Genomic DNA, 288,358 nt, shown 5'->3' on the forward strand with positions numbered 1-288,358 from the left:
AATGAATCAGGCTAAAAAATCTGGAAATGCTAAGCTCCAACCACAAAACGGAGAATCAAAAAAAACAGGCAAGGACAAATAAAATAGACTTGAAGCAAAGGTTTAAACAGAAAATTGAATTGGGTGTAAACACAAAAAAGGTGCAAAACACACAAATCTTGACAAAAATAGGTGCAAAGGCAATGATGAATCGGGAACGGTATGCTATGTATAGTATATTTTTGTCATGGCACTGTTGCAGGATATCCCGGGGTGAGGGGCTCCTTCCCTATTCCAAAAGCTAATCTATCCCTGCTCCTCAGATTACTTCTGATGGTGAAGATGCCGGGGCACGTGCCTTGCTGAGCTCCTAAATAAGCCCTTATCTCTCCCCTTCCACACCCACGGAAGTGGGGAGTTGCAATGTATAAGAATACACAAACCAGACAAACAAGGGAAGACATACAAGGATAAATGAAAATACCAATTATACAAATATGCATTCATAAACAATAAAGTGCAACACCGGAAGTATAGTAAGGAAAAACCAAGTAGGAGAGGATGAGGATATGCACACAGACAAATCACCAAGCAACAGTCTTATGAACAACACTCCAAATGCCTAATCAAACAACCATCACTTCCAACTCCAGAACCAGGCAGTATGAAATTAACACTAGCAATCTCTAAGTGCCAGAGGCAAATATATATAGCAAATGGGAGTGGACAACACTGCCCAACAAAGCAGGAAACCTACACTGTTTAACCCTGCTGTTCTGATCGCATTTACTAAACACTTGTACTGTTTCAGGTCAATATAATCCGACCTATAAAAATGTTGATTTTAGCTACTGTAAGTGTTTTATTTGAATACCTATTTCATTATTAAACTGTATGTGAACATGGTTGATCATAAACAAATGAAAAATGAAATTAAAACTTAATTTTTATTTATTTTATTCAGAAAAAGTTTACACGGGCTGTTTGCAAATATGTTCGCTTTATAGCATTCTGCACACAAATAACAAACATGCTTTAGATTTCTAATACTATAACATGAAATCTAACTAAATATAACTTTGTGTTAACATATTTTATAAAACAACAAATGAAAAATAATGAAAACTTCAGTTTTTCTTTTTTATCTCTAAAAAAGGTTGAACAGGTTCATGCATTTTTACATTGAACACAATAATAAAACACATGCCCTTTACATAGATATTTTGCACACCCAGCACATGTTAGATCTGTTTTATTGTCACAAGAAGATGGACAGAAGCTACATCTCTTCCTTTTTTGGCTGGTAGCTGTGCTGGTGGAGGCTGTGGAGTCTCTTTCTTGAGCATGCTGCTGGACACTCTTCACAATGGCTGCTGCTCCTTCACATTTGGGGTTTACTTTTCTGGCTTCAACATACGGCCTAACTAGGGATTTTCCTAATTCTTCAATAAAAATTCTTCTTTTATGCAGCTTATTTCCGTTCCAATTGGGGTTGATTTCTCTCCATAAAACAAATGTGTTGTATGCCGAAACATCCAAAATGTTGTAAAATATTATCATTGGCCAACGATTAGTTTTGCATTTGCATGTGTATGTTGATATTGTTTGATCTAGTGTATCAACTGCCCCTTTTGTGGCATTATAATCTAATATCATGTCCGGCTTTCTGTCTTCTCGATTACTTATTGCATTGTCATGGTGCATTGTGCTCATTAGAATTACATGTTTATTTTATTGGGGAACGTAAGACACAACTGCTGTATCTCCAGTAAAGTAAAAAGTAGAACTATACACATCTCTTTTATTAAGGATACCTTGCGGCAGTTCTGGCTTGTTTTTCCTTATAGTACCCAGCATAGTAAGTTGTCTTTTTCGCAACATCTGGCCCAGTTGGTAGGATGTGAAAAAGTTGTCACATGTGACATTTTGTCCTTTTAGTCCATGAGTCAAATCGAGAACAACTCGCATACCCTGAATTTTTTCAGCTCTTTCTCCAGGTTTTTTTTCCTGTATACACTTGAGCATTTACAACGTGTGAACTTTTGCTGTCACAAAGTGTCCATATCTTGATGCCGTACTTTGCTGGCTTAATCGGTATGTATTGTCTGAATGGGCACCTACCTCGGAATGCCACCAGTTGTTCCTCGACAGTTACAGCTTCACCAATATTATATAATTTTGGTAGAATCTCTACCCATTTATTCCAAACATTTCTAATAGGAGCTAGTTTATCTTTAGCTCTTCTTTCATTTCAATCTGTTTTATTATCAAACCGCAGTACTCTAGAAATCGCATGAAACCTTTCAAGAGACATTGTAACTCTAAATATATGGCGACTGGTTTCGGAATTCCACAAACCTTTAGTTGATTCACCATAAGATTTGTATACTCCTGCTAAAAGAAGTAAACCAATATAAGCATTTAGAGTCGTCACATCTAATTTGTTCCATTTATCACCATAAACTTGTTGTCCCTCAATGTTTGTCATTTGTATTATAATATTTAGGATAGTCATATTTAGGAACAATGTGAATGCTGATCCTATTTCCGATATTCTTCATATAGCTTACCTAGTAGGACCAGGAGTAGCTTTTATGATATTTTCAGAGGACAATCTACCAGAATGACTAGGCTGCAAGTTCCAAATTACATCCTTGTTTTTAGAATGGATTTCTTGCATCCGACTAGTTGTCTGGGTATCATGTTCTTCTTCATGTTCCACTTCAGAATCAGAATTTTCAGCATTGCTTTCCCCATCACTCAAGTGGTCCTCCTCTTTGGACACATTTTCCTGTGGGATATCATTTTCTGAATCAGAGGCGTTGACAAGCTCTTCCAATTCAGCGTCAGTCAATAGACGTTTTCGAAACAAACGATATAAATAAATAACAATAAAAGAGAAAAAAATCTATAACCAGTTTCACAACAGAAAGAGCTTATATACTACAGTAAGGGCCCTATCGCTCTCCCAGCGATGAAGAAAGTGCAGTGTGACCGCTATGCTTGCGATGCTAGAGCCTCGCGTTTGAGACATTGCAGCATCGCAATCGCAGGGTGCATCTGTATGTGTGTAATGGGGTAATGGGGCCCTAAAACAGACACTGTTCAAATGTGTACTCAATGCTCATCCATGCAATCAATATATCACATTAGTGAGAATACACCCCCTCCTAGACAAACATTCAGTCTACACAAGTCTAAGGGTACCTTTAGACGGGCACACATTAGCTTACATCATGACACAGTAATGAAAAAATGGCTTTACAATATGAAATCTAAAGAACAGAATTGAATAATTTGAGAATAAAAGCACAGTTTATATGCTACATACCTGTAAATATGTGTATTCACAGCTCAGTGTCCTCTCTCACAGAATCCAGTGTCTTCTCTCTGGATTGAAAGTGAAACTACTTGTGTCCTCTCTCACAGAATTGAAAGAGAAATGATTGGATGAGTACTTGCTCACTGATAAGAACAGTGAAACCTCCACCCTTTTGAATAATGAGATGAAGTACACAGGAAAACAACTACATTTTGCAGGCAGAAATAATTAGTGACCTGTTGAACAGTTTAAAATGTTATCGGGTCATATTGACCCGAACAGTACAAGTGTAACAATCAGCGTGTAGCAAAAAGTAAACAAAAAAACAAAAAAAAAAACAACATAGTAAGAACCCCTCAAATGAGGAAAAGTCAATTAATCACAAGTTTCAGATCCGCATAATAAATAATCTGCAGGGTCTCAAATTTCATTTTGTGTCATATGGACCCGAACAGCAGGGTTAATATGATGGTGAAGTGCTTCTAATCAGTGCAGGAGTACGTGAAACCAGACACCGTGGTCTTCTGGCCCCTTTCTGTCGTGGTATACCTTTGACAATTATGAAATCTAATAAAATCTTCAGTGAGCATATACAGCTGATACTATTTGTCTAGTGAATATTGATAAGCAGCTGCTCCAACAACATAGATCAAACTTATGAACATCACAAGATTCTTTATATAAACAAACTCTGAAATACTAGTGATATTTCTTTGCTATTCCCACATTATCATTATATTGTCACAACCTTCTCCATTCTGGCTGCCTATATATAGTGTGAGCTGTATCTAATGTCACCATTTTGGGCTGATTGATCATCAATTGCATCTCACTTTTCAAGTTCAAGGTCTTCTGACACAGGTAATGCACGTATGATAAACCAAATGACGAATAAGACTTTTCTTTAGGCTTTTTTCTATTATCCGTTTTTTGCGTTAATGTGCCCTTTCTCTCATGTACCCTTTATTTCCCGTATCATGTTATCATGTTCCCTAAAGCTATTTCATTTTTTTTTATCTTACCGTAGTTTTGAACAAACCTGAGACTAAATTAATAAACAAGGTGAAATATGTGTGTGACTTTACACATAGGGGTAGATTCATTAAAAATGGCAGTGCGCAAGCCAGTCTTAAAAGGGTTGTCTGGGTGTGGCACGAAAGTATGTAGTCACTCTATGTGACTGAAGACTTGTGAATCCTCACACGGTGTACGCTGTCAGGCTTCTCCAATTCCAGGGCCGGAAGTGGTTAGTCATGGGAACACAAGTATGTGATATACATATGACTCGCCCCCTGGGCCGTGGGGCACCCGGAACCGGGCTTTTATGCGATGCTGGGGGTAGTAGTGGCAACCCGATTCCGTGGCTCAGGGTGGTCAGACCAAATGCTGTGGCAGTCTATTTGTAGAGTTATGAATGTCCGACTACGCCACCCGTGGATTGCGGTCAGGGATGACCGCCGCTGCAAGGCAGACCGCTGAGGCTGATGTTGGTGTGCAGCACAGGGGTCGGATAACTCCCCACGGGAAGAGTGTAGCCTCAGGGCAGCGTATGTGAATGCTGGGGGTGATAGTGCAGGCCGCAGTAATAAGAGTTCAGAGTCCGCTTCAAACAGTCCAGGGTCTTTATTGTAGGTATTACTACTGACTAGTGTTGAGCCACCCCCGTAGTGTTCGAGTTCGGTTCGGTTCGTCGAACACCCGTGTGTTCGCCGAACTGTTCGTCGAACTGTTCGTCGAACACCTTCGAACACCGTTAAAACCAATGGCAGGCAAACAAAAACACATAGAAACACATAGAAAACACCTTCAAAGGTGTCCAAAAGCTGACAAACTGCTCAGAAGACACAACTAACACATGGAAAAGTGACAAGTACATATAGTCATGCGAAAAGAAAAGAGGTGGAGGAGTAAAAGGAGGGGGAGACACAGATATAGGCATGTCATGCCCTTCTAAAATCCAAAAAGTGAGAAGCCGACACGTTCAGTCCGCTCCTGCCCGTGCCACCTCCGTGTCGCCGGGTTTGTGCCAGAGCCGCGGTGAACCCTGACGGCCAGCCCCCCTCTCCCAATACTGGTGCCTGTCCGCTGGTGGGTCGAGCGAGCCCCCCTGTGGTGGAGGCAGCTCTAAGCTTTTTAATTTAAATTGTCTCTCTAATTTGAATAAATACACTTTAAATCCATTTACAAGGATCTATTGGAGGGCAAGTCTCATGCCAGCAGCCGCGTAATTCCAGCTCCAGTAGCGTCCACTAAAGCTGCTGCAGTTAAAAAGCTTTTATAAGGATCGAGCTCGGCTGTCCACCGCAAGGCATCCTACTGCCAGTCCGAGCCCCTATGCCTTGGGGTGCCTCCTGATGCTCTTCACTGAGTATCCCGTGGTCCCGAAGCATTTCCTTTGAAAAAATGAAGTGTCCAAACTACAGGTGGTGTAGCTTGCTTAACAGCCGGGATAATCCGCTGACTAGCAGACACTGCTACTAGGCACAAAGTATTTCCTGGGCTAGATGCAGTTAAAAATTTGTAATTAGATACTCTCATTGGATGCTGAGAAAGCATTCCATAGAGTCTCCTGGCACGCCATATATGATTCTCTTAAAAAGCTTGGGGTAGGGGTCTAGGGGACCCTTTTATAGCCAAAATCACGGCCCTGTATCGCAATACGTCACCTAGGCTGAAGATAAATGGAACTGTAGCACCCTGAGGGCTCGGTTGCTACAGAGGTATTGCACCTCACCCAGCGGTGTGATATCTCACTCTCAGGTAAGGATGTAGTGTGGATCAGGACCCGACACCTGCATGCATTACACCACATTGCCGTGGGGCAGGGCGACCAATATGCCCCTGAGATGAGCACGACAGTCCCTGTCCCTGGCTGGAGTGGGGGGAGGGAACACTGAGGAAGGGGAACCCTGTAGTGCAGGAGCAGGGAGGAAGCAGTTCCTGGGTGCATTGAGAAGGGAGTATAAAAGGTGGGCACCATCTTAGTTCAGTGCAGAGAAGTCTGAGCAGAAGTGGCAGGGAGCAGGGGCTCTGCATGAGCTCTGCTCCGGAGGCGGGCCTAGTAACAGAGGCCCAGGCCTGGAAGAGGGAGAAGGAAGGAAGAGGAGCGGAGAAGGCTCCAGGAACGAGGAACGAAGGGATCTCAGGGGTGCGGACGGGCGAGTCGCCACCGCACGCCCGAATCCACCTGCGTGGAGGGGTCAGGCCAAAGGGGGAGACCGGTCCTCGAAACTAGTGGAGGCAGGAAACGACCCTCAGCTAGAAAAAGGAGGCTGTGACATTTTATGTGGCGCAGCCCCTCGCTACACCCGCTAGGAAGGCACCACATAGGGTCAGGGAAACTGGCGCCAAGTTTACCAAGAGGAGGCCCGAGGCAGCCGGACAGAAGGGTTGGTAAGAAAGGCCAGACAAAGGACACACAAAGGGGGTCCTGTGAAGCACTCCAAAGTTATCTGGGAGTTGTCTGAGCCCCTCACCTGGTGAGCACAGTACGACGTGGGCAGCCGTTACCTGCAGACGTGGTCTGGATAATAAGAACTGTGAGTAAATGCCCTGGACTGCATCACTGACTCCGTGTCATTACTGCTGCTGCCCTGCACCATCACCCCCATCCTCCGCATACACTGCCCTGAGGCTATACTCCTCCCGTGGGGAGTTATGCTACGCTCTGCTGCACCCACAACACCAGCCTCAGCGGTCTGCCCTGGAGCGGCGGTTCACTCTGACCGCAATCCACGGGTGGCGTAGTCGGACATTTAAACATCAAAACCACATAAATAGTTCCGCCACTGGTTTGACCGCCCTGAGCCACGGAACCGGGTTGCCGCCACGGAGACTACAACCACCAGCATCCACCAAAAAGGGTCCGGCTCCGGGTGTCCCAAGGCCCAGGGGGCGCGTCAGAACATTTTCATCACCTTTCACAATCACCAATGGGACAAGGCAGGGATGTTCTCTGTCCCCTCTCTTATATATCCTAGTGACGGAGCACCTGCTCTCATCAATTCGCCATAACCCCAATATTAGGTGGATTGAGGTGGGAGGCACCGAGTACAAGTGCTCTCTATTTGCTGATGATGTCCTAGTATATATCACTCAATCACATATATCCATCCATGCTGTTATGGCTGAAATAGATCACTTTGTTACATGGTCAAATTTTAAAATCAATGCAGCGAAGTCTGAGGCCCTCGATGTCTCCCTCCCCAAATCCATATAGGATTCCATCCAGTCCAACTTTCCCTTTGCCTGGCCCTCACAGGGTATCAAATACTTAGGAATTCCTATTCATAGAGACCTCTCCCATCTATGTTATCTTAATTTTGGGCCCTTTATTGAACAACTCCATACAGACCACGGTTGGCAAGTTAGAACTGTAAGATTCACTACGTGAACCACTGGTGTTTTGTGGAAAAGCACATGTACACTGTGTTCCAAATTATTATGCAAAAAGTGTTTAGGAGTGATAAGGGAAGAATTTGTTTGTTTGTCAGTTAAACTCATTGATGGTGATGTGTGTCAGGGCTCTTTATATCACTGTAAGCAATTGCAGACACCTGTGCTAATTAGTTTGGCAGGTGTGTCCAATGAAAGGCAAGACTACTTAAGAAGGCTGTCTCACATTATTAAGCAGCCTACATTTTCTGCCAAAATGGGAAAGAAAAAGGATGTGTCGGCTGCTGAGAAGCAACAAATTGTGGAGTGTTTAGGTCAAGGCATGACTAGAATCAACATTGTGCGATGATCAGGATGAAGTGTCTTGGCAATCAAGAAGTATGTAGCTGATTCACAGTACACACGTGTGCGTGCTGATAAGGGCAAATTGAGGACTCTTTCCTACAGGCAATTACGTCAGGTTGAAAGAGCAGCGGCAAAAAAGCCTTGTCATAGCAGCAGACAAGTTTTTGAAGCTGCTTGTGCCTCCAACGTCCCCCGAACAACAAGATGCAGGGTCCTTCAGAGGTTTGCAGCTGTGCATACGCCATCCTGTCGACCTCCTCTATCCACTTCACACAAGCAGAAACGGCTCCAGTGGGCCAAACATTACATGAAGACTGATTTCAAAACTGTTTTGTTCACGGATGAGTGCCGTGCAGCGCTCGATGGTCCAGATGGATGGAGTGGAGGATGGCTGGTTGATGGACACCCCACGCAAACACGGCTACAGCGCCAACAAGGAGAAGGTGGAGTAATGTTTTGGGCTGGAATCATGGGGAGAGAGATTGTCGGCCCCTTTAGGATCCCTGAAGGCGCTAAAGATGAACTCCATAATGTATGTGGATTTTCTCAAACAGCACTTCCTGCCATGGTTCAAGAAGAAGAACCGTGTATTTCACAGCAAGATCATTTTTCTGCATGATAATGCACCATCTCATGCTGCACATAAAACATCTGCATCTCTGGCTGATATGGGCATAAAAGGGGACAAACTTATGGTGTGACCCCCATGCTCCCCTGACCTCTACCCCATTCAGAACCTTTGGAGCATCATTAAAAGGAGTGTCTATGATGGCGGGAGGCAGTTCACATCTAAGCAACAGCTCTGGGAGGGTATTCTGTCCTCATGCAAAACAATTGAAGCAGAAACCATCCAAAACCTGACAAATTCAATGGACGAGAGAGTTCAGAAGCTCCTTTCGAGCAAGGGGTCCTATATGAAAATGTAACATCACCTAGAATAAAGTTTTGAGTTGAAAACTGTTTGATTTCAGTTTCTAACAACCTGCTAATGCTTATAATTTCAAAAATGACCATTTTTTTGGTCTTTATTAAAATAAAAAGGTTGATCGAAAAGTTTGGGGGATCTAAGAGTGTGGCAACCCAGTAGTCATGATTACTTCGAATTCTGACAATATGAGGGTCATGCTGAAGGTAGTGCAGCAAGAAGGCACTTATGTGTCTTGCGCATCTCGGAGCCCCAAAATTATTTTCCGGGCTAGATGCAGCTAAAAATTATTATTAATTTTAAATCTGGTGAAGCTTTAGTATAGATGGCCTAATAGGATCAGTGCTGCACACTGCTACAAAGCCCAAATTATTTTCCAGTCAAGATACAGATAAACATGATTAGTAATTTTAAATCTGGTGGAGCTTATTATAGATGGCCTAATAGAATCAGTGCTGCACACTGCTACAAAGCCCAAATTATTTTACAGCCAAGATACAGATAAACATGATTAGTAATTTGAAAGCTTAAAACGGTTGGTAGGGTGATTTTAACCAATCATCAAGCTTTTACTCTCCCCAGGATGACACAGGGGTAGAAAAGTCGTTTCGGATCCATGATTTGTTCATCTTTATGAACGTGAGTCTGTCTACATTATCAGTGGAGAGCCTCGTGCGCTTATCTGTCAGCAGACCACCAGCAGCGCTGAACACACGTTCAGACAGAACGCTGGCTGCGGGGCATGACAAGATCTCCAAGGCGTAAGTGGCTAGCTCCGGCCATTTATCCAGATTGGAAGCCCAAAAAGAGCAAGGGTCCAGTGACACAGTCGTGGCTTCAATGTTTACTTGGAGATACTCCTGTACCATCGTCTCTAGGCGTTGACTATGTGTCAGACTTCTTGTCTCCTGTGGCCTTGCAAAGGATGGGCTAAAAAAGTGGTGAAATGATTCCGCAAAATTGATGTTACCAGCAGATACTGTGGTTCTGTTACGGTTTGAGTGCTGAACACTTGACGGTCCCACGGTTGGCAAGTTGGAACTGTGAGATTCACTACGTGCACCACTGGTATTTTGTGGAAAAGCACATGTAAGATTCTGCAACAGTCTCTGCTGATACTCCTGCATGCGTGCATCCCTTTCTATGGCAGGAATAATTTCTGCAAATTTACTTTTGTACCGGGGATCTAACAGTGTGGCAACCCAGTAGTCAGGATTATTTCTAATTCTCACAATTCGAGGGTCATGTTGCAGGTAGTGCAGCAAGAAGGCACTCATGTGTGTTGCGCATCCAGGAGCACCAAGTCCCTGTTGTGTTGGTGGCGAGGTAACAATCATGCTTCCTTCCTCTGTCCTCTCCCCCCAACCTCGCACAACAGAAATGTGATCAAGGTCTCCCTCATCTGATGAGTCTTCCATCAGTTCGTCCTCCACTTCTTCCTGGGCTCCTGCACCTTCCTCACTAGTTTGGCTGCTACCATGCGCCCTGGTAAAACCATCTCCCCCACCCTCACATGCCTGCCGCCTTGGTGCTGCCGACCGTCTGGACCTTGCAGATGTTAGCCCTTCCGCATACAACTCCTCCTCCTCTACTTCCTCCACCTCCTCTTGTGCCACCACCTGACTCCGAATTCTGTTTAACATGTGCTCCACCATGTAAATCACCGGAATAATCATGCTGATAATGGCATCGTCAGCACTAAACATCTTCGTCGCCATTTCAAAACTGTGCAGAAGGGTGCATAGGTCCCTGATCTGAGACCACTCCTCCAGCGTGATTTGCCCCACCTCTGGATCTCGTTGGCCCAGGCTATATGTCAGAACGTATTGCACCAGGGCTTGTCGGTGCTGCCACAGTCGCTGCAACATGTGCAGAGTTGAATTCCACCGGGTAGGCACATCGCATTTTAGCCGGTGAAGTGGCAGGCCCAACGACTTCTGTAGAGATGTAAGTCGCTGAGCTGCGGGATGCGAACGGCGAAAGTGAGCACACAGCGACCGTGCCCTCTGCAGAAGGCCATCTAGTCTGGGATAGTGGGCTAAAAATTGCTGGACAACCAGGTTCAACACGTGAGCCATGCAAGGCACGTGTGTGACATTGCCCCGGCGAAGGGCCGCACCCAGGTTTGCAGCATTGTCGCACACGGCCTTCCCTGGTTTCAGGTCCAGTGGAGACAACCATTCATGAAATTGGTTCTCCAGAGCTGACCACAACTCCTCAGCTGTGTGACTCACATTTCCCAGACATTTCAATGTAAAAACCGCCTGATGACGTTGAGCCCTACTGCCAGCATAGTAAGGAGGTGTGCAGGATCCCTTCTGCGCAGTTAGAAAGCTTGTGGCATGACCAGACAGGCTTTGGGTGCAGGTGGAAGACCGAGTGGAGGTTGAGGAGGCAGAAGCAGTGGAGGAACTTTGACATAAAGAGGATTGACGCACAACTCGTGGGGACGGCAAGACTTGGACAGCAGCCCCTTGTCCTGCTGTCACCATAGTTACCCAGTGCCCAGTCAGCGACATGTAACGCCCCTGTCCATGCCTACTCGTCCAAGTGTCTGTGGTGAAATGCACCCTGTCACACACAGAGTTTCTCAAAGAAGCGGTGATGTTGTGTGCGACATGCTGGTGGAGCGCAGGCACACCTTTCTTTGAGAAGTAGTGCCGACTGGGCATCTGGTACTGGGGCACTGCGACGGACATAAGGTCTCGAAAATCCTCTGTGTCCACCAGGCGGAAAGGCAGCATTTCTGTAGCCAAGAACTTGCAGATGGTGAAATTCAACCTCTTAGCTTTCTCATGGCTAGGAGGAAATGGTCTTTTACTTGTCCACATCTGAGGGACCGAGGGCTGGCTATTGTGCTTAGACGGGGTTGATAAGGGTGTCCCCGGCAAACTGCCGGTCTGTGAGGAAGATGCAGGCGGACATGTTAGGTTGCCTTGATCCAAAGGTGGTGCTATCGATGTCGGACAGCGCTCAACACCAGCTGGTGTTACCACCTCCAAAGAAAATGATGACCTGCCAATCACGCTGGCTGTTGCGGGTAAAGAGGTGGCAGGTCTGCGCCCCAAAACAGGTGTGACTGCTGTCCCCCCAGTCACAGAGGATGAAGAGGCCGCGGATGCACAAGATATGGCAGACGGTGGTTGGCCCGGCCGGCTAGGCCGCATTGTAGCACACTGAGCTTCCCACTGCAACTTATGCTTCATGTCTGTAGCGTCGGCGTCCCTGCCCTCTGCTAGGCAGGGACGCTGTTCCCCTCACCTCTCTGCTCCGGGCCCGGCGTCCTCCTCCCGCTCTGCTGGCAGCGCGCGCTCCTTCCCGGCCACTGTGCTTAGGGCGCGCGCGCGCTTCCTCCCTCTTAAAGGGGCCGCGCGCGCCGTCCTAAGGAGTCCCCGGCCAATGGCCGGAGGACTTCACCATATATAAGGCACCTCCTCCAAAATGGAGGTGCCCGAGCAATGTTGTTGCACAGTTCACTACTCTGCTTCAGCCCTCAGGTCCCGTTGCCAGTTACCTGCCTGATTCCTGCTAGAGTCCTGCCAGTTTGCTGTCTGTTTCCTGCCTGATATTCCTGCTACCTGCCTGCTAGCCTGAGGTCCGACGGTCTGCCTTACTACTCCTGTCAGTCTGTCTAAGGACCAGCTTGCCCGCTCACCTGGGAGCGCACATCAACTACCTGCCTGCTTGCCTGAGGTCCGACGGTCTGCCTTCCAACTCTTGTCAGTCTGTCTATGGACCAGCTTGCCCGCTCACCTGGGAGCGCACATCTGCTACCTGCCTGCTAGCCTACCTGGAGGCTCTGCCGTCACGTGCTGTGACCACCTGCCTGTCCAGTGACTCCTGCCCGCTCACCTGGGAGCGCTCATCTGCTGCCTGTCTGCTAGCCTACCTGGAGGCTCTGCCGTCACGTGCTGTGACCACCTGCCTGTCCAGAGACTTCTGCCCGCTCACCTGGGAGCGCTCATCTGCCGCCTGTCTGTTGGTCTTCCTGGAGGCTCCGCCGTCACATGCTGTGACCACCCGTTTATCCAGAGACTCTCGCCTGCTCACCTGGGAGCTCACGTCTACCATCAGCCGCCACAGGTCGTACCAACCCTTTACCCAGAGACTGCCCCGGTCACTTGCCGTGACCTCCTGCCCGTTCATCCAGAGACTGCCCCGGTCACTTGCCGTGACCTCCTGCCCGTTCATCCAGAGACTGCCCCGGTCACTTGCCGTGACCTCCTGCCCGTTCATCCAGAGACTGCCCCGGTCACTTGCCGTGACCTCCTGCCCGTTCATCCAGAGACTGCCCCGGTCACTTGCCGTGACCTCCTGCCCGTTCATCCAGAGACTGCCCCGGTCACTTGCCGTGACCTCCTGCCCGTTCATCCAGAGACTGCCCCGGTCACTTGCCGTGACCTCCTGCCCGTTCATCCAGAGACTGCCCCGGTCACTTGCCGTGACCTCCTGTCCGTTCATTCAGAGACTGTCCCAGTCACCTGCTGTGACTGCCTGCCCGTCTACCCTGGTCGCCACCCGCTCCCTTACAAGGACCGCCCCCTTGTATAGTAGCTCAGAGGTTCCGCCTCCCAGACCCGTTACAATGTCCATGTGCCGGTTCATGCATGAAGTACTCAAACTATGTATTTTTTGGCCTCTACTTAGCTTTTGCTGACAAATGTTACAGATAACACGAGTTGGGTCATCTTTATCGATCTGAAAAAATGCCCAGGCTATGCAAGGCTTAGCACCCATGCGACCTGAAGAGCCACCACGACTTGTGGTGAGAGGCAGAGTTGTGTTTGAGGATGCAGTTGTTGACGTGCTTCCAGTACTACGTCTCTGTCCAGGAAGGCGCAACCTGACCTCGTCGTCACTAGCATCTTCCTCCACCTCCTCTGCTGACCTCATCTCTTGGCTGACTGTGGGTTGACAGTAAGTGGGATCTCCAACCTCATCATCATCACCCTGTGCGTTATCACACCCGTCGTCCTCAGAGCCAACCTGTTCCTGTCCTGACAAAAAACTAAAGTTGTCGCTCCAATCAGGTATTTGAGTCTTATCATCGTCTTCCTCATTGTCTCCACCAACAGGAGTTACAGTTTGGGAATGAGGGTCTACATTATGGTCAGAACCTTCTGCGTCTGGTCCTGGATCCGACTCATAAAGATTCTGGGCATCAGTGCAGATCATTTCCTCGTCTGGATTCACAGAAGCGCTGGAGTCGACCTCTGATTCCCAGGCTATAGTATGAGTAAACAGCTCTGCAGACTCAACCATCTGTTCTACCTCATACTCAGACGGGCAGCTGGAGATTTGGGAGCTGTGAGGAAGCAAGTGCGATTGGGGTGACACCTTTGAGGACTGGAGTATTTGTGATGTTGAAGTTGATGTGGAGGAGAGCCCACTTAAAGGAGCACTTGATATCCGTTGAAGCACCTGCTGTTTTTGTGCCTCATCTGGAATTTGTAGCGATTGGCGTGGCCGTAAGAAAGGGATCTTATCACATTGTCTGCTAAAAGAAGTAGACATTTTAGTTTGGCTGGAAGATGGTCTTTCTTCTGCAGATGTTACTGTTGCTTTAACACCTACCCCACGGACACAACCTTTTTTCCCCTTCCCAACACGCCTATTCCCCTTTCCACCAGCAGCAGGCCTTTTTCCACTCATTTTGGTGGTTAACTAATTAACAACTCTGGAGTTGTTTGCACAAAAAAACAATGGATGGGAACCGAGCAGAGCTGAGTGGCCAAACTGTGGTATTAGGCCAAAACTATTGGCTGGGTTAGATGCAGAAAAAAATTATATTCAATTTGCAACCTGATGGAGGTCAGTATAGATGGACTAATAGAGAAAGTCCCACACACTGCTAGAAGGCCAAATATTTTTTCAGAGGTAGATGCAGAAAAAAATATATTCAGTTTGCAACCTGATGGAGGTCTGTATAGATGGATTAATAGAACAAGTCCCACACACAGCTAGAAGCCCAATATTTTTTCAGAGCTAGATGCAGAAAAAAATTATATTCAATTTGCAACCTGATGGAGGTCAGTATAGATGGACTAATAGAATGATGCTATGCCCAAAAGATTTTACTTCACTAGGTGCAGTAAAAAAATTGGTATTCTATACACAGGTGGTATATCTTGCAACACAGATAGGCTACTCCACTGACTAACACACTCTGCAATAGGCCAAAAAGGATTAGCTTTGCTAGATTCAGCCAAATGCTGTGAAAAAAACTTGCACAGCACTGGCACAGACCTGCCTGGCAAAAACTGATAGGAACTGATGTAACCTAGTCCTGAAAAGGACTCCAATTACAATTAGTCTTTACTCCCACAATCTATCTATTTAAGAGCACAGACCTGCCTGATAAAAGTCGTAGGAAATGCTGTAACCTAGTCCTTAAAAGGACTGCAATCACAACTATTCCCTACTCCCAAGCTATCTGTAGATTTGTGCGAAAATTGGCTTGAAATTAACAAGGTATAGCGCACACAGCAACAGCGGTGCCGTCTAACACGCAGCTGCAGCAGTGAGAAAATGGTGGCGACGGGGAAAATGGCTTGGTCTTATAGGGCAAGGACATGTGACATACACTGCCAATGACACATGCCCTTGCTTGTGTGAAAAAAAGCACTTCGCTCCGTGTGTGCGCTGCTGATAGGCTGACAGATTGCACCTCCCCACTGTAAATGCGGGAAAGAGGAAAAAAATTGGAGATCTTCATTGTTCCTGCAGAGATCCATCCCCTGCCCCTCCCCCCAGCCCGCTGTACACTCAAACTGCGTATTAACATTAATTTTCATCATTACTGAGAAAAAATCCAGTTATGATTTTGGTACACGAACAGTTATCGAACATAACCTCGAACAGCCGAATTTTTCTCAAATTGTTCATGTTCGCCGAACGGCTCGAACACCGCCCAAAACAGCTCGAATTTGAGATTGGCGAACAGTTCGAGTAGAACAACGCTCATCTCTACTACTGACCCAACAGGAGTACCGGGTAGGAATGGGCCTGGGTGTCTGAGAGCATTCGGGCGAGCCCCACTGGTCAGGGTGAGTGTGAAGGCCTACCGTTCTCTCTCTGCCCTTTCTGACTATCCCCCTTTTCGTGGTGTAATAGCCCACGTCCCTGAGCTGGCCGTGTACTTCGCCTGTATGGCTTGCGGCTCGGGCCTTAGGTACCTTTTGCTTCTCCGTGCTGTACTGGTCCCTCTGTGTGGCGGAGCCTCCAGGCTTCTTAGGCCAAGGAACCTGAAATCCCTCGCGGGTTGGTTCTCTGCTGCTGGGCTTACAACCCTGACAGCCTCGGACCCCAATGTCCGGTAGTGTAGTTCTCTCAGCCAGGACCGGCTCTCGTCACCTCTGTCCCTGGCTCGCAGCTTCTCCTCTGCCTCACGAACTCCTTGGCTACAGCTGAACTGTCCCTCCTTCTCTGGGACTAGTCTCAGTCCTGAGCTAGGTCGTCCAGTTCTCTCTAACCCTGCCCTCAGTTCCAGCTTTTATAGGGGCAGCCAGCTCCCCCTACTGGCCTGGGACAGGAGGTGCTGTATGCTAATTGTCCCTGACCAGGGAACCTCCCTCCTGCTCTCAGACACAGCCTTTAATATTTGTGGCATCCAGGCCTGGAGTGACACACATACTCATGGCCACATTTTCCCTAGATGTGCGCGAGCTCGCTCGATACAAATGATTTGAGTGAGGCCTCACATGTTTAGTTGGAATGTATGCGGAAGTATGCATATTGTGATCAAAAGTATGCATAAAAAGTGATCAAAATGTCATGTAAAAAAATGGTATAAATGAAATGCTAAATCGTCCCACAAAAAACAAACCCTAATATGGCTCATTCGGCAAGAAAATAAAAAATGTTAAAGCTCTCAGAATATGGCAATGCAAAAACTAGTTAATTTTTCTAAAATATTGTTTTTAGTGTGTAAAAGTAGCAAAACATAAAAAAAACTACCGTACTTTTCGAGTTATAAGACGCACTTTTTTCCTCCAAAATTTTAGAGGAAAGTGGGGGGTGCGTCTTATAGTCTGGATAATACATAGTCCGGCTGTGGATGGTGGGGTGGGGAGCAGCGGCGAAGGAGAGGGTCACAGGCAGTAGCCGGCTCCTGCAGGAGCTCGGCTATCACGTCTGCCCGCTGTTAAAGAAAATTAATATTCACTCCTCTCCACTCCCATGGGCATGGAAAGGAGTGAATATTCATTTTATTTAACAGCGGGCATGAATGATTGCCAAGCCACTGCAGGAGCTTCAGCTACAGCTAACAGTGTGCCGGCTATTAAAGAAAATGAATATTCACTCCTCTCCACGCCCATAATCCCGGCGTGGAGAGGAGTGAATATTCCGGCAGCTGACCTCAGTGTTTGAGGGCGCATGGCAGTGACATCATGCGCTGCTTACAGGATGAGATCAGCAGCTGGCAGCAGAAGAGGACGTAGTGCTGGAGCAAAGGGTAGGTGAGTAGAATTGTTTATTTTTTTAGGTGTGCAGCTTGTTGGGGGCCATGCATACCAGGATGGGGATGAGGGGGCCATGCATACCAGGATGGGGATGAGGGGGTCCTGCATACGAGGATGGGCATGAGGGGGCTATATACACCAGGATGGGGATGAGTGGACCATGCATACCAGGATGAGGATGAGGGGGCCATATATAACAGGATGAGGATGAGAGGGCCATATATACCAGGATGGGGTTGAGGGGGCTATGTATACCAGGATGGGGATAAGGGGGCCATGCAGGGGTTGATTAAGAGTAGCAAGGGCCCCGAGCAGCTAGAAGGTGTGGCCCCCCCACACACACACCTGATGTATCATGTGACATGATCCCCTTTGATAGATCATGTGATAGTTCACGTGAAATTAATTTGGCACAATATTAATATATTATAATCATTTTTTTACATTAATTATATGACTTAATATTGAGCACAATTAAGTATGCTGACATCCCCTATATACAGTATGAGACCCTACACACAATATGAGCTGTCACATAATCCTCCTATACACAGCAGGAGGCCGCACATAGCCATCTATACACAGCGGGAGGCCACACGTTACCATCTATACACAGCAGGAGGCGCCGCGCAGCCATTTATACGCAGCAGGGGGCCGCACGTAGCCATCTATACACAGCAGGAGGCCACATGGCGCCATCTATATACAGTGGGGGGGCGCATGTAGCATCTATATACAGCAGGAGGCAGCACGGCGCCATCTATACACAGCAGGAGGCCACACATAGCAATCTATACACAGCAGGAGGCCGCACGTAGCCATCTATACACAGGAGGAGGCCGCACGTAACCATCTATACACAGCAGGAGGCCACACGTACCCATCTGAACACAGCAGGAGGCGGCACGTAGCCATCTATACGAAGCAGGGGGCCGCACGTAGCCATCTATACACAGCAGGAGGCCGCACGGCGCTATCTATACACAGCGGGGGGCGCAGGTAGAATCTATACACAGCAGGAAGCCGCACGGCGCCATCGATACACAGCAGGAGGCCACACGTAGCCATCTATACACAGCAGGAGGCTGCACGTAGCCATCTATACACAGCAGGAAGCTGCACGTAGCCATTTATACACAGCAGGAGGCCGCACATAGCCATCTATACACAGCAGGGGGCCGCACGTAGCCATCTATACACAGCAGGAGGCCGCACGTAGCCATCTATACACAGCAGGAGGCTGCACGTAGCCAGCTATACACAGCAGGAGGCCACACGTAGCCATCTATACACAGCGGGAGGCCGAACGTAGCCATTTATACACAGCAGAAGACCGCACATAGCCATCTATACACAGCAGGGGGCACACGTAGCCATCTATACACAGCAGGAGGCCGCATGTAGCCATCTATACACAGCAGGGGGCCGCACGTAGCCATCTATACACAGCAGGAGGCCACATGCAGCCATTTATACTCAGCAGGAGGCCGCATGTAGCCATCTATACACAGCAGGGAGCTGCACGTAGCCATCTATACACAGCGGGAGGCCGCATGGCGCCATCTATACACAGCAGGAGGCCGCACGTAGCCATCTATACATAGCAGGAGGCCGCACGCAGCCATCTATACACAGCAGGAGGCCGCACGTAGCCATCTAAACACAGCAGGGGGGCGCACGTAGCCATCTATACACAGCAGGGGGCCGCACGTAGCCATCTATACACAGCAGGGGGCCACACGTAGCAATCTATACACAGCAGGAGGCCGGTCATAGCCATCTATACACAGCAGGGGGCCACACGTAGCATCTATACACAGCAGGAGGCCGCACGTAGCCATCTATACACAGCGGGAGGCCACACGTAGCCATCTATACACAGCAGGAGGCCGCACATAGCATCTATACTCAGCAGGAGGCCACACATAGCCATCTATACACAGCAGGAGGCCGCACGTAGCCATCTATACGCAGCAGTCACGCACACACACACAAACATATACAGACATATACATACACACATAAACACATTTGAAACACAAAAATACATATAAACAGACATCACACAATGATATCTGCACACACAGACACACTAGCAGACATGGCCGCGCACAGGGCCATGTCTCTTAGCTGTGACACGGCCGGGCAGGCACAATCACACAGGGAAGTAAACAGGTGCAGTGCTGGCCCGGCCAAAGAAGAAGCAGGGGCACTGCGCAGCTGCTGGGGGAGTGGTCCGGGGGCCCGCCCTCCTCTGCCTGCTGGTGTGTGCCACATTGGCGCTGCACATATTATGATGAGGGCAATCTAGCCATGGGCCCCCCCGGAGCCCCAGGCCCGGGGCGGTAGCCCAGATTGCCCTCATTATAATCCACCTATGGGGCCATGCATACCAGGATGGAGATGAGGGGTTCATATATACCAGGATGGGGATAAGGGGACCATGTATACCAGTATGGAGATGAGGGGGCCATGTATACCAGGATGGGGATAAGGGGTTCATATATACCAGGATGGGGATGAGGGGGCTATATATAACAGGATGGGGATGAGGGGGCCATGCATACCAGGATGGGGATGAAGGAGCTATATTTACCAGGATGGGAATGGGGTGGCCATGCATACCAGGATTAGGATGAGGGCTATGTATACCAAGATGGGGATGAGGGGGTCATGTATACCAGGATGGGGATGAGGAGGCCATGCATACCAGGATTTGGAAGGGGGCCATGTATACCTGGATTGGGGGCCATATATACCAGGATTGTGGGGACATATTGTAGGGACATATATACCAGGATGGGGATCATATATACCTGGATGGGGATATATATATCAGGATGGGAGGGAATTTATACAAGGATGGGGACATATATATACCAGGATGGGGGATATTAGTATAGAATTGGGATACATTATCCTTATAACAGTGTCAGCAGCAGACCTCACCATAATAGTGCATCATGACCACATTTTTTACTTCATTTTTTTCCTCCTCTAAAACCTAGGTGTGTCTTATGGTCCGGTGTGTCTTCTAGTATATATATATATAGAAAACTACAGTATATAAATCTGGTATCGCTATAATTGTACTGACCCAAAGAATAAATTGGTCTTATCACTTTTACTGCACAATAGACCACGCTGGTTGCTGGTTTTTGTTCATTCTGAGTCTGAAAAATCTGAATGAAAAGCAATTAAAAAATGTCATGTACCCCAAAATGGTACAAAAAAAACTTCAACTCGTCGCACAAAAAATAATCCCTCATACAGCTCTGTTCGCCAAAAAATAAAAAAGTTACAGCTCTCATATTATGGCGATGAAAAAACTATTTTTTTTAAATAAAAAAGCATTTTAATTGTGTGATACTAGAAAAAGTATATAAATTTGGTATCGCAGTAATCACACATACCCAAAGAATAAAGCCATCTTATCACTTATATTCAATGAAGCACAGCATAAAAATAAAAATGATTCTTATACTGCTGTCTATTTGTCAATTCTACCTCGCAAAAAATCAGAAAAAGGCACAGTTCACATTTATCCTGTTCTCTCCGCTGAACGTTTACGTCGGAGTTTATGTGTAAATCCCAAAAACAGCCATTCAGACAAAAACCCCAGTGGAACCACTCACTATAATGAGGCAGATGGAATCACTTTGGACTATGTCTTGCCCCTGTTCCAGTGGTGTTCCATAATTTTAATCATCTTTTTAGCGCACAACTGTGGTTAACTACAGTTGTGTGCACGCTTAAAAAGATGGATCCCACCGGAACAGTCCAAAGTGCCTCATTATAAGCAGTAGTGAGTAGAGATGAGCAAACCTTTAAATGTTTGGTTTGTCCCGACTCGGAGAACTTCACAAAGTTCGCCGAATAATTAGCCGAATGGTTTGACGAACATACTGAACCCCATTGGATTCAATGGGAGGCAATACCAAAACGCATACACAACACCTTCAAAGGGGCCCAAAAGCTGCCAAAACAGCTTAAATTAGGGGCAGACACCAGGAAAGTGGCATCTATTGACCCAGAGTACTAGTAGTATAATTATTATTATTTATTTCATGGCGCTTTACATATGAAAAGGGGGCACCGACTGGTACAGGAGGAGAGAGGACCCTGCCCGCGAGGGCTCACAAACCATCTACAAGGGATGGGTGAGGATACAGTAGGTGAGGGTACAGCTGATCGTGCAGCGGTATGGTGGAGCGAGGGTTGCTGCAGGTTGTACGCTTGTCGGAAGAGGTGGGTCTTCAGGTTCCTTTTGAAGGTTTCCACAGATGGCGAGAATCTAATGAGTTGGGGTAGAGAGTTCCAGAGCAGGAGAGATGCATGGGACAAATCTTGTATGCCATTGTGGCAAGAAGAGATAAGAGGGAGGTAGAGAAGGAGATCTTGTGCAGAGTTTAGGATAGATTGGCAGGGTGCGAAAGTGGTAGAAGGGAGGCCACAGAGCAGGAGGTTGCTGTAGTCGAGGCGGGAGATGATGAGGTTGTGCACTAGTGTTTTTGTAGATTCATGGTTGAGGAATGTGCGGATCCCGGAGATATTTTGGAGTTGGAGACGGCAGGAAGTGGAAAGGGCTTGGATCTGATGTTTGAAGGAGAGATCAGAGTCAAGCTCGCGGGACTGGGGAGAGTGGGCAGCCATTGAATTGACGGATAGGTCATTTGGGGAGGATGAATGAGATGGTGGAAAGATGATGAATTCGGTTTTATCTATGTTAAGTTTTGGAAATCTAGCAGAGAAGAAAGATGAAATAGCGGACACACATTGTGGGATTCTGGTTAGTAAGGAGATGATATCAGGTCCAGAGAGGTAGATCTGTTGTGTCATCAGCATAGAGGTGATACTTAAAGCTGTGAGACTCTATGACCTATCCCAGGCCAAAGGTGTAGATGGAGAAGAGCAGGGGTCCTAGAACTGAATCTTGAGGGACACCGACACATAGGGAGCGAGATGAGGAGGTGGTGTGTGAGTGGGAGACACTTAATGTCCTGTCTTTTTGGTATGAGGAAATCCAAGAAAGGGCTAAGTCTGTAATGCCAAGAGATAAGAAAGTCTGTAGTAAGAGAGAATGGTCCACTGTGTCGAAGGCAGATGCCAGGTCCAGGAGGAGGAGGACAAACTAGTGTCGCTTGGATTTGGCGTTTAGTAGTTCGTTGGTGACTTTAGTCAGGGCAGTTTCAGTGGAATGATGCAGTCGGAAGCCAGATTGTAAGCGGTCAAAGAGGGAGCAGGAGGAGAGGTGGGAGGACAGTTCAAAATGGACGGGTTGTTCCAGCAGTTTTGAGGTATAAGGGAGAAGTGATATGGGGCAATAGCAAGACAGAGAGGATGGGTCAAGGAAGGGCTTTTTGAGGATGGGTGTGATCAAGGTATGTTTGAAGCATGAGGGGAAGACATCAGTTGTTAGTAGGAAAAAAGAAAAGTTACCAGCTCACCCTCCTGAGGCTTCAATCGGACCCAGGATCCGTGATCAGCACTACTGTAGGTGCTCAATTGAATGCTGGAGAGGAGGATTGATCCAGCTCCCAGGATGCCAAATAGTGAAAAAAAACAAGTGATTTCTTTATTTTAAATTTAAGTTAAAAGTCCACAGAAATCCTGGAACGTATAAATAGATGTATGGAACTATAGTCCAACCATAGGGGGAACAAGGAGAAAAAATAATAGTGGGTAACAGACACGTTTCGAACGTTAAACACCTTCTTAAAGTTGATATGAATATGTGTTCAGCAGTAGAGGGGGGAAGTGTCCTAAATGCTGACACTCATTAGTAACAAGTGCTGCAGGTGAAGGAAACATTTAAAAGGCAACGTTCAATAAGGTGAGGAGACAAGGGAAAATGAATAAAATCAATTACCGTAATCAACATTTAATAACATACAAAACACCAAGTTTACATAGTTTTACATAGTTTTTTAAGGTTGAAGGAAGACTAAGTCCATCTAGTTCAACCCATAGCCTAACATGTTGATCCAGAGGAAGGTAAAAAAAACCGTTAGTAATGTAGCATAAATTCTCTCCTGAAATTTAAACCTAATGGGACCCTGGTATCTAAAAAAAAGATCCAATAGGCTTCCCTATTATGGAGTGTTTTTTGTCTGTTACCATTGCGGATATGTCGCAGTATGTGTTCAATGGCATAAGTTGAGAAACCATCTGTTCGTCTATTATGACAGTTAATGAAATGTCTAGAGGCACTGGAAATATTACGATTTGATGAATGGGTTATGTCATATAACTGTTCCCTAAGTCTCACTTTGAATTTCCTGGTGGTAGAACCAACACATTTTAGATTGCAAATAGTGCACTCGATTATATAGACCACATGGTCTGAATTGCAATTCAAAAAACCTCTGATCGAATACACCTTGGAATTATTGTTATTAGAAAAAGTATTTTTTTAGAGGGAAACTAACACGTTTTGCACGTTTTGCAGGTGGAAGATCCACATTTATGAAACCCACTGATGGATAGCCAGGTGCCGGTGGTAGTGGTAGAAACTGGATTAAAAAGACTAGGTGACAGTTTATTACAAATCGTAGGGGCTCTACAAGGGACCACTCCAATTCCATGTTCTAATATCGAGTTGATTATACTATCTTCTCTCAGAATATTAATATTTTGTTTCACTATGTTTGAGATAGCTGAATAGGGGGAATTATAAGTTAGAACTAGCATAGGAGTTGTAGTATTCATTTTAAAAGTATTTTTGTTTTTGTTTTTAATGATCAAATAATTTCTGGACTTAGTGTCCACAATTCCTTTTCCACGATTGAGAGTCCAGATTGGATATTTCCTACCTATCAATCTAGAATCTATTATCTGGGATTCCTTTTGAAAGGAGACAGAATCACTGCAATTCCTTCTAGCCCTGGTTAGTTCTCCTACAGATATTGCTTTTAAAACCTGGGAAGGATGAAAGCTATGTATGTAAAATGGTATTTCCCGAGGTGGGTTTTCTAAATGTTTTAGTATGAATAGGCACGTTATGTTGTCCCATTAATTCCAGATCCAGAAACGTTACATTAGTTTTGTCAGTGAAGCAAGTAAACCGTAGCTTAAATTGATTACCATATGTTATCGTTCAAATAAGATAGAAAATTTGAAATGTCATAAGCTTCACCCCTCAAATGATTAGTATGTCATTAATAAATCTGGTATAAGTAATAATGTAAGAACAAAAAGGGTTGTGGACACTATATATGAAGCATTCCTCCCACCATGCCCTTACTAAGTTTGCAACTGAAGGGGAAAATTTGTCTCCCATAGAAACTCCACTGCTTTGAAGAACATTTTTTTATTAAACATTAAATAGTTATGGGTCAATAGAAAAAATAAAACCAACTTAATGATTGTAAATCATGGGAATATGGACTAAATTTTTATAAATGATGATCAATTGCAGAGATTGCTATATGGTGGTGGATGCTTGTATAAAGTGTCACTACATTAAAAGTGAGCCAGTACCATGTATGTGACCAATTGATGTCCTTAAGCAAATGCAGAACATCACCAGAATCCTGTAGGTGACCAGGAATATGCAGGAAAAGTGCTTGGAGAACAGAATCCAACCACTGTCAAAGTCGTTCGCTCAAAGATCCAATGCCTGAGATAATCGGGCGCATGGGTGGTGGTTTTATATTTTTGTGTGTTTTCGGTAAAGCGTGTATGATCGGTATTACTGGATAATCAACAATTACAAATTCTGACTCTCTTTTAGTGAAAATCCCTAAAGCTACTCCCTCTGGTACCAATATTTTGAGTTTTTCGTGAAAAAATGGAGTAGGATCATTTTATAATGGGGTATTAGTATAGGAATCTGATAACATATTATTAAAGGAAAGAAGGTAATCGTCACTATTTAAAACCACTGCCGGACTGCCTTTATCTGACATTTTGATAACTAATGTTATCAAATTAGTGCCAGCATTAAGGGCACTTCCCCTCTACGGCTGAACACGTATTCATACCAAGTTTAAGAACATGTTTAACATTCAAAACGCGTCTGGTAGCCACTATTGTTTTTTCCGCTTGTTCCCCCATGGTTGGACTATAGTTCCATACATCTATTTATACATTCCTGGATTTCTGTGGACTTTTAACTTAAATTTAAAATGAAGAAATCACTTGTTTTTATCACTATTTGGCATCCTGGGAGCTGGATCAATCCTCCTTTTCAGCACTAGTTGTTAGTGACAGGTTGAAGAGGTGGGTTGGAGTTGGGATGAAGACTGAGGTAAGGTTTGGAATGATGTGGGACGGGATTGGGTCAAGTTCACAGTTGGTGAGATGTGATTTGGAGAGTAAAGAGGAAAGTTGATCTTCCATGATGGCGGAGAAGCTGGTTTTGGAGGAAGAGAGTTGAGTAATTATGAGGTGGGGCTGTGGGGACTTTAACCAAAAGCTTTGCCTTACGTTGTCAATCATCTGCTTGAAGAATGAGGCAAAGTCTTCAGCTGAGATAAGAGGAGAGGGAGTGGAAGCTGGTGGACGGAGGAGAGAATTGAAAGTACTGAATAGCTGTTTAGGGTTGTGTGACAGGTATGATATGAGATATGAGAAGTAGGTTTGTTTTGCTGCAGTGAACAATTGTGCAGCATTTTGACAACTTCTGTTACTGGTGGGCTACTCCGCTCCCTTTCTTTGGCAATCGCACAGCGGTACACCTTGTAGATAAGGGCCAGAAAGAGCATGTGCTCCAGAAGATGGCAAGCACTGCATCAAGTGGCCTCTGCTCCTTTTCCTCCATCTTAACATCATACACAGTACAGTCCTCAGAGGTGGCATCCCAATTACCCTTGTTTCCCCCCGCGTCACAACTCTCCAACCGCCCAACTGACTGTGAGAAACCACAGATGGGCGAGTCTGCAGAGCTGTTCACACATTCTATTTAGGGGCATCAGAGGTCTGATACAAAGATTCACAGACTCAAAAGGAGGAAAGCATGTGCAGCGATGCCCAAAATTTTTGTTCAGCTTGATCCGGGGCCGGACGAAGTAGGGTCCGAGCAGAATCCATACCCTCGTCACCAGATATTAACCCCTGGGAGTGGAGGTGATCCTGATGAGACTCAGATATTTGAGGCGCAAGCGGACTGTACTGTGCTGTCAGGGCATGAAGAGGAGGAGGGTGACCCTCAGAGCGAGGAGTGGGAGAACAGAGAGGATGATGATGAGGTTGTAGATCCCACTTGGTGTGAACCAAGAGGAGGTGGATGAGGAGGAAGACGAAGAGGTTACATTGTGGCTTCCCGCACAGACACAGAGTTATGCAACCATGACAAGCACTGCATCCTCAGCCCCAACTCTGGCAGTGGCCAGCAGCATTCTTGGGTCTGCAGTTCTTTTTTGAGACCGTAAAAAATGACACAACTCACATTATCTGCGAACTTTGTTAAAAATGACAGAGTAGAATAAAAAAATGCAATAATTTGACTACTACTTGCATGAACTGGCACATCCGCGATCAACATGCATTAATTTGGGAATCTCACTGTGCTAAAATGCAGACTAGCGGACCTCGCTCACCACTGGCCACCCCATCAGCCGCATCTTCTGCTTCTACCTCCCCGGAATGCGTTCTGTTTTTGACTGATCTCAGACACTGTGCACACCCCATCTTTCTCAATCCACCGTAGCATCTTTGCCTACACCTCTCTCACAGTCCAGCAGCTTGTCGTGTTCCCCCTACTCCACCCTCTCTCAACACAGCAGCCAGCCTTCAATCCTACAGTTGTGGTCACGTAAAAGATTGTTTCCTCCTACACATGCCAAAGCAAAGAGCTTGAACTTCACCATCTACAATCTGTTGGCCACAGAAATGCTGCCTTTCCACCTGGTAGATACAGACGGTTTCCAAAAGCTGGAGGCTGTCGCAGTCCCCCAGTACCAGTTGCCCAGTTGCCATTACTTCTCTAAGAAAGATGTGCCTGTGCTACACCAGCATGTTGCAGACAGCAATACCCATTCCTTGAAAAAATCTATGACTGCCAGGGTGCATTTCACCACTGGCACCTGGACAAGCAAGGATGGCAAGGGGAATTACATCTCACTGACTGGGCACAGGGTGACTCTGGTGGCTGTGGGGGCAGGCTTGGAATCCCCAAGGCTTGCAGGGCACTTGGGGATGGAGAACTAAACCACTACCCACCAGAAGATGAAGAACTAAACTACTAGACAACAGGGGTAGTAGAACTAAACTACTAAACACCTAGGGTTGGAGAACGAAACAAATACACACCAGAACATGGAAATCTAAACTAATAGACAACAGGAGTTGGAGAACTAAACTACTAAACAGCTAGGGCTGGAGAACTAAACCACTATACATCAGGGGATGGAGAGCTAAGCCACTAAACACCAATGTGTCACTAGGCACCAAGTCTTGGAATCCCTAAGACTTGCGGGTCAAACCTCTGTATCTAGCACTTCCTCCAGTGCTTCTGCCTCCTCCACCTCCTCTAGGGCCTCCACCTGCGCTCTCAACCTCTGCCTTAATGAGACACACGTTCCAACAGTGCAGAGAGACTCCCTACCACCTCCTTACTGCACAACCAAGTCTCACCTCAATCAGGCAGTGTTTAAATTAATATGGCTTGGAGATCGCAGTCGTACAAATCAAGAGCTGTGGACAGCTATCCATGCCGAGTTTGAGCAATGCCTGTCTCCACTGAACCTGGCAAGGCTGCTTGCGATAACAGTGCAAGCCTGGAAGCAGCCCTACGCCAGGGCAACCTCACACACGTGCCTTGCATGGCTCACATCCTCAACGGTGGTACAGCAATTTCTCCGCCACTATCCCTGCCTGGATGCGCTGCTGCAGAAACCACCGTCGCTATGAGCTCACTTCCGCCATTCGCAACCTGCGGGTCATCAACTTGCATAGCTATAGAGATCTTTTGGCCTACCGGTTAACCGGTTGATATGTAATGTGCCAACGTGGTGTAATTAAACTCTGCACATGTGGCAGCGACTGTGGCAGCAGCGATGAGCCCTGGTGCAGTATGTCATTTTGCATAGCCTGGGCCAATGCAGTACAGACGTGGTGCAAATCACACTTGTGGAGTGGACACAAATGAAGGACCTCTGCACCCTTCTACAAATTTTTGAAATGACTACTAAGATGGTTAGCACTGACGATGCCATCATCAGCATCACTATTCCGGTCATCTATATGTTGGAGCACACTTTGAATAGTCTGCGGTAGGAGGTGTTGTTCTCAGGGGAAGAGGAGGAAGAAGAGGATGCAGAGGAGGATGAGGAAAGATAACAATATCTCTAAGTTCCGGACTGTTGTCGCACAGGCGGTTGCCATGAGAGGGTGGATTGCAGTGATCAAGGGTGGCTCATTGTACCAGACAAACTGTTAGTGAAGGTGCAGGAGCCAAGGAACAAATGGAGGAGGATGAGGAGGAAGAGGTGCTTGGGTCTCCACCCTGCATGTCTGGTGCCCCTTAGAGTGTGAATGAACATGCAGGGATTGCTTGCCACGCACTGTAATGCCGTAGCCATGTTGGTTGTGGGCAGGCCGCACAGCGTCATCAGGTCTATTTAAGACCCAGTGAAGCTAGGCTTGTCACAGTATACCCCGGAAACAGGCAGAGAAGGGAGAGCTGTTGCTGAGTGTTGGAGAGATTTGCTTGTTTATAGTTAGTAAAATTATTTCACAGCATATTTATATATCCATCTGAACTAACAGTCCTTCTGAGGACTAATCCTGCTGCATATATTCAGTGGTGATAACAGGAGATAGGCAGACAGGCAGGGTATGTGGCAGACTGCAGTGCATATAGCTCAAGAGGGTCCATAGCACGTTCTGTCTGCTGTTGCTGTTGTTACGGATATTTGTAGACATAGCCCCAGATATCAAGGGCCAGGGCTCATTTTTTTTTATCTTAATCCTGCTTATTTGCTTAAAAAGCAAGACAGGCAGGGTATGTGACAGACTGCAGTGCATACAGCACAAGAGAGTCCATTGCACGTTTTGACTGATCTAGTTATTACAGATATTTGTAGACATAGCCCCAGGTATCATGAGCCAGGGCTAATTTTTTTTATCTTAATCCTGATTATTTGTTTAAAAAGCAATCCAGAGTACACCATTTTTCTGCTCGATTTGCTTGTTAGCACTGCCGAAAAAAAATCCAGAAATCTGAACTGAACGTGAAAAATATTGGCTTCCATTTCTATTTTGTTGCAGTACGTCGGTGAAGCTATTCACACGCGGTCACTGTGAACAATAGTATTAGTAAACTTTAGGCCCGCTTTTTAAAACCGTGGTTCTCCGTCAGATGTATCACATATAACTGCATTCCAAATTCTGCCATTTCTGGCCTCCATTTACATTTTGTTGCAGTGTGTCAGCGAAACAATTCCCACAATGTCGCTGTGAAGAATAGTATTAGTAAACTACAGGCCCGCAATTTAAAACCGTGGTTCTCTGTTATACGTATCACATATAACTGCATTCCAAAATCAGCCATTTCTGGCTTACATTTCCATTTTGTTGCAGTGTCAGTGAAGCTATTCACACAAGATCGCTGTGAATAATAGTATTAGTAAACTACAGGCCCGCTTTTAAAAACCGTGGTTCTCTGTCAGACGTATCACATATAACTGCGTTCCAAATTCAGCCATTTCTGGCTTCCATTTACATTTTCTTTCAGTGTGTCAGCAAAGCTATTCACACGAGGTCGCTGTGAAGAATAGAATTAGAAAACTACAGGACTGCTATTTAAAACCCTGGTTCTCCGTCAGACGCATCACATATAACTGCATTACAAATTCAGCCATTTCTGGCCTCCATTTACATTTTGTTGCAGTGTGTCAGCGAACCTATTCATACAAGGTTGTTGTGAAGAATAGTATTAGTAAACTACTAATACTAAAACTGTTATTCACAACAAACTCGTATGAATAGCTTCACTGACACACTGCAACAAAATGTAAATGGAGGCCAGAAATGGCTGATTTTGTTTCAGCGAAGCTATTCACACGAGGTTGTTGGGAACAATAGTGTTAGTAAACTACAGGCTTGCAATTTAAAACCGTGGTTCTCCTTCAGACGTATCACATATAACTGCGGTTCAAATCCAGCCATTTGTAGTGAACATGGAAAATATTGTCCTCCATTTATAGATTGTAGCAGTATGTCACTGTACACCATTTTACAGCTCCATTTGCTTGTTCACAGAATACATTCAGATTTTTTTAGTTTTATTCACATTACTGTATCGTGGAAGCAGAGGAACTTTTTTCAATGATCAGACGCACATGATCCATATGACTGCCATAATAATACAGAAATTTTGTGGAGCATGCCAAATATTCCACTCCATTTAAAGTCAGCCAGCTGTGTTTTGTTGAACCAATTGACACTTGGTCGCTGACAAATACCATGCTATTAGGCGATTGCCTGAAAATGTGACCATCAGACGATATCCCGTATGACTTTCCTAATAATCCAGCAATTTTTGTGAGTTTGTCAAATATTACACTCCATTTAAAGTATTGCAGTTGTGGGTTCAAACCTATTCACAGTTGGCCGCTGACAAATAGAATATCTGTGAACAATGTTGTCAGAGTATTATACCACTTTTATGGACTGACAAAAAAAACAACATACAAAAAACAAGCTAAAATGGAAAAAATGTTAAGAAACATTCTTTCCAGGGTAATGACTTGTATATATGGCCAAAGAAATAAAAAAAATAAAGTTATGGACTGTGGAAGACATTTATGAACACTCATCTGTAGCTGGTGATGATACCACCTAGCAGCACCTGTCCCTATTGTAAATGTATCTAACAGTGTTATCGATAGGGAATAGAATAGATTAAAAAAAATTTGGGCAGTACTAGCAGTATGCAGTATAAGGCAATAATACCTGGCTGGATCGATGTAATACGGTATCCATATTGCGATACTTCACCCGTAAAAGAATAAGAATTTCAAATAATACAGTTAATATTCTAGAATATAGAATCTATTTGAATTGTCCTTATCATTATTAAGGAGTGTGTCTCCTATACTGTTATTGCATATGCAGTAATTTCAAGGGCTACCAAAAATTAGGACGAACTCCAATACACATTTGAAGAGACAAAAAAAAGAAAAATAAATAAATAAAAACACAGTAGAATCTTTATTTAGTATAAAAACAAGACTCGCCAATGTAACCTCAATGTAATCACATTGTTCAGCTCCTGGATCTCCTCCTCCTCCTCTTGTTCAGCCTCCATCTCCGAAATGACCACATCAGTCACAAGCTGGAAGCGCTGCAGCACTGCCTTGACCAAGCGGACACAGACTGTGGTGAAGATAATATGCTTAATGCTTAGGTGACAAACCGCCCACCGCTACAGAGTTGTTGACAGCTGTAACACAGCAGCCTGATCTGTGGCTCTCACCTCTGAACATACAGCCAGGCATGGTCGTGTGTGACAATGAACGGAACCTGGTGGGGGAGAAATGACAGCCAGAGTAGATACGGTTTCCCTCTATGCCAGTACTTTCACCGAGCTAAAGAATATGGCTGTGGTGAAATATAACTCTCACTGAGAAGCAGTGTCAGATTGAAAAAAATTGGGCCCACCAGAGGATTTGATTCTGAGGGCTCACCTTTCTCCCTCACTCAAGAGCCCCATAGCAGTTGCAAAGTTTGCGCTATCATGAACTCTCCTGATGGAGAAGCCAGGGCCCACCCGAGGATTGTCTGGTGGGCCTGTCCAACCCTGCCAAGAAGCAGCCCTGGCTAAGAAAAGTCTGTGGGAAGGTTCCCGGACACTCAATGGCTGCTTTTTTGCTGTGGAGTGGCTCCTGCAATCTATAAGATTGCAATCTATAAGATCCCTTCACTGGCTCCCCATTGGCCAGAGACCAGTTCAAAACTGTAACCATGACATGTAAAGCCATCCACAACCTGTCTCCTCCATATATCTGTGACCTAGTCTCCCAGTACATACCTGCAAACTCTGATCCTCACAAGATCCCCTTCTCTACTCCGTCTTATTGCCTCTTCCCACAATTGCATACAAGATTTTTCCCGTGCATCCCTTCTACTCTTGAACTCTGTACCCCAACATATTAGACTTTCGCCTACTGTTGAAACATCTAAAATGAAGCTGAAGACCCACCTCTTCCGACAAGCTTACAACCTACAGTAACCCTTGCTCCACCATATCGCTGCACGACCAGCTCTACCCTCACCTACTGTATCCTCACCCATCCCTTAAAGACTGTTTGTGCGCCATCACAGGCAGGGTTCTCTCTGCTCTTGTACCAGTCAGTGACCTCTTTCACGTGTAAAGCGCAATGGAATAAATGGCGCTATAATCTAATATATATAATCGTATTATCCAGTCTGTCTGTCTGTCCTTCTGTCCAGGAAATCCCGCGTCGCTGATTGGTCCGGCCACGGCCAATCAGCGACGCGGGATTTTCAGAAAAAGATGGCGGCCATTAGCGGCTCGTCTGCCGCACGGAGGTCAGCGGCGATGCAGCCAGGAGATGACTGGCACTAGCCGGTCATCTCCCGGCTGCTCGCAGCAGAACTACCCCAACCGGCGGCGCCGCTGACCTCCATGCGGCTACCGTCGGGAGATCAGCAGCTAGGGCCGCTGATCTCCCGACGGCAAGTATGAAGGGAGGACCGGGGAGCGGCGCCGCCGGTCGGGATACTTCTGCTGCGAGCAGCCGCTCATCTCCCGGCTGCTCGCAGTGGAAGTACCCGCAGCGCCGCTCCCCGGTCCTCACTAATACGATTCGCTGATTGGTCGTGGCCGCGACCAATCAGCGATATTGGCACCAAATTTAAACACCGCTTTGCTGATTGGTCGCGGTCGCCGGCCGCGACCAATCAGCGATTTTGGCGCCAAATTTAAAAAACGCTCTGCTAATTGCGCCCGGTCGGCCGCATACATATTCTAGAATACCCGATGCGTTAGAATCGGGCCACCATCTAGTAATAAATAATAATAATTATACTACTTGTACTCTGGGTCAATTGATGGCACTTTCCTCGTGACTGCCCCTAAATTGATGTGTTTTTTCAGCTTTTGGTCCTGTTTGAAGGTGTTGTGTATGCGTTTGGTTTTGGCACCGATTGAATCCAATGGCGTTCGGCAATGTTCGGCGAATATTTGACAATTACATTGGTGAATATTGCAAAAACGGCGATTGTAATCCAAAACGAATATTGAAATATTCGCTCGTCTCTAATAAGAAACACCCTTAAAAAAATTATGTGGGTGTTGCATCACGGTCACCCTAGTGATATGGTGGTGGAGGATGAGGAGAAGGAGGAGGGCGACATAAAATAGAACAATTACTGAAGGGTATACCCATGTCTGGGTGTGAAGGGGTGCATGGGAATAGACCCCCCAAAAAATAACCACTGGATTTGAGTTTATGTTTGATGCTATCATCTGGTGGTTTTGAGAAGTCTGGGCCAATCTAGCCCTTGTTCATTTTTATAAAAGTCAGCCTGTCAGCATTTTCAGTTGACAGGCTGATGCACCTACCAGTTTTATCAGTTATAATGCCCTCGGCAGCACTAAAAGCCATCTCTGACTAAACGCTATTGGCCAGGACCTCCAAGGCGTAGAGAGACAGTTCATGCCACGTGTCCAGCTTGGATACCCAACAGTTGTAAGGCACAGAGACAGAGAGGAATCATGGAGGACGCTGGTATGGTCGCCAAAGTAGCGCTTCAGCATCTTCCCAAACTTTTCCCTCCTTGTGAGAGTACCCTGGGTATCAGGGCCTGGGCGCTGGGAGGGTCTGAGAAGACTGTCCCAGACCTTTGACAGCATTCTCCGGCCTCTGCCACATCTGGTTTGTTTCTCCCTCACTTGTACTCTTTGGTTGTCCAATGAACTGTCTGACTGTGACCTCTGCTGCCAGCATTGTCAGATGTGAATTTTTTTGTTGTTATACTTCTTCAACAAGAGCCTGAACTTAATATCTCCAAAAATGAACTCCTTTGTTTTCCTCCCTCTACTAACCTACCTATACCTGACTTTGCAATTTTCGTTAGGAGGTGCCACCATAAGCCTATGTGCCCACGATGCAGAAATGCTCCGGATTTTTCCTGAGTGTTTCTGCATCTTCCTGGCAGAAAAAACGCATGCGGATTTTACATGCGTTTTTCCTGTCTGGGACAAGCGTAAGTGAAGCATTTTTCACATGCGATTTCGCATGTGGGTTGTCAAGAGCTTTCCAAGTGATTTTAGCATCACTTAGAAAGTGCTTGACTACTTGGTCACACTATATAAATCCATGCAACCGGCATGGATTTATATAGTGTGCCTAAGTTATAGTAAAAGAATGGTAAAAAAAAAAAAATAAACATTATACTCACCTTCCGATGGCCAGGTTCTCCTCCAGTGCGTCCAGTGTGCTGGGTGGCTCGCGGTGGTCTAAAAGGACCTTCCATGACGTCATTTAGTCATGTGACAGGTCACGCAACCGCCGACGTCAGCGGTCACGTGACCTGTCACATGACTAAATGACGCCATGGAAGGTCCTTTCAGACCATCGCGAGCTGCCGGCGAGCCAGGATGCATCTCTATGGAAGCCGCGGGCCATCAGAAGGTGAGTATAATGTATTTTTTTATTTTAAATTCTTTTTTTTTACAGGTACTATAGTACCCGGGTCTGGAGAAGAGTCTCTTCTTCTCCAGACCCGGGTACCATCCACACATTGAACCGCTTAATATCCGCATGTGCACATGTAGTCATGTGGATATTAAGCGATTCAATGCAAGTCAATGGCGGCGAAAACGCCGTGATTACACAAAATAATTGGTAGTGCTGCGGATTTTTCCGCAATGATAATCCGCAGCGGAAATTTCCGCAGCATGTGCACAGCACATGCGGATTATCATTGGGGAACATAGCAGACCTTCTACCAAGCGTTTTTTAAGCGTTTCTGCGGTGGAATTGCGGAAATGCTTAAAAAATGCATAGTGGGCACACTGCCTTACTCCCACTCAGCATGCCTGCTGTCTTGGAGCAATATTTGGCACACAACTTTCTTTTATTCAACCTGGAAAATCACCCATTCGCTCATGTCACCTGCACCTTAAAACATCTCCAGAATTTGAACTTTTCTCACCTTTGATACTGCAAAAAGTCTTACTATCGCTCTTATTCACTACTGCAGCTCTCTTCTAATCAGTCTCCCTCTAAACAAACTGTCTCCTCTCCAATCCCATCTGAATGCAGCAGCCAGGGTTGTATTTCTATCAAGCCGCTTCACCGACGCCTCTACCCTGTGCCAGTCATTGCACTTGTTAGGTTAAAGAATCACTGCAGAATACAATACAAACTCATCTCTCTCATCCACCAAGCTGTCCACAGTTCTGCACTGGCCTATATCTCATCCCTCCCGTGTCCTCTGTTCTGCAACTGATCTAAGACTGACATCCTCTTAATCAGAACCTCACACCTCAATCTCCAAGAATTGTCTCGTGCCGTGCCAGTTTTCTGTAATGCCCAAAATGCGTACAATGCAATGGTCATGGTAAAGGCAGCGGAACATAAAGTCAGCCTTGTGTGCCAGACTGCCAACAGCCAAGACTTTCCCTATTCTCACCAAGAGTACGACTGTCTATGTTCTCTTCCTCCTCTGCCTCTTTATTATAACCCAATCCGCGTTGAGATGAGACGAGGCTGGGCTGAGTAGCATCACCCTGTATAGTTCCTTGCTCTGCCTGCAATGCCTCCTCCTTAATTGTGAGCAGCGACCATTTTAGTAGACAGAGAAGCGGGATGGTGACGTTATCGCCGCTCACCATCTTGGTGGAGTCCTCAAAGTTTTGGAGGACGGCACAGATGTCAGACATCCATGCCCACTCATCAGCTCTTATGTGCGGAGGCTGACCTGAGTCCCGATGGATGTGTTGAAGCTGGTACTCAAAAACTGCACTCTGCTGTTCAAAATCATTCAAACATCTGCAACGTTGATTTCCAACGCGTAGTCACATCGAACACCAGTCGGTGATCTGGAAGCCCTGCCAGGGCAGAGGAAGCTATAGCTGACTTTCTGAAATGGGCACACACGTGGCGTACTTTCACAAGCCACTCTGGCAGATCCGGGTAGATTTTGAGAAACTGCAGAATCACTATGTTGAGCACATGGGCCAGGCATGGTATGTGTGCGAGTTTGCCTAGTTTCAGAGCCGCCACCAGGTTCTCTGATACAGCTTTCAACAACTCTGCAACGGTGTGCGGTTTGTCACCTAAGCATACAGTCCTGCTTATTGTTATTGGCACACACAAAGTTTAAGTAAATAATCTGGAATATGTCCTGAAAAAATGAATCTAGCGATGGAGATGGAGGCTGAAGAGGAGGAGGTGGTGCAGGAGCTGTAGAATGTAGGGGCAACCCTGATTGACCCATGGTCCGCAATCCTCTGCATCGGGAGGACGTGTTCCGTCCCAGGGTCCCACTGGGTCCTGGCTTCCACAATTTTAACCCAGTGGAATGCGTCAGTGAGATGACCCATCCCTGGCCACATTCACTTCATAGAATCATAGAATCATAGAATGGTAGAGTTGGAAGGGACCTCCTGGGTCATCTGGTCCAACCCCCTGCTCAAAGCAGGATTCACTAGATCATCTCAGACAGATGTCTGTCCAGCCTCTGTTTGAAGACGTCCATTGAAGGGGAACTCACCACCTCTCGTGGCAGCCTGTTCCACTCATTAATCACCCTAACTGTCAAAAAGTTTTTTCTAATATCTAATCTGTGTCTCCTCTCATTTAGTTTCATCCCATTGCTTCTAGTCTTTCCTTGTGCAAATGAGAATAAAGATGATCCTTCTACAATGTGACAGCCCTTGACATATTTGTAGACAGATATTAAGTCTCCTCTCAGTCTTCTTTTTTGCAAGCTAAACATTCCCAAATCCTGCAACCGTTCCTGATAGGACATGGTTTGCAGACCAGTCACCATTCTGGTCGCTCTTCTCTGAACTTGCTCCAGTTTGTCTATGTCTTTTTGTCCATGTGTTTGTGGTTAGACGGTCCTTCCAACTTAAGTACACTGGGGAGGGCATGGGTAATGTTCTGGGACCCGTGCTTGTGGAAGACGGAGATGATACCGGGAGAAATAGTGGCGGCTGGAGACCGATTATGGACACCCGACCGCTGCCACCATGAGGTTGTGGAAAGCTTCCACCTACACAAACCTAAAAGGCAACATTTCAAGTGTAAGCAGTCCAGAAATGTCACAGTTTAGTACTGTGGCCTGTAGGAGGATGGGTAACTGGCTGCATACTTGCGCTTGCATTCCAAGTAACACAAAGCTACGGAGATGGAAGATCCGACCATCATGATTAATTTGGTCATTGTCTAGGAGACAAAGCACAATATTAACTCAGTGATGCGTCAGTGAGATGTACTGCAAAAACGCTGCAGAAACGCATTAAAAATGCATCGTGTGCACACAGCCTAATGGTACAAGCTCCGCTCCTGCACAATTCCTCTACTTGTTATACATGTCATTTATTGCTCTGCTTCCCTGAAAGAACTTAATGGTACAAGTACCGCTCTTGCACAATTCCTCTACTTGCTGTATATGTCATTTATTGCTCTGCTTCCCTGAAACAGCTTAATGGTACAATTCTCTGCTTGATACTTCTGCTTTGTTATCTGTCACATTCCATTCAATACTCACATACACTACCGTTCAAAAGTTTGGGGTCACCCAGACAATTTTGTGTTTGCCATGAACACTCATGCTTTTATTTATCATATGAGTTGCAAAATGATTAGAAAATATAGTCCAGACTTTGACAAGGTTAGAAATAATGATTTTTATTAGAAAGAATCATTTTCTCCTTCAAACTTTGCTTTCGTCAAAGAATGCTCCCTTTGCAGCAATTACAGCATTGCAGACCTTTGGCATTCTAGCTGCCCATGCTTCCTGAACCCCTCCCACAAGTTGGATTGTCTTGATGGGCACTTTTTGCGTACCATATGGTCAAGCTGCTCTCACAACAGCTCAAAGGGGTTGAGATATGGTGACTGCGCTGGCTACTCCATTACAGATAGAATACCAGCTGCCTGCTTCTTCCCTAAATAGTTCATGCATAATTTGGAGGTGAGCTTTGGGTCATTGTCCTGTTGTAGGGTGAAATTGGCTCCAATCAAGCTCTGTCCACAGGGTATGGCATGGCGCTGCAAAATGGAGTGATAGCCTTCCTTATTCAAAATCCCATTTACATTGTACAAATCTCCCACTTTACCAGCACCAAAGCAACCCCAGACCATCACATTACCTCCACAATGCTTGACAGATGGCGTCAGGCACTCTTCCTGCATCTTTTCAGTTGTTCTGTGCTCACAAATGTTCTTCTGTGTGATCCAAACACCTCAAACTTTGATTCGTCTGTCCATAAAACTTTTTTCTAATCTTCCTTTGTCCAATGTCTGTGTTCTTTTGCCCATATTAATCTTTTCCTTTTATTAGCCAGTGTCAGATATGGCGTTTTATTTGCACTGAAGGCCAGCATCCCGGAGTCACCTCTTCACTGTAGACGTTGACACTGGCGTTTTGCGAGTACTATTTAATGAAGCTGCCAGTTGAGGAGCTGTGAGGCGTCGATTTCTCAAAATAGAGACTCTAATGTACTTGTCTTGTTGCTCAGTTGTACAGCGGGGCCTCCCACTTCTCTTTCTACTCTGGTTAGAGCCTGTTTGTGCTCTCCTCTGAAGGGAGTAGTACACACCGTTGTAGAAAATCTTCAGTTTCTTGGCAATTTCTCACATGGAATAGCCTTCATTTCTAAGAACAAGAATAGACTGTCGAGTTTCACATGAAAGTTCTCTTTTTCTGGCCATTTTGAGAGTTTCATAGAACAAACAAATGTAATGCTCCAGATTCTCAACTAGCTTAAGGGAAGGTCAATTTTATAGCTTCTCAAATCAGCCAAACCGTTTTCAGCTCGGCTAACATACTTGTGCAATGATTTTCTAGGTTTTTCTAAACATCCATTAGCCTTCTTACACAGATAGCAAACACAATGTACCATTAAAACACTGGAGTGGTGGTTATTGAAAATTGGCCTCTATACACCTATGTAGATATTGCAATAAAAACAAGACGATTGCAGCTAGAATAGTCATTTACCACATTAACAATGTATAGAGTGTATTTCTGATTCATTTAATGTTAGCTTCATTGAAAAAAAATGTGCTTTTCTTTCAAAAATAATGAAATTTCTAAATGACCCCAAACTTTTGAACGGTAGTGTATGTCTGTCCTTTCCCCACTGTAGACTTTATATGATGTTCAGAGGTGCTAAACTTCAGAGCCTACAGAGTGTTAGCTCTGTCTTTGATCACCCAGCCATCTCTTGGTGATCTGAGCAGCTGCTAATTTAGCCACAAGCAGCACCCACAATGCCCCTCACCTGATGGTTTAGCGTGATCTATATATTTAGAAACTCCTTAAGGGGTGCACGCATGCTGGGTTTTGCACTCGTCTTCTTGTGCAAAGTGGCTTTGGAGATAAGTGGCAGTTACTTCAGAGGCAGTTAGTCAGGACAGGAGTCAGGTAACCCACACTTTGACCGCTTACTCTCTTTTAACTATGTTTCTGTTAGCTTTCACTTTTTCCCTTTTGGTCCTCCACTTTCTACTAATACCTCTAATCACTACACCTAGTAAGGAACTCTTCATCTCACCGTCCATCCTCTCCATTCATCTCACCTCCTCCTCAGAACTATTCCTCAACATTCAATCCTGTATCTCCAAACACAGAGAGACACCCCTTGCTCTCTCCTACTCCCACCTACTAATACTTTCTCTGCTCCTCCTCACTGCTGGCGACATCTCTCCAAATTCTGATCCTCCTCGTCATATCCCCACAGTCACTTCTACCTCCTATCCACGACCTACCACAAACTCTCGCAACCTTTCTAACCTTATACCCATCCACCTAATCCCCGCTTTCCCAGTTGCACTAACAAGAGCTCTGTGGAACGCTCGCTCCATCTGCAACAAACTTTCCTACATCCACAAGCTTTTCATTTCTAACAAACTTTCCTTCCTTGCCATCACCGAAACCTGGCTCACCCCCTCTGACACCGCCTCCCCAGCCGCACTTTCGTATGGTGGATTCCACCTTTCCCACAACCCCCACCCCAACGGCAAACATGGTGGAGGTGCAGGTTTTTTCCTGTCAGATACCTGGCCTTAACCCAAATCGCACTGCTGCCCTCCGTTACACTCCCCTCTTTAGAGGGACAGTATGTGCGCATCTACTCCCCCTCCAACTTCCAACTAGCCATCATTTACCGACCCTCAGGGTCAGCCACCACTTTCTTAGACCACTTCACCACCTGGATGCTTCACTTCCTTTCTGCTAACATCCCCACTATCATAATAGGTGACTTCAACATCCCCACTGACACTTCCCACTCATCTTTCTCGAAGTTCCTATCACTCACTTCCTCCTTTGGCCCTTCTCAATGGTCTTCCACAGCCACTCATAAAGATGACCACACACTGGACCTCATCTTCACCCGCCTCTGTACCCTATCTAACCTCTGTAACTCTCCTCTCCCTCTCTCTGACCACAACCTACTTACTTTCTCTGCCCTCTCCTCTCCAGGTCCACAATCCCCACTCCACAAACTTGCACACGCTCACAGAAACCTCAAACACCTTTACCTACACTCACTCTCTGAATCCCTCCTCCCTCTTACAGACATAAATTCCCTACATGACACAGATGTTGCTGCTGCTTTATATAACACCACAACAGCTGCAACTCTCAATTTGTCGCCCCCCTCATGCATACCAAAGCTCACACAATCAACAGGCAACCCTGGCACACCAACCTTACTAAAGAACTGCGACGGGCCTCCAGGGTTGCTGAGCTGAGATGGAAAAGGTCCCACTCCATCAAGCACTTCATTGCATTCAAACAATCCCTCACTATTTTCAAGTCCACACTCACTGCAGCAAAACAAACACACGTCTCATCTCTCATATCCTCCCTGTCACACAACCCTAAACAGCTATTAAACACTTTCAATTCTATCCTCAATCAACGTCAATGGCTGTTCACTCTCCCCAGTCCCACAAGCTCGCTGCCTTGGGGTAACAATAAACTCTGATCTCTCCTTCAAACCACATATCCAAGCCCTTTCTACTTCCTGCCGACTCCAACTCAAAAATATCTCCCGCATCCGCGCATTCCTCAGCAAAGACTCTGCAAAAACACTAGTGCATGCCGCCCTCATCATCTCCCGCCTCGACTACTGCAACCTCCTGCTCTGTGGCCTCCCTTCCAACATGCTCGCGCCCCTCCAATCTATTCTAAACTCTGCTGCACGACTAATCCACCTGTCCCCCCGCTATTCTCTGGCCTCTCCCCTCTGTCAATCCCTTCACTGGCTCCCCATTGCCCAGAGACTCACGTTTAAAACCCTAACCTTGGCATACAAAGCCATCCACAACTTGTCTCCTCTATACATATGTGATCTAGTCTCCCGGTACCTACCTGCACGCAACCTCCGATCCTCACAAGATCTCCTTCTCTACTACCCTCTTATTTCTCCTTCCCACAATTGCATACAAGATTTCTCCCGTACATCCTCCCTACCCTGGAACTCTCTACCCCAACATATCAGACTCTCGCCTACCGTGGAAACATTCAAAAGAAACCTGAAGACTTACCTCTTCAGACAAGCCTATAACCTGCAGTAACCACCACTCCACCACATTGCTGCATGACCAGCTCTACCTCCATCTCCTGTATCCTCACCGATCCCTTGTAGATTGTGAGCCCTCGCGGGTAGGATCCTCTCTCCTCCTGTACCAGTCGCTGACTCGTTTTGTTAAGATTATTGTAAGTGTTTTTGCTATGTAAACCCCCTTTTTCACATGTAAAGTGCCATGGAATAAATGGTGCTATAATAATTATTAATAATAATAATAATAATCTACAAAAACACCAGTGCACGCCCTCATCTTCGCCCTTCTCGACGACTGCAACCTCCTGCTCTGTGGCCTCCCTCCTAACACTCTCGCATTCCTCCAATCTATCCTAAACTCTGTTGCCCGACTAATCCACCTCTCCCCTCGCTATTCCCTGGCCTTTCCTCTCTGTCAATCCCTTCACTGACTCCCCATTGCCCAGAGACTCCAGTTCAAAACCCTAACCTTGGCATGCAAAGCCATCCACAACCTGTCTCCTCCATAAATCTGTGACCTAGTCTACCGGTACTTACCTGCACGCAACCTCCGATCCTCACAAGATCTCCTTCTCTATTCCCTTCTTATCTCCTCTTCCCACAATCGCATACAAGATTTCTCCCGTGCATCCCCTTTTCTCTGGAACTCTCTACCACACCATTTCTGACTCTCCCCTTCAGTTGAAACCTTCAAAAAGCACCTGAAGACCCACCTCTTCTGACATGCGTACAACCTGCAGTAACCGTCGCTCCACCATACCGCTGCACGACTAGCTCTATCTTCACCTACTGTATCCTCACCCATCCCTTGTAGACTGTGAGCCCTCACGGGCAGGGTCCTCTCCTCTCCTGTACCAGTCACCATCACATTTTTGTTCAAGATTATTGTAATTGTTTTTGCAATGTATACCCCTTTTTCTCATGTAAAGCGCCATGGAATAAATTACACTAAAGTAATAATAATAATGTGGTCCAGACTCACGGCTACTGAGACTGGACCATGTTGAAGACAGGGTGGTGGTGGTGGCAGACTGACTGTAAGCATTATCTGCTATCCAACCAACAACCTTTTCACACTGCTCTGGCTTCACTAGTGGTGTTCCGTGGCCCCCTAGAAATTGGGGCAGGAAGGTAGTTTGACATGACGTGGGTGTTTGTTGTGCTCCCTCAGCAGGCACAATTTCATCTTGCCTACGGCCTCTGCATGCACTATCACCATCACCATAACATCCACTTCTCCGTCCCTTGACACACATCTTGCCCATTTTAAATGGAGTTTAATATTTGTCACGTTGCCAAAAATGTTTGTATTATTACTGCAGTAATATAGGATCACGTCTGATGGATGACCACAGTTTTAGGCAGTGACCTGGGAGTCAGAGATGCTTTACCCCACGGTATTCCCATGTCTTTTCAGCACTGTATGAATGTGTCTCATCATGTCTCACACACCACATGGCCAGATAAGGTAGTAAAATGTTAAAATTACATTTCCCGGTGAATGCAGTTTTCACGGTTGAAAGCAATGCAAAAGTGAAAAAACGCATCAAACACGCTACGTGTGAACATAGCCCAATGTGTGCCAGACATTTTTGTATATTTATGTTGCCTTATATACAAGTCATTACCCTGGAAAGGATGTTCCTTACTATTTTTCCCAGGAAAATCCATTTTGGTTTCGTTTTTGTATGTTTTATTGTGAGTCCGTAATACCTTTGACAACATTGTTGACAGCAGTGACCTGGAAGTCAAAAATGCTTGCAGGGGTCTTCCTCATGCTGTTCCCAAGTCATTTGAGCACTGTTCCCATCGATTTGGGCAATTTTTAGGTCCTCTGCAGACCGCCGGGGGTGCCGCCGGAAAAATGGTCAAGTTTCCCATAGACTTACATTGTGCTCGTTACTCGATCGAGCACTCAAGCATTCCAATTTGCTCGACTCGAGCAACGAGTACCCGAGCATTTTAGTGCTCGCTCATCACTAGTAACAACCCATCCAATCCACACAGACAAAAAATCAAACTTTGCATAAGTTAAGTTATGTGTAATAATGAGAAATGACACAGGGAAAAAGTATTGAACACGCTTACTGAAAATTATTTAATACTTAGAACAAAAGCCTTTGTTAGTGTATGGAGAAACCAGTCACATGCATTGCTCAGGAGTGATTTTGGCCCATTCTTCCACACAAACACACTTCAAGTCCTGAAGATTCTGTGGGCTCCTTCTATGAACTCTGAGCTTTAATTCCTTCTATAAATCTCTCTTGGATTCAGGTCAGGTGATTGGCTGGGCCATTCTAGTAGCTTTATTTTCTTTTTCTGAAACCAATTGAGAGTTTCCTTGGCTGTGTGTTTGGGATCATTTTCTTGCTGAAATGTCCACCCTCGTTTCAACTTCATCATTCTGGTAGATGGCAGCAGATTTTTTTCAAGAATATCTCGGTACATTTGTCCATCCAAACTTCGATCAATAACATGACGTTTGCAAGTGCCATATGCTAAAATCAACCCCACATCATGATGTTCCCACCTCCAAACTTCACTGCTGGTATGGTGTTTTTGGGGCGATATGCAGTGCCTTTTGGCCTCCAAACATGGAGTGTATTAAGGCCTCCAAAGAGTTACATTTTGGTCTCATCTGACCAGACTATATTCTCCCAGTATTTAACAGGCTTGTCTAAATGTCGTTGGGCAAACTTTATACGCACTTGAACATGGTTTTTGTTCTGCAATGGAGTCTTATGTGGTGAATGTGCATGCAGGTCATGGAGGGTGAGTGCATTACTGCATTATTGCAGCTGCTGATTCCAGGTCTTTCTATTGCTCTCCACAGGTGGTCCTTGGCTCTTGGACAACTCCTATGATAATTCTTTTTACTCCTCTGTCTGAAATCTTGCGGAGAGTATTTGGTGGTGACAAGTTTATGTTGAAATGATGTTCTTTCCACTCCCAGATTATGGCCTCAACAGTGCTCACTGGAATCTTCAGTAGTTTAGAAATTCTTCTGCAACCAATGCATCAGTATGTTTTGCAATAATAAGGTTGTGAAGGTCATGAGACAGCTCACTGGCTTTACCCATCATGAAATGTTTCTTGTGTGGCACCTTTGTAATGAGACACCTTTTTATAGGCCATCACTTGGACCAGCTGATATTACTTTTCATTAACTGGCAAGATTGCTTCTAATTACTCATAGATTTCAGCTGGTGTCATTACTTTCCACTTACCGACATCTGGCGAGACTTTAATGTCAATAGCACCTATAAGAATATATTTACTTGGAAAATTGGTGACGTGTTCAATACTTATTTCACCCCCTGTACATATACACTGTATCACAACACTTACACTTTACACACATACAGTAGAAAAAATGGATGATGGAAGCATCGTTCATAAGAAGGGCACCAGATATGTTAAATATGCATTTGACAAGGATAGTCAAATTTTTTATTAGACTGGAGCATTACTTTAATTTTTAATTAAATGAATTGCTAATTAAGGGAATTGAGATTTGTTTGTAGTTAATCTTTGTTTTTTTTGTTGATCTATAAATCTTTATGCTAACATGTCTACACTTCTTGGTTTTTTTATTTCAGTTAATAAGAAAAATGTCTTCTAGTAAAGATTACAAGTCCCTAGTCAAGGGCATCAAAAATCTAGATTTTTCAGGGGCCAGTGTGCCATGCAGTCTTCTACTGATTGGTGACAGTGCATTCCCAGTGGTGGTGAGTCCTGCAAAGCATGTCCTTATTGCTGCCTCTAAGTATGGAAAAGGACGACTTGTAGCCATGGCCCATGAAATATTTTTGGATCAACCTCAGTTCATGGATTTTCTGAAGAATGCAATATCCTGGTTGAAACCTTCCTCAGATGCAGTAATTGGAGTTGACACAAGCTTCAACAATTTGGAGGAGACACTCTCTGCCTCTGGACACGAGGTTGAGAAGATTTCTTGTCTGAAGGAAAATTTAGGAGTTCTTTGTACAACCGGTTATGAGGAGAGTCAGGCAGATGCGATTATTTCATTTGTAAAAGAAGGAGGAGGTCTTCTTATTGGAGCGCATCCCTCAGATTGGGCCTCCAAACACAAGTCAGATAATGTCCTGTTTAATTTTCCTGGAAATAAGATAATCTCTGTTTCTGGAATGTATTTTACAGAGACATCTGGAGAAAATGAAAATTTTAATATCAGTGATCAAATGCCATTAACACCATGGTGTAATGTGTGAGTATACATAGTTTAAGATGTTTCTAATAATTTACAAATGTAGTCTTATCAAATATGTAAATATAATGTAACATTTAAAATACCATTACTATACATAATGTTTAATTTAATCTGATGTTATGACTCAAATGTCAAGAAAATACACGGGTTTATGACACTTTGGACACTTTGAGGAGCCCATGGCCCTGTTTCTTGCATTTCAGAAAATGTATGAAGTTGAGTCTTCTAAAGAGCATTAAACATCTTACACTGAATGACTATTTTATTAGAGACATGCCCTTTCATGATTGGAGCTTCCCAATATGAATATTAAACAAGTAAGTGCAATGTGAAAAAATAAATGTGGATCAGTTTCAGTGAGAATGCCCATTAGAATCAAATAATTGAGCAATCTGAGTGACTTTCAATAAGACATCGTCATTGGTTACAAAATAGCAAAAGCCTATATATTAAAAGCTGCCAATCTTGTCTGGTTTTCTTATGCAATTGCATTTTAGAGTGGTGTAATCCAAGAAAATTCTCCAGTGAAAGGGGACCCTGTGGACATAAATGACCTGTCAAGATAAATATTCAAAGGAAGATGTAAAGATTTGTTTTCATGATCAAATTGTGCACTGCCATGGAACCGAATACAACGCTAGTGCTCCAACTAACATGTCTGAATGCACAACTCAGCACTCCTTATTAATTAATGTCTATAAGAACAGAAAACTGGTTTGAGTGACATTTTATGACTCTTGTGTGGAAAATGAGAGGAAAAACTTGATCAAATTGCCTGTTGAGATTAAATCAGATTTCTGTAGCACCATGCTGATGGGAAAGTCTGCGTCAATGAATGAGCTCTTCTTGTCAGGTGACAGTTATTCAGGCTTGTTGAGGGGGAGAAATGTTGTGAGAAATGTTTCCCTGGCATCCCTTGATTGACATTTGGATGGATATTTACTAAGACTTACCTAAGTATTGTGGTTGACCAAGTTCATCCCTTCATGGCAGGTGTTCACCAATGGCAGAAGATCACTTGCCGTAGGCAATGCACCATACAACAAGGCTCATACAGTCATAAACTTTTTCTAGAAAGATGACAGTGAGTTTTTCTTGTTCCCTTGGTTTCACAGACCCCCGTTCTTAATTCTACATAGTTTTGAACACCAAAGGAAGAACAATGTTCTAATAGATGGGTGTCTCCATAAAAGTGGCCATTCAGTGTATATTGTAGTAAAAAAAGAAATCTCTGCATTTTTCAGGAGCTCAGCCATATCCTTCTTCCTCTTTACACACCTGTATCTGGCTGTAAGAAACTGGCTACAGGAGAAACACCCCTCCATGTCTGCAGTACAACTCAAAGTAGCTAAACCGATACCCTTCTACCAAGTTCTACACCTCAGCCATTTACAAGCCAGAGCTGGAAGAGATGCATGTTCCTTAAAAAAAAGATAAAAAAAACCTGTGTACAAAAAGTTATCTATTTTATCTCCATGTTTTTATTCATTTCTATGTTTATTGATGCTTTAAATAATCATATATGTAATTCAAATTCTCACTTATAGATCCTGTGCCCCAAAGCAGAATATGCGGCTGATCTTCTCATATACCATGTTCCAATTATATTACTGGTATATTTGTATGTAGCAGAGGGGCCTTTAGACCTGGTTAGGTACCAGGATTTTGGTGGTATTGCTGCTTCTGCATCTCCCTATATCTATGTCCCTCCAAATATGTTGTATATCAATAAATTAAAAAAATAATTTAATTAAAAGGGACTGCTCAATCAAGATTGGAACATGTTTATATACTAAATACATTACCTTGGTTCAAATTTCTCAGATAAATGTTTTAAATGTGCTGTTCTTTGTGATGATTCTCTATTTACAGTGTGGACTTTTCAGCAGACCAAAAGATTTTTCTGCAAGATGTAACCAATTTGGACATCCATGGAGCATGTATTTCTTCAGAACTTTTACTTCATGGACCTCTGACATTTCCAGTTGGAATGACTGATAACTTTCAATGCTTTGCTGGTGCTGCCTTTTATGGCAGGGGACGTGTTGTTGTTGAGGGTCATGAATCATTCTTTGATAAACCTGAACTTAAGACTTTCACCATGAACGCATTATCTTGGTTAGGCATGGGTAGAAAGGGAAAGATCGGTGTTAATAAAGCTTTGAAAGTTCTTCCTGACTTCTTACAGAAAGAAGGCTTACCTTTTGTGGTATCTGATTTGGATCCAGAACTCAGTGTGTACTGCTGTGCAGCTTACAATGATCATGAGAGAGAAAAAATTCAGCAGTTTGTGGCAGAAGGAGGAAGTCTTCTTATCGGTGGTCAATCTTGGTACTGGTCCTACGCCAATCCAAATGTGGTTTCTCAATATCCTGGCAACAAGATCATTAACAAATTTGGAATCACCATTCTGTCAAGGACAATTCCGAAAAAAGTGTATCAACCATTGGATCCTGATGCAGCAGCTAATACATATCACTTTCTCAGAGCGTTGCATCAACTCTTAAGAGATGTTAAGAGTGAAGCTGAGCCAAAACCACCCCTGAGCTCTTGGCTAATCCAGTTCAGAAACGATGTGTCAAATTTTTTAAAGTTACCAGCAAGTCCTCTAATTTCATCAATAAAGCAAGAGCTTGCAGATCTGGTACATGGAAGTAATTTACCTAATGTTAGTATAACGAATCCAGTGAAAAACGCCTCCATAGATGCTTTTATCTTGAGCTTGGCCTTTGATATCAGCTGTATTGATGACCCAGCATTATGTGATTTCCAATGCGCAGATACAGATGTCGCAACAATACAGATTGATGCTACAAATGATGGTAATGTATCTTTTTACATCTAGCAGTAAAAACAAAAAAATATAGTTAACATTTTGCAGTCTAAGTAAGGCTTAAATGTGTTGTTCAGTATTATAAAAATAAGGTTGCTCTCTTTTATAAATATCGCTACACACTACCACTGACCATGAGTTGTTTGTGGCATTATAGCTCTGTCCTATTCACTTCAAGATGTTACATTCTACTTTGCTGTAAATTTATACCAACCATGAGGCAACATAAAGAAGAGAATTGTACCATGCCAAGTTGCACCAAACACAGTCCGCACCCACTATAGAGCAGGCTTAGGTCCTGAGTTCCGTAAGGTAGATGTGCACTTGACATTCCCCGAACATGTGCCTCCAATTTTACCCCCTTTCTGACATTTGCTGCACATGTATGTTGGAAAGTGGTTAAAAAGGATGTAATACTATGAACTTACATAAGAATGCAGGAATGGTTTATACACCGCTTTATTTATAGACTGTAACTTTGGATACACAGCTCTACTTAGGTGCTGTATGCACAAAGTGGTAGGATGTTTTTTTAATAAAGGTTATATAAAAAGTACTTATATTTTTATTTCAGGTGCATTGAAACAAATTAAATAAATTATTTTGAAGATGGGCACAATCTTTAATTCATTAAAATTAAAGTTTAAATGTTATATAATTCATGACTCATCCACGTTTGTTTCATGCATTGTTTGCCATGGGGGTAACTTTTCTACTTGCAGAGAGTGACATGTTAAGCCTGGCATGCCAAGTTGAGGAGACTTTTAAGCAGCAATGCTCCTCTTGGAAATATGCAAATTGTTTCTTCAGAGAGGAACAGAACTAGAACTCTAGTGTCACCTATAGGCAGTAGCAATCCTAAATGTCAATATTGACTCTCTAATGAGCCTTGTCACATGACTTAGGATAATAGCCAAAACCAAAATCTCAATTTTGTGTTTAGGATCCCGGTCATACGCCTTTCATCCAGCCAAACCAGATTTTGCACTGACCAGGGGCAGTACCACGAAACACAGTGTCTACAAACTGATATTTTGGTTTTCGCTATTATCATAAATCATGTGACAAGGCTCGTTAGAGAGTCGATATTGACTTTTAGGATGGCTACTTCCTATAGGTGGCACTAGAGTTCTAGTCCTCTTCCTCTCTGAAGAGACAATTTCCATGTATCAGAGGAAAGCTATAATATTTGTGTGCTTGTATACATTGTATTGCTGAGAGAAAAACGTTTTAATTGGATATATGCGGTAAAATATGTTACACTATTTGTCATCCAGGTAATGATGCATGGAGAAGTACTGGACTCTATCTGCCTTCCGAAAAATCAGCAACATTTATATTTCCAGCCTCAGCTGTGAAAAAAGGACTCCAGGTAACTGCCTGCATAACTTTGTGTGTTTCCCAACTTGAGAATAAGAATAAAAGGGTCAATACTTATAGGTAGAAAATGGTTCTACAAATGAAAGATAGATCTTTTCTGGAACTGGTCATTGCACTAGGAATTAGACCAAGACAGTTAACATTCCACTAGAGGGAATTTGTCAGCAGGATTTTACATCCCAAACTATTCAAATGTACATGTAACTCTTTCAAAGAAAAGTCCAGCAATACCTTTACATGGCCAGGCCATTTCTCCATTACTGATAAATTAGCGTTTGAATTTAAATTCAAATGAGGCTGTAGATCTGAAGCCTCTGTCACTCCAGCTCTATTCCCTGCCCAGCGCTGCCTAGTCCTGCTTGACTGACAGCTTCTGTACTATGAGAATTCAGGCAAAGGAGCTGTCAATCCAGTGGGAGGAGGAGGCACCGAGAGAGGAATAAAGCTGGAGTGACAGAGTCTAAAAGCTACAGACTCATTTGCATATAACTTCAAATGCTGATTTCTCAGTAATGGAGGAACAGACTGGCAATGTAAAGGTATTGCTGGACTTGTCTTTGAAAGATCTACATGCACATATAGTTTGGCTTGTGAAATCCTGCTGACAGGTTCCCTTTAAGGCTGCGTCCCTACTATGCGTTTTTCAAGTGTTTTTGCCGCAGAATTTCTACAGTGAAAATGCTTAAAAAACGCTTGGTAATACGTGCCCCATGGCCCTAATGATAATCCGCATGTGCTGTACACATGCTGCGGAAATTTCTACTGCGGATTATCATTGCGGAAAAATACGCAGCATGTGCATTAATTTTGTGGACATGCAGCGTAATTGCCCCCATTGACTTGCATTGAGTCGCTTAATATCCGCATGACTACATGTGCACATGTGGATATTAAGCGATTTAATGTGCGGATGAGGAGACTCTCATCCAGACCTGGATACCATAATACCTGTAAAAAAAAAGAATTTCAAATAAAAAATAAACATTATACTCACCTTCCAATGTCCCCCGGTCTCCTGTATCATGGGTCCTGTCACATGACTAAATGACGTCATGGAAGGTCCTTTTACACCACCGCGAGCCGTGCAAGAGACCGGACGCACTGGAGAAAAGACCGGGGGCCATCAGAACCTGAGTATAATGTTTTTTTTTTTTTATTTGTTACCATTCTTATTCTTTTTTTTAAATATTAACTTGGTCACACTATATAAATCCATGCCGGTTGCATGGATTTATATAGTGTGACCAAGTTGTCAAGCACTGTCCAAGTGATGCTAAAATCGCTTGGAAAAGCGCTTGATAACCCGCATGCAGAAATGCATGCAAAAACATTTGACAAACGCTTCTACCTGGCGGGAAAAACGCATGTAAAATCCGCATGCGTTTTTCCTGACAGGGAGAAGCGGAAAAAATATGCAGCATTTCTGCATCGTGGGCACATAGCCTTAAGAGTTGTTTTTATTGTGTCATCAGGTACGCAGGAACATTGCTTGTGTTGTACCTGAAGAAACTCATACAACATGAAAAAGCTTTGTTTTTACACAATAAAAGCCATTTTTAATGCTATATTACAGTTTAATAGAAAAAAATCTCCAAATAAGACAATACTAGAAAATATTAGTGTTTCAGTCATCTATTATTGTTTCATCAGTGTTCTGATCACACCTATCTTGATACACAGCTGCTGTTCTTTAGTTCATGGAGTTATCTGCATAGTTGTTGCACCGTTACTGCATAATATCAAAGGATGATAAAACTAATCTTATTACTACTTAAACATAGTGGTCTATGATACATTTGCATTTTCAGCACTGATCAAAACCTTTAGTAAACAAGGTAACATAAATGTATGCAACAGACTGTAAATCAGAGATAGATGCAGTACTTTTATTCACTTTTATTGTTTTGGAATTGATTGTAGGTGCAGGTTGGCTGCCAATCTGATAACCTGAGCAATGCAAAAATTTTGTTTCGTGCCCCAGTGGTTGTGAATAATAAGATTGTCGTGGATGAGAAGGTTGTAATATCCAGTGTCTGGGGAGGACTCCTGTATGTTATTGTCAAGGGAAAAAGTCAGCTAGGAATAGTTCCAGTAACAGTCTATGGAGCAGAACCAGCACCGACATTTATAAAAGGTAAGTAGAGTATAGTCTGCTTTACCTGTTAATTATGTTTCATGCAATTACTCATCTACTTTTTTGCCTATTTTTATCATACCACAGCTAGTGAGCTCATATTTTTCTCTATAAATTAAAACAGAGAATAAATGTTTAAATGTATATAGGCAAACACAGAATATTAAAAATCATAAAAACTAATAGTACAGTGGAGCAATGAGCCGAATATAAGTCAATTGGAAACGCAAGCATTTTTCCAGTGGTCCCCCATGAAGGTCTGGAGGGGGGGCTAAAAATTAGCAAAATGGATGGAAACTGTGCTTAAATTATATGGGAACAGCATGGGGAAGACTCCTGGAAGCATCTCTGACTCCCAGGTCACTGCTGGGAACAATGTTGTCAGAGTATTACGCCACTTTTACGGACTCACAATAAAACATACAAAAAAGAAGCCAAAATAGATTTTCCTGGAAAAAATGTTAAGGAACATTCTTTCCAGAGTAATGACTTGTATATAAGGTAAAATAAATAACCAAAAATAAAATTGCTTCTCCACACCTTGGGCTATGTTCACAAGTAGCGTTTTTGACGCGTTTTTGCACTTTTGCATTGCTTTCAACGGTGAAAAATACATTCACCAGGAAATGTAATTATAACATTTTACTACCTTATCTGGCCATGTGGTGGGAGAGACATGATCAGACACATCCTGTTTCATTTATGAAGGAGCTACTGTGAAAGTCACAAAGCCTATTTTTACAGGGCCAGCAGTTCTCCGTCACTATTGTTAGAGGGCTATCAGCTGGCTATGCTTTGTTGTTCCCAATATTAAGGAGCGGGTCTCTTAAACAGTTATTGTGTATGCAGTGACTGCAAGGGCTGCCAAAATTTGGAAGCACCCCAATACCCCTTTGAAGAGACATAGAGGAGGGCCTCAGTAAAAAAATTTTCCCATTATAAAGGAGTTGATCTCCTATACAGTTATTGCCTATGCAGAAAGTTCAAGGGCTGCCAAAAATTTGGATGCACTCCAATACCACTTTGAAGAGACGTAGAGGAGGGCCTCATTAAAAAATTGTTTCCATTATTAAGGATTGGGTCTCCTATAGTGCTAATACCGATGCAGTGGCTCCAAGGGCTGCCAAAAATTTGGATGCACTCCAATACCCGTTTGAAGAGACGTAGAGGAGGTCCTCATTAAAAATATTGGTCCTATTATTAAGGAGTTGGTATACTTAGGTGGAAATGCCCATGCATTGAGTGGGGGTTTACATGAACATACTGTATAACATACAGAATGTTAGAGGTAGGCCTCTAAAAAAATTTCCTACGGGCATCATAAACACCCTTAAAAAAATTATGTGGGTGTTGCATGATGGTCACCCTGTTGATATGGTGGTGGAGAATGAGTAGAAGGAGTGGGTCTCCTATGCTGTTATTGCGTATATGTTATAATATCCCCGGTGGCACTAAAAACCCGCTCTGACAAAACGCTAGCGGCAGGGCAGGCCAGGACCTCCAAGGTGTAGAGAACCAGTTCATGCCACGTGTCCAGCTTGGATACCCAACATTTTATTAGACCTCTCCGCCACAGGAAGGAGAGATAGAAAGTTCTCCTTGTAGCATGGGTCTAGAAGTGTGACCAACCAGGAATTACTGTCCCCCAAAATGTGTACAATGCGAGGGTCACGGGAAAAGCAATGGAACATAAAATCAGCCATGTGTGCCAGACTGCCAACAGCCAAGACTCCCCTGTCGTGACCAAGAGGACGACTATCCGTGCTCTCCTCCTCATCTTCCTCCTGGTCCTCCTCCTCATTCTCCCTCTCCTCAGGCCATCCACGCTGAACAGAGGGTATGACTGTTATATGGGTAGTACCATCTGTAGAGCAGGAAAACAGCTCCTGTTACTCCTCCTCCTCTTCCTCCTCATTATCATCCAATCCGCATTGAGATGAGGTGAGGCTGAGCTGTGTGGTATAACCCTGTATGGTTCCTTGTTCCATCTCATCGTGCTCCGCCTGCAATGCCTCCTCTTTAATTGTGAGCAGCTAGCATTTCAGTAGACAGAGAAGCGAGATGGTGTCCCTATTTATGGCGTCATCACCGCTTACCATCTTGGTGGAGTCCTGAAAGTTTTGGAGGACGGCACAGATGTCAGACATCCATGCCCACTCAACAGCTCTTATGTGCGGAGGCTGACCTGAATACCAACGGGTGTGTTGAAGTGGTACTCAACAACTGCCCTCTCTTGCTCTCAAATTGTTCCCAACATCTGCGACGTTGAATTCTAATGCGTGGTGACATCGCACACCAGTTGGTGATCTGGAATCTGCAAACGTTGCTGAATCATGGCGAGGGCGGCGGAAGCTGTAGGTGACTTTCTGAAATGGGCACACACGCGGCATACTTTCACAAGCAGTTCAGGCAGATCCAGATAGATTTTGAGAAACTGTTGAACCACTAGGTTGAGCACATGGGCAGGGCATGGTACGTGTGCCAGGTTGCCAAGCTTCAGAGCTGCCACTAGGTTCTGGCCATTGTCACACATGACCATGTCTGGCTGTACATTCAGAGGTGACAGCCACAGATCTGCCTGCTCTGTTACTGCTGTCAACAACTCTGCAGCGGTGTGGGGTTTGTCACCTAAGCATATTAGCATATTAGCTTCAGCACAGCATGTTGCAGCTTGGCCAAGGCAGTACTGCAATGCTTCCAGCTTCCGACTGATGTGGTCATTTCGGAGATGAAGGCTGAAGAGGAGGAGGAGGTGCCGGAGCTGTAGAATGTGGGAACAACCCTGATTGACCCAGGGTCCGCAATCCTTGTCATCTGGAGGACGTGTTCCATCCCAGGGTTTGACTGGGTCCCGGCTTCCACTATATTAACCCAGTGTGCCATCAGTGAGATGTACCGTCCCGGGCCACAAACACTTGTATATATGTCCGTGGTTAGGTGGACCTTCCCAGTAACTGAGTTGTTGAAGGCACGGGTAATGTTCTGGGACACGTGCTTGTGTAAGGCAGGGATGGCACACCGGGAGAAATAGTGGCAGATGGGGACCGAGTAACGAGGGACGGCCACCACCATGAGGTTGTGGAAAGATTCCGTCTCCATGAGCCTAAAAGGCAACATTTCAAGTGCAAGCATTTGAGAAATGTTGCAGTTTAGTGCTGTGGACTGTGGGTGGTTGGCTGTGTATTTGCGCTTGCGTTCAAAGGACTGGGGTAGGGACAACTGAATGCTACGCTGGGACAAGGACGTGGACGTGGTTGCTAATGGTGGTGGTTGCAAGTGTGCAACGACAGGTGCAGGGCGGGAGGTATCATCGCCTGCGCCATGGACAGCGGATTGGCATGCATGAACAACAGCGGAACAGGCAGTGGTGTCACCCGCAGACACTGTTTCTGGACCCTGGTGTTTGACCCAACTAGTTGGGTGCTTGGCTGTCATGTGCCAGTGTGGCGCCCAGCTGCACTTGGTACCACAGATCCTAGAGGGGTGTATTGCCGGATTTCTCCACAAGAGGCCCTCACAGCTTACACACACCTCCACCTTCCACCTCAGACCACCAGAGGGAGCCCGTTAGGGATATAAATAGGGAAGGTGGAGCTAGGCAGTTGAGTTCCTAGCCTGCTAGAGTACAGAGCAGCTAAGGAGTTCCTGCTCAGACACAGAAGGAGTCAGTGCAGTCGAGACAGAGCCTAGCAGTTCCTGCAGACAGAGTTCAGTATAGTCTGTAGAGTGAGTCCAGACTAGAGCTCACAGAGCTCAGGATAGAGAGCTAGGAGTGTGCCGACACTCTGAGAGCGGCGAAGAAGAGCAGCGTCCCGGCTGCAGTGTGTGTAGCCTAGTGAGGGCCTGAGCGGGGCCGAAGGCGAGTGGAAAGTGAGTAACATAGGGGGCAGAGGAGCTTAACCAGCTCACCCCAAAGCATATACTGGACACCGGGTCCGAGAGTCTACGTGGATCTTCATGACCAGTAGAAAACAACCGGAACCCCTGGCGAACTACATGTCCCAGGATCACCAAAAGCTGATACGTACCAGGGTCAGGAATCACGGAGACCCCAAAGAATAGGGAGAGTGATCTCCAACAGAAGCCCCTATCACCAGGTCAGCAGGTGCCGAACAGAAACCAAGTTAGGCCTAGCTCCAGGCAGGTCAGAAACTTACTACAGAGAGGCAAGAGACAGGAGGCCCTACACCCGCTCACTGGGGAGAATCCGGACGTGCACCCCTCACCCTACAGTGCTCTGGGACGTGCCTGAATTTCCATCAGTAAAAGGTATTGAAGTGACTTTCGTGTGTGCTCCTATTCTTGCTCTGACCCGGCTTGGTCCCCTCTGTCCTGCATCCCCCTCTCCGTATGTTGCCCTGAGGCCTAGCTCCACCTGTGGGGAGCTATACCATCGAGCTGCCTTATCACCGGCCTCAGTGGACTGCCGCAGCGCTGGTGATTCTCACCAGAAACCACAGGTGGCATCACGAACTTTCATAGAGTTAACCAATAATCCCCTTTTAAAAGCTGACCCCAGGGTACGGGCCCGGGAGCCGACCACCGCGACATCCCCAAAGGCCAGGCAAAGGCCCGGGTACCGAGTCGTCCCCATCCCCATGGGCGAGTCACCAGAGCATGTTGGTGGTGGTCAGGCTGGTAGTTTTGTTGCCCCTGCTGATGCTGGCCTTGAAGATGTTGCAAATGACCTTTTTGGGGACTGTCTTTAAAAAAAAAAGCCAGACTCGGGAAGACCTAACAGTTGGACTGGCAACTTGCCTCATGCTGGTGTCCTGGGGAACAGTTGCTCGCCTTCTGTCTGTGGCCCCCACAACGCTTGTTCCTGCCTGTTGTGGTGATATGCCTCCCTCCCCCTCTGTGCTGCTGTTCTCGCTATGCATGTCACCATGCCAGGTTGGGTCAGTGACTTCATCATCCACCACCTCGTCTTCCACAAACGCACCCTGGGCCTCCTTCTGACTTGCTGGCAATTGTGTCGCATCATTATCATTCACCTCTTGTGACAGTAATTGCTGTTTTTCATGGATTGGCCAGTTCATGCGTTAAGTACCTTCCTTTTTTTCTGTATTTTTTTTTGTAACAATATTGCATTAACATTTTTTCAATATTCCATATCTACATAATGTAGCATTCACCTATTTCCTATGGCTGTAATGCAGTTCCTATTTTCTAAATTTATTATTTTTAGCATTTCAGAGTGCAACTACTTTTTCTTAGATTTATTGTCTTAGCTTGCACCACCTGTACACACTAGTTTGGATGTGCAGGTCAGTTTTCTGTTCGTAGCAAACTCCTTATGACATGTGCATTCCTACTCCCATCAGCCTAAAGTGGTTTTAATTAGCTGAATCTTTCCTGCCCTATAAATTGTAGGCTTTTCAGCCCAGGAGAGGTGTCTTATCAGGTTAGGGTCTCAACAATAAGGTATGCCTTGTCGATGACTTTTGGACTCTCATGGACTGGCCAATTTATGCGCTAAGTATCTTCTTCTTTTTCTGTAATTTTTTTGTAACAATATTACAGTAACATTTTTTCAATTTTCCATATGTACATAATGTAGTATTCATCTATTTTCTATGGCAGTAATGCAGTTCCTATTTTCTAAATGTATTATTTTTAGCATTTCACAGTATAGCTATTTTTTCTTAGTTCTCTAGTTCTAATGATCTCCCAAGTCTGGCCATCCACATTCAGGCCTAAATAATATTGATTTACCTCTTAGTGTCAGTAGGAATGATTAAATTTATCATATTCTCAGTCTATGATGATCTACCTTAGTGCCACTGCAGTTGGGGCTGTGGACAATCCCCTAAGTCATGTAACTCCACTCTGAGTGCTCAGACACCAACACTTCCTCTAGCTCCTTCTCCACATGGTCTTTTTTAGATCTCACATCCCAACTTACCATGCCTGCAATAATGATTTCTCCTCAACAATCTACAATGACACTAATATCTTTTATCACCAGTCCAAACTGTCAGACAATAACTTGGTTCTTTCACTTACACAAGTTGTCATCAAACAGAAAAATAGTGCAAGGGCAAAATGGGAGGAGGATAGGAGGAAGAGGGGCAGAAATAGAGGGCCCAGAACTAAAACATACTCCAGCAAAAAAACCAAACCAAAAAGCACAATATTCAACCTAACAAATTACAGTATATATCGACTGAACATGAAATCTCTCTGTTTTCCAAAGGTTTTTCATACTTGCCCCACATCTCCACCTGATCCTTTTCAGCTTTACTTAGGTATAATCGCCTTCACACGGAAGCTTACCCTGACATTTTTTATCAAATGAACAGGCACTTTGAAGAACATCAACAATAAGGATCTTGTTATGTCCAATTTAAATCGATCTCCCATCACTGTGGATGTTTTCCCTAAGTCTCATTTTCTTCCCTCTCATCATGGGAGCCAATTATTGAAACCTTAATATTCTTTACGTTCTAATGACAAGCAATGCTTATCCAAACCTCATAAAGCATTAGATAATCAGTCCATAAATGAAAAGCAGGCACTAAGGAAATTGTCTAAGAATGCCAAAATAGTGGTTATGACGACAGATAAAGGGGAGGATTAATCAATTAGAATAGGAAGGACTGTGTGGCTGAGACCTATAGGATATTACCTGATACTGAGTTCTATGAGTTTCTTTCAAGCAATCCTCTAAGTGACTTCGTTAGACAATATAATATCATCAGCATATTAATTATACATTTAAACCACTATCTAAGAAAGAAAATACATTTCTCACAATAAGTGTCCCTTCCCTTCCTTTCTTTTACCATCTACCAAAGATCCAGGCAAGAGTGCATTAACCCCAGAGTAACCAATTATATCTGGCAGAGGGTCCCTTACTTTCAATTTATTACATTTCCTCGATCTAAACTTACAGAAATGGGTGACAAGTAGTGATGGGCGAGCACTAAAATGCTCGGGTGCTCGATGCTCGGGTTGAGCAAATTGGAATACTCGGGTGCTCGACCCGAGCAACGAGACCAATGTAAGTCTATGGGAAACTCGAGCATTTTTCAGGCGGCTCCCCTCGACGGTCTGCAGAGGCCTAAAAATTGCCCAAATCGATGGAAACAGTGCTGAAATGACATGGGCTGAAATGACATGGGAACAGCATTGAGAAGACCCCTGGATGCATTTCTGACTCTCAGGTCACTGCAGTCAACAACGTTGTCAGAGGTATTACGCCACTTTTACGGACTCACAATAAAACTTACAAAAACGAAACCAAAATGGATTTTCCTGGGAAATATGTTAAGGAACATCCTTTCCAGGTTAATGACTTGTATATAAGGCAAAATAAATAACCAAAACCAAAAATACTCCTCCACACCTTTGGCTATTTTCACACGTAGCGTTTTTGATGCATTTTTGCACTTTTGCATTGCTTTCAACCATGACAAATGCATTCACCGGGAGATGTCATTTTAACATTTTACAACCTTATCTGGTCATGTGATGTGTGACACATCATCAGACACATCCTGTTTCATTTATGAAGTAGGGACTCTGAAAGTGACAAAGCCTATTTTTATAGGGCCATCAGGCGGCCTTTACTATTCTTAAAGGGCCAGAAGTCAGCCCTCACTATTGTTAGAGAGCCATCAGCCAGCTATGCTTTGTTGTTCCCATGACTAAAGAGTGCGTCTCCTAAACTGTTATTGCCGTGGGTTGCAAGGGTTGCCAAAAACTTGGAGGCACTTCAATGCCCCTTGGAAGAGACGTGGAGGTCAGAGGGTATCCTGAAAACAAAGTTCCCATTATTAGGAAGTGGGTCTCCCATTGTGTTTGCCTCTGCAGTGAATGCAAGGGTTGCCAAAAAAATGGAGGCACTCCAATGCCCCTTGCAAGAGATGTGGAGGTCAGAAGGCCTCCTGAAAACAATGTTCCCATTATTAGTAAATGGGTCTCCCATAGCGTTGGCCTATGCAGTGAATGCAGGGCTGAAAAAAAAAATGGGAGGCACTCCAATGCCCCTTGGAAGAGATGTAGTGGGCCTCATGAAAAAATGTTCCCATTATTAGGAAGTGGGTCTTCCATAGTATTGGCCTATCCAGTGAATGCAAGGGATGCCAAAAATTGTGAGGCACTCCAATGCCCCTTGGAAGAGGCGTAGAGGGCCTCATGAAAAAATGTTCCCATTATTAGGAAGTGGGTCTCCCATTGTGTTTGCCTCTGCAGTGAATGCAAGGGTTGCCAAAAAATTGGAGGCACTCCAATGCCCCTTGCAAGAGACGTGGAGGTCAGAGGGCCTCCTGAAAACAATGTTCGCATTATTAGGAAGTGGGTCTCCCATAGTGTTGGCCTATGCAGTGAATGCAGGGCTGAAAAGAAAAATTGGGAGGCACTCCAATGCCCCTTGGAAGAGACGTAGAGGGCCTCATGAAAAAATGTTCCCATTATTAGGAAGTGGGTCTCCCATAGTGTTGGCCTATCCAGTGAATGCAAGGGATGCCAAAAATTGTGAGGCACTCCAATGCCCCTTGGAAGAGACATAGAGGAGGGCCTCCTGAAAAAAATGTTCCCATTATTAGGAAGTGGGTCTCCCATAGTGTTGGCCTATGCAGTGAATGCAAGGACTGCCAAAAATTTGGACCTACCCCAATGCCACTTGGAAGAGACGTAGAGGAGGGCCTCCTGAAAAAAAAGTTCCCATTATTAGAAAGTGGGTCTCCCATTGTATTTGCCTCTGCAGTGAATTCAAGGCTTGCCAAAAAATTGGAGGCACTCCAATGCCCCTTGCAAGAGACGTGGAGGTCAGAGGGCCTCCTGGAAACAATGTTCCCATTATTAGGAAGTGGGTCTCCCATAGTGTTGGCCTATGCAGTGAATGCAAGGCTGAAAAGAAAAATTTGGAGGCACTCCAATGTCCCTTGGAAGAGACGTAGAGGGCCTCATGAAAAAATGTTCCCATTATTAGGAAGTGGGTCTCCCATAGTGTTGGCCTATCCAGTGAATGCAAGGGCTGCCAAAAATTGGGAGGCACTCCAATGAACCTTGGAAAAGATGTGGAGGAGGGCCTCATAAAAAATTGTTCCCATTAGAAAGGAGCGGGTCTCCTATACTTGTAATGCTCATGCACTAAGCGTATGGGCTGACAAACATTTACCCCTGGGGGGTATACATGATCATACTGTATAAAAAAAATTTTTACGGGCATCATAAACACCCTTTAAAAAAAATGATGTGGGTGTTGCATCACAGACCACAGTCACCCTGGTGGTATAGTGGAGGAGGATGAGGATGAGGAGAAGGAGGAGGACAAGAGCAAATAGCCAAAATCAGGAAGCGTATACCCATGTGTGGGTATGAAAAGATGCATGGGAATACACCTCCCAAAAAAGACACTGGATTTGAGTTTATGTTATGATGTTATCATTCGGTGGTGTTTTGAAGTCTGGCCCAATCCAGCCCTTGTTCATTTTTATAAGAATAAGCCTGTCAGAATTTTCAGTTACAGGCTTATGCGCTTATCAGTTATAATCCCACCAGCGGCACCAGAAACCCGCTCTGATAAAATGCTAGCGGCAGGGCAGGCCAGGACCTCCAAGGTGTAGAGAGCCAGTTCATTCCACGTGTCTAGCTTGCATACCCAATAATTATAAGGCACAGAGAATCATGGAGGACGTTGGTACAGTCTGCAAGGTACTCCCTCAGCATCTTCCCAAACTTTGCACTCCTTGTGAGAGTACCCCGCGCCTCAGGGCTTGTGCGATGGGAGGGGCTGAGAAAATTCTCCCAGAACTTTGACAGTGTTCTCCTGCCTCTGCTGGATTGAAGTTGTGTCTCTCTCACCTGTACTCCTTGGTTGTCCAACGAACTAAGACCTCTAGCCAGCGTTTTCAGATGGGAATTTTTTTAATAGTTCCGCAACAAGGGCCTTCTGGTACTGCCCCATTTTTGTAGACCTATCCGCCTCAGGAATAAGAGATATAAAGTTCTCCTTGTAGCATAGGTCTAGAAGTGTCACCAACCAGTAATGACTGTCACCCAAATTTGGAGAACACGAAGGTCACGGGAAAGGCAGCGTAACATAAACTCAGCCATGCGTGCCAGACTGCTAACAGGCAAGACTTCCGTGTCCTCACCAAGAGGACAACTGACCATGCTATCCTCCTCCTCCTCCTCCTCTTCCCAGGTCATCCACGCTGAACATATGGTATGACAGTTGTGCAGGTAGTACCATCTATAGTGCATGAAACTAGCTCCTGTTTTTCCTCCTCATCTTCATCTTCCTCATTGTCACCCAATCCACGTTGGGATGAGACGAGGTTGGGCTGTGTGTAATCACCTTGTATGGTTCCTTGCTCCATATCATCGTGCTTCATCTGCAATTCATCCTCTTTGATTGTGAGCAGAGAGCATTTCAGAAGACAGAGAAGCAGGATGGTGATGCTAATTATGGCGTCATCGCCGCTCACCATCTTGGTGGAGTCCTCAAAGTTTTGGAGGATGGTACAGATGTCTGACATCTATGTCCACTCCAGAGGTCTTATGTGTGGAGTCTGAACTGAATAACGACAGCCTTGTTGATGCTGGTAGTCAACACCTGCCCTCTTCTGCTCACAAATCCTTCCCAACGTGCGGGGACATCACACACCAGTCGGTGAGCCGGAAGCTGCAAGCACTGCTGAAGCACTGCAAGGGCGGTGGAAGTTGTAGCTGACTTTCTAAAATGGGCACACAGGCGGCGTCCAGGTTGGACGGGCTGCCATTGCTTATGCAACAAGCTGCATTATAGGACTTCCTGAGAGAAATGACAGCCGGAGTAGATACGGTTTCCCTCTATGCCAGTCCTTTAACCGAGCTAAAGAATATGGCTGTGGTGAAATACAACTCTCACTGAGAAGCAGTGTCAGACTGAAGAACATTGGGCCCACCAGAGGATTTGATTCTGAGGGACTACCTTTTTCCCCCACTAAAGAGCCCCATAGCAACTGCAAGGTTTGCGCTATGAACTCTCCTAAATAGCACAAGACATGGAAGGATGGGGTGAAGAGTAAATTGAACCCAAATTGGCAACACCCCAAAATAGGACTTATAAATTCACATAATAGGGACTACCGAAGCAAGGTTGGAATGAAAACAAGAAAAGAAAAAAACTTCGAAAAAACGTCCCAACTCATGAAAATACAAAGTCTTTATTAGAAAAATTATATATGAACAATGAGGTTCACTCAGATGCACACAATATAAAAACAATAGAGGAGCACAACAACGAGGAGCAATATCCATTCATCACTTAGGGAAAATGTGCACTGCCAAATGTAAGTGAGTTACCTATAAGTACAATAAAGCACTACAATAGAGATCCTACAAGGTAACTCATGAGAAGGTTAATGGAGAAACTAATGTAGTTTGAAAACTCTGCCCAGTGTGGAATATAATCTAGAAGCATGTGCCCAGAGCAGCAAGTAAGTCTAAACATGACACGTCAACTATGAGCAAGGCGCTCATTATGAGAGGTGAAGTCTCCAAGTGGCAGCTCATACAATGTGTGGTTAATTCAAATCATGTACTTACACCCACAGTGGTTGGATATCAGCTCCTCGCTCGAGCTCAACCCGACGCGCGTTTCGGCACGGCTGCCTTCGTCCTGAAGGAGAAGCCAGGGCCCACTGGAGGATTCTCCGATTCTCTGGTGAGCCCGTCCAACCCTGCTGAGAAGCATCCCTTGCTAAGAAAAGTGTGTGGGTAGGTTCCCGGACACTCTATAGCTGTTTTTACTGTGGATTGGCTCCGTACCGTCCCTGGCCACATTCACTTGTCCACGTGTTTGTGGTTAGGCGGTCCTTCCCACTAAGTGCACTATAATATATATCTATTATCTATCTATCTATTTTCTATTATCTATCTATATAGCTATCCATATATCTATTTATCTATTAATAGCTATATATTCACATATCTATTATCTATCTATCTGTCCATATATCTATTAATCTATTTATCTATCTATCCATGTATCTATTATCAAATCAAATTAAATGGGCTTTATTGGCAGGATTAAGTAAATGTTAGCATTGTCAAAGCAAATGGTAAAATAATGGGGAGATGGGTATAGGGATAGGGACACATCCAGGGTGGGGTATCTGGGTCCATGACATATCTGGCTCCTTTTAGTCTGTGGCAGGCACTGACATATTGCGCTGCTATGGCCGCTGCACTTTCCTCTTCCCCCAGTAGTATAGGCAGTTTGACTTCCTCCTCCATGGAGGTGAAGTCTGGGAGGAGATCGGACAGTCTCATGAAATGAGTGGCCCTCACTGTGGAGTATTTGGGGCACCTCAGCAAGAAGTGGGCCTCATCCTCCATGGCCTCCTGGGGACACTGCTGGCAGAGTCTGCGCTCTCGGGGCATGTAGTTCTGTCGGTGCCATCCAGATTCGATGACTAGGCTTTGGGCGCTCAGTCTGTGCCGGCTCATGATCTGTCACTCTATGGGGTTTGCGAGTTTCTCTAGATATGGGGCCAGTTTGTGTTCCTTTTGTAGGTTCTGGTATATCATCAGTTTCTGTGATTTGTTAATTTCGTTCCTCCAGATGCTGAGAAATTCCTCTTTGCCTTTGTGTACCATCTTCCGGATTTCACCTTTTGTAAGACCATACAGGTTGGTGGCTTGGTCAGGCTAGTTTGGGGTGATTTGTGTTGGGTGGCTTCATTCTCCTAGGGCTTCCTGGTGTAGCAAAGCTTTGTGATGGTAGGAGTTGGGACTACTATTTTGCAGATGAGCCTTGAATGATAGTGCCTTCTTCTGGATCACAAGGTGTAGCAGGAATCTGCCCAGCTCTGCTCAGCAGGCGCTGTTTGATGTGCTCCAATGGACTTGGAGGTGTTTGCAGAACTCTAGGTGGAATATTTCTGTTGGTCCAGCGTCACACTTTGACCAGTTTGGGTATGAGACTGACCCCAGACTACACAAGGATTGAGGTAATGATGGTATCAAAGATTTTTAGTCAGACTGTTACAGGTGCCTTGAGATGGTACAGACGTCTTCTGATGGCATAGAATGCTTTGTATGCCTTGTCTTTCAGCAACTGTATGGCTTGCTTAATGCTCCCTGATTGGCTGAGTTCTAGGCCCAGGTAGGTGTACTTGTTGGTTTCCGTAAGTGGACAGCTGTCTATTATGAAGGGGGGATGGCCTGCTGGTTTCTGCTTTCTTTTCTGGAATACCATGATATTAGTTTTTCTTCCGGTTGATTGGCAGTGCCCATGTGGTGCTGAAGGTCTCAAGGATTTTCAGATTATCCTGGAGGCCTCAGTTGGTGATAACAACATGAGGTCATCGGCATACAGCAGAAATTTCACCTCTGTGTCATGGAGGGTGAGTCCTATCTATCAATATATCTATATATCCATCTATCTATTATCTATCTATAAATCTATTTATCTATCCATCTAGCTATCTATTGATCTATTATCTATTTATCTATCTATTATCTATCCATTTATCTATCTATCCATATATCTATTATCTATCTATCTATCTATCTATTTTTCTATCTATATATCTATCCATATATCTATTATCTATATATCTATCAATAAATGATCTATATATCTATTATGTATTGTAGGGATTGGTACTCACTGAGCCGCGTTGGAGGTAGGCACAGGTTCACACAGTGATGCTGTCCGTGGGTTCAAACAAACTGGTGGTTTATTTAGTGTCCATACACCAGTGAGGAAACAAAAGTAACAGTCTTTTCCTGGCACAAAAAGGAATAACAGAACAAAGCTCAAAATAACAAGTCCATGCAGCACGGCCTCAGTCGTTTCAACAAAGTGTCTTCCTCTGCCTCCTGCAGAGTCTAAGGAGCACATGCAAGGTCTGCTCACTAGTGTTGAGCCACCCCCGTAGTGTTCGAGTTCGGTTCGGTTCGTCGAACACCCGTGTGTTCGCCGAACTGTTGGTCGAACTGTTCGTCGAACACCTTCGAACACCATTAAAACCAATGGCAGGCAAACAAAAACACATAGAAACACATAGAAAACACCTTCAAAGGTGTCCAAAAGCTGACAAACTGCTCAGAAGACACAACTAACACATGGAAAAGTGACAAGTACATATAGTCATGCGAAAAGAAAAGAGGTGGAGGAGTAAAAGGAGGGGGAGACACAGATATAGGCATGTCATGCCCTTCTAAAATCCAAAAAGTGAGAAGCCGACACGTTCAGTCCGCTCCTGCCCGTGCCACCTCCGTGTCGCCGGGTTTGTGCCAGAGCCGCGGTGAACCCTGACGGCCAGCCCCCCTCTCCCAATACTGGTGCCTGTCCGCTGGTGGGTCGAGCGAGCCCCCCTGTGGTGGAGGCAGCTCTAAGCTTTTTAATTTAAATTGTCTCTCTAATTTGAATAAATACACTTTAAATCCATTTACAAGGATCTATTGGAGGGCAAGTCTCATGCCAGCAGCCGCGTAATTCCAGCTCCAGTAGCGTCCACTAAAGCTGCTGCAGTTAAAAAGCTTTTATAAGGATCGAGCTCGGCTGTCCACCGCAAGGCATCCTACTGCCAGTCCCAGCCCCTATGCCTTGGGGTGCCTCCTGATGCTCTTCACTGAGTATCCCGTGGTCCCGAAGCATTTCCTTTCCAAACTACAGGTGGTGTAGCTTGCTTAACAGCCGGGATAATCCGCTGACTAGCAGACACTGCTACTAGGCACAAAGTATTTCCTGGGCTAGATGCAGTTAAAAATTTGTAATTAGATACTCTCGTTGGATGCTGAGAAAGCATTCCATAGAGTCTCCTGGCACGCCATATATGATTCTCTTAAAAAGCTTGGGGTAGGGGTCTAGGGGACCCTTTTATAGCCAAAATCACGGCCCTGTATCGCAATACGTCACCTAGGCTGAAGATAAATGGAACTGTAGCACCCTGAGGGCTCGGTTGCTACAGAGGTATTGCACCTCACCTAGCGGTGTGATATCTCACTCTCAGGTAAGGATGTAGTGTGGATCAGGACCCGACACCTGCATGCATTACACCACATTGCCGTGGGGCAGGGCGACCAATATGCCCCTGAGATGGGCACGACAGTCCCTGTCCCTGGCTGGAGTGGGGGGAGGGAACACTGAGGAAGGGGAACCCTGTAGTGCAGGAGCAGGGAGGAAGCAGTTCCTGGGTGCATTGAGAAGGGAGTATAAAAGGTGGGCACCATCTTAGTTCAGTGCAGAGAAGTCTGAGCAGAAGTGGCAGGGAGCAGGGGCTCTGCATGAGCTCTGCTCCGGAGGCGGGCCTAGTAACAGAGGCCCAGGCCTGGAAGAGGGAGAAGGAAGGAAGAGGAGCGGAGAAGGCTCCAGGAACGAGGAACGAAGGGATCTCAGGGGTGCGGACGGGCGAGTCGTCACCGCACGCCCGAATCCACCTGCGTGGAGGGGTCAGGCCAAAGGGGGAGACCGGTCCCCGAAACTAGTGGAGGCAGGAAACGACCCTCAGCTAGAAACAGGAGGCTGTGACATTTTATGTGGCGCAGCCCCTCGCTACACCCGCTAGGAAGGCACCACATAGGGTCAGGGAAACTGGCGCCAAGTTTACCAAGAGGAGGCCCGAGGCAGCCGGACAGAAGGGTTGGTAAGAAAGGCCAGACAAAGGACACACAAAGGGGGTCCTGTGAAGCACTCCAAAGTTATCTGGGAGTTGTCTGAGCCCCTCACCTGGTGAGCACAGAACGACGTGGGCAGCCGTTACCTGCAGACGTGGATAATAAGAACTGTGAGTAAAGGCCCTGGACTGCATCACTGACTCCGTGTCATTACTGCTGCTGCCCTGCGCCATCACCCCCATCCTCCGCATACACTGCCCTGAGGCTATACTCCTCCCGTGGGGAGTTATGCTACGCTCTGCTGCACCCACAACACCAGCCTCAGCGGTCTGCCCTGGAGCGGCAGTTCACTCTGACCGCAATCCACGGGTGGCGTAGTCGGACATTTAAACATCAAAACCACATAAATAGTTCCGCCACTGGTTTGACCGCCCTGAGCCACGGAACCGGGTTGCCGCCACGGAGACTACAACCACCAGCATCCACCAAAAAGGGTCCGGCTCCGGGTGTCCCAAGGCCCAGGGGGCGCGTCAGAACATTTTCATCACCTTTCATCACCTTTCACAATCACCAATGGGACAAGGCAGGGATGTTCTCTGTCCCCTCTCTTATACATCCTAGTGACGGAGCACCTGCTCTCATCAATTCGCCATAACCCCAATATTAGGTGGATTGAGGTGGGAGGCACCGAGTACAAGTGCTCTCTATTTGCTGATGATGTCCTAGTATATATCACTCAATCACATATATCCATCCATGCTGTTATGGCTGAAATAGATCACTTTGTTACATGGTCAAATTTTAAAATCAATGCAGCGAAGTCTGAGGCCCTCGATGTCTCCCTCCCTAAATCCATATAGGATTCCATCCAGTCCAACTTTCCCTTTGCCTGGCCCTCACAGGGTATCAAATACTTAGGAATTCCTATTCATAGAGACCTCTCCCATCTATGTTATCTTAATTTTGGGCCCTTTATTGAACAACTCCATACAGACCACGGTTGGCAAGTTAGAACTGTAAGATTCACTACGTGAACCACTGGTGTTTTGTGGAAAAGCACATGTACACTGTGTTCCAAATTATTATGCAAAAAGTGTTTAGGAGTGATAAGGGAAGAATTTGTTTGTTTGTCAGTTAAACTCATTGATGGTGATGTGTGTCAGGGCTCTTTATATCACTGTAAGCAATTGCAGACACCTGTGCTAATTAGTTTGGCAGGTGTGTCCAATGAAAGGCAAGACTACTTAAGAAGGCTGTCTCACATTATTAAGCAGCCTACATTTTCTGCCAAAATGGGAAAGAAAAAGGATGTGTCGGCTGCTGAGAAGCAACAAATTGTGGAGTGTTTAGGTCAAGGCATGACTAGAATCAACATTGTGCGATGATCAGGATGAAGTGTCTTGGCAATCAAGAAGTATGTAGCTGATTCACAGTACACACGTGTGTGTGCTGATAAGGGCAAATTGAGGACTCTTTCCTACAGGCAATTACGTCAGGTTGAAAGAGCAGCGGCAAAAAAGCCTTGTCATAGCAGCAGACAAGTTTTTGAAGCTGCTTGTGCCTCCAACGTCCCCCGAACAACAAGATGCAGGGTCCTTCAGAGGTTTGCAGCTGTGCATACGCCATCCTGTCGACCTCCTCTATCCACTTCACACAAGCAGAAACGGCTCCAGTGGGCCAAACATTACATGAAGACTGATTTCAAAACTGTTTTGTTCACGGATGAGTGCCGTGCAGCGCTCGATGGTCCAGATGGATGGAGTGGAGGATGGCTGGTTGATGGACACCCCACGCAAACACGGCTACAGCGCCAACAAGGAGGAGGTGGAGTAATGTTTTGGGCTGGAATCATGGGGAGAGAGATTGTCGGCCCCTTTAGGATCCCTGAAGGCGCTAAAGATGAACTCCATAATGTATGTGGATTTTCTCAAACAGCACTTCCTGCCATGGTTCAAGAAGAAGAACCGTGTATTTCACAGCAAGATCATTTTTCTGCATGATAATGCACCATCTCATGCTGCACATAAAACATCTGCATCTCTGGCTGATATGGGCATAAAAGGGGACAAACTTATGGTGTGACCCCCATGCTCCCCTGACCTCTACCCCATTCAGAACCTTTGGAGCATCATTAAAAGGAGTGTCTATGATGGCGGGAGGCAGTTCACATCTAAGCAACAGCTCTGGGAGGGTATTCTGTCCTCATGCAAAACAATTGAAGCAGAAACCATCCAAAACCTGACAAATTCAATGGACGAGAGAGTTCAGAAGCTCCTTTCGAACAAGGGGTCCTATGTGCAAATGTAACATCACCTAGAATAAAGTTTTGAGTTGAAAACTGTTTGATTTCAGTTTCTAACAACCTGCTAATGCTTATAATTTCAAAAATGACCATTTTTTTGGTCTTTATTAAAATGAAAAGGTTGATCGAAAAGTTTGGGGGATCTAAGAGTGTGGCAACCCAGTAGTCATGATTACTTCGAATTCTGACAATATGAGGGTCATGCTGCAGGTAGTGCAGCAAGAAGGCACTTATGTGTCTTGCGCATCTCGGAGCCCCAAAATTATTTTCCGTGCTAGATGCAGCTAAAAATTATTATTAATTTTAAATCTGGTGAAGCTTTAGTATAGATGGCCTAATAGGATCAGTGCTGCACACTGCTACAAAGCCCAAATTATTTTCCAGTCAAGATACAGATAAACATGATTAGTAATTTTAAATCTGGTGGAGCTTATTATAGATGGCCTAATAGAATCAGTGCTGCACACTGCTACAAAGCCCAAATTATTTTCCAGCCAAGATACAGATAAACATGATTAGTAATTTGAAAGCTTAAAACGGTTGGTAGGGTGATTTTAACCAATCATCAAGCTTTTACTCTCCCCAGGATGACACAGGGGTAGAAAAGTCGTTTCGGATCCATGATTTGTTCATCTTTATGAACGTGAGTCTGTCTACATTATCAGTGGAGAGCCGCGTGCGCTTATCTGTCAGCACACCACCAGCAGCGCTGAACACACGTTCAGACAGAACGCTGGCTGCTGGGCATGACAAGATCTCCAAGGCGTAAGTGGCTAGCTCCGGCCATTTATCCAGATTGGAAGCCCAAAAAGAGCAAGGGTCCAGTGACACAGTCGTGGCTTCAATGTTTACTTGGAGATACTCCTGTACCATCGTCTCTAGGCGTTGACTATGTGTCAGACTTCTTGTCTCCTGTGGCCTTGCAAAGGATGGGCTAAAAAAGTGGTGAAATGATTCCGCAAAATTGATGTTACCAGCAGATACTGTGGTTCTGTTACGGTTTGAGTGCTGAACACTTGACGGTCCCACGGTTGGCAAGTTGGAACTGTGAGATTCACTACGTGCACCACTGGTATTTTGTGGAAAAGCACATGTAAGATTCTGCAACAGTCTCTGCTGATACTCCTGCATGCGTGCATCCCTTTCTATGGCAGGAATAATTTCTGCAAATTTACTTTTGTACCGGGGAACTAACAGTGTGGCAACCCAGTAGTCAGGGTTATTTCTAATTCTCACAATTCGAGGGTCATGTTGCAGGTAGTGCAGCAAGAAGGCACTCATGTGTGTTGCGCATCCAGGAGCACCAAGTCCCTGTTGTGTTGGTGGCGAGGTAACAATCATGCTTCCTTCGTCTGTCCTCTCCCCCCATCCTCGCACAACAGAAATGTGATCAAGGTCTCCCTCATCTGATGAGTCTTCCATCAGTTCGTCCTCCACTTCTTCCTGGGCTCCTGCACCTTCCTCACTAGTTTGGCTGCTACCATGCGCCCTGGTAAAACCATCTCCCCCACCCTCACATGCCTGCCGCCTTGGTGCTGCCGACCGTCTGGACCTTGCAGATGTTAGCCCTTCCGCATACAACTCCTCCTCCTCTACTTCCTCCACCTCCTCTTGTGCCACCACCTGACTCCGAATTCTGTTTAACATGTGCTCCAGCATGTAAATCACCGGAATAGTCATGCTGATAATGGCATCGTCAACACTAAACATCTTCGTCGCCATTTCAAAACTGTGCAGAAGGGTGCATAGGTCCCTGATCTGAGACCACTCCTCCAGCGTGATTTGCCCCACCTCTGGATCTCGTTGGCCCAGGCTATACGTCAGAACGTATTGCACCAGGGCTTGTCGGTGCTGCCACAGTCGCTGCAACATGTGCAGAGTTGAATTCCACCGGGTAGGCACATCGCATTTTAGCCGGTGAAGTGGCAGGCCCAACGACTTCTGTAGAGATGTAAGTCGCTGAGCTGCGGGATGCGAACGGCGAAAGTGAGCACACAGCGACCGTGCCCTCTGCAGAAGGCCATCTAGTCTGGGATAGTGGGCTAAAAATTGCTGGACAACCAGGTTCAACACGTGAGCCATACAAGGCACGTGTGTGACATTGCCCCGGCGAAGGGCCGCACCCAGGTTTGCAGCATTGTCGCACACGGCCTTCCCTGGTTTCAGGTCCAGTGGAGACAACCATTCATGAAATTGGTTCTCCAGAGCTGACCACAATTCCTCAGCTGTGTGACTCACATTTCCCAGACATTTCAATGTAAAAACCGCCTGATGACGTTGAGCCCTACTGCCAGCATAGTAAGGAGGTGTGCAGGATCCCTTCTGTGCAGTTAGAAAGCTTGTGGCATGACCAGACAGGCTTTGGGTGCAGGTGGAAGACCGAGAGGAGGTTGAGGAGGCAGAAGCAGTGGAGGAACTTTGACATAAAGAGGATTGACGCACAACTCGTGGGGACGGCAAGACTTGGACAGCAGCCCCTTGTCCTGCTGTCACCATAGTTACCCAGTGCCCAGTCAGCGACATGTAATGCCCCTGTCCATGCCTACTCGTCCAAGTGTCTGTGGTGAAATGCACCCTGTCACACACAGAGTTTCTCAAAGAAGCGGTGATGTTGTGTGCGACATGCTGGTGGAGCGCAGGCACACCTTTCTTTGATAAGTAGTGCCAACTGGGCATCTGGTACTGGGGCACTGCGACGGACATAAGGTCTCGAAAATCCTCTGTGTCCACCAGGCGGAAAGGCAGCATTTCTGTAGCCAAGAACTTGCAGATGGTGAAATTCAACCTCTTAGCTTTCTCATGGCTAGGAGGAAATGGTCTTTTACTTGTCCACATCTGAGGGACCGAGGGCTGGCTATTGTGCTTAGACGAGGTTGATAAGGGTGTCCCCGGCAAACTGCCGGTCTGTGAGGAAGATGCAGGCGGACATGTTAGGTTGCCTTGATCCAAAGGTGGTGCTATCGATGTCGGACAGCGCTCAACACCAGCTGGTGTTACCACCTCCAAAGAAAATGATGACCTGCCAATCACGCTGGCTGTTGTGGGTAAAGAGGTGGCAGGTCTGCGCCCCAAAACAGGTGTGACTGCTGTCCCCCCAGTCACAGAGGATGAAGAGGCCGCGGATGCACAAGATATGGCAGACGGTGGTTGGCCCGGCCGGCTAGGCCGCATTGTAGCACACTGAGCTTCCCACTGCAACTTATGCTTCATGTCCATGTGCCGGTTCATGCATGAAGTACTCAAACTATGTATTTTTTGGCCTCTACTTAGCTTTTGCTGACAAATGTTACAGATAACACGAGTTGGGTCATCTTTATCGATCTGAAAAAATGCCCAGGCTATGCAAGGCTTAGCACCCATGTGACCTGAAGAGCCACCACGACTTGTGGTGAGAGGCAGAGTTGTGTTTGAGGATGCAGTTGTTGACGTGCTTCCAGTACTACGTCTCTGTCCAGGAAGGCGCAACCTGACCTCGTCGTCACTAGCATCTTCCTCCACCTCCTCTGCTGACCTCATCTCTTGGCTGACTGTGGGTTGACAGTAAGTGGGATCTCCAACCTCATCATCATCACCCTGTGCGTTATCACACCCGTCGTCCTCAGAGCCAACCTGTTCCTGCCCTGACAAAAAACTAAAGTTGTCGCTCCAATCAGGTATTTGAGTCTTATCATCGTCTTCCTCATTGTCTCCACCAACAGGAGTTACAGTTTGGGAATGAGGGTCTACATTATGGTCAGAACCTTCTGCGTCTGGTCCTGGATCCGACTCATAAAGATTCTGGGCATCAGTGCAGATCATTTCCTCGTCTGAATTCACAGAAGCGCTGGAGTCGACCTCTGATTCCCAGGCTATAGTATGAGTAAACAGCTCTGCAGACTCAACCATCTGTTCTACCTCATACTCAGACGGGCAGCTGGAGATTTGGGAGCTGTGAGGAAGCAAGTGCGATTGGGGTGACACCTTTGAGGACTGGAGTATTTGTGATGTTGAAGTTGATGTGGAGGAGAGCCCACTTAAAGGAGCACTTGATATCCGTTGAAGCACCTGCTGTTTTTGTGCCTCATCTGGAATTTGTAGCGATTGGCGTGGCCGTAAGAAAGGGATCTTATCACATTGTTCGCTAAAAGAAGTAGACATTTTAGTTTGGCTGGGAGATGGTCTTTCTTCTGCAGATGTTACTGTTGCTTTAACACCTACCCCACGGACACAACCTTTTTTCCCCTTCCCAACACGCCTATTCCCCTTTCCACCAGCAGCAGGCCTTTTTCCACTCATTTTGGTGGTTAACTAATTAACAACTCTGGAGTTGTTTGCACAAAAAAACAATGGATGGGAACCGAGCAGAGCTGAGTGGCCAAACTGTGGTATTAGGCCAAAACTATTGGCTGGGTTAGATGCAGAAAAAAATTATATTCAATTTGCAACCTGATGGAGGTCAGTATAGATGGACTAATAGAGAAAGTCCCACACACTGCTAGAAGGCCAAATATTTTTTCAGAGCTAGATGCAGAAAAAAATATATTCAGTTTGCAACCTGATGGAGGTCTGTATAGATGGATTAATAGAACAAGTCCCACACACAGCTAGAAGCCCAATATTTTTTCAGAGGTAGATGCAGAAAAAAATATATTCAGTTTGCAACCTGATGGAGGTCAGTATAGATGGACTAATACAACAAGTCCCACACACAGCTAGAAGCCCAATATTTTTTCAGAGGTAGATGCAGAAAAAAATATATTCAGTTTGCAACCTGATGGAGGTCTGTATAGATGGATTAATAGAACAAGTCCCACACACAGCTAGAAGCCCAATATTTTTTCAGAGGTAGATGCAGAAAAAAATATATTCAGTTTGCAACCTGATGGAGGTCAGTATAGATGGACTAATACAACAAGTCCCACACACAGCTAGAAGCCCAATATTTTTTCAGAGGTAGATGCAGAAAAAAATATATTCAGTTTGCAACCTGATGGAGGTCTGTATAGATGGACTAATACAACAAGTCCCACACACAGCTAGAAGCCCAATATTTTTTCAGAGGTAGATGCAGAAAAAAATATATTCAGTTTGCAACCTGATGGAGGTCAGTATAGATGGACTAATACAACAAGTCCCACACACAGCTAGAAGCCCAATATTTTTTCAGAGGTAGATGCAGAAAAAAATATATTCAGTTTGCAACCTGATGGAGGTCTGTATAGATGGATTAATAGAACAAGTCCCACACACAGCTAGAAGCCCAATATTTTTTCAGAGGTAGATGCAGAAAAAAATATATTCAGTTTGCAACCTGATGGAGGTCTGTATAGATGGATTAATAGAACAAGTCCCACACACAGCTAGAAGCCCAATATTTTTTCAGAGGTAGATGAAGAAAAAAATATATGCAGTTTGCAACCTGATGGAGGTCAGTATAGATGGACTAATACAACAAGTCCCACACACAGCTAGAAGCCCAATATTTTTTCAGAGCTAGATGCAGAAAAAAATTATATTCAATTTGCAACCTGATGGAGGTCAGTATAGATGGACTAATAGAATGATGCTATGCCCAAAAGATTTTACTTCACTAGGTGTACTAAAAAAATTGGTATTCTATACACAGGTGGTATATCTTGCAACACAGATAGGCTACTCCACTGACTAACACACTCTGCAATACGCCAAAAAGGATTAGCTTTGCTAGATTCAGCCAAATGCTGTGAAAAAAACTTGCACAGCACTGGCACAGACCTGCCTGGCAAAAACTGATAGGAACTGATGTAACCTAGTCCTGAAAAGGACTCCAATTACAATTAGTCTTTACTCCCACAATCTATCTATTTAAGAGCACAGACCTGCCTGATAAAAGTCGTAGGAAATGCTGTAACCTAGTCCTTAAAAGGACTGCAATCACAACTATTCCCTACTCCCAAGCTATCTGTAGATTTGTGCGAAAATTGGCTTGAAATTAACAAGGTATAGCGCACACAGCAACAGCGGTGCCGTCTAACACGCAGCTGCAGCAGTGAGAAAATGGTGGCGACGGGGAAAATGGCTTGGTCTTATAGGGCAAGGACATGTGACATACACTGCCAATGACACATGCCCTTGCTTGTGTGAAAAAAAGCACTTCGCTCCGTGTGTGCGCTGCTGATAGGCTGACAGATTGCACCTCCCCACTGTAAATGCGGGAAAGAGAAAAAAAAAATGGAGATCTTCATTGTTCCTGCAGAGATCCATCCCCTGCCCCTCCCCCCACCCCGCTGTACACTCAAACTGCGTATTAACATTAATTTTCATCATTACTGAGAAAAAATCCAGTTATGATTTTGGTGCACGAACAGTTATCGAACATAACCTCGAACAGCCGAATTTTTCTCAAATTGTTTGTGTTCGCCGAACGGCTCGAACACCGCCCAAAACAGCTCGAATTTGAGATTGGCGAACAGTTCGAGTAGAACAACGCTCATCTCTACTGCTCACCTTGCCCAAAACACACAAACAGACTGAGACAGGTGCAGCTGTCTTAAATCAGCCTTCCAAGACCTGGACTGGAGGTAAGTGAGCAGCTGTTCCCCCCCAGCTCTTTCAGCTGCTCGTACAACCCAGCCCTGTATTCCGGGCCCATTAAATTCCTCTCAGCACTATGTGTGCTGGAGCCTGCTTCTCTGGGTCCTACATTACCGAAGCTTGGTACTTCGGGGACACATACCTCCCGTCCACGACCTGTCCGGCAGCCACCTTACATACCCCCCCCTCTGCACAAAGCCAGGGGGCTAGGCACCTTCTGTCACCATACAATAAACACTAGACAAGGCATCAGCATTCTCATTTCCCATGTTGTTTCCCAGGCCTATGCTCTACCCGGAAACTAAAATCTTGTAGAGCCAGGAACCACCTAGTCACTCTGGCATTGTTCCTCATCTTTTCTCGCATCCACCTCAGTGGGGCATGGTCTGACACTAACCGAACCTTCTACCTAACAGCTAATACCTCAGAGTGTCTAACGCCCACTTAATGGCCAAACATTCTTTTTCTACAATGGAGTAGTTCTTCTCACAAGTGGAGAGCTTCCGACTGAGGTATATTACAAGGTGTTCTTCCCCGTTAATCTCCTGGGACAAGACTGCTCCCAGCCCGACATCCGATGCATCCATCTGGACCACAAACTCCTTGGAGAAGTTGGGTGCCACCAAGACTGGCTGTTTACAGAGGACCAGTTTCAATTCCTGGAAGGCCGCTTCTGCTTCCGGGGACCACTTGGCCATAGCCAACTTCGTCCCTTTCAGAAGATCCTGTCAGCGGGGCTGCTATCAGGGCAAAGTTAGGGACAAATCTTCGATAGTAGCCCACAATGCCAAGAAACGCCCTGACCTGCTTCTTCGAGAGGGGCTGAGGCCAGTTCAAGATCACCTCAACCTTATTTATTTGTGGTTTTATTTCCCCTCTACTAACCACATACCCTAGGTACTTGGCTTCCTCCATCCCCATGGCACATTTCTTTGGGTTGATAGTAAAGCCCGCCTTCCTTAGGGCATCAAGTATGGCTTGAACTTTGTCCAGATGACTTTCCCAGTTTGTGGGGTGCTAAGATTCGGTCCACGGCTCTCTGGAAGGTGGCCGGAGCTCCCTGTAACCCAAACAGCATCCTTCTGGTGTCGAAAAGGCTGTCTTCTCCTTGGCCTCTTTGGACAGGGGAATTTGCCAATATCCTTTGGTGAGGTCCAGAGTGGTGATGTACCGAGCGGGTCCCAGCCTTTCGATAAGCTCATCCATCCTAGGTATTGGGTAGGCGTCGAACTTCAAGACGTTGTTCAGCTTCCTATAGTCGTTGCAAAACCACCATTCCCCATCTGGTTTTGGCACTAAGACTATAGGACTGGACCATCCACTTTTGGACTCTTCAATGACTCCCAGGTTAAGCATCTGCCTCACTTCTTTTGAGATCACCGGATCCCCGATCGGGCCTCGGGGATCTGGTATGGTTTTAGATTGACGCGAACTTGAGGCTCTGTGAGAACCTGATGCTCTATGACCTGAGTGAGTCCAGGCAACTCCGAAAACAGGTCTTTATTTCACTGTAGTAACTCTTTACACTGTTGCTTTTGGGCACGTGACAGTGACTCTGCCACCTTGACCTCTTTCACATCGGCCTCAGCCTCAGCCACTAAACAGGGAGCTTCCACAGGCTCTCTATCTTGCCATGGCTTAATCAAGTTAACATGGTAAATTTGATAGGGCTTCCTCTTCCCCGGTTGGTGGATTTTATAGTTGACTTCCCCCACTTTCTCTACCACCTCATAGGGGCCCTGCCACTTGGCCATGAACTTGCTCTCTACTGTGAGCAGTAGTACAAGCACTCGATCTCCTGGGTTGAACGATCTCACCCTGGCCGACCTATTATACACCCTGGACTGTGCCTCTTGTGCCTTGAGGAGGTGCTCCCTCACAATGGGCATCACATGGGCAATCCTCTTTTGCATCTGGGCAACGTGCTCCACCACACTCTTATAAGGAGTGGTCTCAGCTTCCCAGGACTATTTCGCCACATCCAGGAGTCCTCAAGAATGTCGCAATAGAATAGTTCAAACGGCGAGAAACCTGTGGAAACTTGGGGAACTTCCCTGATGGCGAACAACAGATAAGGAAGCAGAGAGTCCCAGTCTCAGTCATCCTTTTCCACTGCTTTCCTCAACATTGCTTTCAAGGTTTTGTTAAACCTTTTGACCAGTCCGTCCGTCTGGGGATGGTACATGGAGGTTCTCAGTTGTGCAATCTGCAATGTCTTGCACAATTCCCTCATGACCTTCGACATAAATGGAGTTCCTTGGTCTGTTAGGATCTCCTTAGGCAACCTCGTTCTTGAAAACATGTGGACTAACTCCCAGGCTATACACCTGGCAGAGGAATTTCGTAGTGGTACGGCCTCCGGATACCGTGTAGCATAATCTAATACTACCAGAATATACTGATGCCCTCGGGCGGACTTGAGCAGAGGCCCCACTAGATCCATTTCTATGCGTTCGAATGGAACCTCGATGACGGGTAGGGGCACTAGGGGACTGCGGAAGTGGGCCACTGGGGAGGTTATCTTATCTGGCATGTGGGGCAGGAACGTCAATAACTCTTTATTTCTCTATAGCAACCTGGCTAGTAGAATCTCTGGAAGATCCGCTCCTGAGTATTGTCTGCACCCAAGTGACCACCCAACACATGAGAATGAGCTATGTCTAACACCCTGCATCTATAGGGCCCTGGCACCAGCAACTGTTCTATTACTTCATCCCTCGGCTTGGTTACTCTGTACAGTAAATCCCCATTCACAGCAAAATGAGGGAACTGAGTGTCAGTCCCCGGTTCCTGAGGCATCCCATTTAACACAGTAACATTTTCAAAGGCCCCTTTCAGAGTTAAATCCCTGAGTTGGGCAGTTCCAAAGTTTCCCTCGGACACCTCCAGCTCAGGGATATTGGCCTCAGGGGATGTTGCCTCATCCTCATTGCCCACAAGCACATACATGGCAAACACATCTACTATGTTCTGTGGGTAAGTTTCCTTAGTGGCGATCTGGCTGTCGTCCGAGCAACCAGGTGTCTCCGTTTTCCCCCACATTTCCCAGAATACTGCAAAATCACGTTCAATTATTATGGGATGCAATAGGTCCTTAACGACCGCCAAGTGGTGGATTAAGAGTAGCAAGGGCCCCAGGCAGTTTAGAAGGCGCGGGCCCACCCCACCCCACACACACACACACACACCTGATGTATCACATGTCACATGATCCCCTGTGATAGATCATGTGATAGTTCACGTGAAATTAATTTGGCACAATATTAATATATTAATTATAATAATTTTTTTTAGGGTGTGTGCCCACTATGCGTTTTTTAAGCATTTCCGCAGTGGCAATTCCGCTGCAAAAACGCTTAAAAAACGTTTGGTAGAAGGTCTGCCTTGTTCCCCAATGATAATCCGCATGTGCTGTGCACATGCTGCGGAAATTTCCGCTGCGGATTATTATTGCGGAGAAATCCGCAGCACTACCAATTATTTTGCGAAAGTGCTGCATTTTCGCCGCCATTGACTTGCATTGGAACGCATGGAATCCACATCACTGCATCTGTACATGTGGAATCCATGCGTTTCAATGTGCGGATGGTACCCGGGTTGGGAGAAGAGGAGACTCTCCTCCGAACCTGGGTACCATAGAACATGTAGAAAAAAGAATAAAATAAAAAATAAATATTATACTTACCTTCTGATGGCCCCCGGTGTCTTTATCCGATGCGTTGTGGCTTGCCGGCAGCTAGCGGTAGACTAAAAGACCTGTGGTGACATAATTTAGTCATGTGATGGGTCACGCGACCGCTGACGTCGGAAGGCCATCAGAAGGTAAGTATATATTTATTTTTTATTTTTTACCATTCTTTTACGGTCATATTATATATGCAGTTTGCATGGATTTTTATAGTGTGACCAAGTTGTCAAGCACTTTCCAAGTGATGCTAAAATTGCTTGGAAAGCACTTGACAACCCGCATGCGGAAATGCATGTGAAGAACGCTTCACATCCGCTTGTCCCTGGCAGGAAAAACACATGTACAATCCGCATGCATTTTTTCTGCCAGGGAGATGCAGAAACGCTCAAAAAAAATCCGGAGCATTTCTGCATCGTGGGCACATAGCCTTACATTAATTGTATGACTTAATATTGAGCACACGTAGCCATCTATACACAGCAGGAAGCCGCACGTAGCCATCTATACACAGCAGGAGGCCGCACGGTGCCATCTATACACAGCGGGAGGCCGCACGCAGTCACGCACACACACAAACATATGCAGACATATATATACATGCATAAACACATTTGAAACACAAAAATACATATAAACAGACATCACACAATGATATCTGCCTGCACACACATACTGACTCACTCACTCAATCATGCACACACACTCACACACACACACACTCACTATCCCCCGGCTCCGCTCCAGTCCTCCAGCTCCTCTCCGGTGCAGCAGTGCAGCGCGCATTGCGTGACGTCACACTAGCAGACATGGCTGCACACAGGGCCGTGTCTCCTAGCTGTGACGCGGCCGGGCCAGCACTGCACCTGTTAACTTCCCTGTGTGCTGGCCGAAGAAGAAGTAACGGCTGAGCGCCGCTGCTGGGGGAGCAGTCCGCGGGCCCCCCAGCCTCTGTCTGCCGGTATGTGCCGCGGCGCCGCACATATTATAATGAGGGCAATCTGGCCATGGACCCCCAGAGCCCCGGGCCCCCTGTAACCCCGGGGCCCTGGGCGGTAGCCCAGATTGCCCTCACTATAATCCGCCTATGTGACCGCCGCTTCATGAGATGTGGTGCCACAGTCCGTGTTTACATCCACCTGGGCCACAGGATAGTTCTTAGTGTCCCCATGGATACACCGGACACCCACCACCTTCCCAGGAACCAGTCAATGAGGGAGTGTGGTCCTTATCAGGGTCACCAAACTTCCTGAGTCCAATAGTCCAGATAATTGTACCCTGTTTACTGAGACTGAGCATGCCTGAGGGCCCTCGCCATGTTGAGGAACCACGCAGCAGGTGGGGTAGGCAAAATAGGAGCAACGCCGGCCCATGTTGCAGTCCATTGGCTTAGAATTTATGGGACACCCGGCGGCAAGATGGCCAGGGGTATGACATCTCCAACACACTATATTATGGGGTGGGACTTTGGGCAGCAACTCAGACCCCTCCTGAACTCTAGGACGCCCCCCAGGTGTGGCGCTAGCTCCCTTCTTTTGGGTGTCTGCCGCCTTTTGGGAACCCCAGTATTGAGAGGCTACGACCCCTTGTTTTCCCAACGGACTCTCAACCGCCTGGTATCTTTCCACCAACCCCACCAAATCATCAGCATTATGGGGATCTCCCTGGGCAACTCAGGATTCCACCGACTTCGGGAGAGAGTGTATAAACCTAGTCTATAACGACCTTCTCCACCATCTGTGCTGGGGAGGAAGATTCAGGTTGCAACCACTTTTGCACCAGGTGTAGGAGGTCGAGCATCTGGGACCGGGGAGGTTTGTCACTGCAATAGGCGGTGCACCCATTGCGCCCTGACAGTCAGAGTCACTCCCAAGAGTGCCAAAATCTCAGTTTTCAACTTTCGCATCCTGCAAGACCAAGTCATAATAGGCTTTCTGCGGTTCGCCTGTCAAATATGGCACCAGCACCTCCGCCCAGTGCTCTGGAGGCAATTTCTCCTGCTCTGCCACCTTCTCAAAGACCGCCAGGAACGCCTCAACATCATCACCCGGGGTCATCTTTTGTAATGCTCTTCATACCGTCTTCCTGACGTGTGAGTCATCACCTGGATCTGAGGATGTGGCGGTCGTCCTGTCACGGATCTGATCTGCCAAGATTTCCATTTGTCTTTGCTGCTGTTGGATCTGCTGCATCAGAAGTTTATTTGTTTCCTGATGCTGCTGCTGCTGGCACTGCAGGTACTGCTGCTGGTGCTGCGCTTGTTGCGCCTGCTGTGCCTGCAACAGATGTTTAAGCAGGTCCTCCATTTTGTCCGGCGACACTTGCTGGCTTATGGTCGACTTCACCCAGGACATATACGTCTTCTTGTAGCAGTCAGACTGCCGCTTGGGATCTGTGCCCGTGCTTCTAGCACCAATTGTAGGGATTTGTACTCACTGAGCCATGTTGGATGTAGGCACAGGTTCACACAGTGATGCAGTCCACGGGTTCAAACAAACTGGTAGTTTATTTAGTGTCCATACACCAGTGAGGAAAAAAGTAACAGCCTTTTCCTGGCACAAAAAGGAATAACAGAACAAAGCTCAAAATAACAAGTCCTCAGCCATTTAAACAAAGTGCCTTTCTCTGCCTCCTGCAGAGTCTAAGGAGTACATGCAAGGTCTGCTCACCTTGCCCAACACACACAGACAGATTGAGACAGGCGCAGCTGTCTTAAATCAGCCTTCCAAGACCTGGACTGAAGGTAAGTGAACAGCTGTCCCCCCCCCCCCCCCTAGCTATTTCAGCTGCTCGTAAAACCGGGCCCTGTAATCCGGGCCCATTAAATTCATCTCAGCACTATGTGTGCTGGAGCTTGCTTCTCCGGGTCCTACATCACCGAAGCTTGGTACTTCAGGGACACATACCTCCCGCCCACGACCTGTCCGGCAGCCACCTTACAGTATCTATCTAATCTATCCATATATATATAAATCTATTTATCTATCTATCCATATATGTATTATCTATTTATCTATCTATATATCTATCCATATATCTATTATCTATCTATCTATTTCCATATTTCTATCCATATATCTATTAACTATCTATCTATCTATCTATCCATATATCTATCCATATACAGTGCTGGCCAAAAGTATTGGCACCCCTGCAATTCTGTCAGATAATGCTCAGTTTCTTCCTGAAAATGATTGCAATCACAAATTCTTTGGTATTATTCTCTTCATTTAATTTGCTTGCAAGGAAAAAGCACAAAAGAGAATGAAGCAAAAATCAAATCATTGATCATTTCACACAAAACTCCAAAAATGGGCCAGACAAAAGTATTGGCACCCTCAGTGTAATACTTGGTTGCACAACCTTTAGCCAAAATAACTACGAACAACCACTTCCGGTAACCATCAATGAGTTTCTTACAATGCTCTGCTGGAATTGTAGACCATTCTTCTTTGGCAAACTGCTCCAGGTCCCTGATATTTGAAGGGTGCCTTCTCCAAACTGCCATTTTGAGATCTCTCCACAGGTGTTCTATGGGATTCAGGTCTGGACTCATTGCTGGCCACCTTAGAAGTCTCCAGTGCTTTCTCTCCAACCATTTTATAGTGCTTTTGGAAGTGCGTTTTGGGTCATTGTCCAGCTGCAAGACCTATGACCTCTGAGGGAGACCCAGCTTTCTCACACTGGGCCCTACATTATGCTGCAAAATTTGTTGGTAGTCTTCAGACTTCATAATGCCATGCACACGGTCAAGCAGTCCAGTGCCAGAGGCAGCAAAGCAACCCCAAAACATCAGGGAACCTCCGCCATGTTTGACTGTAGGGACCGTGTTCTTTTCTTTGAATGTTTTTTTTTTTTTCCTGTACACTCTATGTTGATGCTATTTCCCCAAAAGCTCTACTTTTGTCTCATCTGACCAGAGAACATTTTTCCAAAACGTTTTAGGCTTTCTCAGGTAAGTTTTGGCAAACTCCAGCCTGGCTTTTTTATGTCTCGGGGTAAGAAGTGGGGTCTTCCTGGGTATCCTACCATACAGTCCCTTTTCATTCAGACGCCGACGGATAGTACGGGTTGACACTGTTGTACCCTCGGACTGCAGGGCAACTTGAACTTGTTTGGATGTTAGTCGAGGTTCTTTATCCACCATCCGCACAATCTTGCGTTGAAGTCTCTCGTCAATTTTTCTTTTCCGTCCACATCTAGGGAGGTTAGCCACAGTGCCATGGGCTTTAAACTTCTTGATGAAACTGAGCACGGAAGACACAGGAACATTCAGGTCTTTGGAGATGGACTTGTAGCCTTGAGATTGCTCATGCTTCCTCACAATTTGGTTTCTCAAATCCTCAGTTCTTTGGTCTTATTTCTTCTCTCTATGCTCAATGTGGTACAAACAAGGACACAGGACAGAGGTTGAGTCAACTTTAATCCATGTTAACTGGCTGCAAGTGTGATTTAGTTATTGCCAACACCTGTTAGGTGCCACAGGTAAGTTACAGGTGCTGTTAATTACACGAATTAGAGCAGCATCACATGATTTTTCAAACAGTGCCAATACTTTTGTCCACCCCCTTTTTTGGTTTGGAATTGTATCCAATTTGGCTTTAGGACAATTCTTTTTGCGTTTTTTCATTGAAAACAAATTAAATGAAGATAATAATACCAAAGAATTTGTGATTGCAATCATTTTCAGGAAGAAACTGAGTATTATCTGACAGAATTGCAGGGGTGCCAATACTTTTGGCCACCACTTTATGGTATTTAATGGTTATATAATGGTTGCTGAATGGAGATGGACCTTAGGGTACAGCGTCACCTCTTACCTATGCCATTTCGCAGTTATGCTTCTTCCAAGGTGAGTATTTTCCCACGCTTGCCAATGAGTTGAACTCAATTAGCCGAACCCGAACAGTCACAGATTTGCCCATTACCACCCATAATGTCATATTCTTCCCATTTTTATCTGTGTATTATATGTGTCTGTACCTCTTCATTCATAAGGCCTGATGAAGGTACCTGTATGTTGCTGAAACACTTGGCTTTAATAACGTAACCATACCTCTATCTATGAGCCATCATCTTTCCCTCCAGTGGTTCATTGATGATAAGAAGCCTAGCTGAAAACGCTTCTTGAAACAACAGGAAGTATGCGTGTAGAAAAGTCTCAGTAGCCAGTGGGAAAATGACAAGATAACTAACTTTTTTTTAAATATAAAAAAATCGTGATTTGAAATAAAAAAAAACAATGATAATAAAAAAAGATACTTATAACAAAAAAATCTGATTTAAACAATAGGTCATTTTTTGATGATAGCTTCCCTTTAAACATACCAATATCATATAACATGAGCTGTTTACACAAAGACCTTTATTTTATTAAGAATTTTAAATATTTTTCAAGGTTAGTGATGGAGTTTGTGTTGTGACCCTGCTAGTTTCAATATTAATTATAAATGTAATTTCTGGTACCAAAAAACTTATGTTTTCAAAAATTAGAAAAATATAATTATATATTTTTTCTCCAGGCCAGACCAACCTTTCATCCTGGTTGGATACAATTCGAAACTACCCAGCTCCTTGGACTGAACTAATAGCAGAAAATATCATTTTGACTATTCCCTCTGATGCGATCCGGTCTTTGGATGATCCAGAAGCTTTATTGTCTCAGTGGGACAGCTTGATGAAAGCAGTATCTGACCTTGCTATGATTCCTGAAAAATTTCCACGTCCTGAGAGAATTGTTACAGATGTTCAAATCTCAGCCGGTAAAGTTCTTCTAGAAAACATTTAAATGAGATGTTGTAGCCTTGGTAAAGTTAGATCATTGCTATAGACATAACTATATTGGTGCACAACTTGGGGCAAGTGATGGCATTTTGCATTCGCAAAAATCAAGACACAATCATATTTTCCCACAGCAGAGGACACTGACACAGGAGGGCCACTGTACAAGAAGTGTGCTTGATCCTCTCTCCTTTCAATACCAAGCCCATTAAAGCCACAATATACATACATGTTTTGAGATGGAGCAGTTGTTAAATTGATGCATTCTCAGTCGTGCAGTTTTACATACTGCAAATCTTTATGCGACGTAGCCCTATTCAATGAGTATTCAATGAGTATACTCTGCATGTGGCATGTGTGTTCTTTTGTGCACACAATCCACCTCAATAAGTGACCTGTTGCTAAGGCATAACATTTAAAGGGGTTGTCCAGCACTTTAATATTGATGGCCAATCTTCAGTGAAAGAGACCAAATAATCTACTCAGAGGAATCAATATTTGTCAACTGGCTAACATAGTACCAAACCCTTTTTCTTTTATTTTGTCTATATATTGGAACCCACATCACTGGAGCTTCCAGACAGCTATGTTTAATCACAGTGGCGGGGCGTCTTTTAATCATAGGATATTGTGGTTAAACACTCAGGTTCTTTTACAGGAAACTGTGGTGTGATGTAAAGTTGCCTACTACACTATTCTAGACCTTTTTTGTAGGTTATACATACACTGTGTTCCAAATTATTATGCAAATAATATTTTCTCAGATTTTCCCAAATTACCTATATGAATTGCAGTCATTGTAATTTTCCAGTGAAATAACTATTAGAGTACAATTGAAAGGTTTTTGTACAAACTGCCTATGATAACAGTATATTTTTAAAAAAATAAAAAACTCAAACTGCACTCAAAATGCATGTTCCAAATTATTATGCACAGCAGAGTTTTCAACCTTTTCATTTTAATAAAGAACCAAAAATGGTCATTTTTGAAATTATAAGCATTAGCAGGTTATTACAAACTGAAATCGAACAGTTTTCAACTCAAAACTTTATTCTAGGTGATGTTACATTTGCACATAGGACCCCTTGTTCGAAAGGAGCTTCTGAACTCTCTCGTCCATTGAATTTGTCAGGTTTTGGATGGTTTCTGCTTTAATTGTTTTGCATGAGGACAGAATACACTCCCAGAGCTGTTGCTTAGATGTGAGCTGCCTCCCGCCATCATAGACACTCCTTTTGATGATGCTCCAGAGGTTCTCAATGGGGTTGAGGTCAGGGGAGCATGGGTGCCACACCATAAGTTTGTCCCCTTTTATGCCCATAGCAGTCAGAGATGCAGATGTGTTATGTGCAGCATGAGACGGGGCATTATCATGCATGAAATGATCTCGATGGTCCAGATGGATGGAGTGGAGGATGGCTGGTTGATTGACACCCCATGCAAACACGGCTACTGCGCTAACAAGGAGGAGGTGGAGTAATGTTTTGGGCTGGAATCATGGGGAGAGAGATTGTCGGCCCTTTTAGGATCCCTAAAGGGGTAAAGATGAACTCCATAATGTATGTTGAGTTTCTCAAACAGCACTTCCTTCCATGGTTCAAGAAGAAGAACCGTGCATTCCGCAGCAAGATCATTTTCATGCATGATAATGCACCGTCTCATGCTGCACATAACACATCTGCATCTCTGGCTGCTATGGGCATAAAAGGGGACAAACTTATGGTGTGGCACCCATGCTCCCCTGACCTCAACCCCATTGAGAACCTCTGGAGCATCATCAAAAGGAGTGTCTATGATGGCGGGAGGCAGTTCACATCTAAGCAACAGCTCTGGGAGGGTATTCTGCCCTCATGCAACACAATTGAAGCAGAAACCATCCAAAACCTGACAAATTCAATGGACGAGAGAGTCCAGAAGCTCCTTTCGAACAAGGGGTCCTATGTGCAAATGTAACATCACCTAGAATAAAGTTTTGAGTTGAAAACTGTTTGATTTCAGTTTGTAATAACCTGCTAATGCTTATAATTTCAAAAAGGACCATTTTTTTGTTCTTTATTAAAATGAAAAGGTTGAAAACTCTGCTGTGCATAATAATTTGGAACATGCATTTTGAGTGCAGTTTGAGTTTTTTATTTTTTAAAAAATATACTGTTATCATAGGCAGTTTGTACAAAAACCTTTCAATTGTACTCTAATAGTTATTTGACTGGAAAATTACAATGACTGCAATTCATATAGGTAATTTGGGAAAATCTGAGAAAATATTATTTGCATAATAATTTGGAACATAGTGTATTGGCCACATGGAGGACAAAAGGACATTATTTTGGCTTCTGTCTGGCAATAGGAGACTATTGACATATTTAGCGTGTATATTGGGTACTTTCCAAGCATACATGTTAAACATGGACGAAAAACATCATGCAAACGGCCTAACATTGCTCAAAATCTGGCAGCCAGGTGCAAATAGCGACACAATAAAAGCTTCCTGTAAAACCACAATCATACATGCACAAGAATACAGATAAATTTCACATACACTCATTTACACACAGAACACCACACATTAGGAATGTATACAGTTTATACGCAAACAGTGTATATACACACTAAGGGCTCACACTCAGCGTAAATAAAATTGTTCCGATGTTCCTGAAAAGTAGGACGAGTGTCATGCGAGAACAATGCAATTTTTGTCACATAGCATCCCTATGACATCCGCATAACATGCGTATGCAATATGTTTTTTTTCTTTGCAACTATTATTCTACAATCATTTACAGGACCATTTCCAGTGTTCTATGCTACAGAATGTTAATGTATGGTCATGTGCACATGTTTAGTATTTGGTCAGTATTTTATATCAGTATTTGTAAGCAAAACCAGGAGTGGAACAAATAGCATATGTGCCCACGACCCAGCGTAGCAGCGGTTTGGAAGCAGCTCACCTGCGCTGCGTCCAAACCACTGCATTATACAATACAAGCACAGTGGATGGGATTTACAGAAATCCCACGACCACTGTGCTTCTATTTACCACTGCATAAACTCACCGGCGGTGTGGCTTTAGGCATGTCAATTTCCACAATAGAATGGATAGGATGCGTTAAATCCACATGGTTCAATGAACACATGTGGACTTTACTGCGTGATTAGAAAGCAGCACTTTGGACGCAGCAAATATAAGCTGCGTCTAAAGCACATGGAAACATAACCTCAGAGGAAAAGTATAATACAAACTTGCGCTCCAATTCTGCATTTTTCACCCACTCCTGATTTTAGCTTACAAATACTGATGTAAAATACTGATCAGATACTGAACGTGTGAACGTGACTTATCTGTAAAAATTGGACAGCATATGGATGGTCCGTGTGCCATCTGCTTTTTTTCTCACACCCATTGACTTGCATTGGTGAGTGTCGTCCAATACATCCACAGCATGCTGGAATTTTTTTCTCATCCAGATTGCAGCAAAGAAAAAAAATCACAGATGAGCACTAAATCAGTGAATAACATAAGTCAGAGTGCAATCCGATTTTTTATTTATACGCAGATAAGTATGAGCCCTTATGCATATACTTACCTAAGCCGTCTCTGGAAGCAGCAGGGACCTTCACATCAATTACTGCACAGAACCCATAACCAGGAATATACAGGACCTTGAAAAAGTATTCATACCCAGTGAACTTTTCCACATTTTTTTATGTTATACCCAAAAACTTAAATGTATTTTATTGGAATTTTATGTGATATACCAACACAATGTAACAAGTATTTGTGAAGTGTAAAAGCATCTAAGGGGTAAAATTTCTCCTCGTGGAGAGTGACAAACCAGGTCTGGCATGCCAGTATGAGGAGACATAAATGCCTTGCATGCTCCTCTGGAAAATTAAATATGCAAATTGTTTCTTCAGTGAGGCTATTGGCACTAGAGTTCAAGTCCTCTTCCACTCTGAAGAGATAATTTGCATATGAAGTGTAAAGGAAATGATACATGTTTTTTTTTATTATTTTAAACGTATAAATCTGAAAATTGTGACGTGCATTTGTATTCAGCCCCCCGTAGTCTAATACCCCTGAATAAAATCCTGCCTCCAGAAGTCACATAATTAGTAAATTGAGTCCACTTGTGTGTAATTTATTCTTAGTATAACTATAGCTGTTCTGTGAAGGCATCACAGGTTTAATTGAGAATATTAGGGATCAAACAGCATCATGAAAGTCAAGGAACACACCAGACAGGTCAGGGATAAATTTGTAGAGACGAGTAAAGCAGGGTTACGTTATTAAAAAATAGCCCAAGCTCAGAACATGTCATGGAGCACTCATCCATCATATAAAACTGGAAAGAGTATGGCACAACCATCCACCTAAACTGACATTTCAAGCAAGGAGAGCACTACCGTATTTTTCGGACTATAAGACGCACCGGACCATAAGACGCACCTAGGTTTTAGAGGAGGAAAAAAAAAAATGTAAGCAAAAAATGTGTTCATGATGCACTTTTAAGGGGGAGGGGGTCTTCTGCTGACACTGGTATAGGGGTAATATCCCCCAATTCTGACAATATCCCCTATCCTGGTATATATGCTTCCCCCCTTCCTTTTATACATGGTCCCCATCCCCATTCTGGTATGCCTGGCATCCCTTCATCCTGGTATGCATGGAACCCCTCCATCCTGGTATGCATGGCACCCCTAATCCCTATCCTGGTATGCATGGCACCCCTCATCCCTGTCCTGATATGCATGGCACCCCTAATCCCTATCCTGGTATGCATGGCACCCCTAATCCCTATCCTGGTTTGCATGGCACAGCAATCCCCATCCTGGTATGCATGGCACAGCAATCCCCATCCTGGTATGCATGGCACCTCTCATCCCCATCCTGATATGCATGGCACCCCTCATCCCTATCCTGATATGCATGGCACCCCTCATCCCTGTCCTGGAATGCATGGCCCCCTCATCCCCATCCTGGTATGCATGGCACCCCTCATCCCCATCCTGGTATGCATGGCACCCCTAATCCCTATCCTGGTATGCATGGCACCCCTAATCCCTATCCTCGTATGCATGGCACCCCTAATCCCTATCCTGGTATGCATGGCACCCATCATCCTTATCCTGGTATGTATGGCCCCCTCATCTTTATCCTGTCATGTATGTCCCCCTCAGAGTTATCCTGGTATGTATGGCCCCCTCAGAGTTATCCTGGTATGTATGGCCCCCTCATCTTTATCCTGTTATGTATGGCCCCCTCAGCATTACCCTGGTATGTATGGTCACCTCATCCTTACCCCGGTATGTATGGCCCCCTCATCCGTACCCTGGTATGTATGGCCCCCTCACCCTTATCCTGGTTTGTATAATCCCCTCATCCTTACCCTGGTTTGTATGGCCCCCTCATCCATACCCTAGTATGCATTGTCCCCCTAATCCCCATCAGGCTGCGCATAAAAAAATAAATAAACACTCCTACTCACCTTTCTTCTCTCCTCCAGCGCTGCGTCCTGTCTGCCCGCACTGATCTCTCCATGTGAGTCGCGCATGGCAGTGACGCCATGCGCGACTCACATGGAGAGATCTGCTGCAGGAAGTCACTGCTCTCCACACCGGGACTGTGTGCGCGGGGAGCAGTGACTTCACTCTCCTTCATAGCCGGCACACAGTGTAGCCGTGCTGCAGTTCCTGCTGCTGCCGGTCTATCTCGTGTGCCCGCTTATTAAAGGGCATGAATATTCACCCCTCCCCACGCCCATGGGCGTGGAGAGAGGTTGAATATTCCTGCCCTTTAACAGCGGGCACAGGCGATTCCGGCAGCAGCAGGAGCCGCATTGTGGCTGCTATTAAGGAGTATGAATATTCAGTGCTCCCCACGCCCCATGGGCGTGGGGAGCACTGAATATTAATTTTATTTAGCGGCGGGAACAGTTTAGGCTGCTGCCTCCTGTGCCCCGCTACTCCACCGCTACCGCTCCCCCACTCCCCACATATATATACACCCCCCCAACATTCGGACTATAAGACGCAACCCCCATTTTCCTCCAAAATTTTGGAGGGAAAAAGTGCATCTTATAGTCCAAAAAATACGGTAATTAGAGAAGCAGCCAAGAGGCCCATAGTAACTCTGGAGAAGCTGCAGAGATCCACAGCTCAGGAGAGAGAACCTGTTCACAAGACAACTATAAAGCCGCCTTCACGATTTGGACAGTATTTTACACAAGTATTTGTAAGCCAAAATCAGGAGTGGAACAATCAGAAGAAAAGTATAATAGGAACATCTGCACCACATCTGCATTTTTCACCCACTCCTGTTTTTGGCTTACAAATTCTGATGTAAAATACTGACCAAATACTGAATGTGTGAACGTGGCCTTAGTTATATACTCCACACATCTAGCCTTTATGGAAGAGTGGCAAGAAGTAAGCCATTTTTGAAAGCAAACCATAAAAAATCCCATTTTCAGATTGCAAAAATCTATGTGGGGGACACAGCTAGAATGTAGAAGAAGATGCTCTGTTCAGATGAGACCAAAGTAGAACTTTTCGGCTAAATGCAAATCACTATGTGTGGTGGAAAATTAACACTGCACATCACCCTAAAAACACCATCCCCAACGTCAAACATGATAGTTACCTAATGGACCAACACTATCAAGGGCTCTCTAAAATCTTTATTGAACAAAATTTCAAAAAAGTATTAAAAAAAAGTCTAAAAGGAGAGTGTCTTCAGAGTGTACCTCTGGAGATTGACGACTTATTGAATCATATAAATTTTGTGTCATTCTATATATGAAATTTTATGTGTCTATATTTATTACTACTTATTGACTACTGTTGCCTGTATCAGGAGGCTTTATGTGTGGCATTGCCTATGTCTGACACTCTCCTTTTAGACTTTTCTTGAAATTTTGATCAATAAAGATTTGTTCTTTTACTTACAGCTAATATTCTTGTGTTTCTGAAGGTTTTTTTTTCTCAAACATAATAGTGGCTGCACCAAGCTGTGGGGATGATTTTCTTCTGCACGGACATGCAAGCTGGTCAGAGTTGATGGGCAGATGGATGGAGCTAAATACAGGACCATTCTGGAGGAAAACCTTTTAGAGGATGCAAAAGACTTGAGACTGAGGCATAGGTTCACCTTCCAGCAGGATAATGACCTTAAACATGCTGTCAGAGGTACAATGGGAATGGTTTAGATTAAAGCATATTCATATGTTTGAATGGCCCAGTCAAAGTCAAGAACTAAATCCCATTGAGAATCTGTGGCCAGACTTGAAAATTGTGGTTCACAAACTCTCTCCATCCAATCTCACTGATCTAGAGGTGGTTTATAAAAAGAATGAGAAAATCTTTCAGCCTTTAGATGTTCAAAGCTGGTAGAGACAGACCGCAAAAGCGTTGCAGCAGTAATTGCAGCGAAAGATGGTCCTACAAAGTATTGACTCATCAGAGCTGAATACAAAGGCACAATTTTCAGATTTATATTTTTTAAATATTTAGAAAATCATGTATCATTTCCATTAAAGTTTACAAATACTTGCTACTTTGTGTTGGTATATCACATAAAATTCCAATAAAAAACATTTAAGTTTGTGGGTGTAACATGAAAAAAATGGGGAAAAGTTCAAATGATATGAAAACTTTTTCAAAGCACTATAGATACAGGAAAAGGACACAGCACAGAATGAAGCTTTCTCTTGTATTGTCTGGCTCTGCGGGCAATCAGTTTGTCATCCCTCTCACCTTATGTTCTGACAGCCTCTAGTGACATAGAGAGGCTCTAATGCAGAGTTTGTCAACCGAAGGGCTGAAACGGTGGCCCCTGGGCAGAACTGTGCCTTCGTCAGTTGCCAGTAAGCTGCATGCTGTCACCGCTATCCACATCCTAGGGATGCGGACAGCGGTGAATCCTTTGTTGAAGGATGAAGCCGAAGGTTCCTCCGTCCACCAATCAGGTGTGAGACAGCAGACGCGATCACTTCAGTGTATTGGAACAACACAAAAAACGGCAAATTGGACATAATTTCACACAAAACCCCCAAAATGGGCCGGGCTAAATGTTGACATCCTCAACTTAATATTTTGTTGCACTCCCTTTGAATAAATAACTGCAATCAATCGCTTCATATAACCATCAACAAGCTTCTTAGACCTCTCAACTGAAATTTTTGACCACTCTTCTTTTGCAAACTGCTCTAGGGCTCTCAAATTTGAATGGTGCCTTCTCCAAACAGCAATTTTAAGATCTCTCCATTGGTGTTCAATGGGATTTAGATCCGGACTCATTGCTGGTCACTTCAGAACTCTCCAGAGCTTTGTTTCCATCCATTTCTGGGTGCTTCTTGAAGTATGTTTGAGGTCATACAGACCCATGACATAGGACACAGACAAAGCTTTCTGACACTGGTCACTACATTGCGACCCAAAATCCTTTGGTAATCTTGAGATTTCATGATGCCTTGCACACAGTCAAGGCTCCCAGTGCCAGAGGCAGCAAAACAACCCCAAAACATCTATGAACCTCTGCAATATTTGACTGTAGTTACTGAGTTCTTTTCATTGTAGGCCTCATTCCATTTTTGATAAACAGTAGAATGATATGCTTTGCCAAAAAGCTCTATCTTGGGCTCATCTGTCCACAAGAACCTCCCCTAGAAGTATTTTGCCTTACTCACATACATTTTTGCAAACTGCAGTCTAGCTTTTTATGTCTCTGTGTCAGCTGTGGGGTCCTCCTGGGTCTTCTGCCATAGAGTTTCATTTAATTCACAGAGTTTGCACTTACACTGATGCACCCTGAGCTTGTAGGACAGCTTGAATTTCTTTGGAACTTGATTGGGGCTTCTTATCCACCATCCAGACTATCCTGCGTTGCAACCTTTCATCAATTTTTCTATGCCGTGCACATCCAGGGAGATTAGCTACATTGCCATGGGTTGTAAACTTTTTAATTATGTTGCACGCTGTGGTCATCAAGGAACATCAAGATCTCTGGAGATGGACTTGGGATTGTTCATATTGTTGAACAATATTGGTTCTTGAGTCCTCAGATAGTTCTCTTCTCCTTTCTGTTCTCCATGCTTAATATGTCACACACACTATGCAAAGATGGAATCAACTTCTCTCCTGTTTATCTGGTTTCAGGTGTGATTTTCATATTGCCCACACCTGTCACTCTCCACAGGTGAGTTTGAAAGAGCATCACATGCTCGAAACAAAGTTGTTTACCCACATTTTTGTAAAGGTGCCAACAATTTTGTTCTGCCCATTTTTTTTTGGGGGGGGAGACATACATAATTGCAATAATTGCAAGTTCCCTAGGTACAGTATGAGCCCTCACATAGCCCCCTATATACAGTATGAACCACCACATAGCTCCCTAGATACAGTATAAGCCCTCATATAGCCCCAAATATACAGTATGATCCCCACATAGCCCCCTAGATACAGTGTGAGCCCCCACAAAGCTTTCTAGATACAGTATGAGCCCTCACATAGCCTCCCTATGTACAGGATAAGCCCCCACATAGCTCTCTATATGCAGGATGAGCCCTAAAATAACCTCCTAAATAATGTATGACTAATTGAATGCTGAATGAGCCGTCACATAGCCTCCTATATACAGTATGAGCCCCCACATAGCTCCCTATATACAGGATGAGCCATTACATAGCCATTACATAGACTCCTATATACAATATGATCCCTAATATAGCCCCTTATATACAGTATGAGTCCCCATATAGATACTTATATACAGTATGATCCCCCGCATAGCTCCCTTTAAACAGTATGAGCCCCAACACAGTCTCCTTTATACAGTATGAGCCCCCAGATAGACTCCTATATACAGTATAAGCCCTCACTTAGCCTCCTATACATAGGCACATGTCCCATACATGCATTAAAAAAAAGGCACAACACATACTAACTCGTTCCCCCCAGCGCTCGGCGACAGTCTCTGAGGCTCCATGTCTTGTAATGCTAGCGAGTACATGACATCATTACGTGATGACATCATCGAGCTGGCCGGTCACAAGGGAGGCAATGGGAGCTACCCTGGCGATGTGCTGTCATTCTGTATTTCAGAGCTTCAGGTAAACACTTTGAGACTGATACCATTTTGTATTTAATTGCAATGTTGCAGCGGCCAAAATACCTTAATTCTGGAGTTTTCTTTTATTTTTTTCATTATGCTGTTTACCAATCAGATTAATTACTTTATATTTTGATACATTGATTTTTTTAGAAACATAGCGATACCAAATATGTGTATTTTTATTTTTTTTTTCATTGTTTTATTTTTAATGGGGCAAAAGGGGCTAAGTTTTATTTATTTTTTTCATATTTTGAAAAACTTTTTTTTTCACTGTTTATCATATATAATAGTCCCTTTAGGGAACTTGAAATTGCGATCACCTGATTTCTTATGCTATACATACAGTGCTGGCCAAAAGTATTGGCACCCCTGCAATTCTGTTAGATAATACTCAGTTTCTTCCTGAAAATGATTGCAATCACAAATTCTTTGGTATTATTCTCTTCATTTAATTTGTCTTCAATGAAAAAAACACAAAAAGAATTGTCCTAAAGCCAAATTGGATATAATTCCACACCACACCTAAAAAAGGGGATGGACAAAAGTATTGGCACCCTTTGAAAAATCATGCGATGCTTCTCTAATTCGTGTAATTAACAGCACCTGTAACTTACCTGTGGCACCTAACAGGTGTTGGCAATAACTAAATCACACTTGCAGCCAGTTAACATGGATTAAAGTTGACTCAACCTCTGTCCTGTGTCCTTGTGTGTACCACATTGAGCATGGAGAAAAGAAAGAAGACCAAAGAACTGTCTGAGGACTTGAGGAACCAAATTGTGAGGAAGCATGAGCAATCTCAAGGCTACAAGTCCATCTCCAAAGACCTGAATGTTCCTGTGTCTTCCATGCGCAGTGTCATCAAGAAGTTTAAAGACCATGGCACTGTGGCTAACCTCCCTAGATGTGGACGGAAAAGAAAAATTGACAAGAGATTTCAACGCAAGATTGTGCGGATGGTGGATAAAGAACCTCGACTAACATCCAAACAAGTTCAAGCTGCCCTGCAGTCCGAGGGTACAACAGTGTCATCCCGTACTATCCGTCGGCATCTGAATGAAAAGGGACTGTATGGTAAGATACCCAGGAAGACCCCACTTCTTACCCCGAGACATAAAAAAGCCAGGCTGGAGTTTGCCAAAATTTACCTGAGAAAGCCTAAAACGTTTTGGAAAAATGTTCTCTGGTCAGATGAGACAAAAGTAGAGCTTTTTGGGAAAAAGCATCAACATAGAGTGTACAGGAATAAAAAAGAGGCATTCAAAGAAAAGAACACGGTCCCTACAGTCAAACATGGCGGAGGTTCCCTGATGTTTTGGGGTTGCTTTGCTGCCTCTGGCACTGGACTGCTTGACCGTGTGCATGGCATTATGAAGTCTGAAAACTACCAACAAATTTTGCAGCATAATGTAGGGCCCAGTGTGAGAAAGCTGGGTCTCCCTCAGAGGTCATGGGTCTTCCAGCAGGACAATGACCCAAAACACACTTCCAAAAGCACTATAAAATGGTTTTAGAGAAAGCACTGGAGACTTCTAAGGTGGCCAGCAATGAGTCCAGACCTGAATCCCATAGAACACCTGTGGAGAGATCTCAAAATGGCAGTTTGGAGAAGGCACCTTCAAATATCAGGGACCTGGAGCAGTTTGCCAAAGAAGAATGGTCTACAATTCAAGCAGAGCATTGTAAGAAACTCATTGATGGTTACCGGAAGCGGTTGTTCGCAGTTATTTTGGCTAAAGGTTGTGCAACCAAGTATTAGGCTGAGGGTGCCAATACTTTTGTCCGGCCCTTTTTTGGAGTTTTGTGTGAAATGATCAATGATTTGTTTTTTGCTTCATTCTCTTTTGTGTTTTTTCTTTGCAAGCAAATTAAATGAAGAGAATAATACCAAAGAATTTGTGATTGCAATCATTTTCAGGAAGAAACTGAGTATTATCTGACAGAATTGCAGGGGTGCCAATACTTTTGGCCAGCACTGTAGCAGTGCATCAGCACTGCTGTGCATCCACAGAATTATGATCTCCTATGAACGCCAGGTACAGGTTGGCTTTCACAGGATTATCGCAATGACAGGCACGGGGGTAATCAGCAGACCCCCGGCTGTCATGACAACTCATTATTTCCCGATGATCACGTCACTGGCATGCCAATGGGCAGGTGGAATGAAGCGCACACAGCTAGCTCATGTTAAATGCTGTTGTCAGAGATTGACAGCAGCATTTAAAAGGTTAACAGCAGCGGGCGGTCCCAAATTGTTGTGGCAAGAAATGACCTACCTATGTAGGGTTAAAGCTAAGGTCAGTTAACCCCTTTGCAACCCATGCCGTATTAGTACGCATAGGTTGCAATCCCCCCGTTCAGTGAGGGCTGCTGCACTGAGCCCGCACTGAACCGAGCACATGTCAGCTGATTCTTACAGCTGACATGTGCCCGCAACAGCCGCGGGTGGAATCGCGATCCACCCGTGGCTGTTAACATGTTAAATGCCGCTGTCAATCTCCGACAGCGGCATTTAACGCGCTCTCCCGGGAAGCGCGTCCTAAGCCCCGCCTATTGGCGACCCCCGTCACGTGATCGCGGGTCACCGATGGGTGGGCATGACAACCCAGGGTCTGCAGCAGACGCCTGTGGTTGTCATGAGCTGGTAGCTATGAGCGCCACCTAGTGGTCGGCGCTCATAGCACAGGACCATTTCTGCTATATGCAGGGGATCTGCTGATCCCCTGTATGTAGCAGAGGCGATCGGATAGTTGCTTCTTCTAGTCTCCTATGGAGACTATTGAAGCAAGCAAAAAGTGAAAAAAAAGTTTTTAAAAATATAAAAAAAAATTAAAAAATATAAAAGTTTAAATCACCCCCCTTTCGCCCCATTCAAAATAAAATATATAAAAAAAAACCCTACATAGACATATTTGGTATCACCGCGTTCAAAATCGCCCAATCTATCAATATAATAAAAGAATTAATCCAAACGGTAAACGGCGTAACGAGAAAAAAATTCTAAACACCAGAATTACGATTTTTGGTCGCCGCAAAATTGTAATAAAATGCAATAACCCCAGATCCCGAAAAATGGAGACGCTACAGGTCTTAGAAAATGGCGCTATTTTTTTTTTTTTTTTTACCAAATTTTGGAATTTTTTGTCACCATTTAAATATAAAAGAACCTATACATGTTTGGTGTCGTAATGACCTGGAGAATAAGAATGGCAGGTCAGTTTTAGCATTCAGTGAACGTGGTAAAAAAAATAAATAAAAAACAACTGTGGTATTGCACTTTTTTTGCAATTTTACCGCACTTGGAATTTTTTTCCCATTTTCCCGTACACGATATGGTAAAACTAGTAATGGTGTTGAAAAGTACAACTCGTCCCGCGAAAAATAAGCCCTCACATGGCCATATTGACCAAAAAATAAAAACACTATGGCTCTGGGAACAAGGGGAGCAAAAAACGAAAAAGCAAAAACGGAAAATGCTCTGGTCCTTAAGGGGTTAAATATTGTACTTGATTACTACTTATCCAGTTAGCTAGATACAAATATAACCTCATTTTTATAAATAGTATAATGAAGATACTGGGCAATATATGAAGAGATTAATTTCAGGGGCGTACATAGAAATCATAGGGCCCCATAGCAGAAGTTCTAATTGCCTCCCAAAACCCCACACCCCCAAAAAATAAAGAACAACAAATGAATATTTGGCAGGATCACAGAAGAGCATATCTCACAACTTTTCAGCCCTTACAAAGTAATTTTCCTACTATTGAAGTCCATAGACTCCTGTTTCATTGCCCCCATAAAGTATGATGCTTACAAAAGTACCCTCACAACCACAGTATGATACCCCCACAGTGAATTCCATCACAATACCCTCCACATGAACAGCATGATAACCTTACTGTTCCTACTGTATTTTAAGATCAAAAGGACCATACATACTGTCAACTGTGTATAAGTTGAATAATAAATATTGCCTATTGAAAGCTATGATGCAAGCAGTATAATGCACCAACCATGTGCCTAAACAAGTTGTAATACACAAAAAATACTTGTATTAAGAATATTTAATCCCCTGTGGGAAAAGAAAATAGAAGTAGACTTACCGCTAATTCGGTTTCTAATAACCCACCACACAGGAGGATGTAACCCCACCCAAATAGGGACAGGAAATACGAAGAGGTTTAAATAGCCCCTCCCACATCCTCCCTCCAGTGTTATTACAAAGGACCACAAGAGTATAGATGCTTCAAATTAATTTTTATTTCTACTGATCCGGCTGTCGTAGAAACAATAAGCGAGGGGGAGGAAATTACCCATGCTGTCGTGGTGGGTTATTAGAAATCGAATTACCGGTAAGTCTAATTCTATTTTCTCTAATAACCCCCCACAACAGCACACAGGAGATATACCAAAGATATACTAGGGAGGGACAATGGCCTGAAGGACCTTCCTTCCGAAGGCTAAATCTCTAACAGACATTAGATCTAGTCTGTAGTGTTTGGAGAAAGTATGAATCGAGGACCACGTAGCAGCTCTACAAATCTTTTCGATGGATGCGCTGGCTTTTTAAGCCCAGGAGACAGACATCGCCCTTGTAGAATGGGCCTTGAGCTTTGCCAGAGGAGGCAGATCTTCGATCTGGTAAGCTTCTGTAATTGCCCTCTTAATCCAGTTGGCTATTGTGGATTTTGCTGCCTTCTTTCCTCTGTTTGGACCTTGTGTATAGACAAATACTTTCTTGTCTTTCCTTCCTTCTTCTGTTTCCTGAAGATAGTGCAGTACTATTCTCCGAACATCCAGAGTGTGGAATTCCATTTCTTTCTTGTCTTTTGAGTTGTCACAAAATGATGGAAGAATTATCTCCTGAGATCTGTGGAAATTTGAGACCACCTTAGGTAGAAATGAAGGGTCAAGTTGGAAAATTAGACGATCTTCCAGGATTCTCAGGTAGGGTTCATTGACCGAAAGGGCCTGTAGTTCACACACTCTTCTGGCTGTAGTTATTGCCACCAGGAAAGCAGTTTTCCAGGTCAGCCTGTCCAGTCTTATGACTGAAAAGGGCTCAAAGGGTGGAAGGGTTAACCCCTTCAGAACAATGTTAAGGTCCCAGGGGGAAATCAAGTCTGTTACTCTAGGGTGGATGCGGGTGGCTGCTGTCATAAATCTCTTCACCCACTGATGTTCTGCTAGTTTTTGATCAAAGTATGAGCCTAACGCTGCTACCTGGACCTTAAGAGTACTAGGTCTGAGACTTTTGACTAGACCTTCTTGTAGAAAATCTAGAATCTGTGTCACATCGGCCATATGAGGGTCTGGGTGAGTGGGTGTACACCACTTTAAGAAGGTTTTCCAGATCTTATGGTACAGTTAGGTCCATATATATTTGGACAGAGACAACATTTTTCTAATTTTGGTTCTAGACATTACCACAATGAATTTTAAACAAAACAATTCAGATGCAGTTGAAGTTCAGACTTTCAGCTTTCATTTGAGGGTATCCACATTAAAATTGGATGAAGGGTTTAGGAGTTTAAGCTCCTTAACATGTGCCACCCTGTTTTTAAAGGGACCAAAAGTAATTGGACAGATTAAATAATTGTAAATAAAATGTTCATTTCTAGTACTTGGTTGAAAACCCTTTGTTGGCAATGACTGCCTGAAGTCTTGAACTCATGGACATCACCAGACGCTGTGTTTCCTCCTTTTTGATGCTCTGCCAGGCCTTCACTGCGGTGGTTTTCAGTTGCTGTTTGTTTGTGGGCCTTTCTGTCTGAAGTTTAGTCTTTAACAAGTGAAATGCATGCTCAATTGGGTTGAGATCAGGTGACTGACTTGGCCATTCAAGAATATTCCACTTCTTTGCTTTAATAAACTCCTGGGTTGCTTTGGCTTTATGTTTTGGGTCATTGTCCATCTGTAGTATGAAACGACGACCAATCAGTTTGGCTGCATTTGGCTGGATCTGAGCACACAGTATGGCTCTGAATACATCAGAATTCATTCGGCTGCTTCTGTCCTGTGTCACATCATCAATAAACACTAGTGACCCAGTGCCACTGGCAGTCATGCATGCCCAAGCCATCACACTGCCTCCGCCGTGTTTTACAGATGATGTGGTATGCTTTGGATCATGAGCTGTACCATGCCTTCGCCCTACTTTTCTCTTTCCATCATTCTGGTAGAGGTTGATCTTAGTTTCATCTGTCCAAAGAATGTTCTTCCAGAACTGTGCTGGCTTTTTTAGATGTTTTTTAGCAAAGTCCAGTCTAGCCTTTTTATTCTTGATGCTTATGAGTGGCTTGCACCGCGCAGTGAACCCTCTGTATTTACTTTCATGCAGTCTTCTCTTTATGGTAGATTTGGATATTGATACGCCTACCTCCTGGAGAGTGTTGTTCACTTGGTTGGCTGTTGTGAAGGGGTTTCACTTCACCAGGGAGATTATTCTGCGATCATCCACCACTGTTGTCTTCCGTGGGCTCCCAGGTCTTTTTGCATTGATGAGTTCACCAGTGCTTTCTGTCTTTCTCAGGATGTACCAAACTGTAGATTTTGCCACTCCTAATATTGTAGCAATTTCTCGGATGGGTTTTTTCTGTTTTTTCAGCTTAAGGATGGCTTGTTTCACCTGCATGGAGAGCTCCTTTGACCGCATGTTTACTTCACAGCAAAACCTTCCAAATGCAAGCATCACACCTCAAATCAACTCCAGGCCTTTTATCTGCTTAATTGAGAATGACATAACGAAGGGATTGCCCACACTTGTCCATGAAATAGCCTTGGAGTCAGTTGTCCAATTACTTTTGGTCCCTTTAAAGACAGGGTGGCACATGTTAAGGAGCTGAAACTCCTAAACCCTTCATCCAATTTAAATGTGGATACCCTCAAATGAAAGCTGAAAGTCTGAACTTCAACTGCATCTGAATTGTTTTGTTTAAAATTTATTGTGGTAATGTCTAGAGCCAAAATTAGAAAAATGTTGTCTCTGTCCAAATATATATGGACCTAACTGTAAATGGTGTTCGTTACAGGTTTCCTGCTCTTCTGGAGAGTTTTGATGACTTTCTCTGAGAGGCCTCTTGCTTTTAATATCAGGAATTCAGAAGCCAGGCAGCTAGGTGGAGTCTCTCGGGATCCGAATGGTGAATTGGTGCGTGGAGAAGGAGATCTTTGATGGGAGGAAGGATTAGAGGGCTCTCCACACTCAGACTGGTTAATGTCCCGAACTAACTTCTTTTTGGCCAGAGAGGAGCCACTAGGATTAATCTGGTCACTTCAGTCCTTATCTTTTGTAAGGTTTTTGAAAGGATAGGCAGTGGGGGAAAGGCATACGCTAGTTTGAATTCCCATTGGTGAGCGAATGCGTCCATGCCCAGACAAGGGCCGTTTGGATCCAGGGAGAAATATTGAGGTACCTTCGAGTTCTGGTGTCCGGCGAAGAGCTCTACCCTTGGATAGCCCCATCTCTCGACTAACATCTGGAAGACGTCTGGGTTTAGGCTCCACTCTCCTGGATGAATCTTTGTTCTGCTTAATAAATAGGCCTGGACATTGACTGAACCTGTGATATGAAGAGCCGACAGGGATAGAAGATGATCTTCGGCCCAGGAAAATATTCTCGCAGAGACTGCTTTTAAACTTTCGTGTTTTGTGCCCCCTTGATAATGAAGGTGGGCTACTGTGGTGACATTGTCTGAAAATAACTGTATGTGGGTTTTCTGGACCAGAGGGTCTGCTGCGCTGAGGACTTCTTCTTCGGCCTTTAATTCTCTGAAATTTGATGAGCGCTGGCTCACCTCTTTGATCCATATACCCTGGAATAGCTCTTGGGAGACCATGGCTCCCCATCCCTTCCCGCTGGCATCCACTCTTATGGTTACCAGGAGATTCTGGATCCATGGTACTCTTCTGTTCAGATTTTTTACGCTCAGCCAACAGAATAGAGAGGTCTTTACCCGTGGTAGTATAGGGATTCTCCTGTTCAGAGACCGTGGAGATCCATCCCAATTCGTAAGGATGTGGGTCTGTAATGTTCGGGTATGCGCCTGAGCCCAGGCCACCATCTGGATACAGGATGTCGTAGACCCGAGGACTGACATGGCATCTCTCAATGATACTGATCTCCTGTTTCTCAGGACATTGACCTTTGCTTTTAGCATCACCTGTTTTTGTTTGGGCAGAAATTACATCTTGCTGTGGGAATCCAATAGTACTTCTAGAAACGTTTTTGTCATATATGGAACCATATCCAATTTTTTGTGGTTCACTAACCAGCCCAGAGAAGATAGGATCGTCAACTGTATATGTTCTTGGAGTAATGGTACTGAGGGCCCGATTAATAACAGGTCGTCGAGGTATGGTACTATTGAAATATTCTGACCCCGAATATAAGCCATGACTTCTGCTATGACCTTTGTAAATATTCGCGGGGCTGATGATATCCCGAATGGGAGAACATTGAACTGGTAGTGGACTATTTGTTCCCCTTGAGCCACTGCGAATCTTAAGAACCTCCTGTAAAGTGGATGTATGGGGAGGTGGTAATATGCATCCTGGAGATCTATTGTGGCCTGTCCTATCAGGAGGACCGTCGATCTGATAGATTCCATCTTGAATCGCTGGTAGTGGATATACTGATTCAGTGGCCTTAGATTGATTATAATTCAGTGTGAGCCATTTGTTTTTTTTATTAGGAAGAGTCTGGAATAATGTCCTCTGCCTATCTCCCCTGTAGGTACCAGGGATATCACCTCTGAGGACAATTGGTCTGTTAGACCGGATATCAGGGTGGCCTGCCAACTCTGAGAAGAGAGCTGTGTTAACTTTATTCTCTGTGGAAGATAGGAGGAGAAATTTATTTTTACTCCAAACTCGACTACCTTCAAGACCCATGGGTCTGAGCAGATTTCTTTCCACTGAGGGAGAAAATTTGAGATGCAGCCCCTGACTGTCCTGAAGTCATGGTTTGTTCCGACATTGATCTTGGGAGAGAAAAAGATTCTTGCCTCCTCTACCTTTTGGGTAGCTCCATCGTCCTGTTTTCTCTTTACCCCTATATTGAGGGGTCTGCTCCTGGGAGGGACAAAAAGGCATTTTCCTTATATTTCTAGGTTCCGGGAGGGCCTTCTTTTTGTCCGAGGCTTTCTCTAGAAGATCATTGTAACGGGTCTGGGAGGCGGAACCTCTGAGCAACTATACAAGGGGGCGGTAATTGTAAGGAAGCGGGTGGCTCCCAGGGAAGACGGGCAGGTAGTCACGGCAAGTGACAGGGACAGTCTCTGAGTAGAAGGACGGGTACTCACGGCAAGTGACAGGGACAGTCTCTGGGTAGAAGGACAGCAGGCAGGTAGCTGGTGAGCGCTCCCAGGTGAGCAGGCAAGAGTCTCTGGACAGGCAGGTGGTCACGGCAAGTGACGGCAGAGCCTCCAGGTAGGCTAGCAGACAGGTAGCAGGTGAGCGCTCCCAGGTGAGCAGGCAAGAGTCTCTGGACAGGCAGGTGGTCATGGCAAGTGACGGCGGAGCCTCCAGGTAGGCTAGCAGACAGGTAGCAGGTGAGCGCTCCCAGGTGAGCGGACAGGCTGGTCCATAGACAGACTGACAGGTGTCGGAAGGCAGACCGTCGGACCGCAGGCTTGCAAGCAGGTAAACGGATATCAGGCAGGTATCAAGCAGGAATCTGGCAGGTGACTGGCAGGTAACAGGCAGGAATCTGGCAGGTGACTGGCAGGTAACTGGTAACGGGACCTGAGGGCTGAAGCAGAGTGAAGGCTTTGCAACAACATTGCTCGGGCACCTCCATTTGGAGGAGGTGCCTTATATATGGTGAGGTCCTCCGGCCATTGGCCGGGGACTCCTTAGGACGGCATGCGCGGCCCCTTTAAGAGAGGGGGAGCGCGCGGAACGCGCACTAAGCACAGTGGCCGGGAAGCAGCGCGCGCTGCCAGCAGAGCGGGAGGAGGACGCCGGACACGGAGTGGAGAGGTGAGGGGAACAGCGTCCCTGCCTAGCAGGAGGCAGGGGCGCCGACGCTACAGTACCCCCCCCTTTAGGCCCCCCCTTTTTTAGGCCAGACAGAAATTTATCAAGGATGAGAGGGGCATGGATGTTCTCCCGGGGCTCCCACGTTCTCGCCTCAGGACCAAACCCCTTCCAATCTACCAGAAAAAAGGTTTTTCCTCTTACCCTTTTGATGGCCAGAATGTTCTCTACCTCAAACTCGTTCTCAGCAGAAACCGGAGCAGGAGGCGTACCTGTAGACTTGGAAAAAGAGTTAAGTACCACGGGTTTGAGGAGAGATACATGGAAGGAGTTAGGGATCCGCAAGTTGGCCGGGAGTTTCAATTTATAGGCCACTGGGTTGATTTGTTTGATAACTTCTAGTGGGCCGATGAACCGAGGCCCTAACTTGTAGGAAGGAATCTTGAGCCGGACATACTTGGACGAGAGCCAGACTTTATCTCCAGGACGGAATTGTGGAGGATCCAGGCGTTTTTTGTCAGCGTGTTTTTTCATCCGCTCGGATGACTGAAGGAGTGCGGATCGGGTACTCTCCCAAATGGAGGAAAATTTGCTAACGAGAGATTCCGCAGCTGGATTGTCCACCGAGGTGGAGACGGGAAATGGGATCCGAGGATGCTGACCGAAGACTACAAAAAACGGGGATTTGGAGGAAGATTCGCTCTCGTGATTATTGTAAGAGAATTCGGCCCATGGCAGGAGATCCACCCAGTCTGAATGGTGGGCATTAACGAAGTGCCGGAGGTAACTGGTCAGGATCTGATTGATCCGCTCCACTTGACCATTGGACTGTGGGTGGTATGCGGAGGAGAAGTCCAGGTTGACGTGTAGCAGCTTACATTTGGCTCTCCAGAAGCGTGAGGTGAACTGAACCCCACGATCCGACACGATGTGGAGGGGCAGGCCATGGAGACGGAAGATGTGGTGGATAAAGTCTTTAGCCAGCTCGGGTGCAGACGGGAGGCCTGGCAGGGGAACGAAATGAGCCATTTTGGAAAACCGGTCAGCGACCACCCAAATGACCGTACAACCGGTAGAGACAGGGAGATCTGTTATGAAGTCCATAGCTATATGCTGCCAGGGGGCAGCAGGTACTGGAAGAGGAAGGAGGCGACCGGCTGGCAGGTGTCTCGGAACCTTGTTGCGGGCGCAGGACACACAGGCAGAAACAAAGTCTATTACGTCCTTGTGCAGGGTAGGCCACCAGTAGTGCCGAGTGATAAGCTGGAGGGTCTTTTTCTGACCGGCATGGCCAGCAAGCTTAGACAAGTGACCCCAGTGTAGGATCTTCTCCCGATCAGGTACCATTACGAACGTCTTACCGGGAGGGAGACGATTTAGACTCACGGGGGCCACCTGCATTACTCTGGCGGGATCGATGATGTGTTTAGGTTCCTCCTCAAGATCAGACACCAGGAAGGATCGGGACAAGGCGTCAGCTTTGATGTTTTTGTCAGCCGGGCGAAAATGAAGAACAAAATCAAAGCGAGCAAAAAACAAGGACCACCGGGCTTGGCGCGGGTTAAGTCTCTGGGCACCCTGGAGGTAAGCAAAGTTCTTGTGGTCCGTGTAAATTATTACCGGGTGAAGAGCCCCCTCGAGCAGGTAACGCCACTCTTCCAATGCCAGCTTAATGGCCAATAACTCTCGGTCTCCTATAGAATAGTTGCGCTCGGAAGAGGAGAAGAGTTTGGAGAAGAAGCCGCAAGTTACCATTCTCCCGGAAGACGATTTTTGGGTAAGTACCACTCCGGCTCCAGAGGAGGAGGCGTCAACTTCCAGGAAGAATTGCTTGTTGCCGTCCGGGCGATGCAGCACCGGGGCGGAAGAGAAAGCCTGTTTTAAGGAAAGAAAGGCTTCCTCAGCTTCGGGCGGCCATTCTCTGGGATTAGTGCCCTTACGGGTGAGCGCAGAGATTGGGGCAGTCCGGGAAGAGAAGTGCGGTATGAAGAGGCGGTAGTAGTTGGCGAAGCCCAGGAACCGCTGAATAGCCTTCAACCCCTCTGGTCGAGGACACTTCTCGATGGCAGACAGTTTCTCAGGATCCATTCGTAGGCCGGTCTGAGAGATTATGTAGCCCAAAAACGGAAGCGAGGTCTGCTCAAAGAGGCACTTCTCATATTTAGCGTAGAGGTGGTTCTGCCTGAGCCTGAGCAGAACCTGACGAACATCCCTCCGGTGTGTGGGGAGATCCAGAGAGAAGACCAAGATGTCGTCCAGGTACACCACTACGCAGGAGTAGAGAAGGTCCCGGAAGATGTCATTGACCAACTCTTGAAAGACGGCGGGAGCGTTACAGAGACCGAAGGGCATTACCAGGTACTCATAGTGGCCGTCCCGGGTGTTGAATGCCGTCTTCCATTCATCCCCCTGACGGATACGGACCAGGTTATACGCCCCACGGAGGTCCAGCTTGGTGAAGATTCTAGCCCCCCTCAGACGGTCAAATAATTCCGGAATGAGCGGAAGGGGGTATTTATTCTTCACCGTGATCTGGTTAAGGCCTCTATAGTCTATACAGGGACGGAGTGAGCCATCCTTCTTTTTGACGAAGAAGAAGCCTGCTCCCGCCGGGGAAGTAGATTTCCGGATGAATCCCCGGGCCAGATTCTCCTCAATATATTCTGACATGGATCGGGTCTCAGCAGCGGACAAAGGGTAAATGCGCCCACGGGGAGGAGTAGCGCCGGGCATCAGGTCGATTGGGCAGTCGTATGGTCTATGAGGGGGTAATGTCTCTGCCTCCTTTTTATTAAAGACGTCCGCATACGACCAATAAGGAACCGGAAGACCAGGTAGAATGGCTGGAGTAGGAGAAGGACGGACAGGATGGACGGGAACTAAACAAGTCTTATGGCAGTCCTGTCCCCAGCGAAGGACTTCTCCGGTCTGCCAATCAAGCACGGGTGCATGTCTCTGAAGCCAAGGTAGGCCTAGTAAGAGGGCGTGAGAGAGTCCAGGCAGAACATGAAAGAAGATGCTCTCAGAGTGCAGCATTCCCACCTGCAGGGTTATGGATTCGGTGATGAGTTGGATGGGATGTGGTAAGAGGCCCCCATCCACAGCAGCGACAGATAAGGGTACAGCCAGAGGTTTGGTTGGAATGCGGTATTTCTCTACCAGAGACTGAGAAATGAGATTTCCGGCAGCTCCAGAGTCAAGTTGGGCTAGTTCAAAATAACGGTTCTCCCCGCAGATGATAGAGACCGACAGCAACAGAGATGGAGAGGGTTTACTCTTGTCTAGGACGACCTCTCTGAGCGATCCTAGACACAGGCGTTTCCCGACCTCTCCGGGCAGGAACGGATCCGGTGCTCCTTACTGCCACAGTAGAAGCAGCTCCCCTCGGCACGGCGTAGCTCTTGACGGGTTTTGACCATCTTGGTCTGGTCGACCTGCATAGGCTCGAGTGAGTGCACCTGGGGAGTAGCGGGAGAAGTGACAGGTTTCTGAAAGGTAGAGGCTAGACGTGGAAACCTCCTCTCACGGGTGGCCTCTTTGGCGCGTTCCTGGAACCGGATGTCAATCCGGGTGGCAAGAGTTATTAAGTCGTCGAGAGTGGTAGGTATGTCTCGACCGGCGAGTTCATCTTTAATACGGCCGGACAGACCCTCCCAAAAGACAGACACCAGGGCGTCGTTATCCCAGGCCAGCTCTGAAGCAAGGGTACGGAACCGTATGGCATATTGGCCCACGGTGAGATTTCCTTGAAGGAGGCGTAGCAGAGATGATGCGGATGAGATCTTCCGTCCGGGTTCGTCGAAGACTTTCCGGAAAGCCATGAGAAAGGCTGGCAGGTTGGACACCAGGGGGTCTCCTCTCTCCCATAGAGGATTTAGCCAAGCCAGTGCCTCCCCCGTGAGATGGGACATGATGAAGGCTACTTTGGCCCGGTCGGAGATAAACTGGTGGGACAGGAGTTCAAAGTGCAGGGTGCACTGGTTTATGAAGCCCCGAGCTTGAGCGGGGTCGCCTCCGAAGCGTGGAGGTGCAGAAAGCCGGGGTCCGGGGCAGGAAGCCATGGTATTGGTGGGCAGCGGCGCTGCGGGGCTGCGAGTCATGACACTAGCGGCGGTTGCTGGTGGAGCAGTCAGAGTGTCCAGGCGAGAGTTGACATTCCGCAGATGACTCAGGATGGACTCATGTTGGGACCTCTGACGGGACAGTTCATGACATAGGTCCGAGAGCGAGGGAGCTTGGGTGCCACCGGGTTCCACTGCCCAAGCAAACTGTAACGGGTCTGGGAGGCGGAACCTCTGAGCAACTATACAAGGGGGCGGTCCTTGTAAGGAAGCGGGTGGCTCCCAGGGAAGACGGGCAGGTAGTCACGGCAAGCGACAGGGACAGTCTCTGGGTAGAAGGGCAGGTAGTCACGGCAAGTGACAGGGACAGTCTCTGAGTAGAAGGACGGGTACTCACGGCAAGTGACAGGGACAGTCTCTGGGTAGAAGGACAGCAGGCAGGTAGCTGGTGAGCGCTCCCAGGTGAGCGGGCGAGAGTCTTTGGACAGGCAGGTGGTCACGGCAAGTGACAGCAGAGCCTCCAGGTAGGCTAGCAGGCAGGTAGCAGGTGAGCGCTCCCAGGTGAGCGGGCAAGAGTCTCTGGACGGGCAGGTGGTCACGGCAAGTGACGGCAGAGCCTCCAGGTAGGCTAGCAGACAGGTAGCAGGTGAGCGCTCCCAGGTGAGCAGGCAAGAGTGTTAGAACCTTGCTGTTGGGTTTTTTTTCCTTTGCTGGTCACATGACCTTGTTGGCCTATTTGATCCTGCTCCGCCCTTCTGGCTTTGCTGGACTTCATTGTATATCTACTTTCTAGCTAGCCTGTGCTCTGTGTCTTGCTCTGTTAGTTTGCTTGGTCTACTGACCTCTATGTTCTATATATTTTGTTTGTTCGTCTGTCTGCTACTATTTCTGTTAGGAGGTGTCCCATATTCCTCCCAGTCCTTAGTACTTGTAGGGATTCCCTCCCCACATCTATAGGTCTTCGTACAGACTAGCTTAGGACTTTAGCAGGTCTGATCGCAGGATCAGGTCCCCTGTTACATCGTAGGGATTCAGCTGGGTTCTATTGTAGGGACAGATCTCCTCTCTTTCCTTAGCTCTGGTAGCAGAACATAACAGTAAGTCCAGCCCGCAAATTCTCTAAGGAAAGATTTTTCTGTTCCATCATGGTGTCGGTTCAGGATTTGGTTCATCGCCTGCAGGGACTCTCTCTGGAGGTGGCCGAGCTCCGTCAGCACGTGAGTAACTGTCCTGGAGCACATTTCTTGGAGCCTAAGGTATGTTTGCCGGATTTATTTTTTGGTGAACATCGAGAATTTTTTTCATTCAAAAATGCTTGCTTATTGTATTTTCGTTTGAGACCCAAGTCCTCTGGGGATGAATCCCAGCGCGTAGGGTTCATAATGTCACTTTTGCGCAAGGAGCCTCAGGAGTGGGCCTTTTCTTTGCAACCTAGTGATACATGCTTCAGATCAGTGGATAGTTTTTTTTCTGCTTTGGGACTATTATATGATGATCCTGACCGTGTGGCATCAGCTGAGACTGAGTTGAGACGTTTAAAACAAGGATCAGGTAATGTCGAAAAATATTGTACTCATTTTCGTCGTTGGTCTACTCAAACAGGGTGGAACAATTCTGCTCTGAAAAGTCTATTTCTTGCTGGGCTCAGTGAAAGGGTTAAAGACCTGCTAATTGCTTATCCTACACCTGAAGATTTGCAACAGGCTATGCAATTAGCTATACGGGTGGATAGGAGACTGCGTGCAAGGGTTAATGAGAGCAAATCCTCTGCTATGTCAGTTTCTGGTTATGAGAATGTGTGTACTAACAGTGGTGAACCGATGGAGATTGGATCGGTGGCACCTCGCTCTCAAGAAAAAAACCGTCGTTTTTCGGAAGGCTTGTGCTTCTATTGCGGAAAATCTGGTCATTTGATTAAAGGCTGTGAGCTTCGTATGAAGAAAGAAAAAAAAATGGTCAGTCATGCCCGTATTGCCTGTTTAAATTCCAAGGGTATATTTTTAGCTGCTTCCACGATTGCTCAGGAAAAATTTATGGAATTTCGGGTGTTTGTTGATTGCGGGTCTACACTGAATGTAATTGATGGGGGATTCGTGGAAAAACTCAATTTAAAACCTGAACCTTTATCATCCCCCATTGCTGTGGTTTCGGTGGATGGTTCCCCTTTGAAGAATATTACTCTCAAGGTCAGTGAATTTCCTCTCACTATTAATGGTGTTCACCATGAGAAATTGGATTTGGTAGTGTTGAATAACTTGCCTTCTCCAGTAATATTGGGTTTGCCCTGGTTAAAATTTCACAATCCTGTACTGGATTGGTCTACCAGTGAAATTAAATCCTGGAGCCATAAATGTTATGACAAGTGTTGTAACGGGCGTATTGCAGCTTTGGATAGGGGAGAATTGCCTGTTCCTATTCAGGATTTTTGGAGAGTTTTTTCTGAGAAGGAATCGCAGGTTTTGCCTCCCCATAGAGACTATGATTGTTCTATTGAATTTGTCCCTGGAGCGACTCTTCCTAAAAGTCGTTTATTTAATCTTACTATTCCTGAGAGGAAGGCTTTGGAGGAATACATACAGACAAGTTTGGCCGCCGGTCACATTAGGCCCTCTAAGTCTCCTGTGGCGGTTGGATTTTTTTTTGTAAAAAAAAAGGACGGCGGTTTACGTCCTTGTCTGGATTTTCGTGAGATTAACAAAATTACGGTACGCAATCCTTACCCACTGCCATTGATTCCTGATCTGTTTAACCAGTTATTGGGGGCCAAGTGGTTCTCTAAAATTGACCTTAAGGGGGCATACAATCTGTTGCGCATGAAGGAGGGTGATGAATGGAAGACTGCTTTTAACACTCCTGTGGGTCATTTTGAGAATCTGGTTATGCCTTTTGGTCTTACTAATGCTCCTGCATTTTTTCAGAATCTGATTAATGACATCCTTAGACCTTTGATCGGTAAAAATGTGGTTGTGTATTTGGATGACATTTTGATTTATTCGCCGGATCTGGAGTCTCATTGGCGGAGCGTGCGTGAGGTATTACAGTTATTAATGGACAATTCGCTTTTTGCTAAGCTGGAGAAATGTGAGTTCGCTGTACAGAGAATTAGTTTTTTGGGCTACATTATCTCCAGCAAAGGTTTTGAGATGGATCCGGTTAAGGTTCAGGCTGTGCAGGAATGGCCTAGGCCTATTGGTTTGAAATCGATACAGAGGTTTTTGGGTTTCGCCAATTACTATAGAAAATTCATAAAAAATTTTTCTAGTATTGTCAAACCTCTGACGGATCTCACCAGGAAAGGTGCTGATGCGGTTCAGTGGTCTTCTGAGGCCATTGAAGCTTTTGTGTATCTCAAGGAGAGGTTCACCTCTGCTCCCATCCTTATGCAGCCTGATGTTACTAGGCCGTTTTTGGTTGAGGTTGATGCTTCCTCTGTGGGGGTTGGCGCAGTATTGTCTCAGGATAACGGGGATGGGTTACATCCCTGTGCCTTTTTTTCAAAAAAATTTTCGGAGACTGAATTGAATTACGATATTGGTAATCGGGAATTATTGGCTATTAAACTCGCATTTGAACACTGGCGCCACTTCTTGGAAGGTGCGGAATTTCCCGTTCAGGTTCTTACAGATCATAAAAATCTGATATATCTTGATGCTGCCAAGCGCCTGAATGCCCGTCAGGCTAGGTGGGCACTGTTTTTCTCGCGGTTTAATTTCTCCGTTACTTACATCCCTGGTACTAAGAATGTTAAGGCGGATGCCTTGTCTCGCAGTTTTTCTCCCATAGTCGGTGCTGAGAAAGAGGAAAACATTTTACAAGAAGGTGTTGTGATAGCTGCTTTAGACTCCGTTTTGGAAGATGAGATTCTTAAAGCTCAGGAGAATGCCCCTTCTAACACTCCTCATGGGAGGTTGTTTGTGCCTGGGACCTTTAGGAGAGATTTGTTTGTTGAGTGTCACAAATCTCGGTTAGCAGGTCATCCCGGAATCTCTGAGACCAAGAGACTGGTGGGTCGCAGTTTTTGGTGGCCTGGATGGCAGAAGGAAGTCATTAAGTGGGTGCGCCAATGTACTGTATGTGCTAGATCTAAGTCCTCACATACTCCTGCTGCGGGGTTGCTTTGTCCTTTGGAGGTCCCCAGTGCTCCTTGGACACATTTGGCTATGGACTTTATAACTGACCTTCCCCCCTCTGAGGGTTTTACTGTCATCTGGGTGGTCGTGGACCGTTTTAGCAAGATGTGTCACTTGGTTCCCTTCGTCAAACTGCCCTGCGCTAAAACTCTCGCTAAGGCCTTTGTCAAGGAAATTGTCAGACTTCATGGCGTTCCTACTGACATTGTTTCTGATAGGGGTCCTCAGTTCGTGGCTCGTTTTTGGCGTGCCTTTTGTGACAGGTTGGGAATTCATTTGTCGTTTTCGTCCGGATATCATCCTGAATCTAATGGCCAGACAGAAAGGAAAAACCAGGATGTTGAGCAGTTCTTGCGTTGTTTTGTGGCAGACAATCAAGAGGGGTGGTCTGAGTTTCTGCCACTTGCCGAATTTGCTCTGAACAATCATACATCTTCTTCTGCTGGTTGTTCGCCTTTTTTTTGTTGTTCTGGGAGACATCCGTCGTTTGGGTCGTTCTCCAAGTTGGGATCTGCCGTGCCTGAGGAGGAGAATTTTTCCGGTGATTTGGAAAGAGTTTGGACGGATGTGCGTGGTAATCTTCAGGAGGCCAACAGAAAATCTAAAGACTACTTTGATAGGAAACGACAGGAGGTTTTGTTCGCTGTTGGTGACATGGTTTGGTTGTCCTCTAGGAATCTGCGGTTGAGGATTCCTTCTAAGAAATTGGGTCCCAAGTTTGTAGGGCCCTTTAAGGTGCTTCAGGTTGTCAACCAATCTGCTGTTAGGTTGGAGGTTCCTACCTCCTGGAGAATTAATCCGGTCTTTCATGTCTCTCTGTTAAAAAAAGCTGTTGTGTCGGATGGTGACGCCTCTGCCTCTGTTCCTCCGGTGGTGGAGGACGGGGAATATGAAATTTCTCGCATCCTTGACTCTAGACGGTATAGAGGTAGTTTGCAGTATCTTGTGGCCTGGAAAGGTTTCGGACCCGAGGATAACTCTTGGGTGAGGTCAGATGATGTTTCCGCGTCCAGACTTATCAGAGCGTTTCACAGGAGATTTCCTGATAAGCCTGGTCCTAGGGGATCCGGAGGATCATCTTAGAAGGGGGGGTACTGTTAGAACCTTGCTGTTGGGTTTTTTTTCCTTTGCTGGTCACATGACCTTGTTGGCCTATTTGATCCTGCTCCGCCCTTCTGGCTTTGCTGGACTTCATTGTATATCTACTTTCTAGCTAGCCTGTGCTCTGTGTCTTGCTCTGTTAGTTTGCTTGGTCTACTGACCTCTATGTTCTATATATTTTGTTTGTTCGTCTGTCTGCTACTATTTCTGTTAGGAGGTGTCCCATATTCCTCCCAGTCCTTAGTACTTGTAGGGATTCCCTCCCCACATCTATAGGTCTTCGTACAGACTAGCTTAGGACTTTAGCAGGTCTGATCGCAGGATCAGGTCCCCTGTTACATCGTAGGGATTCAGCTGGGTTCTATTGTAGGGACAGATCTCCTCTCTTTCCTTAGCTCTGGTAGCAGAACATAACAAAGAGTCTCTGGACAGGCAGGTGGTCACGGCAAGTGATGGCAGAGCCTCCAGGTAGGCTAGCAGACAGGTAGCAGGTGAGCGCTCCCAGGTGAGCAGGCAAGAGTCTCTGGCCAGGCAGGTGGTCACGGCAAGTGATGGCGGAGCCTCCAGGTAGGCTAGCAGACAGGTAGCAGGTGAGCGCTCCCAGGTGAGCGGGCAGGCTGGTCCATAGACAGACTGACAGGTGTCGGAAGGCAGACCGTCGGACCGCAGGCTTGCAAGCAGGTAAACGGATATCAGGCAGGTATCAAGCAGGAATCTGGCAGGTGACTGGCAGGTAACAGGCAGGAATCTGGCAGGTGACTGGCAGGTAACTGGTAACGGGACCTGAGGGCTGAAGCAGAGTGAAGGCTTTGTAACAACATTGCTCGGGCACCTCCATTTTGGAGGAGGTGCCTTATATATGGTGAGGTCCTCCGGCCATTGGCCGGGGACTCCTTAGGACGGCATGCGCGGTCCCTTTAAGAGAGGGGGAGCGCGCGCCCTAAGCACAGTGGCCGGGAAGCAGCGCGCGCTGCCAGCAGAGCGGGAGGAGGACGCCGGGCACGGAGTGGAGAGGTGAGGGGAACAGCGTCCCTGCCTAGCAGGAGGCAGGGACGCCGACGCTACAATCATCTAGGGCTGGCCCCTCTTACGGAGTTTGATAACCCAGATGCTCTTGCCGCCACTCTCACTGATTCTGCAGAAGCATCTGCTAAAAACCCCGTAGCTTTCTGTAGAAGCGGAAGGGATGCTAAGATGTCTTCTCTGGCAGTGCCCGAGACTAGGTGTTCCTCCAGTTGATCTAGCCAACGAGCCCGTAGAGACTGCATTGGTGTTTAATAATGCTGCCGAGGTCTCTCAGGACTTTCTGAGTAGTCCCTCCATTCTGCGTTCCAAGGGGTCTTTTAATTGAGAGGAATCTTCAAGGGCAGTGTGGTTTTCTTTGCCACTCGTGCAATCTGGATATCCACTCTTGGGACTTCAGACCAGCATTCTGCAGTCTCGTTGTCTACAGGAAATCTATCCTTTAACTCCGTAAGGGTATTCAACCTCTTTTCTGGAGATTCCCATTCCTCTAAGACTAAGTCCCTAATACTCTGGTGTATAGAGAACACTAATTTCTTCCTGGAATGCAGCCCCCCAAACATCTGATCCTGTACTGTCTGGGGAACTTTTTCTTCCTCAACCTCCATAGTTCTCCCTACTGCCATGAGGAGTTCCTCCAAGCTATCTGATGGAAAGTAAGATTTCTCTCGCTGGGAGTTATTAGGCGTTGGACTCAGTTCACCTTCCTCTGGAAGATCTTAAGAGATATATATCTCCTCTTGAGAGTCTTCCTCCCCTCCCTCTGGAGGGCTGATCTTTCTCTTTTTGGCTGCTGAGGGAGTAGATGTGGTATCCTGACTAGGTGAGGGCGTAGGGAGAGCGACTGAGGCTAAGGAGGATTTGATTTCTTGACGTACAATCCCCTTTATCTCTTCCATTAAGGAAGGTTGTTCCTGCCTGATAATTTCCTCCATACAGTACTTGCATAGGGGCTTTCTATAGGAGGACAATAGCTTTTTTGTACCGATGGGACATCTGCGTGACAGTTTACCTTTGTCTCCAGATGCAGATTCCTTGTCCCCCTACAAGAGAGGGGAGAAGGGAAAGGGAGCTATAATCACTATTACCTGCATCTGGGATGGACTACCAATGCCATACTTACTGGGACCGGCGCTGGACTCTACAGATGCAGACGAGAAGATGTTTCAACAGACATGGTTATGTCCTACCTGCAGATGTCGTCCTGTCAAGGGCTCTTTTATGGGCGACTGGACAAACACCTCCCTATGATTAGAGGGCTCCTCCCCCAGTGTCCAGGTGAAGACAGGTGATCACTGGCTGCTATCACCGCTCTTTTTTCCTCCCCTTGCATTTGCTGCGCTCTACTGTGGAACGCAAAACTGCCGGAAGTGACGTCATCATCCACCGCCCGGCGTCCGACGTCACTTCGGGCGCCACGGCGTGCGCTCCACATCCTGGAGACCGGCATTGCCCACACATCCAGCAGGGGGAGGAGGAGATGGGCTGGAGAGCCCGAGCCAGAAGATCCTGTGGGCCTTGCCCGAGAGCGCGGACTGGAGGAGGGGGTCCCGAATCCGGAGGAGACGGGAGCAGCGCATGTGAGTGACACGCCCCCTGGGCCGTGTGTGCACGCTTGTGGGTTACCCGGAGCTGGGTCTCTTGTGGGATGCTGGGGGTTGTAGTCTCCGCGTGGCGGTGACCCGGTCCGTGGCTCAGGGTGGTCAGACCAGTGGCAGTCTTTTATATGTTTTAGGTTAATGTCCGACTACGCCACCCGTGGATTGCGGTCAGGGTGTACCGCCGCTGCGAGGCAGACTGCTGAGGCTGGTGTTGTGTGCGCAGCAGAGGATGGGACAACTCCCCATGGGAGGAGTATAGCCTCAGGGCAGTGAGTGTGGATGATGGGAGTGATGGTGCACGGGTGAAGCAGGAACGACTCAGAGTCTTTGCAGTGCACTTCAGGGTCTTTACTGATGATGATAAGGCAGACGCTCAAAGAAGTACTGGCTAGCATAAGGGGCCTGGTCAGTCTGTGAACAAACAGGAGTTCCCCTGGCCAGGTGGAGTTGTAGGACTCCCCGTCTATCTGCACTCTTCCTGGCTACCTTGCTGTAAGCGAGTGAAAGTAGCCCACGTCCCTGAGTATACCGTGTGGTGCTCACCCGTATGGCTGGTGACTTGGGGCCTTCTGATAGCCTCCGCTCCTCGATGGCGGTGCTGGTTGTAACGGGTCTGGGAGGCGGAACCTCTGAGCTACTATACAAGGGGGCAGTCCTTGTAAGGGAGCGGGTGGCGACCAGGCAGGCAGTCGCAGCAGGTGACCGGGACAGTCTCTGGAAGAACGGGCAGGAGATCACGACAAGTGACTGGGGCAGTCTCTGGGTGAACGGGCAGATGGTCACGGCAAGTGACCGGGACAGTCTCTGGAAGAACGGGCAGGAGATCACGGCAAGTGACTGGGGCAGTCTCTGGGTGAACGGGCAGGTGGTCACGGCAAGTGACCGGGGCAGTCTCTGGGTAAAGGGTTGGTACGACCTGTGGCGGCTGATGGTAGACTTGAGCTCCCAGGTGAGCAGGCGAGAGTCTCTGGTTAAACGGGTGGTCACAGCATGTGACGGCGGACCCTCCAGGAAGACCAACAGACAGGCGGCAGATGAGCGCTCCCAGGAGAGCGGGCAGAAGTCTCTGGACAGGCGGGTGGTCACAGCACGTGACGGCAGAGCCTCCAGGTAGGCTAGCAGACAGGCAGATGAGCGCTCCCAGGTGAGCGAGCAGGAGTCACTGGACAGGCAGGTGGTCACAGCATGTGACGGCGGAGCCTCCAGGTAGACTAGCAGGCAGGTAGCAGGTGAGCGCTCCCAGGTGAGCGGGCAAGCTGGTCCATAGACAGACTGACGGGAGTAGGAAGGCAGACCGTTGGACCTCAGGCAAGCAGGCAGGTGGCTGGTGTGCGCTCCCAGGTGAGCGGGCAGGCTGGTCCTTAGACAGACTGACAGGAGTAGCAAGGCAGACCGTCGGACCTCAGACTAGCAGGCAGGTAGCAGATAATCAGGCAGGAATCTGGCAGGTAACTGGCAGGTAACTGGCAACGGGACCTGAGGGCTGAAGCAGAGTAGTGAACAGTGCAACAACATTGCTCGGGCACCTCCATTTTGGAGGAGGTGCCTTATATATGGTAAAGTCCTCCGGCCATTGGCCGGGGACTCCTTAGGACGGCGCGCGCGGCCCCTTTAAGAGGGAGGGAGCGCGCGCGCGCCCTAAGCACAGTGGCCGGGAAGGAGCGCGCGCTGCCAGCAGAGCGGGAGAGGGACGCCGGGCACGGAGCAGAGCGGTGAGGGGAACAGCGTCCCTGCCTAGCAGAGGGCAGGGACGCCGGCACTACAGTACCCCCCCCCTTTAGGCCCCCCCTTTTTTAGGCCAGATAGAAATTTAGCTAGGATGACAGGGGCATGGATGTTCTCCCGGGGCTCCCACGTTCTCTCCTCAGGACCAAACCCCTTCCAATCTACCAGAAAAAACGTCTTTCCTCTTACCCTTTTGGTGGCAAGAATGTTCTCTACCTCAAACTCGTCCTCAGCAGAAACCGGAGCAGGAGGCGTACCTGTAGACTTGGAAAAAGAGTTAAGCACCACGGGTTTGAGGAGAGATACATGGAAGGAGTTAGGGATCCGTAAGCTGGCCGGGAGTTTCAATTTATAGGCCACCGGGTTGATCTGACTGATGACCTCCAGAGGACCGATGAACCGAGGCCCTAACTTGTAAGAAGGTATCTTGAGTCGAACATATTTAGATGAGAGCCAGACTTTATCTCCTGGACGAAATTGTGGAGGATCCAGGCGTTTTTTGTCAGCGTGTCTTTTCATACGCTCGGATGACAGAAGGAGTGCGGACCGGGTACTCTCCCATATGGAGGAAAATTTGCTAACGAGAGATTCCGCAGCCGGGTTGTCCACAGAGGTGGAGACAGGAAAAGGAATCCGAGGATGCTGACCAAAGACTACAAAAAACGGGGATTTGGAGGAGGATTCGCTCTCGTGATTATTATAAGAGAACTCGGCCCATGGTAGGAGATCCACCCAGTCAGAATGGTGGGCATTAACGAAGTGCCGGAGGTAACTGGTCAGGTTCTGATTGATCCGCTCCACTTGACCATTGGACTGTGGGTGGTAAGCGGAAGAGAAGTCCAGGGTGACGTCTAGTAGTTTACAAGTGGCTCTCCAGAAACGTGAGGTGAACTGTACCCCACGATCCGACACGATGTGGAGGGGCAGGCCATGAAGACGGAAGATGTGGCGGATAAAGTCTTTAGCCAGCTCGGGTGCAGACGGAAGGCCTGGCAGGGGAATAAAGTGAGCCATCTTGGAAAAGCTGTCAGCGACCACCCAAATGACCGTACAACCGGCAGAGACGGGAAGATCTGTTATAAAGTCCATTGCTATATGCTGCCAGGGGGCAGCAGGTACAGGAAGCGGAAGGAGGCGTCCGGCTGGCAGATGTCTCGGGACTTTGTTGCGGGCGCAGGACACACAGGCAGAAACAAAGTCTATTATGTCCTTGTGCAGGGTAGGCCACCAATAGTGCCGGGCAATAAGCTGGAGGGTCTTTTTCTGACCGGCGTGGCCAGCTAGTTTAGACGAATGGCCCCAGTGTAGGATCTTCTCCCGATCAGGTACTGAAACAAACGTCTTACCGGGAGGGAGACGATTTAGACTCACGGGAGCCACCTGCATTACTCTGGCGGGATCGATGATATGTTTAGGTTCTTCCTCGAGATCGGACACCAGAAAGGATCGGGACAAGGCGTCTGCTTTGACGTTTTTGTCAGCCGGGCGAAAATGAAGAACAAAATCAAAGCGAGCAAAAAACAAGGACCACCGGGCTTGGCGCGGGTTAAGTCTCTGGGCATGCTGGAGGTAAGCCAAGTTCTTGTGGTCAGTGTAAATTATTACCGGATGAAGAGCCCCCTCGAGTAGGTAACGCCACTCCTCCAACGCCAGCTTGATGGCCAATAACTCTCGGTCTCCTATGGAATAGTTGCGCTCAGAAGAGGAGAAGAGTTTGGAGAAGAAGCCACAAGTTACCATTCTCCCGGAAGATGATTTTTGAGTAAGTACCGCTCCGGCTCCAGAGGAGGAGGCGTCAACTTCCAGGAAGAACTGCTTGTTGCCGTCCGGGCGATGCAGCACCGGGGCGGAAGAGAAGGCCTGTTTTAGGGAAAGAAAGGCCTCCTCTGCTTCGGGCGGCCACTCTTTGGGATTAGTACCCTTACGGGTGAGCGCGGAAATTGGGGCAGTCCGGGAAGAGAAGTGCGGGATGAAGAGGCGGTAATAGTTGGCGAAGCCCAGGAACCGTTGAATAGCCTTCAACCCCTCTGGTCGGGGCCATTTCTCGATGGCAGACAGTTTCTCAGGATCCATTTGTAGGCCGGTCTGAGAGATAATGTAGCCCAGAAATGGAAGCGAGGTCTGCTCAAAGAGGCACTTCTCATATTTAGCGTAGAGATGGTTCTGCCTGAGCCTGAGCAGGACCTGACGAACATCCCTCCGGTGAGTCTGGAGATCCGGAGAGAAGACCAAGATGTCGTCCAGGTACACCACTACGCAGGAGTAGAGAAGGTCCCGGAAGATGTCATTGACCAACTCTTGAAAGACGGCAGGAGCGTTACAGAGGCCAAAGGGCATTACCAGATATTCATAGTGGCCGTCCCGGGTGTTGAATGCCGTCTTCCAATCATCCCCCTGACGGATACGAACCAGGTTGTAAGCCCCACGGAGGTCCAGTTTGGTGAAGATTCTAGCCCCTCTCAGACGATCAAATAACTCCGGAATGAGCGGAAGGGGGTACTTATTTTTCACCGTGATCTGGTTAAGGCCTCTATAGTCTATACAGGGACGGAGAGAGCCGTCCTTCTTTTTTACGAAGAAGAAGCCTGCTCCCGCCGGGGAGGTAGACTTCCGGATGAATCCCCTGGCCAGATTCTCCTCAATATATTCGGACATCGACCGGGTCTCAGCAGCGGATAATGGATAAATACGCCCACGGGGAGGAGTAGTACCGGGTAACAAGTCGATAGGGCAGTCGTATGGTCTATGAGGGGGTAGTGTCTCTGCTTCCTTTTTATTAAAGACATCAGCATAAGACCAATAAGGAATTGGAAGTCCAGGTAGATTAGCTGGGGTAGGAGAAGGACGGACGGGATGGACGGGAACCAGACAGGTCTTATGGCAGTCCTGTCCCCAGCGAAGGACTTCTCCGGTCTGCCAGTCAAGCACGGGTGCATGTCTCTGGAGCCAAGGTAGACCTAGCAGGAGGGCGTGAGAGAGTCCAGGCAGAACATGAAAGGAGATACTCTCAGAATGCAGCATTCCCACTTGCAGAGTAATGGATTCGGTGATGAGTTGGATGGGGCGTGGTAAGAGACCCCCATCCACGGCAGCAACAGACAAGGGTACAGCCAGAGGTTTGGTGGGGATGCGGCACTTCTCTACCAGGGACTGTGAAATAAGATTCCCGGCTGCTCCAGAGTCCAGTTGGGCTAGTTCGAAATAACGGTTCTCCCCGCAGACGATTGAAACTGACAGCAGCAGAGATGGAAAGGATTTATTCTTGTCTAGGTCGACCTCTCTGAGCGAACCTAGACACAGGCGTTTTCCGACCTCTCTGGGCAGGCACGGATCCGGTGCTCCTTACTGCCACAGTAGAAGCAGCTCCCCTCGGCACGGCGTAAGTCCTGACGGGTTTTGACCATCTTGGTCTGGTCGACCTGCATAGGCTCAGGAGAGTGTACCTGGGGAGAGACGGAGGGAGTGACGGGTTTCTGAAAAGTAGGAGCTAGACGTGGAAACCTCCTCTCACGGGTGACCTCTTTGGCACGCTCCTGGAACCGTAGGTCAATCCGGGTGGCAAGAGTTATTAGGTCATCGAGAGTGGTAGGAACGTCCCGACCGGCAAGTTAATCTTTAATACGGCCGGACAGACCCTCCCAGAAGACGGATACCAGAGCGTCGTTATCCCAGGCCAGCTCCGAGGCAAGGGTACGGAACCGTATGGCATATTGGCCCACGGTGAGACTTCCCTGACGGAGGCGTAGCAGAGACGATGCGGATGAGGTTTTCCGTCCGGGTTCATCGAAGACTTTCCGGAAAGCCGTGAGGAAGGCAGGCAGGTCGGACACCAGGGGGTCTCCTCTCTCCCATAGAGGATTTAGCCAGGCCAGGGCCTCCCCGGTGAGATGGGACATGATGAAGGCAATTTTGGCCCGGTCGGAGTTAAACTGGTGGGACAATAGTTCAAAGTGCAGGGTGCACTGATTAATGAAGCCCCGAGCCTGGGCGGGGTCGCCTCCGAAGCGAGGAGGTGCAGAAAGCCGGGGTCCGGGGTAGGATACCATGGTATTGGTGGGCAGCGGAGCTGCCGGGTTGCGAGTCATGGCACTGGCGGTGGTTGCTGGTGGAGCAGTCAGAGTGTCCAGGCGAGAATTGACATTCCGCAGGTGACCCAGGATGGACTCCTGTTGGGACCTCTGACGGGACAGTTCATGACAGAGGTCCGAGAGCGAGGGAGCTTGGGTGCCACCGGGTTCCATGGCCCGAGCAAACTGTAACGGGTCTGGGAGGCGGAACCTCTGAGCTACTATACAAGGGGGCAGTCCTTGTAAGGGAGCGGGTGGCGACCAGGCAGGCAGTCGCAGCAGGTGACCGGGACAGTCTCTGGAAGAACGGGCAGGAGATCACGACAAGTGACTGGGGCAGTCTCTGGGTGAACGGGCAGATGGTCACGGCAAGTGACCGGGACAGTCTCTGGAAGAACGGGCAGGAGATCACGGCAAGTGACTGGGGCAGTCTCTGGGTGAACGGGCAGGTGGTCACGGCAAGTGACCGGGGCAGTCTCTGGGTAAAGGGTTGGTACGACCTGTGGCGGCTGGTGGTAGACTTGAGCTCCCAGGTGAGCAGGCGAGAGTCTCTGGTTAAACGGGTGGTCACAGCATGTGACGGCGCAGCCTCCAGGAAGACCAACAGACTGGCGGCAGATGAGCGCTCCCAGGAGAGCGGGCAGAAGTCTCTGGACAGGCGGGTGGTCACAGCACGTGACGGCAGAGCCTCCAGGTAGGCTAGCAGACAGGCAGATGAGCGCTCCCAGGTGAGCGAGCAGGAGTCACTGGACAGGCAGGTGGTCACAGCATGTGACGGCGGAGCCTCCAGGTAGACTAGCAGGCAGGTAGCAGGTGAGCGCTCCCAGGTGAGCGGGCAAGCTGGTCCATAGACAGACTGACGGGAGTAGGAAGGCAGACCGTCGGACCTCAGGCAAGCAGGCAGGTGGCTGGTGTGCGCTCCCAGGTGAGCGGGCAGGCTGGTCCTTAGACAGACTGACAGGAGTAGCAAGGCAGACCGTCGGACCTCAGACTAGCAGGCAGGTAGCAGATAATCAGGCAGGAATCTGGCAGGTAACTGGCAGGTAACTGGCAACGAGACCTGAGGGCTGAAGCAGAGTAGTGAACAGTGCAACAACATTGCTCTGGCACCTCCATTTTGGAGGAGGTGCCTTATATATGGTAAAGTCCTCCGGCCATTGGCCGGGGACTCCTTAGGACAGCGCGCGCGGCCCCTTTAAGAGGGAGGGCGCGCGCGCGCGCCCTAAGCACAGTGGCCGGGAAGGAGCGCGCGCTGCCAGCAGAGCGGGAGAGGGACGCCGGGCACGGAGCAGAGCGGTGAGGGGAACAGCGTCCCTGCCTAGCAGAGGGCAGGGACGCCGGCACTACACTGGTCCCTTGCTCATGACTGAGCCTCCGGGCTTCTATGGCCAGAGGACCTAGAATCCCCTGCCGGCTGGTTTCTGCTGCTGGACTTAGAGATCCTCACAGCCTCGGACTCCGTTGTCCGGTCGTAGTGTCTTCAGCCAGGACGAGCAATATCTGCTTCCAGTTCCTGGAACTCAGCTCCTGCTCCTACAGAGCTCCTAGCTGTTGCTTTCCCTGTGTCTGGAACTTCACTCTCCCTCTGCTTCACTACTCTAACCCCGCCCCAGATCCAGTTTATATAGGGCAGGTTCCTCCCCTATCTGGTCTGGGACAGGAGGTGTTGCATCTTCAAGGGATCCTGACCAGGGAACCTCCCACTTGCTCCCAGACGTGATATTTCTATCACCGTGGCAACCAGACCCCTGGGGTGCCATATTCCCCCCTAGTGAAATTTAGTACTCTGGGACTAAACACATTTTTGCCACATAATATAACAGGGTATAAACAATAATACAACAACATATGTACAAGAAGTTTAGTCTTTAGAGGTCACGGCGCGTCCGTGACTGGGTGTCCATGTCACCCAACGAGGTGAAGTCTTGAACGGTGCGGGGACCTGTCCAAAGCAAACCCCAAACGTTGGCCCTGGGCGCGGCTGCAAGGCGAAGCGAACTACTTTGGACCACACGGCGCCACGCCAGACAGGTTTTTCTTCCGTGGCCGTCTTCGCAAGAGGCACCAAGTGCAACTATTTACAATGTAGTTCCGGTTATTCAGCGTCCATAACCTGACAGTCCAAATAAACCTGCAGGGTAACTAGAAGAACATAATTACTAAACAGGCAACAAAAACATAAACCATTTTCAGCATTTGCAATTTACAGGTTAATCCACATTACATTCTAGATTCTCCAGAGAGCGGGCATCTGTCCTCTAGTGCTCCTGGTGGACCTACGTAACCCACTATCTGGCTCTGCACTACAGGGTGTCGAGGTGTTGCAGGTAGGCCTGGCAGCTTCCTGCGTACTCTTTGGCTTACTAGGGGCACGACAGGCTCACTACTAGCAGAGGGTTGATTCTCCTGGGCTGCTTGTATGGATCCATCTGCCTCCTGGGCTGGTTGCTCTCCCGACTCTCCCTGTTCTTCGGTAGGCCCTTGAGGGGCTGGCTGGAGAAAGGTGATGACGGGTACCACGACTGCGTTGTTGATTTGAGTCCAGGACCGGGGAAAGTCTCCGAGTACGGTACTGATCATTTCTTCCTTTTCCTCTGCGGGTTGAAGGATATCCTGGTCTTCTTCAGCACCTTGTAGCTGCTCGGGACACTTCTTCAGGTAGTCTCTGGAGACAGTGGCTGTGGTCTCTCCTCCATCCTTACTGATGACACATACTTTTGGGTTCTCATGGCTTGAGGGCAGTACGGTGTACGAGTCCTTCTCCCACTGGTCATCCAACTCTTCAAGACCTGCTCTCCAGGTGCCAGGGGAACAGCGAGAGCATGTTGGTTATAAGTCCTCTCTTGCCTTCCTCTTGCTTGAGACAGACTTCGCTCCATGGTCTCCTGTACTTTCCGGTACTGCGGCTGCCGTTCCGTGTCCCAGTCTGCTTCTGGTGAGGTGTCCTCGGGTGTCAGGACTCCCATCTCCAGGTCAATTGGCAGCTTACCAGGCCTTGCTCTCATTAGGTAAGCCGGGGTGCAGTTGGTGGAATTTACTGGGATATGGTTATACAAGTCCACCAGATCAGGCAGTTTCTCAGGCCACAGGCTGCGTTCCTCCAGAGGCAACGTCTTGAGCAGGTCTATCACTACCTGGTTCATTTTCTCACACATCCTGTTGGTTTGGGGGTGGTAAGGCGTTGTCCTTATCTTCTTGCAACCATACAAGTTGCAGAACTCCTGGAAGACCTCCGCTTCGAAGGCTGGACCTTGGTCAGTCAACACTTGCTCCGGATACCCGTGTGGACGGCAAAAGTGCTGCTGGAAGGCTCTAGCTGCTGTTTGAGCCGTTAAGTCCTTGACAGGGACCACCACCAGGAACCGGGAGTAGTGGTCTACGATGGTGAGGGCGTAGACGTACCCAGACCTACTTGGAGCCAGCTTCACATGGTCCAGGGCTACCAGTTCTAGTGGTTGCTTCGTGATGATGGGCTGCAGGGGGGTCATCTGGCTGGCACGGTCCTTCCTCCTCAGGTTGCACGGGCCGCAGTCTCTGCACCATCTCTCAATGGCCCCTCTCATGTCTACCCAGAAGAACCGGTCACGCAACAGGAACTCCAGCTTCTTCCATCCGAAGTGCCCTGCTCCGTCGTGGTATGCCTCCAGGACCATAGCCGCGTCCCGTCTCGGGACCACTACTTGCCAGGTCAGCTCATGTGTCCGGGAGTTGACAGTTCTCCAGCACAGCTTCCCCTTGTAGAGAAACAGTTTACTCTTCTCCTTCCACAGCTGTTTGGTCTCCTCCGGGGCGTCTGGGTCAAGGCGGGCATCAGCCTGTGTCAGCATCTCTTTTACCAGGCGGACTGCTGGGTCACTGTCTTACGTCTCCACCCAGCTGTAGTGGGGTAAGGGATTGAACGTGGCGGAGTGCCTGTCCCTTACTCGGTGGGAATACTGGGTAATCCCATGACGGTGAAACGCGGGGAGTTCAATCTCTTCCAGTTCCTCTGGATCTTCCCCTCCGTCCGGTAAGTTCGGCATCCTGGACAGGGCGTCTGCGTTGGCATTTGAGCGTCCTGCCCGGTATTTGATGGTGAAGTCATAGTTGGACAGGCGGGCCATCCATCTCTGCTCCAGGGCACCAAGTTTCGCAGTGTCCAGATGTGTCAACGGGTTGTTGTTCGTGTACACGGTGAACTTGGAAGAGGCAAGGTAATGCTTGAATCGTTCCGTCACTGCCCACACCACTGCCAGGAACTCTAGCTTGAAGGAGCTATGATTCTCAGGGTTTCTCTCTGTGGGCCGTAGTTTTCGGCTGGCATAAGCGATTACCCGTTCTCTCCCCTGCTGGATCTAGAACAGCACCGCTCCTAGTCCGATGTTGCTCGCGTCCGTGTGGAGAATAAAGGGCTAGCCGTAATCAGGGTACGCCAGGATTTCATCCCCCGTGAGGGCCATCTTCAGCTGGCGGAAGGACTCCTCTTCCAGCTTGTCCCACCTGAAGGGTGGCTTCCGGTTTTTGGCCTTTCTGGACGGGCCTATTAGGAGGTCCTGCATAGGAGCGGCCATTTTGGTGAAACCAGGAATGAATCTTCGGTAGTAGCCTACCAACCCGAGGAACTGCCTCACTTCCTTTTTGTTGGAGGGTCTTGGCCAGTCCTTAATCACTGTGATCTTATCAGGGTCAGGAGCTACTCCATCAGCACTCACCACGTGTCCCAGGTACTGCACCCTTGGTTTCAGTAGATGACACTTGGACGGTTTCACCTTTAGGCCGAAGCCAGCCAGGGCATCGAACATTTCTGCCAGGTGCTTTAGGTGGTCCTCATAGGTCTTGGAATACACGATGACATCGTCCAGGTATAGCAGGACCGTCTCGAAATTTCTGTGCCCCAGACAGCACTCCATCAGCCTCTGGAAGGTCCCTGGTGCGTTGCAGAGTCCGAACGGCATACAGTTGAATTCACTGAGACCCATTGGGGTGGTAAACGCGGTCTTCTCCTTGTCTGCCTCTGCTACAGGAACCTGCCAGTACCCGCTAGTAAGATCCAAAGTGGAGAAGAAGTTAGCAGATTTTAATGCAGCTAAAGATTCTTCTATCCTAGGTAACGGGTATGCATCTTTGTGTGTGATACGGTTGATCTTTCTGTAATCTACACACATCCTCATGGTGCCATCTTTCTTTTTTGCAAGAACTAGTGGAGCTGCCCAGGGGCTACAGCTATCCCTGATTACCCCAGCCTCCTTCATTTCTCGCAACATTCCCTTGCCATTCTGATAGTGTGCAGGGGGTACAGGCCGGTATCTCTCTTTTATGGGTGGATGGTCTCCTGTGGGGATTTGATGTTCTACCCCCTTTACTTGCCCAAAGTCTAGCGGGTGTTTGCTAAAGACCCTTTCGTACTCCTGAACCACCCGGTAGACTCCCTGTTTCTGGTGTGGGGGAGTGGAGCCAGTGCCCACGTGCAGCTTCTGGCATCAGTCCTCCATTTGTTTCTTGGAGCCGTTACCTTCCTCTGGGGGAGATGGAGGCAAGGGTGCCACGGCCTTTACAGAGTTCTGGTTAATGGTGAACAATTTGGCTAGCGTGGCATACCGGGGCAAGCATACTTCTCTTTCCCCAATGTTTAGGATGCGGACAGGTACCCTTCCATGGCGGACATCAACCACCCCCCGTGCCGTCAAAATGGTGGGCCTACTGTCTGAGTAAACGGGTTCTACCATAGCTTGGTAGTCTCTACCCCTCAGACCAATAGCTGCCCGACACCAGATCATCATCTCACTCTTTGGGGGCATGGCGATAGGGAACGGGTCACTCATCCTAACGCTACCAATCTCACCACCCGACAGTTCTACCTGTTGCCGTTTCATCAGTGCCCGGTCTCCTTTTGTAGGACACGCTGCTGGCCGGAGCTGGCGTTCAACGCAACCTGCTGTAAAATGGCAATTACTTCTGAAAGGCAATTCTCAATAACGTTAGTACCCAAGGTTATTTTAGGGTGACTTTCACGACGGTCAATGTCCACAATAATCAGTCCCTGCGCCGGCAGTTCAACTTTACCAATTTTGATGGTCACCTCCTTGAACCCGATCTGCGGCACGGGCTGACCATTACTGGCGATGATGCTCAAGTCATTATCTGGGTAACGGGTAATATCCGTGTCATCCCAGTATTGCTTGAAAAGTACATAGGGGATGGTGGTTACCTGCGACCCGGTGTCCAACAGTGCCCTCATGGGAATGCCATCCAGTACCACAGGCAAGACCGGTCGTCCCCCCACATACTTGTCACGCCAGTTTGATGGGCCTGATGATCTTACGCCTGGGGGTTGGCCCTTTGCCATATGTCCTGGTTGGTTGCAGCGGCGGCAGATGGGCTGTCCGTCCTCGTTGTAGCGGTCGCTGGGTCTTCCTCTGGACGATGGGATCCTCCTCTGTCGGCGCCACGAGACGTCCTCCGGACTGGTGGTCAGCTTGATCCTTCCTGGAGAGGATACCTGTAATGACTGCACAGTCCTGGTTAATGCGGCAACGCTTTTGGTCAGTTCTTGGACCTGATGGTGCAGGTCTGCAGCCGGGTCTTTATCCAAAGCCTGCGCACCAGCTCCCACAGGCTCTGCAGACAAGGGCGCCGCCTCCTGGTGATAGGTAATAGCAGGGCACCGGTGGGTTACAGCGCTACCCGGTGCCGGTTCTCGGAGCACCCGGATGGCCCTGTCTTTGAACTTTGCAAAGTCTAACCCAGGGTTCTGCAAGGCCATTGCACGTAACTGGGTTCAGTGGGTGTTGGACAGCAGACCCTCAATGAATTGCTCAGTCAACAGTTCATCTGCATTCATGCACACTGTCAGGGTCTGCCTGTTTAATGGCTCCCAGGGCCTCTTGCAAATTCAAAGCATAGTCTCTTATACTGTCTTGGGCCCGCTGCTTGCACACATAAAACCTCATTTTGATCTCTGCTGAGGTTCGGGTATCAAAAGTGTCCTTCAGACGGGCTAAGATCTCCTTCACAGTCTCCTTGTCCCTGACTGACCAGGACTTTACTTCACGTTGGGCTGCGCCGGTTAGCTGGCCTATCAATATGCTCACTTTTTGTCCCTCCGTCAGGGGGTATACTTTAAATAGGCTGTACAGTTTCTCTTTAATGTCGCTTAGGGTATGCGACTCCCCTGAGTATTGGGGCAGCCAGGCAGCTCCGGGGATGTAAGGCATTGTGAATGGCATTACTGCGGCAGCGGCCGCGCTGGCGGTGGCAGTCCCCTCCGCCTCCAACATCTTCCTCCCCCCTAGTCGACCGTGGCCTACCTTCTGTTGCTTCTTCTCCATAGGCCGCGGCTCCGCAGGCGATCGTCGGGGTGGAGGACCTTGCGTCGCGTCCTGGTGACGTCAGCGTCCGTTCGGCTCCTTTCAGGACCTTGCGCAGCGTCCGTGTGTAAGGCGTGGCTTCAGGTCTCGCGCAGTTTGGACGTCCACGCCCCTCTTCTTCCCGCGCGGCGTCCCGAAGATGGCGTCCGATGGCGGGAAAACGGCTGAAGACGGCGGGAAACGACTGAAGATGGCTGGACACGACTGAAGATGGCGGGAAACGACTTTTGAGGTACGTGTACAGTCTTTTCAGGCGCGCAATACCCGTTTGTGGCGGGTTGGTCACAATCCTGCCGACTACGCCAAAAAGCTGACACGCACCCTGGGCCGTGTGTGCACGCATGTGGGTTACCCGGAGCCGGGTCTCTTGTGGGATGCTGGGGGTTGTAGTCTCCGCGTGGCGGTGACCCGGTCCGTGGCTCAGGGTGGTCAGACCAGTGGCAGTCTTTTATATGTTTTAGGTTAATGTCCGACTACGCCACCCGTGGATTGCGGTCAGGGTGTACCGCCGCTGCAAGGCAGACCGCTGAGGCTGGTGTTGTGTGCGCAGCAGAGGATGGGACAACTCCCCACGGGAGGAGTATAGCCTCAGGGCAGTGAGTGTGGATGATTGGAGTGATGGTGCACGGGTGAAGCAGGAACGACTCAGAGTCTTTGCAGTGCAGTTCAGGGTCTTTACTGATGATGATAAGGCAGACCCTCCCGGGAGTACTGGCTAGCATAAGGGGCCTGGTCAGTCTGTGAACAAACAGGAGTTCCCCTGGCCAGGTGGAGTTGTAGGCCTCCCCGTCTATCTGCACTCTTCCTGGCTACCTTGCTGTAAGCGAGTGGAAGTAGCCCACGTCCCTGAGTATACCGTGTGGTGCTCACCCGTATGGCTGGTGACTTGGGGACTTCTGATAGCCTCCGCTCCTCGATGGCGGTGCTGGTCCCTTGCTCGTGACTGAGCCTCCGGGCTTCTATGGCCAGAGGACCTGGAATCCCCTGCCAGTTGGTTTCTGCTGCTGGACTTAGAGACCCTCATAGCCTCGGACTCCATTGTTCGGTCGTAGTGTCTTCAGCCTGGACGAGCAATATCTGCTTCCAGTCCCTGGCACTCAGCTCCTGCTCCTACAGAGCTCCTAGCTGTTGCTTTCCCTGTGTCTGGAACTTCACTCTCCCTCTGCTTCACTACTCTAACCCCGCCCCAGATCCAGTTTATATAGGGCAGGTTCCTCCCCTATCTGGTCTGGGACAGGAGGTGTTGCATGTTCAAGGGCTCCTGACCAGGGAACCTCCCACTTGCTCCCAGACGTGATATTTCTATCACCGTGGCAACCAGACCCCTGGGGTGCCACATGAGGAGGAGAGGTAAACCGCTCGATCCTCCACTGCCCGGCTAATAGTTTTCTCCCCAGTGCCTGTCGCCGGCCCAGCACACCGGGGATGACTTCTTCATCCCTGATAGGGACAGGAAATAACACTGGATGGAGGATGTGGGGGGGGCTATTTAAACCACTTCGTATTTCCTGTCCCTATTAGGGTGGGGTTACATCCTCCTGTGTGCTGTTGTGGGGGGTTATTAGAGAAAAATGAATTTCCCCTAATTAAATTCAGGATTAGGATTGATATTTCATTAGTGAAGTATTATGATGGTATATGCTTATAGGGTAATACAAGCAGCCTACAGGATCACCTAGTGCTCATTTGATTAAGGGCAAAGTGCAATAATAAGCGGTGATGTATATAGCTGAAGGCTTTATCTGTTGCCTATTTAATTAAAGGTAAGTGTAATAACAAATGTCTATATATATAACAGTACCAAAAACAATTGAATTAAGTGTATAGTTTGAGGTGATTATACTATTATTATGTGAAGTAGGAATCAAAGTATAGTGCAGAATTATTATGATTAGAAGAAAAAATGCACATGGTTTTTTAAGTATATTTTGTTTATTTTTAGTATCCAGCTCTGACCTTATCCAAAGACCAGAGAGCATAGACCACACAATTAGTAAGGTGGAAAATGAAATATAATGTTAATATCCTAATAAAGGTTACATTTTAATATAGGTAGTCCACCCCAGTCAGTAAGTTGTCATTCATTGAGTGGACTCTAGTATTTGGAGTGCATAGGTCCTCTTTCAGTAAATTGAACTACATATCAGGACAGAGGTCCCTGATGTGCCTTTTGCCAGTGTTTACCGGCTTTTTCAAAAGGCCCTAAGAAATCCACAGGTGAAATGATCATCGATATGATGTAAATATTTCAGATGGGATTACCCTTTAACCATGATTCTTCATTCCCTTTGAGGTTGCTTTTGTCTATTTTTTTGAGTTTTTCTTTTTTTTTTTTGTTTGTACCCAATTCATTATTCTATTTGTACCTTTTTTTAATTCCATTTTATATGTGCTCGCCTGTTTTTTTTCTTCTGCTTCGTGGGTGGAGTTTAGTGATTCTAGAGGTTTTAGCCTTATTCATCAATTGCGTCTTTTTAAAAAGTCGCAAAAATATGGCTCAATTTCACTCCAGTCCCCTCTGGTACATTTCAGAGTATGTCAAAATTTTGGTATAATTTTTTGCGACTTGTGGCACCAAAAAACAGTTCAAGACAGAAAAAAAGTCAATTTTTTACTTTGCACCAAATTAATGAATCGTGTGCGCCATTTTGATGGATTTGGCGCAGAAAACAGTAACTAATAGCACAAAACAAAAAAGGAAAGTGACTTAAAAAAAACGCAAATGACGAATCAGGGCCTTTTACTTTTATTAAGGGCACTTGCTTTAGAGCAATTTAACAATATGGCTCTGAACAGAAAATGTGCATCCATGATTTTACATTATATGTTTAGCTATAGCTTATTAAAAACACATGACAGCTTAGTGTTACCGATACACCACTGTTTTATTTCTGTTATTACATTATATTATTCTAGGATCGATGCATTCTGGATACCCAATTATGGGCCATACACCAGCAGCCGCTTCCATAACAAGTTCAGAATATATAAAGAAAGTTGGAATATGGGGCTGCACACATGAACTGGGGCACAATCAACAGCAAAGTGTTTGGGAATTCTCTCCTCACACTGGAGAAGCAACATGTAACCTGTGGTCTGTATATGTACATGAAAATGTATTGGGAATCCCAAGAGATAAAGCTCATTCTGATTTGGAACCAGAAAAAAGAGAAGCCCGTACTAGAGAGTATTTGAAGAATGGAGCAAATTTGAACGATTGGTATATGTGGACCGCACTTGAGACTTATCTGCAGGTAAGACACAGAATCTGTGTGGTTAATCAATATACAAGCACACTTGTGTCCACTCACATTTCAATTTATGTAAAATGATTTAACTTTAGTACTCAGTCTAATTCATCAATAGACTTTGTATGAAATACTAGATGAAATTGCCTGTCTTGTGATAAGCAACTTTGGTTGAATCTCAAATTACTATGCTGAACTAAATACAGTGGTGCTTGAAAGCTTATGAACTCTTCAGGATTTTTATATTTCTACATAAATCCTAACAGTAGTTAAAGAAAGCAAAATCCAAAATCAAACAAATAAGTGAAAATATCCCATGACAGTGAGTGGCAAAAAATATCTGAACCTTTCAGATTGGCAGATAATTTTAAGTTGAATTTACAGTTTGGTGTTTTGAATCAATGGGATGACAGTCAGGTGTGATTTAGCAACCTGGTATATTTAAAGAACAGGGCAGAGGTCTATCAAAGTCTGATCTTCACAATTCATGCTTGTCAAAGTGTATCATGGTACGAACAAATTAGATTTCTGAGGAAAGTTAAGTTTTGGTGATCCTCAAGCTGGAAAAGGTTACATAACTGTGTCTAAAGACTCCACCAAGCTACAGTTAGACAGATTGTGTACAAATGGAGGAAATTCAAAACCATTTTTTACCATCCCCAGAAGTGGCCGACCCACAAAAATCATTTGTATAGCAAGGTGTATACTAATCCACAAGGTGCCAAAGTAACCCAAGGTAACATCTAATCAACTAAAAGCCTCTCCCACATTAACGAGAGCTAATGTTGATGAGTCCACCATTAGCAGGACACTGAACAACAATAGTGGAACAAATAGAACATTGTTGCCTATCTGCAGTTTGCTAAAGCAAGAAGGCTATTGAAACAATGTTTTCTGAATGAATAGATTAAACTAAAGCTTTTTGGTTTAAATTAGAAACATTAAGTTTGGAGAATGAAAAACAATTATCTACAACATACAAAACTCATATCAACTGTGAAACATGGTGGTGGTAATATGATTTGGTCATGTTTTGCTGCATCGGGCCTGGATAACTTGCCATCTTTAATAGAATAATGAATTCTGAAATATACCAGCTAATTCTAACAGGAAAATGTCAGGATATCAGTCTATGAGGTGAATGTTAAGAGAGGGTCATGCAGCAAGATAACCACTAGTGATGAGCGAGCACTAAAATGCTCGGGCGCTCGAAGCTCGGGTCGAGCACATTGGAATACTCGGGTGCTCGACCCGAGCAACGTGCCCAATGTAAGTCTATGGGAAACTCGAGCATTTTTCTGGCTGTCCCTCCCGGCGGTCTGCAGAGGCCTAAAAATTGCCCAAATCGATGGGAACAGTGCTCAATTAAACGTCAGGCAGGCACAATATATAGGCAGACAGGCAGGCAGGGTATATAGGAGGATGCATGAAAAACATAGCAGGGCACTTGAAACACACTAGTGCCCTCCGATTTTCATGCACCCGTCTCTTTAAAAAAGCCAGCCGGCAATTCATCAGCGGCATACACCGGTACCCAACAATTTAGAACAGAAAGAATAGAGCATCACACATAGATTAGATAGATATAAACATGTCAGTCACATATATAATAAGCACAGTGACATTGTTGGTTACTGTACTTGTCATTTAGTGTTAAAATAAAGGATTTCTAAAAAAATAAAATAATAGTGTTTTCATGCACCTGTCTCTTTAAAAAAGCCGGCCGGCAATTCATCAGCGGCATACATCGGTACCCGACAATTAAGAACAAAAAGAATAAAGCATCACACATAGATTTGATAGATAGAAACATGTCAGTCACATATATAATAAGTACAGTGACAGTGTTGGTTACTGTTCTTATCATTTAGTGTTAAAATAAAGGATTTATTAAAAAAAAAATTGGCGTGGGGTTCCCCGTAATTTTAGTCTCTAGCGGAGGTTAAGCAGACGGCTGAGGCAGATGTTTGAAGCCTGGGAAGGGGGTAATACCCACGGAGGTTCCCAGGCTACTAATATCAGCCCCCAACTTAATACCTACCCCTTTACATGGGGTCCCCCCTATTTTAATAGCTAGCAAAGGCTAGGCAGACAGCTGGGCGCTGATATTAATAGCCCAGTAAGGGTGCCATGAATATTGGCCCCCTCCCAGGCTAGAAACACCAGCCATCAGCCGCCCCAGAAATGGTGCATCCATAGGATGCGCCAATTCTGGCACTTAGCCTCGCTCTTCCCACTGCCCTGTAGCGGTGGCAGTGGGGTAATAGGGCTGGGGTTGATGTCAGCTTATAATGCCAGCTGACATCAAGCCCAGGTTAGTAATGGAGAGGCGTCTATAAGACACCCCCATTACTAACCCCATAGTGAAAGTTAAAAAAAAACACAAACACCCAGAATAAAGTCCTTTAATTGAAATAAAGACACAATTCTTTAATGTTCTAAATTAAACTCTACTTACCATCACACCCATTCCAGCTGAAGCCAACGATCTCCTGCAATAAAAGTAAAATAATAAACCAACCTCATCCTTACCTTTCCATGGTTCCCAGGACGGCTTCAGCTCTGCTACATTGACATGACAGGCTGGATCGCAGCAGAACGCTGCCATCCAGCTTGCCATGCCGCAGACACTGAGAAGCTCCTCAGTGAAGCTCCTCAGTGTCTGGCTGTGACGGCATCCAGATGAGCCGAGTTCATGTCCAATGAACTCAACTCACCTCATGCACATCACTGACAGCGTGGGAAAATTCTCCTGCTCCAGAAGATGGCGCTTCTATGAACCCGCCATTTTCTGGGGTGGCTGCAGACTGCAGGCAGCTTGCAAACATCTGCCCCAGCCATCTGCTTAACCTCCGCTAGAGATTAAAATTACGGGGAACCCCACGCCAATTTTTTGTTTTTTAATAAATCCTTTATTTTAACACTAAATGACAAGTACAGTAACCAACACTGTCACTGTACTTATTATATATGTGACTGACATGTTTCTATCTATCTAATCTATGTGTGATGCTCTATTTTTTCTGTTCTAAATTGTCGGGTACCGATGTATGCCACTGCTGAATTGCCGGCTTTTCATGTTTCACTGTGAGCATTGTTGCCATCGATTTGGGCAATCACTGTAATGCCACAACCACCATGGCTGTGACATTACAGTGAGTGGCAGACAATCCCTGCATGGTTGGTGCTCTAAATAGCGCCAAACATGCAGGACGGGGACTCGAGCTCCCGCCCGAGCATCGCGCAAGTACTCGGCGAGCTCCGAGCATCTCGAGTACTGAGATGCTCAGGCGAGTACCGAGCAGTGGCGAGCATGCTCGCTCATCACTAATAACGACCCAAAGCACGCAAGTCATTCTACAAATGAATGGTTAGAGAAGAATAATGTTAAAGTTTTGTATTGGCTAAGTAAAAAATCCTGACCTTAATACTGTAGTAATGTTGAAGTGGTACCTGAATCGAGAATTCATGGGAGAAAACTCACCATTAGAGATGAGCGGACCCATGGAAATTCTGGTTCTTCGGCCGAACTTCAGTCCAAAGTTCAGTTTGGGTAACAGAATTTGAACCGAACTTGAGCCCGGACCCCAACCCAATAGAAATCAATGGGAACCCGAACTTTGGTGCTGTAAAATGGTCATAGTAAGGGTTAGGAGTCTGCAAAAAGAAGGAAAATGCCGGTAAGAGCAGGACAATTGCCCTGCAAACAAATGTTGTTAGGAAAATTACATATAATAAAAAATAATCTTGAACCAGGAGGCGGAGGTGCAAGTGGAGGAGTGGAGCAGTGCCTTGTGTATGTAGTTTACTGTACTTGTTAATAAATAAATACATAAAAAAAACAATGTGGGGTCCCCCCTATTTTAAATAACCAGCCAAGAGAAAGAAGACTACTGTGAGCTGGCCTTATTATGCTGGGAAGGGACCAATATTCATGGACCTTCCCAACCTAATAATATCAGCCCCCAACTTTCTACTTTGCCTTTGCTGGTTATTAAAAATGGGGGACCCTAAAAAAATGACAAGAAGTCCCACCTATTTTTAATAACCAGCAAAGGCAAGACAAAAAAGTCCTGACCACTAAGAGCCTTACCACTACCAGTATGATCAAACACATGTCATCTAAGCACCCGACTGAGTGGGCCAAACATTTGGGTCCACAACTGGTGCCAATGGGTGAAACTACTGCCCCTTTCCCTATGCTAGGTGCTTCACAATTCCCTGTCCTTGACACTGGCGCATGTTACGGATCCGGGTGGTGGAACCTTTGTGCTGCGGTGCAAGGAGGGACCAGAAGGGCGTAACTAAGTATCAACTCGGACTGACCAAGGTCGCACGGCCGCTCAATCGACTCCGTGAACCAGGGAAGGACCGAGCAGAGGGACCAGGTGCTACTCTGGACCAGTCCTTGTATGAGAGCAGGTGACTCCCATGGGTCAGAAGCAGGGACTGACCGGTACAGCAGATGAGCACGGCAGGCAGACTGACGGGTGATCCAGGAAGACGGACTGGCAGACACCACGGGTAACTGAGGGACTGTTTGAATGAAAAGCTCGTTGGAGTGGGACCTTTTCCATTTCTACTCAGAAACTCTGGAGGCCCTTCGCAGTTCTTTAGTCAGGTTGGTGTGCCAGGGTGGCCTGTTGAGTAGGCGAGCTGTGGTATGTTTGATGAGGGCGACCGAATAGAGAGCTACAGCTGTTGTGGTATTATATAAAGTGGCAGCAGCATCTGCATCGTGTAATGAACTTATGCCTATGAGAGGGAGAAGGGATTCAGAGAGTGAGTGTAGGTCAAGGTGTTTGAGATTTCTGCGAGGGTGTGCAAGTTTGTGGAGTGGAGCTTGTGCACCTGGAGAGGAGAGGGAAGAGAATGTGAGTAGGTTGTAGTCAGAAAAAGGGAGAGGTGAGCTAGAGAGGTTAGATAGGGAACAGAGGCGGGTGAAGATGAGGTCCAGTGTGTGGCCATCTTTGTGAGTGGGGGCAGAAGACCATTGCGCAAGACTGAAGGAGGAAGTGAGGGATAGAAGCTTGGAGACAAATGAGTGGGAAGTGTCAATGGGGATGTTGAAGTCACCGATGATGATAGTGGGGATGTCAGCGGAAAGGAAGTGGAGTAGCCAGGTGGAGAAGTGGTCAAAGAAGGTGGTGGCTGGTCCTGGGGGGTGGTTAATGATGGCCAGTTGGAGGTTGGAGGGGGAGTAGATGCGCACACAGTGTATCTCATAAGAGGGGAGAGTAATGGAGGGTGGCAGTGGGATATGGGTGAAGGAGCAGTTGTCTGACAGGAGAAAACCTACTCCTTCACCATGTTTGCCATTAGAGCGGGGGGTGTGAGAAAGATTGAATCCATCATACGAAACTGCAGCTGGGGAGGCCGTGTCAGAGGGGGTGAGCCAGGTTTCTGGAGCAGTTGTCTGACAGGAGAAAACCTACTCCTTCACCATGTTTGCCATTAGAGCGGGGGGTGTGAGAAAGATTGAATCCATCATACGAAACTGCAGCTGGGGAGGCCGTGTCAGAGGGGGTGAGCCAGGTTTCTGTAATACCGAGGAAGGAAAGTTTGTTAGTAATGAAAAGATCATGGATGAAGGAAAGTTTGTTGCACATGGGGCGAGCTTCCATAGAGCTTCTGTTAGTGGGACTGGGGGAGCGGGGGAATGGGCGGATGGGTATAAGGTTTAAAAGGTTGCGAGAGTTTGTGACAGATCGTGGATAGGGGGCGGAAGTGACTGTGGCTGAGGAGGGCCAGGATTTGGAGAGATATCGCCAGCAGTCAGAATGGGGAGGATGGAGGGAGAGATGAAGAGTTCATTACGCGGGATTAGGGGGGGTTAGTAGAAAGTGAATGAATATAGGGGAGAGAGTGAAAACAAACAGAAACATTGTTTACTTTGCCTGGGTATCCTGTTTCCTTCTGTTCCCTTCAGGTTCAATTCAGGATTACTTCAATGCCACACTTGTATAATCCACACTTTGTGATACACACTGGCCACACTACGTCACCAGACTTAGACTTTGCAATATATATGCTAGTAAATGCATTCAGTTGGTAAGAAGAGAGGAGAGGCCTCTGAACCATGTTTATCAGATAAGTTCAAATTGGGCCAGATGCAGGATATAAAACACAAGCAAAGTAAAACAGGCTGGTCATAAAGAAAAGTCTTGAGCAGGGGTTGTGCTGTGGTCAGCTTACAAACATACCAGGTTAGTGCAGACAGGATTGGCAAGATAGATCACGCATATGGATGGTTGGGTGTCGTACCAGGTTAGGTGAGACAGGAATGGCAAGATAGATCACACATATGGAAAGCTGGGTGTCGCACCTGCAGTTTCAAAGTATTTGAATGAGGCTCTCCATGTGTTGCCTTCGAGGGTCTATGGATGACTGTATTACCCTCCTTATAATTTATTCCTGGCTTTGCGCTGTGTACAGAGCCTTTATGAGTGTAGAAGTGCCAGAACTACACCTTCTTAATTTTTATGAGGCATTAAACTTTGTGTCTTCAAGGGTGTATGGATATCACTGCTTGTAATTTTTGGCAGGCTTTGCACTTAGTGCATAGCCTTTATGAGTCTAGGAGTACCACTACATGACAATTTGAACAGAATGTGTATGAGGCCATCATTTCTGTATAATACAGGGCGTATCAGAGTCTCTCTTCCATCAATTTTTTGTCAGTTTTTGCTTTTTTCATAAATTACACTGAAATTTCCAATTTTTTAATAACAATTTCAATTTTGGTTTACTTAAATTATTATTATTTTTTAAATCCTTTTTAAAATTTGCCTTATATACAAGAAAGAATGTTTCTTAACATTTTTTTCTTATCGACTCCGATTTCTCGTTGATTTTGAATGTTTTATTGTCAGTCCTTAAAGTGAAGTAAAAGTGTGACACCATTGCTCTCAGCAGTGATCTTGGAGTCAGAGATGCTTCCAGGGGCATTCTCAATGTTGTTCTCCTTCCATTCAGCACTTTTTCCATCCATTTCAACATTTTCACTGCCCTCCAGACTTCCTTGTAGGGTCTGCAGGAAAAATGCTTGGATTTCCCATTGACTCCCATTATTCTCATTACTCAAAATGAGCACCCGAGCATTAGGAATTGCTTGGTTCGAGTAACAAGCATCCGAGCATTTTAGTTCTCACTCATCCTTAGTAAACAAGATTGCAGTTTCATTTGATAATTTTGAGTGTGAACAGCAAATGGTGAGAAGTAAAACATAACTTTTACTGATATATTAAACGAAAGTGCTACCTAAAAAGAGAAAAAAGGCTGCCGACCACAACAATTAGCTGAGGTAAACAAGAGACCTGATTCTGTATAAAAGTAATCAGATGCACTCAGTAAGGTGTTCTGACAGACATATAAACAGCAATAGGCACTGGGTGCTCCTGCTGCGTCTTTTCACTCCCGAACCTCTACGCGGTCCAGTTGTGTTGGGGGGCTACCTGGTTGATCCTGCCAGTCGCATATGCTTGTCTCAAAGATTAAGCCATGCACGTGTAAGTACACACAGACGGTACAGTGAAACTGCGAATGGCTCATTAAATCAGTAATAGTAAACAAGACAAAGCCTGTCAAGGTGTCTACGTATCTATGTATAGCCCAGAGTGTCAAATATCCAGTTCCAGTTAAGCGACTGGACGATCCCCTAAATACGGCAAACTTATGCTGACCTCCCCTTGAGAAAGCAAGGAACTATCCACGTGAAACAAGCATCGCGAAGCAGGAAGCACCCACTGTCTTTTTCTCTGGTGACCCTCTAGCTACATGGGGGTAAGCAGTCCTCTAATGACCTCAACTCCTCGTCACCCCTGTGTGGTTTCCAGGTTTTGTCTAACTCAGAATTATCATCATTATCTTTACCATTATCCATGATTCAGAGGACAGGTGCCTCTGAGTGTGAAATGGCCTGTACTCTTTGCCCACTGCCTGATTTGCCCTGGCTCAGAGTACTACTACCTCAGACAGTGTCTCTTCCACCTTGACTTGCAGAGCTTGCAACACAGGTTAGCATTAGAATCGTGCTGTTCATCTCGCCTAGCATTATTTCTTCCAAGAACAAAGGCTGACTGTTCATGTTTTCCAAAATATCAACTGAAAGAAGTTTTTCTGGTGCAGTATGATCCTTAACCCAGAGGCTTCTGTGGCTTAGGGGATCTTGAAGCAGAATAGAGACAGGTGTCATTGACAGATTGGAAATTTCGTTAACTGTTATGGTGACGGAGAAAGTGGACTTAACAAAACGCTGTCTCCAGCAGATGGAGTAGCTGTCAGAGGCCAAGTCATCCTGCTGTGATTGAGATGAGGGATGGGACATATACTTTTTTTACTCCCTTTGTTTCCTCCCCACTAATGTACTTGCCAGAGTTTTCAAAGGAGAACAAATATAACTTGCGTTTGGTACTACTATTGCCAGTGTGGAGGTTTCACCAATTTAAGATACACCAGGTAACTGCTCTCCTCCAAATTAAAGATGTCCGAGTGCATGCAAAGAAGCTAATTAACCAAATTTGCTAATCTGGTTGAAAAACTTCACTCAGAGACTGAACCACGCAAAATGGCATACTTTATTACGTAGACATGGGCTTATATACTATTCTACTCCTAGGTGGGATTAGTAAAATTCATTGCTCTTTCTGATAACCTGGCACACTGCAATTTGCTCATCCATGTATCTCTTGGTCTCAGTAATGCCTTAGGAATTCTGATGGGAGGGGTGAAGTCGTCTCTCAGCGCCATCTTTGCCAACTCAACATGAATCTCTCTGTTATCAGCCATGCACATGCATACGTCATTCCCAGGAAATAATTTAGTTGTTCATGTCTACAATAAAAACAGAAGCTGTTAGTTATATATTCATTAACTATTAACATAATCCATGTGCATATACACATTTGCATACATACATACACATAGATTATTCCATCATCTCTTTATTAATTCACACTGATTCGGTAATCTATTAAAAGAAACTAATTGATTTTCTATAATATATATATATTTTACCTTTGCCCCGGTACAGTAGCTCCAAGCACAACCGGTTGTGTTTGAGCTGCTGCTGCAACCAGATTCTTATCTGTGCTATTAGGTTGTTTTTTAATCAGTCGTCCTACCATGTCCGTTGCTCGTGACTTGTTTGTGGTTAGCATACATTTTGGACAAAAGTATAACATTTAATCTGTTTTTAAAGTTTAACAAACGTAACAAATTTTGGGTTTAAAATTTTGTAGCCCTTGACAGAAAAACCTTAAGGTTCACACGTTGCATTTTTTGCTCAGTATTTGCTCAGTATTTTGCTGCGTATTTGATGCATTTTTATTGTCTCTTGTACATGCTGATCAAGTTTAGTGCATAAAAAAACATGATTCAATTTCCTCAGGTTTTTGCGCCAAAAAAGCAGCAAAACCTGATACCTGCATTTTTTTGCTGCATTTTTGCACTTAACTATTGATTTCTATGGTTGAAAAAATGCTAAAAAAAACACTGAAAGTGACATGCTGCATTTTGCAAAAACGCAGCAGTTTTCCAAATCAGTTAGGAAAAAAACCTAATGTGTGCGCATTACATTTCTGAAATCGCCTAGCCTTTGCTGGTAGTGTAAAATGCAGCTTAAAATTTGCATAAGGGTATGTGCCCACATAGCGTTTTTCAAGCGTATATGCTGCGGAATTTCAACAGCGTAAATGCTTGTGAAACGCTTGGTAATCCGCCCCCCATGGTCCCCAATGAGAATCCGCAATTTCAATGCCCATGCTGCGGATTTTTCCGCAGAGCTTTTGATGCGCTCAAAAATCCGCAGCATGACCCTTATTTTTGCATTTCTGCATGCAGATTTGAGGTCCCAATGCACTAGAAAACGCATGGCAAATCCGCATGTAAAAATGCTGCAAAAACGTGTCAAAAACGCTTGGAAAATCCGCAAGCGTTTTTGACTGCCAAGAACATGCAGAAACGCTGCAGAAATTTTCTGCTTCATTTCTGCATCGTGGGCACATAGCCTAAAAAAAACTGCAAAAAAATGCAGCAAAAACGCAATGAGTGAACATAGTCTAATACTGAATAAAGAGGTCACTACAAAACTACAGCTTTGTGGCAACAGCCAATAATATTGCCGTGACGTCTAGGATTGTTAAATATGATTATACCAACAGTTGCAAAACCTTAAAGGGAATCTGTGAGCAGGTGTTTGCTATGTAATCTGAGAGCAGCATAATGTAAGGGCAGAAAGCCTGATTCCAGGGATGTGTCACTGATTCTAGGAGAATCCAGGAGATTATCACTGCTAGACTAGGTGTCATGTCCAACTAATCTGTGTAACCCAGCCCCTACCACTGATTGACAGCTTGCTGACAAAGTACACATGAAGCTACCAATCAGTGGTGTGGGAGGAGTTGTGCACAGATCATGACGAGTCATAGCACTGCTACATGCTACATCTACAGCAGAGAAAAGGAGGATTTTATCAAAAACTACACCAAGCAGTCCAGTAAGTGAAACATTGCTGGAATCAGGCTCTCTTCCTCTACATCATGCTTCCATAGCAAAAACCTGTTGACATATTCCCTTTACCTCTTTTCTTTTTTTTAAATTATTATTATTTTTTTAAAAAACGATATTCAACCAAAGTGAAAAGTAATTTACTGAAATTTAAAATGTTAGGCTACGAAGTTTACTATTAAAACAGGTATTCCGGGGGGGTGGAGGGTCGTGGCCTGGCAGCCGACTAACCTGGCTGTGTGAGTACTGAGCTTCCTCTCACCCAGAGCCCGTTCAGCAGCGTATGCAGCGGTCATTCTACTTTTTATGGCTCATCCCTCTCACCTTGCACCTGCCATGATGATCTGAGGTAAAAGAAATCAGAAGAACCAAGGAAAATTGGAGTTTTACTTCACAGAAGACCGGAGCAAAGATGGCACCGAGCCCTCCATTCACAGCCATGTCTCTGCTGATGGCGTGTTGCCTGCTGAGACACAGACACATCCAGCGGAGTTGCGCTCCCCGCCCGCAGTGAGTACAGGAGCCCCAGGTCCCTCCCCGCAGCAAAATCACTCACCGGGTTCAAGATATAGCCCCCTGGCAGACATTGAGGAGGATGTAGCTTGGTCGGGGAGGAGGAGGGATATTTCCTCTCCCACAGTTAACCCAACTATACACAGACAGGGGCTGGAGGAGGAGCTGCAAGTGTCAGCAGGAGAGCCATCCAGCTCTGCTACATCTAGCACTTCAATAGCACTGGCACAGTTCACCACATCAGATGAACCAGCATCAGGCAACTTAGAGATGTGCTGGTGGCATACAGCAGTTTGCCACTTTATTATTGCCTATTCAAACTCTAACTAAGGAACTAGATAAGAGAGTATCTCACATGGAAGATAAAATGGGAGACTTTGCCAAATCACACAACAAGCTGATAGGTGCACATAATGAACTCTCAGATGAATTGGAAGCCATACAAACTAAACTAGTGGATTTAGAGGATCGCTCTCAGCGAAACAATGTAAAATTGTGAGGGATACCAGAAGATGTGCCTCCACAAGAACTGAGGGGATTTCTTCAAAGTCTGATTAAAGCAGCTATCGCTATCATTAAGAGAATTCACAGGGTACAGCGCCCAAAGCATCTACCTGAATCAAAGCCCAGAGATGTCTTGGCCAACATCCCTTTCTTTCATATAAAAGAAGACCTACTAGTCCTTTCTAGTAAAAAGGGAGAACTCCCACACTCTTATCAGAAAATTAAAATCTTCACAGATGTTTCGACAGTGAGTCTCTGTTTCCGCAGATTATTACTCCCATCACTTTGACTGAGAGAAAAGGAAGTGACATATAGATGGGGTTTCCCGCTGACGCTTCCCATAAATTACAGAGGAGAGTGGCACACGGTTACCTCCTTTGAAGAGGGAGAAAACCTCATGCGTAACTGGAACTTTACACTAATAGAACCCACTCGTCCTAACAGACCCCACCCACAATTCATGGAAACGGGCTGGCAACTTTCTTCAACTAAAAACAAGTCTAAGCGCTGAATGATAGAATCTTCCTTCATCTGGATAGACAGGGAATCGTGTACCTTTTTCGACCATTCCGGCGGAACTTTTCTCCTCTTCTGGGTGACTGACTAGTCAGTTACACAGAATAAGTAGATCCTTTTACTTGATCTGCTACTTAATTGTTAATGTTGGTCAAATTAATGTTTTGTATTTTTATGTTCTCTTTTACATACAGGCTAATTCTGAAATTTTGGTGGATTTTGGGAAAGATGGAGTTGATGTTGCACATTTGTATATAGTTGTCACAGATTTTATCTGGCTTCAGCATTTTCCTAACTATAAAAATGGTGATTAAGATATGCTTGATGAAGGTTAATGGTCTTAACAGTCCACAGAAAAGATCTTTTATGTGGAAAAAGGCAGTTTCCTCTAAATGTGACATCTTTTGTGCTCAGGAAACTCATAGTGCCCATAGAGATTCTGGTAGACTGCGACATCCCCTTTTTTCCACATGAGTTACAGGCCAATTATAAGAAAAAACAGAGAGGAGTAATGCTGGCTATCAGCAACTCTATGGCTTTCTATCCAATATGCTTGGTTTCTGACTCACATGGGAGATATATAATTCAAGTATGTTCTATTAATAATGTAATATATACCATTGTAGTAGTTTATGCGGCTAATATTTCTCAGTTAAACTTTCTGAATAAGTTAATGAAAAAAGTAAACAAAGTAAAACAAGACCATGTCATCTACTGTGAAAATTTCAATTTAACACATGATTGTGAATTAGATTCTCCATCAATGTCCAAAAGATACTCCCCTCATTTAGCATCTTTAATTAACAAAGAAAATCTATATGATATTTGGAGAATCCATCATATGAATGAAAGAGATTATTCCTTCTTCTCGTCTGTCCATAACACATACTCACACATACATTTATTTTTGGTGAGCAGATCACTTCTAGATGACATTGTACTCTTGTTCATAGACCATCATTACATGGTAGGATCATGCCCCGTTAATGTTACATGTTGAGGAGAGAAAAAACCTGGAGGTCTGAACTGAAATGTAAATTGATGTGCATGCAAAATGTAAATGCATTTCCATTTTGCATGCACATCAATTTACATTTCAGTTCAGACCTCCAGGTTTTTTCTTTGCAGTTCAGTATGCTTTAGTGCATATAAAAGGGTGTGGCCGCCCTTTGTCTGAGCTGAGACGCTCATTCTGCCTCAGGCTTATGCTTACACAAGGAATCCAGTCTCTCTGCCCTTGTCCATATATATGTCACTTGACAAATGGTAAGGTTTTTAATATTAGAGTTAGGACTGTCCCATAAGGGTTGCCGTGACGTGGCGGGATGGCTTTTACATTATTTTGATCAAAATTATGTTAACTAAATACCCTTTATTATTTATTATTATTTTTGCACTGTGCGATCTATCCATTTATTTCCAGTTATTTGGGTATTTTTCTTGTTTTTGGTTTCTCTATGTTGAGGAGAGACACTCATCCCCTCCCACTTATCTTTGGAAAGCTAATTCGTATATTTTATCTTCTCACAAAACGTAGAGTGCCTTCAAAATAATTAACAAGAATATTTTCAAATTAATGCCAAATCAGTGGATAGCCCTTTCCCTCTATGGAACTCACACAAGGCATATATGCTAGGGATTTTTATTAAACTAGGCCATAAAATTAAACAAGAAAAGGACAAAAAAATTCAACGAAATCCTCTCTGAAATCCAGAATCTAGAAGTCTTAAACAAACATTCTTTCAATAGAGAAAGAGCTGGTAAACTGTGTAATCTTCAAATTCAATTGAGAGACTGTTTATTGAATAAATATGAGAGAAACCTTCAAAAAATAAAAGCACATTATCATTCTCAAGACAACAAAGCAGGGAAATTATTAGCGAATAGACTAAAATCCAGAGAAATGAAAGCAAAAATCCCCTATCTCAAAACTGGCCCTCAACAACAGAAATTATACAGCCCTAAAGATATTGAAACAAATTTAATGAATGTTATTCCTCATTTTATAACTTATCTTCTGCCCCTGACCATTCTCCTCCCAGTTTGTTGGACATTGAGTCCTTCCTATCTAATCTTAGTCTTCCTTCTCTGTCTAAGGCTAAGTGCCCACAATGCAGAAATACTGCGGAGTGTTTCTGCATCTCCCTGGCAGAAAAAATGCATGAGGATTTAACCTGCGTTTTTTCTGCCAGGTAGAAGCATTTTTAACATGCGATTTTGCATGCGTGTTGTCAAGCGCTTTTCCAAGCGATTTTAGCATCACTTGGAAAAGTGCTTGACAACTTGGTCACACTATATAAATCCATGCAACCGACATGGATTTATGTTGCGGGACCAAGTTACGATGCTGCAAATGCAGCATCAATAGTAGAAAAAAGAATAAAAATGCTGAAAAATAAAAAAAAAAACATTATACTCACCTTCCGATGGCCCCCGGTCTCTACTACGGTACGTCCGATGTCTTCGGCGGCTCGTGGTGCTCTAGAAAGGACCTTCCATGACATCATTTAGTCATGTGACAGGTCACGCGACCGCCGACGTCAGCTGTCGCGTGACCTGTCATATAACTCAATGACGTTATGGAAGGTCCTTTTACACCACCGTGGAGCCAGCAGCGCAGCCGGGAGCAGACAGGGGGCCATCAGAAGGTAAGTATATGTTTTTTTTTTTTTTCATTTTAATTCTTTTTTAACTACAGGTACTATGGTATCCTGCTCTGGAGGAGAGTCTCCTCTTCTCCAGTACCATCCGCGCATTGAATCGCATAATATCCGCATGTGTACGTGTAGTCATGCGGATGTTATGCGGTCAAATGCAAGTCAATGGCGGCGATTTTGCCGCAATTCCGCAAAATTATTGGTTGTGCTGCAGATTTTTCCACAATGATAATCCGCAGTGGAAATTTCCGCAGCATGTGCTCAGCACATGCAGATTATCATTGGGAAACATGGCAGACAACTTAACAAGCATTTTTAATGCTTTTCGCGGCGGAAATGAGGCGCGGAAATGCATTAAATCCGCATCGTAGGCACACAGCGTAAGGATCAGTTAGAGCAGTTGAGTGCCCCTCTTACTAATGCAGAAATAATGAAAACCATCTTATCTCTAGCATCACATTAGGAGCCGGGCCCTGACATTTTTTAAATATGTATTATAAAGTCTTTATAGATCAGTTAACATCATATCTGACAGAATCCTTCCAGCATTTGGTATCTCAGGGTTCATTTCCCAAAGAGATGTTATCAGCCACAATAATAACATTACCAAAACCCGTCAAGCAGCCGGACATCCCACAAAATTTTAGACTCATATCCTTATTAAATATCGACCTTAAGGTCTACGCTAAATGCCTAGCGACACACCTAGCCCCTATTTTCCCATCATTAATATCATTATTTCAAACTGGCTTTATAAAAGGGAAACAATTGGCAGATAACACAAGGAGGGTCATAGACTTGATTGATATCATAAACAGTAGAAGGGCTCCGGCGGTCCTGGTGGATTTGGATGCCGAGAACGCTTTTGACCGGGTTAACTGGTCCTTCGCCTTCTCGGTGTTGGGTCAAATGGGGTTCGGGGGCTCAATACTAAATGCCATGAAAGCCCTTTACTCCACACCCTCAGCAAGAGTTTACGTTAATGGCACCTTATCGGAAGAATTTTTAATCAGAAACGGAACAAGATAGGGATGTCCCCTGTCTCCCCTGGTGTTTGTGCTCACTATTGAACCTTTGGCACAGGCCATTAGGCAAAATGAAAGAATAAAGGGGGTGGAGATTTCTGGAAGTTCACATAGCATCTCATTATATGCTGATGACGTAATTTTAACCTTAGAGGAGCATGAGACTTCACTTGGGGAAGCCCTAGAGACAATCATACATTTCGTAAACATGTCATACTATAAAGTAAATGAAAACAAATCCCAGATTCTGCCTTTAAACACCCCAGTTGAAGTTCTATTACATCTACAAAAGAATGTTCCTCTTGATTGGCGTCAGGACCAAAATACATATTTAGGAACGTCAACTATATCTACATCAACTTTATATAAATCAAATTATCATCCTTTATTACAGACTCTAGAATCTGACCTAAATAAAATAGGCCAATACGAGGTTTCATGGGCGGGACATGTTGCGTCCTTTCACATGTTCTCACTACCCAAATTATTATACATGTTTTGCTCTGTTCCAATTTCCCTTCCAAAAACTATTTTCCACCAGCTACACAGAATCTTAAACACGTTTGTGTGGAGGAACAAAAGACCTCACTTATCTAATCATCTCATGAAAAGACCTAAGAAATTTGGTGGGTTCAACATCCCTAATATCCAAGATTACTATCTAGCTACCCACTTAGATCAAGTTAGAGCGTGGTGGAATGGGAATAAAACTTGTAATTGGGTTCAAATTGAATCACAATGTACGGCCTCTAAAAATCTAAAAGCTCTATTTAGTGTGTTTTTGATTGCTCCAACTAATAAGATAGATGCTCTTCCTCTGATGGTTTTATCGATCTTCAGCTGAAAAGCATTCCATAAAAAAAGTTCTAACTAGTGATGAGCGAACGTGCTCGCCATTGCTCAGTACTCGCCCGAGCATCACGGTGCTCGACAAGCTCGGCAAGTATTTACGGATTGCTTGGGCGGGAACTTGGGTCCCTGCCCTGCATGTTTGGCGCACTTTAGAGAGCCAATGAACATGCAGGGATTGGTTGCCATGCACTGTAATGCCGTAGCCATGTTCTTTGTGGGCATTACAGTGATTGGCTGGCCGCACAGCGTCATCAGGTCTATATAAGACCTGGCGCCACTGTGCTCGTCACAGTCTACCCCGGAAACCGGCAGAGTAGGGAGAGCTGCTGCTGAATCAGGGAGAGATTTGCTTGTTTATAGTTAGTGTAGGTATTCCACAACATATATATATCCATCTGAACTAACAGTCCTTCTGAGGACTAATCCAGCTGCATATATTCAGTGGTGATAGCAGGAGTTAGGCAGGCAGTGTATGTGGCAGACTGCAGTGCAAATAGTGCAAGAGGGTCCATAGCACGTTCCTGCTGCTTCTGTTCTTACAGATATTTGTAGACATAGCCCCAGGTATCAGGGGCTAGGGCAAATTTTTTTTTTATCTTAATCCTGGATATTTGTTTAAAAACCAAGGCAGGCAGGGTATGTGACAGACTGCAGTGCATGATACAGCACAAGAGGGTCCATTGCATGTTCAGCTTCTCAGTGATCCTGCTGTGACAAATATTTGTAGACATAGCCCCAGGTATCAGGGGCCAGGGCAATTTTTTTTTTATCTTAATCCTGGTTATTTGCTTAAAAAGCCAATCTAAAGTACAGCATTTTTCTGTTCCATTTGCTTGTTAGCACTGCAGAATACAGCCAGATCTTTTCCATATTACAGCAATAAAAATCCAGAAATTTGAACTGAGCGAGGAAAATATTAGCATCCTTTTCCATTTTGTTGCAGTGTGTCAGTCAAGCTATTCACACTAGGTCTCTGTGAAGAACAGTTTTAGTATACTACAGGCCTGCTATTTAAAACCATGGTTCTCTGTCAGATGTATCACATATAACAGCGTTCCAAAATCAGCCATTTCTGCCTTCAATTTCCATTTCGTTGCAGTGTGTCGGTCAAGCTATTCACACTAGGTCTCTGTGAAGAATAGTATTAGTAAACAACAGCTTTCCAAAATCAGACATTTCTAGTGAACGTGGAAAATAATGTCTTCCATTGAAAATGGGCAAGGTACGTGGCAAGGGACGGGGAAAGGGACGTGATGGTGCATGCAGTGGCCATGGGCAATCTGAAATTGTGCCATAATAAACACCCACATCTTGTTGCTCGACCTTCCTGTCCCACTTACTAGGGAACCGCAGCAAAAGGTTGTTGGTTGGCTAGCAGATAATGCTTCCAGTCACTTTGCCACCTCCACCACCACCCTGTCTTCGACACAGTCAAGTCTCAGTAGCCGTGAGTCTTGACCGCATATTCCTCACGCTGACCCTCCTTCCTCCTTCCATGCTGAGTGCCCGGAGACAACTGATTCTACACTTGGACACTCAGAAGAGCTGTTCACTTTTCCATTTGTAGATTCGGGCCTCTTGCTCAGCCAGCTTCAAGCTAGTCAAGAGGAGAACGGCACGTGTAGTGGTCACACAAAGGCAACGGTGGGAAAGTGGAATTACTGTCGCAAAAGGTGGATGATGGTGATTATGAGACACAATTGCCAGAAAGTCAGGAGGAGGACCACGGTGCGAAAGAGGAAGACGAGGTGGTGGATGATATAGTAAGTGACCCAACCTGGCAGGGGGACATGCAGAGCGAGGACAGCAGCACACAGGTTGAGGGAGGCGTAGCACCTTAACAGGCAGGAAAAAGCAGTGTGATGGCTGCAGACAGAAGGCGGGAAAGTGTTCCCCGTAACACCAACACGATGGAAGTTGCCAGTACAACTGTTAGGTCTTCCCGAGTCTGGTTCTTTTTAAAAGACTCTGCCGATAACCCCAAAAAGGCCATTTGCACCACCTGCCAGGTCAGCATCAGCAGAGGTAGCAAAGCCAGCAGCCTGAACACCACCAGCATGATCAGGCACATTTCAGCAAAGCACCCGACTAAGTGGACCGAACCCCAGGTTTCAGAAACAGTGTGACACCACTGCTTCTTCCGCTGTTGTGCGTGCACACCAATCCCTTAACCACGGCACATGCCAAGATGCCTCCCACCCTGCACATGTCATTGCACACTCTCAACTAGCACTAACAGCAAGCACGTCCACGTTCTTGTCCCAGCGCAGCGTTCAGTTGTCCCTACCCCAGTCCTTGGAACGCAAGCTCAAATACGCAGCCAACGCCCCACAGGCCACACTACTAAATTCCCACATTTCGCAAATGCTTGCTCTTGAAATGTGGCCTTTTAGGCTCATGGAGATGGAAGCATTCCGCAACCCGATGGCGGCGGCTGTCCCTCAGTACTCGATCCCCAGCTGCCACTATTTCTCCTGTTGTGCCATCCCCGCATTATACGAGCACGTGTCCCACAACATTAGCCGTGCCCTCAACAACACAGTTACTGGGAAAGTCCACCTAACCACGGACACGTGGAGAAGTGTTTGTGGGCAGGGTTAGTACATCTCGCTGATGGCACTCTGGGTTAATATAGTGGAGGCCGGGACCCAGTCGGACTTTGGGATGGAACCCATCCTCCCGATGCCGAGGATTGCGGGCCCTTGGTCAATCATGGTTGCCCCCACATTCTACTGCTCTTGCACCTCCTCCTCCTCCTCTTCAGCCTCCATCTCCGAAATGACCACATCAGGCAGAAGCTGGAAGCACTGCCTCAGCCAAGGGGCAACAGGCTGTGCTGAAGCTAAAATGCTTAGGTGACAAACCACACAATGCTGACGAGTTGTGGACAGCTCTGAAAGAGCAGGCAGATCTATGGCTGACACCACTGACCCTACAGCCAGGCATAGTCATGTGTGAGAATGGCCGGAACCTGGTGGCAGCTCTGAGGCGAGGCTAGCTCACACTTAAACCATGCCTGGCCCATGTGCTTAACCTCGTGGTTCAGCGGTTTCTCAAAACCTACCGGAATCTGCCGGGTCTGCTCATCAAAGTATGCCGCCCATGTGCCCATTTTAGAAAGTCACCTACAGCTTCCGCCGCTTCAGCTTCAGCTCACCGTCTGGCGTGCGATGTCCCCACGCATTGAAACTCTGCACTGCAGATGTTGGGAAGGATTTGTGAGCAGTAGAGAGGGCAGTTGTTGACTACCAGCATCAACAAGGCCGTCGATATTCAGGTCAGACTCCACAAAGAAGACCTCAGGAGTGGACATGGATGTCAGACATATGTACCATCCTCCAAAACTTTGAGGACTCCACCAAGATGGTGAGCGGCGATGATGCCGTAATTAGCGTCACCATCCCACTTCTCTGTCTTCTGAAACGCTCTCTGCTCACAATTAAAGAGGATGCATTGCAGGCGAAACACGATGAGAGGAACCATACAGGGTGATTACACACAGCCCAGCATCATCTCATCCCAACGTGGATTGGGTGACAGTGAGTAAGATGAAGATGAGGAGGAGGAGGAAAAACAGGAGCTAGTTTCATGCACTATAGACGGTACTACCTGCCCAACTCTCATACCATCTGTTCAGCGTGGATGACCTGAGGACAGGGAAGAGGAGGAGGATAGCATGGTCAGTCTTCCTCTTGGTGAGGACACGGAAGTCTTGCCTGTTAGCAGTCTGGCATGCATGGCTGAGTTTGTTACGCTGCCTTTCCCATAACCCTCGCATTCTCAAAATTTTGGGTGACAGTCATTACTGGTTGGTGACACTTCAAGACCCATGTTACAAGGAGAACTTTATATCTCTTATTCCTGAGGTGGACAGGTCTACAAAAATGGAGCAGTAACAGAAGGCCCTTGTAGCGGAACTATTAAAAAAATTCCCATCTGAAAACGCTGGCAGCAGAGGTCACAGTTCATTGGACAACCAAGGACTACAGGCGAGAGAGACACAATTCCAATCTAGCAGAGGCAGGGAAACCTGGAAAGGATGTTCCTTAACATATTTCCCAGGAAAATCCATTTTGGTTTAGTTTTTGTATGTTTTATTGTGAGTCCGTAAAAGTGGCGTAATACCTCTGACAACGTTGTTGACTGCAGTGACCTGAGAGTCAGAAATGCTTCCAGGGGTCTTCTCCATGCTGTTCCCATGTCATTTGAGCACTGTTTCCATTGATTTGGGCAATTTTTACGTCTCTGCAGACCGCCAAGGGGAGCCGCCTGAAAAATGCTCTAGTTTCCCATAGACTTACATTGGTCTCGTTGCTTGGGTCGAGCTCCCGAGTATTCCAATTTGCTCGACCCGAACATCGAACACCCGAGCATTTTAGTGCTCGCCCATCACTACTTGTCACCCATTTCTGTAAGTATAGATCAAGGAAATGTAATAAATTGAAAGTAAGGGACCCTATGCCAGATATAATTGGTTACTCTGGGGGTAATGCACTCATGCCTGGATCTTTGGTAGATGGTAAAAGAAAGGAAGGGAAGGGACACTTATTGTGAGAAATGTATTTTCTTTCTTAGATAGTGGTTTAAATGTATAATTAATATGCTGATGATATTATATTGAATGGACAAGCTCACTAGCTTTTGCAGCTCACACCTTCAAATGTGCCCTTTTATCTTGAGTCCTATATGAAAACAGTTTTAAGATGGTATTACACCCCAATGAGGCTGCATTCTCTGTTCCCCTCCTCTACTCAACTCTGTTGGGGTAATTGTGGCCACAAAGGTTCTTTAATCCACACATTATGGAGATGTCCAGTAATCACTTCTACCTGGTCATTTGCTTTTCACCTGATCTCTTCTCAACTCCACCAAAAAATAAAACCATCTCCGTTAGCATTACTTTTGTTAGATATACATTCTATTCCCTCCAATGGCAGAGTAATTGCGTCACATGTTATTATAGCCACAAAAAAAACTATTACAAGATATTGGAAATTCCCAGGTATTCCTGCCAACAAAGAGATAATACAGTCGATAAATAAAACTTGAGCTTTTGAAAAAATGATAGCACACAAAAATAATAAGTTACAATTTGCAATGTTAATTGAAAGGTTTGGTTAATTGAAAATATTGTTCTAATTCAATAGTAGTCATTAATGTATGTAATTCTTGAAATTTGTTGAAACCAGCCCTGTATATTATGTTATACTTTTTCTGTAGGTTTAATTTTTATGTAGACTTCAATGTTTAGACTGACGAAGTATTGTATACACTTTTTATTGCTATTTTCTTAAAACCAAATAAAAAGATATTGTTTAAAAAAAAGAAAAAAAAAACAGGTATTCCAAAAGTAAAAAGAAACCATTATGTTAAAGGTGAAGAAAACAAAAAGCCCTGTGCCTTTACAAAATAGGATGGGACCAGAAAATGAAGGTAGAATCACTTTCCACAAGGTAGCATATGCAACTGGCTACTATATTTAGGTGTTGTATGTACGCATCTAATATTACACAATTGGACTAATAAAGTTGGCTCAACATATTGCTTTAAACAACACACACTTTGGTAAGTAAACACTTGTGTTTAAGTTTCAGGATTAGGAAGATTTCTCTTTAAACAATTTTAAAAAAGTCTCATCGCCAAACACAGCGCACTTTCATTTACATGCAGAAACAAACCTTGAATTTAAAATTTGGATTCAGTTGCAAAATCTGCACTGAGTGGTTTAATGCCGGGCATTTTTTGCTGATTCTTGTGAATTGAATCACAGATTTTTTTTAATTCACATGGATCAATGGATTTCAATAAATTGATCCTCCGTAAATCAATCCATTAATTAGAGGTAAAGCCTCCATGCCTCCATGCCTGCAAGTTACATCTGTATCCACTGGCTGGCTGGCTGGCTATTATCTGTCTCATCCTCTCCCTCCACTGGATTCTCCTCAACAAACAGGATCCCATCCTCAAGAGCAAAAAGGCACAGCATTGATTCCATACAGTGCCCTCATTCTTTTCTTTTCATTCATGTAAAGAAAAATTTTACCAAATGGTTTTACAACTTGAAAACATGGGGGACAAAAGCCATAGAGCAGAAAAAGTTGCATGAAGCAGCAAATGTCACTTTTGATGGCTCCCTTATCAACTGCAAATGTATGTTGACAATACCCGGAACATTCTGGCTGCCTTATGTTTGAGCAAAATGACTTACACTCCCTGCATAGCTTATGCCCTGAATTTAATCATGCAAAATTTCTTAAAGAGACATGCATACTTGTGGAGGATGGTGGCTATGGCCAGGAAAATGTCTACTCATGTCAACTGTTCTTACTTTATGAAGCATGGCCTCCAGGCTTTGCAACAGCAGAACAATCTGCCAGAGCGCAACCTGATTTGCATCGTAGTAACCTGATGGAATTCGACGCGGCATATTTTGAAGTGTATGGGACCCACCCAGGGGGATATGGGGGAAACTCGGTACCCGGGCCTTGACCTTCTGTGGGATGTCATGGCAGTCGGCTCCCGGGCCCGTACCCTGGGGTCACTCTTTAAAAGGGGGTTTGGTAACAGTTTTTTCTCGTGACGCCACCTGTGGTTCCCGGTAATGGGTACCAGCGCTGCTGCAGACCTCTGGAGCAGATGTTAGGGCAGCTGGGTTGGTGCGGCTCTCCACAGGCAGAGCACAGCTCCAGGGCAGTGTAGGTGCAGATGGTGACGCTGGGCGTAGTACAGGAGCGGTAGCATGGTATAAATAACTGACAGAAACAGTGGGGTGCAGTCATCCGAGTTTACTCACAGTTCTTTAGGTTCCTCAGGTGCAGCCTCCCACGTCGCGCTGCGTTTACCAGGCAGGGGTTCAGCACTCCCTCAAGTATATCAGAAGCACTTAACAGGACCCCCTTTCTGTATGTTCATCTCTTAGCCGACTTCCCACGCTGGGTCTTCTCCCTCCTGCCCTGCCCCCCACCACACAAAGTCCCGATCGGGTACCTTGAGATCCCTCTGGGCAACTTGAAGTTCCCGGACCTGACTTGGTGCCCTTCACGGCGGCTTAGGTGCGGTTGTGGCAACTGCACCATGAAAGTGCAGAAGCCTCTGGTTTTCTATCCGAGATTTGAGGTAACACGGCTAGTCCAGGGACCGGTTCCCTTCTTGCGTCCTGATCCCTCTGACACTTGGCAGATTCGGGCGTACGGGTGCCGTCCTTCACTCACCGAACCCCCTGTGATCCTTTCTGGTCCTGGAGCCTTCCTCCCTGACTCCCCTCTCATTCCTGGGCCTCTCTTGCTAGGCCCCACTCTGGAGCAGAGCTCCTGAAGAGACTCTGCTCCTCTCCTCTGAAGTTGACAGAGTCAAAATGATGATCACAATAAGGAAATTGGCAATGATAGCCAATTGTTATAAGAATGTGTGGAAAATGAACCAACGGAACCCTCATTTGGGCTGGCGATCATGGCAAACATATGATATAATGCTTTCGAGAGGATGCAGCGGTATGACTATTGAATGGCCATGATTTTAGATCCTTGCTATCACAGCTAAATAGAGGAATTTTGACAGCTTTGGAAAAAGCCCAAATTGGGGTATTACCAGTATTTATTTATTTATTTATTTTACTCACTTATATAGCGCCATTAATTCCACAGCGCTCTACAGACATTATCGATATAAGCCGCTTTCTCTACTCTATGAAGCTTTCACTGAGCGGATGCTTTTTGACCTTATGGCTGACCAGGAGACTCCTCTGCCGATCCTTGCAGAGCCTGTCTACCTGTGCCAGCTGTAGACCAAGCAACTGAGGCAGAAGTGGCAACTACAGCATATTTGATATAATGGATTAAATGTTTTATCTGCCACTGCACCAACCTGACGTACTTCAGTAAACAGACACACCACCTGAACAGTCATGTTCAGTCATACCTGAACTGTGTCCTTTCTTTGGCAGATACCATAAGCCCCCAATTTCATGGATTTTTGGATCAGTAGATTGGTCCAGTGACATATTTAGCCCAGTTTACTTAGAACATACTGTCATGTCCAGCCTCCGGTGTACAGTAAGAGAGAGTGTGCAGCATGGCCAGTGACTTTGTCAAACCCAAGCGAACCAGGTTATCCTTTGCAGTCCTGAAATACCTTAAATTTCTCAAAATGAAACAGGCATGGAACAGTGCCAACTTTCATTTATCTACAGCTAATGCAAATAATGAGTTCAGCTGTAGCATCTGGCTGCTTTGTATTTTACAATGTCTTGTTGCTGCTAGAGCTGATGGTTCATGCCCAAATGGGCAATTACTCCATGTGCATCATGTAATCTATACTGTGCTGCTACTGTGGTACAGCAAGTGTTGGCCCTACATTGCCATACATCTCCTTTCCTGCCCTGTTATGTTTCTATACCATATGGCTTCTGCGGCTGCCACTACCTCTACCATTAGTCAGTCACAACAGCAACATATCTCCTGCCTGCCCCCTTTGCTTTATAGTGCTAATACTGATCGGGCTGCAAGTGCTGGTGGTTTACACTGCCAGACATCTCCTTGCCTGCCTTGTTCTATGCTATACAGTGCAGATGCTGCCACTGCCACTACATGCCCAAACACATCACCTGCTAGTCCAGTGTGTTATAGAGCTATAATGTACTGTCGCTGGGAGGTATATACTACCAAAATAGGGATAATTTTTTCATGGCTTGTTTACAAAATATTTATTTTTCACTTTCAGTTTAAGAAAAAAAGAAACAAAAATTGGGCTTCCAAAAGCGCTACAGATGCAAGGAAGAGAAAATAATTTTTAAAAAACTTTAACATTTATTAAGCTACACATTACAGAGCCGGTCCAGCCCCTTCATCAGGCTCATACAGACTGAATAATATATGCCATCATTTATACCATCCCTGGTGATCTCACAATCTTACTGATTGGTTGGCCTCACATAGTTAATTCATTACTTCACCTGTATGAAAAAACATACATCCAATAGCAATAACCTATGCCATTTGCAATCCCTGCAAACATATCTACTAGAGATGAGCGTTGTTCTACTCGAACTGTTCGCCAATCTCAAATTCGAGCTGTTTTGGGCGGTGTTCGAGCCGGTCGGCGAACACGAACAATTTGAGAAAAATTCGGCTGTTCGAGGTTATGTTCGATAACTGTTCGTGCACCAAAATCATAACTGGATTTTTTCTCAGTAATGATGAAAATTAATGTTAATACGCAGTTTGAGTGTACAGCGGGGCGGGGGGAGGGGCAGGGGATGGATCGCTGCAGGAACAATGAAGATCTCCATTTTTTTTTCTCTTTCCCGCATTTGCAGTGGGGAGGTGCAATCTGTCAGCCTATCAGCAGCGCACACACGGAGCGAAGTGCTTTTTTTCACACAAGCAAGGGCATGTGTGATTGGCAGTGTATGTCACATGTCCTTGCCCTATAAGACCAAGCCATTTTCCCCGTCGCCACCATTTTCTCACTGCTGCAGCTGCGTGTTAGACGGCACCACTGTTGCTGTGTGCGCTATACCTTGTTAATTTCAAGCCAATTTTCGCACAAATATACAGATAGCTTGGGAGTAGGGAATAGTTGTGATTGCAGTCCTTTTAAGGACTAGGTTACAGCATTTCCTACGACTTTTATCAGGCAGGTCTGTGCTCTTAAATAGATAGATTGTGGGAGTAAAGACTAATTGTAATTGGAGTCCTTTTCAGGACTAGGTTACATCAGTTCCTATCAGTTTTTGCCAGGCAGGTCTGTGCCAGTGCTGTGCAAGTTTTTTTCACAGCATTTGGCTGAATCTAGCAAAGCTAATCCTTTTTGGCCTATTGCAGAGTGTGTTAGTCAGTGGAGTAGCCTATCTGTGTTGCAAGATATACCACCTGTGTATAGAATACCAATTTTTTTACTGCACCTAGTGAAGTAAAATCTTTTGGGCATAGCATCATTCTATTAGTCCATCTATACTGACCTCCATCAGGTTGCAAACTGAATATAATTTTTTTCTGCATCTAGCTCTGAAAAAATATTTGGGCTTCTAGCAGTGTGTGGGACTTGGTCTATTAGTCCATCTATACTGACCTCCATCAGGTTGCAAATTAAAAATAATTTTTTTCTTCATTTAGCTCTGAAAAAATATTTGGGCTTCTAGCAGCGTGTGGGACTTGTTCTATTAGTCCATCTATACTGACCTCCAACAGGTTGCAAATTAAAAATAATTTTTTTCTGCATCTAGCTCTGAAAAAATATTTGGGCTTCTAGCAGTGTGTGAGACTTGGTCTATTAGTCCATCTATACTGACCTCCATCAGGTTGCAAATTAAAAATAATTTTTTTCTGCATCTAGCTCTGAAAAAATATTTGGGCTTCTAGCAGTGTGTGGGACTTGGTCTATTAGTCCATCTATACTGACCTCCATCAGGTTGCAAATTGAATAAAAAAATTTTCTGCATCTAGCTCTGAAAAAATATTTGGGCTTCTAGCGGTGTGTGGGACTTGGTCTATTAGTCCATCTATACTGACCTCCATCAGGTTGCAAATTAAAAATAATTTTTTTCTGCATCTAGCTCTGAAAAAATATTTGGGCTTCTAGCAGTGTGTGGGACTTGGTCTATTAGTCCATCTATACTGACCTCCATCAGGTTGCAAATTAAAAATAATTTTTTTCTTCATTTAGCTCTGAAAAAATATTTGGGCTTCTAGCAGTGTGTGGGACTTGTTCTATTAGTCCTTCTATACTGACCTCCAGCAGGGTGAAAATTGAATATAATTTTTTTCTGCATCTAGCTCTGAAAAAATATTTGGGCTTCTAGCGGTGTGTGGGACTTGGTCTATTAGTCCATCTATACTGACCTCCATCAGGTTGCAAATTAAAAATAATTTTTTTCTGCATCTAGCTCTGAAAAAATATTTGGGCTTCTAGCAGTGTGTGGGACTTGGTCTATTAGTCCATCTATACTGACCTCCATCAGGTTGCAAATTAAAAATAATTTTTTTCTGCATCTAGCTCTGAAAAAATATTTGGGCTTCTAGCAGTGTGTGGGACTTGGTCTATTAGTCCATCTATACTGACCTCCATCAGGTTGCAAATTGAATAAAAAAATTTTCTGCATCTAGCTCTGAAAAAATATTTGGGCTTCTAGCGGTGTGTGGGACTTGGTCTATTAGTCCATCTATACTGACCTCCATCAGGTTGCAAATTAAAAATAATTTTTTTCTGCATCTAACCCAGCCAATAGTTTTGGCCTAATACCACAGTTTGGCCACTCAGCTCTGCTCGGTTACCATCCATTGTTTTCTTGTGCAACCAACTCCAGAGTTGTGAATTAGTTAACCACCAAAATGAGTGGAAAAAGGCCTGCTGCTGGTGGAAAGGGGAATAGGCGTGTTGGGAAGGGGAAAAAAGGTTGTGTCCGTGGGGTAGGTGCAGAAGAAAGACCATCTTCCAGCCAAACTAAAATGTCTACTTCTTTTAGCGGACAATGTGATAAGATCCCTTTCTTACGGCCACGCCAATCGCTACAAATTCCAGATGAGGCACAAAAACAGCAGGTGCTTCAACGGATATCAAGTGCTCCTTTAAGTGGGCTCTCCTCCACATCAACTTCAACATCACAAATACTCCAGTCCTCAAAGGTGTCACCCAAATCGCACTTGCTTCCTCACAGCTCCCAAATCTCCAGCTGCCCGTCTGAGTATGAGGTAGAACAGATGGTTGAGTCTGCAGAGCTGTTTACTCATACTATAGCCTGGGAATCAGAGGTCGACTCCAGCGCTTCTGTGAATCCAGACGAGGAAATGATCTGCACTGATGCCCAGAATCTTTATGAGTCGGATCCAGGACCAGACGCAGAAGGTTCTGACCATAATGTAGACCCTCATTCCCAAACTGTAACTCCTGTTGGTGGAGACAATGAGGAAGACGATGATAAGACTCAAATACCTGATTGGAGCGACAACTTTAGTTTTTTGTCAGGGCAGGAACAGGTTGGCTCTGAGGACGACGGGTGTGATAACGCACAGGGTGATGATGATGAGGTCGGAGATCCCACTTACTGTCAACCCACAGTCAGCCAAGAGATGAGGTCAGCAGAGGAGGTGGAGGAAGATGCTAGTGACGACGAGGTCAGGTTGCGCCTTCCTGGACAGAGACGTAGTACTGGAAGCACGTCAACAACTGCATCCTCAAACACAACTCTGCCTCTCACCACAAGTCGTGGTGGCTCTTCAGGTCGCATGGGTGCTAAGCCTTGCATAGCCTGGGCATTTTTTCAGATCGATAAAGATGACCCAACTCGTGTTATCTGTAACATTTGTCAGCAAAAGCTAAGTAGAGGCCAAAAAATACATAGTTTGAGTACTTCATGCATGAACCGGCACATGGACATGAAGCATAAGTTGCAGTGGGAAGCTCAGTGTGCTACAATGCGGTCTAGCCGGCCGGGCCAACCACCGTCTGCCATATCTTGTGCATCCGCGGCCTCTTCATCCTCTGTGACTGGGGGGACAGCAGTCACACCTGTTTTGGGGCGCAGACCTGCCACCTCTTTACCCGCAACAGCCAGCGTGATTGGCAGGTCATCATTTTCTTTGGAGGTGGTAACACCAGCTGGTCTTGAGCGCTGTCCGACATCGATAGCACCACCTTTGGATCAAGGCAACCTAACATGTCCGCCTGCATCTTCCTCACAGACCGGCAGTTTGCCGGGGACACCCTTATCAACCCCGTCTAAGCACAATAGCCAGCCCTCGGTCCCTCAGATGTGGACAAGTAAAAGACCATTTCCTCCTAGCCATGAGAAAGCTAAGAGGTTGAATTTCACCATCTGCAAGCTCTTGGCTACAGAAATGCTGCCTTTCCGCCTGGTGGACACAGAGGATTTTCGAGACCTTATGTCCGTCGCAGTGCCCCAGTACCAGATGCCCAGTCGGCACTACTTCTCAAAGAAAGGTGTGCCTGCGCTCCACCAGCATGTCGCACACAACATCACCGCTTCTTTGAGAAACTCTGTGTGTGACAGGGTGCATTTCACCACAGACACTTGGACGAGTAGGCATGGACAGGGGCGTTACATGTCGCTGACTGGGCACTGGGTAACTATGGTGACAGCAGGACAAGGGGCTGCTGTCCAAGTCTTGCCGTCCCCACGAGTTGTGCGTCAATCCTCTTTATGTCATTTTTCCTCCACTGCTTCTGCCTCCTCAACCTCCTCTCGGTCTTCCACCTGCACCCAAAGCCTGTCTGGTCATGCCACAAGCTTTCTAACTGCGCAGAAGGGATCCTGCACACCTCCTTACTATGCTGGCAGTAGGGCTCAACGTCATCAGGCGGTTTTTACATTGAAATGTCTGGGAAATGTGAGTCACACAGCTGAGGAGTTGTGGTCAGCTCTGGAGAACCAATTTCATGAATGGTTGTCTCCACTGGACCTGAAACCAGGGAAGGCCGTGTGCGACAATGCTGCAAACCTGGGTGCGGCCCTTCGCCGGGGCAATGTCACACACGTGCCTTGTATGGCTCACGTGTTGAACCTGGTTGTCCAGCAATTTTTAGCCCACTATCCCAGACTAGATGGCCTTCTGCAGAGGGCATGGTCGCTGTGTGCTCACTTCCGCCGTTCGCATCCCGCAGCTCAGCGACTTACATCTCTACAGAAGTCGTTGGGCCTGCCACTTCACCGGCTAAAATGCGATGTGCCTACCCGGTGGAATTCAACTCTGCACATGTTGCAGCGACTGTGGCAGCACCGACAAGCCCTGGTGCAATACGTTCTGACGTATAGCCTGGGCCAACGAGATTCAGAGGTGGGGCAAATCACGCTGGAGGAGTGGTCTCAGATCAGGGACCTATGCACCCTTCTGCACAGTTTTGAAATGGCGACGAAGATGTTTAGTGCTGACGATGCCATTATCAGCATGACTATTCCGGTGATTTACATGCTGGAGCACATGTTAAACAGAATTCGGAGTCAGGTGGTGGCACAAGAGGAGGTGGAGGAAGTAGAGGAGGAGGAGTTGTATGCGGAAGGGCTAACATCTGCAAGGTCCAGACGGTCGGCAGCACCAAGGCGGCAGGCATGTGAGGGTGGGGGAGATGATTTTACCAGGGCGCATGGTAGCAGCCAAACTAGTGAGGAAGGTGCAGGAGCCCAGGAAGAAGTGGAGGACGAACTGATGGAAGACTCATCAGATGAGGGAGACCTTGATCACATTTCTGTTGTGCGAGGTTGGGGGGAGAGGACAGAGGAAGGAAGCATGATTGCTACCTCGCCACCAACACAACAGGGACTTGGTGCTCCTGGATGCGCAACACACATGAGTGCCTTCTTGCTGCACTACCTGCAACATGACCCTCGAATTGTGAGAATTAGAAATAATCCTGACTACTGGGTTGCCACACTGTTAGATCCCCGGTACAAAAGTAAATTTGCAGAAATTATTCCTGCCATAGAAAGGGATGCACGCATGCAGGAGTATCAGCAGAGACTGTTGCAGAATCTTACATGTGCTTTTCCACAAAATACCAGTGGTGCACGTAGTGAATCTCACAGTTCCAACTTGCCAACCGTGGGACCGTCAAGTGTTCAGCACTCAAACCGTAACAGAACCACAGTATCTGCTGGTAACATCAATTTTGCGGAATCATTTCACCACTTTTTTAGCCCATCCTTTGCAAGGCCACAGGAGACAAGAAGTCTGACACATAGTCAACGCCTAGAGACGATGGTACAGGAGTATCTCCAAGTAAACATTGAAGCCACGACTGTGTCACTGGACCCTTGCTCTTTTTGGGCTTCCAATCTGGATAAATGGCCGGAGCTAGCCACTTACGCCTTGGAGATCTTGTCATGCCCCGCAGCCAGCGTTCTGTCTGAACGTGTGTTCAGCGCTGCTGGTGGTGTGCTGACAGATAAGCGCACGCGGCTCTCCACTGATAATGTAGACAGACTCACGTTCATAAAGATGAACAAATCATGGATCCGAAACGACTTTTCTACCCCTGTGTCATCCTGGGGAGAGTAAAAGCTTGATGATTGGTTAAAATCACCCTACCAACCGTTTTAAGCTTTCAAATTACTAATCATGTTTATCTGTATCTTGACTGGAAAATAATTTGGGCTTTGTAGCAGTGTGCAGCACTGATCCTATTAGGCCATCTATAATAAGCTTCACCAGATTTAAAATTAAAAATAATTTTTAGCTGCATCTAGCCCGGAAAATAATTTTGGGGCTCCGAGATGCGCAAGACACATAAGTGCCTTCTTGCTGCACTACCTGCAGCATGACCCTCATATTGTCAGAATTCGAAGTAATCATGACTACTGGGTTGCCACACTCTTAGATCCCCCAAACTTTTCGATCAACCTTTTCATTTTAATAAAGACCAAAAAAATGGTCATTTTTGAAATTATAAGCATTAGCAGGTTGTTAGAAACTGAAATCAAACAGTTTTCAACTCAAAACTTTATTCTAGGTGATGTTACATTTTCACATAGGACCCCTTGTTCGAAAGGAGCTTCTGAACTCTCTCGTCCATTGAATTTGTCAGGTTTTGGATGGTTTCTGCTTCAATTGTTTTGCATGAGGACAGAATACCCTCCCAGAGCTGTTGCTTAGATGTGAACTGCCTCCCGCCATCATAGACACTCCTTTTAATGATGCTCCAAAGGTTCTGAATGGGGTAGAGGTCAGGGGAGCATGGGGGTCACACCATAAGTTTGTCCCCTTTTATGCCCATATCAGCCAGAGATGCAGATGTTTTATGTGCAGCATGAGATGGTGCATTATCATGCAGAAAAATGATCTTGCTGTGAAATACACGGTTCTTCTTCTTGAACCATGGCAGGAAGTGCTGTTTGAGAAAATCCACATACATTATGGAGTTCATCTTTAGCGCCTTCAGGGATCCTAAAGGGGCCGACAATCTCTCTCCCCATGATTCCAGCCCAAAACATTACTCCACCTCCTCCTTGTTGGCGCTGTAGCCGTGTTTGCGTGGGGTGTCCATCAACCAGCCATCCTCGACTCCATTCATCTGGACCATCGAGCGCTGCACGGCACTCATCCGTGAACAAAACAGTTTTGAAATCAGTCTTCATGTAATGTTTGGCCCACTGGAGCCGTTTCTGCTTGTGTGAAGTGGATAGAGGAGGTCGACAGGATGGCATATGCACAGCTGCAAACCTCTGAAGGACCCTGCATCTTGTTGTTCGGGGGACGTTGGAGGCACAAGCAGCTTCAAAAACTTGTCTGCTGCTATGACAAGGCTTTTTTGCCGCTGCTGTTTCAACCTGACGTAATTGCCTGTAGGAAAGAGTCCTCAATTTGCCCTTATCAGCACGCACACGTGTGTACTGTGAATCAGCTACATACTTCTTGATTGCCAAGACACTTCATCCTGATCATCGCACAATGTTGATTGTAGTCATGCCTTGACCTAAACACTCCACAATTTGTTGCTTCTCAGCAGCCGACACATCCTTTTTCTTTCCCATTTTGGCAGAAAATGTAGGCTGCTTAATAATGTGAGAGAGCCTTCTTAAGTAGTCTTGCCTTTCATTGGACACACCTGCCAAACTAATTAGCACAGGTGTCTGCAATTGCTTACAGTGATATAAAGAGCCCTGACACACATCACCATCAATGAGTTTAACTGACAAACAAACAAATTCTTCCCTTATCACTCCTAAACACTTTTTGCATAATAATTTGGAACGCGGTGTACATGTGCTTTTCCACAAAACACCAGTGGTTCACGTAGTGAATCTTACAGTTCTAACTTGCCAACCGTGGTCTGTATGGAATTGTTCAATAAAGGGCCCAAAATTAAGATAACATAGATGGGAGAGGTCTCTATGAATAGGAATTCCTAAGTATTTGATACCCTGTGAGGGCCAGGCAAAGGGAAAGTTGGACTGGATGGAATCCTATATGGATTTAGGGAGGGAGACATCGAGGGCCTCAGACTTCGCTGCATTGATTTTAAAATTTTACCATGTAACAAAGTGATCTATTTCAGCCATAACAGCAGGGATGGATATATGTGATTGAGTGATATATACTAGGACATCATCAGCAAATAGAGAGCACTTGTACTCGGTGCCTCCCACCTCAATCCACCTAATATTGGGGTTATGGCGAATTGATGAGAGCAGGTGCTCCGTCACTAGGATGTATAAGAGAGGGGACAGAGGACATCCCTGCCTTGTCCCATTGGTGATTGTGAAAGGTGATGAAAATGTTCTGACGCACCCCCTGGGCCTTGGGACACCCGGAGCCGGACCCTTTTTGGTGGATGCTGGTGGTTGTAGTCTTCGTGGCGGCGATCCGGTTCCGTGGCTCAGGGCGGTCAAACCAGTGGCGGAACTATTTATGTGGTTTTGATGTTTAAATGTCCGACTACGCCACCCGTGGATTGCGGTCAGAGTGAACCGCCGCTACAGGGCAGACCGCTAAGGCTGGTGTTGTGGGTGCAGCAGAGCGTAGCATAACTCCCCACGGGAGGAGTATAGCCTCAGGGCAGTGTATGCGGAGGATGGGGGTGATGGTGCAGGGCAGCAGCAGTAACGACACGGAGTCAGTGATGCAGTTCAGGGCCTTTACTCACAGTTCTTATTATCCAGACCACGTCTGCAGGTAACAGCTGCCCACGTCGTACTGTGCTCACCAGGTGAGGGGCTCAGACAACTCCCAGATAACTTTGGAGCGCTTCACAGGACCCCCTTTGTGTGTCCTTTGTCTGGCCTTTCTTACCAACACTTCTGTCCGGCTGCCTCGGGCCTCCTCTTGGTAAACTTGGCGCCAGTTTCCCTGACCCTATGTGGTGCCTTCCTAGCGGGTGGAGCAAGGGGCTGCGCCACATAAAATGTCAGAGCCTCCGGTTTCTAGCTGAGGGTCGTTTCCTGCCTCCACTAGTTCGGGGACCGGTCTCCCCCTTTGGCCTGACCTCTCCACGCAGGTGGATTCGGGCGTGCGGTGGCGACTCGCCCGTCCGCACCCCTGGGATCCCTTCATTCCTCGTTCCTGGAGCCTTCTCCGCTCCTCTTCCTTCCTTCTCCCTCTTGCAGGCCTGGGCCTCTGTTACTAGGCCCGCCTCCGGAGCAGAGCTCATGCAGAGCCCCTGCTCCCTGCCACTTCTGCTCAGACTTCTCTGCACTGAACTAAGATGGTGCCCACCTTTTATACTCCCTTCTCAATGCACCCAGGAACTGCTTCCTCCCTGCTCCTGCACTGCAGGGTTCCCCTTCCTCAGTGTTCCCTCCCCCCACTCCAGCCAGGGACAGGGACTGTCGTGCCCATCTCAGGGGCATATTGGTCGCCCTGCCCCACGGCAATGTGGTGTAATGCATGCAGGTGTCGGGTCCTGATCCACACTCCATCCTTATCTGAGAGTGAGATATCACACCTCTGGGTGAGGTGCAATACGTCTGTAGCAACCGAGCCCTCGGTGCTACAGTTCCATTTATCTTCAGCCTAGGTGACGTATTGTGATACAGGGCCGTGATTTTGGCTATAAAAGGGTCCCCTAGACCCCTACCCCAAGCTTTTTAAGAGAATCATATATGGCGTGCCAGGAGACTCTATGGAATGCTTTCTCAGCATCCAACGAGAGTATCTACTTACAAATTTTTAACTGCATCTAGCCCAGGAAATACTTTGTGCCTAGTAGCAGTGTCTGCTAGTCAGCGGATTATCCCGGCTGTTAAGCAAGCTACACCACCTGTAGTTTGGACACTTAATTTTTTCAAAGGAAATGCTTCGGGACCACGGGATACTTAGTGAAGAGCATCAGGAGGCACCCCAAGGCATAGGGGCTGGGACTGGCACTAGGATGCCTTGCGGTGGACAGCCGAGCTCGATCCTTATAAAAGCTTTTTAACTGCAGCAGCTTTAGTGGACGCTACTGGAGCTGGAATTACGCGGCTGCTGGCATGAGACTTGCCCTCCAATAGATCCTTGTAAATGGATTTAAAGTGTATTCATTCAAATTAGAGGGACAATTTAAATTAAAAAGCTTAGAGCTGCCTCCACCACAGGGGGGCTCTCTCGACCCACCAGCGGACAGGCACCAGTATTGGGAGAGGGGGGCTGGCCGTCAGGGTTCACCGCGGCTCTGGCACAAACCCGGCGACACGGAGGTGGCACGGGCAGGAGCGGACTGGCCGTCTCGGCTTCTCACTTTTTGGATTTTAGAAGGGCATGACATGCCTATATCTGTGTCTCCCCCTCCTTTTACTCCTCCACCTTTTTTCTTTTCGCATGACTATATGTACTTGTCACTTTTCCATGTGTTAGTTGTGTCTTCTGAGCAGTTTGTCAGCTTTTGGACACCTTTGAAGGTGTTTTCTATGTGTTTCTATGTGTTTTTGTTTGCCTGCCATTGGTTTTAACGGTGTTCGAAGGTGTTCGACGAACAGTTCGACGAACAGTTCGGCGAACACACGGGTGTTCGACGAACCGAACCGAACTCGAACACTACGGGGGTGGCTCAACACTAATATCTACATAAAAATTGTTGTTTTAGTATGGTTATAGACAATGAATCAATAGAAACATTTTCTGAAAAACATTCAATGTGCAGATTAAAAACACAAAAAAACACAATTTGCAATAAAAAAAAATTCCCCTGTAAATAATGCAATAGTATCCAAACCAATCCTCCCTGGAGGGTGTTGTATTATACTATGTATGTATTTGTATTTTGTGTAATTACTGCTCACTTTTTATTTTTAAATTTTGTTCAGCATAGATACACAGTTAATTCTATATTATGGATCACGCATTGTTATCTCCTTTATGACCGCTATGCATGGCTCTTATTATCAATGTAGAACGTTAGTGTCAAAGTAACGCACTTTTCAATTGAAATGTTCTTTTTTCTGTGAGACTTTAATTAGTATTGTACATTGTTCAGTTAAATGGACAGCCCCTTCTTGATCAAAATTTTTGGCTCCGATAAAATAAAAAAACTATTCTCACCTCCCCTGCTGGCGCCAGTCCCCCGGCACTAGTTTTTTAAGGTGTTATTGAAGGCCTATTCATTCTTGTTCAATCTCATAGTAACATAGTAACATAGTCTTCCTTCAACCTTAAAAACTAAGTCCATCTAGTCCAACCCATAGCCTAACTTGTTGATCCAGAGGAAGGCAAAAAAAAAACACGTGGCAAACACTAAGCTCCACATTGGGGAAAAAAATTCCTTCCCGACTCCATACGACAATCAGACTAGTTCCCTGGATCAACGCCCTATCAAGGAATCTAGTATTTATAACCTGTAATTTTATACTTTTCAAGAAAGGCATCCATGCCCTTCTTAAATTTTAACAGTGAATCACTCATTAAAACATCATGCGGCAGAGAGTTCCATAGTCTCACTGCTCTTACAGTAAAGAATCCCCGTCTGTGATTATGTTTAAACCTTCTTTCCTCCAGACGTAGAAGATGCCCCCTTGTCCCAGTCTCAGGCCACAGAGTAAAAAGATCAGTAGAAAGGTCTTTGTACTGTCCCCTCATATACTTGTACATAGTAATAAGATCACCCCTAAGCCTTCTTTTTTCCACAGTAAATAACCCCAAGTGTAATATCCTGTCTTGGTATTGCAGACCCCCCAGTCCTCTAATAACCTTGGTCGCTCTTCTCTGCACCCGCTCTAGTTCAGCTATGTCTTTCTTATACACCGGAGACCAGAACTGTACACAGTATTCTAAGTGTGGTCGCACTAATGACTTGTATAGAGGTAAAATTATGTTCTCCTCATGAGCATCTATGCCTCTTTTAATGCATCCCATTATTTTATTTGCCTTTGCAGCAGCAGCCTGACACTGACCACTAAACGTGAGCTTGTCGTCCACCAATACACCCAGGTCTTTTTCAGTTACAGTTTTGCCCAGTGTTTTACAATTAAGCATATAATTATACATTTTATTTTCTCTGCCCAAGTGCATTACCTTACATTTATCCCCATTAAAGCTCATTTGCCATTTATCAGCCCAAGCTTCTAGTTTACATAGATCCTCCTGTAATATAAAATTGTCCTCCTCTGTATTGATTACCCTGCAGAGTTTAGTGTCATCTGCAAATATTGAAATATTACTCTGTATGCCCCCTACAAGGTCATTAATAAATATGTTAAAAAGAAGGGGGCCCAATACTGACCCCTGTGGTACCCCACTGTTAACTGAGACCCAGTCTGAGTGTTTTCCATTAATAACCACCCTTTGTTTCCTATGACTGAGCCAATTCTTAACCCTCATACATATATTTTCCCCTATCCCCATTGTTCTCATTTTATGTATCAACCTTTTGTGTGGAACCGTATCAAAAGCTTTTGAAAAGTCCATATACACAACATCCACAGCATTTCCTTGGTCCAGTCCAGAACTTGCCTCCTCATAAAAACTGATCAGATTAGTTTGACAGGAACGGTCCCTCGTAAATCCATGTTGATATTGGGTCATGAGGTTATTCTTCTTCAGATACTCTAGTATAGCATCTCTTAGGAAACCCTCCAGGATTTTACCCACAGTAGAGGTTAAGCTTACCGGCCTATAATTTCCAAGTTCAGTTTTTGTCCCCTTTTTGAATATTGGCACCACATTTGCTATACGCCAGTCCTGTGGTACAGACCCTGTTAATATGGAATCTATAAAGATTAAAAATAATGGTCTATCTATGACGTTACTTAATTCCTGCAGTACTCGCGGGTGTATCCCATCCGGGCCCGGGGATTTGTCAACTTTAGTGATTTTTAGACGCCGCCGTACTTCCTGCTGGGTTAAGCAAGTGACATTTACTGGAGAATTTTTGTAATCACTAATCATGTTTTCTGTCATGCGATTTTCTTGTGTAAATACGGTTGAAAAAAAATCATTTAGCATATTGGCTTTTTCCTCATCCTCATCCACCATTTCACCCAGACTATTTTTAAGGGGGCCAACACTATCATTTTTTAGTTTTTTACTATTTATGTAGTTAAAGAATATTTTGGGGTTATGTTTACTTTCTCTGGCAATGAGTCTCTCTGCCTCAATCTTTGCTGCCTTGATTTGTTTTTTACATAATTTATTTAATTTTCTATATTTATTTAATGCCTCATCACTACCTACTTGCTTTAGTTCTCTAAATGCTTTCTTTTTGTCACTTATTGCACCCCTTACAGCTCTATTTAGCCATAGTGGTTTCCTCCTATTTCTAGCCTGTTTATTCCCATAGGGTATATATTGTACACAGGTCCTATTCAGGATGTTAATACATGTCTCCCATTTGCTTTGTGTAGTTTTATGTCTCAGGATATCGTCCCAGTTTATTGCACTAAGATAATCTCTTAACCGTTGGAAATTTGCCTTCCTGAAGTTTAGTGTCCTTGTAACCCCTCTACTACACATCTTATTAAAGGTTACATGAAAACGTATTATTTTGTAATCACTATTACCCAAGTGACCCCCTACTCGTATATTTGATATGCGGTCAGGCCTGTTGGTTAATATTAGGTCTAGCAGTGCCCCCCTTCTTGTTGGGTCCTGAACCAGTTGTGAAAGGTAATTGTCTCTCATAGTAGTCAAAAACCTATTTCCTTTGCTTGAACTACATGTTTCTGTCCCCCAATGTATTTCAGGGTAGTTGAAGTCTCCCATAATAATGACTTCTCCTTGAGTCGCTGCTTCATCTATTTGCTTTACGAGGATATTCTCCGCTACTTCCATTATTTTTGGAGACTTATAACAAACTCCTATCAGTAATTTATTATTTTTTCCCCCTCCCCTTATCTCCACCCACAGGGACTCTACATTTTCATTAGATTCACATATATCCTCCCGCAAGACAGGTTTTAAGGATGATTTTACATATAAACACACACCCCCCCCTCGCTTGTTTGTTCGGTCATTTCTGAACTGACTATAGCCCTGTAAATTAACTGCCCAGTCATGGCTTTCGCCCAGCCACGTCTCAGATATCCCTACCATGTCATAATTATTTTCCAACAAAATTAATTCTAATTCCTCCATTTTGTTGGTGAGGCTTCTGGCATTAGTGAACATGCATTTTATGTATCTCTCTGTACCTCTATTCCTTCTTACTTTATTGACTGTTCTAACCCCACCCCCAATTTCTTTATTTGTGCCCAGGTCACTATCTGCACTATCTTCCCCACCTATAAAATGAATACCCTCCCCCCCCCAATCCCTAGTTTAAACACTCCTCCAACCTTCTAGCCATTTTCTACCCCAGCACAGCTGCACTCTCCCCATTAAGGTGTAGCCGGTCCCTAGCGTAGAGTCTGTAGCCAACTGAGAAGTCGGCCCAGTTCTCCAGGAACCCAAATCCCTCCTTCCTACACCAGTTCTTGAGCCACTTATTTATCTCCCTAATCTCCCGTTGCCTCTCTGGCGTGGCACGTGGTACCGGTAGTATTTCAGAGAATACCACCTTGGAGGTCCTTGCTTTCAGCTTGCAGCCTAATTCCCTGAAATCATCTGTAAGGACCTTCCACCTACCTCTAACTTTTTCATTTGTGCCAATGTGCACCATGACCGCTGGGTCCTCACCAGCCCCTCCCAGTAATCTGTCAACCCGATCAGCGATGTGCCGGACTCGAGCGCCAGGTAGGCAGCACACTGTTCGACGATCCCTGTCTTTGTGACAGATTGCCCTTTCTGTTCCCCTAATAATTGAGTCCCCCACTACCAGCACCTGCCTGGCCTGCCCTACTCTCCTATTTCCCTCTTTACTGGAGCTGACACTCCTCCGGCTTTCAGGGGACATGCCTTGCTGCAGTAGTGCTACACCTGTACCGTCACTCCCCTCATTTGCCAACTTTGCTAACTTATTGGGGTGTGCTAGATCAGGACTAGCCTCCCTGGCACTCTTCCCTCTACCACCCCTTCTAACTGTCACCCAACTAGCGACCTCACTGTCCTGCAGCTCCCGACTACCACCCTCCCCCACATCTACCCCAGTGAGCTGCTGCTCAGTGAGCAGCAGACTCCTTTCCATGTTGTCAATGGATCTCAGTATTGCCAGCTGCTCATTTAGATCCAGTATCTGGGCTTCCAAACGCACAACGTGCACACATCTCGCGCAGCAGTAAGCAACCTCGACCGGCTGTTCAAGGAATACATACATGTGGCAAGATGTACACTGGATAGCATTGTCAATAATGGAGCTCATTTCCTAATGGGGATTGCAATATACAGAATGTTAAGTAAAAAGAAAAGAAATTAATGAAATACAGTCAGCAATTCAGTCCAAAGTCCTCCCTTCCAAACTCCCTGAATCCAAAGTCACTGAAAAACAAGTCACACACTTACTTTCGTTCGCACTTACGCTCCAGACACACGCAGCTCGTTCACACTCGCAAACTAAGAGATTTAAAGAGTTTGTTTTTTTCCCTTTTCCAGCAATGCACCCTTCACCTCAATGCACTTCCAAAGAACTGAATGCCCAACCAGCTACCCCTTATAAACCCTTAATTATGACCCCTTCCCCTTAATTAACCCCTTGTGAGTAAAGCTACACCTCAGGATTTTAGTGCAATGTAGTTAACCCTTAAATACACAGGTAGTAAACCAAGAAACTAAAACTGTAGTGAGAAAATAGGTTTTAAAAAGCCCAATAAATCTAAACAGGTAGAAAAGCACTCAGCAGGTCACAATGCAGCACTCACCGCAATTCACACAGGTATTTTCTGCAGGATTCCCAATACCTCTTCACTGAAAAACAAGTCACACACTTACTTTCGTTCGCACTCACGCTCCGGACACACGCAGCTCGTTCACACTCGCAAACTAAGAGATTTAAAGAGTTGGTTTTTTTTGTTTTTTTTCCCTTTTCCAGCAATGCACCCTTCACCTCAATGCACTTCCAAAACTTCCGAACTGGTGTGTTCGTCGGAACGCCAAACTTTTTAAGTTGCACTGCTAAGACAATTTCATTTCACCCTGACTAAGGGTGCTAATGTAATGCAGGTGTCTGGATGCAACGTACAGAGATCACAAGGCGGGAACATTAAGGGATCGATATAATTCTATTTATATACAACAGTAGCTTTAAACAATCAGGGTTAGCAACAAGGTAAATCAAGGTAAATCAAAAGTAAAATGAATAACAATAGCTTGGAATAGCAAAGAAAGTCTTTCACTTTTTAACATTAATGTCCTTTTCACAAAGGTGGTGCGCCCAGTTGTAGAAGTCATCACGTGAGTTCTGTTTGAAGCTCTGGCCCTAGTGGGGGTCACTGGGTTTTCCTGCTAGACCGCAAATCTGTCTCTGACATAAGGCCCCGTCACACTTAGCGACGCTGCAACGATCCCGACAACGATATGACCTGTCATGGATCGTTGCTGCGTTGCTATGTGGTCGCTGGTGAGCTGTCAAACAGGCAGGCTCACCAACGATCAGGGGAGCAGCGACATTGTGGAAAGAATCTTTCCACGATGTCCTGCTCTTGGTTACCAGCCTGCTGCTGAAGCAGGAGCAGGCTGGTAACCATGGTAAACATCGGGTTACTAGGGGCACACGCGCACCTAGTAACCCGATGTTTACCATGGTTACCACTCTGCTACAGTGAGCGGGAGGTTACCGCTCACTTTAGCAGGCTCGTAACCATGATAAACAACGGGTTACTAGGTGTGCGTGTGCCCCTAGTAACCCGATGTTTATCATGGTTACCAGCCTGCTAAAGTAAGCGGTAACCTCCCGCTCACTGTAGCAGAGTGGTAACCATGGTAAACAACGGGTTACTAGGAGAGCGTGTGCCCCTAGTAACCCGATGTTTACCATGGTTACCAGCCTGATCGCTGCTCCCGCTGGTCACACACAGCGATGTGTGCTGACCAGCGGGAGGGCAGCGACCAAAAAATGGTCCAGGACACTTGGCAGCGATCAGCTACATCACAGCAGGGGCCTGATCGCTGCAAAGTGTCACACATAGCGACATCGCTGGTGAGGTCGCTGTTGCGTCACCAAAACCGTGACACAGCAGCGATCTCGCTAGCGATCTCGCTATGTGAGACGGGGGCTTTAGTCTATCGAAGCCCGTTGAGCCTCCCACGCACCAATCTGCCCCCAACCTGTAATCCTATTCCCATCTGACCCCGATATCTTAGGTGATAGCTGGAAGTGACGGCCCTGCTCTCTCACACTGCTCCTCTGCAATTGCAGCTGTGCCACTCTTGTCGCAGTCTCCTCATGGCTCTTCTCACCTTGACCATCGGCAGAAGTCTCTTAGGCTTGGAGCGGAGAAGACAGGTGTCGTCGAGCCTCGAAGGCTTTACCAGCACGAGGTGCCTATCCTGGCCATCACCAGCGTAAGCCGAACTTGGGTGGCGCAGACTTCCCATAGAGGCCTGTCACGCTGGTCTAAGCGGCAACTCTGAAGTCCTTCCTGTTGGTCACCTGAACAGATCCAGCACACGAAGACGCTCCCCCTGCAAATCTTCCAGCAAAATTCAGTTCCACTTGATTTCGCCTGTCCAGCAGATGGCAGTCTCTACTCATTAATGGCATATCCTGCAACGGCTCTTCAAAGATATCACTGCTTCTTACTACACTATGCGCATCATTAACATGTAGGTGTTGCATGCTTTTATTGCATTTTTTCTGATGTTATCAACATTTTAAATGCACTTTATTGATGTTCAGAATTTTTACTTCATTTGAGCTCAATTTTCTCAATATTTCACAAGTTTGATAACAATGGTACTGGCTATGTCCCAGGCTCTGGAGAATGTCTTGCTGCATTGAAGAGCTGCCTTTTCTTTTTTTTTGAGAAAACATAATGCCTTCTGTCAGGGCATTGAAGTATGAGCATCACTGGACCTTTCATCAAGATAATGGTCCTGAACATAACTCCAAGTCTACCAAGGCTTAATTTCAGAAGAAGCACTAGTATATTCTTATGTGGAAACATAGAAAATCTTTGAGATTTGAAAAAGGCAGTTAAAACTCTCAAAACCAATAATATTAGTGATCCCTTGAAATAGGCCAAAGCATGCCTTATGAACCTTCCAGTAGCTGGTGTCTGGTTATGCATTATGTTTGCAGCAAGTCATAACAGCCAAAGGGTAGTCTACTATGTACTAAAGATTCTTGTCATGAAGGGGTTGAATAATTCTGAGATTTTAGTTCTAAGTGAAAAAACACACCAAAAAAAGGGCAACAGTGTTTACCTGCCCAGATCTAAGAACTAATGCACTCAGGATGCATCAAACCCATATAACAAAGATGGCGGCAACACAGATGCAAAATACTGATGAGGCAATCACTCACAACCTACCCAGTTCATGGAGAGGGTGATTGCTTAGCATTAAAATTACACACAAATATGGCTTGTATAGGGCGCTGTTCACACATGTGTAGTGCACAGCATCTGGATTACAGCCTATTAGTGACACCCATACTATTCAATTAAGCGGGCTGACACCCTAATTTGCAATGCCAACACTGTTGGGCCTGGCTGCACCCTGGAATAAAAAAGTGCAAAAGATACATATATATAACATATGAGGTATTGGTTGATATTTTGGCCAAAATACGCAAGCTCGCAACCCACGTCAAGGATCCTCACACTTGCGAGTCCAAACACTAACCTAGAAGCAAAGCTACAATAAGATGAGTAAAAATTCCCCCAAAGTTCAAGAAAATACACACCAAAAAAGGGTAACAGTGTTTACCTTCCTTCCTCAGGATGCAGAAAACCCATAAAACAGTATTTTGCACCTGTGTTGCCGCCATCCTTGTTATATGGATTTGCTGCATCCTGAGTGCATTAGTTCTTAGATCTGGGAAGGTAAACACTGTTGCCCTTTTTGGTGTGTTTTTTATTGAATTTTGGGGGGATTTTTATTCTTCTTATTGTGGCTTTGCTTCTAGGTTAGTGTAATCATTCTCAGTGGTTAAAAGTGTCATTTTGGATAGAATATGGAAAAAAAACACTTGTTATATTTGCTGTGTTGAGATATTTAAATTGTTCTTGTTTCATTGGTTTATTGCAAGCAAAAAGTAAGTAATGAACTTAATTTGCAATGAGTGTTGAATTATTTTATTGCAACTTTAGAATAAAATTACTCTTTAAGGGAAGCTGTAGTATAAAAAATAGTGCAGTCACTTTGCATTGTCCTGTTCCCTTATCCAACTGCATCAAGCTTAAAGTGTAACTGCCATTATAATTTTTATTTCATAAATCAATAGTATACTTGAAAATAAGTAACTATTAGTGATGAGCGAGCACTAAAATGCTCGGGTACTCGTTGCTCGGGTCGAGCATATTGGAATACTCAGGTGCTCGACCCGAGCAACGAGCCCAATGTAAGTCTATGGGAAACTCGAGCATTTTTCAGGCGGCTCCCCCCGGCGGTCTGCAGAGGGCCTAAAAATTGCCCAAATCGATGGGAACAGTGCTCAAATGACATGGGAACAGCATAGGGAAGACCCCTGGAAGCATTTATGACTCCCAGGTCACTGCTGTCAACAACATTGTCAGAGTATTATGCCACTTTTACGGACTCACAATAAAACATACAAAAACAAAACCAAAATGGATTTTCCTGGGAAATATATTAAGGAACATCCTTTCCAGGGTAATGACTTGTATATAAGGCAAAATAAATAGCCAAAACCAAAAATACTCCTCCACACCTTGGCTATGTTCACACGTAGCGTTTTTGATGCATTTTTTCACTTTTGCATTTCTTTCAACCGTGACAAATGCATTCACTGGGAAATGTCATTTTAACATTTTACAACCTTATCTGGCCATGTAGTGTGTGACACATCATCAGACACATGCACACAGTGCTGAAAAGACATGGGAACAGGATGGGGACGACCTCTGGAAGCATTTCTGACTCCCAGGTCACTGCCTAAAAGTGTGCCCATCAAAAGTGATGCTTGGCGCATGCGAAGATGCCTCCCGCCATGCACCTGTCGTTGCAGACTTGCAACAATCACCGTCCACGTCCTTGTCAAAGTGCAGCGTTCAGTTGTCCCTACCCAATTCCTTGGAATGCAAGCGCAAGTATGCAGCCAGCCACCCACCCAAGCACAGGCTGCAATACTATACTGCCAAATTTTTGAAAGCTGCTTGCACTTGAAATGTGGCCTTTTAGGCTCGTGGAGGCGGAAGCTTTTCATAACCTCATGCCGGCAGCTGCCGGGTTGCCATACTCAGTCCCCAGCCACCACTGTTTCTCCCGGTGTCGTCTCCGCCTTCCACAAGCACGGGTCCCACAACATTACCCATGCCCTTCCCAGTGCACTTACTGGGAAGGACCGCCTAACCACAAATACGTGGACAGGTGAATGTGGCCAGGGATGGTACGGAGCCAGTCCACAGCTTTTTTTGCTGAGTTGTATTTCACCACAGCCATATTCTTTAGCTTGGTGAAAGGACTTGGGAAACCATATCTACCCAGCTGTCATTTCTAAAATGAAGTCCTCTAAAGCTGCTTTCACTTGATTTGTGGCCTTTTAGGCTCATGGAGGCGGAAACTTTTCACAACCTCATGCCGGCGGCGACCAGGTATCCATACTCTGTCCCCAGCCGCCATTATTTTTCCCGGTATCGTCTCCGCCTTCCACAAGCACGGGTCACACAACATTACCCGTGCCCTCCCCAGTGCACTTACTGGGAAGGACCGCCAACCCACAAACACGTGGACAGGTGAATGTGACCAGGGACGGTACGGAGCCAGTCCACAGCTTTTTTTGATGAGAGTTGTATTTAGCTCGGTGAAAGGACTGGCATAGAGGGAAACCGTATCTACTCTGGGTGTCTTTTCTCCATCACCAGGTTCCGCCCATTGTCACACACGACCATGCCTGGCTGTATGTTCAGCGGTGAGAGACACAGATCAGGCTGCTGTGTTACAGCTTTCAACAGCTCTGCAGCGCTGGGCAGTTTGTCAATTAAGCATTAAGCATGTTATCTTCAGCACAGCCTGTTGTCGCTTGGCCAAGGCAGTGCTGCAGTGCTGTCAGCTTGTGACTGATGTGGTCATTTCGGAGATGGAGGAGGAGTTACAGGAGCTGAACAATGTGATTACATTGAGGTTAAATTGGTGATGCTGTTTTTTATACTAAAGAAAGATCCTATTGTTTGTTTTTCTTACGTTATTTTTTAAGACAAATGCATTCACCGGGAAATGTCATTTTAACATTTTACAACCTTTTCTGGCAATGTAGTGTGTGACACATCATCAGACACATCCTGTTTTATTTATGATGGAGGGACTCAAAGTCATAAAGCCTATTTTTATAGGGCCATCAGACAGCCCTTACTATTCTTAAAAGGCTAGCAGTCGGCCCTCGCTATTATTACAGAGCCATCAACCGGCTATGCTTTGTTGTTCCCATTATTAACAAGTGGGTCTCCTATACCGTTATTGCATATCCAGTGACTGCAAGGGCTGCCAAAAATTTGGACGCAACCCAATAATCCTTTGAAGAGACATGGAGGAGGGTCTCAGTAAAAAAAATGTTCCCATTATAAAGGAGCGGGTCTCCTATAGTGGTAATGCCCATGCTGTGACTGCAAGGGCTGCCAAAATTTGGGAAAAACCCCACTAAGAATTTAAAGACACATAGAGCAGGGCCACAGTAACAATAAATTCTCATTAGAAAGGAGAAAGTCTGCTATACAGTTATAGGGTATGCAATGAGTCCAACGGCTGACCAATTTTAGGAAAAACCCCACTAAGAATTTAAAAACACATAGAGCAGGGCCACAGTAACAAGTACAACATGTTTCCATTACAAAGGACCGGGTCTGCTATACAGTTATAGGGTATGCTGTGAGTCCAACGGCTGACCAATTTTAGGAAAAACCCCACTAAGAATTTAAAGACACATAGATCAGGGCCACAGTAACGGCAAATTCCCATTAGAAAGGAGAGAGTCTGCTATACAGTTATAGGGTATGCAGTGAGTCCAACGGCTGACCAATTTTAGGAAAAAACCCACTAAGAATTTAAAGACATGTAGAGCAGGGCCACAGTAACAACAAATTCCCATTAGAAAGGAGAGAGTCTGCTATACAGTTATAGGGTATGCAGTGAGTCCAACGGCTGACCAATTTTAGGAAAAACCCCACTAAGAATTTAAAGACACATAGATCAGGGCCACAGTAACGGCAAATTCCCATTAGAAAGGAGAGAGTCTGCTATACAGTTATAGGGTATGCAGTGAGTCCAAAGGCTGACCAATTTTAGGAAAAACCCCACTAAGAATTTAAAGACACATAGAGCAGGGCCACAGTAACGACAAATTCCCATTAGAAAGGTAGAAGTCTGCTATACAGTTATAGGGTATGCAGTGAGTCCAACGGCTGACCAATTTTAGGAAAAACCCCACTAAGAATTTAAAGACACATAGAGCAGGGCCACAGTAACGACAAATTCCCATTAGAAAGGAGAGAGTCTCCCATAGTGTTGGCCTTTGCAGTGAATGCAAGGGCTGCCAAAAATTTGGAGGCACTTCAATGCCCCTTAGAAGAGACGTGGAGGGGGTCTCATAAAAAAATGTTCCCATTAGAAAGGAGCGGGCCTCCTATACTTATAATGCCCATGCACTAAGTGTATGGGCTGACAAACATTTACCCCTGAGGGGTATACATGAACATACTGTATAAAAAATATTTTTTTACGGACATCATAAACACCCTTTAAAAAAATTATGTGGGTGTTGCAGTGTTGCATCACGGACCACGGTCACCCTGGTGATATGGTGGTGGAGGATGAGGAGATGGAGGAGGACAAGAGCAAATAGTCAAATTCAGGAAGCGTATACCCATGTCTGGGTGCGAAAAGGTGCATGAGAATACACCTCCCAAGAAAAGACACTGGATTTGAGTTTATGTTACGCTGTTATCAATCGGTGGTGTTGAGAAGTCTAGCCCAATCCAACCCTTGTTCATTTTTATAAGAGTCAGCCTGTCAGCATTTTCAGTTGACAGGCGGATGTGCTTATCAGTTATAATTCCACCAGCGGCACTAAAAACCCGCTCTGATAAAACTCTGGCAGCAGGCCAGGCCAGGACCTCCAACGCATAGAGAGCCAGTTCATTCCACGTATCCATCTTGGATACCCAATAATTATAAGGCATAGAGGAATCACGGAGGACGTTGATACGGACGGCAAGGTACTCCCTTACCATCTTTTGAATCTTCCAAAACTTTGCACTCCTTGTGAGAGTACCCCGCGCCTCAGGGCCTGTGCGATGGGAGGGTCTGAGAAAACTCTCCCAGAACTTTGACAGTGTTCCCCTGCCTCTCGCCTGTACTCCTTGGTTGTCCAACGGAGTGTGCCCTCTGCCGCCAGCGTTTTTAGATGGGAATTTTTTTTAATAGTTCCGCAACAAGGGCCTTCTGGTACAGCCCCAATTTTGTAGACCTGTCCGCCTCAGGAATAAGACATATAAAGTTCTCCTTGTAGCGTGGGTCTAGAAGTGTCACCACCCAGTAATGACTGTCACCCAAAATTTTGAGAACGCGAGGGTCATGGGAAAGGCAGCGTAACATAAACTCAGCCATGTGTGCCAGACTACTAACAGGCAAGACTTCCGTGTCCTCACCAAGAGGATGACTGACCATGCTCTCCTCCTCCTCCTCTCTGTCCTCTGGCCATCCTTGCTTAACAGACGGTATGACAGCTGTGCAGGTAGTACCGTCTATAGTGCATGAAACTATCTCCTGTCCTTCCTCCTCCTCCTCTTTGTCACCCAATCCACGTTGGGAGGAGATGAGGCTTGTCTGTGTGTAATCACCCTGTATGGTTCCTTGCTCCATCTCATCGTGCTCTGCCTGCAATGTATCCTCTTTGATTGTGAGCAGAGAGCATTTCAGAAGACACAGAAGTGGGATGGTGATGCAAATTATGGCGTCATCGCCGTTCATCATCTTGGTGGAGTCCTCAAAGTTTTAGAGGATAGTACATATGTCTGACATCCATGTCCACTCCTGAGGTCTTATGTGTGGAGTCTGAACTGAATACCGACGGCCTTGTTGATGCTGGTACTCAACAACTGCCCTCTTCTACTCACAAATCCTTCCCAACATCTGCAATGTAAAGTTCCAACTCGTGGGGACATCACACACCAGTCTGTGAGCCGGAAGCTGCAAACGCTGCTGAAACACGGCAAGGGCGGCAGAAGCTGTAGATGACTTTCTAAAATGGGCACACAGGTGACGTACTTTAACAAGCAGATCTGGCTGCTCCAGGTAGGATTTGAGAAACCGCTGAACCACGAGGTTAAGCACATGGGCCAGGCATGGTACGAGTGTGATCTCGCCTCTCCTCAGAGCCACCACCAGGTTCCGGCCATTGTCACACACGACCATGCCCGGCTGTAGGTTCAGCGGTGTGAGCCACAGATCTGCCTGCCCTTTCAGAGCTGTCCACAATGCTTCAGCATTGTGCGGTTTGTCACCTAAGCATATTCGTTTCAGCACAGTCTGTTGCCGCTTGGCTGAGGCAGTGCTGCAGTGCTTCCAGCTTGTGACTGATGTGGTCATTTTGGAGATGGAGGCTGAAGAGGAGGAAGAGGCTGAGGAGGATGAGGTGCAGGAGCTGTAGACCGTGGGGGCAACCCTGATTGACCTATTGCCCGCAATCATTGGCGTCGGGAGGACGTATTCCGTACCAAAGTCCGACTGGGTCCCGGCTTCCACTATGTTAACGCAGTGTGCCGTCACCGAGATGTACCGTCCATGCCCTCAAGCATTTGTCCTCGTGTCCGTGGTTAGGTGGACTTTCCCGGTAACTGCGCGTTGTTGAAGGCACGGCTAATGTTTTGGGACACGTGCTTGTGTAATGCGGGGACGGCACACCGGGAGAAATAGTGGCGGCTGGGGACCGAGTACCGAGGAACGACCGCCGCCATCACGTTGCGGAATGCTTCCGTCTCCACGAGCCTAAAAGACAACATTTCGAGCGCAAGCAGTCGTGAAATGTGAGAATTTAGTAGTGTGGCCTGTGGGGCGTTGGCTGCATATTTGCGCTTGCGTTCCAAGGACTGGGGTATGGACAACTGAACGCTGCGCTGGGACAAGGACATGGACGTGCTTCCTGATGCTGCTACTTGAGTGCGCAACGACAGGTGCAGGGCAGGAGGCATCTTCGCATGCACCATGGACAGGGGATTGACTTGCATGCATAACAGCGGAAGAAGCAATGGTGCCACCTGCAGACACTGTTCCTGGACCCCGGGGTTCAGCCCACAAAGTCGGGTGCTTTGCTGCCATGTGCCTGATCATGTTGGTGGTGGTCAGGCTGGTCGTTTTGCCACCCCTGCTGATGCTAGCCTGGCAAGTGGTGCAAATGGCCTTTTTGGGGTTATCAGCAGAGTCTTTAAAAAAGAACCAGACTCGGGAAGACCTAACAGTTGTTCTGGCAACTTCCTTCGTGTTGGTGTTACGGGGGGAACGGTTGCCTGCCTTATGTCTGCGGCTACCACACTGCTTCTTCCTGCCTGTTGGGGTGCTCTGCCTCCCTCCCCCTGTGTGCTGCTGTTCTCGCGCTGCATATCCTCCTGCCAGGTTGGGTCAGTTGCTATATCATCCAACACCTCGTCTTCCACTTCCGCACCCTGGTCCTCCTCCTGACTTTCTGGCAATTGTCTCATCATTGCGTTACCTCTTGTGACACTTTCCCACCGTCACCTTCGTATGACCGTGGCTGCTCAAATATTTGGACATTGCTACACGCGATCTCCTCTTGCCCCGCTTCAAGTGGTCCGGGCGAGAGGTCTGAATCTATAAATGGAAAAGTGAACAGCTCTTCAGAGTGTCCAAGTGTGGGATCAGTTGTCTCTGGGCACTCGGCATGGTGGGAGGAAGGAGGATCAGGGTGAGGAATATACAGTCCAGACTCACGGCTACTCAGACTTGACCGTGTGGAAGACAGGATGGTGGTGGTGGCTAAGTGACTGGAAGCATTATCCGCTATCCAACCAACAACCTTTTGACACTGCTCTGGGTTCAATAGTGGTGTGCTGCGGTCCCCTAGAAATTGGGACAGAAAGGTCAGGCGAGAACATGTGGGTGTTTGTTGTGGCACAATTTCAGCTTGCCCATGGCCTTGTCCTCGGCTTCTGCATGCACCATCATCACCATCACGTCCAGTTCCCCGTCCCTTGCCCATTTTAAATGGAGGACAGTATCTTCCACGCTCACTACAAATGACTGAGTTTGGAGCAAACTTATATGTGATCCGTGTGACGTAGAAAACAGAGTTTTAAATACCTGGCCTATAGGTAAGTAGTTTGAACAGGAAACTGCTGTGAATTGCTTCACTGACACACTAAAGGAATTTTTTAATGGAGGCCAGAAATGGCAGTATTTCCTGACAACGTATATGTGATCCGTGTGACGAAGAAAAGAGTTTTAAATACCTGGCCTGTAGATAAGTAGTTTGAACAGCAAACTGGTGTGAATTGCTTCACTGACACACTAAAGGAAATTTTTAATGGAGGCCAGAAATGGCAGTATTTTCTGACAACGTATATGTGATCCGTTTGACGGAGAAAACACAGTTTTAAATAGCTGGATTTCTAGCGCTGTAATATGGAAAGGACCTGACTGTATTCTGCAGTGCCAACAAGCAAATGGCGCAGAAAAACTGTGTTTTCTGGATTGCTTTTTAATCGAATAATGAGAATTAAGATCCAAAGAAAAGTATTCCTGGCCCCTGAGACCTGGGCCTTTGTAAAGAAATAACTAACAGCAGCAGAAGGCAGAATTGGAATGGAGCCTCTTGTGCTATATACACTGCCTGCCTATATACACTGCCTGCCTGATATCTCTGCAGATGGATTAGTTAGTCCTCAAAAGGACTGTTTGTTAAGATGGATATGTGTAATGTACGGTTTTTCTCCCTACACTACCTAATACACAAGCAAATCTCTCCCTGACGCAGCAGCACCTCTCCCTACACTGTCTAATTCCAGAGTGACTGTGGTGAACATGGCGGCGCCAGGTCTGATATAGACCCGATGACGCTATGCGGGCAGCCAATCACTGTAATGCCACAATCAACATGGCTACGGCATTACAGTGAGTGGCAGGCAATCACTGCATGTTGATTGGTGCTCTAAAGAGCGCCAAACATGCAGGGAGGGGACGCGAGCTCCCGCCGAGCAACCCCGGAAATACTCGGCGAGCACCGAGCATCTCGAGTAGTGTGATGGTGGGGCGAGCACCGAGCAGTAGCGAGCATGCTCGCTCATCACTAGTAACTATGTAATATATCTTATCAGAGGAATTTGTTTTTTTTTCACCGAGACTGATTTTTCATTTTCAAAATTCTGCATTCACAGGTAAACTCTGTATTCAATGAAGACAGATTGTTAAAGGGGTTCGCCGAAACTAACACTTATTTAATTTCTTTGTACTTAATGTAATAATCTAATCGCTAATATAATATCCTTTAAGTTAAAATTCTCTACTGTCCCCCTCAACTTCTATTTAACTGCCTTATTTTTTTACCAACTTCCTGCTTGAAGGTGCTTTGTTTAAGTATCCCCAGTGTAAGCTGGGATGCTCAAACAAGTCATCATCAGGGGGCCAAGGCTGCGGTTACTGCCACAGCCTCTGTTCCCACCCTGAAATTAATGTCATCAGTAACATTCGTTTCAGGGGCTGGACCAGTCCCTACTCTAATGAGCATGCGTCGGTTGTCGATTCCGAAGTATCTTCAGTAGAATCTTGTCACTGTGCAATACTCTTTTTAATTCACAGTGACAGTACACTCCTTCACCAGCTCTGATGATAAGTGACCCGGCAAGTAGGAGAAACAGACACCATACCTGCCTACGAAATCAACCTCACTTTCAGAAGCAGAGCCAGTCTCTGTTATTCTTCTCTCTGGGTTATCTCCTTATAACGCCCACTGACAGTTCACTTTCTTGCCGGCTCGTCACTTCTCATCAGAGCCGAATGGTTATTGATAGTTTAGACCTGCTAAAGAATGATAATGTAGAGACTCATAATAATTGCAAACAGGGAACCTTCACATTTTAATGCAAGAGTAATTGGAATGTTACCCATGATTTGTATCATCAGTCCAGTCTTGTGGACACCTACCAATGTAAAAAAGAAAAAAACATTGAATACATCTGCAAGATATATGTAAATATTATAAGGATGTGCATAGCCTGTGGATATTCACAGAGTCCAATGATCACATTAAAGGGGTTCGGCTACTACGTTACAAGTCCCTTTCATGTAAGTGAACTGCCAATGATAAGCACTTCACTAAAAGCATTGCTTTTGCAAATCCTTTTATAACCTGAGCATCTCTTCTGGTTACATGATCTCTGGCTGAGGATCATCAGGCTTACTGTAATGTCACATCAAAATCTCCATTTTTTCTTGGCTCTGGAAACTGGCAGGGGCATGGCTTCCCATGTAGGTAGACGGGTTTGCCATGTGAGTAGGTTGAGCGTCATTCAGCAAAGTTCTCGAATGTTCCTATACATGCTGCAGCTGCTGCAGACACGACTCTCTCTGCAGATCCAGCCCCCTTTTGAATCTGTATTTATACAGCAGGGTGTATATATATGTACACACACTGCTGTATCCTCTCTAATACATAAATACATTAATTTCTCTTGCCTCCTCCAATCAATCCATTCTATCTATCCATCTTACATATCCCATTTATTTAATCTATCTATCCCATCTCTAATTTATCTATCTCATCTCACAAATCAGTGTTTTAATTGATATGCAAATTACACTGTAGATCTGGAGCCTCTGTTATTCCAGCTCTATTCCCAACCCAGCAATGCCTCCTACTGCTTGACTGACAGCCTTTATGCTGTGAGACTTCAGGCATAGGAGTTATCAGACAAACAGGAGGAGGCAGCCCTGGACGGGAAATAGAGCTGGAGTGACAGAGGCTTCAGATCTACAACCTTATTTGAATATGAATTCAAACGCTGATTTCTCAGTAACGGAGGAACGGACTGGCGGAAGTAAAGGTATTGCTAGTTTTGTTTTTGAAATAGCTACATGTGCATGTAAATAGTTTGAGGGATGAAATCCTGTCGACAGATTCCCTTTAAACTATTGTTTTATTCATAGAAAACATCTCAATTTAGTTTATTGCATAAAACTCTTTTTGTGTTATACTAATTGGTTCTAGATCACAAGTTTTGTAAAACTATTAGATTGTGCTTTGAGGCTGCAGAGCAAGATTCTGTATTTATTTTTTTTTAGCCTGGATGATTCCTTAATCCCAAATAGAAGAACGTGTTTCCACATGAGGTAAGGGAAGTGAAGGCTATGGTAAAACCTTAGAATTGGGGGAAACTCAGGGCAGATATAAAACATATTAGGATTTGGATTTGGATTCAGTCTTCTTGTGATGGGTCTGTTAAACCAAATTACATAAATCCATGTCTGTTTGATCTTTGCAATCTTTAAGTGTATTTGAGATAACTTGTTGTGTTTTCTATGTTTTTTTTAGCTACAAGAGGGCTTTGGTTGGGAACCTTTCAAGCGCCTTTTCGCTGACTACCAGACCATGTCCAATGTTAGAAATGACAATAGAGTCAAGATGAATCTCTGGGCAAAGAAGTTTTCTCGAGCAGTAAATAAAAACCTGGCCCCATTCTTCCTGGCCTGGGGATGGCCCATTGATGAAGATACCAGTCAGAAATTGTCCGACTTGCCTTCATGGGAAGAAGACCCCATGAAGACCTATGCTGAGACAGAATAAATGCATAAATAAAATAGGCAGATATGTTTCATGGCAAAATATTTCCCAGACTGATTGTCCTGTCAAATAATAAAGACACGGTTCAATAAGTTCAATTCACTACTGTTCATACAAGAGTGAGGATGTGATAAATATATACATTGTCTGGGAATATTAATAAAATATTAATAAAATAATAAATAGTTAAATAAGTGTCTGCCTGTTTGTATTAGAGATAAGACACAATAGTGGAATTTATGAATGTAACCCCAAGGTTATTGCACACACTGAGTCTCGCTGCATGTGTCTATTACTTTGCCCATCGTGGTACCCAATGGCTGCATGATTTGATTTCAAAATAGTGCAGCATTTGGGCATCACAGTGGTTTGACTTTGAGTCATATGAAGCAAGATGCAGGTGTGGCGCCCGTGTCTATAGCACAACAAAATGCTTCCATGTGTAATATAATTCATATGTATTGCCAGCAATGGTGAGGGATAAGTTCTCTGCTGTTTTCATTACATACACATATTGTTACCCGATCCCTTACTGGAGGATTGTGCACTTTTGTCCAAACCAGGAAGTTTTGCACGATCCCTTAGGGGAGGAGGTGCTACAGTCCTAGATGTAGTGTGAGGAAGGAGCATCATGGAGTAGTTCCCTGTTCAAAGGAGAGAAGTCTGTTCTCTGCTAGGGAAAGCTGCACAAGGCAGGGTCCAGTCCCTAAAGCATAGAGACTTCTAGAGTCTGTGCTAAACTGAAAGATTGCTCGGTCTTCATATAACAAGTAGTGAAGTCTTTTCCCAGGAGCTCAGCAACCGCATGGAGTCAAAGACACTACTGCAAAAGAAAGTGAGTGTTCTGGCAGGATTCATATTGCCTGCTCACTGGAAGGGATCACAGATCCAGTAACTGTTCACCTTGGACCCCTGGGGATCCAAAGAATCGTCTACCAGAGGTATAATTAGCAGCAGGAAGGCTATACAGCCTCACAGCAGAGAGTCTGAACCCTCGCCCTGTATGTGAATTGTACAGAAGCTTCTGGAACGGTTTGCAGAACTCCAGTAAAAGGTACAAACTGGTTATTACCCTGTCTCAAGCTGATTATTTCCTGCTGTGCCATTCCTGCTCCAAATCCCCTGGGAGCCAGCCCTGGTTGGGAAGAGTTAATCATCTGGCACTGCCCATCACCACTTAACTCCCAGAAGCCCTCATCAGTGCCTGGCCATACCAGGCCAAACATCCCAACTGACGTCACAAACCTTTCTATTATTTTATTATTAACCACCACAATTGATAAAGACTGGTGCATGTCCCCGGTCGGACCATACCAGCACTCAGACCGCTGTGTACCAGTACCGTCACCGCAGCGGCCCGGCCAGGGCGGCACACAGGGTGTGTGATCACCTTTTACACAGGTGGAAAATCGATCTTTACACTTCAGCTTACATACAAAAATCATCTGTGGGTGGAAATTGTTGGAGATCAATGATTGTAACTATGATCATGGGTCCTAATTGTTTGCATTTTTTTAGAGGCACATCCGTAATTTACACAAATGGATGTGATGCTGATCAACGATGAATTTTAGGTCCTTATTAGTGATAGACAAGCACTAAAATGCTTGGGTGCTAGTTGCTCGGGTCGAGCAAATCGTGATGCTCGGGTGCTTGACCCGAGTAACAAGCACAATGTAAGTTAATTGGAAACTCAAGCATTTTTCTGGCAGCCCCCACCCACCTTCCCGGAGGTCTGGAGGGGGCCTAAAAATTGGTCAAATCTACAAATCAGTGCTGAATTTACATGGGAACTGCATGGGGAAGACCCCTGGAAGCATCTCAAACATTCAGGTCACTGCTGTGAACAATGTTGTCATAGTCTTACACCACTTTTACGGACTGACAATAAAACCTGCAAAAATGGATTTTCCTGGAAAACATTCTTTCCAGGTTAATGATATATATAAGGCAAAATAAATAACCAAAAACAAAAATGCTCCTCCACACCTTGGGTTATGTTCACACATAGTGTTTTTGAAGCTTTTTTGCACTTTTGAATTTCTTTCAATTGTGAAAAATACATTCACGAGTAAATGTAATTTTAACATTTTACTACCTTATCTGGCCATGTGGTGTTTGAGACATGATCAGACACATTCAGAATGAACACTCATTTCCAGCTGATAATACTGACGACGCCCCCAGGGCCGTGGGATACTTGGAGGCCGGGCCTCTGGATGCCGATGGGGGATATCACGGTGGCTGGCCCGGTCCGTGACCCAGGGCGGTCAATCAAAAGGGGATATTTATAGGAGCTTTGGGAAAGTGTTTGTGACGCCACCTGTGGATTGCGGCTAAAGGGAGCCACCGCTGCGGAGCAGTCCTCTGGAGCTGGTGTTATGGCAGCAGGGATGGTGTGGCTCTCCACAGGTAGAGCTAGCTCCAGGGCAGTGTAGATAGAGTATGTTGCACTGGGCGTTGTAGTGCAGTGAGGGAAAGGTGGCGCAGATAAGGAATGGATGGAGGCAGTGCGGTGCAGTCATCCGAGTCTTTACTCACAGTTCTTATTGCAGTTCCATTGGTGCACTGTACAGGTGCTAGCCTCCCACGTCGCACTGCGTTCACCAGGCAGGGGTTCAGCACTCCCTCAGGTAGATCAGGAGTACCTGGCTGAACCCCACTTTCACGTGTTCCTATCTAGACCATCTTCACGCTGGGTCTTTCTCCCTCCTGCCCTGCGCTTCCCACTCTCAATCCTGCTCGGGTACTTTGAAGTCCCTCCTGTCTGTCGGAGTTCACAGACCTGCTTGACCCTCACTGGGATTAGAATGAGGCTTCAGCAACTGACTATATAAGCCAGAAGCCTCTGTTTTTTCCAGCCGGGACTTGAAGTACACGACTGGGCCAGGGGCCGGTCCCCTTCCTGCGGCCTACGATCCCTCTGTCTTCTGACAGATGCGGGGCGTACGGGTGCCTTCCTGCACTCACTCGCCGTACCCCCTAGGAGCCCTTTTTAGAACGGAGCCTACTCCCTGCTCCCCTCCTGGGCCTCTGACACTAGGCCCTACTTGTGGAGCAGAGCTCCTACAGAGACTCTGCTCCCGGACTGTTCTTCTGAACTGTCCCCTCACTACTCATCTGCCACCCTAAGATGGCTTCCCTATTTTATACTCCTACCAAAGTGCTCCCGCTAACTACTTCCTCCACCCACACCCACTACTAGTTCCCCCTACCTTTGGGGGTTCCGCCCACTCCAGCCAGGGTCAGGGCTCAGCAGCTGCGCTCTGCATGTTGCCCCTCCAGCCGGCCTGGAGCAGTGTAGTGTTGGATGCAGGTGCTGGGGTTCCGGGCAGCACTCCCTTCTTACCTGAGAGAAGGAGGCACCACACCTCTGGGTGAGGTGCAGTACCTCTGTGGCGACTGAACCCTCAGGGGCGCCACACTCCCCCCTGGTAAAACACAGCACATCCGCGGGCTGGAACAGAGAAAAACACGGGAAATTTCACATACAAATTTTTAAGAATGCATTCGCATATAAGATCATAAAACATTTCTTCCCTTTATGGGAGGCACCTCACTTTAACGTTACAGGTAACATTATCACACAGTATAAAACTTTTTTTTATAAACGACTATTGTAACCGGTTACAGTTCATGCTGTAACCGGGTGTCCATTTTACTTTCTAACAGGTGCAACAAGTAGCAGCATGAGGGACCCGTCTGCGAACCCTCAATGTAGGCCCTGGGCGTGGCTGCAGGGCATGGGTGATCCTGGAGTTGGACCACGGCTTCCGCCACGCCAAACGGGTTTTTGTTCTGTGGTCATGGTTACTAATATAAAACCAATAGGGTGCACTTTAAGAAGTGCAGAACTATTTACAGAGTCAGTATTTGGCTGTTCAGAGTTCCCAGCTTGGACTATATATACCCTGATGGGTAATCCTATAAACACACACTGCAAGCCATATAAATACACACTCTAAGAAAACATTATTTCAACTTCAACTACTGCACCCTTCTGGGCGACTATTTACAGTTAGTCCCAACTACTGGCCTAGTAGTGGGGTCCCTGCCTGGGGTACAGCTGATTTTTACCTGACCCAGCCGGGTCATACGGTATGTCCTGCGGGGGGGTGTCCTCGATGATGTGGTACACATGCATGGCGTACCACCCGCGCTCTCCATGGTGACGTGTGTAGGTGACTTTATCACCAGGGTATAGGTTCCGGTCGGGATGGCCCTCTTCCAGCTCGGGCTCAACATCCCGCCGGTTAACAAAGATGTCCCGTGCAAAATTGGGATCTCTAATGAAGCCCCACCCAGCCTTGAAATCAAACTTTACCACGACTCCCTCGTCGCGAGGGCTGGGCTGACTCCGCCTGGCGGACTTGGGCCTTTGCGGCCTTGTCCCCGGCCTCCAGGCGTTCACAGCGTGCCCGCCAAGTGCGCCGCTCTTTCACTAACTGCCGGAGCTCCCGCCTGCATAACTCCTTCCTTTGCAGGGCTTCGGCCTGGGACTCCTGCTGGAACCCCATCAGGTTTCCCCCTTGGTTGTCCCAGCAAAACTCCTCTCCGCCGGAATAGGCAACCAGGGGTGCTGGTATCGGGAGTAGCATGCTCGGTTGCTGGCCCTCGATCTGGGCGGACCAGTCGAAGACCGGCGCGCCGTACACCCACTCGGGTGCCGGAGGTGGAGGCGCCAGGAAGGAACCAAGTAGCAGGCTCCCTGTTTCCGTGTCCGGGAGTGAAGGTTCCGGGAGGGCACTAGGTGGAGGCTCCACAGGGTCAGCGCCCGGGGGTGGATGTTCCAGGCTAAGCAGCTGCTCCAGGGAGGGCATGGCGGCATACGGGGAGTGCTGGGGAAAGAGGCCCAGGAGCAGGTCGGCGCTTGCAGTGCCCGGGACAGGGGATTCTCTCCTACCTGCTCCTGTGCTGCATCTGGCCTCCAGGTACTCAGCGGGCTCCGCCGGGGCTGCGGTGCCGCTGCTGGCTTCCGGTACTGCTTTCCGCCGTGCTGCCATCTTCTCCAACAGCTCGCTCCTCCATCTGGTGACCGCTCCCTGCTGAGCCTGTTCCACTTGCAGGCTCAGCTCCAGGACTTCACTTTGGAGGAACTCCGTGTCCTTCTGGGACAATTTTCCAATTTCTCCCTCCTGGGTGAGGGGAGTTGCTTGACACTGCAGCAGGCCAGAGGCGGAGGCTTCGTCTTCGCGTCCGTCCATGCTGGCTGCCGGGTGCAGTCTGTCTAGACTGGTTAAGACTACACCCTGTCTCCATTCCTTTTCTCCTCCTCCTCTCTTCTTTCGGGGGCGGTCCCATGGCAATCTGATGTCGGTCACTCCCTGTGACGGCCTCCCTGCCTCGACTGACACATCTATGCAGACAGTCACAGTTGCAAGGGGCAGGGTATGCTTTTGGCACCATTCTGGGACCCGGCCCACGATGGGAGGAACCATATTGTGGTCTTTGATCACGCACATAATGGCGCCCATTCTTCTGGGGCGGGCGCCACATTCAGTATCATCATACAGTTCTTAAGGCACACTTCACCCGCTGGTACGGGCTGGTCACGTATCCTGTTCGTGACGCCAAGTTTGACTCGCCCCCAGGGCCGTGGGATACTCGGAGGCCGGTGGGGGATATCACGGTGGCTGGCCCGGTCCGTGACCCAGGGCGGTCAATCAAAAGGGGATATTTATAGGAGCTTTGGGAAAGTGTTCGTGACGCTACCTGTGGATTGCGGCTAAAGGGAGCTGCCACTGCGGAGCAGTCCTCTGGAGCTGGTGTTACGGCAGCAGGGATGGTGTGGCTCTCCACAGGTAGAGCTAGCTCCAGGGCAGTGTAGATAGAGTAGGTTGCGCTGGGCGTTGTAGTGCAGTGAGGGAAAGGTGGCGCAGATAAGGAATGGATGGAGGCAGTGCGGTGCAGTCATCCGAGTCTTTACTCACAGTTCTTATTGCAGTTCCATTGGTGCACTGTACAGGTGCTAGCCTCCCACGTCGCGCTGCGTTCACCAGGCAGGGGTTCAGCACTTCCTCGGGTAGATCAGGGGTACCTGGCAGAACCCCACTTTCACGTGTTCCTATCTAGACAGTCTTCACGCTGGGTCTTTCTCCCTCCTGCCCTGCGCTTCCCACTCTCAATCCTGCTCGGGTACTCTGAAGTCCCTCCTGTCCGTTGGAGTTCACACACCTGCTTGACCCTCACTGGGATTAGAATGAGGCTTCGGCAACTGACTATATAAGCCAGAAGCCTCCGGTTTTTCCAGCCGGGACTTGAAGTACACGACTGGGCCAGGGGCCGGTCCCCTTCCTGCGGCCTACGATCCCTCTGTCTTCTGACAGATGCGGGGCGTACGGGTGCCTTCCTGCACTCACTCGCAGTACCCCCTAGGATCCCTTATTAGAACGGAGCCTACTCCCTGCTCTTCTCCTGGGCCTCTGACACTAGGCCCTACTTGTGGAACAGAGGTCCTACAGAGACTCTGCTCCCAGACTGTTCTTCTGAACAGTCCCCTCACTACTCATCTGCCACCCTAAGATGGCTTCCCTATTTTATACTCCTACCAAAATGCTCTCTCTAACTACTTCCTCCACCCACACCCACTACTGGTTCCCCCTACCTTTGGGTTCCCCCCACTCCAGCCAGGGTTAGGGCTCAGCAGCAGCGGTCTGAATGTTGCCCCTCCAGCCGGCCTGGAGCAGTGTAGTGTTGGATGCAGGTGCTGGGGTTCCGGGCAGCACTCCCTCCTTACCTGAGAGAAGGAGACACCACACCTCTGGGTGAGGTGCAGTACCTCTGTGGCGACTGAACCCTCGGGGGTGCCACATTACCATCTAGCATCTGTTTCTATTTTAAAAGCTGCTAACAGCTTTATCAATAGGGAATAGTAATAGTTTTTTGGGTTTTTTTTCAGCACAGAGTATAATACAATAATTCCTGACTAGATGCCTGTAAGACACTATCCCAACTGCTATAGTTCACCTGTACATGAATCCCAGATAAGATAGGTAATATAGTACAATAGAAAATAGAATTTAACCGGCTCCGAAGAGGTTTTTTTGGTACGTTGCACCACCAAACTGTGAAGGAACTCAAGCAACCCTGTCTGCATTCATCAATTTCTAATTACCGATCACCGTTAAAAATTATGCATAGGTCAACGAGTGCATGGATAAAATCTGTCATCTTATGGATTGTTGTAGGGATTAGTGATGAGCGAGCATATTCGCAACTACTCGGTACTCGCCCGAGCATCTCAGTACTCGAGATGCACGGAGCTCGCCGAGTACTTGTGAGATGCTCGGGCGGATGCTCGGGTCCCCTCCCTGCATGTTTGGCGCTCTTTAGAGGGATTGCCAGCCACTCACTGCAATGCCGCAGCCATGTTGGTTGTGGCATTACAGTGATTGGCTGGCCGCACAGCGTCATCAGGTCTATATCAGACCTGGCGCCGCTGTGCTCGTCAGTCTACTCCACAATCAGGCAGTGTAGGGAGAGGTGCTGTTGAGCTAGGGATAGATTTGGTTGTGTATAAGGTAGTGTAGGGAGAAAACAAGTACATTACACATATCCATCTCAACAAACAGTCCTTCTGAGGACTAATCCATCTGCAGAGATATCAGGCAGGCAGTGTATATGACGCGTCCCCTGGGCCTGTGCTGTGCAAGGGGAATACCCGGAGCCGGATCGCTGGGGGTTGTAGTTCTCCGTGGCGGTGACCCGGTCCGTGCCCAGGGTGGTCAAACCAGTGGCAGTCTATTTGTATGGTAATAAGTGTCCGACTACGCCACCCGTGGATTGCGGTCAGTGGGGACCGCCGCTGCGCTGCAGACCGCTGAGGCTGATGTTGTTTACGCAGCTGAGTATGGGATGACTCTCCTGGGCATATGGGGTTCCTTCTGCCTTCGTGTCTCTGGGCCTTTCTCTGTGTTCCTTGCTTCCTTTCTCCTCTGTTCCAGTTCCTTTCTTACTTTCCTTTCCGTTCCTTCTCCTCTCTCCCTCTCTCAGGCTCCAGCCTCCTGACAAGGCCTGCCTGCAGAGCAGAGCCCATGCAGAGGCTCTGCTTCCCGTCTTCTCCTCAGACTGTCTCCACTGAACTGGCTGGACTGGACTGAACCCTGTTCTAAGATGGTGCCCACCTTATATATCTCCTTCTGACACCCGAGCTCAGGTGACTAGCAACCAATGGGCTCCTACCTATGCCCAGAAACCCACCCCTATCTGCTCCTACACCACTGGGTTTTCCTCCCCCTCCCCACTCCAGCCAGGAACAGAAGCTGTCGTGCCTGCACTTCTGTGGTAGCACCGTTGAGCTGTCCCTCGGAAATGGGGTGTGTGTGGTGCATGCAGCCTACCGAGCCCTGGTCCACACTCCATCCTTACCCGGGAGTGGAATATCACACCTCTGGACTGAGGTGCAATACCCCTGTAGCAGCCGAGCCCTCGGGGTGCTACATTTATAGCAGACTGCAGTGCATATAGCACAAGAGGCTCCATTCCAGTTCTGCCTTCTGCTGCTGTTAGACATTTCTAGACAAAGGCCCAGGTCTCAGGGGCCAGGAATAATTTTATTTGGATCTTAATCCTCATTATTTGCTTAAAAACCAATCCAGAGAACACCGTTGTTCTGCACCAAATTTTTTTTCAGTGTATGAGCAAAGTTTTTGACACCAGTTTGCTTTTCAAAATAGTTACCTACAGGCCAGGTATTTAAAACTGTGGTTTCTCCGTCACACTGATCACATATAATTGCACTGATAATACTGCCATTTCTGGCCTCCATTCAAATTTTTTTTCAGTGTGTCAGCAAAGTTTTTGGCACCGGTTTGCTGTTCAAAATAGTTACCTACAGGCCAGGTATTTAAAACTGTGGTTTGTCCATCACATGGATCACATATATGTTTTCTGAAAATTCTGCCATCTCTGGCCTCCATTCTAATTTTTTTTCAGTGTGTCAGCAAAGGTTTTGACACTGGTTTGCTGTTCAAAATAGTTACCTACAGGCCAGGTATTTAAAACTGTGGTTTCTCCATTACACGGATTACATATAACTTCGCTCCAAATTCAGCCATTTGTAGTGAGCGTGGAAGATATTGTCCTCCATTTAAAATGGGCAAGGCGCATGGCAAGGGACAGGGAACTGGAAGTGATGATGATGGTGATGGTGCATGCAGAGGCCGAGGCCATGGGCAAGCTGAAATTGTGCCACAACAAACACCCACATCTTCTCGCCCAACCTTCCTGTCCCAATTCCTAGGGGACCGCAGCACACCACTATTGAACCCAGAGTAGTGTCAAAAGGTTGTTGGTTGGATAGCAGATAATGCTTCCAGTCACTTAGCCACCACCACCACCACCCTGTCTTCCACACGGTCAAATCTCAGTTGCCGTGAGTATGGACCGCATATTCCTCACCCTGATCCTCCTTCCTCCCACCATGCCGAGTGCCCGGAGGCAAATGATCCCACACTTGGACACTCTGAAGAGCTGTTCACTTTTCCATTTATAGATTCGGGCCTCTCGCCCAGTCCACTTGAAGCGGGGCAAGAGGAGATAGCATGTACGATGCCCAAATATTTGAGCAGCCACGGTCACACGAAGGCGATGGTGGGAAAGTGTCACAAGAGGTGACGCAATGATGAGACACAATTTCCAGAAAGCCAGGAGGAGGACCACGGTGCGGAAGTGAAAGATAAGGTGGTGAATGATACAGTAACTGACCCAACCTGGCAGGAGGACATGCAGAGCGAGGACAGCAGCACACTGGGGGAGGGAGGCTGAGCTCACCCCAACAGGCAGGAAGAAGCAGTGTGGTGTCCGCAGACAGAAGGCAGGCAACAATTCCCCGTAACACCAACACGAAGGATGTTGCCAGTACAACTGTTAGGTCTTCCCAAGTTTGGTTGTTTTTTAAAGACTGTGCCAATAACCCCAAAAAGGCCATTTGCACCACCTGCCAGGCCAGCATCAGCAGGGGTGGCAAAACTAGAAGCCTGTCCACCACCAGCATGATCAGGCACATTTCAGCAAAGCACCCGACTTTGTGGGCCGAACCCCAGGGTCCAGGAACAATGTTTGCGGATGGCACCATTGCTTCTTCCACTGTTGTGCATGCACGCCAATACCCTGCTCATGGTGCATGCGAAGATGCCTCCTGTCCTGCACCTTTTGTTGCACACTCTCAAGTAGCAGCATCAGGAAGCACGTCCATGTCCTTGTCCCAGCGCAGCGTTCAGTTGTCCATACACCAGTCCTTGGAACGCAAGCGCAAATATGCAGCCAACACCCCACAGGCCACACTACTGTCGCTCGGTACTCGGTCCCCAGCCGCCACTATTTCTCCCGGTGTGCCGTCCCCGCATTACACAAGCAGGTGTCCCACAACATTAGCCGTGCCCTCAACAACGCAGTTACTGGGAAAGTCCACCTAACCACGGACACGTGGAGAGGTGCTTGTGGGCAGGGACTGTACATCTTGCTGACGGCACACTGGGTTAATATAGTGGAAGCCAGGATACAGTCGGACCTTGGGACGGAACACGTCCTCCTGACGCCAAGGATTGGGGGCCCTAGGTCAATCAGGGTTGCCCCCACAGTCTACAGCTCCTGCACCTCATGCTTTTCAGCCTCCTCCTCCTCTTCAGCCTCCATCTACGAAATGACCACATCAGTCACAAGCTGGAAGCACTGCAGCACTGCCTTGGCCAAGCGGCAACAGGCTGTGCTGAAGCTAATATGTTTAGGTGACAAACCACACATTGCTGAAGAGTTTTGGACAGCTCTGAAAGAGCAGGCAGATCTGTGCCTCACACCGCTGAACCTACAGCCAGGCATGGTCGTGTGTGACAATGGCCGGAACCTGTTGGGGGTTCTGATGCAAGGCGAGCTCACACACTTACCATACCTGGCCCATGTGCTTAACCTCTTGGTTCAGTGGTTTCTCAAATCCTACCCGGAGCTGCCGAATCTGCTTGTTAAAGTACGCCGCCAGTGTGCCCATTTTAGAAAGTCACCTACAGCTTCCGCCGCCATTCTGTGTTTCAGCAGCGTTTGCAGCTTCCGGCTCACAGACTGGTGCGTGATGTCCCCACTCGTTGGAACTCTGCACTGCAGATGTTGGGAAGGATTTGTGAGCAGAAGAGGGCAGTTGTAGAGTACCAGCAACAAGGCCATCGGTATTCAGTTCAGATGCCACACATAAGACCTCAGGAGTGGACATGGATGTCAGACATATGTACCATCCTCCAAAACTTTGAGGACTCCACAAAGATGGTGAGTGGGGATGACCCATAATTAGCGTCACCATCCCACTTCTCTGTCTTCTGAAATGCTCTCTGCTCACAATCAAAGAGGATACATTGCAGGTGGAGCACGATGAGATGGAGCAAGGGTGATTACACACAGCCCAGCCTCATCTCATCCCAATGTGGATTGGGTGACAATGAGGAAGAGGAGGAGGCTGAGGACGAACAGGAGCTATTTTCATGTGCTATAGATGATACTACCTGCACAACTGTCATACCGTCTGTTCAGCGTGGATTGCCAGAGAACAGAGAGGAGGAGGAGAGCATGGTCAGTCATCCTCTTGGTGAGAACACGGAAGTCTTGCCTGTTAGCAGTCTGGCACGCATGGCTGAGTTTATGTTACACTGCCTTTCCCATGACCCTCGCGTTCTAAAAATTTTGGGTGACAGTCATTACTGGTTGGTGACACTTCTAGACCCACGCTACAAGGAGAACTTTATATCTCTCATTTCGGAGACGGACAGGTCTACAAAAATGGGGCAGTACCAGAAGGCCCTTGTTGCAGAACTATTAAAAAAATTCCCATCTGAAAACGCTGGCGGCAGAGGTCACAGTTCGTTGGACAACCAAGGACTACAGGCAAGAGAGACACAACTTCAATCCAGCAGAGGCAGGGGAACACAGTCAAAGTTCTGGGAGAATTTTCTCAGACCTTCCCATCGCACAGGCCCTGAGGCGCGGGGTACTCTCACAAGGAGTGAAAAGTTTGGGAAGATGCTGAGGGAGTACCTTGCCAACCATACCAATGTCCTCCGTGATTCCTCTGTGCCTTATAATTACACTGTGTTCCAAATTATTATGCAAATAATATTTTCTCAGATTTTCCCAAATTACCTATATGAATTGCAGTCATTGTAATTTTCCAGTCAAATAACTATTAGAGTACAATTGAAAGGTTTTTGTACAAACTGCCTATGATAACAGTATATTTTTAAAAAAATAAAAAACTCAAACTGCACTCAAAATGCATGTTCCAAATTATTATGCACAGCAGAGTTTTCAGCCATTTCATTTTAATAAAGAACAAAAAAATGGTCATTTTTGAAATTATAAGCATTAGCAGGTTATTACTAGTGTTGAGCCACCCCCGTAGTGTTCGGGTTCGGTTCGGTTCGTCGAACACCGGGATGTTCGAGGAACTGTTCGTCGAACTGTTCGTCGAACACCTTAGAACACCGTCGAACACCGTTAAAACCAATGGCAGGCAAACAAAAACACATAGAAACACATAGAAAACACCTTCAAAGGTGTCCAAAAGCTGACAAACTGCTCAGAAGACGCTCTCTTTAAAAAAGCCGGCCGGCAATTCAGCAGCGGCATACACCGGTACCCGACAATTTAGACAAGAAGGAATAGAGCCTCACACATAGATTAGATAGATAGAAACATGTCAGTCACATATATATGAAGTACAGTGACAGTGTTGCTTACTGTACTTGTCATTTAGTGTAAAGGATTTATTAAAAAATATAATAGTGTTTTCATGCACTGTCTCTTTAAAAAAGCCGGCCGGCAATTCAGCATCTGTACCCGACAATTTATAACAGACAGAATAGAGCTTCACACATAGATTAGATAGATAGAAACATGTCAGTCACATATATATGAAGTACAGTGACAATGTTGCTTACTGTACTTGTCATTTAGTGTAAAGGATTTATTAAAAAAAATAATAGTGTTTTCATGCACCGTCTCTTTAAAAAAGCCGGCCGGCAATTCAGCATCTGTACCCGACAATTTATAACAGACAGAATAGAGCTTCACACATAGATTAGATAGATAGAAACATGTCAGTCACATATATATGAAGTACAGTGATAGTGTTGGTTACTGTACTTGTCATTTAGTATTAAAATAAAGGATTTATTATTAAAAAAAATTGGCGTGGGGTTCCCCTTAATTTTAGTCTCTAGCGGAGGTTAAGCAGACAGCTGGGGCAGATGTTTGAAGCCTGGGAAGGGGGTAATACCCACGGAGCTTCCCAGGCTACTAATATGAGCCCCCAGCTGAATACATAGCCTTTACTAGCTATTAAAATGGGGGACCCCCCAAAAAAAATGACGTGGGGTCCCCCCTAATTTAATAGCTAGCAAAGGCTAGGCAGACAGCTGGGGGCTGATATTAATAGCCCAGGAAGGGAGCCATGAATATTGGCCCCCTCCCAGGCTAGAAACACCAGCCGTCAGCCGCCCCAGAAATGGCGCATTCATAGGATGCGCCAATTCTGGCACTTAGCCTCGCTCTTCCACGCTGCCCTGTAGCGGTGGCAGGGGGTAATAGGGCTGGGGTTGATGTCAGCTTATAATGCCAGCTGACATCAAGCCCAGGTTAGTAATGGAGAGGCGTCTATAAGACACCCCCATTACTAACCCCATAGTCAAAGTTAAAAGAAAACACAAACACCCAGAATAAAGTCCTTTAATTGAAATAAAGACACAATCCTTTATTGTTCTAAATTAAACCATACTTACCATCACGCCCATTCCAGCTGAAGCCAACGATCTCCTGCAATAAAAGAAAAATAATAAAGCAACCTCATCCTTACCTTTCCATGGTTCCCACGACAGCTTCAGCTCTGCTACATCGAGATGACAGGCTGGACCGCAGCAGAACGCTGCCATCCAGCCTGTCATCCCGCAGACACTGAGAAGCGCAGGCATGCTTGCGCTCTGCAGTGTCTGGCTGTGACGGCATAAAGATGAGACGAGTTCATGTCCAATGAACTTGGCGCACCTCATGCACGTCACTGACAGCGTGGGAAAATTCTCACGCTGAAGCGCTGAGTGCAGGAGAATTCTCCCACGCTGTCAGTGACGTGCATAAGGTGAGCTCATGTCCAATGAACTCAGCTCACCTCCTGCACGTCACTGACAGCGTGGGAGAATTCTCCTGCACTCAGCGCTTCAGCGTGAGAATTCTCCCACGCTGAAGCGCTGAGTCTAGGAGAATTTTCCCACGCTGTCAGTGACGTGCATAAGGTGAGCTCATGTCCAATGAACTCAGCTCACCTCCTGCACGTCACTGACAGCGTGGGAGAATTCTCCTGCACTCAGCGCTTCAGTGTGAGAATTCTCCCACGCTGAAGCGCTGAGTGCAGGAGAATTTTCCCATGCTGTCAGTGACGTGCATGAGGTGAGCCGAGTTCATTGGACATTAACTCGGCTCATCTGGATGCCCTCACAGAGAGACACTGTGGAGCGCAAGCAAGCCTGCGCTTCTCAGTGTCTGCGGGATGACAGGCTGGATGGCAGCGTTCTGCTGCGGTCCAGCCTGTCATCTCGATGTAGCAGAGCTGAAGCTGTCATGGGAACCATGGAAAGGTAAGGATGATGTTGCTTTATTATTTTTCTTTTATTTCAGGAGATCGTTGGCTTCAGCTGGAATGGGCGTGACGGTAAGTATGGTTTAATTTAGAACAATAAAGAATTGTGTGTTTATTTCAATTAAAGGACTTTTTTCTGGGTGTTGTGTTTTTTTTAAATACTTTACTAGAAATTCATGGTGGTCAAGTCTAATATTGGCGTGACCCCATGAATTTTGGGCTTAGGGCCAGCTGATAATGCCAAGCTGGCCCTAACCCCTTTATTACCCAGTGAGCCACCGCATCAGGGCCCTGGATGAGTTGGGTACAGCGCCAGAAGATGGCGCTTCTATGAATGCGCCATTTTCCGGGGTGGCTGCGGACTGCAATTTGCAGCGGGGGTGGCCCAGAAAGCTTGGGCCTCCCTGCGCTGCGGATTCCAGCCCCCAGCTGCCTAGTTGTACCTGGCTGGACACAAAAACAGGGCGAAGCCCCACGTCAATTTTCTTTAAATTATTTCATGAAATAATTAAGAAAAAAAGGGCTTCCCTATATTGTTGTGTCCGGCCAGGTACAAATAGGCAGCTGGTGGTTGGGGGCAGCCCGTTCCTGCCTGCTGCACCTGACTGGACACAAATATAGTGCGAAGCCCCACGTCAATTTTTTTTTAATTATTTCATGAATTTCCTGAAATAATTTAAAAAAATTGAAGTGGGGCTTCGCACTATATTTGTGTCCAGCCAGGTACAGCAGGCAGGAATGGGCTGCCCCCAACCACCAGCTGCCTATTTGTACCTGGCCGGACACAACAATATAGGGAAGGCCTTTTTTTCTTAATTATTTCATGAATTTCATGAAATAATTAAAAAAAATTGAAGTGGGGCTTCGCACTATATTTGTGTCCAGCCAGGTACAGCAGGCAGGAACGGGCTGCCCCCAACCACCAGCTGACTATTTGTACCTGGCCGGACACAACAATATAGGGAAGGCCTTTTTTTCTTAATTATTTCATGAATTTCATGAAATAATTAAAAAAAAAATACGTGGGGCTTCGCCCTATTTTTGTGTCCAGCCAGGTACAACTAGGCAGCTGGGGGCTGGAATCTGCAGCGCAGGGAGGCCCAAGCTTTCTGGGCCCCCCCCCGCTGCAAATTGCAGTCCGCAGCCACCCCGGAAAATGGCGCGTTCATAGAAGCGCCATCTTCTGGTGCTGTACCCAACTCATCCAGGGCCCTGGTGCGGTGGCTCACTGGGTAATAAAGGAGTTAGGGCCAGCTTGGTATTATCAGCTGGCCCCAAGCCCAAAATTCATGGGGTCACGCCAGTATTAGACATGACCGCCATGAATTTCTAGTAAAGTATTTAAAAAAAAACACAACACCCAGAATAAAGTCCTTTAATTGAAATAAACACACAATTCTTTATTGTTCTAAATTAAACTATACTTACCATCACGCCCATTCCAGCTGAAGCCAACGATCTCCTGCAATAAAAGAAAAATAGTAAAGCAACCTTATCCTTACCTTTCCATGGTTCCCACGACAGCTTCAGCTCTGCTACATCGAGATGACAGGCTGGACCGCAGCAGAACGCTGCCATCCAGCCTGTCATCCCGCAGACACTGAGAAGAGCAGGCATGCTTGCGCTCCTCAGTGTCTCGCTGTGACGGCATCCAGATGAGCCGAGGTCATGTCCAATGAACTCGGCTCACCTCATGCACGTCATTGACAGCGTGGGAAAATTCTCCTGCACTCAGCGCTTCAGCGTGAGAATTCTCCCACGCTGTAAGTGACGTGCATGAGGTGAGCCGAGTTCATTGGACATGACCTCGGCTCATCTGGATGCCGTCACAGCGAGACACTGAGGAGCGCAAGCATGCCTGCTCTTCTCAGTGTCTGCGGCATGACAGGCTGGATGGCAGCGTTCTGCTGCGGTGCAGCCTGTCATCTCGATGTAGCAGAGCTGAAGCTGTCGTGGGAACCATGGAAAGGTAAGGATGAGGTTGCTTTATTATTTTTCTTTTATTGCAGGAGATCGTTGGCTTCAGCTGGAATGGGCGTGATGGTAAGTATAGTTTAATTTAGAACAATAAAGAATTGTGTGTTTATTTCAATTAAAGGACTTTATTCTGGGTGTTTGTGTTTTTTTTAACTTTGACTATGGGGTTAGTAATGGGGGTGTCTTATAGACGCCTCTCCATTACTAACCTGGGCTTGATGTCAGCTGGCATTATAAGCTGACATCAACCCGAGCCCTATTACCCCCTGCCACCGCACCAGGGCAGCGTGGAAGAGCGAGGCTAAGTGCCAGAATTGGCGCATCCTATGAATGCGCCATTTCTGGGGCGGCTGACGGCTGGTGTTTCTAGCCTGGGAGGGGGCCAATATTCATGGCTCCCTTCCTGGGCTATTAATATCAGCCCCCAGCTGTCTGCCTAGCCTTTGCTAGCTATTAAATTAGGGGGGACCCCACGTCATTTTTTTGGGGGGGTCCCCCATTTTAATAGCTAGTAAAGGCTATGTATTCAGCTGGGGGCTGATATTAGTAGCCTGGGAAGCTCCGTGGGTATTACCCCCTTCCCAGGCTTCAAACATCTGCCCCAGCTGTCTGCTTAACCTCCGCTAGAGACTAAAATTAAGGGGAACCCCACGCCAATTTTTTTAATAATAAATCCTTTATTTTAATACTAAATGACAAGTACAGTAACCAACACTATCACTGTACTTCATATATATGTGACTGACATGTTTCTATCTATCTAATCTATGTGTGAAGCTCTATTCTGTCTGTTATAAATTGTCGGGTACAGATGCTGAATTGCCGGCCGGCTTTCTTAAAGAGACGGTGCATGAAAACACTATTATTTTTTTTAATAAATCCTTTACACTAAATGACAAGTACAGTAAGCAACACTGTCACTGTACTTCATATATATGTGACTGACATGTTTCTATCTATCTAATCTATGTGTGATTCTCTATTCCTTCTATTCTAAATTGTCGGGTACAGATGCTGAATTGCCGGCCGGCTTTCTTAAAGAGACGGTGCATGAAAACACTATTATTTTTTTTGATAAATCCTTTACGCTAAATGACAAGTACAGTAAGCAGCACTTTCACTGTACTTCGTATATATGTGGCTGACATGTTTATATCTATCTAATCTATGTGTGAAGCTCTATTCTTTCGGTTCTAAATTGTCGGGTACCAGTGTATGCCGCTGCTGAATTGCCGGCTTTTCATGTTTCACTGTTGGCACTGTTCCCATCGATTTGGGCAATCACTGTAATGCCACAACCACCATGGCTGTGGCATTACAGTGAGTGGCAGGCAATCCCTGCATGATTGGTGCTCTAAATAGCACCAGACATGCAGGACACGCTTTTGGTGCACGAACAGTTATCGAACATAACCTCGAACAGCCGAATTTTTTGCAAATCGTTCGGGTTCGTCGAACAACTCGAACACCGCCCAAAACAGCTCGAATTTGAGATTGGCGAACAGTTCTAGTCGAACACCGCTCATCTCTAGTTATTACAAACTGAAATCAAACAGTTTTCAACTCAAAACTTTATTCTAGGTGATGTTACATTTGCACATAGGACCGCTTGTTCGAAAGGAGCTTCTGAACTCTCTCGTCCATTGAATTTTTCAGGTTTTGGATGGTTTCTGCTTCAATTGTTTTGCATGAGGACAGAATACCCTCCCAGAGCTGTTGCTTAGATGTGAACGGCCTCCCGCCATCATAGACACTCCTTTTGATGATGCTCCAGAGGTTCTCAATGGGGTTGAGGTCAGGGGAGCATGGGTGCCACACCATAAGTTTGTCCCCTTTTATGCCCATAGCAGCCAGAGATGCAGATGTGTTATGTGCAGCATGAGACGGGGCATTATCATGCATGAAAATGATCTTGCTGCGGAATGCACGGTTCTTCTTCTTGAACCATGGAAGGAAGTGCTGTTTGAGAAACTCAACATACATTATGGAGTTCATCTTTACCCCTGCAGGGATCCTAAAAGGGCCGACAATCTCTCTCCCCATGATTCCAGCCCAAAACATTACTCCACCTCCTCCTTGTTAGCGCCGTAGCCGTGTTTGCATGGGGTGTCCATCAACCAGCCATCCTCCACTCCATCCATCTGGACCATCGAGATCATTTCATGCATGATAATGCCCCGTCTCATGCTGCACATAACACATCTGCATCTCTGGCTGCTATGGGCATAAAAGGGGACAAACTTATGGTGTGGAACCCATGCTCCCCTGACCTCAACCCCATTGAGAACCTCTGGAGCATCATCCAAAGGAGTGTCTATGATGGCGGGAGGCAGTTCACATCTAAGCAACAGCTCTGGGAGGGTATTCTGTCCTCATGCAAAACAATTAAAGCAGAAACCATCCAAAACCTGACAAATTCAATGGACGAGAGAGTTCAGAAGCTCCTTTCGAACAAGGGGTCCTATGTGCAAATGTAACATCACCTAGAATAAAGTTTTGAGTTGAAAACTGTTTGATTTCAGTTTGTAATAACCTGCTAATGCTTATAATTTCAAAAATGACCATTTTTTTGTTCTTTATTAAAATGAAAAGGTTGAAAACTCTGCTGTGCATAATAATTTTTGAACATGCATTTTGAGTGCAGTTTGAGTTTTTTATTTTTTTAAAAATATACTGTTATCATAGGCAGTTTGTACAAAAACCTTTCAATTGTACTCTAATAGTTATTTGACTGGAAAATTACAATGACTGCAATTCATATAGGTAATTTGGGAAAATCTGAGAAAATATTATTTGCATAATAATTTGGAACACAGTGTATTGGGTATCCAAGCTGGATACGTGGAATGAACAGGCTCTCTACTCCTTGGAGCTCCTGGCCTGCCCGGCCACCAGCGTTTTATCAGAGCGGGTTTTTAGTGCCGCTGGTGGAATTATAACTGATAAGCGCATCCGCCTGTCAACTGAAAATGCTGACAGGCTGACTCTTATAAAAATGAACAAGGGCTGGATTGGGCCAGACTTCTCAACATCACCGAATGATAGCAGTGTAACATAAACTCAAATGCAGTGTCTTTTTTTGGGAGGTGTATTCCCATGCACCTCTTCACACCCACACATGGGTATACGCTTCCTGATTTTGGCTATTTGCTCTTGTCCTCCTCCTTCTCCTCATCCTCATCCTCCACCACCTATCACCAGGGTGACCGTGGTCCGTGATGCAACACCCACATAATTTTTTTAAAGGGTCTGTTACGGATCCGGGTGGTGGAACCTCTGTGCTGCGGTGCAAGGAGGGACCCAGAGGGGCGTAACTAAGTATCAACTCGGACCGACCCTGGTCGTACGGCGGCTAACGACTCCGTGACCAGGGAGGGACCGAACAGAGGGACCAGGTGCTACTCTGGGGACGACCTTGTAAGAGAGCAGGTGACTCCCACGGGTCAGATGGCTGAGACTGACCGATACTGCAGATGGGCACAGCAGGCAGGCTGACGAGAGGTCCGGGTAGATGAACTGGCAGAGACAGCAGGCAACAGGCGGAAGTCTCTAGGTAGGCAGTCAGGTGGTCACGGCAAGTGACGGGAAGGAGCCTCCAGGTAGGCTGACAGGTGGTCACAGCAAGTGACAGGCAGGAGCCTCTAGGTTGGCTGTCAGGTGGTCACGGCAAGTGACGGGCAGGAGCCTCCGGGTAGGCAGACAGGTGGTCACGGCAAGTGACAGGCAGGAGCCTCTAGGTAGGCTGTCAGGTGGTCATGGCAAGTGACAGGCGGGAGCCTCCAGGTAGGCAGACAGGTGGTCATGGCAAGTGACAGGCGGGAGCCTCCAGGTAGGCTGACAGGTAACAGGCAGGTGCTCCCAGGTAAGCAGGCGGGCAAAGCCCATAGAAAGACTGGCGGACTGAACGGAAGACAGACAGCCGGGCTGGACTAGTAGTCAGGCTAGCAGCGGGACCTGAGGGCTGATGCAGAGGTAAGTACACTGTGCATCAACTATTGCTCGGGCACCTCCATTTTGGAGGAGGTGCCTTATATATAGGAGGACCTCCGGCAATTGGCCGGGGACTACTTAGGGAGGTGCGCGCGGCCCCTTTAAGAGGGAGGGAGCGCACGCGCACCCCAAGCACAGTGCCCGGGAAGCTGCACGCGCCGGCAGCAGAAGCAGGAAGAGGAGCGCTGGAGGACGCCTGGCAGGAGGCAGAGACGCCGATGCTACAGGGTGTTTATGATGCCTGTAAAAAAAAATTTTATACAGTATGTTCATGTATATCCCCAAGGGGTAAATGTTTGTCAGTCCATACACTTAGTGCATGGGCATTACAAGTATAGGAGACTCAGAGACCCGCTCCTTTCTAATGGGAACATTTTTTATGAGGCCCTCCTCCACGTCTCTTCCAAGGGGCATTGGAGTGCCTCCAAATTTTTGGCAACCCTTGCATTCACTGCATAGGCAAACACAATGGGAGACCTACTTCCTAATAATGGGAACATTGTTTTCAGGTGACCCTCCTTTAAGTCTCTTCAAAGGGGTATTGGGGTGCGTCCAAATTTTCAAAGTGGTATTGGGGTGCGTCCAAATTTTGGGCAGCCCTGCCACTCACTGCATAGGCAATAACAGTATAGGAGACCCACTCTTTAGTAATGGGAACAATAAAATATAGCCGGCTGATGGCTCTCTAAGAATAGCGAGGGCTGACAGCTGGCCCTTTAAGAATAGTAAAGGCCGCCTGATGGCCCTATAAAAATAGGCTTTGAGTCCATCCTTCATAAATGAAACACGATGTGTCTGATGATATCTCACAAACCACATGGCCAGATAAGGTTGTAAAATATTAAAATGACATTTCCTGGTATATGCATTTGTCAAGGTTGAAAGCAATGCAAAAGTGCAAAAACGCATCAAAAACGCTAACTGTGAACATAGCCCAAGGTATGGAGGAATATTTTTGGTTTGGGTTATTTATTTTGCTTTATATACAAGTCATTACCCTGGAAAGGATGTTCCTTAACATATTTCCCAGGAAAATCCATTTTGATTTCGTTTTTGTATGTTTTATTGTGAGTCCGTAAAAGTGGCGTAATACCTCTGACAACATTGTTGACAGAAGTGACCTGGGAGTCAGAAATGCTTCCAGGGGTCTTCCCCATGCTGTTCCCATGTCACTTGAGCACTGTTCCTATCGATTTGGGCAATTTTTAGGCCCTCTGCAGATCGCCGGGGGGAGCCGCCTGAAAAATGCTCGAGTTTCCCATAGACTTACATTGCGCTCGTTGCTCGTGTCAAGCACCCAAGTATTCCAATGTGCTCGACCCGAACACCCGAGCATTTTAGTGCTCGTCCATCACTAGTAGGGATGTATGCAACCAGGATGAACACTCATTTCCAGCTGATAATACCATCTAGTACCTGTCCTTATTTTAAAATCAGCCAACAGCGTTATCAATAGTGAATAGATTTTTTTTTTTCAGCACGGAGTATAATGCAATAATCCCTGACTAGATGCCTGTAAGACACTATCCCAACTGCTATAGGTCACCGGTACACAAATCTCAGATAAGAAAGATAATATAGTACAATAGATAATAGAATTTAACCGGCCTCAAAAAGTTTTTTTTGGACATGGCAGCGACAAACTGTGATTGGGTTGCAAGCATCCCTGCCTGTTTTTATGAATTTGTGAGTAAAGATCACCATTAAAAAATATGAATTGGTCAATGAGTGTATGGAAAATATCAATCAAGTAATGCACTGTGGAAGAGATGTATTCGGCGACAACGAACAACACTCATCTCCAGCTGATGATACCTTGCACCTGTCACTATTGTAAATGCAGCTAACAGCAGTATCAATAGGGAATAGAATAGATTTTTAATTTCTTTTGCAGCAGCAGTACGCAGTATAAGGCAATAGTACCTGGCTGGACTGGTGTAATACTCTATCCATACTGCGACAACTCACCCATAAACGAATTTCAGATAAGAGAGGTAATATTGTAGAATATAGAATCAATTTGAATTGGCCTTCCCATTATTAAAGAGTGGGTCTCCTATACTGTTATTGCTTATATATTATAATACTCCCGGTGGCACAAAAAAACATCTCTGACAAAACGCTAGCGGACAGGACCTCCAAGGCGTAGAGAGACAGTTCATGCCACATGTCCACCTTGGATACCCAATAGTTGTAACGCACAAAGGAATCATGGAGGAAGCTGGTATGGTCGCCAAGGTAGTCTTTCAGCATCTTCCAAAACTTTCCCTTCTTTGTCAGAGTAACCCACGCATCAGGGTCTAGGCGCTGGGAGGGTCTGAGAAAACTGTCCCAGACCTCTGACAGCATTCCCCTGCCTCTGCTGCATCTTCTTCTTTCTCCCTCACCTGTACTCCTTGGTTGTCCAAGAAACTGTGACCTGTGCTGCTAGCATTGTCAGATGGGATTTTTTTCAATAATTCTTCAACAAGTGCCATCTGGTATTGCAACATACAACATAAGCGTGGGTCTCCTGTACTGTTATTGCATATGCAGCAAGTTTAAGGGCCGCTAAAAATTAGGATGCACTCCAATACCACTTTGAATAGACGTAGTGAAGAGCCTCAGAATTTTTTTCCTCATATTAAGGAGTGGGTCTCCTATACTGTTATTGGGTATACAGCAAGTTCAAGGGCTGCCAAAAATTAGTACGCACTCCAATACCAATTTGAATAGATGTAGTGGAGGGCCTCGGTTAAAAAATTATTTTCCATTATTAAGGAGTGGGTCTCCTATGCAGTTATTGCATATGCAGCAAGTTCAAGGGCTGCCAAAATTTAGGCCACACTCCAATACCACTTTGAAGAAACATAGAGGAGGGCCTCATTAAAAAAAATGTTCCCATTATAAAGGAGTGGGTCTCCTATACTGTTATTGTATATGCAGTGACTGCAAGGGGTGGCAAAAATTATGGCGCACTCCAATACCCCTTTGAAGAGGCATATAGGAGGGCCTCATTAAAAAAAGTTCCCTTTATAAAGGAGTGGGTCTCCTATACTGTTATTGTGTATGCAGTGAGTGGCAGGGCTGGCAAAAATTAGGACGCACTCCAATACCCCTTTGAAGAAACATAGAGGAGGGCCTCATTAGAAAGAAATGTTCCCATTATAAAGGAGTGGGTCTCCTATACTGTTATTGCGTATGCAGTAACTGCAAGGGCTGCCAAAAATTAGGACGCATTCCAATACCCCTTTCAAGAGATATAGAGGAGGACGTCATTAAAAAAAAATGTTCCCATTATAAAGGAGTGGGTCTCCTATACTGTTATTGCATATGTAGTGAGTGGCAGGGTTGCCAAAAATTAGGACGCACCCCAATACCCCTTTTAAGAGACATAGAGGAGGGCCTCATTAAAAAAAATGTTCCCATTATAACGGAGTGGGCTACTATACTGTTATTGCGTATGCAGGGTGCCAAAAATTAGAATGCACTCCAATAACCCTTTGAAGAGACGTAGAGGAGGGCCTCATTAAAAAAAAAAATCCGTTATTAAGGAGTGGGTCTCCTATACTGGTAATGCCCATGCACTAAGTGCATGGGTTGAAAAACATTTATCCCTGGGGGGTATACATGAACATACTGTATATATGAACATACTGTACAACATGCAGAATGTTAGGGGTAGGCCTCTAAAAATATTTCCTATGGGCATCATAAACACCCTTAAAAAAATGCTGTGGGTGTTGCATGATGGTCACCCTGTTGATATGGTGGTAGAGGATGAGGAGAAGGAGAAGGAGGAGAATGACATATAATAGACAAAATCATGAAGCGTATACCCATGTCTGGGTGTAAAGAGATACATGGGAATAGACTCCCCCCAAAAAAAACATTGGCTTTGACTATGTTCCTCTGCTATCATCCGGTGGTGTTGAGAAGTCTGGTCCAGTCAGCCTGTCAACATTTTCAGTTGACAGGCAGATGTGCCTATCATACCCTCGGCAGCACTAAAAACACACTCTAACAAAACTCTAGTGGCAGGGCAGGCCAGGACCTACAAAGCGTAGAGAGACAGTTCATGCCACGTGTCCAGCTTAGATACCCAATAGTTATAAGGCACAGTGAAATTACGGAGAACGCTGGTACGGTTGGCAATGTACTCCTTCAGCATGTTCCAAAACTTTTCCCTCCTTGTCAAGGTACCTCGTGCATCAGGGCCTGGGCGCTGGGAGGGTCTGAGAAAACTGTCCCAGACCTTTGACAGTTTTTCCTTTGCCTCTGCTGCATCATATTTATGTCTCCCTTGCCTGTACTCATTGGTTGTCGAACAAACTGTGACCTCTGCCGCCAGCATTTTCAGATGGGAATTTTTTTAAATAATTCTTCAACAAGGGCCTTCTGGTACTGCAACATTTCATTAGACCTCTCCACCTCGGGAAGGAGAGATAGAAAGTCCTCCTTGTAGCGTGGGTCTAGAAGGGTGCCCAACCAGTAATTAGTGTTGGCCAAAATGCGTACAACGCGAGGGTTACGGGAAAGGCAGAGGAACATGAAGTCAGCCATGTGTGCCAGACTGCTAACAGTCAAGACTTCCCTGTCCTGACCAAGAGGATGACTATCCATGCTCTCCTCCTCCTAATTCTCCCTCTCCTCAGGCCATCCACGTTGAACAGACGGTATGACTGTTGTGTGGGTAGTACAGTCTGTAGTGCAGGAAACCAGCTCCTGTTCCTCCTCTTCCTCCTCCTCCTCATTATCACCCAATCTGCGTTGAGATGAGATGAGGCTGGGCTGTGTAGCATCACCCTGTATAGTTCCTTGCTCCATCTCATCGTGCTCCGCTTGCAATGCCTCCTCTTTAATAGTGAGCAGCGAGCGTTTCAGTAGACAGAGAAGTGAGATGGTGATGCTAATTATGGCATTATCGCCGCTCACCATCTTGGTGGAGTCCTCAAAATTTTGGAGGACAGCACAGATGTCAAACATCCATGCTCACTCCTCAGTTCTTATGTGCGGAGGCTGACCCGGCGGCCGTCTTGAAGCTGTTACTCAACAACTTCCCTCTGCTGCTCACAAATCCTTCCCAACATCTGCAAGGTTGAGTTCCAACGAGTGGTGACATCGCATACCAGTGGGTGAGCTGGAAGCTGCAAACGCTGCTGAAGCACAGCGAGGGCGGCAGAAGCTGTAGGCGACTTTCTGAAATGGGCACACACGCTGTGTACTTTGACAAGCATATCAGGCAAATCCGGGTAGTTTTTGAGAAACTGCTGAATTACTAGGTTGAGCACATGTGCCCGGCATGGTATGTGTGTGAGGTTGCCTAGCTTCAGAGCCGCCACCAGATTCCGGCCATTGTCACACACGACCATGCCTGCCTGTAGGTACAGTGGTGACAGCCACAGATCTGCCTGCTCTGTTACAACTGTCAACAACTCTTTAGAGGTATGCGGCTTTTCACCCTAAGCATATTAGCTTCAGCAGTGCCTGTTGCCGCTTGGCCAAGGCAGCACTGCAGTCCTTCCAGCTTCCAACTGATGTGGTCATTTTGGAGATGGAGGGTGAGAAGGAGGAGGAGGCGCATTAGCTGTAGATTTTGGGGGCAACCCTGATTGACCCAGGGTCTACAATCCTAGGCATCGGGAGGACATGTTCCATCCCAAGGTCTGACTGGGTCCCGGTTTCCACTATATTAACCTAGTGTGTGGTCAGCGAGATGTACCATCCCTGGCCACAAGCACTTGTCCACATGTCCATGGTTAGGTGGACCTTCCCAGTAAATGCATTGTTGTGGGCACGGCTTGTGTTCTGCGACACATGCTTGTGTAATGTGGGGACAGCACACCGGGAGAAATAGTGGCAGCTGGGGACCAAGAACCAAGGGACAGCTGCCACCATCAGGTTGCAGAAAGATTCTGTCTCCATGAGCCTAAAAGGCAATATTTCAAGCGCAAGCATTCGAGAAATGTGTGAGTTTAGTAGTGTGGCCTGCGGGGTGTTGGCTGCGTATTTGCGCTTGCGTTTCAAGGACTGGGGTAGGAACAACTGAACGCTGAGCTGGGACAAGATGTGAACGTGGTTGCTGATGGTGGTAGTTGCAAGTGTGCAACGACAGGTGCATTATGGGAGGCATATTCTCCTGCTCCATGAACAGTGGATTGGCATGCACGCACAACAGCGGAGCAGGCAGTGGTATCACCCACAGTCACTGTTTCTGGACCCTGGCGTTTGGCCCACCTAGTCGGATGCTTTGCTTTCATGTGTCTGAGCATACTGGTGGTGGTCAGACTGGTAGTTTTGCTGTCACTGCTGATGCTGGCCTGGCACATGTTGCAAATGGCCTTTTTGGGGTTATCTGGACAGTCTTTAAAAAAGAACCAGACTCGGGAAGACCTAACCGATGGACTGGCAACTTCCGTCATGTTGGTGTTCTAGGGAACAGTTACCCACCTTGTGTCTGTGGCCACCACTCTGCTTGTTCCTGCCTGTTGTGGTGCTATGCCTCCCTCCCCCTGTGTGCTGCTTTCCTCGCTCTGCATGTCACCTTGCCAGGTTGGGTCAGTGACTTCATCGTCCACCATCTCCTTCAATGGACATCTTCAAACAGTGGCTGGACAGACATCTGTCTGAGATGATTTAGTGAATCCTGCTTTGAGCAGGGGGTTGGACCAGATGACCCAGGAGGTCCCCTCCAACTCTACCATTCTATGATTCTACGATTCTATGATCTCGTCTTCCACTTCCGCACCCTGGTCCTCCTCCTGACTTTCTGGCAATTGTGTCTCATCATTATCCACCTTTTGCGACAGTAATTGCACTTTCCCACCATCTCCTTCTTATAACCGTGGCTGCTCAAATATTTGGGCATTGCTACATTCGATCTCCTCTTGCCCTGCTTGAAGTTGGCTGGGCGAGAGGCCCGAATCTATAAATGGAAAGTGAACAGCTTTTCCGAGTGTACAATTGTGGGATTACTTGTCTCCGGGCACTTGGCATGGTGGGAGGAAGGAGGATCAGGGTGAGGAATATGCGGTCCAGACTCACGGCTACTGAGATTTGACCGTGTGGAAGACAGGGTGGTGGTGGTGATGGTGGCAAACTGACTGGAAGCATTATCTGCTATCCAACCAACAACCTTTTCACACTCCTCTGGCTTCAAGAGTGGTGTTCCACGGCCCCCTCGTAATTGGGACAGGAAGGTAGTTTGACATGATGTTGGTGTTTGTTGTGCTCCCTCAGAAGGCACATCTTCATCTTGCCCACGGCCTTGGCCTCTGCATGCACCATCATGTCCACTTCCCTGTCCCTTGCCACGCACCTTTACAATTTTAAATGGAGTGTAAGATTTGGCACGCTCCACAAAATGTCTGAATTATTACCTCAGTAATATGCAATCACGTGTGACAAAACGGTTTTAGGCTGTGGCCTTGTAGTATAGTATTGATCAGCAACCAAGTGTGTATAGGTTCAACAAAACACAGATGGCTGACTTTAAATTAAGTGGAATATTTGGCACGCTCCACAAAATGTCTGAATTATTACCACAGTAATATGTGATTATATGTGATGACCACGGTTTTAGGCTGTGGCCTTGAAGTACAGTTTTGGTCAGCGACCATGTGTGAATAGGTTCAATAAAACACAGATAGCTAACTTTAAATGGAGTGGAATATTTGGCACGCTCCACAAAATGTCTGAATTAGTGATGAGCGAGCAGTAAAATGCTTGGGTACTCGTTGCTCGGGTCGAGCAAATTGGAATACTCGGGTGCTCGACCCGAGCAACGAGCCCAATGTAAGTCTATGGGAAACTCGAGCATTTTTCAGGCAGCTCCCCCCGGCGGTCTGCAGAGGGCCTAAAAATTGCCCAAATCGATGGGAACAGTGCTCAAATGACATGGGAACAACATTGGGAAGACCCCTGGAAGCATTTCTGACTCCCAGGTCACTGCTCTCAACAACGTTGTCAGAGTATTACGCCACTTTTACGGACTCACAATAAAACATACAAAAACAAAAACAAAATGGATTTTCCTGGGAAATATATTAAGGAACATCCTTTCCAGGGTAATGACTTGTATATAAGGCAAAATAAATAACCAAAAACAAAAATACTCCTCCACACCTTTTGCTTTGTTCACACGTAGCATTTTTGATGCGTTTTTTCACTTTTGCATTTCTTTCAACTGTGACAAATGCATTCACTGGGAAATGTCATTTTAACATTTTGCAACCCTATCTGGCCATGTGGTGTGTGACACATCATCAGACACATGCATACAGTGCTGAAAAGACATGGAAACAGCATGGGGAAGACCTCTGGAAGAATTTCTGACTCCCAGGTCACTGCCTAAAAGTGTGCCCATCATAAGTGATGCTTCGCGCATGCGAAGATGCCTCCCGCCATGCACCTGTCATTGCAGACTTGCAACAATCACCGTCCATGTCCTTGTCCCTGTGCAGCGTTCAGTTGTCCCTACCCCATTCCTTGGAATGCAAATGCAAGTATGCAGCCAGCCACCCACTCACACACAGGCTGCAATACTATACTGCCAAATTTTTGACAACTGCTTGCACTTGAAATGTGGCATTTTAGGCTCGTGGAGGCGGAAGCTTTTCATAACCTCATGCCGGCGGCGGCCGGGTGTCCATACGTGGTCCCCAGCCGTCACTGTTTCTCCCAGTGTCGTCTCCGCCTTCCACAAGCCCGGGTCCTACAACATTACCCGTGCCCTCCCCAGGGCACTTACTGGGAAGGACTGCCTACCCACAAACACGTGGACAGGTGAATGTGGCCAGGGACAGTACGGAGCCAGTCCACAGCTTTTTTTGCTGAGAGTTGTATTTAGCTCGGTGAAAGGACTGGCATAGAGGGAAAACGTATCTACCCTGCGTGTCATTTCTCCCAGGAAGTCCTCTAATGCAGCTTGTTGCAAAAGCAATGACAGCCCCTCCAACATCAATTCGCACTTGTCGGTGGTGCTTTGACACACAAACATCTTTCTTTGCGCATTTAATTTCATGAATACAGAGTTGGACAATGGCCTGATCTGCAATGCGGTTTAAGAAATAACATGCATAAGCATGTCCGATCCACATTAAAAAAGCAGCCATAGAGTGTCTGGGAACCTTCCCCCACACTTTTCTTAGCCAGGGCTGCTTTTCGGCAGGGTTGGACGGGCCCACCAGAAAACCGGAGACTCCTCCGGCGGGCCCTGGTTCTCTTTCAGGAGAGTTCATAGTGCCGAGGAGCCAGTCCACAGCTTTTTTTGCTAAGTTGTATGTCACCACAGCCATAATCTTTAGCTTGGTGAAAGGACTTAGGAAATCATATCTACCCAGCTGTCATTTCTACCAGGAAGTCCTCTAAAGCTGATTTCACTTGAAATGTGGCCTTTTAGGCTCGTGGACGTGGAGGCTTTCCATAACCTCATGCCGGCGGCGGACGGGTATCCATACTCGGTCCCCGGCCGCCATTATTTTTTCCGGTATCGTCTCCGCCTTCCACAAGCACGGGTCCCACAACATTACCCGTGCCCTACCCAGTGCACTTACTGGGAAGGACCGCCTACCCACAAACACGTGGACAGGTGAAGGTGGCCAGGGACGGTACGGAGCCAGTCCACAGCTTTTTTTGATGAGAGTTGTATTTAGCTCGGTGAAAGGACTCGCATAGAGGGAAACCGTGTGAGAGCCACAGATCAGGCTGCTGTGTTACAGCTTTCAACAACTCTGCAGCGCTGGGCGGTTTGTCAATTAAACATTAAGCATGTTATCTTCAGCACAGCCTGTTGCCGCTTGGCCAAGGCAGTGCTGCAGTGCTGTCAGCTTGTGACTGATGTGGTCATTTCGGAGATGGAGGAGGAGGTGCAGGAGCTGAACAATGTGATTACATTGAGGTTAAATTGGTGACGCTATTTTTTATACTAAAGAAAGATCCTATTGTTTTGGGTTTTTTTACGTTATTTTTTAAGACAAATGCATTCACCGGGAAATGTCATTTTAACATTTTTCAACCTTATCTGGCAATGTGGTGTGTGACACATCATCAGACACATCATGTTTTATTTATGATGGAGGGACTCTGAACGTCATAAAGCCTATTTTTATAGGGCCATCAGACGGCCCTTACTATTCTTAAAAGGCCAGCAGTCGGCCCTCGCTATTGTTAGAGAGCCATCAGCCGGCTATGCTTTGTTGTTCCCATTATTAACAAGTGGGTCTCCTATACTGTTATTTCGTATCCAGTGACTGCAAGGGCTGCCAAAAATTTGGATGCAACCCAATACCCCTTTGAAGAGACATAGAGGAGGGTCTCAGTAAAAAAAATGTTCCCATTATAAAGGAGCGGGTCTCCTATAGTGGTAATGCCCATGTTGTGACTGCAAGGGCTGCCAAAAAACCCCACTAAGAATTTAAAGACACATAGAACAGGGCCACAGTAACGACAAATTCCCATTAGAAAGGAGAGAGTCTGCTATATAGTTATAGGGTATGCGGTGAGTCCAACGGCTGATCAATTTTAGGAAAAACCCCACTAAGAATTTAAAGACACATCGAGCAGGGCCACAGTAACAAGTACGACATGTCCCCATTAGAAAGGAGAGGGTCTGCTATACAGTTATAGGGTATGCAGTGAGTCCAACGGCTGACCAATTTTAGGAAAAACCCCACTAAGAATTTAAAAACACATAGAGCAGGGCCACAGTAACGACAAATTCCCATTCGAAAGGAGAGAGTCTGCTATACAGTTATAGGGTATGCAGTGAGTCCAACGGCTGACCAATTTTAGGAAAAACCCCACTAAGAATTTGAAGACACATAGAGCAGGGCCACAGTAACAAGTAGGACATGTTCCCATTAGAAAGGAGAGGGTCTGCTATACAGTTATAGGGTATGCAGTGAGTCCAACGGCTGACCAATTTTAGGAAAAACCCCACTAAGAATTTAAAGTCACATAGAGCGGGGCCACAGTAACGACAAATTCCCATTAGAAAGGAGAGAGTCAGTTATACAGTTATAGAGTATGCAGTGAGTCCAACGTCTGACCAATTTTAGGAAAAACCCCACTAAGAATTTAAAGACACGTAGAGCAGGGCCACAGTAACAAGTACGACATGTTCCCATTACAAAGGAGAGGGTCTGCTATACAGTTATAGGGAATGCAGTGAGTCCAATGGCTGACCAATTTTAGGAAAAACCCAACTAAGAATTTACAGACACATAGAGCGGGGCCACAGTAACGACAAATTCCCATTAGAAAGGAGAGAGTCTGCTATACATTTATAGGGTATGCAGTGAGTCCAACGTCTGACCAATTTTAGGAAAAACCCCACTAAGAATTTAAAGACACATAGAGCAGGGCCACAGTAATGCCAAATTCTCATTAGAAAGGAGAGGGTCTCCCATAGTGTTGGCCTATGCAGTGAATTCAAGGGCTTCCAAAAATTGGGAGGTACTCCAATGCCCCTTGGAATAGACTTAAGGCCTCATAAAAAAATGTTCCCATTAAAAAGGAGCTGGTCTCCTATACTTGGAATGCCCATGCACTAAGTGTATGGGCTGACAAACATTTATCCCTGGGGGGTATACATGAACATACTGTATATATTTTTTTTTTTACGGGCATCATAAACACCCTTTAAAAAATTATGTGGGGGTTGCATCACGGACCACGGTCACCCTTGTGATATGGTGGTGGAGGATGAGGATGAGGAGAAGGAGGAGGACAAGAGCAAATAGCCAAAATCAGGAAGCATATACCCATGTGTGGGTGTGAAGAGGTGCATTGGAATACGCCTCCAAAAAAAGACACTGGATTTGAGTTTATGTTACGCTGCTATTTACACGTCCCCTCGGCCGTGGGGTACTCGGTGCCGGGTCGTTCATTGCTAGGGGAGATTTCACAGTGGCGGTGACCCGGTCCGTGACCCAGGGCGGTCAACAAAAGGGGTTATTTACAGGGGGATTTATAGTTTTTATATACAGTTCGTGACGCCACCTGTGGTATGCCGCTAAAGGGAGCCGCCGCTGCGGAGCTGATCCTCTGGAGCTGGTGTGAATGCAGCAGAGTTGGTTTAGCTCTCCACAGGTAGAGCTTAGCTCCAGGGCAGTGTAGATGTTGCTGTTATGGTGTAGTGCAGAGGATGGCGCAGATAATGATCACAGAGACAGTAAGATGCAGTCCTCAGGGTTTACTCATGGTTTCTTAGACTTCCAGTTACCAGTACTAGAGTAACTTCCCACGGCGTCCTGTGCTTACTCAGGGAGGGGTTCAGCAAATTCCCAGGTCTCTCCGGAGTACGTAATGGGACCCTCTTATGTGTGTTCCTTCTGGCCGTCTCCCTGCACCTCACACCCAGTGTCTCAGGCCAGTGGCCATGGACCTTGCCGGGTGACGTCTTCTCTGTCCCCTGGGTCCTCTATGGCCACCTTTCTGGTGATTAGATGTGACTTGTGGCTGCAGTACCTGAAATACTGCAGCCTCCGGTTTCCTAGTTGAGGCTTAAGAACTCAGCTAGTTTAGAAACTGGTCCCCTCTGTGCAACCTGACCCCTCCACCTCCTGGTAGATTCGGGCATACGGGTCGCCTCCAGCACTACCCGTACCCCTGGAGTCCCTTCCACGGTCCTGGAGCCTTTCTCCTGCTCCTCTCTCTCTCTTCAGTCTGGGCCTCTCTGGCTAGGCCCTCCTCCTGAGCAGAGCTCCTACAGAGCTCCTGCTCCTCTCACTGTCCTCCTCTGACTGCTCTGACTGGAACTCCCAAGATGGCTTCCCTCTTTATACTATTCCTAACAAGTGCGCCCCTGATTTACTTCCTCCACCCACACCCACTACATGGTTCCCCCTCTCTTGGTTCCCTCCACTCCAGCCAGGGACAGGGCTTAGCAGGGAAGCGACGCATCTTGCCCCTCTTGCTGGTCTGGAGTAGTGTAGTGTTGGATGCAGGTCTTAGGGTCCCCGGCAGTACTCCTTCCTTACCTGAGAGTGAGATACCACACCTCTGGGTGAGATGCAGTACCTCTGTTGCGACTGAACTTGCAGGGGCACCACATACCCCCCTGGTAAAACACAGCACGTCCACGGGCTGGAACAGAGTAAAACACAGTTTTTGACATGCAAAATTTTTAGAATGCATTCACATAGAAGATAATAAACAAAGCTTTTCTTCCTTTTATGGGAGGCACACTTCTTAAACGTTACAGGTTACCTTATAAAGCTGTTTAAAGAACACATTTTTCTTCTTCACACTTATAAAACATTTTTCAAGCAGATAAAACACTTCTCATATCAAACATTTTCAATCAAATACAGTGAAATTTACAGTTGAATGTCCTTTCCACTGGTAAGGTGCAATTTGAGCAACATGAGGGACCCGTCCGAAAACCCTCAACGTAGGCCCTGGGCGTGGCTGCAGGGCATAAGTGATCCAGGTGTTGGACCACGTCTTCGGCCACGCCAAACGGGTTTTTGTTCTGAGGTCAGTCTTGTCATATAAAACCAATAAGGGGCACTTTAAGAAGTGCAACTATTTACAAGTTAAGTTTTTGGCTGCTCACAGTCCTCTCTCAGCCTGTCAGTTTTTTGGTACCCTTACCAGGTAATTATGCACACAAAACTTTTTAAACTTGCAGTGTCTCTGCTATACCCTTCCGGGTAACTATATACAGTCTTTAAACTTTTTCTTTCAACGGAACAGTTCAACAGTGGTGCTCCCTCCGGGGAAACACCTGATTTCTGCAGGCAGACCAAGCCAGGTCATCAGCCTCGTACAGCGGGGGCATGTCCTTTCTCTCCTTCACCACTTTGTACACTTGGAGGGCATACCACCCGTGCTATCCCTTGTGTTGGGTAAAGGTGACACGGTCACCGGGGTAGAGGTCTCGGCCGGGATGCCCCTGTTGGAGATGGGGCTCGACGTCCCGCCGATTTACAAAGACATCCTGATCCGTCTGCAGCTCTCTGACGAAGCCCCACCCGACGTCCAGGTCTAACTTCACCACTATCCCCTCCAGACGGGGACTGGGTATTGTAGATCTTGCCTTGCGGGCCCGGGTTTTGGCCGCCATGTTCCGGGCCTCCATCTGCTCCCACCGCACCTTCCGGTAGTGACGCTCCTTCTCCAGCTGCAGGAGCTCCCGTCTGCAGTACTCCTCTCTCCTGAGGGCCTGGGTCTGGGTCTCCCACGGGAACCCCATGAAGTCCCCCTCCCGGTTGTCCCACCGAAACTCCTCTCCTCCTTGGCAGGTAACCGGGGGTGCAGGTGTGGGCGTCAGGGGGAGTCCCTGATGGTCCTCGAACTTGGCGGACAGTCGTAGACGGGGCTTCCGTACACCCACTCGGGTGCGGGGGCAGGTGGCTCTGGTAGAGGGCCTAGGAGCAGGTCGGTGGAGCAGGCACCCGGGATTGGAGGCTCTACCAGGGGGCCCTGGGTCCTCTATGGCCACCTTTCTGGTGATTAGATGTGGCTTGTGGCTGCAGTACCTGAAATACTGCAGCCTCCGGTTTCCTAGTTGAGGGTTAAGAACTCAGCTAGTTTAGAAACTGGTCCCCTCTGTGCGACCTGACCCCTCCACCTCCTGGTAGATTCGGGCATACGGGTGGCCTCTAGCACTACCCGCACCCCTGGGGTGCCTTCCATGGTCCTGGAGCCTTTCTCCTGCTCCTCTCTCTCTCTTCAGTCTGGCCTCTCTGGCTAGGCCCTCCTCCTGAGCAGAGCTCCTACAGAGCTCCTGCTCCTCTCACTGTCCTCTTCTGACTGCTCTGACTGGAACTCCCAAGATGGCTTCACTCTTTATGCTATTCCTAACAAGTGCTCCCCTGATTTACTTCCTCCACCCACACCCACTACATGGTTCCCCCTCTCTTGGTCCCCCCCACTCCAGCCAGGGACAGGGCTCAGTAGGGAAGCAATGCATATTGCCCCTCCTGCTGGTCTGGAGTAGTGTAGTGTTGGATGCAGGTGTTAGGGTCCCGGGCAGTACTCCTTCCTTACCTGAGAGTGAGATACCACACCTCTGGGTGAGATGTAGTACCTCTGTGGCGACTGAACCTGTAGGGCCACCACACTATCATTCGGTGGTGTGGAGAAGTCTGGCCCAATCCAGCCCTTGTTCATTTTAATAAGAGTCAGCCTGTCAGCATTTTCAGTTGACAGACGGATGCACTTATCAGTTATAATTCCACCAGCGGCACTAAAAACTTGCTCTGATAAAACGCTAGCGGCAGGACAGCCCAGGACCTCCAAGGCATAGAGAGCCAGTTCATTCCACGTATCCAGCTTGGATACCCAATAATTAAAAGGCACAGAGGAATCACGGAGGACGTTGGTATGGCCGGCAAGGTACTCTTTCAGCATCTTCCCAAACTTTGCACTCCTTGCGAGAGTACCCCGCACCTCAGGGCCTGTGCGATGGGAGGGTCTGAGAAAACTGTCCCAGAACTTTGACAGTGTTCCCCTGCCTCTGCTAGATTGCATTTTTGTCTCTCTCTCCTGTACTTCTTGGTTGTCCAACGAACTGTGATCTCTGCCGCCAGCGTTTTCAGATAGGAATTTTTTTTATAGTTCCGCAACAAGGACCTTCTGGTACTGCCCCATTTTTGTACATCTGTCCGCCTCAGATATAAGAGATATAAAATTCTCCTTGTAGCATGGGTCTAGAAATGTCACCAACCAGTAATGACCGTCACCCAAAATTTTGAGAACGCGAGGGTCATGGGAAAGGCAGCGTAACATAATCTCAGCCATGCGTGCCAGACTGCTAACAGGCAAGAGTTCTGTGTCCTTACCAAGAGGATGACTGACCATGCTCTCCTCCTCTCTGTCCTCTGGGCATCCAATCTGAACAGACGGTATGACAGTTGTGCAGGTAGTACTGTCTATAGCACATGAAACTAGCTCCTGTTCTTCCTCCTCCTCCTCCTCTTCCTCATTGTCACCCAATCCACGTTGGGATGAGATGAGGCTGGGCTGTGTGTAATCACCCTGTATGGTTCCTTGCTCCATCTCAATGTGCTCCGCCTGCAATACATCCTCTTTTATTGTGAGTAGAGAGCGTTTCAGAAGACAGAGAAGTGGGATGGTGACGCTAATTATGGCGTCATCGCCGCTCACCATCTTGGTGGAGTCCTCAAAGTTTTGGAGGATGGTACATATGTCTGACATCCATGTCTACTCCTGAGGTCTTAAGTGTGGAGTCTGAACTGAATACCGACGGCCTTGTTGATGCTGGTACTCAACAACTGCCCTTTTCTGCTCACAAATCCTTCCCAACATCTGCAGTGTAGAGTTCCAACGCGTGGGGACATCACATATCAGTCTGTGAGCCGAAAGCTGCAAACGCTGCTGAAACACGGCAAGCTGTAGGTGACTTTCTAAAATGGGCACACAGGCGGCGTACTTTAACAAGCAGATCCGGCAGCTCTGGGTAGGATTTGAGAAACTGCTGTACCACGAGGTGAAGCACATGGGCTGGGCATGGTACGTGTGTAAGGTGCCCCAGAGAGGTAGTCGTGGACGAGCTGTAGCCCCCTCTCGCTCTGGCACCCTACAGACAATACGTGTCCTCCCTCTGAAGTGTGGCTGTGTATGTGGTGCTCTCCACTTACTTCAAGCCATCCGATCGCGGCTGTCTCCAGGCATTTCTCTTCTGGGACCAGGGCAGCAATAAATTCAGAGGACACAAGGTTCTTAACCAGAACTTGGACTTTACTTGGGGAAGAGGAATATGTACAATATTTGCAGGCAGATATAATGGATAAGGCCCAACAGGTTATCATCTCTCTCACAGGCCCTGGCAACATCTTCAGCCCTGGTTCGCTCTTTAAGTGAAGCATCTCTGTGACTCTAATCTCTGGCCCAAGAGACTCTTCTGCAATATCAACAGTGATCGGGATCCGATATCTCTCCCCCACGTCTTAGCCTGGAGTCCTATTTATCTTCCTCTGCTTCCTGCAGACTAGAAGTGCCCTGGGTCCTCATTAATCTTTGATGAGTTTCTCCGGCCGGCTAACAGGACTCTTGCTCTTGCGTAGGGAGACTTTCACACTGGTGATCCCACTGTCTGAGGGTATGGAGCTCCCGTCTACCCTAGCAGCCACATATATTAGCTGCCCGTACAATTCACTGTCCTATCTCTTACTGCCCTCTGGACACTAAAACAGAGGCTTTTTGCTAGTGTGCCCACCCTCTGTGAGCTGTCATCACAGAACTTTAACCCATCACTGTCTATAACACTGCTAGCAGACTCAACCTGACATCTGCACCCAGGACAGTGGCATCTTGTGGCTGATTACAGGCACTGCAGCCCACAAGGAACTATGCCAGAGCTAACCCCTTAGCTTGGCCTACCACAGTCCAGAGAGGATTAATTAAGGGAACACTTTCCTTAACTACTTCAGTGCCTAGGGAAGGCTACGTTCTTCCCCACTATTACACGTCTGTGAGCTTGCCTTGCCTCAGAGCTGCCACCAGGTTCTGGCCATTGTCACACACGACCATGCCTGGCTGTAGGTTCAGTGGTGTGAGCCACAGATCTGCCTGCTCTTTCAGATCTGTCCACAACTCTTCAGCATTGTTTGGTTTGTCACCTAAGCATATTAGCGTCAGCACAGCCTGTTGCCACTTGGCCGAGGCAATGCTGCAGTGCTTCCCGCTTGTGACTGATGTGATCATTTCGGAGATGGAGGCTGAAGAGGAGGCTGAGGAGGATGAGGTGCAGGAGCTGTAGACTGTGGGGGTAACCCTTATTGACCTAGGGCCCGCAATCCTCGGCGTCGGGAGGACATATTCCGTCCCAAGGTCCAACTGGGTCCTGGCTTCCACTATGTTAACCCAGTGTGCCATCAGCGAGATGTACCATCCCTGCCCACAAGCACTTGTCCACGTGTCCTTGGTTAGGTGGACTTTCCCGGTAACTGCGTTGTTGAGGGCACGGCTAATGTTTTGGGACACGTGCTTGTGTAATGCGGGGATGGCACACCGGGAGAAATAGAGGCTGCTGGGGACCGAGTACCGAGGGACGGCCGCCGCCATCAGGTTGCGGAATGCTTCCGTCTCCACTAGCCTAAAAGGCAACATTTTGAGCGCAAGCAGTCGTGAAATGTGGGAATTTAGTACTGTGGCCTGTGGGGCGTTGGGTGCGTATTTGTTCTTGCGTTCCAAGGACTGGGGTATGGACAACTAAACAAAGACGTGGACGTGCTTCCTGATGCTACTACTTGAGAGTGTGCAACGACAGGTGCAGGGCAGGAGGCATCTTCACATGCACCATGGACAGGGGATTGGCTTACATGCACAACAGCGGAAGAAGCAATGGTGCCACCCGCAGGCACTGGACCCTGGGGTTCGGCCCACAAAGTCGGGTACTTTGCTGCCATGTGCCTGATCATGCTGGTATTGGTCAGGCTGCTAGTTTTGCCACCCCTGCTGCTGCTGGCCTGGCAGGTGGTGCAAATGGCCTTTTTGGGGTTATCGGCAGAGTCTTTAAAAAACAACCAGACTCGGGAAGACCTAATAGTTGTACTGGCAACTTCCTTCATGTTGGTGTTACGGGGAACGGTTGCTTGCCTTCTTTCTGTGGCCACAACACTGCTTCTCCCTGCCTGTTGGGGTGCTCTGTCTCCCTCCCCCTGTGTGCTGCTCTCCTCGCTCTGCATGTCCTCCTGCCAGGTTGGGTCAGTTACTATATCATTCACCACCTCGTCTTCCACTTCCGCACTCTGGTCCTCCTCCTGACTTTCTGGCAATTGTGTCTCATCATCGTCCACCTCTTGGAACACTTTCCCACCATCGCCTTCGTGTGACCGTGGCTGCTCAAATATTTGGGCATCGCAATACGCGATCTCCTCTTGCTCCGCTTCAAGTGGGCCGGGCGAGAGGCCCAAATCTATAAATGGGAAAGTGAACAGCTCTTCAGAGTGTCCAAGGGTGGGATCACTTGTCTCTGGGCACTCGGCATGGTGGGAGGAAGGAGGTTCAGGGTGAGGAATATGCGGTCCAGACTCACAGCTACTGAGACTTGACAATGTGGAAGACAAGGTGGTGGTGATGGTGGCTAAGTGACTGGAAGCATTATCTGCTATCCAACCAATAACCTTTTCACACTGCTCTGTGTTCAATAGTGGTGTTGTGCGGTCCCCTATTAATTGGGACAGAAAGGTCGAGCGAGAAGATGTGAGTGTTTGTTGTGGCACAATTTCAGCTTGCCCACGGCCTCGGCCTCTGCATGCACCATCATCACCATCATGTCCAGTTCCCCGTTTCTTGCCACGTTCCTTGCCCATTTTAAATGGAGGACAATATCTTCCACGCTCACAACAAATGACTGAATTTGGAGTGAACTTATATGTGATCCGTTTGACGGACAAACCACAGTTTTAAATACCTGACCTGTAGGTAACTATTTTGAACAGCAAACTGGTGTCAATTGCTTCACTGACACACTGAAACAAATTTTTAATGGAGGTCAGAAATGGCAGTATTTTCTGAAAACGTATATGTGATCAGTGTAACGGAGGAAACACGGTTTTAAATACCTGGCCTGTAGTTAACTATTTTGAACAGCAATTTGGTGTCAAGTGCTTCACTGACACACTGAAACAAATTTTTAATGGAGGCCAGAACTGGCAGTATTTTCGCAAAACGTATATGTGATCCATGTGACAGAGAAAACACAGTTTTGAAATACCTGGCCTGTAGGTAACTATTTTGAACAGCAATCTGGTGTCAATTGCTTCACTAAAACACTGAAACAAATTTTTAGTGGAGGTCAGAAATGGCAGTATTTTCTGAAAACATATATGTGATCCGTGTGACGGAGAAAACACAGTTTTAAGTAGCTGGCCTGTAGGTAACTATTTTGAACAGCAAACCAGTGTCAAAAACTTTGCTGACACACTAAAACAAATTTTTAATGGAGGCCATAAATTGCAGTATTTTCTGAAAACGTATATGTGATCCGTGTGACGGAGAAAGCACAGTTTTAAGTACCTGGCTAGTAGGTAACTATTTTGAACAGCAAACCAGTGTCAAAAACTATGCTGACACACTGAAAAAAATTTTTAATGGAGGCCAGAAATGGCAGTATTTTCTGAAAACATATATGTGATCCGTGTGACGGCGAAAACAGAGTTTTAAATACCTGGCCTGTGGGTAACTATTTTGAACAGCAATCTGGTGTTAATTGCTTCACTGACACACTGAATAAAAAATTAATGGAGGCCAGAAATGGCACTATTTTCTGAAAACATATATGTGATCCGTGTGATGGAGAAAACACAGTTTTAAATACCTGGCCTGTAGGTAACTAGTTTGAACAGCAAACCAGTATCAAAAACTTTGCTGACACATTGAAAAAAATTTTTAATGAAGTTCCTATCAGGGGAAACTAAGCTCTGCAACATAATTTCCACCAAACCAAGAGTTATTGTTAGGAGGGCTCATAATAACCTGAAGGATTGCTTAGTAACTAGCCACTTTAGACGCCCCACTCGTTCCTTAAATAGGAGCTTCAAATTGCGGGGTACCTATCCTTGTGGTGAATGTACGGTATGTCCATTTATGTTGGCTGCTGAAAACATTTCTCTCTCCATTCTCCCTGAACAGTTATGTCTTTGGGAACACTGTAACTGCAAGACACGTAATCTTGTCTATGCAATCATTTGTGGATGTCCTAAAATCTATGTGGGACAGACCACACAGGAATTGAGGTGCCGGTTTCAGCAACATTTATCACATTTATCTACCATCAATACGGCTGAGAAAGACCGGGAGAAGGGCAAGACACTTACCTCAATTGCTGCACACTTTCTGGACTTTCATAAGGGCAGACCAAAGAATATTCGACTTGTGGGTTTGGAAACGGTCTGCAAGAACATCCGAAATATGGACATTGTACTACAACTTATACGACAAGAGTCCAAATGGATTTTCAGGTTGAATAGTCTAGCCCCAACTGGTATTAATGAAGAACTTCTTTTTATGGGGATCTATAGATCAAGATAACTTTCATGCCTCTATTTTTTGAGACTCTTGCGGGCACCATTATACCTGTTACTGGTTGTATATATTTACCTAATAAGGCATGCCCCCTTCTTGTGGACCTTTTTCAGCACAAATGGATATTCTCTCATTTATACACTTTGGATATAAATGGTCCTGTGCTTTTCAATGTATATACTTGTCATTTGTTATTGTGGTATGGCATACTTTTTTATCTGTTCCATGCTGTGGGTACAACTATGTAGTAACCTATGTAACTTTCTCTTGAAGGTTTTTTGTTTAGCTCATACATATATGCCCCTACTTCTGCTACTGTTTAAGGCAGTTGATAAATTCTGACCATTTTTCCCCTTTTTTCCTTTTCCCTCCTCCCACTCCACTCTCCCCACTCCTCTGCCACTTGGTGGTGGGGAGTGCGGGCGGAGAGGGAGTTGGGTGGGAGAGAGTGGAGAAAAAGGAAAGGAAGGGGGGGGCAGGAATCTTTTGTTACAAATTTTTTGTTACGGGTTTTCGCCTGAATTTAATGTTGATACTTACCTTTGATCTTTAAGAGATTTTTACTTATGTGGAGCACGCTATTCACGCCTGGATGGGGCGTGCGTTGCATGTTCCGCGTGAATGTATGCTCTTTCTACACTTATCTTGATGATATGGTAGTCACTTTCCATTCCCAGCTTGATGGAGCGAACTACTTTTATTGACATAAAAAATACAACAATAACAATAAAAACTTTTGCAATATCATGAGGCTATATGACTTTTTGACACTTTAGTCTTATTTTATGCATGATTGAATGGATAGTATGGCCATACATATGCGTGTGTTACTTTTGAAAAACTCTATTTTGTATTTAACTTCAGGTCTTGTAGACAGGGTCCATTATTCTATTTATGATTGGCGTCTAAACTATTCACCAGAAAATGTTGGTCTGTTATTTTATTCTGACATTGGCTGAATTATCACGTATCTATATATATATACTTTTTGTATTAGCAGCCAATGTCATTAGAATTTGCTCTGATTGACACCAACTCTGGATGACTATGTGTATGCTTCACTATCAATGTAGGGTTTGTTTCTTAGGACGTCCCGTATAATGTTTCATCTATATAATATCTGATTCATTGATATGTGCTCTGAATTATGGACATGTACACACATATGACCGGGATCTTTGGAATGATATCTATGTATACATATCAGGGCGCCTTCCATGGCAGTCTATCAGATTTCTACTGATCTCCATGGATACGCCCTGAACGCTAAACAGGGCGCGCATGCGCTGAAACCAAGACACGCGCTATACCTGTCTATTGGCCTGGGCATATGTCTCTAAGGAGACGACTAGTACTCTTTAGAGAGAGCGCATGCGCACTACGCACTCTCCTAAACATCACCCACGCGTGTAGTGCGCCCTATACTTTATGTTTGACTCGGAATCATGGGCGTACCCAGGATCAAAACTAGGGGGGGGGCAAGCCATGGTCGTTCAGGTTGTAAAATTTTAAAACGAAACACTGCGTAGTTCCGGCCGCTGGGTGCAGAGCAGAGCAGTCACCTGCGGCCGGCCACAGAGGGAACTTTCGCTGGCCGCGACCGCCGCTGATCTAAGTGTGTGTGCGGCAGGGCCGGCTCCAGGTTTTTGTGGGCCCTGGGCGAAAGAGTCTCAGTGGGCCCCTTTAACACATACCACGATTCATGATGAACAGATACCGAAGAGAAATAGATATATATAGTACAATGCAAAGATTTCACTTCTTACATTACATGAGTGATATCTATTGTAAATTCCACAATAGCTCAGAAACCAGCGAATCGCTCCACACAGTATACTGGCACCCATAAAATGCTCCATACAGGATACTGGCCCCCATATAATGCTCCATACAGAATACTGGCCCCCACATAACGCTCCATACAGAATACTAGCCCCCATATAACGCTCCATACAGGATACTGGCCCCTATATAATGCTCCATACAGAATAAAGGCCCCCATATAACGCTCCATACAGAATACTGGCCCCCATATAGCGCTCCATGCAGGATACTGGCCCCCATATAATGCTCCATACAGAATACTGGCCCCCATAAAATGCTCCATACAGAATACTGTCCCCCATATAACGCTCCATACAGAATACTGGCCCCCATATAACGCTCCATACAGGATACTGGCCCCCATATAATGCTCCATACAGAATACTGGCCCCCATATAACGCTCCATGCAGGCTGTTCCCCACACATAATGCCTCATGCAGGCTGTTCCCCCCACATATTGCCCCACGCAGGCTGATCCCCCCACATAATGCCCCACGCAGGCTGTTCCCCCCACATAATGCCCCACGCAGGCTGTTCCCCCCACATAATGCCCCATGCAGGCTGTTCCCCCCCATATAATGCCCCATGTAGGATGTCACCCCCCCTTATAATGCCCCATGCAGGATGACACACACCCCCCTTCCTTATATCACACACCCCCCTTCCCTTATAATGCCCCATGCAGTATGTCACACACACACCCCTCCCTTATAATGCCCCATGCAGTATGTCACACACACACCCCTCCCTTATAATGCACCATGCAGGATGTCACACCCCCCTCCCTTATAATGCCCCATGCAGGATGTCACCCCCCCGTTATAATGCCCCATGCAGGATGTCACACACCCCCCTTATAATGCCCCATACAGGATGTCACACCCCCCCTCCCTTATAATGCCCCATGCAGTATGTCACACACACACCCCTCCCTTATAATGCCCCATGCAGGATGTCACACCCCCCTCCCTTATAATGCCCCATGCAGGATGTCACCCCCCCCGTTATAATGCCCCATGCAGGATGTCACCCCCCCCATTATAATGCCCCATGCAGGATGTCACACTCCCCCTTCATATAATGCCCCATGCAGGATGTCACACAACCACCCCATATAATGCCCCATGCAGGATGTCACACCCCCCCCTCCCTTATACTGCCCAATGCAGGATGTCACACACCCCCACCTCACCCCCCTCCCTTATACTGCCACAGGCCTCCATACAATAAAAAAAAAAAATCAAATACTAACCTCACGTCTCACCTGTTGCCGCTGCTCCAGACTCCAGCGTCGCCGGCCTCATCCCGCTCTGCGTTGTGACTGCTCAGGAGAGAGCGCGGTGACAGAGCGAGGTGTAAAGACGTCACCGCGCCCTCTGACCTGAGACGTCACAGTGCAGCAGCCGCGGAGGATGCAGGAGCTGCTGCGGAGGCACGGGGAGGGGTAAGTATTGTGCCGGCTGCCGGGGCGCTGACACCGCTCTCCTCCGCTCACGGGTCCCATAGCGCGTGGGGTGCCCGACGGTGAGGGGCCCCCCCGCCTGCTCAGGGCCCCGGCATTTGCCCGGGTGCTGACGCCGGCCCTGGTGTGCGGCGTGCGGCCCTGCTTCTAGGGGGGCGGCTGCCCCCCCCCCTGCCCCACGGTGGGTACGCCCATGCTCGGAATTATTGATATTTCACTTCCCGGTCATTACCCTGTATTCCTCTGTCCTGACTCACTGCTCATGTGCATGGGCACCATGTCGGCCGGTGTGGCGGCAACTTTCCTCAGCTGATACTGTTTAAGGTAATTATTTAATGATATATAAAATACTTGACTAGATGAATTTCACCATCATTATTTCCTCGTCTGATGAAGCCACCCCAGTAGTGGCGATATGCGTGGGGTTGGGTGTCTCTTTTTTACCTCTTTGTGCATCTTTGTATACACCACATGCATGGCATTATGGGTAGTTCTCCCAGGTAAAAGTTCTCCATTTTTCTAAATATGGTTGTGCCTACAGCATAATAGATTGTATTAATATGATTATCACTTCTCATGTCCTTTGCCTTACCTTGTATTTCAAGTGGGTATTAAGCTGTGTGCCCACTATGCGTTTTTTAAGCGTTTCCGCAGCAGCAATTCCGCTGCAGAAACACTTAAAAAAACGCTTGGCAGAAGGTCTGCTATGTTCCTCAATGATAATCCACATGTGCTGTGCAAATCCGCAGCACTACCAATTATTTTGCGGACACGCAGCGTAATTGCCGCCATTGACTTGCATTGAATCGCTTAATATCCGCATGACTACATGTACACATGCGAATATTAAGTGGTTCAATGTGCGGGTGATACCCGGGTCTGGAGAAGAGGAGACTCTCTTCCAGACCCGGGTACCATAGTACCTGTAAAAAAAATCATTTAAAATAAAAAAACACATTATACTTACCTTCTGATGGCCGCCGGTCTTCTATCCCGAATGTCTTGGCTCCCCGGTGGCTCACGATGGAGTGCAAGGACCTTCCATGATGTCATTGAGTCATGTGACAGGTCATATGACCGCTGACGTCGACGGTCGCGTGACCTGTCACATGACTCAATGATATCATGGGAGGTCCTTTTACACCACCGCGAGACACCGGGAGATCGGCCGCATCGGAGAAGGAGACCGGGGGCCATCGGAAGGTGAGTATATGTTTTTGTTTTATTTTTTTACCATTTTTATTCTTTTTTTTAACTAACTTGGTCACACTATATAAAATACATGCTGGTTGCATGGATTTATATAGTGTGACCAAGTAGTCAAGCACTTTTCGAAGTGATGCTAAAATCGCTTGGAAAGCGCTTGACAACCCGCATGCGAAATCTCATGCTAAAAACGCTTCACAAACACTTGTCCCTGGCTGAAAAAACACATGTAAAATCCGCATGCGTTTTTTCTGCCAGGGAGATGCAGAAAAGATCAGGAAAAATCAAGAGCATTTCTGCATCGTGGGCACATAGCCTTAGGTATAATGTTATAACTTAGGAGTGTGCCAGCTTGTACTTACCATGACCCTATGCTTGAGGTTTAATCTACACAATATTGTGGTGTGGCTTGTTGTTACATTTAAGCCTTGTGCTTTTTTAAATGTTTTTCATTTTTGGAATGTTTGTCTAGTTGTTTGTTCAATAAAAGTATATGATTAAATATTCGTGATCCTTGTCCATACAGACTTCTTTCTTTTTGCATATGATTGAATTATAGCCTCTTAGTATGTGACGGGTTGAACACTACAGCGTATTATTATTGTGGTGCCCTCCCCCTCTCTTCCTAATAGAACTCTTCATCTCTCCCTCCATCCTCCCCATTCATCTCACCTCCTCCTCAGAACTATTCCTCAACATTCAGTCCTGTGTCTCTAAGCACAGACAGCCACCTCATGTTATTTCATGCTCCCACCTACTAACACTTTCTTTGCTCCTCCTCACTGCTGGTGATATCTCCCCAAATCCTGGACCTCCTCAACACATCCCCACAATCACTTCCACCTCTTATCCATGATCTTTCACAAACTCTCACAACCCTTCTAACCTCATACACTTCCGCCCAGCCCCCACTTCCCCAGTCCCACTTCAGGAGCTCTATGGAACGCTCACTACATCTGTAACAAACTTTCCTACATCCATGATCTTTTCATCACTAACAAACTTTCCTTCCTCGACATCACTGAAACCTGACTTTCATACGGTGGAATCCACCTTTCCCACATCCCCTGCCCCATTGGCAAGCATGGTGGAGGTGGAGGTTTTCTCCTGCCAGATAACTGCTCCTTCACCCAAATCCCACTGCCACCCTCCATTACTCTCCCTTCTTTTGAAGTGCACTGTGTGCGCATCTACTCCCCCTCCAACCTCCAACTGGCTGTCATTTACCACCCCCTAGGACCAGCCACCACCTTCCTAGATCATTTCACCACCTGGCTACTTCCTTTCCTTTCCACTAACTTCCCCACTATCATCATGGGCGACTTCAACATCCCCATTAACACTTCTCTCTCAGCTGCCTCTAAGCTTCTATTCCTCACTTCCTCTTTTGGCCTTACTTAATGGTCTTCCGCAGCCACTCACAAAGATGGCCACACTCTGGACCTCATCTTCACCTGCCTCTGTTCCCTGTCTAACCTCTCTAACTCACCCCTCCCTCTTTCTGACCACAACCTACTTACATTCTCTACCCTCTCCTCTCCAGGGCAACAATACCCACCCCCAAACTTGCATACCCTCGCAGAAATCTTAAACACTTAGACCTATATCCACTCTCTGAATCCCTTCTCCCCCTAACAGACATCAGTTCCTTACATGACGCAGATGTTGCTGCCGCTTTATAGAACACCACAACAGCTGCAGCTCTCAATTTGGTCGTCCCCTCACACATACCAAAGCTCGCACAATCAACAGGCAACCCTGGCACACCAGCCTAACCAAAGAACTGCTAAGGGCCTCCAGGGTAGCTGAGCGTAGATGGAAAAGGTCCCACTCCAACAAGCATTTCATCGCATTCAAACAGTCCCTCACTACCTTCAATTCCACACTCGCTGAAGCAAAACAAACATACTTCTCATCTCTCATATCCTCCCTATCTCACAACCCTAAAAAGCTATTCAACACCTTCAATCTCATCTCAGCCGAAGACTTGGTGTCAATCAGACAAAGTTTTTGCCTAAAGTCCCGCCAACCCCTCCTCACACCTACTCAATCCTCCTCCTCCAAAACCAGCTTCTCCACCATTACGGAAGATCAACTTTCCTCTTTACTCTCCAAATCACAAATTACCACCTGTGAACTTGACCCAATCCTGTCCCACCTCATCCCCAGCCTTACCACTATCTTCATCCCAACCATTCAACCTGTCACTAACAACTGGTGTCTTCCCCTCATGCTTCAAACATGCCTCAATCACACCCATCCTCAAAAAGCCCTCCCTTGACCCATCTTCTTTGAAAAGCTATTGCCCCATATCACTTCTCCCCTATGCCTCAAAACCACTGGAACAACATGTCCACTTTGAACTGTCTTCCCACCTTTCCTCCTGCTCTTTCTTTGACCGCCTCCAATCTGGCTTCCGACTGCACCATTCTACTGAAACTGCCCTGACTAAAGTCACCAACGACCTACTAACCACCAAATCCAAGCGACACTACTCTGTCGTCCTCCTCCTAGACCTGTCATCTTGGATCTCTTCATACCAAACAGACAGGACATTCAGTGTCTTCTATTCACACACCATCTCCTCATCTCGCCTCCTATATGTTAGTGTCCCCCAAGGTTCAGTTCTAGGACCCCTGCTCTTCTCCATCTACACCTTTGGCCTGGGACAGCTCATACAGTCTCACAGCTTTCAGTATCACCTCTATGCTGATGATACACAGATCTACCTCTCCGAACCCGATATCTCCTCCCTACTAACCAAAATCCCACAATGTCTGTCCACTATTTCATCCTTCTTCTCTGCAAGATTTCTAAAACTTAACATGGATAAAACTGAATTCATCATCTTTCCACCACCTCATTCATCCCCCCCAACTGACCTATCGATCAACGTCAATGGCTGTTCATTCTCCCCAGTCCCGCAAGCTAACTGCCTTGGGGTAACCCTGGACTCTGATCTCTCCTTCAAACCACGTATCCAAGCCCTTTTCACCTCCTGCCAACTCTAACTCAAAAATATCTCCGGGATCTGCACATTCCTCAACCACGAATCTGCAAAAACACTAGTGCACGCCCTCATCATCTCTCGCCTTGACTACTGCAATCTCCTGCTCGGTGGCCTCTCTTCCAACACTCTTGCACAGCTCCAATCTATCCTAAATGCTGCTGCCTGACTAATCCACCTGTCCCCCCGGTATTCCCTGGCCTCTCCTCTCTGTGAATCCCTTCACTGGCTCCCCATTGCCCAGAGACTCCAGTTAAAAACCCTAACCACGGCATACAAAGCCATCCACAACCTGTCTCCTCCATATGTTTGTGACCTAGTCTCCCGATACATACCTGCACGCAACCTCCAATCCTCACAAGATCTCCTGCACTACTCTCCCCTTATCTGCTCTTCCCACAATTGCATACAAGATTTCTCCCGTGCATCCCCCTACTCTGGAACTCTCTACCCCAACATATCAGACTCTTGCCTACAGTGGAAACCTTCAAAAGGTTTTTAATATAGACAGTGTAGGACCGTCCCAATTTAGGGTCACCTTGTCGCTGGTGGGACGGCTTGTATACTTTTTTTGATCAAAAATAGTTCACTAAGTACCCTATATTTCATATGCAACTTTGCTTTACATTTATATATAATGATGGTAGGGTATGAGATATATTTTTTGTCTTTTGTAGGTTTTTCATCTTTTTGCTAGTGTGAACATGCTCCTATTTCTTGCATGTGTACCATCTTAGACCTCAGTTCACATTGCTTGGTTCTTCAAAAGGAACCTGAAGACCCACCTTTTCCGACAAGTCTACAACCTGCAGTAACCATCGCTCCACCATACCGCTGCACGACTAGCTCTACCCTCACCTACTGTATCCTCATCCACTCCTTGTAGACTATGAGCCCTCGTGGGCAGGGTCCTCACTCCTCCTGTACCAGTCGCCGTCACATTTTGTTCAAGATTATTGTAACTGTTTTTGTATGTATACCCCTTTTTCACATGTAAAACGCCATGGAATAAATGGCGCTTTAACAATAAATAATAATAATAGTGACAAGTAGACAGCATCACCGAAGACGGTTGGCAGCATTGATTCTGTTAGTGCTGCTCACTGTATCATAAGCAGGGCTTAGATACATGGAGTGTATCACATGCGCAATTAGATATGCTTAGAGTAACACACGCTGGGATTAGATACAGTGATAAGTGTAGTTTATCACATGATGGGATTAGATATTGAGCTCAGAGGAATGTATCACACAAAATTGTATTAGATACGCAGTATCTAATGTATGTAAGATGTGACCCCCGCTCCGTCCACTTGTATGGGAGCAGTGGTGTAATGGTTGACCATGCTCCGTCCACTACATTACTACTCCCATAGAAGTAGAAAGAGCGGGGTCACACACTACACCGCTGCTCCCATAGAAGTGTATGGACCGAGGTCATGCACTACACCGCTGCTTCCATGGAAACATGGAAGTGGATGGAGCGAGGTCATGCACTACACCGCTGCTCCCATAGAAGTGGACGGAGCGAGGTCACACACTACACCGCTGCTCCCATGGAAGTTGACGGAGCGAGGTCACACACTACACCGCTGCTCCCATGGAAGTTGACGGATCGAGGCCACGCACTACACCGCTGTTCCCATAATAGTGGGCAGAGAGAGGTCACGCACTACACCACTGCTCCCATGGAAGTGGACGGAGCGAGGTCACCCACTACACCGCTGCTTCCTTGGAAGTTGATGGAGCCAGGTCATGCATTACACCACTGCTCCCATGGAAGTGGACGGAGCGAGGTCATGCATGCCACCATTCCTCCCATAGAAGTGGATGGAGCAAGGTCACACATTACACCGCTGCTCCCATGGAAATGGACGGAGCGAGGTCATGCACATGCACTACATGGCTGCTCCCATGGAAGTGGACGGAATGAGGTCACACACTACACGGCTGAACCCCTGGAAGTGGATAGAGCGAGGTCACGAATTACACCGCTGCGCCCATGGAAGTGGACGGAGCATGGTCACGCATTACACCACTGCTCCCATGGAAGTGGACGGAGCGAGGTCACGCATTACACCACTGCTCCCATAGAAGTGGATGGAGCGAGGTCACGCATTACACCACTGCTCCCATGGAAATGGACGGAGCGAGGTCACGCACTACACGACTGCTCCCATGGAAGTGGATGGAGCGAGGTCACGCACTACACGGCTGCACCCATGGAAGTGGACGGAGCGAGGTCACGCACTACACGGCTGCGCCCATGGAAGTGGACGGAGTGTGGTTACGCATTACACCGCTGCGCGCATGGAAGTGGATGGAGCATGGTCACGCATTACATCGCTGCGCCCATGGAAGTGGATGGAGAGAGGTAACGCATTACACCGCTGCGCCCATGGAAGTGGTGGATGGAGCGTTATCATGCACTACACTGCTGCTTCATTAGAAATGTGTAACCCTGCTCTGCCTACTTCTATGGGAGCGGTGGTGTAATAGAATAAATGTTACCCATTATTTTTGGTACCCAGGCAAGGTAAAGCAGACAGCCGCAGGCTTATATTATCAGGCTGAGAAGGTCCATGGTTTTAGGGCCCTTTCCAGCCTATGTATATAGGCTCCCATATGTTCAATGCAAAGAAGAAAAAGAAGAAAAAAAAACAATAAACACTTCAACTCACCTTCCTCATGCTCCCACGCAGCGCTGTGTCTTTTGTGTGCTCTGAAGATGTCAGCGGTGAGCGGTGATCACAGCTGACAGGCTGAGATCACCATTCCCACAGCTGGCAGCTCCTGTCATGGCACGCTCAGTGTGTGCGATGACAGATGGAAAGTGCAGCTTGCAGCTTACAATGCAGGCTCCATAAAGGTGGCCGCAATCTCTTCCCATAGCTGCGACTTGGACAGCCCAGGGGGCTTATTGAATTTTAAATATACTTATCCTCTGAACATGGCCTGGTCCTGTGGTGCTATCGATAACGACGCCTCTGCCGCTTGGATCTTGCCAAGCTTAAAAGCACGGAACCTGGGTTTAGGCTTAGTTGGCTATAGAAAAAAATGCAGAAAAAAGTCATGGTGAACTCGGTGACTAATCTAAACAGTCTTGACTTGAAGTATTGAAAAAAAAAAATTGCTCATTTTAAAGGAACATGGCTCAGTGGTTAGCACTGCAGCCTTGCAGCGCTGGGGTCCTGGGTTCAAATCCCACCAAGGACAACATCTGCAAGAAGTTTGTATGTTCTCTGCGTGTTTGCTTGCGTTTCCTCCAGGTTCTCCGGTTTCCTCCCACACTCCAAAGACATACTGATAGGGAACTTAGATTGTGAGCCCCAATGGGGACAGTGCCCATAATGTGTGTAAAGCGCTGTGGAACTGATGGTGTAATAGAAGTGCGTAAAATAAATAAATATATCTTATAATATCAAAACCAGTACCACAAGCATTGCAGCTCAAGAACATTCACTTCAATGAGCTGCAGTGCCACTAATCATCTCTATGGCCAATCGTACTTCTGTCTCATCCTGCATAGGATACAGAATCATGTGCAGGTAACATGCAATAGCTCATGTATGGTTGGAATTAAAAGTTTTTGTTTAAGTACAATCTGTACTTATCACTTCAACTCTGAACACTTTGACCTGCTAACAGACTCTTTCCGAATTAGGCCAGCTCCATCAGTTTTGTTTTTGACAAAATTGGTTCATGTGTTTTTTGTTTTATTTTTCTTCTGGTCAAAATCAGCAGTGGAGACTATAAAAAGGAGAATTAATATTCAAAATGTGTTTAGATTCACTTCCAGGTCTGCCTGAAAAATTATCAAAATGTTGTGAACTGGTCCTTATGAAGAGCTCATTTCAATTTTTTTTTTCGTCAAGGGTCATCTTCTCTAGCTCCATCTACAGATGCCTATGCAATGTTTTGACAGACTAAATGGCTTGCACCTGACAGAACTTCGAACTAGTTAATTATTTGCATATATCCGGCAAAAGAGTCTGAAAGAAGTACAATACTATAGACTAGACATGCACTGTTAATAATTAAATTGTCCAACCAGCCTATAATGGTAATGTAAAGATTAACGCCATCCAAATTATTTTCCAATCCTGACATTAAACATAATGTATTATAGAGCCAATAGCTAAGAAGATTGTAGGAGAGTATCTTATTCAGTTCCATGTGACAATTCTGTACATTTACTTACTACAGGGATGTATGGTGGGGCCCTCCTAAGGGTTCCATGGAGACCCAATCAATTCGCAGGAAGAAGGGGCGTTCTCGAATGTTACCACTGACTCTTCATTGCTGGACAGGATCTTCCTGAAGGAGCTGTTCAATGATGTCCTTGGCGCCGGAGGAAGAGAAGAGTGTGGCATGGTAGATACACTCACTGGTCAGCATTTCGTTTAAGATAACTCCAAATCAGTACCAGTCTACTCCGGCGTTATACTCCTTCATGTCCAGGATCTGCTATAGAGAAGCATTAGTAGTAGTGCTACCTCTTGTATGTCACCGTACTTACATGTCTCTCATATTGTTATGTCATTACATAGTAAATGACAGTGTCTTACTACTTAATCAGGAGACGAAAAAGATGCTTCATAATAATCTTTCATAATTAAATAAAATTAATAAAGGATATTAAAAATTAGAATGAATGTATTATACATTATTGTGAGTGTGCACTCTACACTCAGCTCAGAGTGTTACCGTCTCAGACTTAAACCGCTTCACTCCCAGGCGCTCTTCAGTTTGTTTGTTTTTCCCCTTCTTCCAAGAGCCATAACTTTTTTATTTTTCCATTTTCCATTAGTCTTTGTTTGTTTTTTCGCAGGATGAGACGAGTTGTACTTTTGAATGACACCATTCATTTTATCATGTGATGTACTGGGAAGCGGTAAAAAAAATCCAAGTGCATTAAAGTTGCAAAACTTATCCCGGTCAGTACAGTTACACAGATACCAAACATGTATAGTTTTTTGTTTTTTTTAAGTGGTGCAAAAAAATTCGGACATTTGTTAGAAAAAAAACACCTTTGCTTGTGTCGTCATTTTCTAACACCTGTAACACTTTAAATTTTCAGGATATTGTGCTGTGATAGATTATTTTTTGTGTCCTGAGATGACTTTTTTATTGATACTACTATTTTGGGATAAATACAATATTTTGAAAACCTCTTATTGCATTTTATTTTGTTGCGGAGGCCAAAAAAACGTAATTCTGGTGTTTTGATTTTTTTTCTCATTATGGCATTTACTGATCAGATTAATTTATTTTAGATTTTGATTGATCGGACGTTTACAAACACACCAAGCATTTGTATTTTTTTCTATTGTTTTATTTTTAATGGGGCAAAGGGGGGTGATTTGAAATTTTTTGTTTTTTATTTTCCTCATATTTTTTTTTTTAAAAATTACTTTTTACTGTATTTATTAGTCTCCTCAGGGGAATTAAAGCTGTGACTGTCTGATCACTGATGCACTGCTACCTTTAGTTTAGCTAAAGCCACAATCTCCTATGAATGCTAGCTAAACGCTGGCTTTCACAGGAGTACTGTTATGAAAAGAATGGGGGTCTTCAGCAGACCCTCCGACTGTCATGATAACCCATCAGTGCCCTGTGATCATGTCACGGGAGTGTCGAAGGACGTGTGGGAAAAACGCGTCCTCAATCGTGCCGGAGCATGTTAAATACCACTGTCAGAGATTGACAGCGAGATTTAACAGGTTAATGGCCGTAGGCGGAGGAGCAGTGTTACACCCTCAGCTGTTAAAGGTCCATGATAGCTGATTAAATCAGCCATCATTAGCAGGAAAAGATGCGGGGTGGTGTGCGAGCCCGCATCATAGGAAGGGACACTACATATGACCAACATGTACGTCATATGTCATGAAGGGATTAAGCAGCTATCTGTGACATTAAAGCTGATAGTATTGAGGTGGCGGCTGGTCTTGTATAATATACAAATTATTTCGATGTACTTGATACTTCAGATACTTGTTATCTAATAAATGTAATACATTTTCCTGTATCATTATTAGTGTTGAGCCACCCCCGTAGTGTTCGGGTTCGGTTCGGTTCGTCGAACACCGGGATGTTCGAGGAACTGTTCGTCGAACTGTTCGTCGAACACCTTAGAACACCGTCGAACACCGTTAAAACCAATGGCAGGCAAACAAAAACACATAGAAACACATAGAAAACACCTGCAAAGGTGTCCAAAAGCTGACAAACTGCTCAGAAGACACTCTCTTTAAAAAAGCCGGCCGGCAATTCAGCAGCGGCATACACCGGTACCCGACAATTTAGACAAGAAGGAATAGAGCATCACACATAGATTAGATAGATAGAAACATGTCAGTCACACATATAAGAAGCACAGTGACAGTGTTGGTTACTGCACTTGTCATTTAGTGTAAAGGATTTATTAAAAAAAATATTAGTGTTTTCATGCACCGTCTCTTTAAAAAAGCCGGCCGGCAATTCAGCATCTGTACCCGACAATTTAGAACAGAAAGAATAGAGCTTCACACATAGATTAGATAGATAGAAACATGTCAGTCACATATATAATAAGTACAGTGATAGTGTTGCTTACTGTACTTGTCATTTAGTGTAAAGGATTTATTTAAAAAAATAATAGTGTTTTCATGCACTGTCTCTTTAAAAAAGCCGGCCGGCAATTCAGCAGCGGTACCCGACAATTTAGAACAGAAAGATAGAGCATCACACATAGATTAGATAGATAGAAACATGTCAGTCACATATATATGAAGTACAGTGATAGTGTTGGTTACTGTACTTGTCATTTAGTATTAAAATAAAGGATTTATTATTAAAAAAATTGGCGTAGGGTTCCCCTTAATTTTAGGCTCTAGCGGAGGTTAAGCAGACGGCTGGGGCAGATGTTTGAAGCCTGGGAAGGGGGTAATACCCACGGAGCTTCCCAGGCTACTAATATCAGCCCCCAGCTGAATACATAGCCTTTACTAGCTATTAAAATGGGGGACCCCCCCAAAAAAATGACGTGGGGTCCCCCCTAATTTAATAGCTAGCAAAGGCTAGGCAGACAGCTGGGGGCTGATATTAATAGCCCAGGAAGGGAGCCATGAATATTGGCCCCCTCCCAGGCTAGAAACACCAGCCGTCAGCCGCCCCAGAAATGGCGCATTCATAGGATGCGCCAATTCTGGCACTTAGCCTCGCTCTTCCACGCTGCCCTGGTGCGGTGGCAGGGGGTAATAGGGTTGGGGTTGATGTCAGCTTATAATGCCAGCTGACATCAAGCCCAGGTTAGTAATGGAGAGGCGTCTATAAGACACCCCCATTACTAACCCCATAGTCAAAGTTAAAAAAAACACAAACACCCAGAATAAAGTCCTTTAATTGAAATAAAGACACAATCCTTTATTGTTCTAAATTAAACCATACTTACCGTCACGCCCATTCCAGCTGAAGCCAACGATCTCCTGCAATAAAAGAAAAATAATAAAGCAACCTCATCCTTACCTTTCCATGGTTCCCACGACAGCTTCAGCTCTGCTACATCGAGATGACAGGCTGGACCGCAGCAGAACGCTGCCATCCAGCCTGTCATCCCGCAGACACTGAGATGCGCAGGCTTGCTTGCGCTGCTCAGCGTCTCTCTGTGACGACATCCAGATGAGCCGAGTTCATGTCCAATGAACTCGGCTCACCTCATGCACGTCACTGAGAGCGTGGGAAAATTCTCACGCTGAAGCGGTGAGTGCAGGAGAATTCTCCCACGCTGTCAGTGACGTGCATAAGGTGAGCTCATGTCCAATGAACTCAGCTCACCTCCTGCACGTCACTGACAGCGTGGGAGAATTCTCCTGCACTCATCGCTTCAGCGTGAGAATTCTCCCACGCTGAAGCGCTGAGTGCAGGAGAATTTTCCCACGCTGTCAGTGACGTGCAGGAGGTGAGCTGAGTTCATTGGACATGAGCTCACCTCATGCACATCACTGACAGCGTGGGAGAATTCTCCTGCACTCAGCACTTCAGCGTGAGAATTTTCCCACGCTGTCAGTGACGTGCATGAGGTGAGCCGAGTTCATTGGACATGACCTCGGCTCATCTGGATGCCGTCACAGCGAGACAGTGAGGAGCGCAAGCATGCCTGCGCTTCTCAGTGTCTGCGGGATGACAGACTGGATGGCAGCGTTCTGCTGCGGTCCAGCCTGTCATCTCGATGTAGCAGAGCTGAAGCTGTCGTGGGAACCATGGAAAGGTAAGGATGAGGTTGGTTTATTATTTTTCTTTTATTGCAGGAGATCGTTGGCTTCAGCTGGAATGGGTGTGATGGTAAGTATGGTTTAATTTAGAACAATAAAGAATTGTGTCTTTATTTCAATTAAAGGACTTTATTCTGGGTGTTGTGTTTTTTTTAAATACTTTACTAGAAATTCATGGCGGTCATGTCTAATACTGGCGTGACCCCATGAATTTTGGGCTTGGGGCCAGCTGATAATACCAAGCTGGCCCTAACCCCTTTATTACCCAGTGAGCCAGGTACAAATAGGCAGCTGGTGGTTGGGGGCAGCCCGTTCCTGCCTGCTGTACCTGGCTGGACACAAATATAGTGCGAAGCCCCACTTCAATTTTTTTTTAATTATTTCATGAAATTCATGAAATAATTAAGAAAAAAAGGGCTTCCCTATATTGTTGTGTCCGGCCAGGTACAAATAGGCAGCTGGTGGATGGGGGCAGCCCGTTCCTGCCTGCTGTACCTGGCTGGACACAAATATAGTGCGAAGCCCCACGTATTTTTTTTTTTAATTATTTCATGAAATTCATGAAATAATAAAGAAAAAAAGGGCTTCCCTATATTGTTGTGTCCGGCCAGGTACAAATAGGCAGCTGGTGGTTGGGGGCAGCCCATTCCTGCCTGCTGTACCTGGCTGGACACAAATATAGTGTAATGGCTGTGGCATTACAGTGAGTGGCAGACAATCCCTGCATGATTGGTGCTCTAAATAGCGCCAGACATGCAGGACACGCTTTTGGTGCACGAACAGTTATCGAACATAACCTCGAACAGCCGAATATTTTGCAAATCGTTCGGGTTCGTCAAACAACTCGAACACCGCCCAAAACAGCTCGAATTTGAGATTGGCGAACAGTTCTAGTCGAACACCGCTCATCTCTAATCATTATTACACATTTTATTGCCACTTTATGGCATCTATGGTCCAGAAAACTTAGGATTACACCTGGTCGGTCATAGTTCACAATCCATATAGACATGTGGGTTAGGAGGAATAGGAGACGCTAGTCCTGCCTTTTGGAGATTGTGGGGTTCATAGCAGTGAAGAACCCTGAGGTCACACATTTATCACTTATTCTGGGGATGGGTGATATATTGAAAATCTTTCAATGGGGGTTTCCAGTATTTTTATATTGATGACTCGAACAGGTCATCAATATAAGATAAGTGGGGGTTAACACCCAGCAGTCCCACTGATTAGCTGTTATCTCCTCGCTGGTGGTTGGATATAACCAATAAACAGACGTCACAGCTCCACTCACTGATTAGTGGTAGTAAGAGCAGCTGATCGGTGTGATCGGACCCTCAGTGATTTTATATTGATGAACTAGTGTAAATAAAGCTCATCAATGTGAAAGTACCCGAGAAAACTTTTTAAATACAAAAAATAAAAACATTCAATTCTCACCTCAGGAGCCATGTAACCCATGGTCCCAGGGAAGCCAGTGGCTGTCCGGTCTCCGTGCATGTTCTCAAGTGCAAGACCGTAATCCATGATCTTAATATGGCCCGTATCAGTCACCAGGATGTTCTCGGGCTTCAAGTCTCTGTAAGAAAAATAAAAATAACCTGAGTATAAAGTAAGTGTTCTTCTTATATCTGTAGTCAAATGATGACATACGTGAATAAACATATTTTCTCTTACTGCTCTACTTTCCTCATTTGGGATAACTCCTTTACTAGATGCCCTAACTGACCCACTGTAGGGATCACTGTATTACATGTGACGGCCGCTCAACTGCAGCTTCCTGACATTGATACCAGATAGGAATACTAGACACTAGTTACAGGGCATCAGTCTGCAGGTCACCAGGGTGGAGGGACTGAGTGCTGCTAAGCTTTTAAGGCCTCCTGCAAATGACCATATTTTCGGGGCCATGTACATGTCCAATTTTTACTTCGAACCGATCTCAGCATGCCCAAGTTGGATCCAATTATCAGATCACACTTGGCCATGCAAGTCAATGAGTCCATGGAAAACATTAGACTGTACTCGGATGACATCTTAGTGCAATTTGATTTCAGTGGACTGACAGAATGGAGAAGATGGAGAATTTTTTTTTTCCATCTTTCAGTCATCCAAAAAAATCGGGTCACACTCTGATCAAGTTCTGTTCATAGTTTAATTGAAGTGTGATTTGCATAATCGTCCGGATTCTCTCAGATTAGAGAATATACGCTGGTGTGACACAGCCTCACACTGACTACATTACCTGTGGATGACGCCCTTAGAATGGAGGAACTGGATCCCACACACTAGTTCGGCGGCATAGAATCTGACAAAGAGAAAATGAATAAGTATCAGATCCCATAGATGGTAAAACTTGGGAACTCATATTAGTCAATACAAGTATTATTTTATATTATTCTGCTCATAGGACAATTTTCTATCATTACTCTAAACATTTTCATTTCAGTTACTTTACACAACAATTAGAATGAATTTGAGCTCCTGAAGAAACTGTTATAAAGTATTTCCACCTTCAGAAATAGAGAGAATCTCAGCACCTGACAGATACTGAAGGTCACAGTGTTACTTCCACTCCTAACTGCCTTTTATATACAAAGTAGCTTAGAGGTTTTTTAAAGGGGTTGTTCAGTCTCAGAAGAAAAGTCTGCAGTTACTCTATGTCACTGCCGAATGGTGACGGTGTAAGAAGCGCACACTGTCAATATTGTAGTCTCGACAATGCATGTATGAAAATTACATACTCGCGATTAATTGCCGACTATTCTCCTGCACGTCTCTCAATTCTCTCCTATTGAGAGAAGCCGGGTGAGACTAGTAGGCACGGGACCACAAGTATGTAAATTGTACACTTGTCAAACACAATGGGGAATACAGGGAAATTGTGACTGCGTACGCATTGTTATGTAGAGTGACTGCTGACTTGTCTTCTGAGACCGGACAACTCCTTGAACACATTACCTGGCACTGGTGATGTCAAGCGGCCCCTTCCTGTGTAGAAGTTGGTAAAAGTCCCCGCAGCTCATGTATTTCATGCCAAGAAAGACATTCGTCTGTAACATGGAACATTTGCATTTATTATATAGTAAAGACAAATACACATTTCAGTAATTGAAGGGGTTTTCCATCCAAGAAAGTTAAATCATATTGCTAAGATATGTAGTCACTTAATAAAAAAGGTGATTTAACTTCTGCGACCCCTAAAATTCTAAACAATGATATATAATATATTAATAAATTTAGAAATTCTTGTTTCAGACTCTGTTTGATAATAATTATTTTTCTTTTCATTATAGACATTGGCCCAGATTCATAATTTGTATTTTTTAATCATTTTCCTTTTTGCTCTTGTGGCATTTGTTGCTGTTTTTGTGCCAAATTTTTCAAATTGGCGCACACAATTCAAGAATTTGGTGCAAAGTCAAAAGTGGTCTTTTTCTGCCTTGAACTGTTTTTGCAAGTTTTTGGTCCCAAAAACACATTTTGCAAATTGGCCCAAAAATTGAGCCAAAAACTGGCATACTCAAAAATATACCAAAGGGGACTGGAATGAAGATTGCGTCACATTTGCAACTTTTTAAAAAATCAAAATTGATGAATCAGGTGATAATAACATCTGGATTCACTAAACTCTGCCCACAAAGTGAAAAAAAGCAAATGAGCTCATATAAAATAGACTTAAAAAAAAGGCGCAAATAGAACAATGAATAATGTGCAAACAAAAAAGGTGCAAAAACACCCAAAACCAGATAAGAACCAGACTCAAAGGCAATGATGAATCAAGGCCATCATTTTATCTCTGTTTTTTATATGGCTGCTATACAGTAGCTGTTTTCTGTGCATCCCACTTCCCAAAAAGTGGAATAAGAGATACCGTATATTCCGGCGTATAAGACGACCTGGTGTATAAGACGACCCCCCTACTTTCCTGTTAAAATATAGAGTTTAGGATATATTCACCGTATAAGACTTCCCCTTTTCCAACGCATACCAAACACCGGTAAAAATAAAAAAAAACAGATTTGAATTTAACATGGTCCTTTTTTAATTTAAATTCTTATGACATGCAGGTATATAGCAGGAAAACTGTCACTCATAAACATATTAAAATAGGGGGGACCCCACGTCATTTTTTGGGGGGGTCCCCCATTCTAATAGCTAGTAAAGGCTAGGTATTCAGCTGGGGGCTGATATTAGTAGCCTGGGAAGTTCCGTGGGTATTACCCTCTTCCCAGACTTCAAACATCTGCCCCAGCCGTCTGCTTAACCTCCGCTAGAGACTATAATGATGGTGGATCCCACGCCAATTTTCTTTTTAAAAAAATCCTTTATTTTAACACTAAATGACAATTGAGGGGTTAATAAAGATGCAGTCCCTAAATTATTATTAATTTTGTAATTAATTTTTCCCAAAAATGTTGACGTGGGCTTTGCCATATTTTTGTGTCCAGCCAGGTACAGCAGGCAGGAACGGGCTGCCCCCAACCACCAGCTGCCTATTTGTACCTGGCCGGACACAACAATATAGGGAAGCCCTTTTTTTTTTAATTATTTCATGAAATAATTTAAAAAAAAAAGACGTGGGGCTTCGGCCTATTTTTGTGTCCAGCCAGGTACAACTAGGCAGCTGGGGGCTGGAATCTGCAGCACAGGGAGGCCCAAGCTTTCTGGCCCCCCCCGCTGCAAATTGCAGTCCGCAGCCACCCCGGAAAATGGCGCGTTCATAGAAGCGCCATCTTCTGGCGCTATACCCAACTCATCCAGGGCCCTGGTACGGTGGCTCACTGGGTAATAAAGGGGTTAGGGCCAGCTTGGCATTATCAGCTGGCCCTAAGCCCGAAATTCATGGGGTCACACCAATATTAGACATGACCGCCATGAATTTCTAGTAAAGTAATTAAAAAAAACACAAACACCCAGAATAAAGTCCTTTAATTGAAATAAAGACACAATTTTTTAATGTTCTAAATTAAACCATACTTACCATCACGCCCATTCCAGCTGAAGCCAACGATCTCCTGCAATAAAAGTAAAATAATAAAGTAACCTCATCCTTACCTCTCCATGGTTCCCAGGACCGGTCCAGCTCTGCTACATTCACATGACAGGCTGCACCGCAGCAGAACGCTGCCGTTCAGCTTGCCATGCGGCAGACACTGAGAAGCGCAGGCATGCTTGTGCTCCTCAGTGTCTGACTGTGACGGCATCCAGATGAGCCGAGATCATGTCCAATGAACTCGGCTCACCTCATGCACGTCACTGACAGCGTGGGAAAATTCTCCTGCTCCCCGCATGCGCAGTAGAAGTTTCCCACGCTGTCAGTGACGGACGTCCAGGAGGTGAGCTGAGTTCATTGTCGGCTCATCTGGATGCCGTCACAGCGAGACACTGAGGAGCGCAAGCATGCCTGCGCTTCTCAGTGTCTGCCGGATGACAGGCTGGATGGCAGCGTTCTGCTGCGGTCCAGCCTGTCATCTCGATGTAGCAGAGCTGAAGCTGTCCTGGGAACCATGGAAAGGTAAGGATGAGGTTGCTTTATTATTTTACTTTTATTGCAGGAGATCGTTGGCTTCAGCTGGAATGGGCGTGATGGTAAGTATGGTTTAATTTAGAACAATAAAGAATTGTGTGTTTATGTCAATTAAAGGACTTTATTCTGGGTGTTTGTGTTTTTTTTTAACTTTTACTATGGGGTTCGTAATGGGGGTGTCTTATAGACGCCTCTCCATTACTAACCTGGGCTTGATGTCAGCTGGCATTATAAGCTGACATCAACCCCAACCCTATTACCCCACTGCCACCGCTACAGGGCAGTGGGAAGAGCGAGGCTAAGTGCCAGAATTGGCGCATCCTATGGATGCGCCATTTCTGGGGCGGCTGACGGCTGGTGTTTCTAGCCTGGGAGGGGGCCAATATTCATGGCACCCTTCCTGGGCTATTAATATCAGCCTCCAGCTGTCTGCCTAGCCTTTGCTAGCTATTAAAATAGGGGGGACCCCACGTCATTTTTTTGGGATCCCCCATTTTAATAGCTAGTAAAGGCTAGGTATTCAGCTGGGGGCTGATATTAGTAGTCTGGGAAGCTCCGTGGGTATTACCCCCTTCCCAGGCTTCAAACATCTGCCCCAGCTGTCTGCTTAACCTCCGCTAGAGACTAAAATTAAGGGGAACCCCACGCCAATTTTTTTTTAAATAAATCCGTTATTTTAACACTAGATGACAAGTACAGTAACCAGCACTGTCACTGTACTTCATATATATGTGACTGACATGTTTCTATCTATCTAATCTATGTGTGATGCTCTATTCTTTCTGTTATAAATTGTCGGGTACAGATGCTGAATTGCCGGCCGGCTTTTTTAAAGAGACGGTGCATGAAAACACTAATATTTGTTTTAATAAATCCTTTACACTAAATGACAAGTACAGTAACCAACACTGTCACTGTACTTATTATATATGTGACTGACATGTTTCTATCTATCTAATCTATGTGTGATGCTCTATTCTTTCTATTCTAAATTGTCGGGTGCCGGCTTATGCCGCTGCTGAATTGCCGGCTTTTCATATATTGTCACAGAAGCGATGCGAACTTCCCTGCTCCGGACACAGCGCAGCGCTTCTGTGACAAGTGAAAGCTGTCGGCACAGAAGCCCTGCGCTGTGTCCGGAGCTGGGAATACGCAGCGATGTGTCAGTTTCAGCACAGAAGCGCTGACTGTCTGGACCTACCGCCGCCGTATTTTAACTCCCTCCACCTTATATTAACTCCGACATGGCAGGGATACGGCCACGGCAGCTTATTAACACCCCCAGAGTATCCCCGCATGTCAATTTCTGAAAGTTCAAAAGCATTACCGGCGTATAAGACGACCCCAGACTAGACAGAAGATTTTTCAGTCTTCAAAAGTCGTCTTATACGCCGGAATATACGGTACTTATAAAGTCTTGTGTACTCCCAAATAATACCAATGTAGAGTGCAGGCTATGCAGAAAAAAAACAGCTATGTTAATAATAACAACAAAAAAGTAAAGAGTCTTGTAAAACAGCAGCACAAAAACTTTTTTGTTTTTCTTTTTGTTTTCTAGTATGCTAAAGTATGCAAACATAAAAATCATATCAATCTGGTTTTGCCATAATCATAAGACCCCGAGAATAACGTTAACATATTATGTAAGTGCCATAAAACTCCCAAAACAATAGTAAACTTGCTATTTTTTTCAGTCCAGCTTCAAAAAAATGAATAAACATTATCCAATACAATATGTGCACTCTAAAATGGTGCAATTAAAAATACAACACTTGATGCAAAATTAAATATAGACCTTCAAACAGCTATAGTGAATGAAGATCACAAAAGTCACAGCTTTTAGACTGTGGAGAAAAAAGGAAATAAAAATTGCTGCTCTCTTACAGCCTATGCGGCTTCTTTATGAGTTAAAAGGGGTCATTCAGGTTAGGAAAAATACTTGCTTTTCTTCCAGAAAAAAAAGTGCTGCTGCCCATGAGCTGCTCCTGGTATTTCAGCTCAGCCACATTCAAGACTATACCGAGCCATTTTGTTCTGAACATTAATACCCTCTATATCACCTCTGTAGAGTTTGTCCCTGGCAGAGGTATTGTCCATTGAGCAGTGCATGCAATGACATTTGTTAAAGGGGTTTTCTACTGTTATGATGTATCTATCCTTAGAATAAGTAATTTATATCAGATTTCTGTTGGTCCGATCAGCTGTTACTATCTCCACCAAAAGATGGATGTAAACAATGTACGGAGCAAACAAGGGTTAGTGGTCACTCCTGGTATTTTTGGACAGCTCCTATTCAGACACATAGGTCATCAACATGTCATGCCTCAAGATTTGATCCGGCAGTTTTGTGTTTGTCTGACGGCGTCACTATCTGCTGAGCCACAGGAGATCTTGTTGCCGTCCAGGTGCTGATTACCCATTGCCTTTCATCCACTGCCTTCTTACAGCAGGTGTTTTCCATTTGCTATTTGGCCTATGCTATCACTCTCCAGGGGCTTCTATTAAACCTCACTGCTGCCTCTGTTCCCTGCTGGTGATCTCTTACAATTACCCAGTTTAGTGTTGAAGGAGTCAACCTTATTTTTAGCTTTCTGTTGGTGTTATCTCTAGGAATTATCTGTGCGGTTTTGATACTGTATGTACTTGTTTATTCTCTCATTTGGTTGGTCCCTCCTCCTGTTCCCTTGATTTCCACTTTGTTGTTTCAGGAGTGTATTTGTATGATTTCAGTTTCCTTTCATCCCAGTCTGTGTCCTCTGTCTGTCTGGTTTGTGCTGTCTGTTTCACCTCGGTCCCGTACCTCCCTGGGTGGGGGAGGGAATAGTTCAATGTGCATTAAGGAGGTCAATAAGGCACGTGGCCCTGACATCCTCACTATCAGAGGTAATCCAGGGAGTAGGGATAGCCTGGGCGCCTCTTAGCTTTAGGGATAGGGAAGGAGCCCATTACCCCAGGAAATACAGTTAAAGTATTGTGACAAAACATCAAAGAAGTAGCAGAACCTTTTAGCACTAAGTAGTCACAATTATACTTTGGTCCGGAATGCGAAGTCTGCGTGGACGAGGAAGGGGCTTCCAGATGCCAGCTGAAAAACTCGCCTCTCCACCATGACATCCAGCCTATCACCTACGGATAGCAGGGCTCTTTTGCTTATTTAACCGCAAATTCTTGGCGGGTTAAAGTATCTTCCCCCATCAGGACCTTTCCAAAGCTCCCGACACCAAGCACATGGTGGAATAATAATCTCTCCTTGATGGAATGAGAGATTGTGCTGGAGCTGGATGGCCGAACATCGCTGCATCCTATCAGGGGAGATAAATGGGAAACATCACAATAAATCTAACATTTTCAGGACATTATTAATTTGAGGAAATCTTCTGTTTTAAGTAAAGCTTGTACGTCATTTTATAAATTGTGTTAATTGATTTTATTAATAAGCAACTTAGGATTCATGTAATCAATTTTACACGGTATTGTCTGTTATAAAGGAGAAGTCATAAAATGATTATATTTCCATTATACACTTGGCTGTGATGATGTTGAACAATATGAATATTTAAAGGTTTTTTCCATAATGACACATCACTAGAGACAAATTGCATGGATTTTACCGGGACATTTGATTTACAGTGAATTTATTCTCAGTGAATTCAGTTTCCTTTATTAAGCTCTGGGGTACTGGGGTATGGAAAGACTCCCAAAGCATAGTAAATATAAGATGTAGAAAAAAAAAAAAAACTCGTACTCACTTCATGTCTCACCTTTTTGCTCTCTGTCCCCCACAAGGTCCTTGGTCCTGCCCCTTACTGCCAGTGTTCGCTGATGCAACCCAGTCATCTTTACACTAGACCAGGTCTTCTGGCTGTGACTAGGCCTGGGATGTCCCTGCGCATGCAAAGGAATATCACGGGCCTACTAGCAGTTGGAAGTCTTGGTCTAGAGTCATGAATCAAGTCATGATGTTACAACATGCGCCACGACCTTACGACGAGCACTCTAGGCCAAGATTTCCAGACACAGGGACATCCAGGTTCTACTCCCAGTGTAGCGTGAAGATGCCTGAGGTGTCAGTGCACGATGATGGTAAGTAGAGGTGATGAGGACCATACGGGGGACACTGAGCAGCAGAGATATTACTTTTGTAACCTTTTGCCAGCCCTGTACAGTTGAACAAGATGGTGGACCTTCAGAGCCAACTACAAAAAATATGGAAAAGAATACCGATTTTTGTAAAATTCAACTTCACTTGAATAAATTCTCCAAACTCTACTTATCCCGTATCTTATTCTGGGACCCTCATGATCACTAGAACAGGACACCTGCAGTTGATTAGTTCATGGGGGGATTTGATAGGATGGTGGTAAAACATGCATATTGGTATTTTCAACTCAATATTTATTGAACTGACGGAAGCAGCAACGTGCTACAGTATTCTGCTGGCAACTTTTCATGGGAGACCTGAAAAGATGTTTAAACACTTTGTACCTCTCTGTGGGGCTTTAGCAGCAGTTTATTGTTAATCTGGTGCACAGTGCTAACCACAAATGCTTTCTGGGAGTCCCCTAACACTAGGCATATGGATGGGCATCTGGACGGGCATCTGAAAGGATGCTACCACATATCTTTCTTTTTAATGGGGACAGGGCTAGAAACAGTGATTTTGACTAGCAGGGTCTCTGTTTTTTAGGTTTTTTTTAGTTTTTTATTTATGCTTTTTATTATATTTTATTTTCGCTTTTTTCATTTATTTTCTCATATATTACTAACTATGCCCCACATGACGCCTTAAAAGACCTTTGGGGACATTTTAACATATTAATAGTCTTGTTATTTCTAATTTGCCCTGTAACTGAGGCTGTTTCATTAGCTCCAGTTACAGGGGAATTTCAGCCTTCTGCCTGCATGGCAAAGCTGACTTGATCTCCTACAACCATGCAGCTCCCGTTCCTTCCCTGCTGCCAGTGATCACATGTTCTCTGGATCTCGAGGAGGCAGCATGGTCAGTGCTTCCTAATGTCTTCTTAATCTGAATACAAAAGTGCTGGTTTAGCACTGTGCTGTAGCGTAGCTACGGGGGGGGGAGCAAAGGGTGCAGCCAATCTGTGGCCCTCGCTCTGAGGGGCCCACCCACCCGGAGCTACGCTAGATTTCACTGTATCAGTTAAACTCTGCGGTAGTGCAGGGAGACACGAGCTCCCTGCAATGCAGCTATGGGGCCTGTGAGCTGGGGGGGCACCCGCAAGTTCAACTGTATAGGCATCTGCCGACACAGTTGAAAGCTATGGAGGAGGGAGCGTCAGCTAACGCTTCCTCCCCCATCATTCTTTCTCGCCATCTGACGTCTCAGGGCGATGACGTCGCTACGTGGGATCCTCTATGCTGAGATGTGAGATGCTTTTAAAACACAAGCTGCGGCGACCGGATCAGCGGGGAGCGAGGAGGAGAGGTGAGTATTGTATTTTATTATTTATTTTAGAACATTGTGGGGGCCATTAAACTGTATTGAGGGCTATGGGGTGCATTATACTGAATGCGGTGCATTATACTATATGGGGTGCATCATACTGTACGGGGTGCATTATACTGAATTGGCTATGGGGTGCATTATTCTATATGGGGTGCATTATACTGAATTGGCTATGGGGTGTATTATGGGGTGACTTTCAAGGCTGCAGTTATCCCGGTTGCTTGTGCACCTTTTCCTACCACACTTTTTCCTTCCACTTAACTTTCCATTAATATGTTTGGATATAGCACTCTGTGAACAGCCAGCTTCTTTAGCAATGACCTTTTGTGGTTTACCCTCTTGTGGAGTGTGTCAATGACTGCTTTCTGGACATCTGTCAAGTCATCAGTCTTCCCCATGATTGTGGAGCCTACTGAAACAGACTAAGGGACATTTTTAATGCTTAGGAAGACTTTGCAGGTGTTTTTGTTGGTGCACAAGCAACCGGGATAACTGCAGCCTTGAAAGGATTCTTAAGAAAAGGTTATTCAGGTTTTGTTTTCAGACGAAAGTAAATTTTGCATTTAATTTGGAAATTAAGGTCCCAGAGTCTGGAGGAAGAGTGGAGAGGCACACAATCCAAGCTGCTTGAGGTCTAGTGTGAAGTTTCCACAATCAGTGATGGTTTGGGGAGCAATGTCATCTGCTGGTGTAGGTCCACTGTGTTTTATCAAGACCAAAGTCAGAGCAGCCATCTATCAGGAAATTTTAGAGCACTTCATGCATCCCTCTGCCAACAAACTTTTTGGAGATGGAAATTTCATTCTTCCAGCAGGACTTGTCACCTGTCCACACTGTTAAAAATAGCAATACCTGGTTTAGAAACAACAGTATCACTGTGCTTGATTGGCCAGCAATCTCGCCAGACCTTGTATTGTCAAGAGGAAGATGAGAGACACCAGACCCAACAATGCAGACGAGCTGAAGGCTACTATCAAAGCAACCTGGACTTCCATAACACCTCAGCAGTGCCGCAGGCTGATCGAATCCATGCCACGCCACATTGATGCAGTAATTGATGCAAAAGGAGCCCCGACCAAGTATTGAGAGCATTTACTGAACACACATTTCAGTAGGAAAACATTTCAGATGTTAAAAACATTTTTCAAGCTGTTGTTATAAAGTATTCTAATTTACTGAGATAATGACTTTTGTATTTTCATTGGCTGTAAACCATAATCATTATTATTATTATTATTTATTATTATAGCGCCATTTATTCCATGGCGCTTTACATGTGATAGGGCTATACATAGCAAAAACATTTACATAATCTTAACAAAACGAGTCAGCGACTGGTACAGGAGGAGAGAGGACCCTGCCCGCGAGGGCTCACAGTCTACAAGGGATGGGTGAGGATACAGTAGGTGGGGGTAGAGGAGGTCATGCAGTAATGTGGTGGGGCGGTGGTTACTGCAGGTTGTAGGCTTGTAGGAGGAGGTAGGTCTTCAGGTTTCTTTGGTTTCCATGGTAGACGAGAGTCTGATATGTTGGGGTTGAGAGTTCCAGAGTAGGGGGGATGCATGGGAGAAATCTTGTATGCGATTGTGGGAAGAGGAGATAAGAGGGGAGTAGAGAAGGAGATCTTGTGAGGATCGGAGGTTGCGTGCAGGTAAGTACCGGGAGACTAGATCACAGATGTAAGGAGGAGACAGGTTGTGGATGGATGTGGATCCACATTAACAGAAATAAACACTTGAAATAGATCAATCTGTTTGTAATGACTCTATATAATATATGAGTTTCACTTTTTGTATTGAAGAACTGAAATAAATTACATTTTTGATGATATTCTAATTTTGTGAGAAGCACCTGTAAGTAAACAGTGACATAGTAGGGGAGACCGGCTGAAGCCGCATCACATAAGGCATCATCAGACCTGTCTAAGGCTATGTGCACACATTAAGGATTTTGTGCAGAAATTTCTGCATCTCTTGGCAGGAGAAACACAGTGGCAAAAACACACAATTTTGATGCGTTTTTTTTACTTGTGTTTTTTGTGCAGATCTTTCCCCACTCATTAGTATGGTTGAAATGTATATTAACCCCTTTACCCCCGAGGGTGGTTTGCACGTTAATGGCCAGGCCAATTTTTACATTTCTGACCACTGTCACTTTATGAGGTAATTACTCTTGAAAGCTTCAACGGATCCCACTGATTCTGAGATTGTTTTTTCATGACATATTGTACTTCATGATAGTGGTAAAATTTCTTCAACATCTCTTGCGTTTATTTGTGAAAAAAAACAGAAATTTGGCAAAAATTTTGAAAGTTTCGCAATTTTCAAACTTTGAATTTCCATGTCCTTAAATCAGAGAGATATGTCACACAAAATAGTTAATAAATAACATTTCCCACATGTCTACTTTACATTAGCACAATTTTGGAACCAATTTTTTTTTCCGTTAGGGAGCTATAAGGGTTAAAAGTTGACCAGCAATTTCGCATTTTTACAACAAAATTTACAAAACCATTTTTTTAGGGACCACATCACATTTGAAGTGACTTTGAGGGGCCTTTATGACAGAAAATACCCAAAAGTGACACAATTCTAAAAACTGCACCACTCAAGGTGCTCAAACCACATTCAAGAAGTTTATTAACCCATCAGGTGCTTCACAGGAATTTTAGGAATGTGGAAGAAAAAAATGAACATTTATTTTTTTTCACAAAAATTTTACTTTAGACCCCAATTTTTTTATTTTCGCAAATCATTAAAAAATTAACCCCAAAATGTTTTGTGCTATTGCTCCTGAGCACTGTTTGGGTGCACGGCATGGTTCGGAAGGGAAGGAGCGCCATTTGACTTTTTGAATGTAAAATTAGCTTGAATAATTTGCGGACGCCATGCTGCTTTTGGGGTCCCCTGATGTACCTAAACAGTGGAAACCCCCACAAGTGACGCCATTTTGGAAACTAGACCCCCAAGGGAACTTATCTAGATGTGTGGTGAGCACCCTGAACCTCCAGGTGCTTCACAGAAGTTTGTAACATTGAGTCGTAAAAATAAAATTTTCACATTTTTCCAACAAAAATGTTTTTTAGCCCCCAATTTTGCATTTTCATAAGGGTAGCAGGAGAAATTCCACCATGCAATTTGTTGTGCAATTTCTCCTGAGTAAGCCGATACCCCATATGTGGGGGAAAACCACTGTTTGGGCACACGGCAGGGTTCGAAAGGGAAGGAGCGCCATTTGACTTTTTGAATGTAAAATTTGCTTGAATAAATAGCGGATGCCATGTTGCGTTTGGGGAGCCACTGATGTGTCTAAACAGTGGAATTCCCCCACAAGTGACCCCATTTTGGAAACTAGACTCCCCAGGGAACTTATCTAGATATGTGGTGAGCACACTGAATCCCCAGGTGCTTCACAGAAATTTGTGACATTGAGCCGTAAAAATAAAATTTTCACATTTTTCCACAAAAATGTTTTTTAGACTCCAATTTTGCATTTTCATAAAGGTAGCAGGAGAAATTCCACCATGCAATTTGTTGTGCAATTTCTCTGGAGTAAGCTGATACCCCATATGTGGGGGAAAACCACTGTTTGGGCACACGGCAGGGTTCGGAAAGGAAAGAGCGCCATTTGACTTTTTGAATGTAAAATTTGCTTGAATAATTAGCGGACGCCATGTTGCGTTTGGGGAGCCACTGATGTGTCTAAACAGTGGAAACCCCCCACAAGTGACCCCATTTTGGAAACTAGACTCCCCAGGGAACTTATCTAGATATGTGGTGAGCACCCTCGGCTGGGTTTGGAAGGGAAGGAGCGCCATTTGACTTTTTGAATGTAAAATTTGCTTGAATAATTAGCGGACGCCATGTTGCGTTTGGGGAGTCCCTGATGTGTCTAAACAGTAGAAACTTCCCCCAAGTGACCCCATTTTGGAAACTACACCCCTCAATAATTTTATCTTGTATAGTGAATATTTTGAACCCAAAGGTACGACACAGAATTTGATAACATTAGGTCATCATATTGATTAAGTTATCATTAGTCTTGAGTGCAAGTGCTCGCTACTTGAGTTTGCATCGGTAGTCGGGTATGCACCAAGTATCATGGGTGCTCAAGTGACATGCTCGAGACCCCACCTGCATGTTTCACGGTTATTAGACACCTCAAAAAAACATGCGGGGATCGCTCGTGCATGGCAGGCAATCCCCGCAATTCATTTTCGCTGTATTACAGCTGCAAAACATTTGGGGCGGAAACTCGAGCATGTCACTTGAGCACCCACTATACTCGGTGCATACCCGAGCACCCGATGCAAACTCAAGTAGCGAGCACTTGCGCTCAACATTAGTCGCCATATTGTCATCATTTTTTTTCTTTACTTCTGAAAAAATCCCAACTCCAACACAAGCCTAACCCCAACCCTAATCCAACCCTAGCCCAACGTTAGCCCAAGCATAACCCTAGCCCAACCCTAACCCTAGCCCAATCCTAACCCTAACCCTAGCACAACTCTAACCCTAGCACAACCCTAACCCTAGCACAACCCTAACCCTAGCACAGCCCTAACCCTAGCCCAACCCTAACCCTAGCTCAACTCTAACCCTAGCCCAACCCTAGCCCTAGCCCAACCCTAACCGTAGCACAACCCTAACCCTAACCCTAGAGTTTATTTTTTACGTCGTTCCTCATGCGGTATAAGTGATTAGACGATTTTATTCTTGGGGGCGGTGCAATTACCACGATACTAGATTCATGTCGGGTTTTTATGATTGACAGCTGTCACACACTAAAAAAAACCTTTTTTTCTTACAAAGACTAGTTTTTGCATCGCCATATTTTGAGAGCCATAATTTTTCTATATTTCAGCCGACAGAGTTATGTGATGGCTTGTTTTTTGTGAGACAAGTTGACGTTTTTATTGGTACCATTTTTGGGCACATGACATTTTTTGATCGCTTTCTATTCCGATTTTTGGGAGGTAGAATAAATAAAGACCAACAATTCAGGAATTATTTTTTTGTTTTTTTTTATGCTGCTCTGCATGTGGTAAAATTGACCCTTTATTCTTCGGGTCAGTACGTTTACAGCGGTACCACATTTATATATTTTTTTATGTTTTGGCGCTTTACACAATAAAAACTATTTTATAGAAAAAATAATTGTTTTTGCTTCGTTTTATTCTGAGAGCTATAACTTGTTTATTTTTCCACCGTTGGAGCTGTATGGCAGCTTGTTTTTTGCGGGACAAGATGACATTTTCAGCGGTATAATTTTTATTTACATTTGTCTTTTTGATCGCGTTTTATTCCATTTTTTGTTTGGCGGTATGATGATAAAGAATCGTTTTAAGTTCCGTTTTGTTTTTTGTTTTTTTTCCATGTTCACTAAAGGGGTTAACTAGTGGGACAGTTTTATAGGTCAGGTCTTTCCGGATGCGGCGATACCAAATATGTGTACTTTTATTGGTTTATTTTTTTTTCATAAGATTCTTGATTTATGGGTACAATACAGTTAGGTCCATATATATTTGGACAGAGACAACATTTTTCTAATTTTGGTTCTAGACATTAACACAATGAATTTTAAACAAAACAATTCAGATGCAGTTGAAGTTCAGAGGGTTTTCAACCAAGTACTAGAAATGAACATTTTATTTACAATTATTTAATTTGTCCAATTACTTTTGGTCCCTTTAAAAACAGGGTGGCACATGTTAAGGAGCTGAAACTCCTAAACCCTTCGTCCAATTTTAATGTGGATACCCTCAAATGAAAGCTGAAAGTCTGAACTTCAACTGCATCTGAATTGTTTTGTTTAAAATTCATTGTGGTAATGTCTAGAACCAAAATTAGAAAAATGTTGTCTCTGTCCAAATATATATGGACCTAACTGTATATATCTTCTTTTTTTTTTTTTTATATATATATATTTTTACAATTTTATTTATTTATTTTTTAATTTTCTGACATTTTTATTACTTTTACACATTGTCCCACTATGGGACTTTCACTTTTTGCAGCCTAATCGGCTGCATAGCATAGAGAGTAGCAGCTCCCTATGCTATGCAGCCTGTCAGCGCTTGCCAGGGAGAAGTTACTTTGGTCGTGCACTGCGCCTGACCAAAGTAACTTCCTGCCTCCTGGTGACCTGGATGTTGTCATGATGACATCGGGTCACCATGACAACATCCGGGACCGGACTCAAACGCCGCGGGACAACGGCAGAGAAGGTAAGTATATCGCTTACCTCCTCTTGCCACTGGAATGACCGCTCCCTGCACATAGCACCGGGTGCCAATCCTGTTGTTCTGTGGCAAATGCCAAGCGTCCTGCACGGTGTTGGGCTGTGATCACAACCCCCATCTGTACATGTCGGGCCCTCATACCACCCTCATGGAGTCAGTTTCTAACTGTTTGTGCAGACACATGCACATTTGTGGCCTGCTGGAGATCATTTTGCAGGGCTTTGGCAGAGATCCTCCTGTTCCTCCTTGCACAAAGGCGGAGGTAGTGGTCCTGCTGCTGGGTTGTTGCCCTCCTACGGCCCCCTCCATGTCTCCTGGTGTACTGACCTGTCTCCTGGTAGCGCCTCCAGCCTCTGGACACTACGCTGATAGACACAGCAAACCTTCTTGCCACAGCTCGCATTGATGTGCCATCCTGTAGGAGATCCCACACGAGACCATCCTCAACCTCATCAGGAGCATGCCCAGGTGTTGTAGGGTGGTCATACAGGCACGTGGAGGCCACACACAATACTGAGCCTCATTTTGACTTGTTTTAAGGACATTACATCAAAGTTGGATCAGCCTGTAGTGTGTTTTTCCACTTTCATTTTGGGGGTGGCTCCAAATCCAGGTCTCCATTGGTTAATCAATTTGATTTCCATTGATGATTTTTGTGTGATTTTGTTGTCAGCACATTCAACTTTGTACAGAACAAAGTATTCAATGAGAATATGTGACGCCTCTTCTCGGAAGCCCTTTATTTTACCCTGGGAGATGGGGGACTCGAAGTCGGGTCCTATGATGTAGAGATGGGGTGCAGCCGTGGCCCGGACCCGACCCGTGCTCTGGCCCGTCACATTAAAAAGGATGGTGTGGGCTTATCCGGGTTGAGTGGCTGATTTACGACTACGCCACCTGTGGCACCTGGTGAAGGTCACCAGCGCCGCTGCAGTGGCTGCCAAAGTTATTACTACTCCCCACAGGCGGAGCAAGGCCTCAGGGCAGAGGGACAGGATGGAGGGGGTAGTAGTAGAGGAGAACGGATGCCGCGTCGCGCGGTGTGGCGCAGAATAAACAGTCCGGAGGCCATAGGGGTAAACTTCCAAGGCTTTACTCACTTTAGAGATGGCAGAAGGAAGGCGACTCCCTGCTCCCCACGGAGTCCTGCGGTCACCAGGGACGGGGGTCCGACAACCTCCGAGTAAGTCCAGCGTTCAATCGGGACCCTACACCAGAGTGTTCCTGAACTACAGACCAAATCTTTTCCTGTCCGTATGTGTGTGTGAATAGGCCGGGTCTCCCTCTGAGCTCCTCTCAGAACAAGGTCACGGGTGGCAGCTCCGCTCCGTCCGATACCCGGTGGGATCCTCAGGGCCTACCAGGCTTTCCCGACCAGTACTTGGAGTAGTAAGGTCGGGTGTCGGGGGTCAGTACCCCTCTAGCAGCCGGACTCTCTCTGAATATATCAGGTGGTGAGGACAGGTGGCATACACCGCTCCGTCTGCATCCTCCCCGGGATTCATTTGCTATGGAGCCACACTCTTAAGCTCCGGGCCTTCTTGGTCCTGGTCCTTGACCGGGTCGAGACATTCCTTGTCTACAACCTACCCCTCATCCCAAGGCCGGGGCACGAGGGCTGTGTCTCCATCCGATGCCGGCCCACACAGGATCCGCGTTAGGGTGGGAGATCACAGTCCACTCAGCAATTGACAGCATAGAGACAGTCAAAGAGCGATTGAAGGCAGTCAAAAGAACCAAGATCCAAGATGGCTTTTTATTAAATATAAAATTTAAAGTGTAACTAACTTGTAAGTCCTCCACCCTCACCCACTAACTGGTTCCCCGAACTCTTGCTTCCCCAGTCTCCCTGTAACCAGGGGAGCAGCACCTAGTGCATACTAGTCCCCTCTGGTGGAGAAATGTGGTGTTGGATGCAAAGGTTGGGTCACGACTATCACACTGTTCTTACCTCATACGAGGAACACTACACTCCATTAAAGAAGTGCAGCATCCCTGTGGCGGTCGAACCCTCAGGGGCGCCACAAATATTTCACTCATTTAGATCTAGGATGTGTTATTTGAGTGTTCCCTTTATTTTTTTGAGCAGTGTAGATGTATAAGGAGAAATGTGACATTTATTGGGCTGCTTGCTGTAGTTTTGATAAAATCACCATTTTATCAGCAGGAGATTATCACTAGAGGACTGCTGTGAGGTAGTCATCCATATTCATGAGCTCTGTCTAACCCTGTCCCCACCACTGATTGGGAGCTTTCTGCCTATGCACAGGGTACACAGAATGCTGCCAATCAGTGTTGTTAGCATGGTTATACAGAGCTCAGCATTCAAAGAACTGGTAAATGTGTAGCAGATAAAGCTGTGATTTAATCAAAATTATGCCATGTAGCCCAATGAGTAGTACATAATTAGTATAAGGGTCTCTGCCCCTATATCATGCTGCTCTCAGATAGGGTAACACAAAACTGCTGACAGATTCCCTTTAAAAAGGTGTCAGCATTTTCCATGTCTTGTGGTAAATCTCAGCAGAACTGAACCTGGACATTACACAATGATAAAAACATTTCATCATGATTTGGGAACAGGTAACTGACCACTTTATATTGGTAAACTGTCGACAACCCATATAATCACCTGCTCTAATATAAAACTGGTTTTGATAATTTTTCATTATAAAGGTAAATTTGGAAGCATTTTGCTGACTTTATCCCTGGATTACATGTGAAGGTATAAAACATGTACAATAACGTTCCCTATAATTACTAGTTACATTTCTCTTCTTACCTGAGCCTCCCATGTCTTCTTTCTTCTGGATATTGGCCTGGATTGATGGTGTCTTTCCTTCCTTTGAACAGTCCAGGTCGATCCTTCTGTTCTTCGGTTCTTTACTCTGGGCAATGACGTCTTCCTCCACTTGCTCCATCTCTGGGGTGGGAGACATCTTCCGTCCTGAGTCTGGTTTCTTCCTCTTTTTTCCCTTCCTTTTGGAGTTTTTGATTGAAGACTTCTCATCAGCCAATGAGTCCAAGTGTCTTCTGTTCTTGAATCCTTCACTCTGGGCAATGACGTCCTCATCCACTCGCTCCATCTCTGGGGTGGGAGACATCTTCCGTCCTAAGTCTGTTTTTTTACTCTTTCTTCCCCTCCTTCTTCCCCTCCTTTTGGATCTTTTGCTTGAAGACTTCACTGAGTCCAAGTGTCTTGTTTTCCTTAATCTCTTCCTCCCTACAATCTTCTCTTTCTCCATATTGTTGCTTTGCTGACAGTCCGCAGATAGCTTCTTCACCGTCACCGTTCAACTCCAGCTGTCACTTTCTTCAACTGTCAACTGAGCGCACGGGCACCTGGATGGCACCGGTCATGTGATCGGTAACTGCTGACCAATAAGATTCTAAGGTGTATGCTACAGTATAAGGATGGGAATGTATCAGATTGATATAAGGGCCATAATAAAATTAAATCTGTTTCTGTTCTACTGTTTTTAGTTAATTGATTTCAATTTTATCTTTCCATTTTCCATCACTTCAGTATTTTCTCACAGATAATTTTAGGATTTTAGGGCCCATTTTAACAATATACTGTAATATTTATCCACACGAAAATAAATAAACTATATACTTAACCATTGTACTTATTGAGAAACAGTTGAGAGTTGTACATTAATTGCATCAAGTGGCTGCGAACAAAGCAAGCGAGACGAGTTTCTCAACCACTGCTGTATTCTGCATAAGCAGCGGCTGAAATGACAAAGCTAAGTATAATAATGTGTTTTTTTTATTGCTGCCTATGCAGAGCACAAAAGTCTGTAACAAACTCATTTAGACTCCAGTGCTATGTATAAGCAGTAGAGATGAGCGTTGTTCTACTCGAACTGTTCGCCAATCTCAAATTCGAGCTGTTTTGGGCGGTGTTCGAGCCGTTCGGCGAACACGAACAATTTGAGAAAAATTCGGCTGTTCGAGGTTATGTTCGATAACTGTTCGTGCACCAAAATCATAACTGGATTTTTTCTCAGTAATGATGAAAATTAATGTTAATACGCAGTTTGAGTGTACAGCGGGGTGGGGGGAGGGGCAGGGGATGGATCTCTGCAGGAACAATGAAGATCTCCATTTTTTTTTCTCTTTCCCGCATTTGCAGTGGGGAGGTGCAATCTGTCAGCCTATCAGCAGCGCACACACGGAGCGAAGTGCTTTTTTTCACACAAGCAAGGGCATGTGTCATTGGCAGTGTATGTCACATGTCCTTGCCCTATAAGACCAAGCCATTCTCCCCGTCGCCACCATTTTCTCACTGCTGCAGCTGCGTGTAAGACGGCACCGCTGTTGCTGTGTGCGCTATACCTTGTTAATTTCAAGCCAATTTTCGCACAAATATACAGATAGCTTGGGAGTAGGGAATAGTTGTGATTGCAGTCCTTTTAAGGACTAGGTTACAGCATTTCCTACGACTTTTATCAGGCAGGTCTGTGCTCTTAAATAGATAGATTGTGGGAGTAAAGACTAATTGTAATTGGAGTCCTTTTCAGGACTAGGTTACATCAGTTCCTATCAGTTTTTGCCAGGCAGGTCTGTGCGAGTGCTGTGCAAGTTTTTTTCACAGCATTTGGCTGAATCTAGCAAAGCTAATCCTTTTTGGCCTATTGCAGAGTGTGTTAGTCAGTGGAGTAGCCTATCTGTGTTGCAAGATATACCACCTGTGTATAGAATACCAATTTTTTTACTGCACCTAGTGAAGTAAAATCTTTTGGGCATAGCATCATTCTATTAGTCCATCTATACTGACCTCCATCAGGTTGCAAATTAAAACTAATTTTTATCTGCATCTACAGTACCTCTGAAAAAATATTTGGGCTTCTACCTGTGTGTGGGACTTGTTGTATTAGTCCATCTATACTGACCTCCATCAGGTTGCAAACTGAATATATTTTTTTCTGCATCTACCTCTGAAAAAATATTGGGCTTCTAGCTGTGTGTGGGACTTGTTGCATTAGTCCATCTATACTGACCTCCATCAGGTTGCAAACTGAATATATTTTTTTCTGCATCTACCTCTGAAAAAATATTGGGCTTCTAGCTGTGTGTGGGTCTTGTTCTATTAATCCATCTATACTGACCTCCATCAGGTTGCAAACTGAATATAATTTTTTTCTGCATCTAGCTCTGAAAAAATATTTGGCCTTCTAGTAGTGTGTCGGACTTTCTCTATTAGTCCATCTATACTGACCTCCATCAGGTTGCAAATTAAAACTAATTTTTATCTGCATCTACAGTACCTCTGAAAAAATATTTGGGCTTCTAGCTGTGTGTGGGACTTGTTGTATTAGTCCATCTATACTGACCTCCATCAGGTTGCAAACTGAATATATTTTTTTCTGCATCTACCTCTGAAAAAATATTGGGCTTCTAGCTGTGTGTGGGTCTTGTTCTATTAATCCATCTATACTGACCTCCATCAGGTTGCAAACTGAATATAATTTTTTTCTGCATCTAGCTCTGAAAAAATATTTGGCCTTCTAGTAGTGTGTCGGACTTTCTCTATTAGTCCATCTATACTGACCTCCATCAGGTTGCAAATTAAAACTAATTTTTATCTGCATCTACAGTACCTCTGAAAAAATATTTGGGCTTCTAGCTGTGTGTGGGACTTGTTGTATTAGTCCATCTATACTGACCTCCATCAGGTTGCAAACTGAATATATTTTTTTCTGCATCTACCTCTGAAAAAATATTGGGCTTCTAGCTGTGTGTGGGTCTTGTTCTATTAATCCATCTATACTGACCTCCATCAGGTTGCAAACTGAATATAATTTTTTTCTGCATCTAGCTCTGAAAAAATATTTGGCCTTCTAGTAGTGTGTCGGACTTTCTCTATTAGTCCATCTATACTGACCTCCATCAGGTTGCAAACTGAATATAATTTTTTTCTGCATCTAGCTCTGAAAAAATATTTGGCCTTCTAGTAGTGTGTCGGACTTTCTCTATTAGTCCATCTATACTGACCTCCATCAGGTTGCAAATTAAAACTAATTTTTATCTGCATCTACAGTACCTCTGAAAAAATATTTGGGCTTCTAGCTGTGTGTGGGACTTGTTGTATTAGTCCATCTATACTGACCTCCATCAGGTTGCAAACTGAATATATTTTTTTCTGCATCTACCTCTGAAAAAATATTGGGCTTCTAGCTGTGTGTGGGACATGTTGTATTAGTCCATCTATACTGACCTCCATCAGGTTGCAAACTGAATATATTTTTTTCTGCATCTACCTCTGAAAAAATATTGGGCTTCTAGCTGTGTGTGGGTCTTGTTCTATTAATCCATCTATACTGACCTCCATCAGGTTGCAAACTGAATATAATTTTTTTCTGCATCTAGCTCTGAAAAAATATTTGGCCTTCTAGTAGTGTGTCGGACTTTCTCTATTAGTCCATCTATACTGACCTCCATCAGGTTGCAAATTAAAACTAATTTTTATCTGCATCTACAGTACCTCTGAAAAAATATTTGGGCTTCTAGCTGTGTGTGGGACTTGTTGTATTAGTCCATCTATACTGACCTCCATCAGGTTGCAAACTGAATATATTTTTTTCTGCATCTACCTCTGAAAAAATATTGGGCTTCTAGCTGTGTGTGGGACTTGTTGTATTAGTCCATCTATACTGACCTCCATCAGGTTGCAAACTGAATATATTTTTTTCTGCATCTACCTCTGAAAAAATATTGGGCTTCTAGCTGTGTGTGGGTCTTGTTCTATTAATCCATCTATACTGACCTCCATCAGGTTGCAAACTGAATATAATTTTTTTCTGCATCTAGCTCTGAAAAAATATTTGGCCTTCTAGTAGTGTGTCGGACTTTCTCTATTAGTCCATCTATACTGACCTCCATCAGGTTGCAAATTAAAACTAATTTTTATCTGCATCTACAGTACCTCTGAAAAAATATTTGGGCTTCTAGCTGTGTGTGGGACTTGTTGTATTAGTCCATCTATACTGACCTCCATCAGGTTGCAAACTGAATATATTTTTTTCTGCATCTACCTCTGAAAAAATATTGGGCTTCTAGCTGTGTGTGGGACATGTTGTATTAGTCCATCTATACTGACCTCCATCAGGTTGCAAACTGAATATATTTTTTTCTGCATCTACCTCTGAAAAAATATTGGGCTTCTAGCTGTGTGTGGGTCTTGTTCTATTAATCCATCTATACTGACCTCCATCAGGTTGCAAACTGAATATAATTTTTTTCTGCATCTAGCTCTGAAAAAATATTTGGCCTTCTAGTAGTGTGTCGGACTTTCTCTATTAGTCCATCTATACTGACCTCCATCAGGTTGCAAATTAAAACTAATTTTTATCTGCATCTACAGTACCTCTGAAAAAATATTTGGGCTTCTAGCTGTGTGTGGGACTTGTTGTATTAGTCCATCTATACTGACCTCCATCAGGTTGCAAACTGAATATATTTTTTTCTGCATCTACCTCTGAAAAAATATTGGGCTTCTAGCTGTGTGTGGGTCTTGTTCTATTAATCCATCTATACTGACCTCCATCAGGTTGCAAACTGAATATAATTTTTTTCTGCATCTAGCTCTGAAAAAATATTTGGCCTTCTAGTAGTGTGTCGGACTTTCTCTATTAGTCCATCTATACTGACCTCCATCAGGTTGCAAATTAAAACTAATTTTTATCTGCATCTACAGTACCTCTGAAAAAATATTTGGGCTTCTAGCTGTGTGTGGGACTTGTTGTATTAGTCCATCTATACTGACCTCCATCAGGTTGCAAACTGAATATATTTTTTTCTGCATCTACCTCTGAAAAAATATTGGGCTTCTAGCTGTGTGTGGGTCTTGTTCTATTAATCCATCTATACTGACCTCCATCAGGTTGCAAACTGAATATAATTTTTTTCTGCATCTAGCTCTGAAAAAATATTTGGCCTTCTACTAGTGTGTCGGACTTTCTCTATTAGTCCATCTATACTGACCTCCATCAGGTTGCAAACTGAATATAATTTTTTTCTGCATCTAGCTCTGAAAAAATATTTGGCCTTCTAGTAGTGTGTCGGACTTTCTCTATTAGTCCATCTATACTGACCTCCATCAGGTTGCAAATTAAAACTAATTTTTATCTGCATCTACAGTACCTCTGAAAAAATATTTGGGCTTCTAGCTGTGTGTGGGACTTGTTGTATTAGTCCATCTATACTGACCTCCATCAGGTTGCAAACTGAATATATTTTTTTCTGCATCTACCTCTGAAAAAATATTGGGCTTCTAGCTGTGTGTGGGACATGTTGTATTAGTCCATCTATACTGACCTCCATCAGGTTGCAAACTGAATATATTTTTTTCTGCATCTACCTCTGAAAAAATATTGGGCTTCTAGCTGTGTGTGGGTCTTGTTCTATTAATCCATCTATACTGACCTCCATCAGGTTGCAAACTGAAAATAATTTTTTTCTGCATCTAGCTCTGAAAAAATATTTGGCCTTCTAGTAGTGTGTCGGACTTTCTCTATTAGTCCATCTATACTGACCTCCATCAGGTTGCAAATTAAAACTAATTTTTATCTGCATCTACAGTACCTCTGAAAAAATATTTGGGCTTCTAGCTGTGTGTGGGACTTGTTGTATTAGTCCATCTATACTGACCTCCATCAGGTTGCAAACTGAATATATTTTTTTCTGCATCTACCTCTGAAAAAATATTGGGCTTCTAGCTGTGTGTGGGACTTGTTGTATTAGTCCATCTATACTGACCTCCATCAGGTTGCAAACTGAATATATTTTTTTCTGCATCTACCTCTGAAAAAATATTGGGCTTCTAGCTGTGTGTGGGTCTTGTTCTATTAATCCATCTATACTGACCTCCATCAGGTTGCAAACTGAATATAATTTTTTTCTGCATCTAGCTCTGAAAAAATATTTGGCCTTCTAGTAGTGTGTCGGACTTTCTCTATTAGTCCATCTATACTGACCTCCATCAGGTTGCAAATTAAAACTAATTTTTATCTGCATCTACAGTACCTCTGAAAAAATATTTGGGCTTCTAGCTGTGTGTGGGACTTGTTGTATTAGTCCATCTATACTGACCTCCATCAGGTTGCAAACTGAATATATTTTTTTCTGCATCTACCTCTGAAAAAATATTGGGCTTCTAGCTGTGTGTGGGACATGTTGTATTAGTCCATCTATACTGACCTCCATCAGGTTGCAAACTGAATATATTTTTTTCTGCATCTACCTCTGAAAAAATATTGGGCTTCTAGCTGTGTGTGGGTCTTGTTCTATTAATCCATCTATACTGACCTCCATCAGGTTGCAAACTGAATATAATTTTTTTCTGCATCTAGCTCTGAAAAAATATTTGGCCTTCTAGTAGTGTGTCGGACTTTCTCTATTAGTCCATCTATACTGACCTCCATCAGGTTGCAAATTAAAACTAATTTTTATCTGCATCTACAGTACCTCTGAAAAAATATTTGGGCTTCTAGCTGTGTGTGGGACTTGTTGTATTAGTCCATCTATACTGACCTCCATCAGGTTGCAAACTGAATATATTTTTTTCTGCATCTACCTCTGAAAAAATATTGGGCTTCTAGCTGTGTGTGGGACTTGTTGTATTAGTCCATCTATACTGACCTCCATCAGGTTGCAAACTGAATATATTTTTTTCTGCATCTACCTCTGAAAAAATATTGGGCTTCTAGCTGTGTGTGGGTCTTGTTCTATTAATCCATCTATACTGACCTCCATCAGGTTGCAAACTGAATATAATTTTTTTCTGCATCTAGCTCTGAAAAAATATTTGGCCTTCTAGTAGTGTGTCGGACTTTCTCTATTAGTCCATCTATACTGACCTCCATCAGGTTGCAAACTGAATATAATTTTTTTCTGCATCTAGCTCTGAAAAAATATTTGGCCTTCTAGTAGTGTGTCGGACTTTCTCTATTAGTCCATCTATACTGACCTCCATCAGGTTGCAAATTAAAACTAATTTTTATCTGCATCTACAGTACCTCTGAAAAAATATTTGGGCTTCTAGCTGTGTGTGGGACTTGTTGTATTAGTCCATCTATACTGACCTCCATCAGGTTGCAAACTGAATATATTTTTTTCTGCATCTACCTCTGAAAAAATATTGGGCTTCTAGCTGTGTGTGGGACTTGTTGTATTAGTCCATCTATACTGACCTCCATCAGGTTGCAAACTGAATATATTTTTTTCTGCATCTAACTCTGAAAAAATATTGGGCTTCTAGCTGTGTGTGGGTCTTGTTCTATTAATCCATCTATACTGACCTCCATCAGGTTGCAAACTGAATATAATTTTTTTCTGCATCTAGCTCTGAAAAAATATTTGGCCTTCTAGTAGTGTGTCGGACTTTCTCTATTAGTCCATCTATACTGACCTCCATCAGGTTGCAAACTGAATATATTTTTTTCTGCATCTACCTCTGAAAAAATATTTGGCCTTCTAGTAGTGTGTCGGACTTTCTCTATTAGTCCATCTATACTGACCTCCATCAGGTTGCAAATTAAAACTAATTTTTATCTGCATCTACAGTACCTCTGAAAAAATATTTGGGCTTCTAGCTGTGTGTGGGACTTGTTGTATTAGTCCATCTATACTGACCTCCATCAGGTTGCAAACTGAATATATTTTTTTCCTGCATCTACCTCTGAAAACATATTGGGCTTCTAGCTGTGTGTGGGTCTTGTTCTATTAATCCATCTATACTGACCTCCATCAGGTTGCAAATTCAAAATAATTTTTTTCTGCATCTAACCCAGCCAATAGTTTTGGCCTAATACCACAGTTTGGCCACTCAGCTCTGCTCGGTTACCATCCATTGTTTTTTTGTGCAAACAACTCCAGAGTTGTGAATTAGTTAACCACCAAAATGAGTGGAAAAAGGCCTGCTGCTGGTGGAAAGGGGAATAGGCGTGTTGGGAAGGGGAAAAAAGGTTGTGTCCGTGGGGTAGGTGTTAAAGCAACAGTAACATCTGCAGAAGAAAGACCATCTTCCAGCCAAACTAAAATGTCTACTTCTTTTAGCGGACAATGTGATAAGATCCCTTTCTTACGGCCACGCCAATCGCTACAAATTCCAGATGAGGCACAAAAACAGCAGGTGCTTCAACGGATATCAAGTGCTCCTTTAAGTGGGCTCTCCTCCACATCAACTTCAACATCACAAATACTCCAGTCCTCAAAGGTGTCACCCAAATCGCACTTGCTTCCTCACAGCTCCCAAATCTCCAGCTGCCCGTCTGAGTATGAGGTAGAACAGATGGTTGAGTCTGCAGAGCTGTTTACTCATACTATAGCCTGGGAATCAGAGGTCGACTCCAGCGCTTCTGTGAATCCAGACGAGGAAATGATCTGCACTGATGCCCAGAATCTTTATGAGTCGGATCCAGGACCAGACGCAGAAGGTTCTGACCATAATGTAGACCCTCATTCCCAAACTGTAACTCCTGTTGGTGGAGACAATGAGGAAGACGATGATAAGACTCAAATACCTGATTGGAGCGACAACTTTAGTTTTTTGTCAGGGCAGGAACAGGTTGGCTCTGAGGACGACGGGTGTGATAACGCACAGGGTGATGATGATGAGGTCGGAGATCCCACTTACTGTCAATCCACAGTCAGCCAAGAGATGAGGTCAGCAGAGGAGGTGGAGGAAGATGCTAGTGACGACGAGGTCAGGTTGCGCCTTCCTGGACAGAGACGTAGTACTGGAAGCACGTCAACAACTGCATCCTCAAACACAACTCTGCCTCTCACCACAAGTCGTGGTGGCTCTTCAGGTCGCATGGGTGCTAAGCCTTGCATAGCCTGGGCATTTTTTCAGATCGATAAAGATGACCCAACTCGTGTTATCTGTAACATTTGTCAGCAAAAGCTAAGTAGAGGCCAAAAAATACATAGTTTGAGTACTTCATGCATGAACCGGCACATGGACATGAAGCATAAGTTGCAGTGGGAAGCTCAGTGTGCTACAATGCGGCCTAGCCGGCCGGGCCAACCACCGTCTGCCATATCTTGTGCATCCGCGGCCTCTTCATCCTCTGTGACTGGGGGGACAGCAGTTACACCTGTTTTGGGGCGCAGACCTGCCACCTCTTTACCCGCAACAGCCAGCGTGATTGGCAGGTCATCATTTTCTTTGGAGGTGGTAACACCAGCTGGTGTTGAGCGCTGTCCGACATCGATAGCACCACCTTTGGATCAAGGCAACCTAACATGTCCGCCTGCATCTTCCTCACAGACCGGCAGTTTGCCGGGGACACCCTTATCAACCCCGTCTAAGCACAATAGCCAGCCCTCGGTCCCTCAGATGTGGACAAGTAAAAGACCATTTCCTCCTAGCCATGAGAAAGCTAAGAGGTTGAATTTCACCATCTGCAAGCTCTTGGCTACAGAAATGCTGCCTTTCCGCCTGGTGGACACAGAGGATTTTCGAGACCTTATGTCCGTCGCAGTGCCCCAGTACCAGATGCCCAGTCGGCACTACTTCTCAAAGAAAGGTGTGCCTGCGCTCCACCAGCATGTCGCACATAACATCACCGCTTCTTTGAGAAACTCTGTGTGTGACAGGGTGTATTTCACCACAGACACTTGGACGAGTAGGCATGGACAGGGGCGTTACATGTCGCTGACTGGGCACTGGGTAACTATGGTGACAGCAGGACAAGGGGCTGCTGTCCAAGTCTTGCCGTCCCCACGAGTTGTGCGTCAATCCTCTTTATGTCAAAGTTCCTCCACTGCTTCTGCCTCCTCAACCTCCTCTCGGTCTTCCACCTGCACCCAAAGCCTGTCTGGTCATGCCACAAGCTTTCTAACTGCGCAGAAAGGATCCTGCACATCTCCTTACTATGCTGGCAGTAGGGCTCAACGTCATCAGGCGGTTTTTACATTGAAATGTCTGGGAAATGTGAGTCACACAGCTGAGGAGTTGTGGTCAGCTCTGGAGAACCAATTTCATGAATGGTTGTCTCCACTGGACCTGAAACCAGGGAAGGCCGTGTGCGACAATGCTGCAAACCTGGGTGCGGCCCTTCGCCGGGGCAATGTCACACACGTGCCTTGTATGGCTCACGTGTTGAACCTGGTTGTCCAGCAATTTTTAGCCCACTATCCCAGACTAGATGGCCTTCTGCAGAGGGCACGGTCGCTGTGTGCTCACTTCCGCCGTTCACATCCCGCAGCTCAGCGACTTACATCTCTACAGAAGTCGTTGGGCCTGCCACTTCACCGGCTAAAATGCGATGTGCCTACCCGGTGGAATTCAACTCTGCACATGTTGCAGCGACTGTGGCAGCACCGACAAGCCCTGGTGCAATACGTTCTGACGTATAGCCTGGGCCAACGAGATTCAGAGGTGGGGCAAATCACGCTGGAGGAGTGGTCTCAGATCAGGGACCTATGCACCCTTCTGCACAGTTTTGAAATGGCGACGAAGATGTTTAGTGCTGACGATGCCATTATCAGCATGACTATTCCGGTGATTTACATGCTGGAGCACATGTTAAACAGAATTCGGAGTCAGGTGGTGGCACAAGAGGAGGTGGAGGAAGTAGAGGAGGAGGAGTTGTATGCGGAAGGGCTAACATCTGCAAGGTCCAGACGGTTGGCAGCACCAAGGCGGCAGGCATGTGAGGGTGGGGGAGATGGTTTTACCAGGGCGCATGGTAGCAGCCAAACTAGTGAGGAAGGTGCAGGAGCCCAGGAAGAAGTGGAGGACGAACTGATGGAAGACTCATCAGATGAGGGAGACCTTGATCACATTTCTGTTGTGCGAGGTTGGGGGGAGAGGACAGAGGAAGGAAGCATGATTGTTACCTCGCCACCAACACAACAGGGACTTGGTGCTCCTGGATGCGCAACACACATGAGTGCCTTCTTGCTGCACTACCTGCAACATGACCCTCGAATTGTGAGAAGTAGAAATAATCCTGACTACTGGGTTGCCACACTGTTAGATCCCCGGTACAAAAGTAAATTTACAGAAATTATTCCTGCCATAGAAAGGGATGCACGCATGCAGGAGTATCAGCAGAGACTGTTGCAGAATCTTACATGTGCTTTTCCACAAAATACCAGTGGTGCACGTAGTGAATCTCACAGTTCCAACTTGCCAACCGTGGGACCGTCAAGTGTTCAGCACTCAAACCGTAACAGAACCACAGTATCTGCTGGTAACATCAATTTTGCGGAATCATTTCACCACTTTTTTAGCCCATCCTTTGCAAGGCCACAGGAGACAAGAAGTCTGACACATAGAAAAACCTATAACGAATCCACTGAAAGTGGAGACTAGCCCGAATATATATTAAACCAAAAAAGGACAGAGAGGACAGAGGCCTATGGTCTATAATAATTAACAATTAAGCTCAGAACAAGTTATCACAGTGTCAAGAGATTACTCATGGGTTCAAGTAAAACTCAAAGAGAAAAAAGAAAAAAGAACCAAAGGACACTCCTGTCCAAAGAAAAACCGCGGGATCGGTTTGAATATCAAGATAAATTTATTAAAGCAAGATAATAGTACATACACAAAATCCACAAATGGTGAGAGAAAATGTGCTGCTAAAGTATAAGCAGCAGAAGTATACAGTAAAAACTCATGAAAACCCACGGAATTCCCTGCCCTAAGTCAAGATAGACAAAAATCCACCCCCTCACATCATAAACATGTATGACCGCCTATGGAGTAACAGTAACTAATGAGATAGATGCAGATCAGAGTAAATTTAACAGAGGCCGCAGGTGTAATGCGGCATGATATAATGGATCAGATGCGTACTGTACCTGAGGACATATCAGCGTCGTGGGGAGAGAGCAGGGGATCCACACAAGCGCCTCGACGCGCGTTTCTCCTTCCGGCTTCGTCAGGAGGCGTGACACAAATTTAAAAATGGGCACTATAAATGTCACAGGGTCCGGGCGGCTGGCGAATCGGCGCATCGCTCGTCATGTTGCTCCTCCCCTAAGAGGCGCGGCCGGCCGACGCGCGCCGGGGGAAGACGGGAGGGAGGAAGCTGTCATCGCTCCCGTCGTCCCGGCAACGCGTGCAGCCGGCGACGCCACAGGGGGCGAACAGCGCATGAGCGGGATGCGTCTGCACCATCAAAGTAAAAAGGTGATCGGAAAGCGGCCGTTATGATAATTAGAGGGATCAGATTATATAATTAGATAGTGAAAGTACACGGTCCCCGAGGGGTGGTATATAAAGTTAACATGGGCACAATATCCTAAGGGCAGCGGGGAAGTAAAACCGCTTTCCTAGGGATGGCCCTACCAGGTCAAGTAATTATCAACAAGTATCATACAGAGGGCCCAATAGTATCCTTTAAAGGGCTAACAAAGGATATATATGATTGAAAAAGGGCTATAGGGTGAGCAAGTGTGGCAGGGACCAGCTGTGACACATAGTCAACGCCTAGAGACGATGGTACAGGAGTATCTCCAAGTAAACATTGAAGCCACGACTGTGTCACTGGACCCTTGCTCTTTTTGGGCTTCCAATCTGGATAAATGGCCGGAGCTAGCCACTTACGCCTTGGAGATCTTGTCATGCCCCGCAGCCAGCGTTCTGTCTGAACGTGTGTTCAGCGCTGCTGGTGGTGTGCTGACAGATAAGCGCACGCGGCTCTCCACTGATAATGTAGACAGACTCACGTTCATAAAGATGAACAAATCATGGATCCAAAACGACTTTTCTACCCCTGTGTCATCCTGGGGAGAGTAAAAGCTTGATGATTGGTTAAAATCACCCTACCAACCGTTTTAAGCTTTCAAATTACTAATCATGTTTATCTGTATCTTGACTGGAAAATAATTTGGGCTTTGTAGCAGTGTGAAGCACTGATCCTATTAGGCCATCTATACTAAAGCTTCACCAGATTTAAAATTAAAAATAATTTTTAGCTGCATCTAGCCCGGAAAATAATTTTGGGGCTCCGAGATGCGCAAGGCACATAAGTGCCTTCTTGCTGCACTACCTGCAGCATGACCCTCATATTGTCAGAATTCGAAGTAATCATGACTACTTGGTTGCAACACTCTTAGATCCCCCAAACTTTTCGATCAACCTTTTCATTTTAATAAAGACCAAAAAAATGGTCATTTTTGAAATTATAAGCATTAGCAGGTTGTTAGAAACTGAAATCAAACAGTTTTCAACTCAAAACTTTATTCTAGGTGATGTTACATTTGCACATAGGACCCCTTGTTCGAAAGGAGCTTCTGAACTCTCTCGTCCATTGAATTTGTCAGGTTTTGGATGGTTTCTGCTTCAATTGTTTTGCATGAGGACAGAATACCCTCCCAGAGCTGTTGCTTAGATGTGAACTGCCTCCCGCCATCATAGACACTCCTTTTAATGATGCTCCAAAGGTTCTGAATGGGGTAGAGGTCAGGGGAGCATGGGGGTCACACCATAAGTTTGTCCCCTTTTATGCCCATATCAGCCAGAGATGCAGATGTTTTATGTGCAGCATGAGATGGTGCATTATCATGCAGAAAAATGATCTTGCTGTGAAATACACGGTTCTTCTTCTTGAACCATGGCAGGAAGTGCTGTTTGAGAAAATCCACATACATTATGGAGTTCATCTTTAGCGCCTTCAGGGATCCTAAAGGGGCCGACAATCTCTCTCCCCATGATTCCAGCCCAAAACATTACTCCACCTCCTCCTTGTTGGCGCTGTAGCCGTGTTTGCGTGGGGTGTCCATCAACCAGCCATCCTCCACTCCATCCATCTGGACCATCGAGCGCTGCACGGCACTCATCCGTGAACAAAACAGTTTTGAAATCAGTCTTCATGTAATGTTTGGCCCACTGGAGCCGTTTCTGCTTGTGTGAAGTGGATAGAGGAGGTCGACAGGATGGCGCATGCACAGCTGCAAACCTCTGAAGGACCCTGCATCTTGTTGTTCGGGGGACGTTGGAGGCACAAGCAGCTTCAAAAACTTGTCTGCTGCTATGACAAGGCTTTTTTGCCGCTGCTCTTTCAACCTGACGTAATTGCCTGTAGGAAAGAGTCCTCAATTTGCCCTTATCAGCACGCACACGTGTGTACTGTGAATCAGCTACATACTTCTTGATTGCCAAGACACTTCATCCTGATCATCGCACAATGTTGATTGTAGTCATGCCTTGACCTAAACACTCCACAATTTGTTGCTTCTCAGCAGCCGACACATCCTTTTTCTTTCCCATTTTGGCAGAAAATGTAGGCTGCTTAATAATGTGAGAGAGCCTTCATAAGTAGTCTTGCCTTTCATTGGACACACCTGCCAAACTAATTAGCACAGGTGTCTGCAATTGCTTACAGTGATATAAAGAGCCCTGACACACATCACCATCAATGAGTTTAACTGACAAACAAACAAATTCTTCCCTTATCACTCCTAAACACTTTTTGCATAATAATTTGGAACGCAGTGTACATGTGCTTTTCCACAAAACACCAGTGGTTCACGTAGTGAATCTTACAGTTCTAACTTGCCAACCGTGGTCTGTATGGAGTTGTTCAATAAAGGGCCCAAAATTAAGATAACATAGATGGGAGAGGTCTCTATGAATAGGAATTCCTAAGTATTTGATACCCTGTGAGGGCCAGGCAAAGGGAAAGTTGGACTGGATGGAATCCTGTATGGATTTGGGGAGGGAGACATCGAGGGCCTCAGACTTCGCTGCATTGATTTTAAAATTTTACCATGTAACAAAGTGATCTATTTCAGCCATAACAGCATGGATGGATATATGTGATTGAGTGATATATACTAGGACATCATCAGCAAATAGAGAGCACTTGTACTCGGTGCCTCCCACCTCAATCCACCTAATATTGGGGTTATGGCGAATTGATGAGAGCAGGTGCTCCGTCACTAGGATGTATAAGAGAGGGGACAGAGGACATCACTGCCTTGTCCCATTGGTGATTGTGAAAGGTGATGAAAATGTTCTGACGCACCCCCTGGGCCTTGGGACACCCGGAGCCGGACCCTTTTTGGTGGATGCTGGTGGTTGTAGTCTTCGTGGCGGCGACCCGGTTCCGTGGCTCAGGGCGGTCAAACCAGTGGCGGAACTATTTATGTGGTTTTGATGTTTAAATGTCCGACTACGCCACCCGTGGATTGCGGTCAGAGTGAACCGCCGCTACAGGGCAGACCGCTGAGGCTGGTGTTGTGGGTGCAGCAGAGCGTAGCATAACTCCCCACGGGAGGAGTATAGCCTCAGGGCAGTGTATGCGGAGGATGGGGGTGATGGTGCAGGGCAGCAGCAGTAATGACACGGAGTCAGTGATGCAGTTCAGGGCCTTTACTCACAGTTCTTATTATCCAGACCACGTCTGCAGGTAACGGCTGCCCACGTCGTACTGTGCTCACCAGGTGAGGGGCTCAGACAACTCCCAGATAACTTTGGAGCACTTCACAAGACCCCCTTTGTGTGTCATTTGTCTGGCCTTTCTTACCAACACTTCTGTCCGGCTGCCTCGGGCCTCCTCTTGGTAAACTTGGCGCCAGTTTCCCTGACCCTATGTGGTGCCTTCCTAGCGGGTGTAGCGAGGGGCTGCGCCACATAAAATGTCAGAGCCTCCGGTTTCTAGCTGAGGGTCGTTTCCTGCCTCCACTAGTTCGGGGACCGGTCTCCCCCTTTGGCCTGACCCCTCCACGCAGGTGGATTCGGGTGTGCGGTGGCAACTCGCCCGTCCGCACCCCTGGGATCCCTTCATTCCTTGTTCCTGGAGCCTTCTCCGCTCCTCTTCCTTCCTTCTCCCTCTTCCAGGCCTGGGCCTCTGTTACTAGGCCCGCCTCCGGAGCAGAGCTCATGCAGAGCCCCTGCTCCCTGCCACTTCTGCTCAGACTTCTCTGCACTGAACTAAGATGGTGCCCACCTTTTATACTCCCTTCTCAATGCACCCAGGAACTGCTTCCTCCCTGCTCCTGCACTACAGGGTTCCCCTTCCTCAGTGTTCCCTCCCCCCACTCCAGCCAGGGACAGGGACTGTCGTGCCCATCTCAGGGGCATATTGGTCGCCCTACCCCACGGCAATGTGGTGTAATGCATGCAGGTGTCGGGTCCTGATCCACACTCCATCCTTACCTGAGAGTGAGATATCACACCTCTGGGTGAGGTGCAATACGTCTGTAGCAACCGAGCCCTCAGGGTGCTACAGTTCCATTTATCTTCAGCCTAGGTGACGTATTGCGATACAGGGCCGTGATTTTGGCTATAAAAGGGTCCCCTAGACCCCTACCCCAAGCTTTTTAAGAGAATCATATATGGCGTGCCAGGAGACTCTATGGAATGCTTTCTCAGCATCCAACGAGAGTATCTAATTACAAATTTTTAACTGCATCTAGCCCAGGAAATTCCTTGTGCCTAGTAGCAGTGTCTGCTAGTCAGCGGATTATCCCGGCTGTTAAGCAAGCTGCACCACCTGTAGTTTAGACACTTAATTTTTTCAAAGGAAATGCTTCGGGACCATGGGATACTTAGTGAAGAGCATCAGGAGGCACCCCAAGGCATAGGGGCTGGGACTGGCAGTAGGATGCCTTGCGGTGGACAGCCGAGCTCGATCCTTATAAAAGCTTTTTAACTGCAGCAGCTTTAGTGGACGCTACTGGAGCTGGAATTACCGCGGCTGCTGGCATGAGACTTGCCCTCCAATAGATCCTTGTAAATGGATTTAAAGTGTATTCATTCAAATTAGAGAGACAATTTAAATTAAAAAGCTTAGAGCTGCCTCCACCACAGGGGGGCTCGCTCGACCCACCAGCTGACAGGCACCAGTATTGGGAGAGGGGGGCTGGCCGTCAGGGTTCACCGCGGCTCTGGCACAAACCCGGCGACACGGAGGTGGCACGGGCAGGAGCGGACTGGCCGTGTCGGCTTCTCACTTTTTGGATTTTAGAAGGGCATGACATGCCTATATCTGTGTCTCCCCCTCCTTTTACTCCTCCACCTCTTTTATTTTCGCATGACTATATGTACTTGTCACTTTTCCATGTGTTAGTTATGTCTTCTGAGCAGTTTGTCAGCTTTTGGACACCTTTGAAGGTGTTTTCTATGTGTTTCTATGTGTTTTTGTTTGCCTGCCATTGGTTTTAACGGTGTTCGAAGGTGTTCGACGAACAGTTCGACGAACAGTTCGGCGAACACACGGGTGTTCGACGAACCGAACCGAACTCGAACACTACGGGGGTGGCTCAACACTAATAAGCAGTGATCAAGATGACAGAAAATGAGCAGCTAATTATTAAAGACAGCTCTAATCATGTGCAGGGCATATAACCAGTGTTCATTCATTTGCTGCTCATTTTCTGTTGTCTTAGTCTCTGCCTAAGTAGAGTGAAGCACTCATGATGAGTTTTCCATAGGCTGTTGTGCTCTGCTTAGGCAGAGACTTATATGATAAAGTTCTCTTCATTATACTAAGCTTTGTAATTTCGATCTTTGCTTATGTAGAGAGCTGCAGCCATTGACAAACTCCTCTCACCTTCTGCGCTCCGCATAAGTAGCGTTGGGTGGGCATTTGCTTTGCCGCTCAATACTGTCTTCATTTATTACTTAGAGCTGCTTTTATAGTTTTAAATTTTTTCTAACTCAAACTAGTGTTAATAGTAAGGCAAGGGACTGGTTTAGGATTAGGTTTATGGTTAGGGCTAGGGCAAGGTTTAGGGCTGGGGTTAGGGACCAGATTAGGAATAGGGTTAATGATAGGATTAAGATTATGGTTAAAGTTAGCAATAAGGCTAAGGTAATAACATTGTTACATAAAAATTGTAATAAGAAAATAAAAAGCAAACAAATAAAATAATGTATAAAGTTTCATATATTTAAAATTTGAGATCTGATTTCAGCAAAAAGCCAAACAAAAAAAGAGATGAAAACGCAAAGTATAATTACTAGTGATGGACGAGCACCAAAATGCTTGGGTGCTTGTTGCTCGGGTCGAGCACATTGGAATACTCGGGTGCTCGACCCGAGCAAAGAACCCAATGTAAGTCTATGGGAAACTCGAGCAATTTTCAGGCGGCTGCAGAGGGCCTAAAAATTGCCCAAATCGATGGGAACAGTGCTCAAATGGCATGGGAACAGCATGGGGAAGACCCCTGGAAGCATTTCTGACCCCAAGGTCACTGCTGTCAACAACGTTGTCAGAGGTATTACGCCACTTTTCCGGACTCACGATAAAACATGCAAAAACGAAACCAAAATGGATTTTCCTGGAAAATATGTTAAAGATCATACTTTCCAGGGTAATGACTTGTATATAAGGCAAAATAAATAACCAAAACCAAAAATACTCCTCCACACCTTAGGCTATGTTCACACGTAGCGTTTTTGATGCGTTTTTGCACTTTTGCATTGCTTTCAACAGTGACAAATGTATTCACCAGGAGATGTCATTTTAACATTTTACAACCTTATCTGGCCATGTGGTGTGAGACATGATCAGACATATCCTGTTTCATTTATGAAGGAGGGACTCTGAAAGTCACAAAGCTTATTTTTATAGGGCCATCAGGCGGCCTTTACTATTCTTAAAGGGCCAGCAGTCGGCCCTCACTATTCGTAGAGAGCCATCAGTTGACTATGCTTTGTTGTTCCCATTATTAAGAGTTGGTCTCCTATACTGTTATTACGTATACTGTGAGTGGCAGGGCTGCCCAAAATTTGGACGCACCCCAATACCCCTTTGAAAATTTGGACCCACCCCAATACCCCTTTGCAAATTTGGATGCACCCCAATACCCCTTTGAAGAGACTTAGAGGAGGGCCTCCTGAAAACAATGTTCCCATTATTACGAAGTGGGTCTCCCATTGTGTTTGCCTATGCAGTGAATGCAAGGGTTGACAAAAATTTGGAGGTACTCCAATGCCCCTTGGAAGAGACGTGGAGATCAGAGGGCCTCCGGAAAAAAATGTTCCCATTATTAGGAAGTGGGTCTCCCATAGTGTTGGCCTATACAGTGAATGCAATGGTTGCCAAAAAAAATTGTAGGTACTCCAATGCCCCTTGGAAGAGATGTGGAGGTCAGAGGGCCTCCTGAAAACAATGTTCCCATTATTAGGATGTGGGTTTCCCATTGTGCTTGCCTATGCAGTGAATGCAAGGGTTGCCAAAAATTGGGAGGCACTCCAATGCCCTTTGGAAGAGACGTAGAGGGCCTCGTGAAAAAATGTTCCCATTATTAGGAAGTGGGTCTCCCATTGTGTTGGCCTATGCAGTGAATGCAAGGGTTGTCAAAAATTTGGAGGCACACAAATGCCCCTTGGAAGAGACGTGGAGGTCAGGGGCCTCCTGAAAACAATGTTCCCATTATTAGGAAGTGGGTCTCCCATAGTGTTGGCCTATGCAGTGAATGCAAGGGTTGCCAAAAATTTGTAGGCACTCCAATGCCCCTTGAAAGAGATGTGGAGGTCAGAGGGCCTCCTGAAAACAATGTTCTCATTATTAGGAAGTGGTTTCCCATTGTGTTTGCCTATCCGGTGAATGCAAGGGTTGCCAAAAATTGGGAGGCACTCCAATGCCCCTTGAAAGAGACGTAGAGGGCCTCATGAAAAAATGTTCCCATTATTAGGAAGTGGGTCTCCCATAATGTTGGCCTATGCAGTGAATGTAAGGGCTGCCAATAATTGGGAGGCACTCCAATGCCCCTTGGAAGAGACGTGGAGGAGGGCCTCATAAAAAAATGTTGCCATTAGAAAGGAGCAGATCTCCTATACTTGTAATGCCCATGCACTAAGTGTATGGGCTGACAAACATTTACCCCTCGGGGGTATACATGAACATACTGCATAATTTTTTTTTTTTTTACGGGCATCATAAATACCCTTTAAAAACATTATGTGGCTATTGCATCATGGACCACAGTCACCCTGGTGATATGGTGGTGGAGGATGAGGAGAAGAATGAGGAGAAGGAGGAAGACAAGAGCAAATAGACAAAATCAGGAAGCGTATACTCATGTGTGGGTGTGAAAAGTGCATGGGAATACACCTCCCAAAAAAAGACACTGGATTTGAGTTTATGTTGCGCTGCTATCTTTCGGTGGTGTTGAGAAGTCTGGCCTAATCCAGCCCTTGTTCATTTTTATAAGAGTCAGCCTGTCAGCATTTTCAGTTGACAGGCGGATGTGCTTATCAGTTATAATTCCACCAGCGCCACTAAAAACCTGCTCTGATAAAACGCTAGCGGCAGGGCAGGCCAGGACCTCCAAGGCATAGAGAGCCATTTCATTCCACCTATCCAGCTTGGATACCCAATAATTATAAGGCACAGAGGAATCACGGAAGACGTTGGTATGGTCGGCAAGGTACTCCCTCAGCATCTTCCCAAACTTTGCACTCCTTGTGAGAGTACCCTGCTCCTCAGGGCCTGTGCGATAGGAGGGGCTGAGAAAATTCTCCCAGAACTTTGACAAGGTTCCCCTGCCTCTGCTGCATTGGAGTTGTGTCTCTCTCGCCTGTAGTCCTTGGTTGTCCAACGAACTGTGACCTCTGCCGCCAGCGTTTTCAGATGGGAAT

At 45.9% G+C, this 288,358-nt stretch overlaps 1 protein-coding gene across 2 annotated transcripts; it reads left to right on the plus strand.

Moving 5' to 3' along the window:
• Positions 1-4,019: 4,019 nt before the first annotated feature.
• Positions 4,020-190,454, plus strand: LOC141166189 (TRPM8 channel-associated factor homolog). Of its 2 annotated transcripts, XM_073652639.1 has the most exons (8): positions 4,020-4,162; positions 45,746-46,374; positions 48,250-49,199; positions 50,488-50,582; positions 52,511-52,724; positions 86,344-86,583; positions 134,662-134,999; positions 190,012-190,454. In XM_073652639.1, the coding sequence occupies exons 2-8, from the start codon at positions 45,758-45,760 to the stop codon at positions 190,261-190,263; spliced, it is 2,706 nt and encodes a 901-aa protein (XP_073508740.1). In that variant the 5' UTR covers positions 4,020-4,162; positions 45,746-45,757; the 3' UTR covers positions 190,264-190,454. The 2 variants fall into 2 exon arrangements, with proteins under 2 accessions (XP_073508740.1, XP_073508741.1); XM_073652640.1 differs by lacking the exons at positions 134,662-134,999; positions 190,012-190,454 and adding an exon at positions 93,597-93,733.
• Positions 190,455-288,358: the final 97,904 nt, after the last annotated feature.

Source organism: Phyllobates terribilis, unplaced genomic scaffold, assembly GCF_046119375.1.
Source record: "Phyllobates terribilis strain yellow unplaced genomic scaffold, ASM4611937v1 Scaffold_11__3_contigs__length_659146591, whole genome shotgun sequence".
Lineage (NCBI taxonomy): Eukaryota > Metazoa > Chordata > Amphibia > Anura > Dendrobatidae > Phyllobates > Phyllobates terribilis.

Bases quoted from the DNA above. Each gene is read 5' to 3' on its own strand.
- LOC141166189 (XM_073652639.1), top strand. From the start codon at position 45,758: ATGTCTTCTAGTAAAGATTACAAGTCCCTAGTCAAGGGCATCAAAAAT. The intron at 52,725-86,343 runs GTAAGTAGAGTA...TTTTTTCTCCAG, and splicing joins AGCACCGACATTTATAAAAG to GCCAGACCAACCTTTCATCC. The intron at 135,000-190,011 runs GTAAGACACAGA...TGTTTTTTTTAG, and splicing joins CACTTGAGACTTATCTGCAG to CTACAAGAGGGCTTTGGTTG.